This window comes from Bombina bombina, chromosome 8 (assembly GCF_027579735.1).
Source record: "Bombina bombina isolate aBomBom1 chromosome 8, aBomBom1.pri, whole genome shotgun sequence".
NCBI lineage: Eukaryota > Metazoa > Chordata > Amphibia > Anura > Bombinatoridae > Bombina > Bombina bombina.
The window spans coordinates 296,285,310-296,573,667 of NC_069506.1; the positions used below are offsets into that span (position 1 = coordinate 296,285,310).

Genomic DNA, 288,358 nt, shown 5'->3' on the forward strand with positions numbered 1-288,358 from the left:
TAAGGATAAGTTAGGAGTACCAGGTGCTAGCAAGCACTAAATTAGCAGGCTCTCCCATAGTGGTCAAACATGTTGTTTTGCGACATCAAATGTAGATTGAAGGTCTGTGAGAAAGTCCAATCGTGGGGTCGCAAGAGATTGGGAGGCTCTGCTCAAAAAGATAGTTTGTTTCAAATATCCTTTTTGAGAAAAGTTATTTATATTACTATTTACATTAAACAAAAGATAAAAAAAATAAAAAATATATATAAACAATATAAACGGTCCCGGTCTGCCCGCGCCCCAGGCATTAGAATTTTGAGATGTAGGATGTTGTTGGATCCCTTTGTCAGTATTTTATGCAAGTGGGTATGTGTGTAGATGTCTGATTGTTCTAGGGTGACTATTGGGTTTCTGTATGTTTGTTTTGGATATAAGTGGTCCAAAGTTGTGAAAATTCTGCGTAGGAGTCCATTTTATCGTATTTGAGGAAGTAATATTCTTCCAGTTCTAATATTTCCGAGACCTTTGTGCGCCACATGCGCATAGATGGGACCTCCCTACTCTTCCAGTTCTTGGCTATTAGAACTTTGACTCCATTAGTCATGATATTGAGTAAGTGGATGTAGGGTTTATATTTAAGTGTAGTTGGGGGCTTGTGTAGTAGCCATATCAGGGGGTCTATCGGGAATTGAGTTGTCAGTATGGACTCCATTTCGGCTATAACCCTTCTCCAATAATTCTGAATGCTGTTGCACCACCACCACATGTGGGCAGTGTCACTATTAACATGGCCGCAGCGCCAGCATTTATTGTCTTGGGTGTGGAAAAGACGGTGTAATTTCCTCGGAGTTAGGTACCACCTATGCAAAAGTTTGAAGTTAATTTCTTGGATTGAGGATGAAATAGAGGATTTTTTTGTGGCCTGGAACATCAATCTGCTCGTGTGGGGCAGAATAATAACTCCCAGGTCCCTTTCCCAACTTTCAAGATAAGGGGGTATATGGCCCGGAGGGGAATGGGTTAGGATTTTATATATAGTGGATAGTGTGTGCCGTAGGGGGGGTCCTGAATGCAGAGAGATTCGAAGGTGGTCAGGGGTCTGACCATATTCCTATGGCCTTGGTGCCTGGTGATAAAGTGAGTTACCTGGGCGTAGGTGAACCAGTCTGCGAAACAGTCAAGGCCCTTTGTTACCAAATCGCTTTGGGAGAGTAGGGTTTCATTGTCAGTGAGGTTGTGTATTGTGAGGTCTCTGTTTGTGGTGTTAGTGGTGTTTTGCGTGGTGTAGGGTCTGATTGTGAATTCACCATTTTCTATCAGCGAGGTCAGGGGTGAGGGGATTGATGAGATGAAGTGAGTAGTATTGATTGTGTGTTCCCAAGCCCGAAAGGTTTCCTGAATTGTTGGGTTATTGGTGTTAGTGGATTTGAATAAATAAGGGATGCTCCAGCATAGCCTTCCTAAATGTGGTTTATCCATTATCAGATGTTCTAGTGTAACCCACCTTTTGTGGTTAAAGTGGATGTTCCAGTCTACTAGGCGTTGTAAAAAGATAGCTTGGCGATAGGCGGCAAGGTTGGGGACCCCCAAACCCCCTTGTGATTTGGAGGTTAGCATGGTTTGCCTACTAATTCTGGGTGGTCTGCGGCGCCAGATGAAATCACTGAATGCTTTCTGGAGGGATGGGAGATATGCCTTAGGGAGGGGGATCGGAAGGGTCTGGAGGAGGTATAGAATACGTGGGAATATGTTCATTTTAATGGTGTCGATGCGTCCTAGCCAGGATAGTTTTTTGGAGACCCACGAAGAGAGGTCGCGTATTATGTTGTGTTTGATGGGGATGTAATTGTGCCTAAATAAGTCTTCATGTGAGGGGGTCAGGTGGATGCCCAAGTACTTCAGTGAATGAGTGCACCAGGTGAATGGGGAAATCTCCTGTGTGGCTTTTAGTGAGGGGCCCTGCATGTTAACATTTAAAATTTCCGATTTGGACATGTTGATAGCGAAGTTAGATAAGTATTTAAAGGTAGTGAATTCGTTGAGGAGGTGAGGAATTGAGTGGTCTGGATTAGTAAGTGTGAGAAGCATATCATCGGCAAACAATGACAAGACGTATTTATGGTTTTTAATATTGATGCCTGTTATCTGTGGGTTCTGCCTAATCTTGTTAGCTAATGCTTCGGTAACGCAAGCGAATAGAAGAGGGGATAAGGGGCAGCCCTGACGTGTACCGTTATTAATGTGGAATGGGGGGGATAATGAACCGTTAACTAATAGTTTGGCCGTAGGTTGGGAGTATAACGAGAAGATCCTTGTGAGGAACTTAGTGCCCAGTCCCATATGGGATAATGCAGCGCGCATGAAGTCCCAGGCAACACGGTCAAAGGCCTTCTCTGCATCTGTGGATAATACCACAGAGGGAATATTCTTAGACCTGGCGTAGTGTATCAGATTTAAGGCCCTGACCGTGTTGTATTTCGCCTCCCGTCCGGGGACGAATCCGACCTGGTCTAAGTGGATCAGGTCCGGAAGGACCTCATTCATTCTGTGAGCTAATATCCGTGCATATATTTTGATATCGGTATTCAATAACGATATTGGTCGATAATTACTGGGTAGGTCTTGGGGTTTGTTCGTTTTAGGGATTAAAATTATATGGGCTTCCAGCGCGGATGGGGGGAATGATTTGCGTTCATCTATGGATTGAAAATATTTTAACGTGAGGAATAAGTATGTCTTGAAAAGGCATATTTGTTTATTAACATCTGACTTGTTTGCTATACACATTTTTTGCCTAATAAAATAATTAGATAAGCAAAAGATGTGCAGAAGTCCTCAATAGGTAAAAAATCCGCAAACTTTATTCAGTATTGATTAAAATACATAGCACCAAAATACAGAACACTTAAAACAAGATAGGGTATAAAAGAATTACCCCACGGTAGCCAAAGTCACAGATCTTATATATACCCTGTATATATAAAATGTCCTGTTCTCTTTTGTCTTTTCTATTAGAAGCATCAGTAGTGCAAAGCAGATCAGCACCAAATATATAAATGTCTAACGTTTAATTGCTGTAGTATCCAGAAATATACATGTAAAAGCTTAAAGGGACGTGGAAGGAAAACTTACAATTTCATTATTAAGAATATGTAAAAAAAAATATATATAAAGTCCCATAGAAGAGCACTCTCACATCCAGGTCAGCCTGCCAGGGTGCTAGTGGAAAATGCATAAACGTAACAAAAACTTGCACTCGCTGGTCTTTCCTTCAAAAACATTCATTTAATGTGTAACGTTTCGGAGACAGAGTATCCCCTTCCTCAGATCATCTCCGAAACGTTACACATTAAATGAATGTTTTTGAAGAAAAGACCAGCGAGTGCAAGTTTTTGTTACGTTTATATATATATATATATATATATATATATATATATATATATATATATATATATATATTAGATCAGATCCAGTCAGGCACTCTCCGGTCATTAAACCTCTTTAATAGTACTATTAAAGAGGTTTAATGATCGGAGAGTGCCTGACTGGACTTCTTTATGTACAATTTGTTTGAAGTGCACCCTGGCAGTTGGTACAAGTACTGGGCAATTTGGAGTGCTGAATCCATTGGAGAACTATATATATATATATATATATATATATATATATATACACACCAAAGTACTATCAAATTGACCACTTACTTGATATCATTTTTTGAAACTTAGTTCCTTTCTATGAGAGTATACTGACATAGGCTCAGGAGCGTGCACATATCTTGGGCAGTATGTGCCTGTAGCAGTATATTTCCCATGGTTATATGAGCAACCTGTAGAGGGAGTTTGAAAGTGCAGTAGCTTTAGCCATTCCTTGTTAAACTAAGCTAGTGCAGTATAACTAAAAGCACTGTTTAATAAAGAACACAAACTGGGAGTGCATCTGTCATTGGATAGGAAATAACTAAGCAGCGTGTGCAGTAGTAGTAAGCAAAGGCAGAGCTGTGGGTGTTCCCTGCTGTCTCTCAGCACTGCCTGCTGCAGCACCCTCTACAGGTTGCTTGTATAATAATACTAAACACCCTGCTGCAGGCACATAGAGATCAACACGTCCATGCCCGAGTATACCTTGGTATGCTCTTGTGAAACGGGGCCATGTTTCAACCAAGGATAACTAAGATAATCCAGTATATTTGGTAACAGAACTAAATTGGAATTCATTTTTTAACATTTGACACTCATTATAAATGTTTTGTTTTTTTAATTTCACATAAATAATATTCTAGTATTTATGGTATTAACTGCTTCCCTGCCATGGTCTCTTTAATTTAATTTTAAATATCAGTGTTTTAGTTTAAAAATGTTCATGCAGTATTGAAAACCCATTTATGCTTTCCTTATAAACTCCTTTCTTTCATGGTGGTGAGAGTCCACGAGCCATTATGTTTGAGATTCAACAACTGGCCACTAGGACGAGGCAAAGATACCCATACCAAGAGCTATTATTCCCCCACACTTCTCTGTACCTCTGAGACAGGGTAAAAGAAATGCAAACTAGAACTGCCGACAACTGAAACAAGAAAAAAATTTGGTGGGTCTTGTGGACTTCAACCACCATGAATGAAAAGAATCAGGTAAGCATATATTATGTTTTCTTTCATAAGGTGGTGAGAGCCCATGAACCATTAAGTTTCATGTGGAGTCCACGAGAAAAAAGGGTGGGACAAAGAAGGCAGGCACCTAAGTATTAGACACTGCAGCAAAAATGTCAAAATCATAACAATTTTGTAAAAAAGTGCAAAGAAGACCAAGTTGCTGTCTTGCAAATTTGTTCTACTGAAGCCTCAATTCTGAAAGCCCACGAAGTGGAAACTGATTGAGTAGAATGAGCTGTTATACATTGTGGAGGAGGCTTCCCCAAGTAAGTAAGTTTTATGAATCAAACGCTTTAACCAAGAAGCGAAAGAAACAGCTATTGCTCTAACTACGACTAGATTGTGTTACAGTCCAAATTGTTAGGATTTGGACACAAGGAAGGAACTACAATCTCTTGATTGATGTTTTCAAAAGAAACTGCAAACAAAAACCTTTCTCATCACACCAGGAAAAATAAACTTTGCATACTTCTTTCTAGTAACAGGTTTATGAGCCTAGATGAGAGTATCAATCACAGAATCTGAAAAAAACACTTTGAGAAATAATTAAATGTTCAACCTCTAAGCTGTGAAATTGAGGGATTGGAGATTTAGATAAAAAAAAAGGTCATTGCGACAACAAATACTGATGCAGAGGAAGAGGCTATGGAGGAGAGGAGCACTGGACATTTGAACCATGTCCGCATACCAAGTTCTGTGTGTCATGCTGGACACATACTGGACCCAGGAACTTTGTAAACATTCTGGGAGCTTTAGCTAAACCAAAAAAAAGAGCTAAAAATTGTAAATGTTGTTCCAGAAAGGAAAACCACACAAACTGACGGTGATCCTTGTTTAAGGGGATATGAAGATAAAGCATCCTTTACATTTATTGTGCTCATGAACTGACCCTGTTGAGCTAAAGGAAAAATGGCTCTTATGGTTTCCATTTAAAAGAAGCAAATTCTTAAAAACTTGTTTAAGGTCTTCAGATCCAAAACACTGCACAGACAGAGAAATAAAGAAATATTATTTATTTTTAAATTAAAAAAGTCACTGACTAAAATGAGGGAACAAGTGTTCCACATCCCTAACAACCATTGTAGTAACCCTGCGGTCAAGTATTGAGAGCAACAAACTAAGGGCGAGATTAAAAGTCGTGCTGCAATTGCCAAAACACGCGCACGTTAAGGTTTTTGCGCATTTGGGGTTGCGCAGGTATTTACAAGTAGCAAAATAACTTATTTTACACACACGTTAACCCGAGTAGTCCAAAAAGCCATATCGCATGTGCGTTCACATATTCCCCCATAGAAGTCAATGGAGAAGACAAATAGAAAAAAAAAAAAACTAACACCCTAATCTGTAGTGAAAAGCCCATGACTTTTTCTCCTTAAAAAGTGTATATGAAAATGCTAATATTTCATATTGCAAGAATCTTTTGTTAATGGAATATGTTATATTTATTTGTAAATACATATTTCTCTATATATTTGATGATTTTTAGACTATTATATATATTTATAGCGAGATATGTACTGTATAGGAATATATATATGTCTAGATAGCTCAAGATCTATATGCGAATATCTAATTGAAAATCCCTCTGAGATATTGTGTAATGTGCATAAAATTGTAATGTGAAATACTTTCATTATCTCCCTAGTTAACCCCTTAACGACACGAGTCGTACAGGGTACGTCGCACACAACCTGGTCTTTAAAGACCAGCGACGTACCCTGTACGACTTTGGGGATTAAAGCGGCTGGAAGCGATCCTGATCGCTTCCAGACGCTTTACAGTTATTGCAGTGATGCCTCGATATCGAGGCATCCTGCAATAACATTTTTCCCCCATCCGATGCAGAGAGAGCCACTCTGTGGCCCTCTCTGCACCGGCATCGATGGCCGCAATCGTTGGTGGGTGGGAGCTGACGTGGGAGGCGGGTGGGCGGCCATCGATGAAAGGCTGAAGAGAGAGGAGGGCGGGATCGCGGGCGGGGTTGTCGGGAGTGCGCACCGGAGCGCGCGCGTGCACGGGGGGCGGCGGGCGGGCGCGTGCACGGGGAGGGAGCGGGTGGGAACCGCTTCACTACGGAAAAAGACATTGTACAGAAGTGGCAGTAAGGGGGGATAAAATCCCTAATAAAAGTTAATCTAAGGGATCTGGGAGCGGGTGGGGGATTGGTGGGGGGGGGGAAGCTACACTACACTACAGAAAAAAGGAAAATAAATAAAAAAAATTAAAAAAAATACATTTTTATTTGCAAACTGGGTACTGGCAGACAGCTGCCAGTACCCAAGATGGCTCCCAGTAAGTTAGAGGTGGAGGGTAGAGAGCTGTTTGGGGGGGATCAGGGAGGTTGGGGGCTAAGGGGGGATCCTACACAGCTGCATATGTAAATATGCTATACAATTTTTTTTTATTTTTTAAATACACCTTTTATTTTAGTACTGGCAGACTTTCTGCCAGTACTTAAGATGGCGGGGGCAATTGTGGGGTGGGGGAGGGAAGGGAGCTGTTTGGGAGGGATCAGGGGGTGGGATGTGTCAGGTGGGAGGCTGATCTCTACGCTAAAGCTAAAATTAACCCTGCACGCTCCCTACAAATGACCTAATTAACCCCTGCACTGCTGGGCATAATACACGTGTGGTACGCAGCAGCATTTAGCGGTCTTATAATTACCAAAAAGCAACGCCAAAGCCATATATGTCTGCTATTTCTGAACAAAGGGGATCCCAGAGAAGTATTTACAATCATTTATGCCATGCTTGCAAAAGTTGTTTGTAAATAATTTCAGTGAGAAACCTAAAATTGTGAAAAATTTTACGTTTTTTTTTATTTAATCGCATTTAGCGGTGAAATGGTAGCATGAAATATACCAAGATGGGCCTAGATCAATACTTGGGGTTGTCTACTACACTACACTAAAGCTAAAATTAACCCTAGACGCTCCCTACATGCTCCCTAATTAACCCCTTCACTGCTGGGCATAATACACGTGTGATGCGCAGTGGCATTTAGTGGTCTTCTAATTACCAAAAAGCAATGCCAAAGTCATATATGTCTGCTATTTCTGAACAAAGGGGATCCCAGAGAAGCATTTACAACCATTTATGCCATAATTGCACAAGTTGTTTGTAAATAATTTCAGTGAGGAACCTAAAGTTTGTGAAAATATTTGGGAAAAAGTGAACAATTTTTTTTATTTGATTGCATTTGGTGGTGAAATGGTGGCATGAAATATACCAAAATGGGCCTACATCAATACTTTGGGATGTCTTCTAAAAAAAATATATATACATGTAAAGGGATATTCAGGGATTCCTGAATGATATCAGTGTTCCAATGTAACTAGCGCTAATTTTGAAAAAAAAGTGGTTTGGAAATAGCAAAGTGCTACTTGTATTTATGGCCCTATAACTTGCAAAAAAAGCAAATAACATGTAAACATTGGGTATTTCTAAACTCAGGACAAAATTTAGAAACTATTTAGCATGGGTGTTTTTTGGTGGTTGTAGATGTGTAACAGATTGTGGGGGTCAAAGTTAGAAAAAGTGTGTTTTTTTCCATTTTTTCCTCATATTTTATCATTTTTTTAAAGTAAATGATAAGATATGATAAAAATAATAGTATCTTTAGAAAGTCCATTTAATGGCGAGAAAAACGGTATATAATATGTGTGGGTACAGTAAATGAGTAAGAGGAAAATTACAGCTAAACACAAACACTGCAGAAATTTAAAAAAAAGCCCTGGTCCTTCAGGGAAAGAAATTGAAAAATGGCCTTGTCCTTAAGGGGTTAAACATATCTCTATACATATAAATCCATGTTTCTCTATGTATGTGTATGTGTGTCAATGTAAAATCCCTGCGTCTGCTTTTTTTTCTTTCTAACACCCGAGATCTCCTATTTTTGAGCCCTTATAACTTTTGTGTGCAATATATTTTCAAAATAATTTTTAATAGACAGTGTTAATATGAGTGTAACTGTACATTGTAATGTATTTTTGAAGGGTTTCGTGAAACTGTTTTATTGTGGAAAACTGTTAAATACAGCTCTTCGAGTGTGGAAAGGATTGTTGTGTAAAAGGCGATTGCGCACAATTTTTCAAGACTTGTAATATCTGCGCAATGAAGTTTGCTTGCGAAAAGACCATATCACGTGCGGAAAATACATACCACGCGATTTGTAATCTTGCCCCAAATGAATAAAATATGGCAAAAAACACTGGTCCCAAAAATAAAATATATATAACACTGAAATACAAAATACAATTTTGAGAACCCCCACTCTTGGTATGATACACACACTTACCTCCTCCTCCTAATGAAACGCTGAAAATCAAGAGTAAAGAAAATGGCGATGGAGGGAGAAATGGCACTGCTGAATGGAAGAGGAGAGAGTGAGTGAGTGAGCATGCTATGCAGTGGGAAAATTATCGCAATGCTAGAGTCAGTCGCTCTGCGCATCATACCTGCTTTCGTTAGCTTGAAAGTACAAAACAAATATACAAAGAAGTCACAAAAAACATTATTGATGACCAATGTACAGCAAAAGTTGTCCATATAAGAAATAAAAACATGTTTGTCACTTAGAATACCTCTGAAAGTGACATACACTCATAATACACTGAAGTGAAATATACATGTGCCCAGGCATACAGCCCCTGTACAATGACCCTCTTTGTGCTTACCTGATAGGGTCCTCTGGCTATGATATACAGTACATATTAATATGTACCTACTAAGTGAGTGCAATATACTTAACTGAGAGACACTCACACTACTGTGCTTACCTGATAGGGTCCTCTGGCTATGATATACATATTAATATGTACCTACTAAGTGAGTGCAATATACTTAACTGAGAGACACGCTACTGTGCTTACCTGATAGGCTCCTCTGGCTATGATATACATATTAATATGTACCTACTAAGTGAGTGCAATATACTTGCCCAGATGGAATACACCCAAGGGTGTTGAGGGAATTTAGCACTGTTATAGACAAACCTCTACTCTTAATTTTTCAAGACTCATTATCCTCAGGCATGGTACCCAAGGATTGGCGTAAAGCTGATGTGGTGCCACTCTTCAAAAAGGGAAGTAGGGATGATCCAGGAAGCTATAGACCAGTTTGTTACGGTACCAACAGTGTACCAAATGTTAGTACCAGGGAACAATGTCCTGCATAGGGAATCAGCAATTCACAACCCAGCCAGTTTCAGGTTTAAAACAGAATGTCATTTATTAAAGGCTATGCCTAGTATTTATGCAGGTCTGACCCCCCCCCCCCCCCCCCCCAGATGGGGGTTGAAAGACTGTTGTACATTACATGGAGGGAACAAGCCCTTTGACATGATACAATAGAATTATTTTACTTAAACACTTCAACCACAAGACACTCTTGGCTCTTCTTATCACTTAGGCGTTTTCTCTCTGAGGGTGATCAAACAATGGAATTCTTATCACTAACTAAATTATGGTTGGAGCCAGCAACCTGTGTTTAGAAAATAGTTTCTTAAAGCTAAACACAGTTAACTCCTTCAGTCCTGACAGAAGGGTCTGTCACACAGTTAGTCTGACATCAATAGTGGGGAAGATATTTGAAGGAATTATAAGGGATTATATTGATGAGCATATTCGTGTAAACAAGATTATGAGTTCTAATCAGCATGGTTTTATGAGAAATAGATCATGTCAAACTAATCTAATTAGATTCTATGAGGAAGTAAGTAAACATATAGATATATAGATAAAGGGGAATCAGTTGATGTGATATACTTAGAATTTGCAAAGGCGTTTGATACAGTGCCACATGAGAGATTAATGCACAAAATTAAGGGACTGGTAATAGCTGAAAATGTTAGTTTGTGGATAAATAACTGGATTAAAGATAGGGAGCAACGAGTAGTAGTAAATGGATCATACTCAGATTGGACAAAGGTAATCAGTGGAGTACCCCAGGGATCAGTGCTGGGCCCTATTTTTTTAATATTTTTATAAATGACTTGGAGCTAGGATTAAATAGCGACATCTCTATTTTTGCAGATGATACTAAGTTAAGTAAGGTCATTAGGTCAGAGCAGGATGAACTTTCGTTATAAAGGGACCTGCAATAATTAGAAGTATGGGCAAGTAAATGGAAAATGAGATTTAATACAGGAAAATGCAAGGTTCTACATTTTGGAAGTAAAAATAAGCAGGCAACGTATTATTTAAATGGGACAAGACTTAGCCAAACACAGGAGGAAAGGGATTTGGAATTAGTAATAGATAACAAGCTAAAGATGGGTGCACAATGCAGGGCAGCAGCTTCAAAGGCTAATAAGATACTAGCATGTATTAAAAGAGGTATTGACTCAAGGGAGGAAAGCATCATTCTGTCACTATATAAAGCCCTGGTAAGACCTCACCTTGAGTATGGAGTGCAGTTCTGAGGACCGATCGCAAAAAAAGATATTGCAGAACTAGAAAAAGTTCAGAGAAGGGCCACAAAGCTAATAAGGGGATTGAAGAATTTAACCTATGAGGAGAGGCTAGCCAAACTGGGTCTGTTTTCTTTAGAAAAAAGGCGCTTAAGAGGTGACATGATTACTTTATATAAATATATTCAAGGCTCTATGTACAGAGATGGCAGAAGCTCTGTTTATTCCAAGAAAATTGTTTGTGACAAGAGGTCACAATTTAAGGTTGGAGGAAAGGAGATTTAATCTCCTGCAACGGAAACGTTTTTTCACTGTAAGAGCAATACAATTTTGGAACTCATTACCAAAGGAGGTAGTGAATGCCAATACCCTAGATACATTTAAAAATTATTTGGATACATTTCTGTCTATAAACAAAATTCATGGATATGATTGCTAGTATTAAATGGGTCACCTTTTAGTGGGATTATTTAAGATTATCTGGAGCTTTTTGTATATATTTTAGATTTGTATAGGTTGAACTTGATGGACTTCGGTCTTTTTTTAACCTCATCTACTATGTTACTTAACTGAGAGAGACTCACGCTACTGTATTTACCTGATAGCGTCCTCTGGCTATGATATAGATATTAATATGTACCTACTAAGTGAGTGCAATATATTTACCTGAAAAACACTCACGCTACTGTGCTTACCTGATAGGGTCCTCTGGCTATGATATACATATTAATATGTACCTACTAAGTGAGTGCAATATACTTACCTGAGAGACACTCATGCTACTGTGCTTACCTGATAGGGTCCTCTGGCTATGATATACATATTAATATGTACCTACTAAGTGAGTGCAATATACTTACCTGAGAGACACTCACGCTACTGTGCTTACCTGATAGGGTCCTCTGGCTATGATATACATATTAATATGTACCTACTAAGTGAGTGCAATATACTTAACTGAAAAACACTCACGCTACTGTGTTTACCTGATGGGGTCCTCTGGCTATGATATACATATTAATATGTACCTACTAAATGAGTGCAATATACTTACCTGAAAAACACTCACGCTACTGTGCTTACCTAATAGGGTCCTCTGGCTATGATATACATATTAATATGTACCTACTAAGTGAGTGCAATATACTTACCTGAGAGACACTCATGCTACTGTGCTTACCTGATAGGGTCCTCTGGCTATGATATACATATTAATATGTACCTACTAAGTGAGTGCAATATACTTACCTGAGAGACACTCACGCTACTGTGCTTACCTGATAGGGTCCTCTGGCTATGATATACATATTAATATGTACCTACTAAGTGAGGGCAATATACTTACCTGAGAGACACTCACATTACTGTACTTACCTAATAGGGTCCTCTGGCTATGATATACATATTAATATGTACCTACTGAGTGCAATATACTTACCTGAGAGACACTCACGCTACTGTGCTTACCTGATAGGGTCCTCTGGCTATGATATACATATTAATATGTACCTACTAAGTGAGTGCAATATACTTACCTGAGAGTCACTCACGCTACTGTGGTTACCTAGCTGCAGAGTTTCTGCGTCCAGTAGGGAGCCCATCCAGTGCTGTATAAAAAACAGCAGAGGATCTTACTTAGTCGTGCAACAGTGAAACCAAGCAGGAGACTAAGAGGCCAGTACCTGCAACACCTGTAACAAGCTAGTGACAAAAACTCCTGCTGAAGTATTACTTTACTCAGCCTCAGTAGACGTCTACACCCCTCTGCCCCAATCTCAGCCCCTGGCATCAGGGCATTAAAATCTTTCTGTAACTCTACATGCTTCAACCTGAGATACAAACAGAAGGTAAACCATTTATTATCTGCCCATTCATCCAGTCATGTGACCAGCTTGTCAGTTGTCACTAGAATTTCTTAGGCAACAATCTTGCTCCTGCCAGTAGACGTCTACACCCCTCTGCCCCAATCTCAGCCCCTGGCATCAGGGCATTAAAATCTTTCTGTAACTCTACATGCTTCAACCTGAGATACAAACAGAAGGTAAACCATGTATTATCTGCCCATTCATCCCGTCATGTGACCAGCTTGTCAGTTGTCACTAGAATTTCTTAGGCAACAATCTTGCTCCTGCCAAAGTCACACTGTAGCCACAACATTACTGGGAAGAATGTTGCCATCTTTGTTGCTGGCATAGGAAAGTGGAGTGTGAATTAGGGTTATGGTTAGATTAGTCTTGGGGATAAGGAGAGAAGTTAATATAGAAGCCATTATTTGGGGTTAGACATTGGAGATGAGGGTAGGCACTGGGGCTATGGCTAGGGATATAGTTAAACCCTTGTATGCTTTAATGTGTTGGTAACTTATATTGTTGCAGAGTTTCATGCTTTTAATAATATGTGAACCATGAAAAAGTTAAATACATAGCTAATGTCAGCCCCAGAACAGCAGTGCACTACTGGGAGCTAGCGGAATCTAGTGAGTCAATGACAAGAGGCATATATGTGCAGCCACTAATCAGCAGCTAGCTCCCAGTAGTGCATTGCTGCTCCTGAGACTACCTACTTCCCTGGGGTTCACTTGCGGTGGATGCCAGAGGATCGGCGTGGGGCCCCTCTTGAACCCCCCAGGCGGAGGCAAAATAGTGACTAGTGAAGATGGGAGAATTACAGTGCAGAGTATATATGTCTGATTAACAACGCATACAATGGGAGAAGCAGATCAGTTCCCTCATCGAAATTTAATACCTGCATGTGCGCACGCTGATCATTACATAATCGCATTTCAAAGATGTTTTAGGTTCATAAGTGGAATGAGCTGATATAGTTAGCGCATGCGCAGTGTCCCCGGTAGCAAAATCTAACAGAGTAGCAAAAAATTATAGACCAGACAATTTCCAGGATCTGTGAGATTAAAAGCCTATGTACAATGGCACACCATTAATTTGTGGGACGTGTCCAGAAGGGCCAGGAATTTCAGGCAGAGGGGCGAGATTATTGGCAATCTGTGGGCATTTCCAGGTGGTCCACTGGTTGGTTTAGATGTTGCATGGACCTGTCTGGGCGGGGCTTGGGGGCCTAATCTGTTCCTTAGAAAACAGGACACTGACTAGCTGCAGGTGGGAAGCGGATCATACTGCCCAACCAGTAACAATCCTGCAAGATTGCTACCTGTGGTCTGTCTCTCTATAGCTCAGTCTTTGAGTGTTTATACAGCGTTGTCATTGTCACTGTTTCATCTGTACATTCCCCTCTCTGTGACTTCATCAGGTTTATTATTTTCACTAATTATTGACTCTTTATCTCCATATAAACCTGTTTTGTTCCAATAAAACCTTAAGATAAGATATGTAGGTTCTTGTTTTTGTTCAAGGGGCATTAAACAGGTTTGATTTATAATGTTTAATTGTATCTCGTAAAAAACATTCTCAATATATTTTTATGATTTAGTTTGTCACATTTTCCTTTATTTTAACTATGAAAAAAAAGTTGTATTCAACTGAGTTTCTATAAAGTAATGCGTGCCACCATGTTAGAACCTAGGTTGTCCCCTTATTAATCTCTTCTGCTGAGGACAGTTAGGAGCAGATATAAAACTGGCAATAAATAAACTGTGCAAACAAGGCTTTGTAGAAACCCTGTTAGATGATATATTTCATCCAGCCTTGTTTGCACAGTCTGTTTTATAGATGCCCCTAACTGTCCTTAGCAGAAGAGAAAGATAAGGGTAAAACCTAGGTTCCAACATGACAGCACCGATTACTTTATAGAAACTAAAGCTTAAAGGGACGGTCTAGTCAAAATTTAACTTTCATGATTCAGATAGGGCATGTCATTTTAAACAACTTTCCAATTTACTTTTATCATCAAATTTTCTTTGTTCTCTTGGTATTCTTGGTTGAATGCTAAACTTATGTATTCTCTTATGCTAATTTCTAAGCCGTTGAACTGCCTCTTATCTCAGTGCAATTTGAAAGTTTTTGTACAGCTAGACAGCGCTAGTTCATGTGTTTCATATAGATAACATTGTGCTCACCCCTTTGGAGTTATTTACGAGTCAGCACTGATTGGCTAAAATGCAAGTCTGTCAAACTAACTGAAATAAGGGGGCAGTCTGCATAGGCTTAGATACAAGGCAATCACAGAGGTAAAATGTGTATTAATATAACCGTATTTGCTGTGCAAAACTGGGGAATGGATAATAAAGGGATTATCTGTCTTTTTAAATAATAATTCAGGAGTAGACTGTCCCTTTAACACATATTTTTAATATGAAAACAATTAATATAATTTTAAAGCTATATCTACATAGCACCCTCAGACTAATCTTTTCCTTCACTACATCATTATATTTAGGATTTATTTACTGTTTAACATTACTTTAAAAACAACACATGACAATGACACCGTGAACAGAGAAACCGTTTAATTGCTTTTTCAACGCATCAAAATCTTGCAGTAATAATGTAAGGTTAAAGGGTCACACAACTCAAATTTTTCTTTCATGATTCAGTATGATTATGCAATTTAAAAAAAAAAAAAAACTTTCAAATTTACTTCTATTACTAAATTTTCTTCGTTCTCTTGGTATCTTTTGTTGAAAATGAAAAACGCACCGGTATACTGGCGCTATTTTAAGTCAGTATCATTCAGTCTTATTTATAGGAATATTGATAAATCCAAAACAATGTCCATAAGGAAATCTCAAAGTCAATTCCAAAAACATATATAATGTTACTTACAGCTTGTTGCTGCTGTTGACTGAGGAGTGGGTACGCTTTGTATCTAGTATCCTCAGAGCAAAAATCAGAAAGGCAAAGGCCCAGCGCAACCAAAGTGTAAATTTATTAAAGCAATTTTTATTATTTTAATAAATTTACACTTGAGTCGGTTGTGCTTTAACTAAGAATGTCATGGGAATAAATAAAATTTAACAATGCAAGTAAATTGGAAACTCTTTCTGAATCAGAAAAGAAAATGTTTGGGCGTAACAGAAATAAAAGTGATCACTTTAAATGGATATGAAACCCAAATGTTTACTTTCATGATTCAGATACAGCAGCAATTTTAACCCTTTCGTGCCGGGGTTAACGTGTCTACATCGGAACAACTGTTCCAATGTAAACAAATTGAAATCTTGCGATCGTGCACATGATCATGAGATTTCACTGATGCTATTGCGTCAGGGGGGCGTCCCTATGATGCTAGACACGCCCTCCAGACCGCTATCCTATCAGGGAAGCGCCAGTGGCTTCAGGAAAGCCAAGCGGTTAGGACGTTGTATTCCGTCCTTCAGCGATAAAGCCCAGCAAAATTCAGACGGAATACAACGTCCTAACGGCGTTAAAAGGTTAAACAACTTTCTAATTTACTTCTATTATCATTTTTTCTTGGTTCTGTTGGTATCTTTATTTGAAAAAGCAGAAATGTAAGCTTAGGAGCTGGTCCATTTTTGGTTTAGCACCCTGGGTAGTGCTTGCTAATTGGGGGCTACATTTACCCACCAATCAGCAAGCATTACTCATCTGCTGAACCAAAAATGGGCCGGCTCATACGCTTACATTCCTGCTTTTTTAAATAAAGATACCAACAGAACCAAGAAAAAATGATAATAGGAGTAAGTTAGAAAGTTGCTTAAAATGCTGCTATGTCTGAATCATAAAAGAAAAAAATTGGGTTTCATATCCCTTTAATGGTTAAAGGATCTGTTCTATGCATGATTTTCAGACCGCTGTGAGTTATGTGCTGCTTTGTCTGCTGTACCAAAGAGAGCACATCTGATAGCTCTGCAAGCCTCGTCTTGCTCTTTAGCACAGTGAGCAAAAGTAACAGAAATATCTCTTTGGTCTAAAAAGGCAACTGTACTAATTAGGTAAAAACATTCAACAGAGTCAGCTCTTAGTTGCTTTGAGAAATGCATTCAATTTCCCATTTGGAAGCTGAGCTTTGGGATTTGCTGTGCTCCTCCATTTATTACTGTGCCCCCCAAACCTTAAAAGGATAGTAAACCTATTTTTTTTCTTTCATGATTCGGATAGAGCATGCACTCTGAGGCAACCTTCTAATTTACTTGGTAGGAGAATTTTAAAACTTTTTTTGTGCTGCCTTGTTTCGGGTATGCCCTAACTCCTAAGATATTTTCCCCCAAAAATATCTAGTTGTGGTGTGCAGGAGGGGTGTAGGTTTTAAGGAGTGTGTGGCGCAACTTAATGCTTATACCCTTATATTATTTTTTTTTATTTTTTTTTAAATGAACAGAAATAATACAGTCTATTTTTGAATTATATCGGATATATTGAGAAATTACCAAATGCTAGAAAAATGATATTTTATTAGCTCAAGGATAAACAAAGATAAATATACATTAAAAACATATATATGTCTATACCTCAAATATTGGGTATATTGAAGGCCCTGTATGTAGTATAGTCAATTTGTGCTTGTTTATTAGGTCTTTAAGCTATTTCAACGGTTTTACTATTTATTATATGATGTTTTTTCTAGTTGATATGTTTAGCTGATATGTTCAGCTGCGTTGTTTGAGGAATCTTTAGTGTTAAAAGCTAATCTAAGTTTTTGTACCTAGTACATAGAAATACCTAGTGCAATTCCCTAAAAAAGTCAAGAAACACAAGTGGTTATCTTAATATATTGATTAAACGTGGGGAAAACGTATAAGTTTATAAGTTTGTCTAGCAGAATTCGTATAGTGGGTATGCTATAAAGAGCTCTTAGTTTGTCAATAAAAGTATATAAAGTGAAACGATGGAGATAAACTAAAAATATGTAAAAATATGTAAAAATATGTAAGCCTAAAAAATGCAATGTTAATATTAGGCAGAAATATGGTTAAGGATAAAAGTTCTCCTTCTACTGGTCGGCCGACACTTTAAAAGAATATGAAGGATGTTTTAAAAGTTCATGCCTAAGATTAAAAGACCACCGCTGGATTTAATCTTAAAAAGTTCAAAATGACTTTTTGCAATATGCGTGAATATTATTTGCAACTTATTTAGTGAAAGAGTACTCCTTATTTTGTAATAATGTTATATTATGTTGCAAAATAATGTTTCAAAGTCTGTTTGTATGTCCTTCTTTCGATGTGGATTAAATGTTGCCTGAGCTCTACGGTCTAGAGAGGTTATGCAGTAAGGAGCGGTATTGTACTTACTGTACTCTTAGCCGATTGTGGAGCCTGGTAGGAGTGTTGCCGCTCAGGGTGGTCTTCTTTATCTGGTCCTTGATCCTCTGACGAAAGGGGTGGAAATGGTGTGTCCACCTCTGGAGTTGCGGTCCTCAGTTCAGGAAGCAGTTTCTGAGGGCGCAAAAACCCCAATGTGTTGTTTTATGCCTGGTCTTTTCTCGCTTAAAGTTGGAAGCGGATGCGAGATGAGAAGTTTAAAATCCAAGGTGGCTTATAGCGGATGGGTAATGGTTCCTTTTGTCACAGTAGGTATATTTGTGACCCAGGAGTGTATCAGAAGAGGTTGTTACAGTAGTTAGCTACGCGTTTCGGCCGTTACATTGGCCTTTTTCAAGCTGTACTACTGTTGGAGAGTTTGGCGGTCTTTTTATTTGTTCAAAATTGCACTTTGATTGGAATAATCAGATCAATTATTCAATTTGCCTTGAATACTTGCACCGGTTTTTTGTTCATATATGTTCATCTTGTTTACCCTTTGCAGACATTTTTTTATCAAAGTTAGTATACATAAGTGTTCATAAGAAATCATAGTTCCAAAAATCATAACAAAGTGTATAAAAAACTTCCTAAGGTACATTACATACATGAGAATCGATTTGGATAGAAATAAAAACTAATAGCAATAAAAAGTAAGATTATGTTTGTTTTTCTAAGATCGTTTATTAAAAAAGTTTAGAGATAAATCTACTTAATTTCTTTTCTTATTTGTGGGATATATATGTCTTTGTGGTTGAGTTTGGAAAACTTCCTAAGATAAATTGCATACATAAGAATCGATTTGGATAAAAAAATAATTATAATAATAATTATAATTATGTTTGTTCTTCTAAAATCGTTTGTTGAAAAAGTTGAGAGTTTTGGTTATAATAATAAATCTGCTTAGTTTCTTATTTGTGGGATATATATCTTTATGGTTGAGTTTGAAAAAGTGGTTATTTACCGTTAATTTGTTTTGGAGATTTATTTTGTAGACAGTTGAGCTTTTTTGATTGTGTATAGTATTCTTAAAAATGATCTTCAAAAATAATAGTCTGTGGTTGTTTCTAGAGCACAGTTCATTTTATGAATATGTATAAGGAGAAAATATTTGAACTGTTTTTAAACCAGTCAAAAAGCACATCTAAATATCTATGCCCTCCTATGTCATTAGTACGCAAATATGCCGGCTAGCAGATATATAAATATTTTGTAAAGTTTGGGATTGAGTAATTTTTGATGAAAGGATTATGTGCAAAATTTTATTATTTATTTTTATATAGCAATGAAAATTAAATAAAAGAAATAATACAGTTAGGATAATATCTGGTTTAATGAAGCATTTTTGTCGGTTTTCGTTATGGAGTTATATGGTTTTTTTTGTGTCTTTCATTCTTTTAGGAAACTATTTAAATTAAAGTCTATGTTCAAGCCTTTTGGTTGTAGTGTTTGTAGTTTGAAAATCCATTTAGCTTCTGCTTGTAGTAACGCTCTGGAGTGATTCCCGACAAAAATGCTTCATTAAACCAGATATTATCCTAACTGTATTATTTCTTTTATTTAATTTTCATTGCTATATAAAAATAAATAATAAAATTTCGCACATAATCCTTTCATCAAAAATTACTCAATCCCAAACTTTACAAAATATTTATATATCTGCTAGCCGGCATATTTGCGTACTAATGACATAGGAGGGCATAGATATTTAGATGTGCTTTTTGACTGGTTTAAAAACAGTTCAAATATTTTCTCCTTATACATATTCATAAACTGAAATTGTGCTCTAGAAACAACCACAGACTATTATTTTTGAAGATCATTTTTAAGAATACTATACACAATCAAAAAAACTCAACTGTCTACAAAATAAATCTCCAAAAAAAATTAACGGTAACTTTTTCAAACTCAACCATAAAGATATATATCCCACAAATAAGAAACTAAGCAGATTTATTATTATAACCAAAAATCTCTCAACTTTTTCAACAAACGATTTTAGAAGAACAAACATAATCATAACTTTTTATTATTATTATAATTATTTTTTTTATCCAAATCGATTCTTATGTATGCAATTTATCTTAGGAAGTTTTCCAAACTCAACCACAAAGACATATATATCCCACAAATAAGAAAAGAAATTAAGTAGATTTATCTCTAAACTTTTTTAATAAACGATCTTAGAAAAACAAACATAATCTTACTTTTTATTGCTATTAGTTTTTATTTCTATCCAAATCGATTCTCATGTATGTAATGTACCTTAGGAAGTTTTTTATACACTTTGTTATGATTTTTGGAACTATGATTTCTTATGAACACTTATGTATACTAACTTTGATAAAAAAATGTCTGCAAAGGGTAAACAAGATGAACATATATGAACAAAAAACCGGTGCAAGTATTCAAGGCAAATTGAATAATTGATCTTATTATTCCAATCAAAGTGCAATTTTGAACAAATAAAAAGACCGCCAAACTCTCCAACAGTAGTACAGCTTGAAAAAGGCCAATGTAACGGCCGAAACGCGTAGAGAACTACTGTAACAACCTCTTCTGATACACTCCTGGGTCACAAATATACCTACTGTGACAAAAGGAACCATTACCCATCCGCTATAAGCCACCTTGGATTTTAAACTTCTCATCTCGCATCCGCTTCCAACTTTAAGCGAGAAAAGACCAGGCATAAAACAACACATTGGGGTTTTTGCGCCCTCAGAAACTGCTTCCTGAACTGAGGACCGCAACTCCAGAGGTGGACACACCATTTCCACCCCTTTCGTCAGAGGATCAAGGACCAGATAAAGAAGACCACCCTGAGCGGCAACACTCCTACCAGGCTCCACAATCGGCTAAGAGTACAGTAAGTACAATACCGCTCCTTACTGCATAACCTCTCTAGACCGTAGAGCTCAGGCAACATTTAATCCACATCGAAAGAAGGACATACAAACAGACTTTGAAACATTCTTTTGCAACATAATATAACATTATTACAAAATAAGGAGTACTCTTTCACTAAATAAGTTGCAAATAATATTCACGCATATTGCAAAAAGTCATTTTGAACTTTTTAAGATTAAATCCAGCGGTGGTCTTTTAATCTTAGGCATGAACTTTTAAAACATCCTTCATATTCTTTTAAAGTGTCGGCCGACCAGTAGAAGGAGAACTTTTATCCTTAACCATATTTCTGCCTAATATTAACATTGCATTTTTTAGGCTTACATATTTTTACATATTTTTACATATTTTTAGTTTATCTCCATCGTTTCACTTTATATACTTTTATTGACAAACTAAGAGCTCTTTATAGCATACCCACTATACGAATTCTGCTAGACAAACTTATAAACTTATACGTTTTCCCCACGTTTAATCAATATATTAAGATAACCACTTGTGTTTCTTGACTTTTTTAGGGAATTGCACTAGGTATTTCTATGTACTAGGTACAAAAACTTAGATTAGCTTTTAACACTAAAGATTCCTCAAACAACGCAGCTGAACATATCAGCTAAACATATCAACTAGAAAAAACATCATATAATAAATAGTAAAACCGTTGAAATAGCTTAAAGACCTAATAAACAAGCACAAATTGACTATACTACATACAGGGCCTTCAATATACCCAATATTTGAGGTATAGACATATATATGTTTTTAATGTATATTTATCTTTGTTTATCCTTGAGCTAATAAAATATCATTTTTCTAGCATTTGGTAATTTCTCAATATATCCGATATAATTCAAAAATAGACTGTATTATTAAAAAATAATATAAGGGTATAAGCATTAAGTTGCGCCACACACTCCTTAAAACCTTCTAATTTACTCCTATTATTAATTTTTCTTCATTCTCTTGGTATCTTTATTTGAAAAAGTAGTAATATAACCAAAGAAAATTATAAATGACAAGCAATCTCAACACAATAAATATGTACCTTGATTATTTATATATAGAATACTATTTGTATAGTGGTGCAGACCCAATATTACTATATTTCTTAAACAAAAAAAAAATATTATTAGTACCAAATACCAACATGAGAATAAACACATATACAAAAGAGTGTTTTTTGTACTCATGTATATGTGTTTATTCTCATGTTGGTATTTGGTACTAATAATTTATTTTGTACTTTAAGGTTATAAGATGTGTGTACCTGCTATGACGACAGGGTGTATCTTTTAGCTAATTCCAGAATATTTATCACCAATAAAAATGTATTGATAATTAAAAGAGTACTGAAGTCCCATTCTTTTACACATAGACTTTCATATCTATAGTGTCTATCTTTTCTTCTTTTTTTTTTAATATAAGCAAAGGAGTCGGCCCATTTTTTGTTTCAGCACCCTGGCTAGCACTTGTGATTGGTGGCTACATTTAGCAAACCAATAAGCAAGTGCAACCCAGGTTTCTCAACCAAAAATGGGCTGGCTCTTAAAGGGACAGTATACACCAGAATTGTTATTGTTTAAATAGATAGATAATCCCTTTATTACCCATTTCCCAATTTTGCATAACCAACAGTTATATTAATACATGTTTTACCTCTGTGATTACCTTGTATCTAAGCCTCTGCAGACTGCCCCCTTATCTCAGTGCTTTTGACAGACATGCAGTTTAGCCAATCAGTGCAGACTCCTAAATAACTCCATGGGAGTGAGCACAATGTTATCTAAATGACACACATGAACTAGTACTGTCTAACTGTGAAAAACATTGAAAATGCTCAGAGCTAAGAGGCGGTTTTCAACGGTTTTAGAAATCAGTTTGAGTCTACCTAGGTTTAGCTTTTCAAAAATACCGCCAAGGGAACAAAGCAAATTTAATGATAAAAGTCAGTTGGAAAGTTGTTTAAAATTGCATGCCCTATCTGAATCATGAAAGTTTAATTTTGACTAGACTGTCCCTTTAAGCTTATATTGCTGCTTTTCAAATAAAGATACCAAGAGAACAAAGAAAAAATGAAAATAGGAGTAAATTAGAAAGTTGCTTAAAATTGTATGCTCTATCTGAATCACAAAAGAAAAAAAATGGGTTTACTATCCCTTTAACGTCACCAGCTGCCCTTAATTTGCAAGTCCTGCTCTGTACAGAACAAAGAGGGAGGGACAGAGGGAGATGGGATATAAAATAGTACAGGAATATGTAGCAGATGATGTCTGCACCAGAACTCTGACTATATTAAATCACATGATCACCTTTTCAGAAGCTACGATCACTTTAAGACTAATTCTGGTCTCTCTTGCACAGCGCGTCTCAGATTTTTCTTGCAGTATTTTTTGTCTGGTAACACTTTTACATACAGCATGTACAGCTCACATGATAATAAGCACAACATTTCTTGCTTTTTTTGCTTTTAGATTAAAATGTAAGTTGAATTCAAACACACAAGCCACTCGTCGTCAATACCAAATCAAATAGCCGCCATGTTTTTATTTTGCATTGAGCGTGTATATTTTGCTTGCATGTAGTTGTGTTTATCTCTAGAGGTGTGCATGAGCGAAAAATACGGTTCTGCCGAATCCTTTGGGACAAAATTAGTTTTTGAATATTTGGCTGCCGTGCTATTTGGTATTCGTTTCTTTTTAAACTAAATGAATACTGAATATGCGTGGAACATTTACATTCGTTTTCGTTTACAGAAAGGGTGATTGATTCATGGAATAAACTTCCACAAGAGGTGGTTATGACAAACACTGTAGCACCTCCTATTCGCTAAGCCCTGAGCACTGTGAAGTAGGGTTGTAATTAGTGCAGCTCAACAGCGCGCTATAGGTAAGCATTTTTAACCCATAAGGTAATAAAGGAAACAAATGAATACTGATTAATTTCATCAGTATTTATTTGTTTTATTTACATTTTTGGTGCATTCATTTGGGTATTTATTTTGTGAAAACAAAACAAATATCCGTTTTTCGTTAACAAACTTGCATTTGTAACAAAACAAATGCACATAACTACTTATCTCCATTCAACCCCCTTTCTCCAATAACAGACTATTTCTTATAGTTTTTCACCCAATCTGAGTGAGAAAAGCAGATTTTCCTGTTATGTCATAGACATAGGTGGCATAAGTAATTCAAGTGGCCTGGTTACTAATGAAACCACAGGAAATAAGGCCAAAAACCGCCACATTGCATTCAAATGTGAGGCTTTTTCACACACCATTCTGATTGCTCTTCACCCTTTTCTAAATGATCTCCTCCCCTGTTTAGGGGAAGATCTTCTAGAATGTAAAATTTGAGGGGCAATGAGTGGACCATGGTCTACTTTTCAAACATGCTAAGAACACCTCATGGGAGTGACAGAAGCTGGCAACCAATCAGAATGTTCTTACTGGCTCCACCCTTATTGATGCACTGCTACTGCTACACATACGCCCTCCAGAGGTGCACTTGGGGACCACACTGTGTAACCTTTAACTTTTAAATACCTGCAGGGTAGTTTGCATATCAAAGTCTAAAGAATATTTCAGAATTTCTGTGCATGTTACAGTATTCCTATATATATATAATCTATCGGCATGTGCATATAATATATAATATATATGATATATATATATATATATATATATAGTGTGTAGTGTTTATTTGTAGCTGTAGCTATAAACACATTATATTGTCTGCTCCTACACTGCTCCACTTGTGAGCTCTGTTTGACCAGCCCAGTGCCGGTACCATCACAGAGGCCCTTGTTATTAACTGCCCTGCAAGAGTGCTGTAAAAGTAGCCACGTGATAACCAATGATATCACAACCAGTTGTTTTTTTTTAATTGATATCAAATATAGCATTTTAAAAGGGGTGGTTGATATACCTGGGCCACTTGGCTTGGCATGTGACAAATATACATATCCCAATGGTGTACGGCCAGTTAAATATCATGTTAATTTGCTAGGGATACACATTTGTTTCAGTTTAAATTCATTATTTTCTGCACCTAACAATGTTGTCTGAAGATGATTTTCCCAGAAGAAGCAATACATAATTCCAGTGATATTACCCTGAAGACTAATCTCATTCAGTAGTAAGTAACACACGTTTTTAAGCTGAGAAAACTAATGGAAGTACAAATATACGGGTTTTGTGTTACAAATGTTTAGCAAAGAGAGAAAATCCAATTTGTCTAATACATATATTGACCCATGAGCACATTCTAATGTTGTCTTCCTGTTTCAGAGGAATATTAAACACAAATTCAGGATCATTCGCAGGCACCTTTATACGAAGGGCAACTTAATTTATCAGATTTGATTTTTCTCTTTAAAAAAATATATTTAATTATTTCTTAAGTATTACAAAATTAACTGTTTGCTACTTTGCAGTAGTCACAACACAACAGTGATATAATAACATGTTATAACACATTCGAGCATTTTCTTTTATATACTTTTTTTTTTTGTCTTAATTTAATAATCTTGGAAAGCAAAAGACAAAAATATTTAAAGCAACATTAAAATCATTTTATATATGTACAGTACATATCAGCAACTGAGCACTGCATTACAAAAAAAAACATGTTTTAAAGGCATTTACCATGGTCACTTTGTTATCACAGGGTTTGTAATTCAAGAACAATTCAGTGATACACCCATTGGAAAGCATGGTGGAATCCATGTTCCTGGTCTTGTTTGTTGCAGTCAGTTGGGGAAAAATGTAGCTTGTACTTTTGATGTAAGTAATCACTACATAGCAGGTTACAGGGTCAGTAATTTCACTCTACTTCAGTATGATGGAGGTACTCCAGCCTCTTTTCAGGGAGTGGAACAAGCATCATTTTTTTTTTTTTAAATATCTTAAAGTAAAATCAGGCAAAATAAATGTTGCATGTATATTTCAATGCTGAGTTACTTTAAGATTACAAGTGGAGCATTATTGAAGGCTACCGCTCGAGCACTAACTTTGCTAGAAGTAAGCTTTTTGCGTGCATCAGGTTGCACTTGTATTACAAGTTGAAAGTAAACAGTTTTAGCTCGCGTGCCAACCCGACGTGCATTAAAAAAGCCGAACTTAGAATATTGTGCGCACAATCACGTATTCCTCCATAGAAGTCAATGTAGCAAAAAAATGGAAAAGAAACCTAACACCCTACTTGATCGCAAACCCGAGCGCATGTTCTCAAGTTAACCTGACATGAAAGTATGAATATTTCACATTCTAATGTTCTTCGCATAGCAGAATATGTTCTATTTAGTCATATATATGTATATAGACACATGATTATATATAGGTATAGATATATACAGATATATATATAGGAATATCTATTTATAAATACTTATAAAATAACATATTCTGCTATGTGAAGAACACTGAAATGTGAAATATTTACAGTAAATTCACAGTATAAAACGTTATTAACCCCTTAATGACCACAGCACTTTTCCATTTTCTGTCCGTTTGGGACCAGGGCTATTTTTACATTTCTGCTGTGTTTGTGTTTAGCTGTAATTTTCTTCTTACTCATTTACTGTACCCACACATATTATATACCGTTTTTCTCGCCACTAAATGGACTTTCTAAAGATACCATTATTTTCATCATATCTTATAATTTACTATAAAAAAAAATATAAAATATGAGGAAAAATTGAAAAAACACACTTTTTCTAACTTTGACCCCCAAAATCTGTTGCATATCTACAACCACCAAAAAACACCCATGCTAAATAGTTTCAAAATTTTGTCCTGAGTTTAGAAATACCCAATGTTTACATGTTCTTTGCTTTTTTTGCAAGTTATAGGGCCATAAATACAAGTAGCACTTTGCTATTTCCAAACCACTTTTTTCCAAAATTAGCGCTAGTTACATTAGAACACTAATATCTTTCAGGAATCCCTGAATATCCCTTGACATGTATATATTTTTTTTTAGTAGACATCCCAAAGTATTGATCTAGGACAATTTTGGTATATTTCATACCACCATTTCACCGCCAAATGCGATCAAATACAAAAAATCGTTCACTTTTTCACAAATTTTTTCACAAACTTTCGGTTTCTCACTGAAATTATTTACAAACAACTTGTGCAATTATGGCATAAATGGTTGTAAATTCTTCTCTGGGATCCCCTTTGTTCAGAAATAGCAGACATATATGGCTTTGGCGTTGCTTTTTGGTAATTAGAAGGCCGCTAAATGCCACTGCGCACCACAAGTGTATTATGCCCAGCAGTTAAGGGGTTAATTAGGGAGCTTTTAGGGAGCTTGTAGGGTTAATTTTAGCTTTAGTGTAGTATAGTAGACAACCCCAAGTATTGATCTAGGCACATTTTCGTATATTTCATGCCACCATTTCACCGCCAAATGCGATCAAATTGAAAAAAAAGCTAAATTTTTCACAATTTTAGGTTTCTCACTGAAATAATTTACAAACAGCTTGTGCAATTATGGCACAAATGGTTGTAAATACTTGTCTGGGATCCCCTTTGTTCAGAAATAGCAGACATATATGACTTTGGCGTTGCTTTCTGGTAATTAGAAGGCCGCTAAATCCTGCTGCGCCTCACACGTGTATTATGGCTAGCAGTGAAGGGGTTAATTAGGGAGTTTGTAGGGAGCTTGCAGGGTTAATTTTAGCTTTAGTGTAGAGATCAGCCTCCCACCTGACACATCCCACCCCCTGATCCCTCCCAAACAGCTCCCTTCCCTCCCCCACCCCACAATTGTCCCCGCCATCTTAAGTACTGGCAGAAAGTCTGCCAGTACTAAAATAAAAGGGTTTTTAAAAAAAAAAAAAAATTTTTTTTAGCATATTTACATATGCTAGGGTGTAGGATCCCCCCCTTAGCCCCCAACCTCCCTGATCCCCCCCAAAACCGCTCTCTAACCCTCCCCTCTGCCTCATTGGGGGCCATCTTGGCCAGTACCCAGTTTGCAAAAAAAAAGTGCTTTTTTTATTTTTGTTTGGCTTTTTTCTGTAGTGTAGCTTCCCCCCCCACACAGACAAACCCCCACCACCTTGCTGATCGTTTTTTTTTTTAAAAATATTTAGACATTTAAAGATTTTTAACATTTTTTATTAATAAATTTTCTGTAGCGTAGCGGTTCCCACCCGCTCCCTCCCCGTGCACGCGCCCGCCCTCCCATGCACGCGCGCGCGTCCGTGCGCGCCCCCGGTCATCCCCGCCCACGATCCCGCCCCCCCTGCACATAACCAGGGCCATCGATGGCCGCCACCCGCCTCCCGGTCCGGCTCCCACCCACCAACGCAGGGAGCCACCGATCTCCGGTGCAGAGAGGGCCACAGAGTGGCTCTCTCTGCACCGGATGGCTTAAAAAGGTTATTGCAGGATACCTCCATATCGAGGCATCACTGCAATAACCGGAAAGCAGCTGGAAGCGAGCGGGATCGCTTCCAGCTGCTTTCCACACCGAGGACGTGCAGGGTACGTCCTCAGGCGTTAACTGCCTTTTTTTTGAGGACGTACCCTGCACGTCCTCGGTCGTTAAGGGGTTAAATATGAATATTGTATAAATGTTTTACATGTTTTCATCTACTTAACTGCAAAGGGCTCCAATTCACTTCTAAATATGTCTATATATGTGTACAAATGTATTTATGCATTTATATCTGTATATGTCTGTAAATATATAAATACATATATACACACATACACATACATACATATACAACTTTAGTCATATATTTGTATGTATCTTTATGTTAAAGCCCTATGCAGCCTTTTTTTTCCCGACACCTGAAACCTCACGTCTGGGGCCCGATCCGATATGAATTTGCGCTGGTTTGGTATCACATATACGGCGTAACCTAGAAGTTACGCTCGTATATTTCTGCTTTCGCCCGTAGTTTTTTGGGCCATAGGCAGGTATACCAAACCAGCGCAGTTTGGTATCCAATATACAGCGTAAGGACTTACGTGGCGAAAATGGAGAAATCTTACAAAATGCAGCCGTAGTAAGCCTTACGCTGTCTATTGGAGCCCCATAACTCCCTAAACTACCTGCAAAATAAACCTAACGCCCAACGCATGCGCAATGTCTATCTACCTGTCAACCGCGATCCCCAGCCGCAATCCCTAATAAAGTATTTAACCCCTAAACCGCCGCTCCCGGACCCCACCGCCACCTACAATAAATGTATAACCCCCTAATGTGATCCCCCTACCCCGCCGCCATCTACCTTACCTACCCACTAAAGTGAGCCCCTTACACCGCCGCCATCTACCTTACCTACCCCCTAAAGTGAGACCCTACCCCGCCGCCATCTACCTTACTTACCCACTAAAGTGAGCCCCTTACACCGCCGCCATCTACCTTACCTACCCCCTAAAGTGAGCCCCTACCCCGCCGCCATCTACCTTACCTACCCCCTAAAGTGAGCCCCTACCCCGCCGCCATCTACCTTACCTACCCCCTAAAGTGAGCCCCTACCCCGCCGCCATCTACCTTACCTACCCCCTAAAGTGAGCTCCTACCCCGCCGCCATCTACCTTACCTACCCACTAAAGTGAGCCCCTACCCCGCCGCCATCTATCTTACCTACCCACTAAAGTAAGCTCCTACCCCGTCGCCATTTACCTTACCTACCCACTAAAGTGAGCCCCTACCCCGCCGCCATCTATCTTACCTACCCCCTAAAGTGAGCCCCTTACACCGCCGCCATCTATTTTAAAAATATTAACCCCTAATTTAATCCCCCTACACCGCCGCCAGCTATATTAACCCCTTAATGACCAACGACGTGCAGGGTACGTCCTCCAAAAAAATGTCCTTAACGACCAAGGACGTACCCTGCACGTCGTTGGTCTTTGAAAGCAGTGGAAGCGATCCTGATCACTTCCAGCTGCTTTCATGTTATTGCAGTGATGCCTCGATATAGAGGCATCCTGCAATAACTTTTTTAAGCAGTCCGATGCAGAGAGAGCCACTCTGTGGCCCTCTCTACATCGGCTATGATCGTTGGTGGGTGGGAGCGTGTCCAGGGAGGCCATCAGTAGAGGAGGGGGGCGGGATCGCGTGTGCGCGCGTGTGCGCGTGCACGGGAGCGTGCACGGGAGCGTGCGCACGCGTGCACGTGTGAAACTGCCAAAAAAATAAATTGAAGTGGAAGAGGCACAAGGTGGGAGAGAGGGTGGGAATAAAAAATATTAATGATCTGGGGGAGGGTGGGGGGTTGGGTGTTAAGGGGGGTAAGCTACACTACAGAAAATCTTAAAATAAACTTTTGATTTCAAACTGGGTACTGGCAGACAGCTGCCAGTACCCACAATGGTGCACAATAAGGCAGAGGAGGGGGGTAGAGAGCTGTTTGGGGGGGATCAGGGAGGTTGGGGCTAAGGGGGGGGGGTCCTACACAGCAGAATTATTTTATTTTTTTAAACAAAAAAAAACAAAACTTTTATTTTAGTACTGGCAGACTTTCTGCCAGTACTTAAGATGGCAGGGACAATTGTGGGGTGGGGGAGGGAAGACAGCTGTTTGGGAGGGATCAGGGGGTGTGATGTGTCAGGTGGGAGGCTGATCTCTACACTAAAGCTAAAATTAACCCTGCAAGCTCCTTATAAGCTACCTAATTAACCCCTTCACTGCTAGCCATAATACACGTGTGATGCGCAGCAGCATTTAGCGGCCTTCTAATTACCAAAAAGCAACGCCAAAGTCATATATGTCTGCTATTTCTGAACAAAGGGGATCCTAGAGAAGCATTTACAACCATGTGTGCCATAATTGCACAAGCTGTTAGTAAATAATTTCAGTGAGAAACATAAAATTGTGAAAAATGTAGCGTTTTTTTCAATTTGATCGCATTTGGCGGTGAAATGGTGGCATGAAATATACCAAAATGTGCCTAGATCAATACTTGGGGTTGTCTACTGCACTACACTAAAGCTAAAATTAACCCTACAAGCTCCCTACATGCTCCCTAACTAACCCCTTCACTGCTGGGCATAATACACGTGTGGTGCACAGTGGCATTCAGCGGCCTTCTAATTACCAAAAAGCAACGCCAAAGCCATATATGTCTGCTATTTCTGAACAAAGGGGATCCCAGAGAAGCATTTACAACCATTTATGCCATAATTGCACAAGTTGTTTGTAAATAATTTCAGTGAGAAACCTAAAGTTTGTGAAAAAATTTGTGAAAAAGTGAACGATTTTTTTTATTTGATGGCATTTGGCGGTGAAATGGTGGCATCAAATATACCAAAATGGGCCTAGATCAATACTTTGGGATGTCTTCTAAAAATAAATATATACATGTCAAGGGATATTCAGGGATTCCTGAAAGATATCAGGGTTCCAATGTAACTAGCGCTCATTTTGAAAAAAAGTGGTTTGGAAATAGCAAAGTGCTACTTGTATTTATTGCCCTATAACTTGCAAAAAAAGCAAAGAACATGTAAAAATTGGGTATTTCTAAACTCTGGACAAAATTTAGAAACTATTTAGCATGGGAGTTTTTTGGTGGTTGTAGATGTGTAACAGATTTTGGGGATCAATGTTAGAAAAAGTGTGTTTTTTCCATTTTTTTCCTCATATTTTATAATTTTTTTATAGTAAATTATAAGATATGATGAAAATAATGGTATCTTTAGAAAGTCCATTTAATGGCGAGAAAAACGATATATAATATGTGTGGGTACAGTAAATAAGTAAGAGGAAAATTACAGCTAAACACAAACACCGCAAAAATGTAAAAATAGCCTTGGTCCCAAACGGACAGAAAATGGAAAAGTGCTGTGGTCATTAAGGGGTTAACTATATTAACCCTAATTATATTAGGGTTAATATAGTTATTATATATATATATATATATATATATATATATATATATATATATATATATATATTAACTATATTAACCCTAATTATATTAGGGTAAATATAGTTAATATCGTTATTATATTATATATATATTAAGTACACTGCTCAAAAAAATAAAGGGAACACTTAAACAACACAATGTATCTCCAAGTCAATCACACTTCTGTGAAATCAAACTGTCCACTTAGGAAGCAACACTGAGTGACAATCAATTTCACATGCTGTTGTGCAAATGGGATAGACAACAGGTGGAAATTATAGGCAATTAGCAAGACACCCCCAATAAATGAGTAGTTCTGCAGGTGGTGACCACAGACCACTTCTCAGTTCCTATGCTTTCTGGCTGATGTTATGGTCACTTTTGAATGCTGGTGGTGCTTTCACTCTAGTGGTAGCATGAGACGGAGTCTACAACCCACACAAGTGGCTCAGGTAGTGCAGCTCATCCAGGATGGCACATCAGTGCGAGCTGTGGCAAGAAGGATTTCTGTGTCTGTCAGCGTAGTGTCCAGAGCATGGAGACGCTACCAGGAGACAGGCCAGTACATCAGGAGATGTGGAGGAGGCCGTAGGAGGGCAACAACCCAGCAGCAGGACCGCTACCTCCGCCTTTGTGCAAGGAGGAACAGGAGGAGCACTGCTAGAGCCCTGCAAAATGACCTCCAGCAGGCCACAAATGTGCATGTGTCTGCTCAAACGGTCAGAAACAGACTCCATGAGGGTGGTATGAGGGCCCAACGTCAACAGGTGGGGGTTGTGCTTACAGTCCAACACTGTGCAGGACGTTTGGCATTTGCCAGAGAACACCAAGTTTGGCAAATTCGCCACTGGTGCCCTGTGCTCTTCACAGATGAAAGCAGGGGCACACTGAGCACATTTGACAGACGTGACAGTCTGGAGACGCCGTGGAGAACGTTCTGCTGCCTGCAACATCCTCCAGCATGGCCAGTTTGGCAGTGGGTCAGTAATGGTGTGGGGTGGCATTTCTTTGAGGGGCCGAACAGCCCTCCATGTGCTCGCCAGAGGTAGCCTGACTGCCATTAGGTATCGAGATGAGATCCTCGGACCCCTTGTGAGACCATATGCTGGTGCGGTTGGCCCTGGATTCCTCCTAACGCAAGACAATGCTAGACCTCATGTGGCTGGAGTGTGTCAGCAGTTCCTGCAAGACGAAGGCATTGATGCTATGGACTGGCCCACCCCTTCCCCAGACCTGAATCCAATTGAGCACATCTGGGACATCATGTCTCGCTCCATCCACCAACTTCACTTTGCACCACAGACTGTCCAGGAGTTGGTGGATGCTTTAGTCCAGGTCTGGGAGGAGATCCCTCAGGAGACCATCCGTCACCTCATCAGGAGCATGCACAGGCGTTGTAGGGAGGTCATACAGGCACGTGGAGGCCACACACACTACTGAGCCTCATTTTGACTTGTTTTAAGGACATTACATCAAAGTTGGATCTGCCTGTAGTGTGTTTTTCCACTTTAATTTTGAGTGTGACTCCAAATCCAGACCTCCATGGGTTGAAAATTTTGATTTCCATTTTTTAATTTTTGTGTGATTTTGTTGTCAGCACATTCAACTATGTAAAGAACAAAGTATTTAATTAGAATATTTAATTCATTCAGATCTAGGATGTGTTATTTTAGTGTTCCCTTTATTTTTTTGAGCAGTGTATAATAACCCTATCTAACTCTAACATCCCTAACTAAATTCTTATTAAAATAGATCTAATTAATATTAATATTATTGATTAAAATATTCCTATTTAAATCTAAATACTTACCTATAAAATAAACCCTAAGATAGCTACAATGTAATTAATAATTAAATTGTAGCTATTTTAGGGTTTATATTTATTTTACAGGTAACTTGGTATTTATTTTAACTAGGTACAATAGCTATTAAATAGTTAATAACTGGGTATAATGCGTGGTAGGTACAGTGTGTGTGAGATACAGCGTGTGCTAGGTACAATGTGAGCTAGGTTCAATGTGTGCTAGGTGCTACGTGTGCCAGGCAAGGTAGGTGCTGGGTACGGCGTGTGCTAGGTATGGCGTGAGCCAGGCACAGTGGATGCTAGGTACAATGTGTGCTAGGTACAATGTGTGCTAGGTACAATGTGTGCTGGGTACAATGTGTGCTGGGTACAATGTGTGCTGGGTATGGTGTGTGTTAGGCACAGTAGAACCTGCTCCTCAATCTATATGGATAAATCCATTAAAATATATTACAGCAACTTATCCTGACCTGCTCTTTGGAGCATCAAATTTAATTTATAAGTTCCACCTCCCCCCCCCCATATTTAGAACCCACATTAGGTTTCAATCTTGGTGAATTACTTTCACCACAAATCCCTGTAATTTACTTATGATGTATCAATGTCTTGACAGTTACTGCAACCAGACCTGCGTGTCCGATCCCTTTGTGTCCCCAAGTGTTATCCTTCATTCTAAAACCGAATAAAAACTCATTTGAAATAAAATAGTTAATAACTATTTAATAGCTACCTAGTTAAAATAATTACCAATTTACCTGTAAAATAAATCCTAACCCAAGTTACAAATACACCTACACTATCAATAAATTAAATAAACTACAAATATCTAAACTAAAATACAATAAAATAATCTAAACTAAATTACAAGAAACAAACAAACACTAAATTACAAAAAATAAAAAAAAATTACAAGATTTTTAAGCTTATTACACCTATTCTAAGCCCCCTAATAAAATAATAAAGCCCCCCAAAATAAAAAAATTTCCCTTCCCTATTCTAAATTAAAGATCTGGGCGATGTCCAATCAAGCGGCAGTGAAGTCTTCTTCCATCCGGCGATGTCTTCAATCAAGCGGCAGTGAAGTCTTCTTCCATCCGGGCGATGTCTTCAATCAAGCGGCAGTGAAGTCTTCTTCCATCCGGCGATGTCTTCAAGCAAAGCGGCATCTTCAATCTTCTTTCTTCGCTCCTCCGCTGTGGAGCATCCATCCTGCATCAAGACTCAACTAGGAATGAAGTACCTTTAAATGACGTCATCCAAGATGGCGTCCGTCGAATTCCGATTGGCTGATAGGATTCTATCAGCCAATCGGAATTAATTTAGAAAAATCTGATTGGCTTATTGAATCAGCCAATCAGATTCAAGTTCAATCCGATTGGCTGAACCAGGATTTACTATCACTTTAATGAATTTATGAATTTATGTAATGAAAGAAGGCAAAAGCTGAAATGCGTCTGTCCAGTTAATTTTCTGCACGTAGATAATATTTTTTTATCCCTGTTTCTAGTTGTTTCCATGTTTGAATAAATATAAGATAGTAGTGATAGATGGCGCAGGTCTGTTGGGTAATTTTTCTCTAATGAATGAAGAGAAAAAAAGGCTTGAAGTGTATGTAAAAGCCAATTAATAATAGTGCAGTATACTCACTCCGTAAATTGCATAATGTCTACTGGTCTGGAGTGTGATGACAGGTTGCAATAATCCAGAGGATTCTAATATCCAGTGACAATGTTCCAGAAATTATCCAAGAACTAGACTGGGAGTGAGATGGAAACTCAAATGAAAAAGTATCCAATTTACAACAATAAATATGTAGTAACTTACTCCATATAAAAGGATAATCCGGCCATCACAGCAAAAAAGATGATAGCAATCTTTCAGCTTAGTAAAAAAGGTTTTATTTGCTCAACGCGTTTCAACGTATTTCACGTCTTTTTAAAGAGCATGAGTTAAAAACAAGTTAAAACAAATGATGAGGTTGAATAAATATAAGACCTGTGCTCCGCTCCCAAATCTTAGTCACTCTAGGTAATTGGTATAGGCAACAACTAGTGGCCCTTATACGTTTGTCTTTGTGCCCCTTCCCATATATGGTTCCTGGAGACACCTCTGGTGATGTCAAAACTAACTTCTCTCACAATAGCCAACCTACAAACATATTTCTTCTTAACAAGAGGCGTTTCTTATTTCCCAAACTGACTAGGTCTTATCTGAGGTAGCAGTATAACTAACAGGGGATACAGGGTCATGGGTGTGACGTACAGATCATTATGGGCATATAACTGACAGGGGATACAGGGTCATGGTGTGATGTACAGATCTTTATGGGCGTATAACTGACAAGGGATATGTGTGTGATGTTCGGATCTTTATAGGCGTATAACTGATGAGGGATACAGGGTTATTAATGTGATGTACAGATCTTTTTTGGGCTTTCTAACTGACAGAGGATACAGGGTTATGGGTGTGATGTATGGATATTTATGGGCGTATAACTGACAGTGGATACAGGGTCATGGGTGTGATGTACAGAAAATCCTGCCAACCGGAGCGCTCATGTAAGTCTCTGATGCGTAGAATCCTCCCGGCTACGGCACAATGGAGCGTGGGCGGGAACTACCTCCCTCTAGATCCAATTGCAAATGCTGCTTATGAGCGTGTCTGCTCCACACGCCAGAAAAGTAAACACATCCAGGAAAGAAAGCGCACTATGCAATTGTAGACATATAAATAAATAAAGTTTATTCCGATATTAAAAGCATAAAGGTCAGTACAAAAAAGTAATCAGGTTGATGAACAGGTACACAACGCAGACGCGTTTCGTGCGCATGCTCACTTGATCACTGCTTACCTGTGCACCTGTTTATACACCTATTTAAAGTAAAAAATTAAAGGGATATACCCCTAATTCGTTATTGCAATTATAACCTGATAATACATAGAATAAAGAGCTACAGTATCATAATTTTTATACTTTAAATTATTATATAGATATTAAACCGTATTAATCTTATTGTCTCAAACAAAGAAATATATGCTTGCAAAAATATATCTATTAAACCTTATATGGTGTATCATGGAAGAAATAGTATATTATAATTTATATAAATGTGGAATCTTGAGAATACCTATAAATATCAGAGATAATCTATATATACAAATTAGACCAGAGAAATTTATAAAAAATTGAATTATTTTATAAATAAATCTAAATCTATCCTCATGTTTATACCCAAAGGATGACTTGTTTGCAGAGTAAACATCCAAAAAATGTCCCTTATATTTAGAGTTATTTCTCTGTTGCCCCCTCTCCTCCATAAGGGTATCTGAATCTTCATCCTCAATAGATCGTATGTGTTCAAGAAATCTATCTTTTAATGGTCTTTTAGTTTTCCCTATATACTGTTTCTTGCAGATTTTACAAGTAAGGAGAGACACAACATGAACACAATTAATAAAGAAATTGATATCATGTTCTTGCTGTGTAGTGGTAGATTTAAATTTGTTGCCCTCAGATACAAAACCACATGTTTTGCAGATGGGCCTTCTACATTTAAGAAACCTTTCTTCTTTTGTAACCCGCAGTTGTTGGTATGTGGCTTTAGCTCTGAGGGGGATAAATAATTAACAAGGTTTTCCCTTTTATAGGTATATAGTCACAACCTTCTTGAATAATAACCTTAAGAATGGGATCAGAAAACAGGATAGACAAGGACCCCCTTATGATGTTACATATTTTGTTGAATTCAAGACTATAAGTAGTAATAAACTTTAGTATTTGTTTATTGTTAATATTCGTATTTTTATATTTTAGGAGATCCTCCCTCTGCATGTTGTCAACACTATTTTTAGCTGTATTGAGAACTTCCTCTGTGTAGCCCCAATTTTTAAGTCTTTCCATAACTTCTTTAGCTTGTCTTTGATACTCTGATTCTCTAGTACAATTTCTTTTAATTTGTGTGAATTCTCCTTTAGGTATACCCTTGACTATGTGTCTGGGAATTATATTTCAGAATTGTATTGCCAGCAGTGGGTTTCCTAAACATAGTTTTATCTGTTATATGTTCTATTTCATTGCTTGCAATAGTGATGTCCAAGAAATTAACACTTTTTGTGCTTTGTTCACTGGTAAATTCAATACCACACTTATTTAGGTTTGGGTACTCACAAAATTTGTTGACCTCTTCTTCACTCCCATCAAAAATAAAGAATAGATCATCAATATACCGATGGAAATGGATAATCTTATCTCTGTACGGATTTCTATCTCCATAGACGTGGGACAGCTCCCATCAACCCATAAATAGGTTGGCATAGGAGGGGGCAAAGTTTGCCCACATAGTCGTCCCACGTCTCTGGAGATAGAAATCAGTCTGAAACATGAAAAAGTTATGGGCTAGCAAAAATTATTTTGCTCTTAACAGAAAAAACTTAGTAGCTGGCTCAAAATTACTATAGGAGTCAATAAAAAATTCCATAGCTGTCATGCCTTTGTCATGTCGTATGGAGGTATACAAAGCTGGGACATCAACTACTAGAAATCTATAGGAAGAATTCCACTTAGTATCTTTTATCTTATTTAACAATGCTGTCTTGTCTTGTATAAAGCTAGGCAAATGTTTACCTAGCGGCTTAAAAAAATAATCAACTAATTCAGCAAAGGGTTGATTAAGTGAGTCAATAGAAATACCCACAATGATGGGCCTACCCGGAGGGGATGTAGGGGTCTTATGAATTTTAGGAAAGTAGGGGAAAATAGGAGTGACAGGAAATTGGGGTGTTAATACCTCTTGAACAGCTTCACTAATGATATTATTATGTCTAGCAAAGGGAATTATACCTATCATTTCATTTTTAAATTGTCTGGTGGGATTTTCCTTTAGTTTGCTGTATACCTCCTTATCATTTAGTTGCCTCTTGGCTTCGGCTATATAGTCGTCTTTATTAAGGACAACCACATTGCCACTTTTGTCTGATTGTCTGATGATGAGATTATCATCTTCAGACAGTGGCGGCTCGTGTGTTATTTAAATGGGGGTTCACTATGTGTATATATGACAGGTACACACACACATATATATATATATATACACACACAGACACACCCGCGCGCACACACACATATATATATATATATATATATATATATATATATACACAGTATATACACATATATATATATATATATATATATATATACATACACACACACATATATATATATATATATATATATATATACTGTATATATGTGTGTGTGTGTGTGTATGTATGTATGTATGTATGTATGTATGTATGTATGTATATATATATATATATATATATATATACATATATATATACATACATACATACATACACACACACCTACAATCTTTTAATATATATCATTGGATTTTTTGTGTCACTTTTAAACATTTGGCACACTCCTAACTACTAATCTTAACTAAGGCTCCCACAGCAAGCAACAAGGGGTTAAGTGTTAGGGCATCATGCTGAGGCACACAGAGGAATGCAGGAGATCATATTACCAGTGCTGCTCTGCTGTAAGGGATTGCAGCCCAGACAATTACAGTTCTCCTGTCAGTGTGCAAGCCCCTCGTACATGCTGTAGCATGGGCTCCCAGCCTGGCCGTGACTTTATTGAAAAAGCAGCTCCTTGTGCAGCACTCAGGAGGAGGTGACAACTGCTAGTATTGTTTGTTTACAAAGTACAGGTAGCCCTCAGTTTACACCGGGGTTAGGTTCCAGAAGGAATGGTTGTAAATTGAAACCGTTGTAAATTGAAACCCAGTTTATAATGTAAGTCAATGGGAAGTGAGGGAGATAGGTTCCAGGCCCCTCTCAAAATTGTCATAAGTAACACCTAATACATTATGTTTAAAGCTTTGAAATGAAGACTTTACATGCTAAACAGCATTATAAACCTAATAAAATAATCACGCAACACAGAATATATAATTAAACTAAGTTAAATGAACAAAAACATTTGCTAAACAGCATTATAAACCTAATAAAATAATCACACAACACAGACTTCACTTGCATTTTTCAGCAAACAGTTCTTTCTATGCATTCCAATCTGGACTGATTTATAGATAGGAAGATCTTGTTCCTTTGAAATCTGCTTGATAGCTCAGGTCTGGTTAAACTGATTAATTTCAGCTTGCTTGGCTTTGCTGCAACACAAGCGGACAGCTCCCCCTACTGGCTATTTTAATAAATGCACTGCTTCTCAATGCTTTTCAATAGCAGTCACATGACTGGGAAAAAAGGTTGTTATTCTGAAACGGTGTAAATTGAACCGTTGTAAAACGAGGGCCACCTGTAGACAGTTTATACTGCACTGAGTCCTGCACAAGGAGCTGCTTTTTCAATAAAGTCACGGCCAGATAGGGAACCATAAGGGTCAATATATGTATGAGCCATTCACACACTATGTGTCTCTATAGTGTCATAAAATGCACCGGACACAGCATGTTCCCTCCCTCACCTCACTCTGCTGCAGCTCTGCCTCAAGTGAACGTTTTAAAAAGACATAAATATTTGTATGATTTTTCTAACTTACTTTTTTTATTCAGCTAAACTTTGCTGCTGTTTTCACTTTGAGGTTTTCCAGCCTTTTATATTTCCAATACAGAAAACGCTGGAAAACTTCAAAGTATAACAGCAGCAAAGTTCAGCTGAATAAAAAAAAATGTAAGTAAAATCATACAAATATTTATGTATTTTCAATATCCAGCTCACAGAATATCACAGAGGGACAAGTCTCCCACTCACCTCCACTGAAGTCTCAAACACTGCATGCGGGACTAGAAGGAAAGAGCTGAGTAGCGTGAGACAGGTTGCAAAGCGGCAAAACACTTTAACTGTCACTCTGTCAGTTTAATAAATAAATAAAAAAAACTATAATGGTCTGCTAAATTAAGGGGGGAATTGGGAAAGAAACTAATATTAAGGTCTACTTACTTAATAAAAAAACTAAACGTCTGCTACATGCCCTGCACCCAGAAGTGCATGTTCTGGGAGTCGGGCGATATGAATCCCTGTGGCGTGATGACATCACGTATTAGCCCCACCTCCCTGCTCCCTCACAGTGCTCACACTGTCTATCGCACACACAGACTTGTGCGATTAAGACAGTATAGGGATGGGTAACGGCTGGGAGCAGGCTGCAGGCAATTCTAATACACTACAGAAATGACAGGCATCAGGCTATAACCGCACGTGCGGTTAAATAAAAAAAAAAGTTACAAACATTTTTTTTATTTTTTTTAAAAAAACACTTTGGCTTTTAATTTTTGGGCTAGAAATTATTGAAAAAAAAATATATTTTAATAAATTTTTTATATTTTATTAAAAATTAATTTTTATATTTTATTAAAAATGTTTAGTTTTTTTTCCCTTCATTTGGGCTGGAGGCTGGGAGGCTCACATGCGGCAGTGCACAAATGGAGGAGCCTCCACTGTCTTCAGATAGTTTTTTTAAAGCTAGTTTTTCTTGAGGTGTAAAATTATGATAATGTCTGTTGCTTTTGTATATTTCTTTTTTATTTAGAGATCTAAGCATTTCTTCTACAGTCTTCTGGAAAATATTTAAGACCTTGGATCTTGTGTGTACAGGGTAAAAAATTACTTTTCTTTTGTAGATGTTTTAAACAGTCTTTTCCATTAGTTCTTTTTCATTAGTTAGGCCTGTATTTTATTTAACCCCTTCCTGATTAAGCTCTTCTAGATCAGTAACACTACACCAATCAGAAATATTCAAACCATCTTTTTCTGTATTATTATAGTTCTCATTAATACAGATTTCATTGTTGGTGTCTTCTTGTTCCTGCTCACCACTTCCATCATAGAAATGCTTACACAATGTAATTTCCTGGAAAATAGATTAATATCCAGTACAGTTTCAAAAAGATTAAAATGGTTAGCAGGAACAAAATTTATCACATCTGAATTCATGCATATTTCTTCTGCCCCATCTGTGATCTGGTAGCATATGTCTTGTGTACAGTCCCTTGTTGTTGTCTTCCTTCTCCTTGTCTCTGTTTGTTGAATTGTCCTCGTTTTACCTCTTCTCCCTCTATGTGTTTTTTCTTTTCCTGTGTTGAGAGTCTGTTGCACCTCGTTTTTTTAAAAGGAATTATATGCCTCTAGTGTAGGTGTATCCTCATATGTTCTCAATACTGACGGTATAGGCGTCTCCTCTACAGTATCCCCATCAGAAGAGTCAAATTTATACTCTGTATCTGAAAATTTTACAGATTTGCCCTTTTTGGTAGACTTGACATTTTTATTTTTGTTATAATTATGATTATATCTCGGCCTGGTAAAGTCATCTTGACTCCATTTGTATACTTGCTTAGAATCATATGCCTAGATTACGAGATTTGTCGGTAATGCTGTGCGGTGCTAACGAGCAGTTTTCCCTCACCGCTCACCTACAGACAACGCTGGTATTACGGGTTTTTACAAACCCGGCGTTAGCCGCAAAAAAGTGAGTGTAGAGCAAAATTTAGCTCCACATCTCACCTCAATACCAGCGCTGCTTACAGTAGTGGTGAGCTGGTAAAACGTGCATAGGTATCAATGGGAGAGAGCCGGCTGAAAAAAAATCTAACACCTGCAAAAAAGCAGCGTAAAGCTCCTAACGCAGAACCATTGATTCCTATGGGGAAATACTTTTTATGTCTACACCTAACACCCTAACATGAACCCTGAGTCTAAACACCCCTAATCTTACACTTATTAACCCCTAATCTGCCGCCCCCACATCACTGACACCTGCATTATGTTATTAACCCCTAATCTGCCGCTCCGGACACCACCGCTACCTACATTATACTTATGAACCCCTAATCTGCTGCCCCCAACATCGCCGACACCTACATTATATTTATTAACCCCTAATCTGCCACCCCAATGTAGCCGCAACCTACCTACACTTATTAACCCCTAATCTGCCGCCCCCAACGTCGTCGCCACTATATTAAAGTTATTATCATCTAACCCTAACACCCCCCCTAACTTAAATATAATTTAAATAAATCTAAATAACATAACTATCATTAACTAAATTATTCCTATTTAAAACTAAATACTTACCTATAAATAAACCCTAAGATAGCTACAATATAACTAATAGTTACATTGTAGCTAGCTTAGGATTTATTTTTATTTTACAGGCAACTTTGTATTTATTTTAACTAGGTAGAATAGTTATTAAATAGTTATTAACTATTTAATAGCTACCTAGTTAAAATAAATTCAAATTTACCTGTAAAATAAATCCTAACCTAAGCTACAATTATACCTAACACTACACTATAATTAAATTAATTACCTAAACTAAATACAATTAAATACAATTAAATTTTTTTATCTAAAGTACGAAACCCCCCCCACTAAATTACAGAAAATAATAAAATAATTACAATTTTTTTAAACTAATTACACCTAATCTAATCCCCCTAATAAAATAAAAAAGCCCCCCAAAATAATAAAAAGCCCTACCCTATACTAAATTACAAATAGCCCTTAAAAGGGCCTTTTGCGTGGCATTGCCCCAAAGTAATCAGCTCTATTACCTGTAAAAAAAGTACAATACCACCCCCCCCAACATTAAAACCCACCACCCACACATCCAACCCTACTCTAAAACCCACCCAATACCCCCTTAATAAAACCTAACACTAACCCCTTGAAGATCACCCTACCTTGAGAAGTCTTCACCCAGCCGGGCCGAAGTTCTCAACGAAGCCGGGCGAAGTGGTCCTCAAGACGGGCAGAAGTCTTCATCCAAGCTGGCCAGAAGAGGTACTCCAGATGGGCAGAAGTTTTCATCCAGGCGGCATCGTCTATCTTCATCCATCCAGCGCGGAGCGGCTCCATCTTCAAGACATCCGACGCCAAGTCCAACTGAAGAATGAAGGTTCCTTTAAATGACGTCATCCAAGATGGCGTCCCTTGAATTCCGATTGGCTGATAGAATTCTATCAGCCAATCGGAATTAAGGTAGAAAAAATCCTATTGGCTGATGCAATCAGCCAATAGGATTGAGCTCGCATTCTATTGGCTGATCCAATCAGCCAATACAATGCCAGCTCAATCCTATTGGCTGATTGGATCAGCCAATAGGATTGAACTTCGAACCTATTGGCTGATTGCATCAGCCAATAGGATTCTTTCTACCTTAATTCCAATAGGCTGATATAATTCTATCAGCCAATCGGAATTCAAGGGACGCCATCTTGGATGACGTCATTTAAATGAACCTTCATTCTTCGGTTGGACTTCATTTGAAGAGGATGCTCCGCGTCGGATGTCTTGAAGATGGAGCCGCTCTGCGCTGGATGAAGATAGAAGATGCCGCCTGGATGAAGACTTCTGCCCGTTTGGAGGACCTCTTCTGTCCGGCTTGGATGAAGACTTCTGCCAGTCTGGAGGACCACTTCGCCCGGCTTCGTTGAGGACTTCGGCTCGGCTGGGTGAAGACTTCTCCAGGTAGGGTGATCTTCAAGAGGTTAGTGTTAGGTTTTATTAAGGGGGTATTGGGTGGGTTTTAGAGTAGGGTTGGGTGTGTGGGTGGTGGGTTTTAATGTTGGGGGGGTGGTATTGTACAATGCCCCACAAAAGGCCCTTTTAAGGGCTATTTGTAATTTAGTATAGGGTAGGGCTTTTTATTATTTTGGGAGGCTTTTTTATTTTATTAGGGGGATTAGATTAGGTGTAATTAGTTTAAAAAAACTTGTAATCATTTTATTATTTTCTGTAATTTAGTGTTTTTTTCCGTACTTTAGATAATTTTTTTTAATTGTATTTAGTTTAGGCAATTAATTTAATTATAGTGTAGTGTTAGGTGTAATTGTAACATAGGTTAGGTTTTATTTTACAGGTAAATTTGTCTTTATTTGAACTAGGTAGCTATTAAATAGTTAATAACTATTTAATAACTATTCTACCTAGTTAAAATTAATACAAATTTGCCTGTAAAATAAAAATAAATCCTAAACTAGCTACAATGTAACTATTAGTTATATTGTAGCTATCTTAGGGTTTATTTTATAGGTAAGTATTTAGTTTTAAATAGAAATAATTTAGTTAATGATAGTTATTTTATTTAGATTTATTTAAATTATATTTAAGTTAGGGGGGTGTTAGGGTTAGGGTTAGACTAAGATTTAGGGGTTAATACATTTAATATAGTTGCAGCGACATTGGGGGCGGCAGATTAGGGGTTAATAAATGTAAGTAGGTGTCGGCGATGTTAGGGACGGCAGATTAGGGGTTAATAAAATTTAACTAATGTTTGTGATGCCGGAGTGCGGCGGTTTAGAGGTTAATATATTTTTTATAGTGGCGGTGATGTCCGGTTCGGCAGATTAGGGGTTAAAAATATTTTTTTAGTGTTTGCGATGTGGGGGGGGGGGGGGGTCTCGGTTTAGGGGTGTTAGTGTACTTTTTAGCATTTTAGTTAAGAGTTTTATACTACGGCGTTAGCCCATAAAACTCTTAACTACTGACTTTTAAATGCGGTTTCAGTCTTGACAGGAGAAGCTGTACCGCTCACTTTTTGGAAGACTCGTAATACCGGCGTTATGCAAGTCCCATTGAAAATATAGGATACGCAATTGACGTAAGTGGATTTGCGGTATTTTTGAGTCTGACCAAAAAAGTGAGCGGTACACCTGTACCTGCAAGACTCGTAATACCAGCGGTAGGAAAAAAGCAGCGTTGGGGCCTCTCAACGCTGCTTTTTAAGGCTAACGCAAAACTCGTAATCTAGGTGATAGTTTTTTATCATGAGTCATTTTCTGGATTTAAATTGCCACAATTCTTGTTTAAATGTATTCATGTCCTGCTGAAATTGTTTATCGTATTTCTTAAAATCTTTATCTTGTTGAAAGTTTTTAAGTCTCTCTTGGATTTCTTTTAGTACTGACCTTTATGCTTTTAATATCGGAATAAACTCTTTGGATTTTATTATATGTCCACGATTGCATAGTGCGCTTTCTTTCCTAGATGTGTGTCATGGGTGTGATGTACAGATCTTTATGGGCATATAACTGACAGGGAATCCAGGGTTATGGGTCTGATTTATGGATCTTTATGGGCCTATAACTGACAGGGGACTTAGGGTTATGGGTGTGATGTACGGGTCTTTATGGGCATATAACTGACAGGGTATACAGGGTCATGGGTGTGATGTACAGATCTTTATGGGCGTATAACTGACAGGGGATACAGGGTTATGGGTGTGATGTACAAATCTTTATGGGCGTATAACTGACAGGGGATACAGGGTCATGGGTCTGATGTACGGATCATTATAGGCGTATAACTGACATGGGACTCATGGTTATGGGTGTGATGTATAGATCTTTATGGGTGTATAACTGACAGGGGATACAGGGTCATGGGTCTGATGTACAGATATTTAAGGGCATATAACTGAAAGGGGACACAGGATCATGGGTGTGATGTACGGATATTTATGGGCGTATAACTGACAGGGGACACAGGGTCATGGGTCTGATCTATGGATCGTTATGGACGTATAACTGACAGGGGATACAGGGTCATGGGTATGATGTACAGGTCTTTATGGGCGTATAACTGACAGGGGATACAGGGTCATGGGAGTGATGTACAGATCTTTATGGGTGTATAGCTGACAGGGGATACAGGGTCATGGGTGTGATGTACAGATCTTTATGGGCGTATAACTGACAGGGGATACAGGGTCATGGGTGTGAGGTACAGATCTTTATGGGTGTATAACTGACAGGGGATACAGGGTCATGGGTGTGATGTACAGATCTTTATGGGCGTATAACTGACAGGGGATACAGGGTCATGGGTGTGATGTACAGATCTTTATAGGCGTATAACTGACAGTGGATACAGGGTCATGGGAGTGATGTACAGATCTTTATGGGTGTATAACTGACAGGGGATATAGGGTCATGGGTCTGATGTACAGATATTTAAGGGCGTATAACTGAAAGGGGACACAGGATCATGGGTGTGATGTACGGATATTTATGGGCGTATAACTGACAGGGGACACAGGGTCATGGGTCTGATCTATGGATCGTTATGGACGTATAACTGACAGGGGATACAGGGTCATGGGTATGATGTACAGGTCTTTATGGGCGTATAACTGACAGGGGATACAGGGTCATGAGTGTGATGTATGGGTCTTTATGGGCGTATAACTGACAGGGGATACAGGGTCATGAGTGTGATGTAGAGATCTTTATGGGCGTATAACTGACAGGGGATACAGGGTCATGGGTGTGATGTACAGATCTTTATGGGCGTAAAACTGACAGAGGATACAGGGTCATGGGTCTGATGTATGGATCATTATGGGCGTATAACTGACATGGGACTCAGGGTTATGGGTGTGATGTATAGATCTTTATGGGCGTATAACTGACAGTGGATACAGGGTCATGGGAGTGATGTACAGATCTTTATGGGTGTATAACTGACAGGGGATACAGGGTCATAGGTCTGATGTACAGATTTTTAAGGGCGTATAACTGACAGGGGACACAGGATCATGGGTGTGATGTACGGATCTTTATGGGCGTATAACTGACAGGGGACACAAGGTCATGGGTCTGATCTATGGATTGGTATGGACGTATAACTGACAGGGGATACAGGGTCATGGGTATGATGTACAGGTCTTTATGGGCGTATAACTGACAGGGGATACAGGGTCATGAGTGTGATGTATGGGTCTTTATGGGCGTATAACTGACAGGGGATACAGGGTCATGAGTGTGATGTACAGATCTTTATGGGCGTATAACTGACAGGGGATACAGGGTCATGGGTGTGATGTACAGATCTTTATGGGCGTAAAACTGACAGAGGATACAGGGTCATGGGTCTGATGTATGGATCATTATGGGCGTATAACTGACATGGAACTCAGGGTTATGGGTGTGATGTATAGATCTTTATGGGCGTATAACTGACAGTGGATACAGGGTCATGGGAGTGATGTACAGATCTTTATGGGTGTATAACTGACAGGGGATACAGGGTCATAGGTCTGATGTACAGATTTTTAAGGGCGTATAACTGACAGGGGACACAGGATCATGGGTGTGATGTACGGATCTTTATGGGCGTATAACTGACAGGGGACACAAGGTCATGGGTCTGATCTATGGATTGGTATGGACGTATAACTGACAGGGGATACAGGGTTATGGGTGTGATGTATAGATCTTTATGGACGTATAACTGACAGGGGATACAGGATCATGGGTGTGATGTACGAATCTTTATGGGCGTATAACTGACAGGGGATACAGGGTCATGGGTCTGATGTACGGATCATTATGGGCGTATAACTGACATGGGACTCAGGGTTATGGGTGTGATGTATAGATCTTTATGGGCGTATAACTGACAGGGGATACAGGGTCATGAGTGTGATGTACAGATCTTTATGGGCGTATAACTGACAGGGGATACAGGGTCATGGGTGTGATGCACAGATCTTTATGGGCATATAACTGACAGGGGACACAGGGTCATGGGTCTGATCTATTGATCGGTATGGACGTATAACTGACAGGGGATACAGGGTCATGGGTGTGATGTACAGGTCTTTATGGGCGTATAACTGACAGGGGATACAGGGTCATGAGTGTGATGTACAGATCGTTATGGGCGTATAACTGACAGGGGATACAGGGTCATGGGTCTGATGTATGGGTTTTTATGGGCTTATAACTGACAGGGGATACAGGGTCATGAGTGTGATGTACAGATATTTATGGGGGTATAACTGATAGGGGATACAGGGTCATGAATGTGATGTATGGGTCTTTATGGGCGTATAACTGACAGGGGATACAGGGTCATGAGTGTGATGTATGGGTCTTTATGGGCTTATAACTGACAGGGGATACAGGGTCATGGGTGTGATGTATGGGTCTTTATGGGCTTATAACTGACAGGGGATACAGGGTCATGGGTGTGATGTATGGGTCTTTATGGACATTGAACTAAAAGGGGATACAGGACCATGGGTGTGATGTACAGATCTTTATGGGTGTATAACTGACAGGGGATACAGGGTCATGGGTGTGATGTACGGATCTTTATGGGTGTATAACTGACAGGGGATACAGGGTCATAGGTCTGATGTACAGATTTTTAAGGGCGTATAACTGACAGGGGACACAGGATCATGGGTGTGATGTACGGATCTTTATGGGCGTATAACTGACAGGGGACACAAGGTCATGGGTCTGATCTATGGATTGGTATGGACGTATAACTGACAGGGGATACAGGGTTATGGGTGTGATGTATAGATCTTTATGGACGTATAACTGACAGGGGATACAGGATCATGGGTGTGATGTACGAATCTTTATGGGCGTATAACTGACAGGGGATACAGGGTCATGGGTCTGATGTACGGATCATTATGGGCGTATAACTGACATGGGACTCAGGGTTATGGGTGTGATGTATAGATCTTTATGGGCGTATAACTGACAGGGGATACAGGGTCATGAGTGTGATGTACAGATCTTTATGGGCGTATAACTGACAGGGGATACAGGGTCATGGGTGTGATGCACAGATCTTTATGGGCATATAACTGACAGGGGACACAGGGTCATGGGTCTGATCTATTGATCGGTATGGACGTATAACTGACAGGGGATACAGGGTCATGGGTGTGATGTACAGGTCTTTATGGGCGTATGACAGGGGATACAGGGTCATGAGTGTGATGTACAGATCGTTATGGGCGTATAACTGACAGGGGATACAGGGTCATGGGTCTGATGTATGGGTTTTTATGGGCTTATAACTGACAGGGGATACAGGGTCATGAGTGTGATGTACAGATATTTATGGGGGTATAACTGATAGGGGATACAGGGTCATGAATGTGATGTATGGGTCTTTATGGGCGTATAACTGACAGGGGATACAGGGTCATGAGTGTGATGTATGGGTCTTTATGGGCTTATAACTGACAGGGGATACAGGGTCATGGGTGTGATGTATGGGTCTTTATGGGCTTATAACTGACAGGGGATACAGGGTCATGGGTGTGATGTATGGGTCTTTATGGACATTGAACTAAAAGGGGATACAGGACCATGGGTGTGATGTACAGATCTTTATGGGTGTATAACTGACAGGGGATACAGGGTCATGGGTGTGATGTACGGATCATTATGGGCGTGTAACTGACAGGGGATACAGGGTTATGGGTGTGATGTACAGATCTTTATGGGCATATAACTGACAGGGGATACAGAGTTATGGGTGTGATGTATGATCTTTATGGGTGTATAACTGACAGGGGATACAAGGTCATGGGTCTGATGTACAGATTTTTAAGGGCGTATAACTGACAGGAGACACAGGATCATGGGTGTGAGGTAAGGATCTTTATGGGAGTATAACTGACAGGGGACACAGGGTTATGGGTCTGATCTATTGATCGGTATAGACGTATAACTGACAGGGGATACAGGGTCATGGGTGTGATGTACAGGTCTTTATGGGCATATAACTGACAGGGGATACAGGGTCATGAGTGTGATGTACAGATATTTATGGGGGTATAACTGATAGGGGATACAGGGTCATGAATGTGATGTATGGGTCTTTATGGGCGTATAACTGACAGGGGATACAGGGTCATGAGTGTGATGTACAGATCGTTATGGGCGTATAACTGACATGGGATACAGGGTCATGGGTTTGATGTATGGGTCTTTATGGGCTTATAACTGACAGGGGATACAGGGTCATGAGTGTGATGTACAGATATTTATGGGGGTATAACTGATAGGGGATACAGGGTCATGAATGTGATGTATGGGTCTTTATGGGCGTATAACTGACAGGGGATACAGGGTCATGAGTCTGATGTATGGGTCTTTATGGGCTTATAACTGACAGGGGATACAGGGTCATGGGTGTGATGTATGGATCTTTATGGGCGTATAACTGACAGTGGATACAGGGTCATGGGTGTGATGTATGGGTCTTTATGGACATTGAACTAAAAGGGGATACAGGACCATGGGAGTGATGTACAGATCTTTATGGGTGTATAACTGACAGGGGATACAGGGTCATGGGTGTGATGTACGGATCATTATGGGCGTGTAACTAACAGGGGATACAGGGTCATGGGTGTGATGTACAGATCTTTATAGGCGTATAACTGACAGGGAATACAGGGTTATGCGTCTGATGTACGAATCTTTATGGGCGTATAACAGACAGGGGATACAGGGTCATGGGTGTGATGTACCGATCTTTATGGGCGTATAACTAACAGGGGATAAAGGGTCATGGGTGTGATGTACAGATCATTATGGGCGTATAACTGACAGGGGATACAGGGTTGTGGGTGTAATGTACGGGTCTTTATGGGCGTATAACTGACAGGGGATACAGGGTCATGGGTGTGATGTATGGGTCTTTATGGGCGTATAACTAACAGGGGATAAAGGGTCATGGGTGTGATGTACGGATCATTATGGGCGAATAACTGACAGGGGATACAGGGTTGTGTATGTGATGTACGGGTCTTTATGGGCGTATAACTGACAGGGGATACAGGGTCATGGGTGTGATGTATGGGTCTTTATGGGCGTATAACTAACAGGGGATAAAGGGTCATGGGTGTGATGTACGGATCATTATGGGCGAATAACTGACAGGGGATACAGGGTTGTGGGTGTGATGTATGGGTCTTTATGGGCGTATAACTGACAGGGGATACAGGGTCATGGGTGTGATGTATGGGTCTTTATGGGCGTATAACTAACAGGGGATAAAGGGTCATGGGTGTGATGTACGGATCATTATGGGCGAATAACTGACAGGGGATACAGGGTTGTGTATGTGATGTACGGGTCTTTATGGGCGTATAACTGACAGGGGATACAGGGTCATGGGTGTGATGTATAGATCTTTAGGGGCGTATAAATGATGAGGGATTCAGTAACAAAAATGTTTAGTTAACCCTAGTGTAAACCTATCTGATAGTCTGCTGGTCTGTATAAATTCAGCCTTCCCTTAAGGCTGCAAGAAAATATAGTACAAGTAGGAGAAATACAGACTAGCGCTTAAAAAAGCTGCAAAACTAGTGTAAGAGATAGATTTTAATAAAATAAAAATATGACATTGATATGTGTATTTAAAGCAAAGAAATATTTATTTCACACACAGGCTATATAAAATGGTTATGATGTGTCTGGTCATAAATATTAAAAAAAAGCGTAATGCAATCTCTGGCCAGATAAAATTGTAGTTGTAGATGAGGGTTATGGGTCTGATGTACAGATCTTTATGGGCGTATAACTGACAGGGGATACAGGGTTATGGGTGTGATATACTGATCTTTATGGGCGTATAACTAACAGGAATACAGGGTCATGGGTGTGATGTATAGGTCTTTATGGGCGTATAACTAACAGGAATACAGGGTTATGGGTCTGATGTACGGGTCTTTATGGGTGTATAACTGATGAGGGATACAGGGTTATGGGTGTGATGTATGGGTCTTTATGGGCATATAACTGACAGGGGACACAGGGTCATTGGTGTGATGTACAGGTCTTTATGGGTGTATAACTAACAGGAATACAGGGTTATGGGTCTGATGTACGGGTCTTTATGGGTGTATAACTGACAGGGGATACAGGGTCATGGGTGGGATGTACGGATCTTTATGGGCGTATAACTAACAGTGGATACAGGGTCATGGGTGTGATGTACAGATCTTTATGGGCGTATAACTGACGGGATACAGGGTTATGGGTCTGATGTACGGATCTTTATGGGCGTATAACTGAAAGGGGACACAGGGTTATGGGTCTTATGTACAGATCTTTATGGGCGTATAACTGGCAGGGGATACAGGGTCATGGGTGTGATGTACAGATCTTTATGGGTATATAACTGACAGGGGATACAGGGTCATGGGTGTGATGTATGGGTCTTTATGGGCGTATAACTGACAGGGGATACAGGGTTGTGGGTGTGATGTACAGATCTTTATGGGCGTAGAACTGACAGGGGATACAGGATCATGGGTGTGATGTACAATATCTTTATGGGCGTATAACTGACAGGGGATATAGGATCATGGGCGTATAACTTACAGGGGATATAGGTGTGATGTACAGATCTTTATGGGCGTAAAACTGACAGGGGATACAGGGTTTTGGGTCTGATGTACTGATCTGTATTGGCATATAACTTACAGGAGACACAGGGTCATGGGTGTGATGTACTGATCTATATGGGCGTAAAACTAACAGGGGATACAGGGTCATGGGTGTGATGTCGGGTCTTTATTGGCATATAACTGACAGGGGATACAGGGTCATGGGTGTGATGTCGGGTCTTTATTGGCATATAACTGACAGGGGATACAGGGTCATGGGTGTGATGTATGGATCTTTATGGGCGTATAACTGACTGGGGACACAGGGTTATGGGTGTGATATACAGATCTCTATGGGCGTATAGCTGACAGGGGATACAGGGTTATGGGTCTGATGTACAGATCTTTATGGGCGTATAACTGACAGGGGATACAGGGTCATGGGTGTGATGTATGGATCTTTATGGGCTTATAACTGACAGGGGATACAGGGTCATGGGTGATGTATGGGTCTTTATGGGCATAGAACCGACAGGGGATATATGGTTGTGGGTGTGATGTACTGATCTGTATTGGCGTATAACTTACAGGAGACACAGGGTCATGGATGTGATGTACTGATCTTTATGGGCATAAAACTAACAGGGGATACAGGGTCATGAGTGTGATGTATGGGTCTTTATGGGCATATAACTGACAGTTGATACAGGTTCATGGGTGTGATGTACAGGTCTTTAGGGGCATAGAACTAACAGGGGATACAGGGTCATGGGTGTGATGTATAGATCTTTTTGGGTGTATAACTGACAGTGAATACAGGTTCATGGGTGTGATGTACGGATCTTTATCGGAGTATAACTGACAGGGGATTCAGGGTTATGGGTGTGATGTACGGATCTTTATTGGAGTATAACTGACAGAGGATTCATGGTTATGGGTGTGATGTACGGATCTTTATCGGACTATAACTAACAGGGGATTCAGGGTTATGGGTGTGGTGTACAGATCTTTATCGGAGTATAACTGACAGGGGATTCAGGGTTATGGGTGTGATGTACGGATCTTTATCAGAGTATAACTGACAGGGGATTCAGGGTTATGGGTGTGATGTACAGATCTTTATCGGAGTATAACTGACAGAGGATTCAGGGTTATGGGTGTGATGTACGGATCTTTATGGGTGTAGAACTGACAGGGGATACAGGGTTATGGGTGTGATATATGAATCTTTATGGTCGTATAACTGACAAGGGATACAGGGTTATGGGTCTGATGTATGGATCTTTATGGATGTATAACTGACAGGGGATACAGGGTCATGGGTCTGATGTATGGATCTTTATGGATGTATAACTGAAAGGGGACACAGGGTTATGGGTCTGATGTACAGATGTTTATGGGCGTATAACTGGCAGGGGATACAGGGTCATGGGTGTGATGTACAGATCTTTATGGGCGTATAATTGACAGGGGATACATGGTTATGGGTCTGATGTAAAGATCTTTATGGGCGTATAACTGACAGGGGATACAGGGTCATGGGTGTGATGTACGGCTCTTTATGGGTGTACAACTGAAAGGGGACACAGGGTTATGGGTCTGATGTACAGATCTTTATAACTGGCAGGGGATACAGGGTTATGGGTGTGATGTACAGATCTTTATGGGCGTATAATTGACAGGGGATACAGGGTTATGGGTCTGATGTACAGATCTTTATGGGCGTATAACTGACAGGGGATAGAGGGTCATGGGTGTGATGTACGGATCTTTATGGGTGTACAACTGAAAGGGGACACAGGGTTATGGGTCTGATGTACAGATCTTTATGGGCGTATAACTGAAAGGGGACACAGGGTTATGGGTGGGATGTACGGATCTTTATGGGTGTATAACTGAAAGGGGATACAGGGTTGTGGATGTGATGTATGGGTCTTTATGGGCATATAATTGACAGGGGATACAAAGTTGTGGGTGTGATGTACAGATCTTTATGGGCACATAACTGACAGGGGATACTGGGTTGTGGTGTGATGTACAGATCTTTATGGGCATATAACTGACAGGGGATATAGGGTCATGGGCGTATAACTGACAGGGGATACAGGTCTGATGTACAGATCTTTATAGGCGTATAACTTGCAGGGGATACAGGGTCATGGGTGTGATGTACAGATCTTTATGGGCGTATAATTGACAGGGGATACAGGGTTATGGGTCTGATGTACAGATCTTTATGGACATATAACTGAAAGGGGACACAGGGTTATGGGTGGGATGTACGGATCTTTATAGGTGTATAACTGAAAGGGGATACAGGGTTGTGGATGTGATGTATGGGTCTTTATTGGCATATAATTGACAGGGGATACAGAGTAGTGGGTGTGATGTACAGATCTTTATGGGCACATAACTGAAAGGGGATACTGGGTTGTGGGTGTGATGCACAGATCTTTATGGGCATATAACTGACATGGGATATAGGGTCATGGGCGTATAACTGACAGGGGATACAGGTGTGATGTACAGATCTTTATGGGCATATAACTGACAGGGGGTACGGGTGTGATGTACACATTTTTATGGGCGTATAACTGACAGGGGATACGGGTGTGATGTACACATCTTTATGGGCGTTTAACAGATAAGGGATACGGGTGTGATGTACACATCTTTATGGGCATATAACTGACAGGGGATACGGGTGTGATGTACAGATCTCTATGGACGTGTAATTGACAGGGGATATAGGGTTGTGGGTGTGATGTATAGATCTCTATGGGTGTATAACTCACAGGGGATACAGGGTTATGGGTGTGATGTACAGATATTTATGAGCGTATAACTGACAGGGGATACAGGGTTGTGGGTGTGATGTACAGATCTCTATGGGTGTATAACTCACAGGGGATACAGGTTGTGGGTGTGATGTACAGATCTCTATGGGCGTATAACTCACAGGGGATACAGGGTCATGGGTGTGATGTACAGATCTCTATGGGTGTATAACTCACAGGGGATACAGGGTTGTGGGTGTGATGTACAGATCTCTATGGGCGTATAACTCACAGGGGATACAGGGTTGTGGGTGTGATGTACTGATCTCTATGGGCGTATAACTCATAGGGGAGACAGGGTTGTGGGTGTAATGTACAGATCTCTATGGGTGTATAACTCACAGGGGATACAGGGTTGTGGGTGTGATGTACAGATCTTTATGGGCGTATAACTCACAGGGGATACAGGGTTGTGGGTGTGATGTACTGATCTCTATGGGCGTATAACTCATAGGGGATACAGGGTTGTGGGTGTGATGTACTGATCTCTATGGGCGTATAACTCACAGGGGATACAGGGTTGTGGGTGTGATGTACTGATCTCTATGGGCGTATAACTCACAGGGTATACAGGGTTATGGGTGTGATGTATGTATCTTTTTGGGAGTATAAGTCGCAGGGGCATCAGGCAGTGTCGTCTGAGCTGAGGACCATGTGGCTATGTGACTGTCAGGTCTATGGTGTCTGATTTAGATTTATGACCCAGCATTCCCCAGATAACCCAGTGGTTGTAAAATATGTTTGTGAGCGCAGTTGGGAATCCCATTCCCAGATTTTGCTGGGTTGTTTTATGCAGCGAAATGTACAGAACACAGAATAGACAATCTATTGCAAAGTTTTAATGCTTGTAAACAATGTGCCCCTATATTATCTAATGTGAAATCTAACCCTTCTTAACATTTCACACTGATTCTCAGCAATATTGCAAACATGATAGAAAATGAGGAAACTCCCTCTTCATTTCAGATTGTAGACGCTGATTGAAGGCTGTCTATGTGCAGAATTATGTTACTTTAGTACATGGAAGTGATTTACTACTTATTCTATGTTACTATGAGCTACATAAGGGCACTGACATGCAACAGTGATAGGTGACACAGGACATCAGCACGTGGAAAATGTCTTCCAGAAGAAGTTTTTGCAGCCGCCTTTGTCTCTGGTGGGAAGTGCATTATACATGGACCTCTGCTGCCTGTAGACCTGATCAGGTTCCTCGTGAGTCACAACAGACACATCCTCTTCCTGTGATGTCCAATCAAACAATGTAGCTAGCACAGTCAGCAGGGCATTTTTCTTCATCTCTGATAATTCCTGCAGCATCTAAAATATGAATTATTACACTCATTATTTATGGATTTGTTTAGTCACATACAAGAAGGCAACAGATCATATAACTGTTAAAACTAATCACAGAATCTAAATAAAAATATCCCCTTATACCTTAACCCCCTAGTTTCCAGAAAGGGTGTTGAAGCCGTCTTGCGCAGTCAAGAGGTTAATAGAGAATCTTATAGAATATATATATATATATATATAATGTGAAAGTTTTTGTTTCTCTAAGGTTTGCACAGAAGTGAGCACAGCGCCGGGAGTATGCTAAGCTTCTGGATAGTTTCAAAATTTGTTTGATTAAATAGCACTTTTTCATATACACTAACAGAAACCAACACGCTTTAATGTCATACGTCATCAATAATTCTTAATGAAAATATTTATTTATTGCACATTAGCTGCAATCGTAAAAGAATAAGAAATATAAACAAATAGTTTTTTATGCTTTATAGCAACAGCTGGTGGGTGCAATAATTGAATATTGTTGTACAAATATCCTATATATGTGTTTGTTATAATATACACTGGAGTTATCCTGATGCCTGGTCACAACTCACAAACCCCAAACTAAAAGACATTAAAGTCAAAATTAAACTTTCATTGTTCAGACAGAGCAATTTTAATAGACTTTTCAATTGACTTTTGTTGACAGATTTACTTTGTTTTCTTTGTATCCTTCGTTGAAAGCATACATAGGTAGGTTCAGAAGCAGAAATGCACTACTGATAAAGCGCAGTATGTCCTTTTAGAATGTTTGTCGCCCTTGTATGTATAAAAACCATTGGATACAGAACACATATATCTGAGTAAGTTATGTGTGTCCTATTAGTAACAATGTTTGAGCTTCTTGAAGTGCATGTATTATAAGTATCGGCTATAGGAATTGTACACTAGAGCATTCAGATATTCGCTTAATTTTAAAATAAACCTTTTAATAAAACAAATATCTGATCAAAATCAAATCAGCCAATAGGAATGCAAGGGACGCCATTTTAAAAAGGCTCCATTGCATTGAAGATTCAGTGTACGGCAGTGACCATATGAAGAGGATGCTCCGCGCTGGATGTCTTAAGGATGGACCCACTCCGCGCCGCCGGGATGAAGATAGAAGATGCCGCCTGAATGGATGAAGATCTCACCGCCTGGATGAGGACTTTGCCGCCTGGATGAGGATGGATGTCCGGATTTCAAAAACTGTAAGTGGATCGTCGGGGGTTAGTGTTAGGTTTTTTAAACTTTTTTGGGTGTTTTTTGTTTTTTTGATTAGGGTTTGGGCTATCTTAAAAGAGCTAAATGCCCTTTTAAGGGCAATGAAAAAGAGCTGAATGCCCTTTTAAGGGCAATGCCCATACAAATGCCATTTTCAGGGCAATGGGTAGCTTAGGTTTTTTTAGAGTTATTTTTTTTATTTTGGGGGGTTGGTTGGGTGGTGGGTTTTACTGTTAGGGGGGTCTTTGTATTTTTTTTACAGGTAAAAGAGTTGTTTAACTTAGGGCAATGCCCTACTAAAGGCCCTTTTAAGGGCTATTGGTAGTTTATTGTAGGCTATGTTTTTTTTATTTTGGGGGGGCTTTTTTATTTTTTATAGGGCTATTAGATAAGGTGTAATTGTTTTTATTTTGGATAATTTCGTTTATTTTTTGTATTTTAGAATTTTTTTATTTTTTGTAATTTAGTATTTTTTATTTTTTGTAATTGTAGATTTAATTTTTTTAGTAGGGTTAGGTTTTTTAATTCGTAATTTAGTTTATTTAATTTGTAGTTAGTTTAATTTTAGTCTTATAGTTATGTTAGTTTAATTTATAGTTTAAATGTAGTTTTTTCTTTTTTCACAGGTAGGTTTTTATTTATTTTAAGCTAGGGATCTTGTATTTTTAATTTAAAGTTAGGGAGGTGTAGGGGTTAATAGTTAAAATTTAGTTTTTAGCGATGTGGGGGGCTGTCGGTTTAGGGGTTAATAGATTTATTTAGTGGCAGTGATGTGGGAGGCCAGAGGTTTAGGGGTTAATAACTTTATTTAGTGGCGCGATGTCGGGGAGCGGCGGAATAGGGGTTAATATCTTTATTATAGTAGCGACGATGTCGGGGAGTGGCAGAATAGGGGTTAATACATTTTATTAGTGGCGGCGATGTTGGTAGTGGCAGATTAGGGGTTAATGGGTTTAATATAGTGTTTGCGATGTGGGAGGGCCTGGGTTTAGGGGTTAATAGGTAGTTTATGGGTGTTAGTGTACTTTGTAGCAGTTTAGGTATGAGTTTTGTGTAACAGTATTGTTGCGTAAAACTCATAACTACTGCTCTCAGATGGTGGTACGGATCGTGTCGGTATAGGGTGTAACGCAAGCTTTTTAGCCTCACCGCAAAACTCGTAATGGCAGCGCTATGGGAATCCCATGAAAAAACGTCAATTTTTCAAGTGCGGGACTGACGTTGCGTTAGAGGCTAAAAGGCTTGCGCACAAGACTGGTAATGGCTGCGTTGCTGTTTTAACACTGAAAACAGCATTAAAACAAGAACGTAAAACTTGTAATCTACCTGTTTGTTTGTTGAAAAGTATACCTAGGTAGTCTCAGAAGCTACTGATTGGTGGCTGCACATATATGCATCTTTTCATTGGCTTTCAGCTTACTCCCTGTAGTGCTTTGCTTCTCCTTCATCAAAGAATAACAAGATAAAGAAGCAAATTAGATAATAGAAGTCAATTGGAAAGTTGTTTAAAATTGTTCTATCTGAATCAAGAAAGACATTTTTTGGGTTTCATGTCCCTTTAATATATAATTTGCTGCAGATTTCTGCACTGTAGTCTATAGCAGTTTATTGGTGATGCACTTACTATGATATAATCCTCACTTTGCTCATTATTCTTTACTTTACAACTGTACTTTTTTTATCCTGGGTTTTATTCCTCTATATGTACTGTATAATTTATAGCAGTAAATCATTAGAATGACATCTACATACTACATATATAATAGAGGGTGTATGTCTACTGTATTATGCACCCTTGATATCCCAGAATTATAATCACAGCCTAAGGCCTCTAGATATCAATGTCTGTCGGACCTGATCTGACAGTGTGGATCAGGTCCGACAGACATTGCTGAATACGGAGAGCAATACGCTCGCTGTATTCAGCATTGCACCAGCAGCTCACAAGAGCTGCTGGTGCAACGCCGCCCCCTGCAGACTCGCGGCCAATCGGCCCCCAGCAGGGGGGTGTCAATCAACCCGATCGTACTCAATCGGGTTGAATTGCGGCAATGTGTGTCCGCCTGCTCAGAGCAGGCGGTCAGGTTATGGAGCAGCGGTCTTTGTGACCGCTGCTTCATAACTGCTGTTTCTGGCGAGCCTGCAGGTTCGCCAGAAACACGGGTCATCAAGCTCCATTTGGAGCTTGATACATATGCCCCTAAGGCTGATCTCTGCTTTATTTTTTCTTTTATTTAGTAATTAGGTAGAGGGGTATACGGGGTCTGTAATTGTATTTTTTATAGTCATTCTGTAATAATATATATATATATATATATATATATATATATATTTACCATAACAAAACAAACGTGAATATTTGACAATTACAATCATTTACATAAACCACTTTGTAAGCGATTTCAAACTGGTGAGTGTAATGTATTGTTTTGCCATGTTGCTAGTGATTCGTGTTTGATGTGCGAAGAACTGGAGGGTCTGGTGAAGGCCTTAACAGACCTTCCAAATGTCCCTATTTGTAAGTGACCGTCCTGAATGCTGAGCTCTGTCCCGCTGGCCCATCTCACACAGTTGTATGTCAAAATTTGCAAAAGTTCCATTGGCCCACACACAGACCACCCATATACACCCAATGACCACCCAGACACACTCATGATCCTATCCACTATCCACCTGTGGCACAACCGCCAACAACACATGGCTCTGCAACAGCCCTGTTGAGGACCTGAGTCAATAGTCACACTTGTTAGGAGGTATGTCACAGTGATAGGTCCCAGAGAGCTGCCCATTCTTCCTACAAATCTAACATATCTGATCTTAGCATATATTATTTGTAACCTCATCCTAAAATCAGTCTGATAAATGTCCTAACCATGGGTCAGTTTCTAGCCTTGCTTTAAGATAATCTATTACTTCGGCTGACGTATAATTGAATCTGCACGGAGCAGGCTGCATTTGCCATGTAAAGCTAAGTCTTTATTAAATGACAAATCTTTTTTTTCTTTCCCAGACGCACACAGATTGCGGTGATTTAGTGCCCTGGCATTTGATAATGGTAAATTAAGATAATTCTGCTTTTTTTACATGGATATTAGTAAAACTGGAAAGGAAGAACAAATCAAATGTCTAATTATTATATCGCACCATTATTTTTCAGTGACATTAGTAGTTCTTGAAATAGCAGTTTCTAACCTTTTGCGCATCAGTCTAGAGGCAGTTCATAGGAAAATGACAGATTCTGACAGATAATGTACTACAGGATCCAGTGCATCGCCTCTCCTCACTTATTTAATGTAATAAGCTGCATTAATGGCTACATTTATGGACTGGTTCCTGGAACTTTTTCAAAAAATGGAAAAAAGAAGTAAATGAATCTTTGAAATAGAAGCCTCTAAAAACGAGAAGGATTTAATTAACTACACAGGCCAGAGTTCCTCTCCAATCACAGCCGCCCAGCGCTCTTCTATAACTTTATTTACCTATTGATTTACTTGCCTTTCAGCTTGGGGTTTTCAAGCTGCAGTTTCATAATAAGTTAAATGTATAAAGGCACTTATCTGAATATAGCCGCGTAGGGCCCCTGTGCAGAAACAGGACAAGTAAATGTGACAAGTGGCATCACAGAATGTCTTTAAAGGGGCATAACACTGGAAACATAGATTCTCACAGCCCATAGGAACCATAGGTCCAGAATGTCTGCCTATATTGCTGCCATTTTGGAACCAACGTTACACTGCAGGTATCTGAAGGGGAGTTGCTGCACATTTCAAGGACATCAGAACTGAAATGCAGTGATAGCCTTACGTTTATTCGCTTATCCCAGGCATTAATTAGTATGTACGGTAGCCTTATGCTTATCTCAGGCATTAATTAGTATGTACGGTAGCCTTATGCTTATCTCAGGCATTAATTAGTATGTACGGTAGCCTTATGCTTATCCCAGACATGAATTAGTATGTATGATAGGCTTATGCTTATCCCAGGCATTAATTAGTATGTAGGGTAGCCTTATGCTTATCCCAGACATGAATTAGTATGTAGGATATCATTATGCTTATCCCAGACATGAATTAGTATGTATGATAGACTTATGCTTATCCCAGGCATTAATTAGTATGTAGGGTAGCCTTATGCTTATCCCAGACATGAATTAGTATGTATGATAAACTTATGCTTATCCCAGGCATTAATTAGTATGTAGGGTAGCCTTATGCTTATCCCAGACATGAATTAGTATGTATGATAGGCTTATGCTTATCCCAGGCATTAATTAGTATGTAGGATAGCATTATGCTTATCCCAGACATGAATTAGTATGTATGATAGACTTATGCTTATCCCAGGCATTAATTAGTATGTAGGGTAGCCTTATGCTTATCCCAGACATGAATTAGTATGTATGATAGGCTTATGCTTATCCCAGGCATTAATTAGTATGTAGGGTAGCCCTATGCTTATCCCAGACATGAATTAGTATGTATGATAGGCTTATGCTTATCCCAGGCATTAATTAGTATGTAGGATAGCCTTATGCTTATCCCAGACATGAATTAGTATATATGATAGGCTTATGCTTATCCCAGGCATTAATTAGTATGTAGGATAGCCTTATGCTTATCCCAGTCATGAATTAGTATATATGATAGGCTTATGCTTATCCCAGGCATTAATTAGTATGTAGGATAGCCTTATGCTTATCCCAGACATGAATTAGTATATATGATAGGCTTATGCTTATCCCAGGCATTAATTAGCATGTAGGATACCCTTATGCTTATCCCAGACATTAATTAGTATGTATGATAGACTAATGCTTAGCCCAGGCATTAATTAGTATGTATGATAGGCTTATGCTTATCCCAGGCATTAATAAGTATGTAGGATAGCCTTATGCTTATCCCAGACATAAATTAGTATGTATGATAGGCTTATGCTTATCCCAGGCATTGATTAGTATGTAGGATAGCCTTATGCTTATCCCAGACATGAATTAGTATGTATGATAGGCTGATGCCTATCCCAGGCAATAATTAGTACGTAGGAGAGACTTATGCTTATCCCAGGCATTCATTACTATGTAGGATAGCCTTATGCTTATCCCAGGCATTAATTAGTATGTAGGATAGCCTTATGCTTATCCCAGGGATTAATTAGTATGTAGGATAGCCTTATGCTTATCCCAGATATGAATTAGTATGTATGATAGGCTGATGCTTATCCCAGGCAATAATTAGTACGTAGGAGAGACTTATGCTTATCCCAGGCATTCATTACTATGTAGGATAGCCTTATGCTTATCCCAGGCATTAATTAGTATGTAGGATAGCATTATGCTTATCCCAGGCATTCATTAGTATATAGGATAGCCTTATGCTTATCCCAGGGATTAATTAGTATGTAGGATAGCATTATGCTTATCCCAGGCATTCATTAGTATATAGGATAGCCTTATGCTTATCCCAGGCATTAATTAATACGTAGGATAGCCATATGCTTATCCCAGGCATTAGTTAGTACGTAGGATAGCCTTATGCTTATCCAAGACATGAATTAGTATGTAGGATAGCCTTATGCTTATCCCAGGTATTAAATAGTATGTAGGATAGCCTTATGCTTATCCCAGGCATTAGTTAATACGTAGGAGAGCTTTATGCTTATCCCAGGCATTAGTTAGTATGTAGGATAGCCTTAGCCTTATCCCAGGCATGTATTAGTATATAGGATAGCCTTATGCTTATCCCAGGCATTAATTAGTATGTAGGATACCTTTATGCTTATCCCAGAAATTAATTAGTATGTATGATAGACTAATGCTTAGCCCAGGCATTACTTAGTATGTATGATAGGCTTATGCTTATCCCAGTCATTAATTAGTATGTAGGATAGCCTTATGCTTATCCCAGACATGAATTAGTATGTATGATAGGCTGATGCTTATCCCAGGCAATAATTAGTACGTAGGAGAGACTTATGCTTATCCCAGGCATTCATTACTATGTATGATAGACTAATGCTTAGCCCAGGCATTAATTAGTATGTATGATAGGCTTATGCTTATCCCAGGCATTAATTAGTATGTAGGATAGGCTTATGCTTATCCCAGGCATTAATTAGTATGTAGGATAGCCTTATGCTTATCCCAGACATGAATTAGTATGCATGATAGGCTGATGCTTATCCCAGGCAATAATTAGTACGTAGGAGAGACCTATGCTTATCCCAGGCATTCATTACTATGTAGGATAGCCTTATGCTTATCCCAGGCATTCATTAGTATATAGGATAGCCTTATGCTTATCCCAGGCATTAATTAATACTTAGGATAGCCTTATGCTTATCCCAGGCATTAGTTAGTACGTAGGATAGCCTTATGCTTATCTAAGACATGAATTAGTATGTAGGATAGCCTTATGCTTATCCCAGGTATTAATTAGTATGTAGGATAGCTTATGCTTATCCCAGGCATTAGTTAATACGTAGGAGAGCTTTATGCTTATCCCAGGCATTAGTTAGTATGTAGGATAGCCTTATGCTTATCCCAGGCATTAGTTAGTATGTAGGATAGCCTTATGCTTATCCCAGGTATTAATTAGTATGTAGGATAGCCTTATGCTTATCCCAGGCATTAGTTAATACGTAGGAGAGCTTTATGCTTATCCCAGGCATTAGTTAGTATATAGGATAGCCTTATGCTTATCCCAGGCATTACTTAGTATGTAGGATAGCCTTATGCTTATCCCAGGAATTAGTTAGTACGTAGGATAGCCTTATGCTTATCCCAGGCATTAGTTAATACGTAGGAGAGCTTTATGCTTATCCCAGGCATTAATCAGTAGCAAGAGGCAAACACATACATTTTTTTACAATAGTAAAAATAGGACATCCAGTGGCGATATGTTTTTATGTTATTGCCAGAGATCAAAATCAAACATTACAAAGATTAGGAAAGTTTAAGTTTAAGACATGAATTAGTATGTAGGATAGCCTTATGCTTATCCCAGGTATTAATTAGTATGTAGGATAGCTTATGCTTATCCCAGGCATTAGTTAATACGTAGGAGAGCTTTATGCTTATCCCAGGCATTAGTTAGTATGTAGGATAGCCTTAGCCTTATCCCAGGCATGAATTAGTATATAGGATAGCCTTATGCTTATCCCAGGCATTAATTAGTATGTAGGATACCTTTATGCTTATCCCAGAAATTAATTAGTATGTATGATAGACTAATGCTTAGCCCAGGCATTAATTAGTATGTATGATAGGCTTATGCTTATCCCAGTCATTAATTAGTATGTAGGATAGCCTTATGCTTATCCCAGACATGAATTAGTATGTATGATAGGCTGATGCTTATCCCAGGCAATAATTAGTACGTAGGAGAGACCTATGCTTATCCCAGGCATTCATTACTATGTAGGATAGCCTTATGCTTATCCCAGGCATTCATTAGTATATAGGATAGCCTTATGCTTATCCCAGGCATTAATTAATACGTAGGATAGCCTTATGCTTATCCCAGGCATTAGTTAGTACGTAGGATAGCCTTATGCTTATCTAAGACATGAATTAGTATGTAGGATAGCCTTATGCTTATCCCAGGTATTAATTAGTATGTAGGATAGCTTATGCTTATCCCAGGCATTAGTTAATACGTAGGAGAGCTTTATGCTTATCCCAGGCATTAGTTAGTATGTAGGATAGCCTTATGCTTATCCCAGGCATTAGTTAGTATGTAGGATAGCCTTATGCTTATCCCAGGTATTAATTAGTATGTAGGATAGCCTTATGCTTATCCCAGGCATTAGTTAATACGTAGGAGAGCTTTATGCTTATCCCAGGCATTAGTTAGTATATAGGATAGCCTTATGCTTATCCCAGGCATTACTTAGTATGTAGGATAGCCTTATGCTTATCCCAGGAATTAGTTAGTACGTAGGATAGCCTTATGCTTATCCCAGGTATTAATTAGTATGTAGGATAGCCTTATGCTTATCCCAGGCATTAGTTAATACGTAGGAGAGCTTTATGCTTATCCCAGGCATTAATCAGTAGCAAGAGGCAAACACATACATTTTTTTACAATAGTAAAAATAGGACATCCAGTGGCGATATGTTTTTATGTTATTGCCAGAGATCAAAATCAAACATTACAAAGATTAGGAAAGTTTAAGTTTAAGACATGAATTAGTATGTAGGATAGCCTTATGCTTATCCCAGGTATTAATTAGTATGTAGGATAGCTTATGCTTATCCCAGGCATTAGTTAATACGTAGGAGAGCTTTATGCTTATCCCAGGCATTAGTTAGTATGTAGGATAGCCTTAGCCTTATCCCAGGCATGAATTAGTATATAGGATAGCCTTATGCTTATCCCAGGCATTAATTAGTATGTAGGATACCTTTATGCTTATCCCAGAAATTAATTAGTATGTATGATAGACTAATGCTTAGCCCAGGCATTAATTAGTATGTATGATAGGCTTATGCTTATCCCAGTCATTAATTAGTATGTAGGATAGCCTTATGCTTATCCCAGACATGAATTAGTATGTATGATAGGCTGATGCTTATCCCAGGCAATAATTAGTACGTAGGAGAGACCTATGCTTATCCCAGGCATTCATTACTATGTAGGATAGCCTTATGCTTATCCCAGGCATTCATTAGTATATAGGATAGCCTTATGCTTATCCCAGGCATTAATTAATACGTAGGATAGCCTTATGCTTATCCCAGGCATTAGTTAGTACGTAGGATAGCCTTATGCTTATCTAAGACATGAATTAGTATGTAGGATAGCCTTATGCTTATCCCAGGTATTAATTAGTATGTAGGATAGCTTATGCTTATCCCAGGCATTAGTTAATACGTAGGAGAGCTTTATGCTTATCCCAGGCATTAGTTAGTATGTAGGATAGCCTTATGCTTATCCCAGGCATTAATTAGTATGTAGGATAGCCTTATGCTTATCCCAGGTATTAATTAGTATGTAGGATAGCCTTATGCTTATCCCAGGCATTAGTTAATACGTAGGAGAGCTTTATGCTTATCCCAGGCATTAGTTAGTATATAGGATAGCCTTATGCTTATCCCAGGCATTACTTAGTATGTAGGATAGCCTTATGCTTATCCCAGGAATTAATTAGTACGTAGGATAGCCTTATGCTTATCCCAGGTATTAATTAGTATGTAGGATAGCCTTATGCTTATCCCAGGCATTAGTTAATACGTAGGAGAGCTTTATGCTTATCCCAGGCATTAATCAGTAGCAAGAGGCAAACACATACATTTTTTTACAATAGTAAAAATAGGACATCCAGTGGCGATATGTTTTTATGTTATTGCCAGAGATCAAAATCAAACATTACAAAGATTAGGAAAGTTTAAGTTTAAGACATGAATTAGTATGTAGGATAGCCTTATGCTTATCCCAGGTATTAATTAGTATGTAGGATAGCTTATGCTTATCCCAGGCATTAGTTAATACGTAGGAGAGCTTTATGCTTATCCCAGGCATTAGTTAGTATGTAGGATAGCCTTAGCCTTATCCCAGGCATGAATTAGTATATAGGATAGCCTTATGCTTATCCCAGGCATTAATTAGTATGTAGGATACCTTTATGCTTATCCCAGAAATTAATTAGTATGTATGATAGACTAATGCTTAGCCCAGGCATTAATTAGTATGTATGATAGGCTTATGCTTATCCCAGTCATTAATTAGTATGTAGGATAGCCTTATGCTTATCCCAGACATGAATTAGTATGTATGATAGGCTGATGCTTATCCCAGGCAATAATTAGTACGTAGGAGAGACCTATGCTTATCCCAGGCATTCATTACTATGTAGGATAGCCTTATGCTTATCCCAGGCATTCATTAGTATATAGGATAGCCTTATGCTTATCCCAGGCATTAATTAATACGTAGGATAGCCTTATGCTTATCCCAGGCATTAGTTAGTACGTAGGATAGCCTTATGCTTATCTAAGACATGAATTAGTATGTAGGATAGCCTTATGCTTATCCCAGGTATTAATTAGTATGTAGGATAGCTTATGCTTATCCCAGGCATTAGTTAATACGTAGGAGAGCTTTATGCTTATCCCAGGCATTAGTTAGTATGTAGGATAGCCTTATGCTTATCCCAGGCATTAGTTAGTATGTAGGATAGCCTTATGCTTATCCCAGGTATTAATTAGTATGTAGGATAGCCTTATGCTTATCCCAGGCATTAGTTAATACGTAGGAGAGCTTTATGCTTATCCCAGGCATTAGTTAGTATATAGGATAGCCTTATGCTTATCCCAGGCATTACTTAGTATGTAGGATAGCCTTATGCTTATCCCAGGAATTAGTTAGTACGTAGGATAGCCTTATGCTTATCCCAGGTATTAATTAGTATGTAGGATAGCCTTATGCTTATCCCAGGCATTAGTTAATACGTAGGAGAGCTTTATGCTTATCCCAGGCATTAATCAGTAGCAAGAGGCAAACACATACATTTTTTTACAATAGTAAAAATAGGACATCCAGTGGCGATATGTTTTTATGTTATTGCCAGAGATCAAAATCAAACATTACAAAGATTAGGAAAGTTTAAGTTTAAGACATGAATTAGTATGTAGGATAGCCTTATGCTTATCCCAGGTATTAATTAGTATGTAGGATAGCTTATGCTTATCCCAGGCATTAGTTAATACGTAGGAGAGCTTTATGCTTATCCCAGGCATTAGTTAGTATGTAGGATAGCCTTAGCCTTATCCCAGGCATGAATTAGTATATAGGATAGCCTTATGCTTATCCCAGGCATTAATTAGTATGTAGGATACCTTTATGCTTATCCCAGAAATTAATTAGTATGTATGATAGACTAATGCTTAGCCCAGGCATTAATTAGTATGTATGATAGGCTTATGCTTATCCCAGTCATTAATTAGTATGTAGGATAGCCTTATGCTTATCCCAGACATGAATTAGTATGTATGATAGGCTGATGCTTATCCCAGGCAATAATTAGTACGTAGGAGAGACTTATGCTTATCCCAGGCATTTATTACTATGTAGGATAGCCTTATGCTTATCCCGGGCATTAATTAGTATGTAGGATAGCCTTATGCTTATCACAGGCATTAATTAGTATGTAGGATACCCTTATGCTTATCCCAGACATTAATTAGTATGTATGATAGACTAATGCTTAGCCCAGGCATTAATTAGTATGTATGATAGGCTTATGCTTATCCCAGGCATTAATTAGTATGTAGGATAGGCTTATGCTTATCCCAGGCATTAATTAGTATGTAGGATAGCCTTATGCTTATCCCAGACATGAATTAGTATGTATGATAGGCTGATGCTTATCCCAGGCAATAATTAGTACGTAGGAGAGACCTATGCTTATCCCAGGCATTCATTACTATGTAGGATAGCCTTATGCTTATCCCAGGCATTCATTAGTATATAGGATAGCCTTATGCTTATCCCAGGCATTAATTAATACGTAGGATAGCCTTATGCTTATCCCAGGCATTAGTTAGTAAGTAGGATAGCCTTATGCTTATCTAAGACATGAATTAGTATGTAGGATAGCCTTATGCTTATCCCAGGTATTAATTAGTATGTAGGATAGCTTATGCTTATCCCAGGCATTAGTTAATACGTAGGAGAGCTTTATGCTTATCCCAGGCATTATGGTGGTGTGTGGTCTTTCCGACGGCGCTAACTTACAAGACTTAAGCTCCTATAACGAGAGGGTCTCTAGATACCCAAGAGGGAGTTAAACAGAATATATGAAACAATGAATATAAAAAATGTTTAGAAAAAAATGTAAGACGATCCAATCCCTGTGGAAAAAGAAAAATGCAACATAGAGCAGTATCGTTTAAAATACGTTTGCACAGGTAGAAATAAAACTCACCATATATGTCAACGTGTTTCGGCCGAATTTTATATTCATTGTTTCATATATCCAATATTTTCAAGAAATTGGACAGTTGGATTTCTTTCTTTCCAGCTATTCACAGTTTGATCCATAAACACAGGTGGCATTTTTGACTTTTATTGGACATCACATTATCACTACTAAATTTTTTTGGATTTCATTTTCAATTTGATATCTTATTTTGGATTTTTGGTTTTATAATTGACTTTTTTGCTCTCTTTTTTTTATATAATTATTGACTTAATTTTGGACACTTTTTGACTTTTCACGAGGGGACTCACACATTTTTATCACAAACATCATTTCACTTTATTTTTCAAAGGATTATCATATTTTTTCTCAAATTAAATCAGGAAGACATCTTTCACATATATGTTCTTATCCTAGGCCACATGACCTATCCCCATTTGCTGCTTTTTATACACCATTTCTGAATTTTATTGCATTATTTTTGTATTTTATTTTATTGTATTTTATTTGATTGTATTTTACTGTATCATTTGTACATCTTTTTTACTTCACCCAAACCAGTTTTATCATAGACTGTAAAATTGATTTTATCAGATACAGTACACCATTGAATGTTTTTAATTATTGTTTATTTATGAAGTGATATGGATCCATATACTTTTATGTTTTTATAAATCTGTCTGCAATTATAGACACAGCTATTGCCTTAATAAATTTGTTAATTTAAAAGCTATAATAAACTTGTAAATATCTTTTACACACTTGGGCTCCTTGTGCTGGTATACTTAACGACGAATTTTTATTTATACCCTCATTAGACTTAGCCTTTAAATAGGCGCTCCTAACACTAAACTATTCTGTTTATCCCAGGCATTAGTTAGTATGTAGGATAGCCTTATGCTTATCCCAGGCATTAGTTAGTATGTAGGATAGCCTTATGCTTATCCCAGGTATTAATTAGTATGTAGGATAGCCTTATGCTTATCCCAGGCATTAGTTAATACGTAGGAGAGCTTTATGCTTATCCCAGGCATTAGTTAGTATGTAGGATAGCCTTATGCTTATCCCAGGAATTAGTTAGTACGTAGGATAGCCTTATGCTTATCCCAGGTATTAATTAGTATGTAGGATAGCCTTATGCTTATCCCAGGCATTAGTTAATATGTAGGAGAGCTTTATGCTTATCCCAGGCATTAATCAGTAGCAAGAGGCAAACACATACATTTTTTTACAATAGTAAAAATAGGACATCCAGTGGCGATATGTTTTTATGTTATTGCCAGAGATCAAAATCAAACATTACAAAGATTAGGAAAGTTTAAGTTTTTAATTTCTATTCTTTTAATGTCTGATCAGGAACTTAAAGGGACAGTCTAAACAAGAATTTTTATTGTTTTAAAAGATAGATAATCCCTTTATTACCCATTCCCTAAATTTGCATAACCAGCACAGGTATATTAATACACTTTTTACCTCTTTGATTACCTTGTATCTAAGCCTCTGCAAACTACCCCCTTATTTTAGTTATTTTGACAGACTTGCATTTTTAGCCAATCAGTGCTGACTTCTAGGTAACTCCACGTGCGTGAGCACAGTGTTATCTATATGATACACATGAACTAACACCCTCTAGTGGTGAAAAACCTGTCAAAATGAATTCAGATAAGAGGCGGCCTTCAAGGGCTAAACAATTAGCATATGAACCTCTAGGTTTAGCTTTCAACTAAAATTACCAAGAGAACAAAGCAAAATTGGTAATAAAAGTAAAATGGAAAGTTGTTTAAAATTACCTGCCCTATCTGAATCATGAAAGTTTATATTGGTCTATACTGTCCCTTTAAACTTTTGCATTAACTTACATTTCTTACATTGAAATTCCATAATTGTTTTTTATATTGTGAAAAATGTATAAATGACAATAGCCAAACGCTCACTACCATTTGCCTTATTTGAAGGACCCAATCCAGCCATGTTACTGGAATAGACACAGTTTGCCATTATGTTAGCAAAACGTGTTTTGTTTAGTAGATTCTTATCTCTGCTGAAGCCACCGAGGGACGGATATGTGTCCGGACCAGCGTTTTGGGTTCTTAGAACTGGAAAACCCACAATTGTTAGACTTAAATTACATCAAAAGGGAACAAAATACAAAAATTATATTGCAAAGTTGTTGTACTATTCATCATTAAAGGGACAGTCAACACCAGAATAGTTGTTGTTTTAAAAGATAGGTAATCCCTTAATTACCCATTCCCCAATTTTGCATAACCAACACAGTTATAATAATATACTTTTTACCTCTGTAATTACCTTGTATCTAAGCCTCTGCAAACTGCCCCCTTATTTAAGTTCTTTTGACAGACTTGCATTTTAGCCAATCAGTGCTCACTCCTCAGTAAATTCACGTGCATGAGCTCAATGTTATCTATATGAAACACATGAACTAATGCCCTCAAGTGGTGAAAAACTGTCAAAATGCATTTAGATTATAGGCGGCCTTCAAGGTCTAAAAAATTAGCATATGAACCTCCTAGGTTTAGCTTTCAACTAAGAATACCAAGAGAAAAAAGCAAAAGTGGTGATAAAAGTAAATTGGAAAGGTGTTTAAAATGACATGCCCTATTTGAAACATGAAAGTTTTTTTTGGACTTGACTGTCCCTTTAAGCAATTTATATTCTAATCGTGTGGTAGTCGTGACTGTTCATTTAACAACACTCAAGTCAAAATTAAACTTTCATGATTCAGCATTTTAAAATAACTTTCCAATTTACTTCCATTAATAAAATGTGCACAGTCTTAATATTTACACATTTTGAGTAACCAGCTCCTTCTGAGCATGTGCAAGAATTCACATAGGGCGAGATTACATAAGCGGCGTCGCCGTCAATACCCAATGCTTACAATTACTTTGTAAACCAATGATTTTCAATAAAAACCTTTAACAAAAACAAACAAACAAAAAAAACAAACAAACAATGTTTAGTCCGGTTTTGCTATCACATATTCGGCACCGTATATGTCACCCGTCGCCTGCTAATTTTACTCCCATAAGCTAACATAGAACCGTGTCGCAAGTTGGTATCACATATTCAGCGCAAGGACTTATGCAGCGAATATAAACTAACACCTAACGCATGCACAATATCTACCTGTCAACCGCCAACCCCCACCGCAATAACTAATAAAACTATTAACCCCTAATCCGCCAATCCCCACATCGCAATCTACCTAAAAATTTTAACCCCTAATCCGCCATTTACCCACCTCGCAATTAATCTTATTAAACTATTAACCCCTAATCAGCCATTAACCCACATCGCAATTAACTTAATAAATCTACTAACCCCTAAACCGCCAAATCCCCACAATGCAAATAACTAATTAAATTATTAAGCCCCCTAACCTAACACCCCCTAAATGAACCCCAATTACCTAAATTAAAAAATACTGTTACAATTAAAAAAACAAAACAACTAACATTAGTTTAAAAATAAAAAAAACTAAATTTAAATTAATCTAAAATTACAAAAAAACATAATTTATGTAAGAACTTACCTGATAAATTCATTTCGTTCATATTAGCAAGAGTCCATGAGCTAGTGACATATGGGATATACATTCCTACCAGGAGGGGCAAAGTTTCCCAAACCTCAAAATGCCTACAAATACACCCCTCACCACACCCACAAATCAGTTTAACGCATAGCCAAGAAGTGGGGTGATAAGAAAATAGTGCGAAAGCATAAAAAAATAAGGAATTGGAATAATTGTGCTTTATACAAAAAAATCATAACCACCACAAAAGGGTGGGCCTCATGGACTCTTGCTAATATGAAAGAAATGAATTTATCAGGTAAGTTCTTACATAAATTATGTTTTCTTTCATGTAATTGGCAAGAGTCCATGAGCTAGTGACGTATGGGATAATGAATACCCAAGGATCTTCCACGCAAGAGTCACTAGAGAGGGAGGGATAAAATAAAGACAGCCAATTCCGCTGAAAATAATCCACACCCAAAACAAAGTTTAAATCTTATAATGAAAAAAACTGAAATTATAAGCAGAAGAATCAAACAGAAACAGCTGCCTGAAACTACCAAAAACTGCTTCAGAAGAAGAAAACACATCAAAATGGTAGAATTTAGTAAAAGTATGCAAAGAAGACCAAGTTGCTGCTTTGCAAATCTGATCAACCGAAGCTTCATTCCTAAACGCCCAGGAAGTAGAAACTGACCTAGTAGAATGAGCTGTAATCCTTTGAGGCAGAGTTTTACCCGACTCGACATAAGCATGATGAATCAAAGACTTTAACCAAGACGCCAAAGAAATGGCAGAGGCCTTCTGACCTTTCCTAGAACCGGAAAAGATAACAAATAGACTAGAAGTCTTTCGGAAATTTTTAGTAGCTTCAACATAATATTTCAAAGCTCTAACTACATCCAAAAAATGCAACGATCTTTCCTTAGAATTCTTAGGATTAGGACACAATGAAGGAACCACAATTTCTCTACTAATGTTGTTAGAATTCACAACCTTAGGTAAAAATTTAAAAGAAGTTCGCAACACCGCCTTATCCTGATGAAAAATCAGAAAAGGAGACTCACAAGAAAGAGCAGATAATTCAGAAACTCTTCTAGCAGAAGAGATGGCCAAAAGAAACAAAACTTTCCAAGAAAGTAATTTAATGTCCAGCGAATGCATAGGTTCAAACGGAGGAGCTTGAAGAGCCCCCAGAACCAAATTCAAACTCCAAGGAGGAGAAATTGACTTAATAACAGGTTTTATACGAACCAAAGCCTGTACAAAACAATGAATATCAGGAAGACTAGCAATCTTTCTGTGAAAAGAACAGAAAGAGCAGAGATTTGTCCTTTCAAGGAACTTGCAGACAAACCTTTATCCAAACCATCCTGAAGAAACTGTAAAATTCTAGGAATTCTAAAAGAATGCCAAGAAAAATGATGAGAACAACACCAAGAAATGTAAATCTTCCAGACTTGATAATATATCTTCCTAGATACAGATTTACGAGCCTGTAACATAGTATTAATCACAGAATCAGAGAAACCTCTATGACTGAGAATCAAGCGTTCAATCTCCATACCTTCAAATTTAAGGATTTGAGATCCTGATGGAAAAAAGGACCTTGCGATAGAAGGTCTGGTCTTAATGGAAGAGTCCACGGTTGGCAAGTGGCCATCCGGACAAGATCCGCATACCAAAACCTGTGAGGCCATGCTGGAGCCACCAGCAGAACAAACGAGCACTCCTTTAGAATCTTGGAAATCACTCTTGGAAGGAGAACTAGAGGCGGAAAGATATAGGCAGGATGATACTTCCAAGGAAGTGACAATGCATCCACTGCCTCCGTCTGAGGATCCCTGGATCTGGACAGATACCTGGGAAGTTTCTTGTTTAGATGAGAAGCCATCAGATCTATTTCTGGAAGTCCCCACATTTGCCCGGATGTAACGTTTGGCGACTGAGATAATCCACTTCCCAATTGTCTATACCTGGGATATGAACCGCAGAAATTAGACAGGAGCTGGATTCCGCCCATACCAGTATTCGAGATACTTCTTTCATAGCCAGAGGACTGTGAGTCCCTCCTTGATGATTGACATATGCCACGGTTGTGACATTGTCCGTTTGAAAACAAATGAACGACTCTCTCTTTAGAAGAGGCAATGACTGAAGAGCTCTGAAAATTGCACGGAGTTCCAAAATGTTGATTGGTAATCTCACCTCCTGAGATTCCCAAACCCCTTGTGCTGTCAGAGAGAAAGGGTGCTATCTCATAAGGTTACTCATTCTTGAAAAAGCCCCTAGTGTGGGGTGAAACGCGTTGATTTGAGTAACTCTTCAAGTGGAACATAAGGATTATAACCTCTCTACACTTGCTACAATCTTCTCACCTCTTTTTATTGCACTGAGAAGCATTGTTCTACCTATGAATCAGTAATGCTGCTGAATACAGATTAGCCCAAGCATACTGCACCATCTCCAGTTAGCACTAAGAGAAAGTGCCCCTGGAGAACATCGGATCACCTATACAGGCTACTAGCCTGACAGCGGAACAACCTACATCTAAACGGCACTCAAGCCAGAGGAGGACAAAAAGCTGAAACCAACACTCCTGCAAATAATACCATCTAAGAGACTGATACAGCACTAGGAGGTAAATGTTTGCAGGAGCTTATTGCAAACACAGTCGCATGGAGATACAATCTTGCCACTAAACAGACTGCAACATATCGCACAGCTATTCTATACTAACACGGCATTACACACCACTTCCGGAAGTGACGTAAGGAGCAACAACACAGCCAGCGAGGATCACCGCGCCAGGGTAATGCTAAGTAAAACAAGCACGCCAGCAAGGACCAGGACTGCATACCGGACCAAGCGAGACCCAGAAACAAGGAAGCACCGGATTCCTAACAAAAACACCTTCCTTACACAGAGCTCAAGAACGGACCCACATTCACAGAACTACTAATACTCCTCACTCTAGACGTAGAGTGAGGGTATTTACAAAGGTACTTTTATTAGTGTAAATTGCAATTGGTACTAGGTACCTACCTGTATACAGGCCAGCCCTATACATATTGAGACCACTCTACCCAATTCTATATTAATAGTTTTTTATAAAAAAATTAGTCTGGACGTCCAGCGCTTTTTACCTACAATATAATTCTATTTTATTTCCAATAAATAATCTTTCTTTTACAATATTTGGTCATTGTGGATTTGTTATTTCATTGTTTATTTGATTACTGTTAGAGGTCTAGTCTAAATCTAAGATCCATCCCACCTTTACATATATAAGTGTATATTACATAATCCTTATAAACTGTGTGTCATTTTCCAAAGGATTTTTTTTTTTTTTTTTGTATCCGGTTTATCAGGCAAATTCGAGCAATAACAATACATTACATGTTATAATATAATTCACAGCTATTGCATCAGCCACATAAAATTTCAGACTATCCTGTCAAATATCCTATTTGAATTTTTCACAGATTATATAGACTGTCCCTAAGCTGTTTTTAGCGCCAGCACCCCCCCAAATTTTCTTACTTGTGACAATTCCCAGGGTTTTGATTGGGAGACCCTACCCTGTGCTTGGCTTATTAGGGGTCCTAAGCGCCAGCTTATTTCTGTTCTCCCCCAAACAGCTCCCCAACCTGTCAGACTTGCATCTGTTGAAATCACAGTCCAGGTCGGAAGAACAAAAGAAGCCCCCTGAACTAAACGATGGTGGTCTGTCCACCACGTCAGAGAGTGTCGTACAATCGGTTTTAAAGATATTAATTGAGATATCTTTGAATAATCCCTGCACCACTGGTTCAGCATACAGAGCTGAAGAGGTCGCATGTGAAAACGAGCAAAGGGGATCGCGTCCGATGCAGCAGTCATAAGACCTAGAATTTCCATGCATAAGGCTACCGAAGGGAATGATTGAGACTGAAGGTTTCGACAAGCTGAAACCAATTTTAAACGTCTCTTGTCTGTCAGAGACAGAGTCATGGACACTGAATCTATCTGGAAACCTAAAAAGGTTACCCTTGTCTGAGGAATCAATGAACTTTTTGGTAAATTGATCCTCCAACCATGTTCTGGAAGAAACAATACAAGTCGATTCGTATGAGATTCTGCTAAATGTGAAGACTGAGCAAGTACCAAGATATCGTCCAAATAAGGAAATACCACAATACCCTGTTCTCTGATTACAGACAGAAGGGCACCGAGAACCTTTGTAAAAATCCTTGGAGCTGTTGCTAGGCCAAACGGCAGAGCCACAAACTGGTAATGCTTGTCTAGGAAAGAGAATCTCAGAAACTGATAGTGATCTGGATGAATCGGAATATGCAGATATGCATCCTATAAATCTATTGTGGACATATAATGCCCTTGCTGAACAAAAGGCAGAATAGTCCTTATAGTTACCATTTTGAATGTTGGTATCCTTACATAATGATTCAATATTTTTAAATCCAGAACTGGTCTGAAGGAATTCTCCTTCTTTGGTACAATGAAGAGATTTGAGTAAAACCCCAGCCCCTGTTCCCGAACTGGAACTGGCACAATTACTCCAGCTAACTCTAGATCTGAAACACATTTCAGAAATGCTTGAGCCTTCACTGGATTTACTGGGACACGGGAAAGAAAAAATCTTCTTGCAGGAGGCCTTATCTTGAAGCCTATTCTGTACCCTTGTGAAACAATGTTCTGAATCCAAAGATTGTGAATCAAATTGATCCAAATTTCTTTGAAAAATTGTAATCTGCCCCCTACCAGCTGGGCTGGAATGAGGGCCGCACCTTCATGTTGACTTGGGAGCCTAATGATATCAAAGATGGCATCACAAATAAAATTATTAGCATGTCGAAGAAGAACAATGCTATGAGAATTATGATCTGTTACTTGCTGCGCTAAAGCTTCCAACCAAAAAGTTGAAGCTGCAGCAACATCCGCTAAAGATATAGCAGGTCTAAGAAGATTACCTGAACATAAGTAAGCTTTTCTTAGAAAGGATTAAATTTTTCTATCTAAAGGATCCTTAAAGGAAGTACTATCTGCCGTAGGAATAGTAGTACGTTTAGCAAGAGTAGAGATAGCCCCATCGACCTTAGGGATTTTGTCCCAAAACTCTAATCTGTCAGATGGCACAGGATATAATTGCTTAAAACGTTTAGAAGGAGTAAATGAAATACCCAAATTATTCCATTCCCTGGAAATTACTTCAGAAATAGCATCAGGGACAGGAAAAACTTCTGGAATAACTACAGGAGATTTAAAAACCTTATTTAAACGTTTAGATTTAGTATCAAGAGGACTAGAATCCTCTATTTCTAATTGCAATTAAGACTTCTTTAAGTAAAGAACGAATAAATTCCATTTTTAATAAATATGAAGATTTATCAGCATCAACCTCTGAAACAGAATCCTCTGAACCAGAGGAATCATTATCAGAATCAGAATGATGATGTTCATTTAAAAATTCATCTGAAAAATGAGAAGTTTTAAAAGACCTTTTACGTTTACTAGAAGGAGGAATAACAGACATAGCCTTCTTAATGGATTTAGAAACAAAATCTCTTATGTTAACAGGAACACTCTGAGTATTAGATGTTGATGGAACAGCAACAGGTAATGTAACATTACTAAAGGAAATATTATCTGCATTAACAAGTTTGTCATGACATTCATTACAAACAACAGCTAGAGGAACAGATACCACAAGTTTACAGCAAATACACTTAACTTTGGTAGATCCAGCATCAGGCAGCGATTTTCCAGAAGTATCTTCTGAATCAGGATCAATCTGAGACATCTTGCAATATGTAAAAGAAAAAACAACATATAAAGCAAAATTGATCAAATTCCTTAAATGACAGTTTCAGGAATGGGAAAAAATGCCAGTGAACAAGCTTCTAGCAACCAGAAGCAAATAAACAATGAGACTTAAATAATGTGGAGACAATAATGACGCCCATATTTTTTGGCGCCAAAAAAGACGCCCACATTATTTGGCGCCTATTTGGCGCCTAAATGCTTTTAGCGCCAAAAATGACGCCACATCCGGTAACGCCAACATTTTTGGCGCAAAAACGTCAAAAATGACGCAACTTCCGGCGACAAGTATGACGCCAGAAATAACAAAGAAAAATTTTTGCGCCAAAAAAGTCCGCGCCAAGAATGACGCAATAAAATGAAGCATTTTCATCCCCCGCGAGCCTAACAGCCCACAGGGAAAAAGTCAAATTTTAAGGTAAGAAAAAAATTGATTATTCAAATGCATTATCCCAAATAATGAAACTGACTGTCTGAAATAAGGAATATTGAACATCCTGAATCAAGGCAAATAAATGCAAATAAATGTTTAAACACGAATATTTAGAACTTTACATAAAAGTGCCCAACCATAGCTTAGAGTGTCACAAAAATAAGACTTACTTACCCCAGGACACTCATCTACATGTAGTAGAGAAGCCAAACCAGTACTGAAACGAGAATCAGTAGAGGTAATGGTATATATAAGAGTATATCGTCGATCTGAAAAGGGAGGTAAGAGATGAATCTCTACGACAGATAACAGAGAACCTATGAAATAGACCCCGTAGAAGGAGATCATTGAATTCAAATAGGCAATACTCTCTTCACATCCCTCTGACATTCACTGCACGCTGAGAGGAAAACCGGGCTCCAACCTGCTGCGGAGCGCATATCAACGTAGAATCTAGCACAAACTTACTTCACCACCTCCACAGGAGGCAAAGTTTGTAAAACTGATTTGTGGGTGTGGTGAGGGGTGTATTTGTAGGCATTTTGAGGTTTGGGAAACTTTGCCCCTCCTGGTAGGAATGTATATCCCATACGTCACTAGCTCATGGACTCTTGCTAATTACATGAAAGAAATTAAAAAGTCTAACATAACATAAAATAAACCAAATTATCAAAAATGAAAAAATAAATGTAATCTCTATGACAATAAAAAAGCCCCCCAAAATAAAAACACTCCCTAATCTAAACTAAACTACCAATAACCCTTAAAAGGGCCTTTTGCAGGGCATTGCCCTAAGTTAAAGTTATTTTACCTTAAAAAATACTAAGTCCCCCCTCTAAACCCCCCAGCCACCAAAATAAAAAAAACCTAACACTAAAAAATCCTAAACTACCCATTGCCCATAAAGGGGCATTTGTATGGGTATTGCCCTTAAAAGAGCATTCAGCTCTTTTACATATTTTTTTATTTTCGGCAGTTTTGAAAGTGCCGTAAGTCACTGGCGACTCCAGGAAATTTGTATTTACGCACATTTCTGGCCATCGCTAGCTTATCCGATTTACGGCACTTTATGAACTGATGGCGGGGTTTATGTGATTCCCCGATGTGCGAGGTGAAATTATGGGCGGTGCCGGATTCAGCAGTTGCGCTGAAGTCTGCGCCGCAAATGTAATCTCGCCCATAATATATATTCTAATCTTGTCGTAGTTGTGACTGTTCATATATATGTATTTTGTCAGAAAAAATCGACTGCTCATTTGAAATTCAGACTAAGTGCTATTGCATTGTGCATTTGTTGAATAAGCAAATCTACTATATTTACTGGTCCTTTAACAGCAAATGTAATGAAAGCATAAACTATCAAAGATAAATAAGATACACATTTGAAAACAATCTTATTCATCCAAAATGTGTTTGATGGAACCAGAGTGATTCATTAGATCAATGACTTTTTGTGAAGGTAGTTTGGGACCAAGAAAAAATAATATATATATAAAATATCTCAAAGTGCAATTATTTAAAATCACAAACAAATAATTTAACTGTTAAAGGGACGGTCTAGTAAAAAATAAACTTACATGATTCAGATAGGACATGTCATTTTAAACAACTTTCCAATTTACTTTTATCATCATATTTGTTTTGTTCTTTTGGTATTCTTAGTTGAAAGCTAAACCTAGGAAGGCTCAAATGATAATTTCTAAGTCCTTGAAGGCCGCCTCTTATCACATGCTTTTTTATTTGCTTTTCACAATAGGATACTGCTAGTTCATGTGGGCCATATAGATAACATTGTGATCACGCCTGTGGCTTGTGTGCACTAATTGGCTAAAATGCAAGTCAATAGATAATAAATAAAAAGTCATGTGATCAGGGAACAGTCAGAAGATGCTTAGATACAAGGTAATCACATAGATAAAAAGTGTATTAATATAACTGTGTTGGTTATACAAAACTGGGGAATGGGTAATAAAGACCTATGTGAAGTTGGCACCCTGTGTTTGTAAAAACTAAATAAAAATATACCATTAATTTGTGCTGCGTTTGTGCTAATTTGTGCCGCTAAAATGAACGTTTGTGCTGGTTTGGTTTCGGAGATATTACGCATTATATTTGCTGAAACTCCGCCCACTTTGCACCCCATGTTTTTCAATTTTAAAAACAAACATACAATTCATTTGTGCTGATTTGTGCTGCAAAAACAAATGTTTGTGCCGGTTTGGTTTCAGAGATATTGTGCATTATTTTTTTATGTAACCCCGCCCTTTGCACCCCATGTTATTCAATTTTAAAAACAAATATACCATTTGTTTGTGCTGCGTTTGTGCTACAAAAACGAACGTTTGTGTCTGTTTGGTTTCGGAGATATTGCACATTATATTTGCTGAAACTTCACCCACTTTGCACCCCATGTTAATTAATTTTAAAAACAAATATACCCTTCATTTGTGCTGCGTTTGTGCCACAAAAAAAATGTTTGTGTCAATTTGGTTTTGAAGATACTGCATATTATATGTTATCAATTCCCACTGACTACTGACAACTATATTCATTTGTTCCCTGTTTGTGCCGGTTTGGTGGATATTGCACATAATATTTTAGTTATCTGTGTAGTTTTACCTACTGAGATATTACACATATGTTATGACGTATCCTCAGTCTGCACCCGGTAATTAATTGTAAATAAAAATACACTATAGGGCTGGATGGAGACAATTTGTGGATGTTTTTTAGGGGAAATATAGAAAACCAGTGATTAACACTGCACCAGAAAGTTTAATTTAAGGGGGTTAACATTGCACCCAAGAGGTTAATGTGGCATTAACAGGGCCCGATTTCAAATGAGGCAGAGTAGGTATGTGCCTACAGGCACCCTCCATAGAGGGGCGCGGGGCCAATGCCTACTGTGCCTAATTGTTGGTTTTCTGACAAATAATTCGACAGAACACCAGCAAAAAGGAGAATGCGCTGTGCTTTATACAGAACTCTATTCAGAGCGCACCTCCTTCTTTTCCATGACCGTTGGCTTCTGTGGGGGCAGAGAGGGACCTCAGTGTAAGCTGTCCATTGAAACGTCTGTCCAGCACAGACAGGCGTTTCATTGGGCAGCCTACGCTGGGGTTCTTCCCTGACCCCATGGAAGCCGCCGGTCACAAAAAACAAGGAGGATGCGCTCTGTATAGTGTGCTCTGTGCCTACGGGTGCCCAAAATGTAAATCCGACCCTGGGCATTGAGGGATTAACATGGTAACATACCGGTTTATATTGCATACATGGGGTTATTAATGCGAAATGGATGTGAAGGAGCCAAAACCATAACTTAAAGGGACACTGAACCCAAATTTTTTCTTTTGTGATTCAGATAGAGCATGCAATTTTAAGCAACTTTATAATTTACTCCTATTAGCAAATGTTCTTCTTTCTTTTGGTATCTTTATTTGAAAAGCAAGAATGTAAGTTTAGATGCTGGCCCATTTTGGTGAACAAACTGGGTTGTTCTTGCTGATTGGTGGATAAATTCATCAACCAATAAACAAGTGCTGTCAAAGGTACTGGACTTTCTTTTTCAAATAAAGATAGCAAGAGAACGAAGAAAAATTGATAATAGGAGTAAATTAGAAACTTGCTTAAAATTGCATGCTCTATCTGAATCACTAAAGAAAAAACATGGATTCAGTGCCCCTTTAAGTAATGTAACTGCAAAGTGAATAAGTAGAAACTCACTACTTAATTGAAAAAACAAAATTTATGTTTACCTGATAAATTTCTTTCTTTCTTGACACGGTGAGTCCACGGATCATCAATTACTGTTGGGAATATCACTCCTGGCCAGCAGGAGGAGGCAAAGAGCACTGTTATGTATCAGCAAAGCTGTTAAGTATCACTTTCCTTCCCACAACCCCCAGTCATTCGACCGAAGGAAAAGGAGAGAAAGGAAATAACACATGGTGCCTGAGGTTTATATAAAAAAAACTGTCTGAAAAACAGGGAGGGCCGTGGACTCACCGTGTCAATAAATAAATACATTTATCAGGTAAGCATAAATTTTGTTTTCTTTCTTAAGACACAGTGAGTCCACGGATCATCAATTACTGTTGGGAATCCATACCCAAGCTAGAGGACACAGATCATACGGGGGGGCAAGACAGGTAACCTAAAAAGAAGGCACCACTGCTTGCAGAACCTTGCTCCCAAAAGAAGTCTCAGCCGAGGCAAACGTATCATATTTATAGAATTTAGAAAAAGTGTGCAAAGAAGACCAAGTCGCAGCCTTGCAAATCTGTTCTACAGAGACCTCATTCTTGAAGGCTCAAGAAGAGAAACATCCCCAGAGGAATGAGCTGTGATTCTCTCAGAGGACAGTTGTCCAACAGTCTCATATGTCAAACGATTAATACTTCTCAACCCAAGAGAAAGAGAAGTGGCAGTGGCTTTCTGACCCTTGCGTTTCGCAGAAAGGCACAGAAACAATACTGAAGACTGGCGAAAAACCTTAGTAGCCTGCATTAAAAATTTAAGAGCTTTGAGAGGTTGGGAACAAACATTCCTTAAAAGAAGAAGTATTAAGACAGAGAGAAGGAAAAACAATTTCCTGATTAATATTTCTTTCCGAAACAAACTTAGGAAGAAAACCAAACCTGGTATGAAGAACTGTCTTATTTGCCTAGATAAGGGGAATCACACTGCCAAGTTGAGAGTTCCAAAATCCTTCCGAGCAGAAGAGAGGCAGCAAGAAACAAAACCCTCCAAGAACCACTCAATATCTTTTGGAATGCAAGGCCTGACAAAGGATTGCATGACTGGCACGTCCGTCAGACGCTGTGCAGCAATTTAGATAGGGCAGAAATCTGACCCTCCAGAGTACAGACAGACAAACTCTTCTCCAGACATTCCTGGAGAAATAAAAAATTCTTGGAATCCTGACCCTACTCCAAAATTAGCTCCTGGATTCACACAAATAAAAACATTTACGCCATATCTTATGGTAAATCTTACAAGTAACAGGCTCCCAAGCCTGAAAACATGGTCTCAATGACCGTGTCAGAAAAAAACACACTTAGACAAAAGTAAGTGTACAACCTCAAAGCAGTCAGCTTCAGAGTAGCAAGATTTGGATGAAGGAGTAGACCCTGATTAAAAGGTCCTTCCTCAAGACCGCCTCCAAGTTGGAAGAGATGACATCTTCACTAGTTCTGACAAGCAGATCCTGTGAAAACACCCAGAGGATATTAGAATTACCGATGTTTTCACCTGCTTGATACAAGCAATCACTTGTGCACGGAGAGCAAATGGAGTAAAACAGGTATGCTAGACTGAAAACCCAAGGAACCTCTAGAGCATCTATCAGAACGGCCTGCAGAACTCTGGACATAGAAGCATATCTATCAAACTTACGCTAACAGATCTGGCTCCGGCACCCCCCATTTAAGGGTGAACCAGGAGAAAACCTCCGGATGGAGAGCCCACTCCCCAGGAGGAAACGTCTATCTGCTCAGGAAGACCGATTCCCAGAGACAACTCCTGGAAAGTGGATGGCATTTAACCAGTAATTGTGGTCTTCGGCCCACCAAACAATCTGAGCCACCTTCTTCCTTGCTGAGGAAACTCTCTAATGTTAATGTAAGCCACTTTTGACCAGAAAGTTCTCCGGAAGCATCTGCCTGATCTAGATGCACCTAAGAAAACCATCACGTGAGAGAGTCTCCAGTTGACTGATCTAGATCTATCCTCTGAGACAGATCCGAAAGATCCCTGCCATAGACTGAGAATGCAAACTGCAGAGCTCGGAAATGTAAATAAGCAAAAGGAATGATGTCCATTGAAGTGAACATGAGACCAATTCCCCCAAACCATAAGTCACTGATGCCTAACAGTAGACTGCAGACTAGAAAAGGGTACTATTTTGGTCCCCTGGAAAACAACCCTCATAGCTGGAACAAGAGAACTCTTATCCAGAATCACTTTCCATCTGTAAGAACATGAAAAAACAACAGCATCTCCAAAAGAGAGATAGCTTCTTGAAATATGGCATCTGAACCAATATCCAGGTAGGTTATCAATACAATTCCCGAGACCTAATCACCGCCAAAAGAGCCCCCAGAACATAGAGAAGATTCTGGTAACCGAGGCAAGGCCAACCGGAAAAGCCGCAAACTGAAAAGGTTTGTCTAGAAAGGTGAAGCTCATGAACTTGATGATCCCTGTGGATGGAAACATGAATATACGCATCCATCCGGTCTATGGTTGTCATGCTGACCCTCTTGCATCAAGGGAAGCATGGAACAAATAATCTCCATTTGAAGGATGCTACTGATGAGACACTTTAGGTCTAACAAAGATGAGAAAGTCCCTTTTATTTGTGAGCCACAACAGAAAGGTATAGAATCTAGACAACCGCTCCCAGGAAGGAAAACAATCCTAAATACATTTCAAGAATGCCTCTCTCTTTATCTGGTCTGCAGACTAACATAAGAGGAGGAATCTGCCCCTGGGAGGAAGTTATGAATTCTATTTTTAACCTTGATTACTGTGTCCACAGCCAAAGGATTCTAGGCTTGATAAAAACAGAGAAAATCTGTCCCCCACTTGATCCGATTCTGGATCGGGGACAAACCCTTCATGCTGATAAAGACTCAGCTGCGGATTTCTAGAATGCTTCCCCTTGCCCCAAGACTGCTTGGGCTGTCAAGAAAACTTGGATTATTCCCGCTTGTAAGAGAGAGAGAGGAAGACTGTACTTTGCAGTTACCAAAGAAACGAAAAATTGCTCTGGCGTCCTTAAGGTCTATTTCTTTGTCCTCTGGTAGAAAAGGCTAATTTTTCACCCATAAAATCAGAAATAATTTCTGCCAGACCAAATTCAAACAAGGTCTTGCCCTAGTAAAGAAGCGCCAGAAACTTGGACTTGGAGGAAGGATCAACTGACCAAGATTATAGTCACACCACCACTCGGGCTAGCACAGAATAGCCAGATATCTTGGCTCCCAGTCTATGTTAGACAAGGCACATTCAAAAGATGCCACTCTTATATCTTGTTTCCTTCCATTGAAAACCTGGATGATTAATAAGCCTCCAGCTTCTTGTCCACGGATCCATAAAAGGAGTTGCTAACCTCCATAAGGATCGAAATTCTCTGAGCCATAGTAGAAAAATTTCCTTCTATTTAAAGCGCTGTGCCTTAAATGGAAAAATAAAAGACTTTAAAAGAGAGGAAAAATCTCATAGCACGTCTAGAGATACTTCCACATAGGAAGGAACATCATAGAGATGATCAAGTTGGAAAACTTCCAGGGGTTGGCAACGATAGGAATATCGGTGTCGTCCAAGTATCCAAAACCTCCTTAAACAATACACGAGGTGATCAGAGGCATACATCTGAAGATTACCACTTCAGAATCAGAAGAAGGAATTACACTGTCATAATCTGAGATTTCCCCTCAGAGGCTACCAACGTATCCTCCACACCAGACTTATGGGGAAAATCAAACTGAGTAGCAGCAGGAGGAGCAGAAACCTTACTATCAGAATCTCTAATATTCTTCTTGCGATTTCCCATCAGTATAGGAAAGCAGACAATGCCGCAGATATCGCTGAAGATACCTGAGCAAAGAAAAATTCTGCAAGCAAATAAGCTCCTCCAGGAGACAGAGGAAAATGCAGGGCACAGTATGTGACGCCATAAGGCTTGGGACATTTAAGGAGAAAACTGTGGCATTGCCTAAACAGCATCATCCCAAGAGACAATTTATGAGCTAATTGTGAGATAACAAGGGAACAGAGCTCTAACTCTTGGCAGAGCCCTCTACCCATTTGATCCCTATAATTGTTTTGTTGTACCCCCCCTTTGCTTATAGCGCTGTGGAATCTGTTGGCGCTCTACAAATAACCAATAATAATCTAACTCCGTGAGGACAGACTGACAAGCACCAATGAAAAACATTTAGAAATTGTGCTGTCACTTTAAATGTTCTTAGATAACCGCTGTATGTCTAGGCATAAGATCCCAAATTTTGAGAAAATTAGGTGAAACAAGAACTTATCTATTAAAGGACTCTAAGCCATACTTAGAAATTGTGCTGGCACTTTAAATGCTCTTAAATTGCCGTGGTATGTTCTAGCATAAGATTCCAAATCTTGAGATAAATATGTGAAAATGAACTTAAACACTAAAGTACTCCTACATCACAGAGACAAAAAGTAAATTGTCACGGATATCAGACGGCTAAGGCTACCCCCCACCCCCCTACAACCTCACCCGTGTTGTTTCTCAGTGGTTTTGGGCTCCTCAGAGCAACCACCATCTCTGGAAGCTGTTAGTTTGCTTTGTGTTGGCTTGTTTTTGTGTTCAGAGAAAAGTTGGTGTATGACCAGGAAAACCCTCCTAGGCTGGCCGGGCTCCTGGAACTCCCGGTCGGCTGCCTTACAACAGACACCCGGCTAACCCCTCTCAGGCTGGCCAGGCTCCTGGAACTCCCGGTCGGCCACAGGACAGCAGAACACCCGCTAACTTTAACCCAGGTCGCTCCGGCAACCATGTGCCCCAGAGCTCCGCTCTTTTGGGGATTAGTAGCCCCTGGGGAGTACAAGGGGTTGGGGAATTGCCGGAGTGGAGCTCCTTTTGGAACTGGGGGTTTTGGATCACCCGAAACTGCCACCCCTATGTATTGGGATTATGTGAGACTGTGGCTCCTATGGAGGTGCCGGGCTGTCTAGAGGGGCGGGAATGGCGGAAAAATAGTGGGATTGTCCAGGGTCTTATCAAGATGAGCTGACTGTATAAAAGGAGTGTGTGTTTTCAATAAAATGAGTTCCTGTTAAACCTGAATGCTAGGCTGTCTAGTTATTTGGGTTTGCTCCAGCTACAATCACTTTTCCTGGGCTACATAGCAGCCTGTTCCAGGCAGAGGAAGGACACTCTGACAGAGCTACCTAGTCTGGTAGCTGGAGTCTGCCACAGGGTGGGACCCTGAGTACTGGTGCTGTCGGGCATCAGGGGTGGCTACAGGCTGTGGTCACTTGCCAGCTACATAGCTGCAATCGGCAGGGGGAAGCAGGACCCGTTTGGCGGAGCTATCCAGTCGGGGTAGCCGGGGGTATCCGTCACATTGGCTGGCAGCGGTGGGATCTGCTTCGTTTACAAGGTTCCTGCTGACAGAGGAGACGTACCACAGTAGCCGGTAAATATGGAGGCAGAGTTCCTAGGGAGAGTACAAAAGATGCTGACTGGAACAAAGGATCCTTGTTCGGAACAGGACGTTCTGACATGGAGGAAGCTTGCCCTCCGAGACCTTTGGTGGGAGGCTCTGCAACAGGAGCAGGAAAATGGAAAGGTCCTCCCCACGAATGACACGAGATTCCGGGTACGGTGGACTGTGAGGCTGCCTTTCCTGGGAGAACAGCCAAAGAAGGAATGGCTAGCTGTTCTACATAGACTGATCCAGCAAGAGATGTGGGTGGAGGACGGCTATCGAGCCCTCCAATGGCTCGCTATGCAAGCGCAGCCATGGCTGGAGGAAGGATCCCCCACAGAGGGCTTTGGCTTCGGCGGCCCTGGATTGTTGTTTACAAAAAGGACAGAGGACACACAGTTTGGGAGCGAGACAGACCAGGGTCTAGAGGATATCTCTTGGCTCCAAGAGGAACTGCTGGATCTCTTGGAGGAGACCTGGCTGCTGGACGATCTGGATTTTATAATTGACCAGGAAGAGGCACTGGTCAAGGAATACAAGAGGCTGCTGGATCTCGCTAAGCAGCGTGCCAGGGGCATACAGATCTGGGGTGCAGCCCTCTGGGATTCATGGAGCTTGACTGTGGAGGAGTGGCATCAAAGAGAAAGGGAACCAGGGCTCCTGGATCCTGATCAGCAGTCTGTCTCTGAGATTATAGACTTGGACAATGGAGAGATGGATGTTGATAACTCTCCCCAGCGGCAGAGCCATCCCCTGGGAGCGGAGGTAGTCGTCCTCCCTCCCCGTAAACAGAACCCCTTCCTGGGAGAGGAGACAGTCGGTCTCTCTCCCCAGCGGCAGAGCCAGGAGCCGGAAGAGGAGACAGTCGGTCTCTCTCCCCAGCGGCAGAGCCATCCCCTGGGAGCGGAGGTAGTCATCCTCCCTCCCCGTAAACAGAACCCCTTCCTGGGAGAGGAGACAGTCAGTCTCTCTCCCCAGCGGCAGAGCCAGGAGCCGGGAGAGGAGACAGTCGGTCTCTCTCCCCATCGGCAGAGCCATCCCCTGGGAGCGGAGGTAGTCGTCCTCCCTCCCCGTAAGCAGAACCCCTTCCTGGGAGAGGAGACAGTCGGTCTCTCTCCCCAGTGGCAGAGCCAGGAGCCGGGAGAGGAGACAGTCGGTCTCTCTCCCCAGCGGCAGAGCCATCCCCTGCGAGCAGAGGTAGTCGTCCCCCCTCCCCTTACAGAGAAGCCCTTGCAGGGAGAGACGGGTATCGATATCTCTCCCCAGCGGCCAAACCCCTTCCTGGGAGAAGAGACAGTCGGTCTCCCTCCCCAGCGGCAGAGCCAGGAGCCGGGAGAGGAGACAGTCGGTCTCTCTCCCCAGCTTCAGAGCCGGGAGGGGAGATAGTCGGTCTCTCTCCCCAGCGGCAGAGCCATCCCCTGGGAGCAGAGGTAGTCATCCTCCCTCCCCTTACAGAGAAGCCTTTGCAGGGAGAGACAGGTATCGATATCTCTCCCCAGTGGCCGAATTCTTTTGTGGGAGAGGAGACAGTCGGTCTCTCTCCCCAGCGGCAGCACAGTTTCCCATGGAGCGGAGGTAGCAGACCTCCCTCCCCAGCAGTAGATCTCCTTCTCGGGAGAGGAGACAGACGGTCTCTCCCCTCAGTAGCTTGGCAGGGTCTATACCCTTTTCTTGTCCTGGAGTATATCTCACAGGGGGCAGGCCAGGGGAGTACCCGCTCATGCAGTTGGTGCCACAAGTTTGGGCACCCGAGTTTTGCCTGCCCCACCAAGGAGCAACTTCCACTAACAGTCTGGGGTGGGTATACAGCCGGAAAACCGGTACTGGCTTTGTTTGTGGGTGGGTCAACCGGTACTCAACAGAGTGTCACAGAGGGAAACAGTTTGGCCATGGAACTTAAGGACACTGGAACTTGTGGAACAGCAATTGTTTGGGAGCCGGCCTTAGCAACCTTGTTTGGGACTTTGCATTTTGTGACTATCCCTGCGCCCAGGGTATAAACTCCAGCAGAAACCCCCCAGGATGCCCCAAGCTCAGGAGAGATGGGATAATCTCTCTCAGCAACCGAGAAGTGGAGGGCCACTGTCGGACAGCCCCAGGCCGACCCGTTAAGGGTCTAGCCGGGTCTGCCGAACTGGAGGGGGGAGATGTCACGGATATCAGATGGCTAAGGCTACCCCCCCACCCCCCTACAACCTCACCCCTGTTGTTTCTCAGTGGTTTTGGGCTCCTCAGAGCAACCACCATCTCTGGAAGCTGTTTGTTTGCTTTGTGTTGGCTTGTTTTTGTGTTCAGAGAAAAGTTGGTGTATGACCAGGAAAACCCTCCTAGGCTGGCCGGGCTCCTGGAACTCCCGGTCGGCTGCCTTACAACGGACACCCGGCTAACCCCTCTCAGGCTGGCCAGGCTCCTGGAACTCCCGGTCGGTCACAGGACAGCAGAACACCCGCTAACTTTAACCAGGTCGCTCCAGCAACCATGTGCCCCAGAGCTCCGCTCTTTTGGGGATTAGTAGCCCCTGGGGAGTACAAAGGGTTGGGGAATTGCCGGAGTGGAGCTCCTTTAGGAACTGGGGGTTTTGGACATCCCTAACCCCATAACTTCAACGGACTGTAACTCCGGTCCCCAGTAACGAATCATGCTGATTTTTGGACTGTGGCATCTGGGGACTGAGAGCTTTAAAATGCCGCCACTCCACCGGGATCACCCGAAACTGCCACCCCTATGTATTGGGATTATGTGAGACTGTGGCTCCTATGGAGGTGCCGGGCTGTCTAGAGGGGCGGGAATGGCGGGAAAATAGTGGGATTGTCCAGGGTCTTATCAAGATGAGCTGACTGAATAAAAGGAGTGTGTGTTTTCAATAAAATGAGTTCCTGTTAAACCTGAATGCTAGGCTGTCTAGTTATTTGGGTTTGCTCCAGCTACAATCACTTTTCCTGGGCTACATAGCAGCCTGTTCCAGGCAGAGGAAGGACACTCTGACAGAGCTACCTAGTCTGGTAGCTGGAGTCTGCCACAGGGTGGGACCCTGAGTACTGGTGCTGTCGGGCATCAGGGGTGGCTACAGGCTGTGGTCACTTGCCACCTACATAGCTGCAATCGGCAGGGGGAAGCAGGAACCGTTTGGCGGAGCTATCCAGTCGGGGTAGCCGGGGGTATCCGTCACATAATTATTTTTTTTTTTTAAATTTAAATCTTTTATTAAGGTTTTGAGCATATGAAAATATACATAAATTGTCTTAATGTACAGATGACAAGTGTTCAGATAATACAGTACAATATAGTAATACAGGTAAAGAACAAATTATTTGATGAGTAGTACAATTCTGAAACCTTCATTTTATAATTTTAGAGGCTATCATAACAGACTAACTAGCTGGACACTTGTGGACCTCCTGATATAGGCAAGACTTGTAGTACTTGTTAGTCATATCGAGGACCTTGTTAGATCCTATGTCTTATAACGGGTATAACAGTGCGTAAACACTGATTGAAATGATACGGTATAAATACAATAACCTAGAATATCTGGAGAACCTCTTTCAAGGTCCCGCTATACAGCAGAGTCGCCTCAACCATACGTCTTTGTATAGTAGGATATTATAGGGCTAGAGTGAAGCTATATATTAAATAAATCGTTTTCTACACCTTTCTAAGCAATATAGGGTTGTGTGGCTTGATTGTGAAAGTTAAAGCAAAATCTATATAAGAAATCGCATGTAAATGCGTTATAAAGCTAAGCTTAGGTTGTATATGTATGCATGATATAAGAAGTGATCGGACTAGTGCATGTATATATATATATATATATATATATATATAAAACATAGAAACAATGCGCACTCCTAGTAACACTTTTTTGGTCTGAGGACGGACGTTATACGTCCGAAAACGTTCACCATTAAAAGCATCTGAACAAGGATCCCTAGGAGTGCGCTTTGTTTCTATGTTTTGTATGCCTGTTTTGCTGCACCCAGGGTATTGGAGTATTTGTTAGCTTGGAGTGCAATCCTCTTCTAATTTATATATATATATATATATATATATATATATATATATATATATATATATATATATATAGTTATTATCCATGAAGAGGCAGCCTCAGCCCACAGTAGTAACCCCAGAACTTCTAGTACCTATATATCTGTACTATTGCATGAGGGAGAACTCAGTTTAAACTAGAGGTAGGTAGGGGTAATAGGCTATAGCACCTCCTAAACTAGAATAGAAGTCTAGCGGCTGTAGGGTTATATGTCCTCAGAGTGTATCTACTATGGCTTATAGTATTTAGGGGGTCTAGCTATATAGCAGGTGCAGATATAAAACAATAATAGTGAGATACTCTTAATTCCTGCAAATATTTGCTATTCCTTAGTGTAAGGTGAAAAGTACAGACATACTGGTGGTAGTAAATCATAGTGTAGTACTTTGCAGGTAAGCAGAAGTAGTTCTGGTGCCTCTCACTTTTCAGAGGCTCCTTGTGAACTCAATTATAACTTAATAGCACGTATCAAGAAATAAATGATATATGCAGTTTTCCAAGGTTCTGGGTACTAAAATAAAGACACTTGGGTCCATTGGGAGTATAGGAGCTGAGTAAACAAGTGATGCATACCTAGCAGTAGTTATAACTAAATACTGTGCAAATTGGCATATGACGAGGTATTGCCGCAGCACCAAGTACAGTTTAGGTATTACAAAAGAAAGTTTAGGGATACAGATTTACTAACATACTTAATGACATATACTGCTGAGTATATTTATGTTACATCCCTATGATTTAGGCTAGTTCCCTAGGACTCTGATGTGAGATAGATCTTACACCACTAAAACCTTCCCCAATACTAGAAAATGTCTGATATATCATATCTAGAGAATCTATCGGTAAAAAATAAATGAGGAGAGGAGCCTGCAGGCGTATAGTATATAAATGTGGAATTAGTCAAATACTACCTGCCTGAACTACTTCTTCTAAGCGCAGATAAAATGTGTATAACATTAAATGTGTAGGAGTAGAGGAATTTTGAGCTAATCCTCCCTCCTCAGAACCATAGCACATATCTTCCCATCCCCCTCACCGACTGAGGGAGGAGGGGCAAGCCTGATTGACTTTAAGGAATGCAGCATGTGTATGTCACGTAGGTTACCAATATTACATAAAATAAACAATATGAAACAACACACAGGTAAAGCAGATAGCATTCAGGGAAAGCAAACTGTGGCATTATAACCACACTAGCCTAAATACAGCAGTAATCTCCACAAACTGTAAAATATATGATAGGTACATACCATATTAAGCCATCATAGTAACATTCTTGTGCCTATAAAAACAAAGTGTGTAGTTAAACAATATCTATCTCAACAAGTCTAAATGTGACAACTTAACTACTCCAGGCCAATTACAATGACACAGAGCAATTAGCTTGAACGCAAATCTATAGGATCACAAAGTGTGTATGAAATGTCTTGCAACATAAGGAAAAGCTGACTATTTAGTAAATGTGTTTGTACGTATAGTAACAATAGCTACCCTAAATCTACATCTACATATCTATAAATGTTGCAGCCAGTCCAGGTATGGGTCAAGGAGTTACATCGCTAACTCAGGTCAGTTTGCGAGGGGGGAAGCAATCAAAGAGAATACTTCTTAGTCTCCGGATAATGCTGCTTATAAGAGGTGGAGGCAGCATTTGAATTATGTCCTCAAAGGAAGTCTCTAGTATCAGTCCCAACCCACATTAAACACAATCATTGCTGCTGAATCTATCATTAAGTGTGGCTAGGGAAATTCTTATCAGCCCACCCCACATTTATCAAGGCTGCATTGTAACGTGGATACCTGTCTCATGTCCAGTGTATGCATTATGTCACTTTCAAGATGCTGATAATTGTTCCGTAAGGGGGGCCATCTAAATTGGAGTAGGAGGGCTCTAGCAAAGTTTCCTGCAGATAACTCCATTTCGCCGTACTGTGCAACAGGCAGTCCAGTACGCAGAGGCTCGGGAGCTGCAGACACAGAACATGGGCCCATGCCAATCACTACTCGATCTCGGACAAGACTCACTGTTTGCTCCAGTGGACCGGCTGTATCCTCCGGTGCAGGGATCATCAGACAACCAGTGAAGTGTTCCTTGATGCGCCAATCTGTAACAATAGCGTTCTCAGTAAAAGCTGGAGTATCGGCTGTTTGAGCTCTCTGTAATTGCCTTCCTACGGTCCTCTCACAGGTGACCGGGGTCTGGATGCAGCCTTCCTCTGTGGCTGGCGAATGTATACTATCTGCCAGTTGGTTGTATCCAGCAATCATCTCCCGCTCAAATCTTTTTAGAAGGGCTATAACCATGGCTGACTCCTCTTCCATAACTTCCTGCCCATACTTCATTGAGGAATAGTTATATGTAGTAGAGGTGATCGAATAGCTAGTATTCACTCTAGCGGTCATTTATCACTGTATACTTGAGCGAGTTAGTTCCTTATGTTTAACCCGGGAAGCCGGGGGGAGGTGAAGTTAAAAACTACGTGTTAGGCCTTCGCCTGAAATCTAACAAACTCGGATCAGTTTAAAAAGGCTATGCCGCTTCAAAAGAAAGGTATATCCTGGTTGGTATTAGTTTCAGAGAACTAAATATACTATTATGCTGAGTAGATCATAGAATGTTCCCCTGATATTTGTCAGATTAAGTTGGCATTTCTCAGAGCTTCATTTTTTCCGTCTGCTATGACTGCCGTCCAGACACGCCCCCCAAAAAAGTAAAATTTTATTATAAAAAACTTCCCAGTAAAGTGTTGTCTCGCTACCAGGGTTGCTTAGATATAAACTACTAATTTCTGGGAAACAACTAGACTTAAATACCTGCCTAGTTAGCAAGGGAGCTGCGGCTGCCCGAACTGTACACATTGTTTTCACTCACTGAACGTGTCCCCTCTTTGCGGTAGCAGAAGAGCAAGGGAGAGCACAACGTGCTTAAAAGCGCTCCGCTTAAGCACTACAAAATGTAAATACACAGACTCTATGAGTGAAACAACTCAGTATAAGGCAGGTAAAACCCTTCCCTAGAAGACCAAAAGGCACTTACCTGCATCTAGCCGTCCGGCAGGAGGACAGCTTACCTGGCATGAGAGTATGCCACTCCCCACAGAGGCCTGTAGAAAGAAAGATCAGAATAAACCTATTCTGGCTTTCTGTACTAGGGCAGCAAAGTGTTAGGAAAACGCAGCAAGGCCCACCTTAAAAGTTCCTAACTGCTTAAAAGCTACCACAGCTCTACTGAAGAGACTAACGTGGAGTATAGCTATTACATTCCTGGTGACGGGGAAAAAAAACCCCTGTGTCGCCAGTTTTCTACGCAGCCCAGCAGTGTAGTTACGCAGTGCAATAGGCTAATTTCGGCTTAACTACACTGCCAGGAATGTAATCCCCCCCTAAATGTTTTAAAAACAAATGACTAAAAAAGAAGTGACTTATATAAGAAAACTTGCTGTAGTGATTTTAAGCAAGTTAATATTGGGCTGTCTGTGGTTAACATGACATTACAGGCGATTAACATGGCAACAAAGAGGTTCAATTGGCTAAAGGAGGTTTATTAGGCCTAAAGGGGTTGAAGTGGGCTATACTGTATTGCAATTGAACTGAAAACTTTCTTTTTCAATTTAAGTAGTGAGTTTCTACTTCTTTACTTTGCAGTTACATTACTTAAAGGGACATGAAACCCAAAAATGTTCTTTCATGATTCAGATAGATAAGACAATTTTAAGCAACTTTCTAATTTACTTCTATGATCTAATTAGTTTCATTCTATTGGTATCATTTGTTAATGGAGCAGCAATGCAATACTGGTTTCTAACTGAACACTTGGGTGAGCCAATCACAATTGGTATATATGCAGACACCAATCAGCAGCGAGAACCTAGGTTCTTTGCTGCTCCTGAGTCTACCTAGATAAACCTTTCAGCAAAGGATTATCCCATGTATGCCATATAAACCGGTATGTTACCATGTTAATCCCTTAATGATAATGAAAGTATTTACATTTCGGGCGCCGTAGGCACAAAGCACACTATACAGAGCGCATCCTCCTTGTTTTCTGTGACCGGCGGCTTCCATAGGGTTAGGGAAGAACCCCAGCGTAAAAAAAGGGGGGAGTGGGGTAAGTGCGCTAAAAAAGCTAAAGGTATCAGAACAAAGTATATATTTATACCTTAATTTCCGATATATATATTATAATAGTGAATGGAAATTAATTAATAAAACTTCATTTTTTGAAATAAACCAATTGTTAATAAAGGTGTTTCTTTAAGAGTGAATTTAAACTTTGTGTAAGTGATATAGAAAAGTAACTGAAATTGTTGCTAACGAGGTGATGTGAAAAGTAACTAAAATTGTTGCTAATAAAATAATGTGAAAAAAATGTGTTATAAACAGTGTTTGGAATTTATTATGTTTGGAAATATCCTATATTTAGGATAATACAATACTTGGAGACTAGGTAGAAAATGTAGTACCAATAGCAATATTGAGAATATATATTTATTGGTCCAGACTAAAAATTAGCAGGATCCAAGGGACCTAACAGATAACCCTTATATAGTAAATGCACACAGATGTTAAGAATCTTACAAATTTATTTTTGATTAAAAATATTACATATAACAATTATATAGGGGACGTCTCCCCAATTGCACAGCCTAAAGTTTCTCTAGAGTCATAAAAATCATAAAAATCTAAAAGACTTCTATAAAACAATCGATGTGATGAACAGCGAATAATAAAAACTATATATCATATAGGCACAGTAGTTAACTCTCGTAATAGCTTTTGGTGTGATAGATTCTTTTATCCAGACTTAGTTATTTTTGTATCGCCTTAAATTTTATATGTGGATCATACCAAAGTCTCTATGTAAGTTCCGTAATAGATAGTACTTACTATCTATTACGGAACTTACATAGAGACTTTGGTATGATCCACATATAAAATTTAAGGCGATACAAAAATAACTAAGTCTGGATAAAAGAATCTATCACACCAAAAGCTATTACGAGAGTTAACTACTGTGCCTATATGATATATAGTTTTTATTATTCGCTGTTCATCACATAGATCGTTTTATAGAAGTCTTTTAGATTTTTATGATTTTTATGACTCTAGAGAAACTTTAGGCTGTGCAATTGGGGAGACGTCCCCTATATAATTGTTATATGTAATATTTTTAATCAAAAATAAATTTGTAAGATTCTTAACATCTGTGTGCATTTACTATATAAGGGTTATCTGTTAGGTCCCTTGGATCCTGCTAATTTTTAGTCTGGACCAATAAATATATATTCTCAATATTGCTAATGGTACTACATTTTCTACCTAGTCTCCAAGTATTGTATTATCCTAAATATAGGATATTTCCAAACATAATAAATTCCAAACACTGTTTATAACACATTTTTTTCACATTATTTTATTAGCAACAATTTTAGTTACTTTTCACATCACCTCGTTAGCAACAATTTCAGTTACTTTTCTATATCACTTACACAAAGTTTAAATTCACTCTTAAAGAAACACCTTTATTAACAATTGGTTTATTTCAAAAAATGAAGTTTTATTAATTAATTTCCATTCACTATTATAATATATATATCGGAAATTAAGGTATAAATATATACTTTGTTCTGATACCTTTAGCTTTTTTAGCGCACTTACCCCACTCCCCCTTTTTTTCACTTAAATTTCTGAGGAGAACGAAGGATCTTCTCATTTGTAAGTGTGTGGTATCTCCTTTATACCAGCGCTCTACTGTCACCCCAAAGAACCCCAGCGTAGGCTGCCCAATGAAACGCCTGTCTGTTCTGGACAGACGTTTCAATGGACAGCTTACACTGATGTCCCTCTCTGCCCCCACGGAAGCCACCGGTCATGGAAAAGAAGTAGGTGCGCTCTGAATAGAGTTCTGTATAGAGCGCAGCGCATCCTCCTTTTTGCTGGTGTTCTGTCTAATTAGTTGACAGAAAACCAGCAATTAGGCACAGTAGGCATCGGCACCGCGCCCTTCTATGGAGGGTGCCTGTAGGCACATGCCTACTCTGCCTCATTTGAAGTCTGGCCCTGTTAATGCCACATTAACCTCTCGGGTGCAATGTTAACCCCCTTACATTAAACTTTATGGTGCAGTGTTAATCACTGTTTTTCTATATTTCCCCTAAAAAACATCCACAAATTGTCTCCATCCAACACAATAGTGTATTTTTATTTACAATTAATTACCAGGTGCAGACTGAGGACACATGTCATAACATATGTGTAATATCTCAGTAGGTAAAACTACACAGATTAACTAAAATATTATGTGCAATATCCACCAAACCGGCACAAACAGGGAACAAATTAATATAGTTGTATGTAACATTTAATAACATAAAGTGTAAAGTCAGTGGGGATTGATAACATATAATATGCAGTATCTTCAAAACCAAATTGACACACACATTTCTTTTTGTGGCACAAACGTGGCACAAACACAGCACAAACGAATGGTATATTTGTTTTTAAATTTAATAACATGGGGTGCAAAGTGGGCGGAGTTTCAGCAAATAAAATGCGCAATATTTCCGAAACCAAACAGACACAAACATTCGTATTTGCAGCACAAACAAATGGTATATGTTTTTTTTTTATTTAATAACATGGGGTGCAAAGTGGGCGGACTTTCAGCAAATATAATGTGCAATATCTCCGAAACCAAACAGACACAAACGTTCATTTTTGCAGCACAAACAAATGGTATATTTCTTTTTAAAATGGAATAACATGGGGTGCAAAGTGGGCGGGGTTTCATAAAAAAATAATATGCAATATCCCTGAAACCAAACTGGCACAAACATTCGTTTTTGCAGCACAAATTAGCACAAACAAATGGTATATTTGTTTGTAAAATTGAAAAACATGGGGTGCAAAGTGGCCGGGGTTTCCTAAAAAAATAATGTGAAATATCTCCTAAACCAAACCAGCACAAACGAATGGTATATTTTTATTTAGTTTTTACAAACATGGGGTGCCAACTTCACATAGGTGTAATAAAGGCATTATCTTCCTTTTTAAACAATAAAAATTCTGGTGTAGACTGTCCCTTTAACTGTTATACAGCAACCTTTACGATCCTTTAATTGGCCAGTGATTTTACCCTAAAAGAGCACGGTGAGAATATTGTGTTATATTACTTATAATCTGTTTATTTACATGCGGGCTAGATTTATCAAGCGCAACGACAATTCTAATATGGGTTCTCCTGAGTTCTTCTTTAGAGAAGTGCATCCGTGCGCTCAGATTTATCAAAAAAAAAATTTGTTTGTTTTTTACGATTTTAAAAATCCCTCCACTATTCTCTAACTCACTAAGGCCCAATGATCAAAAGTTTGCAAGCAAAAATGTGACAAGCCATGTTTAGCCTCGCAGGGACGGGTGTCAATGAAAAAGGGGCTGTCCCTGCTAGTGGTGAGGTGTCTACCATAGAAATAATGAGCTCTCTGCTATGTAAAACGTATGTTTAAAATTTAATATTGCGTCTAATACAATCAAATTGCACTGTTTTCAGTGCACTGTACCTTAAAGCAGTGATTTTTAACCTTTTTTTTGCCGTGGCACACTTTTTTTTACATTAAAAATTCCTGTGGCACACCAACATCCCAAAATTTAAAAAAAATCACACATTGTAGCCTAATACAGCATATATATATATATATACACATACACACAAACACACACATACTGTATGAATTATGCTGTTATGCCATGCCTCCTACAAACTACCCCTGCACTGGGAGTAAAAAACAAGCAAAGTTTAAAAATTATGTCACACTGTTGTCAGTCTGCTGTGGCACACCTGAGGATCTCTCACGGCACACTGGTTGAAAAACACTGCCTTAAAGGAACACAAAGCCCATTTGTTTCATTCATGATTCAGATAAAGAATACAATTTTTAAATGTTCCCAGTTTACGTATATATTATCAAATTTGCTTCATTCTCATGTTATTCTTTGATAAAAAGATATCTAGATAGCTAGTGTGCACGCCTGGAACAATACATGACAGGAATTAGTACTGCCATCTAGTGCTCATGCTAATGTATAACATTGTTGCAAATCTGCTGTCATATAGTGCTGCAGACACGTGCCTTTTATGTCCCTTTAAAGTCACTGTTTTCATATACACTACATAGATTTTCCTTTCTGGGGAATTAGTGTTTTGAGTATTTTGATAAAAACTCGCTACCTTTTAAATGGCAACAAAAACCAATTAGATCTGTACGGTGAAAATGTTTACAGAATTACGCTGGGATTTGAAAGACAATTTCATATCCTCCCATGTTCAACCCATTGTACCAAAGAACAACAATTACGCTTTGTATTTTGTACGTATAAGTAGGAATTTCTATGTGTCTTTTGCACATCCAGTTTATTTAAATTACGATATATGCTCTGCATGTTTAATAAATTTATTCCTATGTAATTTGCATATAAATTTTAACTTTTTGATAGAATACGATTTTAAGTGTAAAGTTTTAGGGGCCAATTTATTAATATGCGAGTGGACATGATACGATATAGCGTATCATGTCCGCCGCACATCGATAAATGCCGACAGCATATGCTGTCGGCATTTATCATTACACAAGCAGTTCTTGTGAACTGCTTGTGCAATGCCGCTCCCCTGCAGATTCGTGGACAATCGGCCACTAGCAGGGGGTGTCAATCAGCCCGATCGTATAGGATCGGGCGGATTGATGTCCACGGCCTCAGAGCAAGCGGACAAGTTATGAAGCAGCGGTCTTTAGACCGCAGCTTCATAACTTGTGCGCGTTATTTTCTAATGCTACTACAACTAGGGTGTTTATATAAATACTACCTTCCTAGACCCAGCAGAAATTATTCCTACGATGTCTAAATATCTAAAATTTATCTCATATAGCTCTTAACTTCAAATAATATCTATCGTGCATATAGTTCTATAAAAATACTAATACTAAAAATACCAAAAACCACAGTTATAAGATGACAATTACCTTAATTCAATAAAAAAAGGTCCATTTCAGTGCAAACATTAGAAAAGATATAGACCTTAAGAAAAAAAAAAATCCCTTAAAGTGCTTGTGTTTTTAGTGTTCAATTTGCTTTCCCTAAAAAAGAGCTGAGCAAAGTGTAAAGGAAAAGAAGAAAGGAATACTTATACTATTCTATCAAGAGAAACCTTGTAGCAAGGAATCCTTATTCATTAATTCTAGCTACAGCATGATTTCTAAGTGCAACAGTTTAATCAGAACAATCTTTCAGTGTATATAACAGTTTATGTATTCCCTAAAGAATTTAAATCAACTTGGAAAAAGACCCACTCAGGTGCTACAGTAAATCTTAAAGGAAGTTCACCTCTAACCAGATTTTACTTCCCTGAAAAATTAAATAAACTTTCAGGGAAAGACAGTGCTAGGTTACCCTGAGAGATAATCAATAAAGTGGGGGAGTATCCCTAAACAGAGGGAGAGAAAAATACATAAAGAGAGCAAACAAACAAAAAAACAGAAAAAAGAGGCTTATTGATACCACGGTTTGAATGTAACCAACAAGCAGCAAACTTATATCTTAATTCTAACACTCTAAAAATGCAACCAAAAAGAAAAAAAAAGAACAAAACATAAAGTTAGCATTTCTTCACAAAATTGCATCAGGGGTAGGGTACATAAGTAAATCTACAATTCAGAGGCTGTGGAGTTCTTTTTGCCCCCAGACTGCAAGTCAGACAAGCTATATGAAGAAAGTCTGTTTAAAGTACCACATAAGATTGTAGAACTGGCTCAGAATATCTCGCAGCACAGCCAGGGCAGGAAAAAAGAAACAACAGTGAACCTGCCTTCAACCTGATTAGCATTAACAGCACTGGCAATTCGATAGTACAAGTGCCCAGCTTCTGCGGGAGCTCTATGCTGCGTGCATAGCCCTCTGTAACTGACTGTGGCTGCCCGTGACTTGCAAAGCACTCTGTTAGCCTCTATGCCAGCAAATTCTCCCCAGACATACCGGGGAACAGTACCTGAAGTGGGATAGTCACAAAATCCAGCGATGGTCCTGAGCTCCTTGCTTTGTACTCCAACGGACAGAATATTCAGAGGCAGGCTGAGCGGTAATACGCCAAAGCTAAGATCACTCCGCCGCAAGAAAATCCGCCAGCCCGGCGGGAGCAGATAGTACCAAGATCAAGCCGCCCCAGATGCCTTCCGTGAGTGGTCTTGAGGTGGGGACGAAGACCTGTGTATTACCCCGCTCTGGCATACATAGCGGTATTTCGGGCAGCTCCGATATCCACGGGGGGCACAAGGGGGTGCTGCCTAAAATGTTGGCCCAACCAGGCAGGCCAAAGATGGACAGTTTTTTCCCGTGCACCCAGCCGCACCTTCACCGCACACAGAGGAGTGACGTACAGCCCGACCAGGTAAGCTGTCCAACAATGCCACTTCCCAGTATCGATCTTAACCACCTAGAACCGTATTACCGGTATTTTGCCGTTAGAGGTTTCTCTTGCTTCCTTTTACTACCCCACCAGGACAGCCAGGGAACCGAGTTGGCTCACCATATACTTAATGTTACTGACCACAGAGTCAGAGTGTAAGGGGGTTCCCGGGTGGATAGAGAAGCCGTAGTTGCTATATGTGGCGGTTTAGAAGTCTCTGGGGGACTATTGCCCAAATTCAGAGGAAATGTCCGTAGCGTTCTGTTAGAAATTGATACAGCAGAGCCAAATTAGCCACAGGGAGCCAGCGGATTTTACTTGAGTGACCAACGTCTAAGAACTGATACACCTGTGGACTTTGACAGAAATAGTGTGCACCAGCTATCGTGCACCATTGAGCTGAGTAGATGAACTTCCTATGCAGGATCGAAATCCAGACTCCCAAACCTGCAAGCGGCTAAGGGAAAAAGGCATAGGCTGGTGATGGAATAGGCCTCTCATTGAGGCGCAGAGCTTTTCCAGATACACCTGCAAGCCCCGTCTCCAGCAGGAAGTCAACACCCGCAGCTTCATATCTTCTGTTTCCAGCGAGCCTGAAGGCTTGCGCAGAAACAGGGACATCAAGCTCCATTCGGAGCTTGATTATTCGTCCCCTTAGTGTCTATAAAACAATGGGAGCTGCCATGATGTAACTTAGGTTACTTTCTCTGCTGTGGCCAATTAGGGACAGTTATAAATAGGCCACTAGAGTGTGCAGCCAATGGCTGTGTGAAAAACAAGTCTTCTGCACTTTCATTTCTAACAGGAACTGAAAAGCTCACAATTTCAGAGTGAAATTACAGAAAAAGGAGACAAAGTAAATAATGAAAGTATATTGCAGTTTTCTTTATATATACAATTTATCATTTTATATCACCATCTCAAAGTGTTTCATGTTCCTTTAACAGATGTGTTACGATTTTTGATGCACTTTAACAATACAATTTTGTTTTGCTGTGTATTTTTGTGTGAATAGTTAGTTATTCTTTTTTTATGATTTTGAAATTACGAATTGAATTGTGCTTTTTTGTAAATGTCTGCATTTCCTGCCCATATGAAAATGCAGAATACGCCCCTTTAAAAAGTCGTTTCAGATAGTTCCTCCAGTAAAACAGAAGAGCATTCTTATAGAATCTCACCAGTCCAGAGAGCTTTAATCCGGCCTTAAGTGCTTCATTTTCTTACACTACAACGCTGCTTCTGGATTAGTTAGACAAAAACACACTTGTTTTATCACAAGTTAAATCTAAGCTTTCTTAACTTTAGCTCTCTATCATTGCAAATCCAATACAGTTTGTGGTGTGGAAACTTTGTATACAGCTCAGGGTTTTGATGGCGTTTTAAAGCTATTCAAACCACGATCAATTGAAATAGTCCAGCAGTTTAAATGACAAATACAATCTAAGCAGAAATGATGGTTCTGTTATAATTCAGTAAACACATAGGAAGATGTCAAGCAGGGAGCCACTGCTTCCTCATTCACAGCCTGCAATGCAGAATCTGCTGGGGGACATTATCATTGCACAAGAAGCCTCTTGTGCAACTGATCACTCAAGAAGAGGGATTGTCAATGCCCCCAGACAACCACTGCTTCTTAAAAGGCCATAATACCCATATGTTAAATGGCTTGAAAGTGATGCAGCTACTATCAGTTGCATGTTGGGGGGGGGGCGACGGGCGACGACAGCCAATCAGCTTCTTCAGTGCTGATGTCACACTTTGCTTTACTTTGATTTTGTTGGATTGCACTGAATTATCACAAGATTTCTAAATAGACTTCCTGAGGAGGGAAATAAAGTGACTGTGCTGCACAATCCCTTGCAAGCATCCTGATTGGCTGATTAAAGTCCCTATACAATGTGATGTGATCTCCCTTTTTTACATAGAGATGTTCAGGTGATGTTTTCTAGACAGCTTTTTGCAGCTACTGTATGCTGCATCACTTTCAAGTGCTTCCACATTTGGGTATTATGGCCCTTTAAACACCACTTACTTTTATATAATTAACATTGTACTTGCCCAACATTCTCTAAAATTGCTTAAACCAGCTGTTGGATTTGCAGCATTTTGAAAACCTTGGTTACAGAATTTGCCTTTAGGCCTTGCTAGGTAGTGTGGGAAAAGCGCAGGATTTTTACACAAAAGCAGCAGTTGTTTAATGCCCAGTTAACGTGTGTTCGATGCTCAGGAGTGAGGTGCACCCGCTGCTTCAGAGTCCATAAGATCTATAGGAAACTACAGGAACAAAGCATCTGCGCCAGTGAGAAAACAAACATGGCAGCTGGTTCTGTATTAATGATGCTGCTTAATGTTTTAAAAAGGCATTGTATTCGTTAAAAGGGACAGTACAGTTAAAATAAAAAAAACTTACATGGTTTAGATAGAACACCTTTCCAAGTCCCTTCTATTATAAAATGTTCTTTGTTATCTTGGTATCCTTTGTTGAAGCATAAACCTAGGTAGGATGATAGGAGCGTGCATGTGTCTTAAACGGACAGTCTAGCATACTTCTCAACATTTCAAAATTCAAAAGAGGGACACCCCCCCCCCTGCAAAAAAATTGAAATGTGGTGGGCGGGGCTTAAAAAAATCATAAGACCAAAGTAATTTAAATAAAATTCTAAATAAAATCATATATTTTAATACACTCAGGCAGCAAATCAAACACAAACTCAAACCACTGGTATGGCTATGTGAGCTATGTATTTAATTAACCTTTGCAGAGACAATGCTAAATATTTTTATCTTAATTGGACAATAAATTCTTTAAAACTGTTCTCTGCATTCCCCATTAATATTCTAGATTCTGGCCTTTAAAGTCAGCAAAAATGCACAGTAGCACACTACATAGCATACACTTACATATGCAGATACACACACACACACTACATAGCATACACTTACACATGCAGATACACACACTACATAGCATACACTTATATAGGCAGATACACAGACACTACATAGTATACACTTATACATGCAGATACACACACACTACATAGCATACACTTACACATGCAGATACACACACACTACATAGCATACACTTATACATGCAGATACACACACACTACATAGTATACACTTACACATGCAGATACACACACACACACTACATAGCATACACTTACACATGCAGATACACACCCACTACATAGCATACACTTACATATGCAGATACACACACACACACTACATAGCATACACTTACACATGCAGATACACACACTACATAGCATACACTTATACATGCAGATACACACACTACATAGCATACACTTATACATGCAGATACACACACTACATAGCATACACTTATACATGCAGATACACACACACTACATAGCATACACTTATACATGCAGATACACACACACTACATAGCATACACTTATACATGCAGATACACACACACTACATAGCATACACTTATACATGCAGATACACACACACTACATAGCATACACTTATACATGCAGATACACACACACTACATAGCATACACTTATACATGCAGATACACACACATACTACATAGCATACACTTATACATGCAGATACACACACACTACATAGCATACACTTATACATACAGATACACACACACACTACATAGCATACACTTATACATGCAGATACACACACTACATAGCATACACTTATACATGTAGCTACACACACACTACATAGCGTACACGTATACATACAGATACACACACACACTACATCATATATGGGTATCTGTAATTCATTGCATGGGGTCCTGGGGTTGGCAAGCACATTAGCTGGCAGTGTGTGGCTGCCACTGTTAGTTACCCTGGTATTAGCACTGCTCATTCTATAAAACTGAAGGCATGCTAGTATTATCCCCAGGGGTTAGACATCATCACGACCAGAGGTAGGTTAGAGAGGTCACCATTACCCGTGTTCAGAGTGTATACAGCCTTCTTACTCCTACTTATCCCACACACCATTCCTTTTCCACAGGGAATCTAACAGGTATCTAACCCTGTGAGAGCAAAGCCAGCTGCTTCTGAGTATGGGCCCAATAGAATTAAAATGTTTCTTTTTAATGCATGGGGCAAATCGAGACAGATGGCTAGCAACCCGGACAGGGGGACAGACCCCTAAAATCGGGACTGTCCCGCGAAAATCGGGACAGTTGGGGGGTATGGTCTAGTCCAAAATAAACTTTCATGATTTAGATAGAGAATGTAATTTTAAACAACTTTTCAATTTACTTTTATCACCAATTTTGGTTTGTTTTCTTGGTATTCTTAGTTGAAAGCTAAACCTAGGAGGTTCATATGCTAATTTCTAAGCCCTTGGAGTCCACCTCTTCTCTCAGGGCATTTTGACAGTTGTTCACCACTAGATGGTGTTAGTTCATGTGTGTCATATACTGTAGATAACACTGTGCTCACACACGTGAAGTTCCAGTGAGCCAGTTTTGATTGGCTAAAATGGATGTCTGTCAAAAGAACTGAATTAAGACGGCAGTTTGCAGAGGCTTAGATACAGGATAATCACTGAGGTAAAAAGTGTATTTATATAACTGTGTTGGTTATGCAAAACTAGGGAATGGGTAATAAAGGGATTGTCTATCTTTTTAAACAGTAAAAATTCTGGTGTAGACTGTCCCTTTAAGCAATCTATGGCAGCAGTATTTACAACATTGTAGAAACAATGTTGCAAACACTGATGCCAGATGGCTATAGACACCGTGCACATTCCTGAGCTCACCTAGGATTACTTGTTAAAGTATAAGAAGAGAACTAAGCAAAATTGATAAGGTAAGTAAATTGGAAAGTTGTTTAAAATGTCATTCTATCCGACCAATTTAAGTTTAATTATGACTTTACTGTCCCTTTAATCAATAAGATCAATTCAGGATGTGTACAATTTCATATAATTTCACAACATTTTATAAGTAAGTATATATGTTTATATTTATGTTTGTATTTATCTTTGTATATTGTATTTATCTTTGTATATTATGTGTGTATCTATCTTTATATTTATCTTTGTATATTATGTTTGTATTTATCTTTGTATACATGTTTATATATATGTTTGTATTTATATTTGTATATATGTTTATATATATATATGTTTGTATATATGTTTATATATATATCTTTGTATATTATGTTTGTATTTATCTTTGTATATTATGTTTGTATATTATGTTTGTATTTATCTTTGTATATTACGTTTGTATTTATCTTTGTATATTACGTTTGTATTTATCTTTGTATATTACGTTTGTATTTATTACGTTTGTATTTATCTTTGTATTTGTTTGTATTTATCTTTGTATATTACGTTTGTATTTATCTTTGTATATTACGTTTGTATTTGTTACGTTTGTATCTTTGTATATTATGTTTGTATTTATGTTTATATTTATCTTTGTATATTATGTTTGTATTGATCTTTGTATGTACGTTTTTAATTTGTGCTATAATTTTAACTGCATCAGCTACACTTTAACACACACAAAAAAAAACGCTGCTTGAAAACCCCCAAGATCTACAGTTTGAAAGAGGCCAGAATTTTCAGATGATCTGGGGTGCTTAAAGGGACAGTCTACACCAGAATTTTTATTGTTTTAAAAGATAGATCATCCCTTTATTACCCATTTCCCAGTTTTGCATAACCAACAGTTATAATAATATACTTTTAACCTCTGTGATTATCTTGTATCTAAGCCTCTGCAAACTGCCCCTTTTTTCAGTTCTTTTGACAGACTTTCAGTCTAGCCAATCAGTGCCTTCTCCCAGACTACTTCACGTGCACAGTGTTATCTATATGAAATATGTGAACTAACACCCTCTAGTGGTGAAAAACTGTTAAAATGCAATCTGAAAGAGGTGGGCTTCAAGGTCTAAGAAATTAGCATATGAACCTCCTAGGTTAAGCTTTCAACTAAGAATACCAAGAGAACAAAGCAAAATTGGTGATAAGTAAATTGGAAAATTGTTTAAAATTACATGCTTTATCTGAATCCTGAAAGTTTATTTTGGCCTAGACTGTCCCTTTAAAAGCACATGGAACTCAATTTCTTTTTTTTTTTAATTATTCAAAAACAGCATTTAATTGTAAGAGGCAACAAGTTAATGTTCTATATAGGCACTGACAAGATAAATATAAAGACAAGCATGCATTGTCCAGTGTAGACTCCCACCTTGCACTGCTTGGATAAATGTCACTTTTTATTCAGTTCTAGAATGATCATTTCACTTGAAACTCACAAGATAAATATACACTCTGTATGTCTATTGTGGACCACAATCCCTACCATGCACTACTGCTTGGGTAAATGTCACTTCCAGTTTCTATTATATCCACTTCCAAAACACTCATTCTGTTCAAGTGGCCCCCAGATAAAAACAGAATTTATGCTTACCTGATAAATTTCTTTCTCCAACGGTGTGTCCGGTCCACGGCGTCATCCTTACTTGTGGGAATATTCTCTTCCCCAACAGGAAATGGCAAAGAGAGCACAGCAAAAGCTGCCCATATAGCCCCCCCTCTGGCTCCGCCCCCCAGTCATTCGACCGATGGTTAGGAGAAAAAGGAGAAACTATAGGGTGCCGTGGTGACTGTAGTGTATAGAGAAAGAAATTTTTCAAACCTGATTAAAAACCAGGGCGGGCCGTGGACCGGACACACCGTTGGAGAAAGAAATTTATCAGGTAAGCATAAATTATGTTTTCTCCAACATTGGTGTGTCCGGTCCACGGCGTCATCCTTACTTGTGGGAACCAATACCAAAGCTTTAGGACACGGATGAAGGGAGGGAGCAAATCAGGTTACCTAAACGGAAGGCACCACGGCTTGCAAAACCTTTCTCCCAAAAATAGCCTCCGAAGAAGCATAAGTATCGAATTTGTAAAATTTGGCAAAAGTGTGCAGAGAAGACCAAGTCGCTGCCTTACATATCTGATCAACAGAAGCCTCGTTCTTGAAGGCCCATGTGGAAGCCACAGCCCTAGTAGAGTGAGCTGTGATTCGTTCAGGAGGCTGTCTCATAAGCCAATCGGATGATGCTCTTCAGCCAAAAAGAAAGAGAGGTAGCAGTAGCTTTTTGTCCTCTCCTCTTACCAGAATAAACGACAAACAAAGAAGAAGTTTGTCTGAAATCCTTTGTTGCGTCTAAATAGAACTTTAAAGCACGGACCACATCTAAATTGTGTAACAAACGTTCCTTCTTTGAAACTGGATTCGGACACAGAGAAGGAACAACTATTTCCTGGTTAATATTCTTGTTGGAAACTACTTTAGGAAGAAAACCAGGCTTGGTACGCAAAACGACCTTATCTGCATGGAACACCAGATAGGGTGGATCACACTGCAAAGCAGATAATTCAGAAACTCTTCTAGCAGAAGAAATAGCAACCAAAAACAGAACTTTCCAAGATAGTAACTTAATATCTATGGAATGTAAAGGTTCAAACGGAACCCCTTGAAGAACTGAAAGAACTAAATTTAGACTCCAAGGAGGAGTCATGGGTCTGTAAACAGGCTTGATTCTGACCAAAGCCTGTACAAAAGCTTGTACATCTGGCACAGCTGCCAGGCGTTTGTGTAACAAAACAGATAAAGCAGAAATCTGTCCTTTTAGAGAACTCGCTGACAACCCTTTATCCAAACCCTCTTGGAGAAAGGAAAGAATCTCAGGAATTTCAATTTTACTCCAGGAGAATCCTTTGGATTCACACCAACAGATATATTTTTTCCATATTTTATGGTAAAATCTTTCTGGTCACAGGTTTCCTGGCTTGGACCAGAGTATCTATCACTGAATTTGAAAACCCACGCTTGGATAAAATCAAGCGTTCAATTTCCAAGCAGTCAGCTGCAGAGAAACTAGATTTGGATGTTCGAATGGACCTTGTACTACAAGATCCTGTCTCAAAGGTAGCTTCCATGGTGGAGCCGATGACATATTCACCAGGTCTGCATACCAAGTCCTGCGTGGCCACGCAGGAGCTATCAGAATCACAGAGGCCTTCTCCTGTTTGATCCTGGCTATGAGCCTGGGAAGGAGAGGAAACGGTGGAAACACATAAGCTAGGTTGAACGACCAAGGCGCCACTAATGCATCCACTAGAGTTGCCTTGGGATCCCTGGATCTGGACCCGTAGCAGGGAACCTTGAAGTTCTGACGAGACGCCATCAGATCCATGTCTGGAATGCCCCATAATTGAGTTAACTGGGCAAAGACCTCCGGGTGGAGTTCCCACTCCCCCGGATGGAAAGTCTGACGACTCAAATAATCCGCCTCCCAGTTGTCTACTCCTGGGATGTGAATTGCAGATAGGTGGCAGGAGTGATCCTCCGCCCATTTGATGATCTTGGATACTTCTCTCATCGCCAAGGAACTCTTTGTTCCTCCCTGATGGTTGATGTAAGCTACAGTCGTCATGTTGTCCGACTGGAATCTTATGAATCCGGCCTTCGCTAGTTGAGGCCAAGCCCGGAGCGCATTGAATATCGCTCTCAGTTCCAGGATATTTATCGGGAGAAGAGACTCTTCCCGAGACCATAGACCCTGAGCTTTCAGGGAGTCCCAGACCGCGCCCCAACCTAATAGACTGGCGTCGGTCGTGACAATGACCCACTCTGGTCTGCGGAAACTCATTCCCTGAGACAGGTGATCCACAGTCAACCACCAACGGAGTGAGTCTCTGGTTAACTGGTCTACTTGAATCTGGGGAGACAAGTCTGCATAATCCCTATTCCACTGTCTGAGCATGCACAGTTGCAATGGTCTTAGATGAATTCGAGCAAAAGGAACCACGTACATTGCTGCAACCATTAGACCTATTACTTCCATGCACTGAGCTATGGAAGGCTGAGCAATAGATTGAAGAACTTGACAAGCCTTTAGAAGCTTTAATTTTCTGACCTCTGTCAGAAAAATCTTCATTTCTACAGAATCTATTATTGTTCCCAGAAAGGGAACTCTTGTAGACGGGGACAGGGAACTCTTTTCCACGTTCACCTTCCACCCGTGAGACCTGAGAAAAGCTAATACAATGTCTATATGAGCCCTTGATCTGGAAAGGGACGACGCTTGGATTAGAATGTCGTCTAGGTAAGGTGCCACTGCAATGCCCCTCGGTCTTAGAACCGCTAGAAGGGACCCTAGCACCTTTGTGAAGATTCTGGGAGCAGTGGCTAAACCGAACGGAAGAGCCACGAACTGGTAATGTTTGTCCAGAAAGGCGAACCTTAGGAACTGATGATGATCTTTGTGGATAGGAATATGTAGGTACGCATCCTTTAAATCCACGGTAGTCATATATTGACCCTCCTGGATTGTAGGTAAAATTGTTCGAATGGTTTCCATTTTGAACGATGGAACTTTGAGAAATTTGTTTAAAATTTTTAAATCCAGAATCGGTCTGAAGGTTCCCTCTTTTTTGGGAACTACAAACAGGTTTGAGTAAAACCCCTGACCTTGTTCCACTGTTGGAACTGCGTGAATCACTCCCATCTTTAATAGATCTCCTACGCAATGTAAGAATGCCTGTCTCTTTATCTGGTCTGAAGATAAGCGAGACATGTGGAACCTTCCCCTTGGAGGAAGTTCCTTGAATTCTAGAAGATAACCCTGAGAGACTATTTCTAGTGCCCAGGGATCCGGAACATCTCTTGCCCAAGCCTGAGCAAAGAGAAAAAGTCTGCCCCCTACTAGATCCGGTCCCGGATCGGGGGCTACCCTTTCATGCTGTCTTGGTAGCAGCAGCAGGCTTCTTGGCCTGTTTACCCTTGTTCCAGCCTTGCATTGGTTTCCAAGCTGGCTTAGCCTGGGAAGCGTTACCCTCTTGTCTAGAGGCTGCAGAGTTAGGAGACGGTCCGTTCCTGAAGTTACGAAAGGAACGAAAATTGGATTTATTCTTAGCCTTAAAAGGCCTATCCTGTGGGAGGGCATGGCCCTTTCCCCCAGTGATGTCTGAAATAATCTCCTTCAATTCTGGCCCAAAAAGGGTCTTACCTTTGAAAGGAATATTAAGCAATTTTGTCTTGGAAGACACATCCGCCGACCAAGACTTTAGCCAGAGCGCTCTGAGCGCCACAATTGCAAAACCTGAATTTTTCGCCGCTAACCTCGCCAATTGCAAAGCGGCGTCTAAAATAAAGGAATTAGCTAACGTAAGTGCGTGAATTCTGTCCATGACTTCCTCATATGGAGTCTCCTTATTGAGCGACTTTTCTAGTTCTTCGAACCAAAAACACGCCGCCGTAGTGACAGGAATAATGCACGAAATTGGTTGGAGGAGGAAACCTTGCTGAACAAAAATCTTTTTAAGCAAACCCTCCAATTTTTTATCCATAGGATCTTTGAAAGCACAATTGTCCTCAATGGGGATAGTCGTGCGTTTGGCTAGCGTAGAAACTGCCCCCTCAACCTTAGGGACTGTTTGCCATGCGTCCTTCCTTGGGTCGACCATGGGGAACATTTTCTTAAATATAGGAGGTGGGACAAAAGGTATGCCTGGTTTCTCCCACTCCTTAGCCACTATGTCCGCCACCCTTTTAGGTATCGGAAAGGCATCAGGGTGCACAGGAATTTATCCATTTTGCACAATTTTTCTGGAATGACCAAAGAATCACAATCATCCAGGGTAGTTAGTACCTCCTTAAGTAAGGCGCGGAGATGCTCTAACTTAAATTTAAACGTCACAACATCAGGTTCTGCCTGTTGAGAAACTTTTCCTGAATCAGAAATTTCTCCCTCCGACAAACCCTCCCTCACTGCCAATTCTGACTGGTGTGAGGGTATGACAGATAAATTATCGTCAGCGCACTCTTGCTCTTCCACTGTATTTAAAACTGAGCAATCACGCTTTCTTTGAAATGCTGGCATTTTGGATAAAAGATTAGCTATAGAATTATCCATTACTGCCGTTAATTGTTGCATAGTAACAAGCATTGGCGCGCTAGATGTACTAGGTGTCGCCTGCGCGGGCATAACTGGTATTGACACAGAAGGAAAGGATGGTGAACTACCCCCACTACCTTCATTTGGGGAATCATCTTGGGCAACCTTATTAAATGTGACAGTACTGTCCTTACTTTGTTTGGACGCCATGGCACAATTCTCACATACATTTAAAGGAGGGACCACCTTGGCCTCCATACATACAGAACATGTTCTATCTGAAGGTACAGACATGTTAGACAGGCTTATACAGGCAATAAAACCGTTTTTAAACAAAAACCGTTACTGTCTCTTTAAATGTTAAACAGAGCCCACTTTATTTTTGCATGTGTGAAAAACTATGAAGGAAATATCCGATCCTTACCAAATTTGCACCCTAGTGTCTTAATGCTTTGAAAGTATTGCACACCAATTTTCAAGTTTGTAACCCCTTAAATGAGCAAACCGGAGCTATTTTATCAAATTAACAATTTTAAACCCACTACAGTCCCAGCCACAGCGTTTGCTGCGGCTTCAACTGTCCTTGGGGGTTATTCGCCACAGAAATAAGCCTTCCAGAAACGTTTTTAATGGCCACCGGACCCTCTCACATGAAGCTGCATGCACTGCATCCAGAAGAAACTGCGCAATTAAGGCGCGAAAATGAGGCTCTGCCTACTAGAGTGAAAGGCCCTTCCTGACTGGAATAGGTGTCTAAACGACTGCCTGGCGCTTAAAAAACGTTACCAAAGTATTTTACAGTTCAAAACACTTCAAACAACATATAAATATCGAATAAATCAATCGATTTAGCCCACAATAGTGTCAACCAGTATATATCCCATTAATAAGCCTTCATTCTGTTAAGAGTCTAAGAAAATGGCTTACCGATCCCAATGAGGGAAAATGACAGTCTTCTAGCATTACAAGTCTTGTTAGAAAATGGACTAGTCATACCTTGAGCAGAAAAGTCTGCAAACTGTTCCCCCCAACTGAAGTTCTCTGGGCTCAACAGTCCTGCGTGGGAACAGCAATTGATTTTAGTTACTGCTGCTAAAATCATACTCCTCTTTTAAACAGAACTCTTCATCCTTTTCTGTTTTAGAGTAAATAGTACAAACCGGCACTATTTTAAAATAACAAACTCTTGATAGAAGAATAAAATACTACAACTAAACACCACATACTCTTCACCATCTCCGTGGAGATGCTACTTGTTCAGAGCGGCAAAGAGAATGACTGGGGGGTGGAGCCAGAGGGGGGGCTATATAGTTTAGATTGTTTACTAAATGGTGGGTGCACTAAAACCCCTCTATCTCTATATGCTTATTGGGTACACAATCCACTAAGACTTTTTGAAGCAGAAGCAGCACATAGTATATAACTCTAGCGATGGGGACGAATAAGTGGTGAGCAGGAAGGACATTGCTAAGACCACAGTAAGAGACAAAGATTAAAAGCACAGGTAGTTCAGTGGTGCAGTTTAGTTGCCCTGTCTGTGCTCAAGCAATGAGATGCTGAAATTGGCAACTGTTAGGGACGGACTTTGGAATCAGTGCTTTGAACAGTCCTCTACATAGATTGTCAAATCTAACTTGTGTTGTGCTTAATTGGGGCAGAATAATCTTCCAGGCTGACTTTTTTAGTATTGGGACATTGAAATATCTGCTTGCCTACCTGTGTTTGATTTTCCATGCTTCCCTGGAGTCTGTCGGTAAATGCTGCCAGCTTGCTTTTTCTTTACAATGTCTGTACACCGACTAACCACTGCTTCCCTAGCCGCCTCTGGTGGAGTCTGTCGGTAAATGCTGTCAGCTTGCCTTTTCTTTACAATGTCTGTACACCGACTAACCACTGCTTCCCTAGCCGCCTCTGGTGGAGTCTGTCGGTAAATGCTGCCAGCTTGCCTTTTCTTTACAATGCCTGTACACCGACTAACCACTGCTTCCCTAGCCGCCTCTGGTGGAGTCTGTCGGTAAATGCTGCCATACTTGCCTTTTCTTTACAATGCCTGTATACTTTCTAACCACTGCTTTCCTAGCCACCTCTGGTGGAGTCTGTTGGTAGATGCTGCCAGCTTGCCTTTTCTTTACAATGCCTGTACACTTTCTAACCACTGCTTCCCTAGCCGCCTCTGGTGGAGTCTGTCGGTAGATGCTGCCAGCTTGCCTTTTCTTTACAATGCCTGTACACTTTCTAACCACTGCTTCCCTAGCCGCCTCTGGTGGAGTCTGTCGGTAGATGCTGCCAGCTTGCCTTTTCTTTACAATGTCTGTACACTTTCTAACCACTGCTTCCCTAGCCGCCTCTGGTGGAGTCTGTCGGTAAATGCTGCCAGCTTGCCTTTTCTTTACAATGTCTGTACACTTTCTAACCACTGCTTCCCTAGCCGCCTCTGGTGGAGTCTGTCGGTAGATGCTGCCAGCTTGCCTTTTCTTTACAATGTCTGTACACTTTCTAACCACTGCTTCCCTAGCCGCCTCTGGTGGAGTCTGTCGGTAAATGCTGCCAGCTTGCCTTTTCTTTACAATGCCTGTACACCGACTAACCACTGCTTCCCTAGCCGCTTCTGGTGGAGTCTGTCGGTAAATGATGCCATACTTGCCTTTTCTTTACAATGTCTGTACACTTTCTAACCACTGCTTCCCTAGCCGCCTCTGGTGGAGTCTGTCGGTAGATGCTGCCAGCTTGCCTTTTCTTTACAATGTCTGTACACTTTCTAACCACTGCTTCCCTAGCCGCCTCTGGTGGAGTCTGTCGGTAGATGCTGCCAGCTTGCCTTTTCTTTACAATGTCTGTACACCGACTAACCACTGCTTCCCTAGCCGCCTCTGGTGGAGTCTGTCGGTAAATGCTGCCAGCTTGCCTTTTCTTTACAATGCCTGTACACTTTCTAACCACTGCTTCCCTACCCGCCTCTGGTGGAGTCTGTCTGTAAATGCTGCCAGCTTGCCTTTTCTTTACAATGTCTGTACACCGACTAACCACTGCTTCCCTAGCCGCCTCTGGTGGAGTCTGTCGGTAAATGCTGCCAGCTTGCCTTTTCTTTACAATGCCTGTACACTTTCTAACCACTGCTTCCCTGACAAGGTACCGTTTGAGTATCTTCACACATTTTCTCCTTAAACTGTGCAACTAATGAACAATTCAGGAAACACCTTTTACTTGATCCTGCAATGGGAATATTCCAGTCTACATCTGGCAAACTATGATCTCACCCTTTGCTGACATTTTGTTCCCTTTGGACTAAAGTCTAATTCTTTGTCTTGTGATAAAGCACAGATTACATCTAAAAACATTTTATTTTTATTTTATAAAAAGATAACCAACAAAGATCCATACTTTTGTAACTTCCCAGGAATGGAAGTCAATTCATGTTTATATACTGTGTAATGCAAACCATGTCCTGGGTCTTTTTTAGGCAGTTTCATAGAATGGCATAATGTTTTCGTGGAGAATATTCCTTAAACTGTGATTATTTGCACAAGTGGTCTTCTCTACAGCAACCGTAAATCAACTCTATTCTCTATGCTACTGGTTATCAAACCTGTTCTTAGTTCTCCCTAACAGGCCAGATTGTGAGGATATCTAAACTAGAGCACAGGTGAAATAATTAACTAATTAGTAAACAGTTATTTTACCTACTCTCATCCAAGGAAATCCTGAAAACCTGGCCTGTTGGGGAGGCCCAAGGACAGGTTTGAAAACCAGTGCTATACACTAATTTAAAAGGGCTTTAAACTCCTCATGATTTTATGTAAATGCTGTGCTTGTCCCACACCCCTGTGCTTGTCACACATCCCACAGTAAACTCTGTAACCTAAGTTTTCTTAAAAACATTACAATTCCCTAAACCAGCTACCAGTTAGCAACATTAGCATCTTACAGGTTGCGCTTTTTTCGCCTCTCTAGGGAGTGTGGGAGAAGCAAGATTTTTACACAAAAGATAGATGTGTTTAATGACCCTTTAAGGGGCATTCAGCTTAGTTCACAATGAAGCCGGTTTTACACATAATTATATAGTCATGTCATTTAGTTGTGTGTGTACTGACTGAATATTATTATCAATGTCAGCACCAGCTCTCTGACCCCGTATAATCTATCGAGTGCCCATGACCTACACTGAATCATTAAAACAATCACTACAGCAGTGGCAGCTGCATTATTAGAATAGTTATTAAGGGGTATATTTTTCCCCCAGCAGCTTCATATAATATATTTTTGATATGAGTAATTTTTTTATACATTTTTTTAAATTTAATTGAAAACTGCTGTGTTATAGGTAAACTGGAAAACAAATATGTGCAGTATACGGTAGGTTTGTACACGTATTGTACATAAGTGAATACAAGCATGTACCTGCAGGTCTAGTCTGTAATTTTGTTATTTAGATGTTTATAGTTTTATCTGATCATGTAGAATTAGCCTTTGGGTATAAAGGTAAAGCAAAGTAAGTAATAAGCAAATAACATTAGTAGATTAATTGTAAATATTTGCGCTATAATAAAAAAGAGGTGTTGCTTGTATATTTCATCCTCTCTGTGTACGTACCTTGCTATCCCGTGCAGTCAGTTTCTCTGGTCCGGCAGGTGCTGCTGACCCAGTACCACAAAATACCAAGAGCAGAAATAACAGTAACTGCACGCTGAATATTGACTGGCACATATCGAACTTAGCACTAGGCTCACTCATCGCAAACAAGCTCTTAGGCTTTGTGTTAAAATTGCAGCTCTTTATACACTGCACTCTGGCACTTGGCACCACACGAGTGACGCACAAGCCAGGAGCAATTACCCATCCAAATGGGGAACCGAGTGTTTAACACCGTAATTACAGCTTCTGTTTTACACTTGTTAGACTTGGCAGTTTATTGCCATATGTTCCCTAAACCTATTCACACAACGCTCAAGTACAAACATACTTAAGAAATAAGTGGGTTTGTATGGTGCATATATGTGGCGGAGATTCAGTCACGGAGAGTCTCTTACCGAAATCAAACGTACTTAATTAGGACTTGATCAAATTACATTCATAAAAAAAAACAGTACATTAGATTTAAAATAAAAAATAGAGGGTATCTCAGGCACAGAGTGCAAACACAAATTATACAGTTACTTTATACATAATGCCAGAGTCTCAGTTCCCAACCACAAAACTATAAAGCATGACAATTGTGCAATCAAACTACCCAATCAAATAATATATTATATTATTATATTAAATTCTCAGGGCCGGGAGAGTATCCTTTTGGAATGTTGTTATAGTCAGACACATGGGGCAGGTACTGTCTGCCATCTCTGGGATGCAGCAGAGAAATTAAATTGAATTTACAGTCTTGTTAAAATAGGAGTCAGAATTGAAGAACACTCCTAAAGCTGTATGAAACCTTTACGTGCAGAGTTCTCCACAGAACGGCATTTTTATGCAGCTGGATGGGGGTGGTGTAAGATCTATTTTCTATCTAAACCACAAATTAATTGCATAATTTAACAAATGAATGTAATGATAATTTGTACAATAAACATTGAAAAGGTAAAATATCTAATTTTACCTGAATACTGACTGTAATTTTAGCTGGGTTGTCCGTAACATCAGCTGGGGGGTGAACCCATTAAAAAGGTCCTGGGGAGAACATGATGTGGTGCTTCAGATACCTGAAATAAACGCTAATATCAGGGGATAGAAGAGGAGGTTTTATGGAGGTGATGATTATGTAAATTATTCCTAAAACGATGACCCATCTCAGTTTTATTACATTGTATTTACTTTTTGAAGGAAAACAGTTAAATATACTTTTGGGTTTACAAATTGAATAGGATCAACATGTATTATCATAAAGGCATTTTACAAACCATTTTTATTTTTCATTACAAATATAATAACGTACAAATATATTACATTTATAAAACATACATCTTGTGCCCTCTGTGGGACTGTCCTTAGCCATATAACACCGGTAATAATACAGCGGTTCACAGCTCCAGTCCTCAGAGGGTCACCAGACGCAACCGTCATGGCGCCATTATGTTATCCTCATCGTCAGCCACTGCCCCCTCCCCTTCTGAGGTCCTTTGCGCTTTTCCTGAACCCACAGATTTCTTTTTTTTCTTTTCTTTCAGCTCCTGGTTATTAGATGCAATTTCTTCACTGCACTTAGTGATGTGCGTGAGCTATAAAAAAAACCAAAAAAACGAGTAGTAGTTATATATTTTATGAGGAAAGTGGCAATTAGTAAACTAACCAATGATTGTTTAAAACCAACAAACATGCTATTTTTCATGTGTCCCATCAAGGCACCGGTAATCTTAGGGTTAGAAAGTCTGTTTCCCATTTAAATAACCACTAAAGTCAAAATTAAACTTTCATGATTTAGACAGAGTTAAACAATTTTCCTATCAATTTCCATTATCAAAATATGCACAGTCTTTTTATTTGCACTTTCTGAGGCCCCAGCTTCTACTGAGCATGTGCAAAACATTACAGTATACACATATATGCATTGGCTGATGTCTGTTCAGGGGAAGGAAAATTGAACTAACTGAAATCTGTCAGAAAATAAAAAACATAATTTATGTAAGAACTTACCTGATAAATTCATTTATTTCATATTGGCAAGAGTCCATGAGCTAGTGACGTATGGGATATACAATCCTAGCAGGAGGGGCAAAGTTTCCCAAACCTCAAAATGCCTATAAATACACCCCTCACCACACTCACAATTCAGTTTAACGAATAGCCAAGTAGTGGGGTGAAACAGAAAGGAGTAAAAAGCATCAACAAAGGAATTTGGAAATAATTGTGCTTTATACAAAAAAATCACAACCACCATAAAAAGGGTGGGTCTAATGGACTCTGGCCAATATGAAAAATGAATTTATCAGGTAAGTTCTTACATAAATTATGTTTTCTTTCATGTAATTGGCAAGAGTCCATGAGTTAGTGACGTATGGGATAGAAATACCCAAAATGTGGAACTCCACACAAGAGTCACTAGAGAGGGAGGGATAAAATAATAACAGCCATTTTCCGCTGAGAAAATTAAATCCACAACCAAAAAAATAAGTTTTTCTCATAAATGAAAGAAAAAAAAACTTGAACATAAGCAGAGGAATCAAACTGAAACAGCTGCCTGAAGTACTTTTCTACCAAAAACTGCTTCCAAAGAAGCAAATACATAAAAACGGTAGAATTTAGTAAATGTATGCAAAGAAGACCAAGTTGCTGCTTTGCAAATCTGATCAACTGAAGCTTCATTCTTAAAAGCCCACAACGTGGAGACTGATCTAGAAGAATGAGCTGTAATTCTCAGAGACAGGGCCTGACCCGACTCCAAATAAGCCTGATGAATCAAAAGCTTTAACCAAGATGCCAAGGAAATGGCAGAAGCCTTCTGACCTTTCCTAGGACAAAAAAAAATAACAAATAGACTAGAAGTCCTCCTGAAATCTTTAGTAGCTTCAATATAATATTTCAAAGCTCTTACCACATCCAAAGAATGCAAGGATCTCTCCAAATAATTCTTAGGATTAGGACACAAAGAAGGGACAACAATTTCTCTATTAATGTTGTTAGAATTCACAACCTTAGGTAGAAATGTAAATGAAGTCCGCAAAACTGCCTTATCCTGATGGAAAATCAGAAGAGGAGATTCACAAGAAAGAGCAGATAATTTGGAAACTCTTCTAGTAGAAGAGATGGCCAAAAGGAACAACACTTTCAAAGAAAGTAGTTTAATGTCCAAAGAATGCATAGGCTCAAACGGAGGAGCCTGTAAAGCCTTCAATACCAAATTAAGGAGGAGAGATTGATTTAATGACAGGCTTAATACGGACCAAAGCCCGTACAAAACAGTGACTATCAGGAAGCTTAGCAATCTTTCTGTGAAATAAAACAGAAAGAGCAGAGATTTGTCCCTTCAAGGAACTTGCAGACAAACCCTTATCCAAACCATCCTGAAGAAACTGTAAAATTCTAGGAATTCTGAAAGAATGCCAGGAGAACACCATGAAATATAAGTCTTCCAAACTCGATAATAAATCTTCCTAGTAACAGATTTACGAGCCTGTAACATAGTATTAATCACTGAGTCAGAGAAACTTCTATGACTAAGCACTAGGCATTCAGTTTCCATACCTGCAAATGATTTGAGATCCTGATGGAAAAACGGACCTTGAGACAGAAAGTCTGGCCTTAACGGAAGTGGCCAAGGTTGGCAACTGGACATCCGAACAAGATCCACATACCAGAACCTGTGAGGCCATGCTGGAGCTACCAGCAACACAAACGATTGTTCCATGATGATCTTGGAAATCTCTCTTGGAAGAAGAACCAGAGGCGGGAAGATAAAAGCAGGTTGGTAACACCAAGGAACTGCTAACGCATCCACTTCTTCCGCCTGAGGATCCCTTGACCTGGACAGGTATCTGGGTAGTTTCTTTTTTAGATGGGAAGCCATCAGATCTATTTCTGGAAGACCCCACATCTGAGCAATCTGAAAACACATCTGGATGGAGCGACCACTCCCCTGGATGTAAAGTCTGATGGCTGAGATAATCTGCTTCCCAATTGTCTATACCTGGGATATGAACCGCAGAAATTAGACAGGAGCTGGATTCCGCCCAAACAAGTATCCGAGACACTTCTTTCACAGCTTGGGGACTGTGAGTCCCACAGAAAAAAAGGTTAACCTCAGCGCTAGAATTAAAACCAAAAAAGCAGCAGTGTATATATAAGGAATCTCTCACTCCTTACTAAAATAGTACTACAAAAGGTTAACTACACTGTCTGTAGTAAAACTGCAGACAGGTAATTGAACACAGCTGCGCTATCTTAACAGATAGCTTAATGTGTGCAGTAACAAAAATTCTTATAGGTGGAGTTTGAAATTATATATATAAATAAAATTTAATAACAATTAAAATAAAACTCTATTAGCAATGCATCGCAAGAAAAATTCATATATAAATAGAATCACACACCAAAATAGAATCACACAGCAAAATTCATAAAATGTCACAATCATATAAAATGTACCATATAGCAACAGATGGATCAATAGCACTATAATGCAGTTGCACAATGATACAGTCCCTCAGCTTGAAAGTCCGTATGGTTGATAAAGTCTTTTTAAACAAGTTGGCAAGTTGGTGAGTTAGAAGCAGAAAATTCGTCAAGCAAGCTTCAGTTGAGTTAGTAGCAAGCACAAAGACCAGATATCGATGCAAGATCACTGGTACCCCTTCTAGGAAACCGCTTGTCTTCCCCGCCTCTCATAGGCGTCTCACAGCAATCAGAGGAGAAGATTATCCAGCAGTGTAATACAGCCTCCAAAGCTTGCATGCCAACAGAACCTTCAAGCTACGGAAGCCCAGGAGGAACACAGTACAAAGCAACGCGTTTCGACTGTTTCACAGCCTTTCTCAAGCTCAATACTGTGAAGTTCTTACTGATGGTGTTTATACGCTCTTCTTAAAGTGGTACTCATTTCAGCTGAGTGTATCAAAAAGTTATACAACAAATAAAACAATACATGCAAACTTAAAAGTGCTTTCAATAAATGTTAATTTCTCTAAGACCATAATTTAATTGATTTTAAAATACAATATTATAAATACATGGTTAAAATGACCAATACTAATAAATACTATCCTTTTTTTAAAAAAAATTACTAAAATGGCAATTACTGAGGATTCTTTCATATTAAAACCTATTTAAAAACCAAGTTCTGTGTCTTTATAATGATAGGGGTATTATTTTATTGTTAGTGATGGGCAAAAGGAGAATAAAAGAGAATAAAATTATTATTATACAAGATCAATAAGATAATATAATGATTATGGAGGGTATCTTTCCACTTTAATTTAAATACTTCACCATTTTTAAATATAACCTAAAAATTGATATATTGATTACAAATAGGGTAGAAAAATTCATTAAAATTAGGGAAGAGAAATCCATTTAATGTACCTGTATTACGATGTTAGTTATAATATGACTTACTACAAATGGTCATAGTGGTAATACTATTCACTATGACCTCCTATTTTAAATGACAATTTAGGTCCAGTTCTAAATTAAGACCCTGGGGTGTGAGGGAGCTCAATTGGAATATCCATTTACCCTCCCTTTTCAGGATTTCATTATGCAGGTCACCTCCTCTCCAATGGTTAGAGACCTTATCAATGCCCATATATTTAAAATGTTTGAGATTTGCACTATTACATACCGCAAAATGCTTTGGTACTGGGAGGTCTTTGTAGCGATCTTTATTGTGTTGTTCGATGGATAGGATATGTTCCATTATCCTATCACGTAGGGGTCTTTCTGATTCCCCTACATATTGGGCCCCACATTTGCATTCTATCATATAGATCACGTTTCTATCTATGCATCTAATCATTTGGGAGATTTTAAAAGTTTCCCCTGTGGTCTTTGTGCTCACTACTAACTCAACTGAAGCTTGCTTGACGAATTTTCTGCTTCTAACTCACCAACTTACCAACTTGTTTAAAAAGACTTTATCAACCATACGGACTTTCAAGCTGAGGGACTGTATCATTGTGCAACTGCATTATAGTGCTATTGATCCATCTGTTGCTATATGGTACATTTTATATGATTGTGACATTTTATAAATTGTGCTTTTTTTTTATTGTATATTTTTCTGTGTGATTCTATTTTGCTGTGTGATTCTATTTATATATGAATATTTCTTGCGATGCATTACTAATAGAGTTTTATTTTAATTGTTATTAAATTGTATATATATATATATATATATATATATATATATATATATATATATATATATATATATATATATAATTTCAAACTCCACCTATAAGAATTTTTGTTACTGCACACATTAAGCTATCTGTTTAGATAGCGCAGCTGTGTTCAATTACCTGTCTGCAGTTTTACTACAGACAGTGTAGTTAACCTTTTGTAGGACTGTGAGTCCCACCCTGATGATTGACATATGCCACAGTTGTGATATTGTCTGTCTGAAAAACAAATGAACGGTTCTCTCTTCAACAGAGGCCAAACCTGAAGAGCCCTGAAAATAGCACGGAGTTCTAAAATATTGATTGATAACCTCGCCACTTAAGATTTCCAAACCCCTTGTGCTGTCAGAGAACCCCAGACAGCTCCCCAACCTGAAAGACTTGCATCTGTTATGATCACAGTCCAGGTTGGACGAACAAAAGAGGCCCCTTGAACTATACAATGGTGATCTAACCACCTAGTCAGAGAGAGTCGAACATTGGGATTTAAGGATATTAATTGTGATATATTTGTATAATCCCTGCACCATTGGTTCAGCATACAAAGCTGGAGAGGTCTCATGTGAAAACGAGCAAAGGAGATCGCGTCTGATGCTGCAGTCATGAGACCTAAAACTTCCATGCACATAGCTACTGAAGGGAATGATTGAGACTAAAGGTTCCGACAAGCTGAAACCAATTTTAATCGTCTCTTGTCCGTTAGAGACAGAGTCATGGACACTGAATCTATCTGGAAACCTAAAAAGGTGACCCTTATCTGAGGAATCAAAGAACGTTTTGGTAAATTGATCCTCCAACCATGTCTTTGAAGAAACAACACTAGTTGATTCGTGTGAGATTCTGCAGAATGTGAAGACTGAGCTAGTACCAAGATATCGTTCAAATAAGGAAACACTGCAATACCCCGTTCTCTGATTACAGAGAGTAGGGCACCTAGAACTTTTGAAGAGATTCTTGGAGCTGTCGCTAGGCCAAATGGAAGAGCGACAAATTGGTAATGCTTGTCTAGAAAAGAGAATCTCAGAAACTGAAAGTGATCTGGATGAATCGGTATATGAAGATATGCATCCTGTAAGTCTATTGTTGTTGTTGCTGAACAAAAGGCAGAATAGTCCATATAGTCACCATTTTGAAAGTTGGCACTCTTACATAACGATTCAAATTTTTTAGATCCAGAACTGGCCTGAATGAATTTTCATTCTTTGGGACAATGAATAGATTTGAATAAAACCCCAGACCCTGTTCCTGAAACGGATCTGGTAGAATTACCCCTTAAAGCTCCAGGTCTGAAACACACTTGAGAAAAGCCTGAGCCTTTACTGGATTTGCTGGGATGCTTGAGAGAAAAAAAATCTTCTCACAGGAGGTCTTACTCTGAATCCTATTCGGTATCCTTGAGAGACAATACTCTGAATCCATTGATTTTGGACAGAAACTGCCCGAATGTTTTGGAAGAATCTTAATCTGCCCCTATCAGCTAAGGTGGAATGAGGGCCGCACCTTCATGCCGACTTGGGGGCTGGCTTTGATTTCTTAAACAGTTTGGATTTACTCCAACTTGAAGAAGGTTTCCAATTGGAACCAGATTCTTTGGGGGAAGGATTAGGTTTCTGTTCCTTATTTTGTCGAAAGGAACAAAAACGGTTAGAAGCTTTAGATTTACACTTAGGTCTCTTATCCTGAGGCAAAAAAACTCCCTTCCCCTCAGTGACAGTTGAAATAATTGAATCCAACTGAGAACCAAATAACTTATTACCTTGGAAAGAAAGAGATAGTAATCTAGACTTGGATACCATGTCAGCATTCCACAAAGCTCTTTTAGCTAAAATAGCTAAAGACATAGATTTAACATAAATTTTGATTATATAAAAAATGGCATCACAGATAAAATGATTAGCATGTTGAAGCAAGCGAACAATGCTAGAAAAATCAGGGTCCATGTCCTGTTGCGCTAAGCTTTCCAACCAAAAAGTTGATGAAGCCGCAACATCAACCAAAGAAATGGCAGGCCTGAGAAGATAGCCAGAATATAAATAAGCTTTCCTTAGATATGATTCAAGTTTCCTATCTAAAGGGTCTTTAAAATAAGTACTATCTTCCATAGGAATAGTAGTACATTTAGCAAGAATGGAAATAGTCCCATCAACTTTGGGGATCTTTTCCCAAAACTCCAATCTAACTGCTGGCAAAGGATACAATTTTTTAAACCTTGAAGAAGGAATAAAAGTACTACTAGGCCTATTCCATTCCTTAGAAATCATATCAGAAATAGTATCAGGAACTGGAAAAACCTCTGGAGTAACCACAGGAGGTTTATAAACAGAATTTAAACGTTTACTAGTTTTAATATCAAGAGGACTAGTTCCCTCAATATCCAATGTAATTAACACCTCTTAACAAGGAACGAATATACTCCATTTTAAATAAATAAGTAGATTTGTCAGTGTCAATAACTGAGGAAGGGTCTTCTAAATCAGATATATCCTCATCAGAGGAGGATAATTCAGTATATTGTCGGTCATTTGAAATTTCATCAACTTTATGAGAATTTTTAAAAGACCTTTTACGTTTATTAGAAGGCGGGATGGCAGACAAAGCCTTCTGAATTGCATCAGCAATAAAAAAAATTATATTCACAGGTATATCATGTACATTAGATGTTGAAGGTATAACAGGCATTGTACTATTACTGATGGACACATTCTCTGCATGTAAAAGCTTATCATGACAACTATTACATACCATAGCTGGAGATATAATCTCCACAAATTTACAACAAATGCACTTAGCTTTGGTAGAACTGTTATCAGGCAGCAAGGTTCCAACAGTGATTTCTGAGACAGGATCAGATTGAGACATCTTGTAAATGTAAGAGAAAAAAACAACATATAAAGCAAAATTATCAATTTCCTTATATGGCAGTATCAGGAATGGGGAAAAAATGCAAACAGCATAGCCCTCTGACATAGAAAAAGGCAAGAGGCATATAGAAATGGGGTTTTAAATAATGAAATTGTTTGGCGCCAAGTATGACGCAAAACGCAAACTGAAATTATTTTGGAGCTAACAACATCCGGAAATGACACACTCGCGACATAGAAAACACAACCTTGTGCAAGGAATTCGGCGTCAACTAAGGTGCCGGAAATGACGAATTTGCGCCAAGAATGAACCAATAAACTTTGGCATTTTGAGCCCTCGCGAGCCTAATTTTGTCCGTGAAATTTAATGAAAAAGCAGTCAATTGAGAAAAGACTATACCCCAGGTAAGATTTTTTTTTCTCCTAAATATGTTTTTTTCCCAAATATGAAACGGATAGTCTGCAAAAAGAAATATACATAAACCTGACTCATGGCAAATATAAGTACAATACATATATTTAGAACTTTATATAAATACTTAAAGTGCCAAACCATAGCTGAAAGTGTCTTAAGTAATGAAAACATACGTCAAAAGACACCCATCCACATATAGCAGATAGCCAAACCAGTACTGAAAAAGTATCAGTAAAGGTAATGGAACATGAGAGTATATCGTCGATCTGAATAAGAGAGGTAGGAGATGAATCTCTACGACCGATAACAGAGAACCTATGAAATAGTTCCCGTGAGGAAAACCATTGCATTCAATAGGTGATACTCCCTTCAAATCCCTCTGACATTCACTGTACTCTGAGAGGAATCGGGCTTCAAAATGCTGAGAAGCGCATATCAAAGTAGAAATCTTAGCACAAACTTACTTCACCACCTCCATAGGAGGCAAAGTTTGTAAAACTGAATTGTGGGTGTGGTGAGGGGTGAATTTATAGGCATTTTGAGGTTTGGGAAACTTTGCCCCTCCTGGTTGGATTGTATATCCCATACGTCACTAGCTCATGGACTCCTGCCAATTACATGAAAGAAAAGGATACTACTTATTTCAAATGTAGGCGGTGTGATTACAATGTCTTTTTATTATGCAATTCTACTGTATTTAATGGACCCTTAAGAAGAATATTTGTTGGTCTGCTATAGTTATCTTATACAACTAACCTGTTTTGTGTGTTTTTCAGAATCTGCAAAGGGAAATTTAATACTGAATATTTCAATGTCCATATAAAAGTAGTTGAACTTACATGGTTACTTTGAAAGTCAAATAAACAAGATTTTTCTGAGTGCAAACACTCAATCATCACTAAATTATATTACATTTTTTCTCCCCAACCTCCAAAGGGTCTGCCTGTGCCCTTCAGTTGGGTGGCAGACTGGCCTTATTGTGCATACCCACATATGGTATAGACACAAAAGGTGGTGTTAAATACAATATTTTAAAGGTAAAAGGGATCATATAATAAGGGATTCTTTTTTTGTTGGTACATAGTCTCTCCTATGAGTTACTATAGAGGCATATAGAAATTGGGTTTTAAATAATGAAATTGTTTGGCGCCAAGTATGACGCACAACGCAAACTGAAATTATTTTGGAGCTAACAACATCCGGAAATGACACACTCGCGACATAGAAAACACAACCTTGTGCAAGGAATTCGGCGTCAACTAAGGTGCCGGAAATGACGAATTTGCGCCAAGAATGAACCAATAAACTTTGGCATTTTGAGCCCTCGCGAGCCTAATTTTGTCTGTGAAATTTAATGAAAAAGCAGTCAATTGAGAAAAGACTATACCCCAGGTAAGATTTTTTTTTCTCCTAAATATGTTTTTTCCCCAAATATGAAACGGATAGTCTGCAAAAAGAAATATACATAAACCTGACTCATGGCAAATATAAGTACAATACATCTATTTAGAACTTTATATAAATACATAAAGTGCCAAACCATAGCTGAAAGTGTCTTAAGTAATGAAAACATACTTATCAAAAGACACCCATCCACATATAGCAGATAGCCAAACCAGTACTGAAAAAGTATCAGTAAAGGTAATGGAACATGAGAGTATATCGTCGATCTGAATAAGAGAGGTAGGAGATGAATCTCTACGACCGATAACAGAGAACCTATGAAATAGTTCCCATGAGGAAAACCATTGCATTCAATAGGTGATACTCCCTTCAAATCCCTCTGACATTCACTGTACTCTGAGAGGAATCGGGCTTCAAAATGCTGAGAAGCGCATATCAAAGTAGAAATCTTAGCACAAACTTACTTCACCACCTCCATAGGAGGCAAAGTTTGTAAAACTGAATTGTGGGTGTGGTGAGGGGTGAATTTATAGGCATTTTGAGGTTTGGGAAACTTTGCCCCTCCTGGTTGGATTGTATATCCCATACGTCACTAGCTCATGGACTCCTGCCAATTACATGAAAGAAAAGGATACTACTTATTTCAAATGTAGGCGGTGTGATTACAATGTCTTTTTATTATGCAATTCTACTGTATTTAATGGACCCTTAAGAAGAATATTTGTTGGTCTGCTATAGTTATCTTATACAACTAACCTGTTTTGTGTGTTTTACAGAATCTGCAAAGGGAAATTTAATACTGAATATTTCAATGTCCATATAAAAGTAGTTGAACTTACATGGTTACTTTGAAAGTCAAATAAACAAGATTTTTCTGAGTGCAAACACTCAATCATCACTAAATTATATTACATTTTTTCTCCCCAACCTCCAAAGGGTCTGCCTGTGCCCTTCAGTTGGGTGGCAGACTGGCCTTATTGTGCATACCCACATATGGTATAGACACAAAAGGTGGTGTTAAATACAATATTTTAAAGGTAAAAGGGATCAAATAATAAGGGATTCTTTTTTTGTTGGTACATAGTCTCTCCTATGAGTTACTGTTTAGTTTAATCAGTTTATTCATTTTTCTGCCAAATAATGATTTATATTAGTTTAGCCTAGGCCCTATAGCTTTAGAAAGAGCACTTACAGCTTGTATTAGTGGCTTCCAAAACACAGCAAGTTTATTTTTATGTTTGTAAGGTCCCGCCCCTGCAGAGCTTTCATGTATGCTAAAAATAATGTTATCTTTCTAGATGCTTCTAACCACAGAGAAGGCAGAACGCTGATCAAGACTTAACAAATCATTTCTAAACAGAGAGAAGAAAAAAAAACACCTGAAGGATATTCTATTTTTGACTGAATTGTTAACCTATTGACTGAAAATAGCTTGTAGCAATAAATATAAGCTTCCACAATCCATATGTTCAATGTAATGTAGAAATTGTATTAAAGAGAAATATATACTAAAAATAAATATTATTACCAGAGAACGGCTCCGTCTGGCAAGAAGTTTCACATCTTCCATATTAATTGTGGTTCTTTTTGCATGTCTGTAAAAAGAGATATTATGGTGACCTTAAGGTGTAGTGTTACTTGTAAGCAAACTAACTTCCTGGTTCCAAACTATAGTAGAATATCTTCAACCACTCTGATCACACTAACTCAACCAAGAGACACCTGTACTCAGGCTATATTAGACCAATTTATAGTACAGCTTAAAATATTAATGCGCTCTATAAAATATGAGGTATACAGAGCACTTAGCTCTTAAAGCTCCAACCACCAAGTAAAACTCAGATTTAAAACTTACAAATATTTTCAAACTGTGTATCACCAATATAGATCTTAATCCAAATATAAAGTGATCTTATCTACAGTCGTATGTAAAAGTTTAGGCACCCCTGAGAATTTCCATGATTTTCATTTATAAATAATTGGGTGTTTGGATCAGCAATTTCATTTCGATCTATCAAATAACTGAAGGACACAGTAATATTTCAGTAGTGAAATGAGGTTTATTGGATTAACAGAAAATGTGCAATATGCATCAAAACAAAATTAAACAGGTGCATAAATTTGGGCACCCCAACAGAAATATTGCATCAATATTTAGTAGAGCCTCATTTAGCAGAAATAACAGCCTCTAGACGCTTCCTATAGCCTGTAGTGAGTGTCTGGATTCTGGATAGGGTTGCACCGATACCATTTTTTTAAGACTGGGTACAAGTACCGATACATTTTTTCAAATACTCACCGATACCAATTACTGATAAAAAAACAGAATTTATGCTTACCTGATAAATTACTTTCTCTTGCGGTGTATCCAGTCCACGGATTCATCCTTACTTGTGGGATATTCTCATTCCCTACAGCAAGTGGCAAAGAGAGCACACAGCAGAGCTGTCCATATAGCTCCCCCTCTAGCTCCACCCCCCAGTCATTCGACCAAAGGTTAGGAGAAAAGGAGAAACTATAGGGTGCAGTGGTGACTGTACTTTAAACAAAAAAATTTTTAACCTGACTTAATTGCCAGGGCGGGCCATGGACTGGATACACCGCAAGAGAAAGTAATTTATCAGGTAAGCATAAATTCTGTTTTCTCTTGCAAGGTGTATCCAGTCCACGGATTCATCCTTACTCATGGGATACCAATACCAAAGCTTTAGGACACGGATGAAGGGAGGAACAAGACAGGTAACCTAAACGGAAGGCACCACTGCTTGCAAAACCTTTCTCCCAAAAATAGCCTCCGAAGAAGCAAAAGTATCAAATTTGTAAAATTTGGCAAAAGTATGCAGTGAAGACCAAGTCGCTGCCTTACAAATCTGTTCAACAGAAGCCTCATTCTTGAAAGCCCATGTGGAAGCCACAGCTCTGGTAGAATGAGCGGTAATTCGTTCAGGAGGCTGCTGTCCAGCAGTCTCATAAGCCAATCGGATGATGCTTTTCAGCCAGAAGGAAAGAGAGGTAGCAGTTGCTTTCTGAACTCTCCTCTTACCAGAATAGACAACAAACAAGGATGATGTTTGTCTGAAATCTTTAGTTGCTTGTAAATAGAATTTTAAAGCACGAACCACATCAAGACTGTGTAATAGCCGTTCCTTCTTTGAAGATGGATTAGGACACAGAGAGGGAACAATGATTTCCTGGTTAATATTCTTATTAGAAACAACTTTAGGAAGAAAACCAGGTTTGGTACGCAAAACAACCTTATCTGCATGGAACACCAGATAGGGTGAATTACACTGCAAAGCAGACAATTCTGAAACTCTTCGAGCAGAAGATATAGCTACCAAAAACAAAACTTTCCAAGATAATAAACTTAATATCTATGGAATGCAAAGGTTCAAACGGAACCCCTTGAAGAACTGAAAGAACTAAATTTAAACTCCATGGCGGAGCCACAGGTTTATAGAAAGGCTTGATTCTGACTAAAGCCTGAGCAAACGCTTGAACGTCTGGTACCTCTACCAGACGCTTGTGTAAAAGGATAGACAGAGCAGATATCTGTCCCTTTAAGGAAGTAGCTGACAAACCTTTCTCCAATCCGTCTTGGAGAAAAGACAATATCCTGGGAATCCTAATCTTACTTCACAAGTAACCCTTGGATTCACACCAACAAAGATATTTCCGCCATATCTTATGGTAAATTTTCCTGGTGACAGGCTTTCTAGCCTGGATCAGAGTATCTATAACTGATTCAGAGAAAACACTCTTAGATAGAATTAAGCGTTCAATCTCCAAGCAGTCAGCCGCAGAGAAACTAGATTTGGATGCTTGAATGGACCCTGTATTAGAAGATCCTGCCTCGTTGGCAGTGTCCATGGTGGGACAGATGACATGTCCACTAGGTCTGCATACCAAGTCCTGCGTGGCCACGCAGGCGCTATCAGAATTACCGAAGCCTTCTCCTGTTTGATTCTGGCGACCAGACGAGGGAGAAGAGAAAACGGTGGAAAGACATAAGCCAGATTGAAGGACCAAGGCGCTGCTAGAGCATCTATCAATGCCGCCTTGGGGTCCCTGGACCTGGATCCATAGAGAGGAAGTTTGGTGTTCTGACGGGACGCCAACAGATCCAACTCTGGAATGCCCCATAGCTGGGTCAGCTGAGCAAAAACCTCCGGGTGGAGTTCCCACTCCCCCGGGTGAAAAGTCTGACGACTTAGAAAATCTGCCTCCCAGTTGTCTACTCCTGGGATGTGAATTGCTGATAGATGGCAGGAGTGATCCTCCGCCCACCTGATTATTTTGGTTACTTCCTTCATCGCTAGGGAACTCTTTGTCCCCCCCCTGATGATTGATGTACGCTACAGTCGTGATGTTGTCCGACTGAAATCTGATGAATTTGGCCACACCTATTTGAGGCCATGCCTGAAGCGTGTTGAATATCGCTCTCTGTTCCAAAATGTTTGTTGGGAGAAGAGACTCTTCCCGAGACCATAAGCCCTGAGCTTTCAGGGAGTCCCAGACCGCACCCCAGCCTAACAGACTGGGGTCGGTCGTTACAATTATCCACTTTGGCAGCCATTTTACTGCTGGCAGCCATTTTACTCACCTCTCTTCCTGACTTGGTGCATTGTGGGGGATGCTGCTCACTTCCTGCACTTCCTTTTATGGCCAGACTGTTGTGCATCATCCATGTGAGACAGGATGCAGTCTCAGAATTGTGATGTCATCATTTATTATTTAAAGGGCCTCTGTTCTGTATGCTTTGCCTTTGCGTTGTCCGAGACCTGTTTGTGAGAGTTCCTGTGTCTTACCTGGCTGCCTGATGTCCTTCCTGGTTCCTGATCCCTGGTTTGTTCCCGACTCTGCTGTTCTCCTTGTTCCTGATTCCGGCTCGTCTGACTATTCGCTTTGGCTCCTGACTCGGCTCGTCTGACTACCAGCTCTGGTTTTGACTCCTGGCTTGTTATTTGACTTGTGGACATTTTATTATTTGTTGCTATTAATAAAGGTGTGATTATTTTTGCACTTCTCGTCTCAGTCTGATTCCTGGCACCCTGACACAATGTTCTAAGAGAATTATAAAGTAGTCTATGTTTTGTAGGCAAATTAAGACCCGTAACATTATGACAAACACAAGTGATAGTCATGATTAAATGCGAGGGGTAGGGAAGAGTAAAAGGATAAAGGGGAAAAAAAAAAAAAGGGGGGAAAGGGGCGAGTTCGGTACCAACTATTTAATTAGGTATTTTATTAGAAGCGGTATTTACAAGAGTAATCGTGCTATAAGTCTCTGGGTATAGATGGGAAACAAGAGAACTATAAGAAAATGAGGAGGTTTTGTTCAGAGCTGTTCAATGTTTGGATTCTTGGGTGGTGAACAGCGCTTAATTTAGGTAGTTCTATAAATTGTGGAGGAGTATTAGTTAAAGAAGGAATAAGAAGTATAGAGGAGGGGGAAGACATAAAGGCCAGCACTTGAGGGAGGTGGTGAAGGGAATAAAGGCGAATGTGAGGAGGGAAAAAAAAGATGGGAAGGGAGGTGAATGATTGTTAATGTTATAGGTATTATAGGTGGAATAAGTAGGGAGGCATGGACTGTTTTCCAGTGAAGTCCCATTGTGTGTGTCACAACAAATATATAACAAACAGAGAAAAAAAAATGGTATTTACACTCAGTCAACAAATATATTGCCTTCTTAGTTGAGTTGAATGTGTAACAACAATAAATCATATGTATACATTACCATAAATATACAAAGCAACAAACAGCATAGTAAGGTAAGACAGTGGTTGTAGCCCTCTATCAGTAATAACATTTCTCTAAAATATAGTATTATAGGCGGGAACTACTTATAGACAAACTTTTAATAGGCTTAATATATCCTCAATAATGTAGGATTATTATTATTATTAACAGGTATTTGTAGAGCGCCAACAGATTCTGCAGCGCTATAAACATAGTTGGTATACAGGAATCAAATGGGTAGAGGGCCCTGCCGAGAGTTGCACTGTTGTAGTCGGCTCTTATGAAGGCGATCTGCAAACAGCTGGGCTCATAGGCTTACATTCTAAGGGCTTCAAGGGAAAAGCAATGGAGTTAGGAAAGGCTAGTGTTGGTTGTATGCATCCCTGATTAGTAGAGTCTTTAGGGAGCGCTTAAAGCTGTTAAAACTAGGGGAGAGTCTTGTGGAGTGAGACAGGGAGTTCCACAAGATGGGGCCAGTCTGGAGAAGTCCTGTAAACAGGAATGTGAGGAAGTAACAAGATAGGAGGAGAGTAGGAGATTGTGAGCAGAGCAAAGAGGATGGGAGGGAGAGTATCTGGAGACAAGGTCTGAAATGTAGGGGGAGCAGTGCATTTGAGGGCTTTGTATGTCAGAGTGAGGATTTTGTGTTTAATCCTGGAGGCAAGAGGAAGCCAGTGAAGAGATTGGCAGAGAGGTGCAGCAGATGAAGAGCGACGTGTAAGGAAGATGAGTCTGGCAGAGGCATTCATTATGAATTGTAAAGGGGCTAGGCAGCAGCTATGTAGACCAGAGGACGGTGTTGTAGAGACGGGAAAGGATGAGAGAGTGGATTAAAATCTTAAATTGTGTCTTGTGTAAGGAGATGTCTAATTTTAGAGCTGTGGAAGTGGCAGGCTTTAGCCAAGGACTGAATGTGAGAAGTGAAGGAAAGATCTTAGTCAAGTGTGTGAGGGGATGGGGTTGAGGAGACAGGTAGTGAGGTGGGAGGACAGTATAAGGGCAGAAACGTCTTCCTCGGTAACAGGGGCAAGAGAGCTACATTTATGGGTATTTGGGTTTTGGATGAATACAAGCTTTTGAGGGGGTGGGAAATTGGTAGTATGTTGAGAGCTGGTTTCCTTTCTGATGGAGTCAATTTTGTTTTGCAAAATCTTGCTAGCAAGTTGTATTAGCAGGTGGAGATGGGCGGAGAAGAGTATTGAACGTGGAAAACAGATGTTTTGGGTTGGAGGAAAGAGTAGAGATAATATTAGAGAAGTATTGTTGCTTATAAAGATTAAGGAAAGAATAGTACGAGTTCAGGATGAACTTGTAGTGAAGAAAGTCAGCTGAACTCCGAGATTTCCTCCAGTGGCGCTTAGCAGTATGGGAACATCTGCGTAGGTACCGTGTCAGAGAAGTATGCCAGGGCTGAGAATGAGTGTGTGGTTTCCGAGCTATGATAGGAGGGACCAGAGTGTCAATGAACGATGTAAGGGTGGAGTTATAGTGGCAGATAGATTGGTCAGGGCAGGAAAAGGAGGTGATGGAAGAGAGGAGAGGTTCGAGAAAGCAAGCGAGCTGTTGCTGATCTAATGATTTAGTGCTTCTGTGAAGTTTGGTGTGAGGGGTAGAGGAAGGGGGGTTGTAGGAAGGGAAGTGATGCTGCAAGTTAGGAGATGATGGTCAGAAAGAGGAAAAACATAATTTATGCTTACCTGATAAATGTATTTCTCTTGTAGTGTATTCAGTCCACGGGTCATCCATTACTTATGGGATATATTCCCTTCCCAACAGGAAGTTGCAAGAGGATCACCAAAGCAGAGCTGCTATATAGCTCCTCCCCTCACATGTCATATCCAGTCATTCGACCGAAACAAGATAAGAAAGGAGAAACCATAGGGTGCAGTGGTGACTGGAGTTTTAATTAAAACTCCAGTCACCACTGCAGGGAGGGCCGTGGACTGAATACACTACAAGAGAAATAAATTTATCAGGTAAGCATAAATTATGTTTTCTCTTGTTAAGTGTATTCAGTCCACGGGTTATCCATTACTTATGGGATACCAATACCAAAGCTAAAGTACACGGATGATGGGAGGGACAAGGCAGGAACTTTAAACGGAAGGAACCACTGCCTGTAGAACCTTTCTCCCAAAAACAGCCTCCGAAGAAGCAAAAGTGTAAAATTTGTAAAATTTTGAAAAGGTATGAAGTGAAGACCAAGTCGCAGCCTTGCAAATCTGTTCAACAGAGGCCTCATTCTTAAAGGCCCAGGTGGAAGCCACAGCTCTAGTGGAATGAGCTGTAATTCTTTCAGGAGGCTGCTGTCCAGCAGTCTCATAGGCTAAACGTATTATGCTACGAAGCCAAAAAGAGAGAGAGGTAGCCGAAGCTTTTTGACCTCTCCTCTGACCAGAATAAACGACAAACAGTGAAGAAGTTTGACGAAAATCTTTAGTTGCCTGTAAATAGAACTTCAGGGCACGGACTACGTCCAGATTATGCAAAAGTCGTTCCTTCTTTGAAGAAGGGTTAGGACATAATGATGGAACAACAATCTCTTGATTGATATTCCTGTTAGAAACTACCTTAGGTAAGAACCCAGGTTTAGTACGCAGAACTACCTTGTCTGAATGGAAAATCAGATAAGGAGAATCACAATGTAAGGCAGATAACTCAGAGACTCTTCGAGCCGAGGAAATAGCCATCAAAAACAGAACTTTCCAAGATAACAGCTTAATATCAATGGAATGAAGGGGTTCAAATGGAACACCTTGAAGAACTTTAAGAACTAAGTTTAAGCTCCACGGCGGAGCAACAGTTTTTACACAGGCTTAATCCTAGCCAAAGCCTGACAAAAAGCCTGAACGTCTGGAACTTCTGCCAGACGTTTGCGTAAAAGAATAGACAGAGCAGAAATCTGTCCCTTTAACGAACTAGCAGATAAGCCCTTTTCTAAACCCTCTTGTAGAAAAGACAATATCCTAGGAATCCTAACCTTACTCCATGAGTAACTCTTGGATTCGCACCAATATAAATATTTACGCCATATTTTATGGTAAATTTTTCTGGTAACAGGTTTCCGAGCCTGTATTAAGGTATCAATAACCGACTCCGAGAAGCCACGCTTTGATAGGATCAAGCGTTCAATCTCCATGCAGTCAGCCTCAGAGAAATTAGATTTGGATGATTGAAAGGACCCTGAATTAGAAGGTCCTGTCTCAGAGGCAGAGACCATGGTGGACAGGACGACATGTCCACTAGGTCTGCATACCAGGTCCTGCGTGGCCACGCAGGTGCTATCAGAATCACAGATGCTCTCTCTTGTTTGATCTTGGCAATCAGTTGAGGTAGCAGCGGAAATGGTGGAAACACATAAGCCATGTTGAAAACCCAAGGGGCTGCTAGAGCATCTATCAGCGCCGCTCCCGGGTCCCTGGACCTGGCTCCGTAACAAGGAAGCTTGGCGTTCTGGCGAGACGCCATGAGATCCAGTTCTGGTTTGCCCCAACGATGAATCAGTTGAGCGAAGACCTCCGGATGAAGTTCCCACTCCCCCGGATGAAAAGTTGCTAGTTCTCTACGCCTGGGATGTGGATTACTGACAGGTGGCAAGAGTGAGACTCTGCCCAGCGAATTATCTTTGAGACTTCTAACATCGCTAGGGAACTCCTGGTTCCCCCTTGATGGTTGATGTAAGCCACAGTCGTGATGTTGTCCGACTGAAATCTGATGAACCTCAGTGTTGCTAACTGAGGCCAAGCTAGAAGAGCATTGAATATTGCTCTTAACTCCAGAATATTTATTGGGAGGAGTTTCTCCTCCTGAGTCCACGATCCCTGAGCCTTCAGGGAGTTCCAGACTGCGCCCCAACCTAGAAGGCTGGCATCTGTTGTTACAATCGTCCAATCTGGCCTGCGAAAGGTCATACCCTTGGACAGATGGACCCGAGAAAACCACCAGAGAAGAGAATCTCTGGTCTCTTGATCCAGATTTAGTAGAGGGGACAAATCTGAGTAATCCCCATTCCACTGACTTAGCATGCATAATTGCAGCGGTCTGAGATGCAGGCGCGCAAAATGGCACTATGTCCATTGCCGCTACCATTAAGCCGATTACTTCCATGCACTGAGCCACTGACGGGCGTGGAATGGAATGAAGGACACGGCAAGCATTTAGAAGTTTTGATAACCTGGACTCCGTCAGGTAAATTTTCATCTCTACAGAATCTATAAGAGTCCCTAGGAAGGAGACTCTTGTGAGTGGTGATAGAGAACTCTTTTCCACGTTCACTTTCCACCCATGCGACCTCAGAAATGCCAGAACTATCTCCGTATGAGACTTGTCAATTTGAAAGCTTGACGCCTGTATCAGGATGTCGTCTAGATACAGAGCCACCGCTATGCCTTGCGGTCTTAGAACCGCCAGAAGTGAGCCCAGAACCTTTGTAAAAATTCTCGGGGCAGTGGCCAACCCGAAGGGAAGAGCTACAAATTGGTAATGCCTGTCTAGAAAGGCAAACCTTAGGAACCGATGATGATCTTTGTGAATCGGTATGTGAAGGTAGGCATCCTTTAAGTCCACTGTGGTCATGTACTGACCCTCTTGGATCATGGGTAGGATGGTCCGAATAGTTTCCATTTTGAATGATGGAACTCTGAGGAATTTGTTTAAGATCTTTAGATCCAAGATTGGTCTGAAGGTTCCCACTTTCTTGGGAACCACAAACAGATTTGAATAAAATCCCTGTCCTTGTTCCGTCCGCGGAACTGGATGGATCACTCCCATTACTAGGAGGTCTTGCACACAGCTTAGGAATGCCTCTTTCTTTATCTGGTATGCTGATAACCTTGAAAGATGAAATCTCCCTTGTGGAGGAGAAGCTTTGAAGTCCAGAACATATCCCTGAGAAAATCAATACATTTAGTACACATTCTCCTATGGGGCTCCACCATGGCTTTCAAACATAATGAACAAGTAGGTTCCTCTGTGTCAGACATGTTCAAACAGACTAGCAATGAGACTAGCAAGCTTGGAAAACACTTTAAAACAAGTTTAGAAGCAATATAAAAAAACGTTACTGCGCCTTTAATAAACACAAATTTTCCCAAATTTTGAAATAACAGTGAAAAAAATGCAGTTACACTAACGAAATTTTTACAGTGTATGTAATAAGTTAGCAGAGCATTGCACCCACTTGCAAATGGATGATTAACCCCTTAATACCAAAAACGGAATAACAAATGACAAAAACGTTTTTTTAAACAGTCACAACTGCCACAGCTCTACTGTGGCTTTTTACCTCCCTCAATACGACTTTTGAAGCCTTTTGAGCCCTTCAGAGAAGTCCTGGATCATGCAGGAAGAAGCTGAATGTCTGTGTCTGTAATTTTTGCTGTGCAAAAAAACGCCAAAATAGGCCCCTCCCACTCATATTACAACAGTGGGAAGCCTCAGGGAACCGTTTCTAGGCAAAATTCAAGCCAGCCATGTGGAAAAAACTAGGCCCCAATAAGTTTTATCACCAAACATATGTAAAAAACGATTAAACATGCCAGCAAACGTTTTAAAATACACTTTTATAAGAGTATGTATCTCTATTAATAAGCATGATACCAGTCGCTATCACTGCATTTAAGGCTTTACTTACATTACTTCGGTATCAGCAGCATTTTCTAGCAAATTCCATCCCTAGAAATATATTTTAACTGCACATACCTTATTACAGGAAAACCTGCACGCTATTCCCCCTCTGAAGTTACCTCACTCCTCAGAATATGTGAGAACAGCAAAGGATCTTAGTTACTTCTGCTAAGATCAAAGAAAACGCAGGCAGATTCTTCTTCTAAATACTGCCTGAGATAAACAGTTCCCTTCCGGTACCATTTAAAAATAACAAACTTTTGATTGAATTTGATTACCTTTAAATTTAAGGATTTGAGATCCTGATGGAAAAAAGGACCTTGCGACAGAAGGTCTGGCCTTAACGGAAGAGTCCACGGTTGGCAAGAGGCCATCCGGACAAGATCCGCATACCAAAACCTGTGAGGCCATGCTGGAGCTACCAGCAGAACAAACGAGCATTCCTTCAGAATCTTGAAGATTACTCTTGGAAGAAGAACTAGAGGCGGAAAGATATAGGCAGGATGATACTTCCAAGGAAGTGACAATGCATCCACTGCTTCCGCTTGAGGATCCCTGGATCTGGACAGATAACTGGGAAGTTTCTTGTTTAGATGAGAGGCCATCAGATCTATTTCTGGAAGTCCCCACCTTTGAACAATCTGAAGAAATACCTCTGGGTGAAGAGACCATTCGCCCGGATGTAACGTTTGGCGACTGAGATAATCCGCTTCCCAATTGTCTATACCTGGGATATGAACCGCAGAAACTAGACAGGAGCTGGATTCCGTCCATACCAGAATTCGAGATACTTCTTTCATAGCCAGAGGACTGTGAGTCCCTCCTTGATGATTGATGTATGCCACAGTTGTGACATTGTCTGTCTGAAAACAAATAAACGATTCTCTCTTTAGAAGAGGCCAAAACTGAAGAGCTCTGAAAATTGCACGGAGTTCCAAAATATTGATCGGTAATCTCACCTCCTGAGATTCCCAAACCCCTTGTGCTGTCAGAGACCCCCACACAGCTCCCCAACCTGTAAGACTTGCATCTGTTGAAATTACAGTCCAGGTCGGAAGAACAAAAGAAGCCCCCTGGACTAAACGATGGTGATCTGTCCACCACGTCAGAGAGTGTAGTACAATCGGTTTTAAAGATATTAATTGAGATATCTTTGTGTAATCCCTGCACCACTGGTTCAGCATACAGAGCTGAAGAGGTCGCATGTGAAAACGAGCAAAGGGGATCGCGTCCGATGCAGCAGTCATAAGACCTAGAATTTCCATGCATAAGGCTACCGAAGGGAATGATTGTGACTGAAGGTTTCGACAAGCTGATATCAATTTAAGACGTCTCTTGTCTGTCAAAGATAGAGTCATGGACACTGAATCTATCTGGAAACCTAAAAAGGTTACCTGTGTCTGAGGAATCAATGAACTTTTTGGTAAATTGATCCTCCAAACATAATGTTGAAGAAACAACACAAGTCGATTCGTATGAGATTCTGCTAAATGTGAAGACTGAGCAAGTACCAAGATATCGTCCAAATAAGGAAATACCACAATACCCTGTTCTCTGATTACAGACAGAAGGACACCGAGAACCTTTGTAAAAATTCTTGGAGCTGTAGCTAGGCCAAACGGCAGAGCCACAAACTGGTAATGCTCGTCTAGGAAAGAGAATCTCAGAAACTGATAGTGATCTGGATGAATCGGAATATGCAGATATGCATCCTGTAAATCTATTGTAGACATATAATGCCCTTGCTGAACAAAAGGCAGGATAGTCCTTACAGTTACCATTTTGAATGTTGGTATCCTTACATAACGATTCAATATTTTTAGATCCAGAACTGGTCTGAAGGAATTCTCCTTCTTTGGTACAATGAAGAGATTTGAATAAAACCCCAGTCCCTGTTCCAGAACTGGAACTGGCATAATTACGCCAGCCAACTCTAGATCTGAAACACATTTCAGAAATGCTTGAGCCTTCGCTGGGTTTACTGGGACACGGGAAAGAAAAAATCTCTTTGCAGGAGGCCTTATCTTGAAGCCAATTCTGTACCCTTCTGAAACAATGTTCTGAATCCAAAGATTGTGAACGGAATTGATCCAAATTTCTTTGAAAAAACGTAATCTGCCCCCTACCAGCTGAGCTGGAATGAGGGCCGCACCTTCATGTGGATTTAGGAGCTGGCTTTGATTTTCTAAAAGGCTTGGATTTATTCCAGACTGGAGATGGTTTCCAAACTGATACCGCTCCTGAGGATGAAGGATCAGGCTTTTGTTCCTTGTTGTGACGAAAGGAACGAAAACGATTATTAGACCTAAATTTACCTTTAGATTTTTTATCCTGTGGTAAAAAAGTACCTTTCCCTCCAGTAACAGTTGAGATAACAGAATCCAACTGAGAACCAAACAATTTATTACCCTGGAAAGAAAGGGAAAGCAGAGTAGACTTAGAAGACATATCAGCATTCCAAGTTTTAAGCCATAAAGCTCTTCTAGCTAAAATAGCTAGAGACATATACCTGACATCAACTCTAATGATATCAAAGATGGCATCACAAATAAAATTTTTAGCATGTTAAAGAAGAAGAATAATGCTATGAGAATTGTTACTTGTTGCGCTAAAGCTTCTAACCAAAAAGTTGAAGCTGCAGCAACATCCGCTAAAGATATAGCAGGTCTAAGAAGATTACCTGAACACAAGTAAGCTTTACTTAGAAAGGATTCAATTTTCCTATCTAAAGGATCCTTAAAGGAAGTACCATCTGCCGTAGGAATAGTAGTACGCTTAGCAAGAGTAGAGACAGCCCCATCAACCTTAGGGATTTTGTCCCAAAACTCTAATCTGTCAGATGGCACAGGATATAATTGCTTAAAACGTTTAGGAGTAAATGAATTACCCAAATTATCCCATTCCCTGGAAATTACTTCAGAAATAGCACCAGGGACAGGAAAAACTTCTGGAATAACTACAGGAGATTTAAAAACCTTATCTAAACGTTTAGATTTAGTATCAAGAGGACCAGAATCCTCAATTTCTAATGCAATTAGGACTTCTTTAAGTAAAGAACGAATAAATTCCATTTTAAATAAATATGAAGATTTATTAGCATCAACCTCTAAGACAGAATCCTCTGAACCAGAAGAACCATTATCAGAATCAGAATGATGATGTTCATTTAAAAATTCATCTGAAAAATGAGAAGTTTTAAAAGACTTTTTACGTTTACTAGAAGGAGGAATAACAGACATAGCCTTCTTAATGGATTTAGAAACAAAATCTCTTATGTTATCAGGAACACTCTGAGTAATAGATGTTGACGGAACAGCAACAGGTAATGTAACAGTACTAAAGGAAATATTATCTGCATTAACAAGTTTGTCATGACAAACAGTACAAACAACAGCTGGAGGAACAGATACCATAAGTTTACAGCAGATACACTTAGCTTTGGTAGCTCCAGCACCAGGCAGCGATTTTCCAGAAGTATCTTCTGACTCAGTTTCAACGTGGGACATCTTGCAATATGTAATAGAAAAAAACAACATATAAAGCAAAATTGATCAAATTCCTTAAATGACAGTTTCAGGAATGGGAAAAAATGCCAGTGAACAAGCTTCTAGCAACCAGAAGCAATAAATAATGAGACTTAAATAATGTGGAGACAATAGTGGCGCCCATATTTTTTTTTGCGCCAAAAATGACGCCCACATTTTTTGGCGCCTAAATGCTTTTGGCGCCAAAAATGACGCCACATCCGGAACACCGACACTTTTGGCGCAAAAGAACGTCAAAAATGACGCAACTTCCGGCGACACGTATGACGCCGGAAACAGAAAAAAAAATTTGCGCCAAAAAAGTCTGCGCCAAGAATGACGCAAATAAAATGAAGCATTTTCAGCCCCCGCGAGCCTAACAGCCCACAGGGAAAAAGTCAAATTTTAAGGTAAGAAAATTTTTTATATATTCATATGCATTATCCCAAATATGAAACTGACTGTCTGAAATAAGGAATGTTGAACATCCTGAGTCAAGGCAAATAAATGTTTGAATACATATATTTAGAACTTTCTAAAAAAGTGCCCAACCATAGCTTAGAGTGTCACAGAAAATAAGACTTACTTACCCCAGGACACTCATCTACATGTTGTAGAAAGCCAAACCAGTACTGAAACGAAAATCAGCAGAGGTAATGGTATATATATAAGAGTATATCGTCAATCTGAAAAGGGAGGTAAGAGATGAATCTCTACGACCGATAACAGAGAACCTATGAAATAGACCCCGTAGAAGGAGATCATTGAATTCAAATAGGCAATACTCTCCTCACATCCCTCTGACATTCACTGCACGCTGAGAGGAAAACCGGGCTCCAACCTGCTGCGGAGCGCATATCAACGTAGAATCTAGCACAAACTTACTTCACCACCTCCATAGGAGGCAAAGTTTGTAAAACTGATTTGTGGGTGTGGTGAGGGGTGTATTTATAGGCATTTTGAGGTTTGGGAAACTTTGCCCCTCCTGGTAGGAATGTATATCCCATACGTCACTAGCTCATGGACTCTTGCTAATTACATGAAAGAAACAATGTCAAATGAAGAATACTTAACGTTAGAGACATGTTCTTAGTGGCCATCAACTAAATAAGTGATGGTGTCACTTGGCCTCTGCCGTATAGAGGTGCACAGTTTAAATAGGTCGGTGAGGCTTTCAAATTGGTTCTAAGTCACGTCTTCTTCATTGAGATAGAGGTTCCCAACTAGACGCAGATATCCTCAGAGGGCTATCAACGTGAGCAGGTGCATGATGGTTTACAGTCGGGGAAGATGGCATTGTAGACTGTAGGTTGGGAGATGTGTTGGTCGAGTTGGGGTGTTGTTGATGAGCTAGAGTATGTTGCAGATTCCAGGAAGCTAGCAGTTTTGGTGTCCTGTGTGACTTTAGAGATTACATGGGTTGTGTTATCTTTGGTGATGAAAAGTTTTCAGGGAAATCCCCATCTATATCGGATTTGATGAGATCTCAATACGCTTTGTTATACCTCCAAAAGATCGTCTGTTGCAGTGTACGTAGTGCCAAGTCTGCAAAAATCTTCAGCTGACCAAACCTCTCAGGTAGAGTTCGATTGCAGAGTATGGCTCTTTCAATACATTCCTTATACATATAGAAGTGTAACCTGAAAATTACATCCCTGGGTTGGTCCGGAGTGCTGATTTGTGGGCTCTATCAATAAGATCTTCAGTATCTGTTTGACTTGGCCAGGTGATGAAAAAGTTCTATCAGGAAGGGTATTAAGGCTGTAGCTGATATGTCTTTAGATATCCCTCTGATATTCTCAAGGTCCGCCATTTTGTTTTCCAAATCAGAGAGTTGTGTAGATAGATTTTGAGCATAACTGAGAATGTTAGATTGATCTATCCCCATATCTTCCTGCTCTCTTTCAAGCATATCAATCCGTTCATTAGTGGTTGCTATCTCTTTTTTAAGATCTGCTATTGAAGAGGTGAGCTGTTCAGAAAAGGATGCATGGTGTACATCTAAAAGGGACTTAAGTTAATCCAGTTTAAAGGAAGGTGACAATTGAGCCTGGTCTACCATTTGGAGATCTTTGAAAACCTCTGAAGATAGGGGTGAAGACTCAGGGCTTGAAGGTTGTGAGATTTCCCCTAAAGCAGAGTTAGTCAGTATGGAGGCAGATGGGTTCAAGTGGTCAACCACTGTGCGTTTTATTGAATCAGAAGTTTTGGATTTCTTCTTACTACTGCGACATAGTAATTGTACAAAGGTATAGGTACACTGTATATTGATCTTCCAGATATCAAAAGTAAACACTCAGTCCAATTAATGCTGCTTTTTAATATTTTAGAGGAAATGTGCTATTAAAAAATATACATGCTGGTCTTAGTCCCCTCCTGGAATGTTTAGGCCGTCATTACACTAGGAATGCTACCTTGCTATGGAAATAAGGCAGGAGATAAGATAGAATTATTCCAATTTTGAGAAGCTGATGTTCAGAGGATTAGAAGTGGCCAGTGGCTCAAAACATACAATAACTAAAGGAGAAATCAAAAAGCTGTTCTGTGGGTCGCCAATATGAAAAATAAAGTTAGAGATCGCTGAGAGTCAGCCACGTGGCAAACAGTTTTTTTTTTTTTTAATTTTAAAAATTAGCTCATGCATTGCCAAGTTATGTGTTTTCAGATAATGGTACCTCTCTAACATCAAAGTTTCCGTCATTTGGGAATTCCATTCCTCAAAGGTGGGAGAGCTATGAGATTTCCACTTTCTTGGGACCACCCGCTTTGCACAAGTGATCATTATTAATAAAAGTGCCAGGTGTGCTGTACTTTGTGTTTTGGGTAAGTCCAAGAATAATAGAATCTTTGGTGAATTTGGAATATCAATTTTTAAAGTGTCCTTCATCTTTTTCAAAACCCCCGTCCAATAAGCTGATATACATGGACAATGCCACCATATGTGTAGCATGGTTCCGTTCTCTCCACAACCTCTCCAGCACATCGGGCTTAAGGATGGGAATATTTTGTTTAGCCTTTGTGGGGTTAAATAACATCTACTCATATATTTAATGTGCATTTCCTTTATAGTGGAAGAGACAGAAGATTTCTTAATTAGTCTAAAAGCTCTTAGCCATGTCTCCAAGGTCGGGTCCGTTTCTAGCTCCTCAGCCCATTTTTTAGTGTATGCTGGTAAGAAATCATCCCCCTGCAGTACAATTAATTTGTATAATAGAGAAACCGTATGTCTCAGGTCTCTGTCCGAGACACACATCCTCTCAAAAGTCGTTAAAGCTCTACCTAAATCCTGTTTACATTTGTGTTTTGTTAGAAAATGCATTAGTTGGTGATAGTGTAACCAGGAGGTAAAAATCTGGGGGTTGGAGTTTTCTAATACCGATTGTGAAACCACTTTCCCATTTTCCACCACCCCAACGACAGAGCCTTCCTTAATTTTGTATGGAGCTAGTTTGTAAATATTTTTGCTGCAATAAGGGATCTCAGGATTTTCTAAAATAGGTGTCAGAGGAGAATTTCTTGAGGAAATATGTGTGGAGGTAGCTAATGTAGCATCCCATATGTTTAGTGTTTCCTCTATCATGTGATATCTAGAAACTCTGGTAGGGCGTTGTGATGGTGGGAGCCAGGCCAGAACGCCCATATTATTAATTTTAAAGATTTGTCTATCTAATGCAATCCAGGCTTTGTTATCAGAGTTCTGTGCCCATTCAGTTATTCTTTGTAAGCCTATTGCCCGCTTGTATGAGTAAATATCCGGAAGACCCAAACCTCCTCTATCCCTTGGGATATACATAGTGCGCCTAGATATCCTAGGTTTTGAGTTAGCCCATACAAATTGTTCGATTAAGTGTTGTATTTGAGAAATATAACCCCTAGGGAGGGCAATGGGCAGAGTTTGAAGGAAATACAATATCCTAGGTAGAATATTCATTTTAATGACACTCACTCTGCCAAGCCAGGAAATCGGTCTGTTCCTCCACAAAGAGAGATCAGCCATGATGTCATTCTTTAAGGGGATATAGTTATATCCAAACAAGTCTGAAGGGTCAGACGTCAAATGAATGCCTAAATACTTAAGCTTATTAGTAGCTAGAGGGATCCGATAATTTTGTTGGAGTTGTTGTATTAACTCCGGACTAGTATTAACGTTTAAGAGTTCAGACTTGTCCAGATTAAGAGAGAAGTTCGACACGCTCCCATATTCCTTTAGCTCTTTCAGTAGTTCCGGGATCGACTCTGTGACGCTAGTTAGAGTGTAAAGGACGTCATCTGCATAAAGTGCTTGTTTATGTTCTCTATCTCCCACCACCATTCCCCTGATCTTCTGGTTAAGCCTAACCTTATGGGCCAGAACTTCTATAGACAAAGCGAAAAGCAATGGGGACATCGGACACCCCTGCCTCGTTCCGTTATTTATGCTAAATGAATCTGATAGAGTCCCATTAATTTTAATTCTGGCATTTGGATTGGAATAAAGCGCTAATACCCAATTCACATAAGTCTCACCAACCCCCATTTTTTCTAGCACACGACGCAGAAAAGGCCAACTCACTCTGTCAAATGCCTTCTCTGCGTCGGTGGAAAAGAGGACCAAAGGACATCCAGAAACTCTCGCGTGATTAGTTGGATTATTCTAATAGTATTATCCCTCGCTTCGCGACCGGGAACGAAACCAACCTGATCATTACTAATCAGATTGGTTAAATGTTTATTAAGCCTGTTCGCTAGTACTTTCGCTAGAATTTTCATGTCTGAGTTAATGAGCGAGATGGGCCTGAAGTGGCCAGGTAAATCCCCAGTTTTCCCTGGCTTGGGCAGTACTGTTATATGGGCTTCCAGTAAAACCCTCGATAAAGTGGGGTCATCTCGTAAGCTATTAAACAAATCCAACATGGGACCAGCCAGAGCCTCTTTAAACTTTTTATAATATGGGGCTGAAAAGCCATCTGGGCCTGGACTCTTACCGCTTGGGCAGCTCTTAATAGCCTCATATAATTCTTCCAAAGAGATCGGAGCGTCCATAGCCTTGGAATCTTCCTCAGACAGGGAGGGGAGGTCTATTTCCCCTAGATAGGAGTCTATCAAAAGTTCCTGTTGTGTTATGATTGATTCTCGTGTAGCTGTTTGTGTACTCTCTTGTATATTATATAGAGAATGATAATATTTATGAAACTCCTTGGCTATTTGAGAACTACTGCTAAGCGTATGACCATCCCTGGACTTAATGGTATGTATGTACGAGCGGAGTTGTCTCTTTTTAAGTGTTCTCGCTAAGAGTTTGCCTGGTTTGTTACCTCCCTCATAGTAATTTTGTTTTAGATAGAGGGCTTTCTTTTGATAAGACTCGTTTAGATGTTGCTGGAATTCTAACCTCGCTTTTTTTAATCGATTTGTAGTGTCTGCACAGGAGGGAATCTCTTTATGTTTGGCTTCTAGTGAGCTCAGTGTGGATTGGAGCTCTAAGTATTTGGTCCTATATTGTCTATTAAGGAACGCCTTGTGCTTAATTAAAGCCCCTCTAATCACAGTTTTATGGGCCTCCCAAATGATAGCTTTTGAAGAAGTGGGATAGGTGTTAATTTCAAAGTACTCCCCAATTAATTTCTGTATGTCTGCCAAGATCAAGGGGTTATTCAGAATGGTTTCATCCATTCTCCATGTGCTCTCCTGGATAGGGATATTGGGCCAGAGTATCAAGCAGGACACCGGGGCATGGTCTGACCAAGAAATATGGCCTATATCGCAATGATGAGTGATAGATAGACCACAGGAGTCTATATATATGTAGTCTATCCTAGAGTAGCTATTATGTGGGATAGAATAAAACGAATAATCCCTAGAAGTGGGGTGAAGTGTGCGCCATACGTCATAAGTCTCTAATTTGGAGAGAATGGTGTTAACCTGTGTAATAATAGATGAGGGTGTGCAAGTTGTCCCCTTGGAGGTGTCTATTACTGGATCTGCTACTATATTAAAGTCACCCGCCAGAAATGTGATTCCCCTGGTGTGTGCCAGTAGTTGGTCTCGTACCTGGTTAAAAAAAGATACTTGACCCTGACTCGGAGCATAAACCGAGGCCAGTGTAATATAGTGTCCGTAAAGTGTGCCAATTATAATAATATATCGGCCGTTTGGGTCTTTTTCGATATGCTGGGGGATAAATGGTACTGATTTGTGGAGTACAATACCTACTCCTCCTTTCTTTCTCTGCCCTGAGGCAAAATACGCTTGGGGGAACTGCGTGTTGTGCCATCTAGGTTCCCTCCCTCTCTTAAAATGAGTTTCTTGTAAAAGAATTATTTGACTCTGTGTTTTGCTTAATTCTTTAAATGCAATAGAGCGTTTGCCTGGGTCATTTAGGCCTTTGGCATTGATGGTGGTAAGCTTTATAGAATGGTCCCCAAACCTACTTGACTTGGACTGCATGGCGGAAAAAAAAAAAAAAAAAAGTAAATGAAGAAAGAAGGAAGAAAGAAAGTTGAAGGAAAGGAAGTGGGGAATAGGAGGATTACAACTATGGGTATAGGGTTAAGGAAAGGTGACAAGGAATATGTTACTTTTGAAGATAATAATTTCTAAAAAGAAATATTCTGAGTGTCGCCTAGGTTCAACAATGCACCTGGAGACACCTGTTTATAGCAAAGTATAATACGTCTTGCAACTTCTAGAACAGAATAAATGAAAAAAAAAATAAAAAAAAATAAGCACTGAGATAGGGGAAAAGCCCCTCCACTGGCGTGAGTTATAATTAGAAAATAGGACAACTCCTATGTATACTTGTAGCACTATAGTAATATGTTGTTATCTAAATTCAGAACCCTAAGTATGTATAACAATGTAACAATATAAACATTCCTCAATATTGTCTAGCGGGAATTTAAATTAACGAGATAAGGGCTTATATTCTAATCTGTAGATAAATAACTATTTAAATCATACAAAGCCCCTATATATCTTAGTTACTCCCTGACTTGTTTCCCTTGTTGAGGAATAACTGCATGGAGACCCTAAGTACATTATTCCTAAAATGTTTGTGGTAGAGTCCCAAATATTTAAACATTTGCACAAATTAACAGACAATGAAGACATTTTTGCAGAACCAAAAACAATAACATCTCAAACCTTCTAACATTTCAAAAACAGTGTTCTACCTGACGGGAGTGGTGTTTGCACAACTTGCAGATCCTCTAGGCCTTACAAAGGGTTTCTCCTACCTGCTACGTGTTAGGAGTCACATGTAGACCAACAGTTCCAAGTAAGAGATATTATATTAGAGACCCACAAAGTTGGAGAGTCTGAGTAAGTCATCTTATCACAGGTAATAATCTGTATATAATTCCTTCAGTATCCAGAAGCAGCTGATAAGTGTAGGAGTTCTGCTGTTATACAGTATATGTGGGGGACCCAGATGTCCATTTGATCCATGTCCCATACAGAATGAGTGGTCAAAAAGGCCGTGTTGGAGTCTATCCAACCGATTCGTCTGCATCTTGATTTCTAGGAGGATGATTAACAACCGATCCTGTTCCTGTTGTAGCATCACTGAGAGTAGGGCCTTGCAGTGACAAATTTTCAAAAAAGATCCGGTGGTCCATCCCTGGCCTAAATATAGCAGTTTTGTTATTATTAGAGGCTATAATGGAGACTGGAAAGCCCCATCTATACAAGACTTTGTTTCTTCGAAGAACAGATGTGATGTGGCTTAAGTCTCTACGCTTTTGCAGGGTCATAGGCGATAAGTCTGTGAAGACCTGGATTTCCTCCCCACCATGCGTTATAGGGTGTTTTCGCCGTGCTCCCTGGAGGATTTCTTCTTTATCTTTAAAGCTAAGAAATCTGACAATAATGTCTCTTGGGGGAGCTTTATTTGGTGGCCTGGGTCTAAGTGCACGATGCGCCCTTTCAATTGGGATCTCAGGTGACAATGGGGATTCCTTAATGATTCTGAACAATGCTTGGAGGTATCCTTTGATATTTTGTGGGGTAATGGTCTCAGAGACCCCCCTGAATCGCAGGTTATTCCTGCGGCCTCTGTTGTCAATGTCTTCTAATTTATCATTAAGGTATTGCAAATTCTCAGAGTGGTTGAGGATATCTGTTGATTGTTGTCGTAGGGAAGAGGCGTTATCCTTGGTCGACTTTTCAATAGCTAGAACTCTCGTTTCCAGTGCTGAAAAGTCCTTTCTCAGGTCACCAAACAGGCTCCTCATCTCTGTCATTACTCCTTGTATATCCGATTTAGAGGATAGATGTGATATGTCATCTTTAGTAAGAAACTGATTGAGAAGCATCTGCATTTACATTTAAGATAGATGGTGCATGAGTCTCTTGAGAGTTAGCCATGTCTACAGCTGGTGTGATCTTTTCAGAGTCTACTGGTTTAAGGTAGTGGCTCATAGGTTTTGAGGTACCTATCTTGTCTGCTCTGTTTAATCTTTTATTAGGCATGCCCTGAAGTGGTAGTGACAATTATGAGTTCTGCTGCACACTGATAGATTAGTTTACAACTCAAATTCCACTTTTGAAGTATGATTGTAGGTGTGTTTAGATTTTGACCTGCCAGCTTGTGTATTGTGCTGTATCAGGCCTTTGAGGATGGTTGAAAAGTATTTAACTTAGTGAGGTAGTCTCTGCCACTTTGCTTCAGTTCTAATATGCTGGTAGTAAATTTACTAAAAAGACTCTGTGCTTCTGTATTGTCCCAAATATTTTAACAGTCAATATGGCCCCCAGGTTATGTAACTTACAATATGCCACTCAGCTCAGAATATTTCCCAATATATTTTCCTTTGCTTACCACTCCGCTGGTTCTCGCTCTGACAGTGCGCAATAGGGCTGCAGCTATGCGGTATTCGCCCGGCCCTGAGCTTCTCTTCCTCTGCAGGGCCCTTGGCAGATAGATCCTGCTCTCTCCGACAAAGTGCCTTGATCCGATATTGCCACCCAGCCGCAGCGTCTATGTGGCCTTAAGATCTCTTCTTCTGTGCTCAGCCTCGGCGGGAGGATCCGGAGCGCGTCTAAGACCACTGCTAGTCTGCGCTGAAGGCCCCGCAAAAGGTACGTGTGCAGGGACTTGTAACGATCCTTGGCTGTTACTCGTTTGCAGTGTCTATGTGATTCGGGGTTTCTCTCCCCGCTTGTGGCAACTGCAGATGGGTCTTGCGTGTGTCCGGCGCTGCCCTCAAAGTTATAAAGGCCTCAGTCTCCCGGCAGTCTGTGGGCCTAAATGACGGGTATGTGCCCGTGCTTGCTTGGGGTTGTCGCCAAGGGGTCTGACAGCTTGTCGGGTTATTCACTACCTTGAGGCAATTGAGGGTTAATATAAGACAAACAGCCCCCAGTTAATTGTTGTCAACGTAGGCAATTATAAAATCCACGTGGGCTATCCTTCATGCAGAACCAGGCTGCTGCTATTAATCACTTATATCCGCAGACAAACTCTTTCTGCAGACAGCTTTTTCTTCCCAGGGTATAAAGAGTTCTCAAATAGATACTAAGGTGCCAATAAATTAGGTGATAGGTGCTATTTGCATGCTTTTTGCCAGTTTAGGAAGCAGGAGCCCTTCTAGTGTGCGACCATCTTCCTGCGTGGTCAGGCTCCGCCTCGGCAAACAGTTTTAATGGCCCTCTTCAGCTTTCCAGGTCCTGTGTTCCTGTTGCCACTACGGTCCCCTAATCTAAATAGAGTAAGGCTGAATTATGGTAGGTTGTGTGGGCCACCAGGTGTTTGTATTGTCCCTGATGTGCACTTACTACACAGCCAGACTTGTTCTCTCGTGGTATCCGAGTTCCATGAAGGAACACCAACGATCAACTCTGGAGCGGATACCCGACCCTCTGCTGTTTGGTGTAGTTTACAGCGGGTTGTACACCGCTTCCTTGTCTAGCCTGTGGACATCTTCACTGTGGATGTCTATGCCGGCAGCTGTAATGGTCTGCGCATCTTGCAGGCCTCTCTGATATATTGTGAAATTTCACTTAAAGGGACAGTCAAGTCCAAAAAAAACTTTCATGTTTCAAATAGGGCATGTAATTTTAAAGATCTTACCATTTTACTTTTATCACCAATTTTGCTTTGTTCTCTTGGTACTCTTAGTGGAAAGCTAAGCCTAGGAGGTTCATATGCTAATTTCTTAGAGCATGAATGCCGCCTCTAATCTAAATGCATTTTGATCGTTTTTTCACCACTAGAGGGCATTAGTTCACGTGTAACATATAGATAACATTGAGCTCATGCACGTGAATTTACCATGGAGACAGCTCTGATTGGCTAAAATACAAGTCTGACAAAAGAACTGAAATAAGGGGGCAGTCTGCTGAGGCTTAGATACAAGGTAATTACAGAGGTAAAACGTATATAATTATAACTATGTTGGTTGTGCAAAACTGGGGAATTGGTAATTAAGGGATTATCTATCTTTTAAAACAACAAACATTTTGGTGTTGACTGTCCCTTTAATATGAGCCCAAACAGGTGTAGATCTGTCTGTGTGAGTGTTTGGCTGTCCGTAGTGTTCTTGTCCCCTGGTTTGGGAAGGAATTTGTATGAGTTTTATGTAATTTTCTGTGGAGCTCCTCTTTGTTGTGTCCGCTCTTGCTCACAGCTAGGCTCCGCCCCCTACATTGTTCTTTTAATAGAAGCATCTTGAAATGGCTTTCATATATAACAAAACAACTATACAGAAGGGACAAGTGGCTGCACACTGGAGTGATGTATAAATATAATAAAGTCCTTTATTGACCAAAAAAAACCTTGGGAACATGGATATATGAAGTTTGCCTAACCTGTATTGCACCCCCTAGTGGCGCTTAATCATGAACCAGTCTAACCTTATTCACTGACTTATACAGATGGTGAAACATTACACTCCTAGGTACTGTATCAGGAATTTATTTGTAACTATTTAGAAATGGACAGCATTTATTTTTTTTTGCCTTTTTTTCCAATCACCTTATGCATAACTTGTCTTCCCCCCATGTTAAAATATAATAGTAGTATTTGTGTTCATCCACAACGTATCCCTGGTCTTCTGCAGCCTATTAATGGTCATTTCTAGAACTTGCATCACATTCTGAGTTGTCTGACCATTTCGGAACATAATGAGTTTATGTTTTAGGTTTGTTACTTGTAGTATTCCATAAATACAGCAGGCTAGGAAGTGTACTGCACACCATTCATTATATATGGACAGTGCAAAATTTCACGGTTGTAAAATGAACATTGACAACGAAGAGATAAGGACTTTTAATTACAAGAAGAACAAAATTTGTTTCTGTATATATGTTATGCCGTTGTATTATAGAAAATTGTATTATGCAGTGAAAATTATGTTGCACAGAATAAAAAAAACATAGAGTCTTTTAAATTCGTACAATTCTGAAAACTCGGTACAACATACCGTATTACGAAGATATGAAATAAAATCAGAGAATAAAAGAATATTCTGTGTGACTGGAGTTTTACCAACAGTACGTGGTCAGTTGAGCTTAAGTGGCGCCGACGGAACGTTCATTATCACTTTACTGAACGCAATTCATGTACACAAAAGCAAAATCACATCATCTTACCTAGCGTTCTAATTAAACATACAAGAAGGAACCACCTGGCTTACAAGTAACTACTTATCCAATCTGTGAGAAAGTGTATTCATCTGCAAACAATCCAAACAAATCAAAGCTTTCAGATGCAATTACTGCAACCCTTGTGCTTACACCTGCATGTAATTATAATAACGCTATTCATAAACAGAAGAGGTAGGAGGGGAATATATTTTATCAACTTTGTTTTGTTCTGATAATTCTAGAACAGCAAAATGGAAATAATAAACACTTAAAGGGACAGTGTATTCTAAAATGTTCTTCCTTTAATGTGTTCCAAATGGTCCACTTTACCTATTGGAGTGTATTTATTTGCAATTGTCAACTTGACCTTTATTTGTTATTTGAAATAGCTACTTTTGCTTGTTGTATCCCCGTCTATACTGCAAATATAGGTAACAAATGTTTCCTCTGTAGAAAAGCTATTTAAACATGAGAAAATATCACTGATTAACCTTACAGTGGGGGTAAGAGGGAGAGAGATATTTTGTATGTTTAATATCTGGTTGTGTTTCTTCAAAAACCCCCAAAGCGATAGTTAGAATGTCAATAGATAACAAATAATATTAGCAGGTCTGCTTTACTTGCAGGCTCAGATAATTGTTATGGGCATTTTATGTAGAACAACAGGTGATGGTTTTAATGGACAAAATCAGCTATTTCATATTGTAAATATAGTTACACACACGCAGGCCAGCACTCACCTACATATGTACAGCTAGGTGAAAAGCATAAAGCAATATACTTACACACACACACACACACACTATTATTATTGTTGTTTATTTGTAGAGCGCCAACAGATAACTCAGCGCTAAACTAGCCAGCACTCACCTACATATGTACAGCTAGGTGAAAAGCATAAAACAATATACTTACACACACACACACAATAGCCAGCACTCACCTACATATGTACAGCTAGGTTAAAAGCATAAAACAATATACTTACACACACACAACAGCCAGCACTCACCTACATATGTACAGCTAGGTTAAAAGCATAAAACAATATACTTACACACACACACACACACAACAGCCAGCACTCACCTACATATGTACAGCTAGGTTAAAAGCATAAAACAATATACTTACACACACACACACACACAACAGCCAGCACTCACCTACATATGTACAGCTAGGTTAAAAGCATAAAACAATATACTTACACACACACACACACACACACACAACAGCCAGCACTCACCTACATATGTACAGCTAGGTTAAAAGCATAAAACAATATACTTACACACACACAAATAGCCAGCACTCACCTACATATGTACAGCTAGGTTAAAAGCATAAAACAATATACTTACACACACACACACAGAACAGCCAGCACTCACCTACATATGTACAGCTAAGTTAAAAGCATAAAACAATATACTTACACACACACACACACAACAGCCAGCACTCATCTACATATGTTCTTCAAACCCCCCCAAAGCGATAGTTAGCATGTCAGTAGATCACAAATAATATTAGCAGGTCTGCTTTACTTGCAGGCTCAGATAATTGTTATGGGCATTTTATGTAGAACAACAGGTGATGGTTTTAATGGACAAAATCAGCTATTTCAAATTGTAAATATAGTTACACACACGCAGGCCAGCACTCACCTACATATGTACAGCTAGGTTAAAAGCATAAAACAATATACTTACACACACACTAGCCAGCACTCACCTACATATGTACAGCTAGGTTAAAAGCATAAAACAATATACTTACACACACACACACACACAATGGCCAGCACTCACCTACATATGTAGAGCTAGGGTAAAAGCATAAAACAATCTTTCTGGCGGTCCTAAGGCCGAGGGGCATAGCAGTGGCGCCTTATCTAGACGACATCTTAATTCAAGCGTCGACTTTCCAACTTGCCAAGTCTCACACGGACTTAGTGTTGGCCTTTCTAAGATCTCATGGGTGGAAGGTGAACGTGAAAAAGAGTTCTCTTATTCCTCTCACAAGAGTTCCATTCCTGGGAACTCGGATAGATTCGGTGGACATGAAAATATTTCTGACGGAGGTCAGGAAATCAAAGATTTTAACCACCTGCCGAGCTCTTCATTCCATTCCTCGGCCTTCAGTGGCTCAGTGTATGGAGGTAATCGGACTTATGGTAGCGGCAATGGACATAGTTCCTTTTGCTCGCTTGCATCTCAGACCACTGCAACTATGCATGCTCAAACAGGGAATTCCCTGAAAGCACAGGGTTTGTGGACTCAGGAGGAGGCCCTCCTACCGATAAATATTCTGGAATTAAGAGCGATATTCAATGCTCTTCAGGCGTGGCCTCAGCTGGCTTCGGCCGGATTCATCAGGTTTCAGTCGGACAACATCACGACTGTAGCTTATATCAATCATCAGGGGGGAACAAGGAGTTCCTTGGTGATGATAGAAGCTTGCAGGATAATCCGATGGGCAGAGACTCACTCTTGCCATCTATCAGCAATCTATATCCCAGCGGTGGAGAACTGGGAGGCAGATTTTCTAAGTCGTCAGACTTTTCATCCGGGGGAGTGGGAGCTCCATCCGGAGGTGTTTGCTCAACTGGTTCAGCTATGGGGCACACCAGAATTGGATCTGATGGCGTCTCGTCAGAAGGCCAAACTTCCTCGTTACGGATCCAGGTCAAGGGATCCTCAGGCAGTACTGATACATGCTCTAGCAGTACCCTGGTCGTTCAACCTGGATTAAGTGTTAACACCATTCCCTCTCCTTCCGCGCCTGATTGCCAGAATCAAACAGGAAAGAGCTTCGGTGATTTTAATAGCGCCTGCGTGGCCACGCAGGACTTGGTATGCAGACCTTGTGGACATGTCATCTCTGCAACCATGGATTCTGCCACTGAAACGGGACCTTGTGATTCAAGGTCCATTCAAGCATTCAAATCTAATTTCTCTGCAACTGACTGCTTGGAGATTGAACGCTTGATTTTATCAAAGCGGGGTTTCTCTGAGTCGGTCATAGATACCTTGATTCAGGCTCGAAAGCCTGTCACCAGGAAGATCTATCATAAGATATAGCGTAAAACAAAATTTATGCTTACCTGATAAATTTATTTCTCTTGTGGTGTATCCAGTCCACGGATTCATCCATTACTTGTGGGATATTCTCCTTCCCAACAGGATGCTGCAAGAGGATTACCCACAGCAGAGATGTCTATATAGCTCCTCCCCTAACTGCCACCTCCAGTCATTCGACCGAAGACAAGCAAGAGAAAGGAGAAACTATAGGGTGCAGTGGTGACTGTAGTTTAAAAATAAAAAACACCTGCCTTAAAATGACAGGGCGGGCCGTGGACTGGATACACCACAAGAGAAATAAATTTATCAGGTAAGCATAAATTTTGTTTTCTCTTTTAAGGTGTACCCAGTCCACGGATTCATCCATTACTTGTGGGATACCAATACCAAAGCTATAGGACATGGATGAAGGGAGGGACAAGGCAGGCGCTTAAACGGAAGGCACCACTGCCTGTAAGACCTTTCTCCCAAAAATAGCCTCAGAAGAAGCAAAAGTATCAAATTTGTAGAATTTAGAAAAAGTATGAAGCGAGGACCAAGTCGCCGCCTTACAAATCTGTTCAACAGAAGCCTCATTTTCAAAAGCCCATGTGGAAGCCACCGCTCTAGTGGAATGAGCTGTAATTATTTCCGGAGGCTGCTGGCCAGCAGTCTCATAAGCGAAGCGGATTATACTTCTTAACCAAAAGGAAAGAGAAGTTGCTGAAGCCTTTTGGCCTTTCCTCTGTCCAGAGTAGACAACAAACAATGCAGATGTTTGACGAAAATCTTTAGTAGCTTGTAAATAAAACTTTAAAGCACGAACCACGTCAAGATTGTGTAATAGACGTTCCTTCTTTGAAGAAGGATTAGGACACAGTGACGGAACAACAATCTCCTGATTGATATTCTTATTAGATACCACCTTAGGAAGAAACCCAGGTTTGGTACGCAAAACTACCTTATCTGCATGGAAGATCAGATAAGGGGAATCACACTGCAAGGCAGATAACTCTGAAACTCTTCGAGCCGAAGAGATAGCTACCAAAAACAGAACTTTCCAAGATAAAAGCTTAATATCTATGGAATGCATAGGTTCAAACGGAACCCCTTGAAGAACTTTAAGAACTAAATTTAAACTCCATGGCGGAGCAACAGGTTTAAACACAGGCTTGATTCTAACTAAAGCCTGACAAAACGCCTGAACGTCTGGAACATCCGCCAGACGCTTGTGCAAAAGAATAGACAGAGCAGAAATCTGTCCCTTTAAGGAACTAGCTGACAATCCCTTCTCCAATCCTTCTTGGAGAAAAGATAATATCCTGGGAATCCTGACTTTACTCCATGAGTAACCCTTGGATTCACACCAATGAAGATATTTACACCATATCTTATGATATATTTTCCTGGTGACAGGCTTTCGAGCCTGAATTAAGGTATCAATGACTGATTCGGAGAAACCACGTTTTGATAAAATCAAGCGTTCAATCTCCAAGCAGTCAGACGCAGAGAAATTAGATTTGGATGGTTGAAAGGACCATGAAGTAGAAGGTTCTGCCTCAGCGGTAGAGTCCATGGTGGAAGGGATGACATGTCCACCAGATCTGCATACCAAGTCCTGCGTGGCCACGCAGGTGCTATCAAAATCACCGAAGCTCTCTCCTGCTTGATCTTGGCAATCAGACGAGGGAGCAGAGGAAACGGTGGAAACACATAAGCCAGGTTGAAAGACCAAGGCGCTGCTAGAGCATCTATCAGCGCTGCCTTGGGATCCCTGGACCTGGATCCGTAACAAGGAAGCTTGGCGTTCTGACGAGACGCCATGAGATCCAGTTCTGGTTTGCCCCAAAGTTGAATCAACTGTGCAAACACCTCCGGATGGAGTTCCCACTCCCCCGGATGAAAAGTCTGTCGACTTAGAAAATCCGCCTCCCAGTTCTCTACTCCTGGGATATGGATAGCTGATAGATGGCAAGAGTGAACCTCTGCCCATAGAATTATTTTTGAAACCTCCAACATTGCTAGGGAACTCCTTGTTCCCCCTTGATGGTTGATGTAGGCTACAGTCGTGATGTTGTCCGACTGAAATCTGATGAACCTGACCGCAGCTAGCGGAGGCCAAGCCTGAAGAGCATTGAATATCTCTCTTAGTTCCAGAATGTTTATTGGAAGGAGTGTCTCCTCCTGAGTCCACAAGCCCTGAGCCTTCAGGGAGTTCCAGACTGCACCCCAGCCCAGAAGGCTGGCATCTGTCGTTACTATTGTCCAATCTGGCCTGCGTAAGGTCATACCCTTGGACAGATGGACCCGAGATAACCACCAGAGAAGAAAATCCCTGGTCTCTTGATCCAGATTTAGTAGAGGGGACAAATCTGTGTAATCCCCATTCCACTGACTGAGCATGCAGAGTTGCAGCGGTCTGAGATGGAGGCGGGCAAACGGCACTATGCCCATTGCCGCTACCATTAAGCCAATTATTTCCATACACTGAGCCACTGAAGGGCGAGAAGTAGAATAGAGAACACGGCAGGAATTTAGAAGTTTTGACAACCTGGCCTCTGTCAGGTAAATCTTCATTTCTACAGAATCTATCAGAGTTCCTAGTAAGGAAACTCTTGTGAGAGGGGATAGAGAATTTTTTTCTTCGTTCACTTTCCACCCATGCGACCTCAGAAATGCCAGAACAATGTCTGTATGGGACCTGGCGATTTGAAAATTCGACGCCTGTATTAGAATGTCGTCTAGGTAAGGGGCTACTGCTATACCCTGCAGCCTTAGTACCGCTAGGAGTGACCCTCTTGGATCATAGGTAGGATGGTTTGAATAGTCTCCATCTTGAAAGATGGGACCCTGAGAAATTTGTTTAGGATCTTGAGATCTAAGACTGGTCTGAAGGTTCCCTCTTTCTTGGGAACCACAAACAGATTTGAATAGAAGCCTTGCCCCTGTTCCTCCTTTGGAACTGGGTGGATCACTCCCATAACTAGGAGGTCTTGAACACAATGTAAGAATGCCTCTCTCTTTATCTGGTTTGCAGATAATTGTGAGAGATGAAATCTTCCTTTTGGAGAAGAAGCTTTGAAGTCCAGAAGATATCCTTGGGACACAATTTCCAACGCCCAGGGATCCTAGACATCTCTTGCCCAAGCCTGGGCGAAGAGAGAAAGTCTGCCCCCTACTAGATCCGTTACCGGATCGGGGGCTGATCTTTCATGCTGTCTTAGAGGCAGCAGCAGGTTTTTTGGCCTGCTTTCCTTTGTTCCAAGCCTGGTTAGGTCTCCAGACCGGCTTGGACTGGGCAAAATTTCCCTCTTGTTTTGTATTAGAGGAAGTTGAAGCTGCGCCACTCTTGAAGTTTCGAAAGGCATGAAAATTAGGCTGTTTGGTCCTTAATTTGTTGGACCTATCCTGAGGAAGGGCGTGACCTTTTCCTCCAGTAATATCAGAAATGATCTCCTTCAGTCCAGGCCCGAATAGGGTTTGCCCCTTGAAGGGAATGTTGAGAAGCTTAGACTTTGAAGTAAAGTCAGCTGACCAGGATTTAAGCCATAGCGCCCTACGCGCCTGAATATCAAAACCTGAGTTCATAGCCGTTAGTTTGGTTAAATGAACAACGGCGTCAGAAACAAATGAATTGGCTAGCTTAAGAGCTTTAAGCTTGTAAAGGATATCATCCAAATGGGGTTTCTACCTGTAGAGCCTCTTCTAAAGACTCAAACCAGAAGGCCGCAGCAGCAGTGACAGGGGCAATGCATGCAAGGGGCTGGAGAATAAAACCTTGTTGAATAAAAAAATTCTTAAAGGATTACTTTCTGTTATAATTTTTAAGCTAAACAACTAACATATTAAAGTTAATAAACATTAATTAAAACCTACTGACCTATATTTTCTCCAAAACGAAGTTTCATAACGTTCTAAAAGTTATATCTTTTATTCGCCGATGAGGTCACGTTATCCTGCCCACTATTTTCATCACTGCGTGTTCAAAATACTTAAACCAATAACTTTGTGTTTAAAGCGCCATTTTGAAACCTAGGTATTGTAAACGGATTGGTACAGAGCAAAGGATACCCACGGAGTGGGTTTGGAAAACAATAAAATTTGCAGGCAAGATTTCTGCTATACGGTAGAGATATGTTAATGAAATGCTATTGATAAAAAGCGTATTTGGGGTAGTTAGTTAGGAACAGGCATAGAAAATATTTACTTACAGTGGCCCTTTAAGGTAACCCTCTAATTTTTTATCCATTGGATCTAGAAAAGCACAACTGTCCTCGACAGGGATAGTTGTACGCTTCGCTAGAGTAGAGACTGCTCCCTCCACCTTAGGGACCGTTTGCCACAAGTCCCGTGTAGCGGCATCTATGGGAAACATCTTTTTAAAAACAGGAGGGGGAGAGAACGGAACACCTGGTCTATCCCATTCCTTAGTAATTTCTGAAAACCTCTTAGGTATTGGAAAAATATCAGTGTAAACAGGCACTGCGTTATATTTATCCAATTTACACAATTTCTCTGGGACTACAATGGCGTCACAGTAATCCAGAGTTGCTAAAACCTCCCTGAGCAACATGCGGAGGTGTTCAAGCTTAAATTTAAATGTAGACATATCAGAATCAGGTTGATGTGTCTTCCCGGAGTCAGAAAAATCACCCACAGATAGAAGCTCTCCTTCGGCTTCTGCACATTGTGAGGGTATATCAGACATAGCTACTAAAGCGTCAGAGAGCTCTGTATTTGTTCTAGCCCCAGAGCCGTCTCGCTTTCCTTGTAACCCTGGCAGTTTGGACAATACATCTGTAAGGGTATGATTCATAACTGCCGCCATGTCTTGTAAGGTATACGCAATGGGCGCGCTAGATGTACTTGGCGTCACTTGAGCGGGAGTTAAAGGCTCTGACACGTGAGGAGAGTTAGTCGGCATAACTTCCCCCTTGTCAATTTCCTCTGGTGATAAATCTTTTAAAGCCAGAATATGGTCTTTATAACTTATAGTAAGATCATTGCATTTGGTACACATTCTAAGAGGGGGTTCCACAATGGCTTCTAAACATAATGAATAAGGAGTTTCCTCTATGTCAGACATGTTTAACAGACTAATAATGAGACCAGCAAGCTTTGAAAACACTTTAATTAATGTGAAAAAGCAGAATATAAAAAATTGGTACTGTGCCTTTAAGGGAAAAAAACAAACACAAAAACTGCAAAACACTATGAAATTTTTACAGTGTATATAATAGACTAAAATAGCATTGCACCCACTTGCAAATGGATGATTAACCCCTCAGGTTCAAAAACGAAGCAAAAAAAAACGGTAAAAACCGTTATAACAGTCACAAGCAAACTGCCACAGCTCTACTGTGGCTCCTACCTTCCCATAAAACGACTTTTGTAGGCCCAAAAACCCTTTACAGAGGTCCAATATGACAGGGGACTCCTTCAGGGAAGCTGGATGTCTCAGAATGTAAAAAAAACAACTGCGCAATTAGAGCGCGAAAATAGGCCCCTCCCACCACGCACTCAAAGTCAGAGGGCCTTAAAAAACTATTCCTAGGAGTGAAATAACAGCCATGTGGAAAACTAGGCCCCAAATAAAGATTTATCACCTCAGTAAAAAACGTTCCTTTATATATATAACGTTTTACATACTAAGCCATAATAGAAAGTAATATGAAAATTACCCTTTACTGCAAGCATGATGCCAGTCGTTATTAAATCACTGCAATCAGGCTTACCTTAACTATATCAGGCACTGTCAGCATTTTCTAGTTCTTATCATCCTCTAGAAAAAACATAATTTATGCTTACCTGATAAATTTATTTCTCTTGTAGTGTGTTCAGTCCACAGGTCATCCATTACTTATGGGATATATTCTCCTTCCCAACAGGAAGTTGCAAGAGGATCACCCAAGCAGAGCTGCTATATAGCTCCTCCCCTCACATGTCATATCCAGTCATTCGACCGAAACAAGACGAGAAAGGAGAAACTATAAGGTGCAGTGGTGACTGGAGTTATAATTTTAAAATTTAGAACCTGCCTTAAAAAGACAGGGCGGGCCGTGGACTGAACACACTACAAGAGAAATAAATTTATCAGGTAAGCATAAATTATGTTTTCTCTTGTTAAGTGTGTTCAGTCCACGGGTCATCCATTACTTATGGGATACCAATACCAAAGCTAAGTACACGGATGATGGGAGGGACAAGGCAGGAACATTAAAAAGAAGGAACCACTGCCTGTAGAACCTCTCCCCCAAAACCAGCCTCCGAAGAAGCGAAAGTGTCAAATTTGTAAAATTTGGAAAAAGTATGAAGTGAAGACCAAGTTGCAGCCTTGCAAATCTGTTCAACAGAGGCCTCATTCTTAAAGGCCCAGGTGGAAGCCACAGCTCTAGTGGAATGAGCTGTAATTCTTTCAGGAGGCTGCTGTCCAGCAGTCTCATAGGCTAAACGTATTATGCTACGAAGCCAAAAAGAGAGAGAGGTAGCCGAAGCCTTTTGACCTCTCCTCTGTCCAGAGTAAACGACAAACAGAGAAGAAGTTTGTCTAAAATCTTTAGTTGCCTGTAAGTAGAACTTCAGAGCACGGACCACGTCTAGATTATGCAAAAGACGTTCCTTCTTTGAAGAAGGATTAGGACATAATGATGGAACAACAATCTCTTGATTGATATTCCTGTTAGAAACAACCTTAGGCAAAAACCCAGGTTTAGTACGCAGTACTACCTTGTCTGAATGAAAGATCAGATAAGGAGAATCACAATGTAAGGCAGATAACTCCGAGACTCTTCGAGCCGAGGAAATAGCCATCAAAAACAGAACTTTCCAAGATAAAAGCTTAATATCAATGGAATGAAGGGGTTCAAACGGAACACCCTGAAGAACTTTAAGAACCAAGTTTAAGCTCCACGGAGGAGCAACAGCTTTAAACACAGGCTTAATTCTAGCCAAAGCCTGACAAAAGGCCTGGACGTCTGGATTCTCTGCCAGACGTTTGTGTAAAAGAATAGACAGAGCTGAAATCTGTCCCTTTAGCGAACTAGCGGATAAACCCTTTTCTAAACCCTCTTGTAGAAAAGCCAATATCCTAGGAATCCTAACCTTACTCCATGAGTAACTCTTGGATTCGCACCAATATAAATATTTACGCCATATCTTATGGTAAATTTTTCTGGTCACAGGTTTCCGAGTCTGTATTAATGTATCAATAACCGAATCCGAAAACCCACGCTTTGATAGAATCAAGCGTTCAATTTCCAGGCAGTCAGCCTCAGAGAAATTAGGTTTGGATGGTTGAAAGGACCCTGAATTAGAAGGTCCTGCCTCAGAGGAAGAGACCATGGTGGACAGGACGACATGTCCACTAGGTCTGCATACCAGGTCCTGCGTGGCCACGCAGGCGCTAACAGAATTACCGATGCCCTCTCCTGTTTGATCCTGGCAATCAGCCGAGGTAGCAACGGAAATGGTGGAAACACATAAGCTATGTTGAAAACCCAAGGGGCTGCTAATGCATCTACCAGCACCGCTCCCGGGTCCCTGGACCTGGATCCGTAACAAGGAAGCTTCGCGTTCTGGCGAGATGCCATGAGATCCAGATCCGGTTCGCCCCAACGACGAATCAGTTGAGCAAATACCTCCGGGTGAAGTTCCCACTCTCCCGGATGAAAAGTCTGGCGACTTAGGAAATCCACCTCCCAGTTCTCTACGCCTGGGATGTAAATCGCTGACAGGTGGCAAGAGTGAGACTCTGCCCAGCGAATTATCTTCGAGACTTCTAACATCGCTAGGGAACTCCTGGTTCCCCCTTGATGATTGATGTAAGCCACAGTCGTGATATTGTCCGACTGAAATCTGATGAACCTCAGTTTTGCTAACTGAGGCCAAGCTAGAAGAGCATTGAATATTGCTCTTAATTCTAGAATGTTTATTGGAAGGAGTTTCTCCTCCTGAGTCCACGATCCCTGAGCCTTCAGGGAATTCCAGACTGCTCCCCAGCCTAGAAGGCTGGCATCCGTTGTTACAATCGTCCAATCTGGTCTGCGAAAGGTCATTCCTTTGGACAGATGAACCGGTGACAACCACCAGAGAAGAGAATCTCTGGTCTCCTGGTCCAGATTTAGCAAAGGGGACAGATCTGAGTAATCCCCGTTCCATTGACTGAGCATGCATAGTTGCAGCGGTCTGAGATGCAGGCGCGCAAATGGCACTATGTCCATTGCCGCGACCATTAAGCCGATTACCTCCATGCACTGAGCTACTGATGGGCTTGGAACGGAATGAAGGACACAGCAAGCATTGAGAATCTTTGATAACCTGGACTCCGTCAGGTAAATCTTCATTTCTACAGAATCTATAAGAGTCCCTAGAAAAGGAACCCTTGTGAGTGGTAACAGAGAACTCTTTTCCACGTTCACTTTCCACCCATGCGACCTCAGAAATGCTAGAACTATCTCTGTATGAGACTTTGCATTCTGAAAACTTGACGCTTGTATCAGAATGTCGTCTAGGTACGGAGCCACCGCTATGCCTCGTGGTCTTAGTACCGCCAGAAGTGAGCCCAGAACCTTCGTAAAAACTCTCGGAGCCGTGGCTAACCCGAAGGGAAGAGCCACAAACTGGTAATGCCTGTCTAGAAAGACAAACCTTAGGTACCGATAATGATCTTTGTGAATCGGTATATGAAGGTAAGCATCCTTTAAGTCCACCGTGGTCATATATTGACCCTCTTGGATCATGGGTAGGATGGTTCGAATGGTTTCCATCTTGAATGATGGTACCCTTAGGAATTTGTTTAAGATCTTTAAGTCCAAGATTGGTCTGAAGGTTCCCTCTTTTTTGGGAACCACAAATAGATTTGAGTAAAATCCTTGTCCCTGTTCCGATCGCGGAACTGAGTGGATCACTCCCATGATTAAGAGGTCTTGTACACATTGTAGAAATGCCTCTCTCTTTACTAGGTTTGTCGATAACCTCGAAAGATGGAACCTCCCTTGTGGAGGAGAGGTTTTGAAATCCAGAAGGTATCCCTGAGATATAATCTTTAACGTCCAGGGATCCTGCACATCTCTTGCCCAAGCCTGGGCAAAGAGAGAAAGTCTGCCCCCCACTAAATCCGTCTCCGGATAGGGGGCCCTGTCTTCATGCTGTCTTAGGGGCGGGAGTAGGCTTTCTGGCCTGCTTGCCCTTGTTCCATGACTGGTTGCCTTTCCAACCCTGTCTGTAACGAGCAGTAGTTCCTTCCTGTTTTGGAGCGGAGGAAGTCGATGCTGCTCCTGCCTTGAAGTTACGAAAGGCACGAAAATTAGACTGTTTGGCCCTGTCCTGAGGAAGGGCGTGGCCCTTACCTCCCGTAATGTCAGCAATAATTTCCTTCAAGCCGGGACCGAATAAGGTCTGCCCTTTGAAAGGAATGTTAAGTAGCTTAGACTTGGAAGTTACATCCGCTGACCAGGATTTAAGCCAGAGCGCTCTGCGCGCCTGTATGGCGAATCCGGAATTTTTAGCCGTAAGTTTGGTTAGATGTACTACGGCATCTGAAACAAACGCATTAGCTTGCTTAAGGGTTCTAACTTTGCTCAAAGCCTCATCCAATGGCTCTGTGCGAATCGCCTCTTCCAGAGACTCAAACCAGAATGCCGCTGCAGCCGTGACAGGCGCAATGCATGCAAGAGGCTGCAATATAAAACCCTGTTGAACAAACATTTTCTTAAGATAACCCTCTAATTTTTTTATCCATTGGATCTGAGAAAGCACAGCTATCCTCCACCGGGATAGTGGTACGCTTGGCTAACGTAGAAACTGCTCCCTCCACCTTAGGGACCGTCTGCCATAAGTCTCGTGTGGTGGCGTCTATAGGGAACATTTTTCTAAATATCGGGGGAGGGGAAAAAGGCACACTGGGTCTATCCCACTCCTTACTAATAATTTCTGTAAGTCTTTTTGGTATAGGAAAAACGTCAGTACACACCGGTACCGCATAGTATCTATCCAACCTACACAATTTCTCTGGAATTGCCACCGTGTCGCAATCATTCAGAGCCGCAAATACCTCCCCTAGTAACACACGGAGGTTCTCAAGCTTAAACTTAAAATTTGAAATTTCTGAATCCGGTCTCCCCGGATCAGAACCGTCACCGACAGAATGAAGCTCACCGTCCTCATGTTCTGCAAATTGTGACGCAGTATCAGACATGGCTCTCGTGTCATCAGCGCGCTCTGTCCTTAACCCAGAGCTATCGCGTTTGCCCCTTAATTCGGGCATATTATATAATACTTCTTTCATAACATTAGCCATATCATGTAAAGTGATTTGTAAGGGCCTAGATGTACTTGGCGTCTCAATCCTACGCATCTCCCGAGCGGGAGACGCAGGTACTGACACGTGAGGAGAGTTAGGCGGCATAACTTCCCCCTCGTTGTCTGGTGATAGTTTCTTTATCGGTACAGATTGACTTTTATTCAAAGCAATATCAATACGATTGGTACACATCGTTCTATTGGGCTCCACATTGGCTTTTGAACATGATGAACAAACAGTTTCCTCTGAATCAGACATGTTTAAACAGACTTAGCAACGAAACTAGCAAGCTTGGAAATCACTTTCAATAAGTTTACAAGCAATATAAAAAACGCTGCAGCGCTTCAAAAATACAGATACAATTAAACAATTCTTAACAAGAAGTGTATTATTAGCAGAGGATTGCACCCATTAGCAAAAGGATGATTAACCCCTCAATACCCAAAACGGATAAAACAGATATCAATTAAGATTTAACGCTTTTAATCACAGTCAGCACACTGTCACAGATCTGCTGTGACTGATTAACTCCCTCACAAATGAATTTTGCAGACTCCTGAGCTCTCTAGAGACGTCCTGGATCAAGGAGGAAGAAGCAGGAAGACAGTGCAAGAATTTTAACTGCGCAACAAGGCGCTAAAACAAGGTCCCTCCCACTCCTATCACAACAGTGGGAGCCCTGATATAACGGTTTCCATGCAGAAAAATATGTTAGCCATGTGGAAAAAAAAAAAAAAATCATGCCCAAAAGCGATTTATCACCATAGTACCTCACAAAAACGAATAACATGCCAGTAAACGTTTTATTAAAAAACAACATTTTCCAATGTCATGCAAAGTTATCACTAAGCCTGCTACCAGTCGCTACCACTGCAGATAAGGCTTAAGTATTATTTCAGTTTTAACAGTATTTTCTCAGTCAAATTCTAGTCCCTAGAAAATAACTCGCGCATACATTTATTAGCCTGATACCAGTTGCCACTACTGCATTTAAGGCTGTACTTACATCATACGATAACAGCAGTATTTTCTTAGTCAATTCCATTCCCAGAAAATAAAGTACTGCACATACCTCATTTGCGGAGGACCCCGCATGCTATTCCCAGTTTCTGAAGTTACCCCACTCCTCAGAATGTCGAGAACAGCCAGTGGATCTTAGTTACGCCTGCTAAGATCATAGAAAAAAAAGCAGGCAGTTTCTTCTTCCAAATACTGCCTGAGATAGAAAAACAGCACACTCCGGTGCCATTTAAAATAACAAACTTTTGATTGAAGAATAGTTAAGTAAAAACTCCAGCTCCTCTCGCGACCTCCTTCTTTGTTGAGGGTTGCAAGAGAATGACTGGATATGACATGTGAGGGGAGGAGCTATATAGCAGCTATGCTTGGGTGATCCTCTTGCAACTTCCTGTTGGGAAGGAGAATATATCCCATAAGTAATGGATGACCCGTGGACTGAACACACTTAACAAGAGAAAAAATATACGAAACATACCTCAGGGCAGTTAATTCTGCAGGCCGTTCTCCCAGAAGAAGTTTCCCCATACTCTTCAGTTATGTGTGAGAACAGCAGTGGACCTTAGTCACAACCTGCTAAGATCATCAAAAACCTCAGGCAAATTCTTCTTCTAATTTCTGCCTGAGGTAAAAAAACAGTACAACGCCGGCACCGTTTAAAAATAACAAACTTTTGATTGAAGATAAACTACACTAATTCACCACATCTCTCTAGCTACTTCCCTTGTCGAGAGCTGCAAGAGAATGACTGGGGGTGGCAGTTAGGGGAGGAGCTATATAGAAAGCTCTGCTGTGGGTGATCCTCTTGCAGCTTCCTGTTGGGAAGGAGAATATCCCACAAGTAATGGATGAATCCGTGGACTGGATACACCTTACAAGAGAAATATCTTTTTTGGTGTGAATCCAAAGGCTACTCATGGAGTAAGATCAGGATTCCTAGGATTTGTCTTTTCTCCAAGAAGGATTGGAGAAAGGATTGTCCGCTAGTTCCTTAAAGGGACAGATATCTGCTTTGTCTATTCTGTTGCACAAGCATCTGGCAGATGTCCCAGACGTTCAGGCTTTTTGTCAGGCTTTAGTTAGAATTAAGCCTGTGTTTAAACCTGTTGCTCCGCCATGGAGTCTCAATTTAGTTCTTAAAGTTCTTCAGGGGGTTCCGTTTGAACCCATGCATTCCATAGATATTAAGCTTCTATCTTGGAAAGTTCTGTTTCTAGTTGCTATCTCTTCAGCTCGAAGAGTCTCTGAACTATCTGCATTACAATGTGACTCGCCTTATCTTGTTTTCCATGCTGATAAGGTGGTTTTGCGTACCAAACCTGGGTTCCTCCCTAAGGTTGTTTCTAACAGCAATATCAATCAGGAAATTGTTGTTCCTTCTCTGTGACCTAATTCTTCTTCTAAGAAGGACCGTCTGTTGCACAACTTGGACGTGGTTCGTGCCTTGAAGTTTTATTTGCAGGCAACCAAAGATTTTTGCCAATCATCTTCTTTGTTTGTTGTCTATGCTGGAAAGTGTAGAGGTCAAAAGGCTACGGCTACCTCTCTTTCCTTTTGGCTGAAAAGCATCATCTGTTTGGCTTATGAGACTGCTGGACAGCAGCCTCCTGAAAGAATTACAGCTCACTCCACTAGAGCGGTGGCTTCCACATGGGCTTTTAAAAAACATAATTTATGTAAGAACTTACCTGATAAATTCATTTCTTTCATATTAGCAAGAGTCCATGAGCTAGTGACGTATGGGATATACATTCCTACCAGGAGGGGCAAAGTTTCCCAAACCTCAAAATGCCTATAAATACACCCCTCACCACACCCACAATTCAGTTTAACGAATAGCCAAGAAGTGGGGTGATAAAAAAGTGCGAAAGCATATAAAATAAGGAATTGGAATAATTGTGCTTTATACAAAATCATAACCACCACAAAAAAAGGGCGGGCCTCATGGACTCTTGCTAATATGAAAGAAATGAATTTATCAGGTAAGTTCTTACATAAATTATGTTTTCTTTCATGTAATTAGCAAGAGTCCATGAGCTAGTGACGTATGGGATAATGATTACCCAAGATGTGGATCTTTCCACACAAGAGTCACTAGAGAGGGAGGGATAAAATAAAGACAGCCAATTCCTGCTGAAAATAATCCACACCCAAAATAAAGTTTAACGAAAAACATAAGCAGAAGATTCAAACTGAAACCGCTGCCTGAAGTACTTTTCTACCAAAAACTGCTTCAGAAGAAGAAAATACATCAAAATGGTAGAATTTAGTAAAAGTATGCAAAAAGGACCAAGTTGCTGCTTTGCAAATCTGATCAACCGAAGCTTCATTCCTAAACGCCCAGGAAGTAGAAACTGACCTAGTAGAATGAGCTGTAAATTTCTGAGGCGGAGTTTTACCCGACTCAACATAGGCAAGATGAATTAAAGATTTCAACCAAGATGCCAAAGAAATGGCAGAAGCTTTCTGGCCTTTTCTAGAACCGGAAAAGATAACAAATAGACTAGAAGTCTTTCTGAAAGATTTAGTAGCTTCAACATAATATTTCAAAGCTCTAACAACATCCAAAAAATGCAACGATTTCTCCTTAGAATTCTTAGGATTAGGACATAATGAAGGAACCACAATTTCTCTACTAATGTTGTTGGAATTCACAACTTTAGGTAAAAATTCAAAAGAAGTTCGCAACACCGCCTTATCCTGATGAAAAATCAAAAAAGGAGACTCACAAGAAAGAGCAGATAATTCAGAAACTCTTCTGGCAGAAGAGATGGCCAAAAGGAACAAAACTTTCCAAGAAAGTAATTTAATGTCCAATGAATGCATAGGTTCAAACGGAGGAGCTTGAAGAGCCCCCAGAACCAAATTCAAACTCCAAGGAGGAGAAATTGACTTAATGACAGGTTTTATACGAACCAAAGCTTGTACAAAACAATGAATATCAGGAAGAATAGCAATCTTTCTGTGAAAAAGAACAGAAAGAGCAGAGATTTGTCCTTTCAAGGAACTTGCGGACAAACCTTTATCTAAACCATCCTGAAGAAACTGTAAAATTCTCGGAATTCTAAAAGAATGCCAAGAAAAATGATGAGAAATACACCAAGAAATATAAGTCTTCCAGACTCTATAATGTATCTCTCTAGATACAGATTTACGAGCCTGTAACATAGTATTAATCACAGCGTCAGAGAAACCTCTTTGACGAAGAATCAAGCGTTCAATCTCCATACCTTTAAATTTAAGGATTTCAGATCCTGATGGAAAAAAGGACCTTGTGACAGAAGGTCTGGTCTTAACGGAAGAGTCCACGGTTGGCAAGAGGCCATCCGGACAAAATCCGCATACCAAAACCTGTGAGGCCATGCCGGAGCTACCAGCAGAACAAACGAGCATTCCTTCAGAATCTTGGAGATTACTCTTGGAAGAAGAACTAGAGGCGGAAAGATATAGGCAGGATGATACTTCCAAGGAAGTGATAATGCATCCACTGCCTCCGCCTGAGGATCCCGGGATCTGGACAGATACCTGGGAAGTTTCTTGTTTAGATGGGACGCCATCAAATCTATTTCTGGAAGTTCCCACATTTGAACGATCTGAAGAAATACCTCTGGGTGAAGAGACCATTCGCCCGGATGCAACGTTTGGCGACTGAGATAATCCGCTTCCCAATTGTCTACACCTGGGATATGAACCGCAGAGATTAGACAGGAGCTGGATTCCGCCCAAACCAAAATTCGAGATACTTCTTTCATAGCCAGAGGACTGTGAGTTCCTCCTTGATGATTGATGTATGCCACAGTTGTGACATTGTCTGTCTGAAAACAAATGAACGATTCTCTCTTCAGAAGAGGCCAAAACTGAAGAGCTCTGAAAATTGCACGGAGTTCCAAAATATTGATCGGTAATCTCACCTCCTGAGATTCCCAAACTCCTTGTGCCGTCAGAGATCCCCACACAGCTCCCCAACCTGTGAGACTTGCATCTGTTGAAATTACAGTCCAGGTCGGAAGCACAAAAGAAGCCCCCTGAATTAAACGATGGTGATCTGTCCACCACGTTAGAGAGTGTCGAACAATCGGTTTTAAAGATATTAATTGAGATATCTTTGTGTAATCCTTGCACCATTGATTCAGCATACAAAGCTGAAGAGGTCGCATGTGAAAACGAGCAAAGGGGATCGCGTCCGATGCAGCAGTCATAAGACCTAGAATTTCCATGCATAAGGCTACCGAAGGGAATGATTGTGACTGAAGGTTTCGACAAGCTGCAACCAGTTTTAGACGCCTCTTGTCTGTTAAAGACAGAGTCATGGACACTGAATCTATTTGGAAACCCAGAAAGGTTACCCTTGTCTGAGGAATCAATGAACTTTTTGGTAAATTGATCCTCCAACCATGATCTTGAAGAAACAACACAAGTCGATTCGTATGAAATTCTGCTAAATGTAAAGACTGAGCAAGTACCAAGATATCGTCCAAATAAGGAAATACCACAATACCCTGTTCTCTGATTACAGACAGAAGGGCACCGAGAACCTTTGTAAAAATTCTTGGAGCTGTAGCAAGGCCAAACGGCAGAGCCACAAACTGGTAATGCTTGTCCAGAAAAGAGAATCTCAGGAACCGATAATGATCCGGATGAATCGGAATATGCAGATATGCATCCTGTAAATCTATTGTGGACATATAATTCCCTTGCTGAACAAAAGGCAAGATAGTCCTTACAGTTACCATCTTGAACGTTGGTATCCTTACATAACGATTCAATATTTTTAGATCCAGAACTGGTCTGAAGGAATTCTCCTTCTTTGGTACAATGAAGAGATTTGAATAAAACCCCATCCCCTGTTCCTGAACTGGAACTGGCATAATTACTCCAGTCAACTCTAGATCTGAAACACAATTCAGAAATGCTTGAGCTTTTACTGGGACACGGGAAAGAAAAAATCTCTTTGCAGGAGGTCTCATCTTGAAACCAATTCTGTACCCTTCTGAAACAATGTTCTGAATCCAAAGATTGTGAACAGAATTGATCCAAACCTGCCCCCTACCAGCTGAGCTGGAATGAGGGCCGCACCTTCATGTGGACTTAGAAGCAGGCTTTGCCTTTCTGGCTGGCTTGGATTTATTCCAGATTGGAGATGGTTTCCAAACTGAAACTGCTCCTGAGGATGAAGGATCAGGTTTTTGTTCTTTGTTGAAACGAAAGGAACGAAAACGATTATTAGCTCTGTTTTTACCCTTAGATTTTTTATCCTGTGGTAAAAAAGTTCCCTTCCCACCAGTAACAGTTGAGATAATAGAATCCAACTGAGAACCAAATAATTTGTTACCCTGGAAAGAAATGGAAAGTAGAGTTGATTTAGAAGCCATATCAGCATTCCAAGTCTTAAGCCATAAAGCTCTTCTAGCTAAAATAGCTAGAGACATAAACCTGACATCAACTCTGATAATATCAAAGATGGCATCACAGATAAAATTATTAGCATGCTGAAGAAGAATAATAATATCATGAAAATCATGATGTGTTACTTGTTGCGCTAAGGTTTCCAACCAAAAAGTTGAAGCTGCAGCAACATCAGCCAAAGATATAGCAGGTCTAAGAAGATTACCTGAACACAGATAAGCTTTTCTTAGAAAGGATTCAATTTTCCTATCTAAAGGATCCTTAAACGAAGTACCATCTGACGTAGGAATAGTAGTACTTTAGCAAGGGTAGAAATAGCCCCATCAACTTTAGGGATTTTGTCCCAAAATTCTAATCTGTCAGACGGCACAGGATATAATTGCTTAAAACGTTTAGAAGGAGTAAATGAATTACCCAATTTATCCCATTCTTTGGAAATTACTGCAGAAATAGCATTAGGAACAGGAAAAACTTCTGGAATAACCACAGGAGATTTAAATACCTTATCCAAACGTTTAGAATTAGTATCAAGAGGACCAGAATCCTCTATTTCTAAAGCAATTAGAACTTCTTTAAGTAAAGAACGAATAAATTCCATTTTAAATAAATATGAAGATTTATCAGCATCAACCTCTGAGACAGAATCCTCTGAACCAGAAGAGTCATCAGAATCAGAATGATGATGTTCATTTAAAAATTCATCTGTAGGGAGAGAAGTTTTAAAAGATTTTTTACGTTTACTAGAAGGAGAAATAACAGACATAGCCTTCTTTATGGATTCAGAAACAAAATCTCTTATGTTATCAGGAACATTCTGCACCTTAGATGTTGAAGGAATTGCAACAGGCAATGGTACTTTACTAAAGGAAATATTATCTGCATTAACAAGTTTGTCATGACAATCAATACAAACAACAGCTGGAGGAATAGCTACCAAAAGTTTACAGCAGATACACTTAGCTTTGGTAGATCCAGCACTAGACAGCGATTTTCCTGTAGTATCTTCTGACTCAGATGCAACGTGAGACATCTTGCAATATGTAAGAGAAAAAAACAACAACATATAAAGCAAAATTGATCAAATTCCTTAAATGACAGTTTCAGGAATGGGAAAAAATGCCAAAGAACAAGCTTCTAACAACCAGAAGCAATGAAAAATGAGACTTAAATAATGTGGAGACAAAAGTGACGCCCATATTTTTTAGCGCCAAATAAGACGCCCACATTATTTGGGCGCCTAAATGCTTTTTGGCGCCAAAAATGACGCCACATCCGGAACGCCGACATTTTTGGCGCAAAATAACGTCAAAAAATGACGCAACTTCCGGCGACACGTATGACGCCGGAAACGGAAAAGAATTTTTGCGCCAAAAAAGTCCGCGCCAAGAATGACGCAATAAAATGAAGCATTTTCAGCCCCCGCGAGCCTAACAGCCCACAGGGAAAATAGTCAAATTTTTGAAGGTAAGAAAAAATGATTAAATCAAATGCATTATCCCAAATATGAAACTGACTGTCTGAAAAATAAGGAAAGTTGAACATTCTGAGTCAAGGCAAATAAATGTTTGAATACATATATTTAGAACTTTATAAACAAAGTGCCCAACCATAGCTTAGAGTGTCACAGAAAATAAGATTTACTTACCCCAGGACACTCATCTACATGTTTGTAGAAAGCCAAACCAGTACTGAAACGAGAATCAGCAGAGGTAATGGTATATATAAGAGTATATCGTCGATCTGAAAAGGGAGGTAAGAGATGAATCTCTACGACCGATAACAGAGAACCTATGAAATAGACCCCGTAGAAGGAGATCACTGCATTCAAATAGGCAATACTCTCCTCACATCCCTCTGACATTCACTGCACGCTGAGAGGAAAACCGGGCTCCAACTTGCTGCGGAGCGCATATCAACGTAGAATCTAGCACAAACTTACTTCACCACCTCCATCGGAGGCAAAGTTTGTAAAACTGAATTGTGGGTGTGGTGAGGGGTGTATTTATAGGCATTTTGAGGTTTGGGAAACTTTGCCCCTCCTGGTAGGAATGTATATCCCATACGTCACTAGCTCATGGACTCTTGCTAATTACATGAAAGAAATGATGATTCTGTTGAACAGATTTGTAAGGCTGCGCCTTGGTCTTCGCTTCATACCTTTTCCAAATTTGATACTTTTGCTTCTTCGGAGGCTATTTTTGGGAGAAAGGTTTTGCAAGCAGTGGTGCCTTCCGTTTAGGTTCCTGTCTTGTCCCTCCCTTCATCCGTGTCCTAAAGCTTTGGTATTGGTATCCCACAAGTTAGGATGAATCTGTGGACTCGGTACATCTTGCAAAAGCAAAGAGAATTTATGCTTACCTGATAAATTTCTTTCTTTTGCGATGTACCGAGTCCACGGCCCGCCCTGTCTATTCAAGACAGATATTATTTTTTTTTTTTATGTAAACTTCAGTCACCTCTGCATCTTATAGTTTCTCCTTTTCTTCCTTGGCCTTCGGTCGAATGACTGGGGGGTGGAGTTAAGGGGGGGAGCTATATAGACCGCTCTGCTGTGGTGCACTCTTTGCTACTTCCTGTCAGGAAGGACAATATCCCACAAGTTAGGATGAATCCGTGGACTCGGTACATCGCAAAAGAAAGAAATTTATCAGGTAAGCATAAATTCTGTTACTTACACACACACACACACACACACACACACAATAGCTAACACTTACCTACATATGTACAGCTATATTAAAAGCATAAAACAATATACTTATACACACATACAATAGCCAGCACTCACCTACATATGTACAGCTAAGTTAAAAGCATAAAACAATATACTTACACACACACACACACAAACAATAGCCAGCACTCACCTACATATGTACAGCTAAGTTAAAAGCATAAAACAGTATACTTACGCACACACACACAAACAATAGCCAGCACTCACCTACATATGTATAGCTAGGTTAAAAGCATAAAACAGTATACTTACACACACACACACAAACAATAGCCAGCACTCACCTACATATGTATAGCTAGGTTAAAAGCATAAAACAGTATACTTACACACACACACACAAACAATAGCCAGCACTCACCTACATATGTATAGCTAGGTTAAAAGCATAAAACAATATACTTACACACACAATAGCCAGTACTCACCTACATATGTACAGCAAAGTTAAAAGTATAAAACATTATACTTACACACACAATAGCCAGCACTCGCCTACATATGTACAGCTAGGTTAAAAGCATAAAACAATATACTTACACACACAATAGCCAGTACTCACCTACATATGTACAGCAAAGTTAAAAGTATAAAACATTATACTTACACACACAATAGCCAGCACTCGCCTACATATGTACAGCTAGGTTAAAAGCATAAAACAATATACTTACACACACACACACACACACACACAAACAATAGCCAGCACTCACCTACATATGTACAGCTAGGTTAAAAGCATAAAACAATATACTTACACACACACACAAACAATAGCCAGCACTCACCTACATATGTACAGCTAAGTTAAAAGCATAAAACAACATTCTTACACACACAATAGCCAGCACTCACTTACATATGTACAGCTAAGTTAAAAGCATAAAATAATATACTTACACACACACACATACACAAACACAATAGCCAGCACTCACCTACATATGTACAGCTAGGTTAAAAGCATAAAACAATATACTTACACACACACACACACACACACAATAGCCAGCACTCGCCTACATATGTACAGCTAGGTTAAAAGCATAAAACAATATACTTACACACACACACACACAAACACAATAGCCAGCACTCACCTACATATGTACAGCTAGGTTAAAAGCATACAACAATATACTTACACACACACACAATAGCCAGCATTCACCTAAATATGTACAGCTAGGTTAAAAGCATACAACAATATACTTACACACACACACAATAGCCAGCATTCACCTACATATGTACAGCTAGGTTAAAAGCATACAACAATATACTTACACACACACACACACACAATAGCCAGCTCTCACCTACATATGTACAGCTAAGTTAAAAGCATAAAACAATATACTTACACACACACAGAATGGCCAGCACTTGTATCAGAAGCACACAGCAAGGAAAAGTTAGTTACAGCATTCGGCTAAATGGTGATAGGCCCAGGTGCAGCGTTGCAGCCTCTTCTTACCGGAGACCTTAAAACTACAGCCACATGTATTTCTGTAACTCTTCATTTTTACTTTAAACTTAGCTGTACATATGTAGGTGGGTGCTGGCTATTGTGTGTGCGTGTGTAAGTAACTTAAATTATTTATATATTCTGCACGTATTGAAGTATTTTTTATTTTGTATGTTTTGTTTTATTGAAGAGAATTAAAGAAATTTTGGTTCAGCAAAAGGATCACTATCACTTTGTTTATTTATAACAAATTATGCTTACCTGATAATTTTCTTTTCTTCTGTACGGGGAGAGTCCACAGCTGCATTCATTACTTTTGGGAAATACAGAACCTGGCCACCAGGAGGAGGGAAAGACAACCCAGCCAAATTCTTAAATACCTCCCCCAGTTCCCTCATCCCCCAGTCATTCTGCGAAAGAAACAAAGAACAGTAGGAGAAATATGAGGGTGAAAAAAGGTGCCAGAAGAACGAATAAAAAAGAATTTAAGGCGGACGACAGGAAAAAAAACGGACGGGGAGCCGTGGACTCTCCCCGTACAGAAGAAAAGAAAATGATCAGGTAAGCCTAATTTAAATTTTTCTTCTTAAAACAGGGAGAGAGTCCAAAGCTGCATTCATTACTTTTGGGAAATCATTCCCCAAGCTTATAGAGGACACTGAATGCAAACGGGCGGGAACAAAAAGGCAGCCCATTCTGATGGCACCACAGTCTGACAACACGGATTCCCGATAAAAAACTACTTCAACAGAAGCAGGAAGAACAAAAATATAATAAGAGGACAAGGTAACTGCCCATCAATTAGAACAATAATGATCCCAGTTAGAGATCATCATTAAATTCTGGACTCTACTGAGCACAAAAACCTGAGGAGACAAAAGTTCCACTCTCTAGAAGCACACAAATAAAAACCTCTCCATGAACAATGGCAAGGGAAACAACAAACAAACTCCCACACCATATTCTCCCTAACTAAAAGAAGGGAAGAATCAGATAAGAAGGTCCGAAAGAACCTCCAGAAATAATCCCCGAAGATTCAAGGACAAAACAGAGAGAGAAGCCCCTAGCATAACTCGAAAAAGAGCGGCTACCAGGCTGCAAGAGGACAAAGTCCCATAGAAAATACTCTACCGACGGAGGAGAGCAAAGAAAGGAAAAATTCCAGATAACCTCCTACATGGATTCAAAAAGGAACCAATATAAAGATTTAACCGGAACCGAAGTCCCAGAAGGACAAAAAGGTAGAACAAGACTACCTTACCATAGACAGCTAACTAGCACAGAGAAACTGAACACCCATAGATCAGAAAAAAACCTCGGGAGCAGAACAGGAACGGAATAATAACATCCGTTTACGCCACAAACGAAAGCCGCAGGCTTCCATCAGATAGGCAGTCAGACTAAACGTCAAACCATAGTAACTTACCAACCGAGTAGCTAGCAAACTTGCACCAGGACATTCCTGGAAAGGAACAAGAGGAAAAAAAACTCAGAAAGCAGGGCGGACCAACTCCCCCCTACTAGAAAACGGGCTAAGGGAGGACAACACCATGACCAATAAGGAAGAGCCAACTGACCGCTAAGGGAAGGTTCCCGAACCAACTGCAAGGCCTCCCAACCTAAGTAAGGATCCTTCGGAAGACAAGATACGTGGTTGATGCCCAAGCAGAGCAGTCAGAATTCCTGATTCCCTACTCTGATCGAACAGTCCTATCACAAAAGCGACTTTCAATGTCTCAAGGACAAGAGAGATTAAAAAATCCCAGCATCGACAAGGCCCAGAGATCAGATAATGAATCTCCAACCACAAGTTCCTAAGGAAAAGAAGCAGGAAGGAGGCACCGACACCCAGAGAGACTAACTCGGGATCCAGGATACCTATCCTCATTACCCCTCAAAAAAATGAAGGAAGGGTACACGGCAGACAAGATAAACCCTCGACCCACTGAACTCCTAGAGATGAGGAAAACTACCTCAGGAGGAGCCAACTGGATAGGCGCAGTAGACCTGATCCTTCCAAATAAATGGAAAACGAAGAAACCCAGGAATATTCCGGTAATGAAATTCCCAGGAAAAACTTCCTCCGTCTCTCCAAAAGAGAGAAAAAGAACAGCCCCAGTAGGAACAATGAGATTTCCCCAGGACCGGGAAAACAAGCCTGCTACTGAACGCCGGACAGATCCAAGACTATTAAAATTTTGAAAACAGAGGAACCAATATGCCAAGTCAAAGACAAGGACTAGGTTAAAAAAAAATGGACCCCCAAAACCAGGTGGCAGATCAAGACCAAAAACCTTGCGGAACAACCGCAAAGTTACCTGGAAAAGTTGATGCAAGCCATACCCCCATGGGGTCTTGAACTCTGATCTCTCATGATGTATCCCAGTGGCTGTCCACTCAGCCCCAAAAGGCCTCTAAGATAACACCCACAAAGTCTGAAGACAAAGAATGGACCGAAAAGAGATCAGAACTCCATGATTGAGAGAATATGACCGTCTCTAAAGATCCAGTCTGGATCAACCCTCAGAAAACCTACAGCTCTAGGAATTATGAGAATCCTAAAACTCCTATTGGTTATGGCAAGAGAGACTGCATAACAAGCCCCCAGATCCCCAAGTATATAGGATCAAAAAGGGGATACTGCAAGGACAAAAACGGTCCCTAAGAAATTAGTCTCGGCAACTAGATGACCGCAAGTTCTACCCCAAAAAGGCAAGGGGAAGCGAAAAGCATAGCAATCCTCAAAAAAGGGGAGAGAAACACTGGCGAAAGATCTGAAAATCGGACAATCCAATCCACAAGGAGTACCAATAGGGGGGAATAATCGCCCCCTACACCAGGTACTGGAGATCTCCATGCAGTCATCTGATCCTCCCCCCTCGGAAGGGAGGACTCTAGCTCCTGTCCAAGGACCTCCGGAACTACAAACATACTGCCACAGCAGAATTTGTAATTCCAGCAAACCACGTAAGCTATGCAGGGAAAAAACACTTAGTATCGAGTACGACCAAAATCGGACGCCCCACCAAGTTGAAATAATGTAGGACCACCCTGATATCTAGGATAGAAGGGCCTCCTATAGCTTGTAGAAACAAGAAAAACAACCTTGTAACAAGAGGTAAGCAAACCTAGTACCCAAACAGGACCAGCCTGTTGTCAAGGATACAAAAAGTCTGATATAACCTCAAAAGAACAGAGTGAACTAGTACCCAACCAGGACCAGCCTGCTGCAGAACTTTTCAAGGGCTAACTGAAAGTTCGAAACCCTTGCAGGGCTAGACTAAATATCCAGACAAACGACAGACAAATAAGCTCTGAGGCTTAAACATTGTCTCTTAAAAGTTTTTTTTTGTGTGACTTCTGCCGGAAGCAACAACTATCGCGACCATAAAATCCCAGAGAAGAAAAAAAAGTTTCCTAAAAGGAAAAGTCTACACCAGCCTCGAGCTCCGGAAATAAAAGAAACACATCCTAACTGTATTAAAAGAAAGTAGGCAGCACCCGCAGGTGAACGCCAAAAAGGAACAGAAACACTAACAGGGCCAGCCTGTCAGAGACCTGATTCCTCAAGAGCTCAGAACTGGGATTAGATACACAAACAAAAAAGACCATCAGGAGTAGGATCCACATCCCTCCACTCGTCTAGCGCTGTTCACTATCTGAATCAGAAAACTTAGGATCCGGTGGAGAATCAAGAGTGAAATCCTCGAAAGCCTCCAACACTTGCCTCAGCAGTACACGCAGGGGCGTCGGTCTGAATCTGAAGGCAAAACTCATCTCCGGCGGGGCATTTGAAGGCCCCAACCCTGATGGCTGTACCCCTGAATCCTCAGAGGGAACCGCTCCCCCAGAGGAAAGACCTGTCTCACCTGGCGCCCCCAGGTTAAGAGGACACGGATAAGCTCTTCGCTAGCCCTCAGGAAGATGTAAATGCGCCAACGCCAAAAATATGGCCATGTGCAACCGACCAACAACCTTTGGTGGAATGAAACCTCATTCCGGAGAAGGGGTAAAGGTACGGTATTTGGGACCACTGCCTGTGTAGGAACATAAAATTCCAGGGAACGCACCTCATGGGACACAGAATCCTCAGAGGCGGATGGCTCAGCGGTCTTTAATCTCTCTCCAGAAAGAGAAAAGAGCACTCTATTACGGCATATGGAACATAATTAATTGGGCTGGAATACCCGGGCCTCCATACAATCTAAGCAGGTAACAGAATTTGAATCAGAGAAACCCTCCCCAGAAAAATCAGAATCCTCCATAACTTGACCGAACAAATTATGGACAAAAATAACTGGCACCTCACACCCCCAATGGCTGGGGCACTCACCACCTCCTATGACCCAGACAAGTAGAGAACAGACCCTCTCCACCGACACTCGGTAAAAAATACGGAAATGGAGAACAAAAACGTGACCACGCCCGGTCACGAGGTGCAACCCACAGGCCAAGGAAAAGCGCGCCAGTCCTGTCAAAGAACTGCGTAGCTCGAAAAACCAGTACATTCCATAAAAACCATGAGCTCCAACATCACTACACATAAGCAGACAGAATCACATAACAAATATGATTAAAGTCCCCCAGTGCTCAATAACCCCCCTCAGGAGATATTAACCGTAGATTCCATAAAGATAAAGGAGTCCCACTGAGACCCTGTGTTCTATCATTACATTATATTCCCACATTGTAAGGAAAATGAAACGATCTTACCGGAATCTATGCCGTGGAACAGTAACACGGTCCCTAAAGTTTGACAGATAGTAGCATTGCTTCTGACATGGACTTGAGTGAAGAAAGCAGGCAGCAAAACTCGTCAACGCGGATTGCTTATAGAGCTGTTAATGAGTAGTAATGATTTCGCAGAAAGACTCTCCCTGCATCTCTGGACTCCAACTTTCATCCATGCTCTCACTGAGAGGCTGACAGGACTAATTAAAACTCCAGTCCCATCTCAAAGAGTACTACCCTCCATAAGAGACTATTCCGTAATCTTCTGACACTTCTTTGCCAACCTCCTGTGACGAAAGGCAAAGAATGACTGGGGGATGACGGAAGTGGGGGAGGTATTTAAGCCTTTGGCTGGGGTGTCTTTGCCTCCTCATGGTGGCAAGGTTCTGTATTTCCCAAAAGTAATGAATGCAGCTGTGGACTCTCCCTGTTATAAAAAGAAAATATTGTTTTACGAGTTTAACCTAGCTGTACATATGTAGGTGAGTGCTCTCTATTGTGTGAGTGTGTGTGTGTGTAAATAACATAATTTATGCTTACCTGATAAATTTATTTCTCTTGTAGTGTATCCAGTCCACGGATCATCCATTACTTGTGGGATATTCTCCTTCCCAACAGGAAGTTGCAAGAGGATCACCCACAGCAGAGCTGCTATATAGCTCCTCCCCTCACTGCCATATCCAGTCATTCGACCGAAACAAGCCGAGAAAGGAGAAACCATAGGGTGCAGTGGTGACTGTAGTTTAATTGAAATTTAGACCTGCCTGAAAAGGACAGGGCGGGCCGTGGACTGGATACACTACAAGAGAAATAAATGTATCAGGTAAGCATAAATTATGTTTTCTCTTGTTAAGTGTATCCAGTCCACGGATCATCCATTACTTGTGGGATACCAATACCAAAGCTAAAGTACACGGATGATGGGAGGGACAAGGCAGGAACTTAAACGGAAGGAACCACTGCCCGTAGAACCTCTCCCCCAAAAACAGCCTCCGAAGAAGCAAAAGTATCAAATTTGGAAAATTTGGAAAAAGTATGAAGGGAAGACCAAGTTGCAGCCTTGCAAATCTGTTCAACAGAGGCCTCATTTTTAAAGGCCCAGGTGGAAGCCACAGCTCTAGTAGAATGAGCTGTAATCCTTTCAGAAGGCTGCTGTCCAGCAGTCTCATAGGCTAAACGGATTATACTCCGAAGCCAAAAAGAAAGAGGTTGCCGAGGTCTTCTGACCTCTCCTCTGTCCAGAGTAAACAACAAACAGGTTAGATGTTTGGCGAAAATCTTTAGTAGCCTGTAAGTAAAACTTCAAGGCACGGACTACGTCTAGATTATGCAAAAGACGTTCCTTCTTTGAAGAAGGATTAGGACATAATGATGGAACAACAATCTCTTGATTGATATTCTTGTTAGAAACCACCTTAGGTAAAAACCCAGGTTTTGTACGCAGAACAACTTTATCTGAATGAAAGATCAGATAAGGAGAATCACAATGTAAGGCAGATAACTCCGAGACTCTTCGAGCCGAGGAAATAGCCATCAGAAAAAGAACTTTACATGAAAGAAGTTTGATATCAATAGAATGAAGGGGTTCAAACGGAACCCCTTGAAGAACTTTAAGAACCAAGTTTAAGCTCCATGGAGGAGCAACAGGTTTAAACACAGGCTTAATTCTAACTAAAGCCTGACAAAATGCCTGAACGTCTGGAACTTCTGCCAGACGCTTGTGTAAAAGAATAGACAGAGCAGAAATCTGTCCCTTTAAAGAACTAGCTGATAATCCTTTGTCCAAACCCTCTTGGAGGAAGGACAATATCCTAGGAATCCTAACCCTACTCCATGAGTAATTCTTGGATTCACACCAATGAAGATATTTACGCCATATCTTGTGGTAAATTTTCCTGGTGACAGGCTTTCGTGCCTGTATTAAGGTATCAATTACTGACTCGGAGAAGCCACGCTTTGATAGGATCAAGCGTTCAATCTCCATGCAGTCAGTCTCAGAGAAAGTAGATTTGGATGATTGAAAGGACCTTGTATTAGAAGGTCTTGTCTCAGAGGCAGAGTCCATGGTGGAAAGGATGACATGTCCACTAGGTCTGCATACCAAGTCCTGCATGGCCACGCAGGCGCTATCAATATCACCGATGCTCTTTCCTGTTTGATTTTGGCAATCAGACGAGGGAACAGAGGAAACGGTGGAAACACATAAGCCAGGTTGAAGAACCAAGGCGCTGCTAGAGCATCTATCAGTGCCGCTTCTGGGTCCCTGGACCTGGATCCGTAACAAGGAAGCTTGGCGTTCTGGCGAGACGCCATGAGATCCAATTCTGGTTTGCCCCAACGGAGAACCAATTGAGCAAACACCTCTGGATGGAGTTCCCATTCCCCCGGATGAAAAGTCTGACGACTTAGAAAATCCGCCTCCCAGTTCTCTACACCTGGGATATGGATCGCTGACAGGTGGCAAGAGTGAGTCTCTGCCCAGCGAATTATCTTGGAGACTTCTGACATCGCTAGGGAACTCCTGGTTCCCCCTTGATGGTTGATGTAAGCCACAGTCGTGATGTTGTCCGACTGAAATCTGATGAACCTCAGTGTTGCTAGCTGAGGCCAAGCCAGAAGAGCATTGAATATTGCTCTTAACTCCAGAATATTTATTGGGAGGAGTTTCTCCTCCTGACTCCATGAACCCTGAGCCTTCAGGGAGTTCCAGACTGCACCCCAACCTAGAAGGCTGGCATCTGTTGTTACAATTGTCCAATCTGGTCTGCGAAAGATCATACCCTTGGACAGATGGGCCCGAGATAACCACCAGAGAAGAGAATCTCTGGTTTCCTGATCCAGATTTAGTAGAGGGGACAAATCTGTGTAATCCCCATTCCACTGACTGAGCATGCATAATTGCAGCGGTCTGAGATGCAGGCGTGCGAATGGCACTATGTCCATCGCCGCTACCATTAAGCCGATTACTTCCATGCACTGAGCCACCGTGGGGCGCGGAATGGAGTGAAGAACACGGCAAGCATTTAGAAGTTTTGATAACCTGGACTCAGTCAGGTAAATTTTCATTTCTACAGAATCTATTAGAGTCCCTAGGAAGGAAACCCTCGTGAGAGGAGATAGAGAACTCTTTATTTCGTTCACTTTCCACCCATGCGACCTCAGGAATGCCAGAACTATCTCTGTATGAGATTTGGCAATTTGAAAGCTTGACGCCTGTATCAGGATATCGTCCAGGTAAGGAGCCACCGCTATGCCTCGCGGTCTTAGGACCGCCAGAAGTGAGCCCAGAACCTTTGTAAAAATTCTTGGGGCTGTAGCCAACCCGAATGGAAGAGCTACAAATTGGTAATGCCTGTCTAGAAAGGAAAACCTCAGGAACTGATGATGATTCTTGTGAATCGGAATGTGAAGGTAGGCATCCTTTAAGTCCACTGTGGTCATGTACTGACCCTCTTGGATCATGGGTAAAATGGTTCGAATAGTTTCCATCTTGAATGACGGAACTCTGAGGAATTTGTTTAGGATCTTTAGATCCAAAATTGGTCTGAAGGTTCCCTCTTTTTTAGGAACCACAAACAGATTTGAATAAAACCCCTGTCCTTGTTCCGTCCGCGGAACTGGATGGATCACTCCCATTACAAGGAGATCTTGTACGCAGCTTAGGAATGCCTCTTTCTTTATCTGGTTTGCAGATAATCTTGAAAGGTGAAATCTCCCTTGTGGAGGAGAAGCTTTGAAGTCCAGAAGATATCCCTGAGATATGATCTCCAACGCCCAGGGATCCTGAACATCTCTTGCCCACGCCTGGGCGAACAGAGAGAGTCTGCCCCTTACTAGATCCGTTGTCGGATAGGGGGCCGCTCCGTCATGCTGTCTTAGAGACAGCAGCAGGCTTTCTGGCCTGCTTGCCCTTGTTACAGGACTGGTTAGGTTTCCAGGCCTGCTTGGATTGAGCAAAAGTTCCCTATTGTTTTGAAGCAGAGGAAGTTGATGCTGCACCTGCCTTGAAATTTCGAAAGGCACGAAAATTAGACTGTTTGGCCTTTGATTTGGCCCTGTCCTGAGGAAGGGTATGACCCTTACCTCCAGTAATGTCAGCAATAATTTCTTTAAAACCAGGCCCGAATAAGGTCTGCCCCTTGAAAGGAATGTTGAGTAATTTAGACTTTGAAGTCACATCAGCTGACCAGGATTTGAGCCATAGCGCCCTACGCACCTGGATGGCGAATCCAGAATTCTTAGCCGTTAGTTTAGTCAAATGAACAATGGCATCAGAAACAAATGAGTTAGCTAGTTTAAGAGTTCTAAGCTTGTCAACAATTTCAGTCAATGGAGCTGTATGGATGGCCTCTTCCAGGGCCTCAAACCAGAATGCCGACGCAGCAGTGACAGGCGCAATGCATGCAAGGGGCTGTAAAATAAAACCTTGTTGAATAAACATTTTCTTAAGGTAACCCTCTAATTTTTTTATCCATTGGATCTGAAAAAGCACAACTGTCCTCAACCGGGATAGTGGTACACTTTGCTAAAGTAGAAACTGCTCCCTCCACCTTAGGGACAGTCTGCCATAAGTCCCGTGTAGTGGCATCTATTGGAAACATTTTTCTAAATATAGGAAGTGGGGAAAAGGGCACACCGGGCCTATCCCACTCCTTACTAATAATTACTGTAAGCCTTTTAGGTATTGGAAAAACATCAGTACTCACCGGCACTGCATAGTATTTATCCAGCCTACACAATTTCTCTGGCACTGCAATTGTGTCAGAGTCATTCAGAGCAGCTAATACCTCCCCAACCAATACACGGAGGTTCTCAAGCTTAAATTTAAAATTAGAAATCTCTGAATCAGGTCTCCCCGATTCAGAGACATCACCCACAGACTGAAGCTCTCCGTCCTCAGGTTCTGCATATTGTGACGCAGTATCAGACATGGCTCTTACAGCATCTACGCGCTCTGTATCTCGTCTAACCCCAAAGCTATCGCGCTTGCCTCTCAATTAAGGCAATCTGAATAATACCTCTGACAGGGTATTATTCATGATTGCAGCCATGTCCTGCAAAGTAATCGCTATGGGCGTCCCTGATGTACTTGGCGCCATATTAGCGTGCGTCCCTTGAGCGGGAGGCGAAGGGTCCGACACGTGGGGAGAGTTAGTCGGCATAACTTTCCCCTCGACAGACCCCTCTGGTGACAATTCTTTTATAGATAAAGACTGATCTTTACTATTTAAAGGTGAAATCAATACATTTAGTACACATTCTCCTATGGGGCTCCACCATGGCTTTTAAACATAATGAACAAGTAGCCTCTGTTTCAGACATGTTTGTACAGACTAGCAATGAGACTAGCAAGCTTGGAAAACACTTTAAAGCAAGTTAAGAAGCAATATAAAAAACGTTACTGTGCCTTTAAGAGAAACAAATTTTGACAAAATTTGAAATAACAGTGAAAAAAGGCAGTTACACTAACAAAATTTTTACAGTGTATGTAACAAGTCAGCAGAGCATTGCACCCACTTTCAAATGGATGATTAACCCCTTAATAACAAAAACAGAATAATAAATGACAAAAAAGTTTTTTAAACACAGTCACAACAACTGCCACAGTCTACTGTGATTGTTACCCTCCTCAAACACGACTTTGAAGCCTTTTGAGCCCTTCAGAGATGTCCTGGATCATGCAGGAAGAAGCTGAATGTCTCTGTCAGTATTTTTATCTGCACAGAAAAGCACTAAAATAGGCCCTTCCCACTCATATTGCAACAGTGGAAAGCCTCAGAAACTGTTTCTAGGCAAAAATCAAACCAGCCATGTGGAAAAAAAACTAGGCCCCAATAAGTTTTGTCACCAAACATATATAAAAACGATTAAACATGCCAGCAAACGTTTTATATTACACTTTTATAAGAGTATGTATCTCTGTTAATAAGCCTGATACCAGTCGCTATCACTGCATTTAAGGCTTTACTTACATTAATCCGGTATCAGCAGCATTGAAAACCTGCACGCCATTCCCTCTCTGAAGTTACCTCACTCCTCAGAATATGTGAGAACAGCAATGGATCTTAGTTACTTCTGCTAAGATCATAGAAATCACAGGCAGATTCTTCTTCTAATGCTGCCTGAGATGAAACAGTACACTCCGGTACCATTTAAAAATAACAAACTTTTGATTGAAGTTAAAAAACTAACTATAATACACCACTCTCCTCTTACTACGTCAATCTTTGTTGAGAGTTGCAAGAGAATGACTGGATATGGCAGTGAGGGGAGGAGCTATATAGCAGCTCTGCTGTGGGTGATCCTCTTGCAACTTCCTGTTGGTAAGGAGAATATCCCACAAGTAATGGATGATCCGTGGACTGGATACACTTAACAAGAGAAATATTGTTTTATGCTTTTAACCTAGCTGTACATATGTAGGTGAGTGCTGGCTATTGTGTGTGTAAGTATATTGTTTTATGCTTTTAACCTAGCTGTACATATGTAGGCGAGTGCTGGCTATTGTGTGTATGTGTGTGTGTAAGTATATTGTTTTATGCTTTTAACCTAGCTGTACATATATAGGTGAGTGCTGGCTATTGTGTGTGTAAGTATATTGTCTTATGCTTTTAACCAAGCTGTACATATGTAGGTGAGTGCTGGCTATTGTGTGTGTGTGTGTAAGTATATTGTTTTATGCTTTTAACCTAGCTGTACATATGTAGGGGAGGGCTGGCTTTTGTGTGTGCAAGTATATTGTTTTATGCTTTTAACCTAGCTGCACATATGTAGGCGAGTGCTGGCTATTGTGTGCGTGTGTGTGTAAGTATATTGCTTTATGCTTTTAACCTAGCTGTACATATGTAGGTGAGTGCTGGCTATTGTGTGTGTGTGTGTGTGTGTATAAGTATATTGCTTTATGCTTTTAACCTAGCTGTACATATGTAGGTGAGTGCTGGCTATTGTGTGTGTAAGTATATTGTTTTATTCTTTTAACCTAGCTGTACATATGTAAGTGAGTGCTGACTATTGTGTAAGTATATTGTTTTATGCTTTTAACCTAGCTGTACATATGTAGGTGAGTGCTGGCTTTTGTGTGTGTAAGTATATTGTTTTATGCTTTTAACCTAGCTGTACATATGTAGGTGAGTGCTGGCTATTGTGTAAGTATATTGTTTAATGCTTTTAACCTAGCTGTACATATGTAGGTGAGTGCTGGCTATTGTGTGTGTGAATATATTGTTTTATGCTTTTAACCTCTGCCCCGTTACCACTTTCTGTTGGGGTACCTCAAGGTTCTGTCCTTGGTCCCCTTCACTTTTCAATCTACACGTCGTCACTAGGTTCCTTAATAAAGTCCCATGGGTTTCAATATCATTTGTATGCCAATGACACCCAAATCTACCTCTCTGCACCAGACCTACCTCCTTCCTTACTAGTCCGTGTCACTAAATGTCTTTCTCATATCTCATCTTGGATGTCCTCTCACTACCTTAAGCTAAATCTCTCCAAAACTGAACTCCTTATTTTTCCCTCTTCTTCCAATGTCTCCACCCCCAAAATTTCTATAACTGTTGATAATTCCATTATTACCCCTACCCCGCACGCCCAATGTCTTGGGGTCACACTTGACTCAGATCTTTCCTTCACTCCTCACATTCAGTCCTTGGCTGAAGCCTGCCGCTTCCACCTTAAAAACATTGCTAAAATTAGACATTTCCTTACACAAGATACAACAAAGATTTTAATCCACTCTCTCATCCTTTCCCGCCTTGACTACTGCAATTCCGTCCTCTCTGGTCTACCTAGCTGCCGCATAGCTCCTTTACAATCCATTGTGAATGCCTCTGCCAGGCTCATCTTCCTTACTCGTCGATCTTCATCTGCTGCGCCTCTCTGCCAATCCCTTCACTGGCTTCCTCTTGCCTCTAGGATTAAACATAAAATCCTCACTCTGACATATAAAGCTCTCAACTACACTGCTCCCCCCTACATCTCAGAACTTGTCTCTAGATACTCTCCCTCCCGTCCCCTTCGATCAGCTCAGGATCTCCTCCTCTCCTCCTCTCTTGTTACTTCCTCACATTCATGTTTACAGGACTTCTCCAGACTGGCCCCCATCTTGCGGAATTCCCTGCCTCGCTCCATAAGATTCTCCCCTAGTTTTAACAGCTTCAAGCACTCCCTAAAAACTCTACTATTCAGGGATGCATACAACCAACACTAACCTTTCCTAACACCATTGCTTTCACCTTGAACCCCTTAGATTGTAAGCCTATGGGCCCAGCTGTTTACAGATCGCTTCATAAGAGCCGACTACAACAGTGAAACTCTCGGCAGGGCCCTCTACCCACTTGACCCCTACAAAAGCTATCCTGTACACCGACTATGTTTACAGCGCTGCAGAATCTGTTGGCGCTCTACAAATACATGATAATAATAATAACCTAGCTGTACATATGTAGGTGAGTGCTGGCTATTTTGTGTGTGTGTGTGTAATTATATTGTTCTCTAAAATGTTGGCAGTTTTGTGGGTCCCTCAGCATTTAAAAGGTACAGTCCAATACATAATTTTGAAACTGGTCCCACATCTATAAGCTTGTAAGAAGTACATGAAACATTTACATATTTGTTTTTTAGAAGCCGGAAATGGTCAATAAGCTCCACCCACATATGTGTATATTTTGGTATGTTACGTTTCTCCAATCACGATCAATTCATGAATACGTTTTCCTACTCACACACACTAATTTGTGCATGTGCAATTTGAAATGGCTAACTGAAAAACATTAAATGTGCACTGCTAAACTGTCACACAAAAAAAACGCTAACTGGACAAGAAGAAAGCTGTGGGTGGAGCTTGGCAGCTATTTTTGGCTGCTAACAAACATTGATTATTTAAAAGTTTGATGTATATCTTACAAGCTTATAGATGATCACCCTGTTGCAAGAGGATTGTCTGGTATGTAACAACAAATAATAAAGAATAAGTATTGGGTCTAGACTGTCCCTTTAATTAAATTGCACTTTTTACATGCTCAGTGGTGATGATGCAGATTGGTGTGAGTTGTATTCGCAGACAGTGGTCTGTATGGTGTTAATAATCATAGTATTATTAGATGTCAGATTTCACATTCACAGTGACGTTAAAAAACATGGAAATTCTTAAATGAAACTCTTCGATGAAATATAATATTTTGTGTTCTATGTTATCATTAAATCCTGTCAGTGGGGAGTTTCTGTGCCAATGACCAGAGAAGAGGAGCCATGCTGGAGTTATTTTCTATATAAAGGCACTTCAGCGAGCAGTCACTTGGCTGGTCCTCGGCACAGAACACAAAAAGGCTTGTGTGCTAAGAATCCTTGAGAACCATCAGCTAAAGAGGAATCTAACTGCTTGTGTCATGCGGAGAATAGGGAGGCCGGTACCTACCGTGCAAACATCTCAAGGTCTTTTGCAAAGATTTCTGCAGTGATTGAAAAAAGAAGGGGAAAGAAAAAGGAGGCGGCAATTAATTATAGAACTGCGATATCAGTTAAAAAGAAATCTTACAAGGGCATCAAGATAAAGGTAACTCATGTGAAACTGTTCAGTAAACTAAAAGGGGCACACTGACAGCCAGACAACTACACAGGTAACGTAATAAATGGCACACTGACAGCAAGTAAACAAATACACAGGTAAAGTAATAAAGGGCACACTGACAGCCAGACAACTACACAGGTAACGTAATAGAGGGCACACTGACAGCAAGTAAACAAATACACAGGTAAAGTAATAAAGGGCACACTGACAGCAAGTAAACAGCTACACAGGTAAAGTAATAAAGGGCACACTGACAGCAAGTAAACAGCTACACAGGTAAAGTAATAAATGGCACACTGACAGCAAGTAAACAAATACACAGGTAAAGTAATAAAGGGCACACTGACAGCAAGTAAACAAATACACAGGTAAAGTAATAAAGGGCACACTGACAGCCAGACAACTACACAGGTAACGTAATAGAGGGCACACTGACAGCAAGTAAACAAATACACAGGTAAAGTAATAAAGGGCACACTGACAGCAAGTAAACAAATACACAGGTAAAGTAATAAAGGGCACACTGACAGCAAGTAAACAGCTACACAGGTAAAGTAATAAAGGGCACACTGACAGCAAGTAAACAGCTACACAGGTAAAGTAATAAATGGCACACTGACAGCAAGTAAACAAATACACAGGTAAAGTAATAAAGGGCACACTGACAGCAAGTAAACAAATACACAGGTAAAGTAATAAAGGGCACACTGACAGCCAGACAACTACACAGGTAACGTAATAGAGGGCACACTGACAGCAAGTAAACAAATACACAGGTAAAGTAATAAAGGGCACACTGACAGCAAGTAAACAGCTACACAGGTAAAGTAATAAAGGGCACACTGACAGCAAGTAAACAGCTACACAGGTAAAGTAATAAAGGGCACACTGACAGCAAGTAAACAGCTACACAGGTAAAGTAATAAAGGGCACACTGACAGCAAGTAAACAGCTACACAGGTAAAGTAATAAAGGGCACACTGACAGCAAGTAAACAGTTACACAGGTAAAATAATAAAGGGCACACGGACAGCAAGTAAACAGCTACACAGGTAAAGTAATAAAGGGCACACTGACAGCAAGTAAACAGTTACACATGTAAAGTAATAAAGGGCACACTGACAGCAAGTAAACAGCTACACAGGTAAAGTAATAAAGGGCACACGGACAGCATTAAACAGCTACACAGGTAAAGTAATAAATGGCACACTGACAGCAAGTAAACAGTTACACAGGTAAAGTAATAAAGGGCACAATGACAGCAAGTAAACAGCTACACAGGTAAAGTAATAAAGGGCACACTGACAGCAAGTAAACAGTTACACAGGTAAAGTAATAAAGGGCACACTGACAACAAGTAAACAGCTACACCGGTAAAGTAATACAGGGCACACTGACAACAAGCAAACAGTTACACAGGTAAAGTAATAAAGGGCACACTGACAGCAAGACAACTACACATGTAAAGTAATAAAGGGCACACTGACAGCAAGTAAACAGTTACACAGGTAAAGTAATAAAGGGCACACTGACAACAAGTAAACAGCTACACCGGTAAAGTAATACAGGGCACACTGACAGCAAGTAAACAGTTACACAGGTAAAGTAATAAAGGGCACACTGACAGCCAGACAACTACACAGGTAAAGTAATAAAGGGCACACTGACAGCAAGTAAACAGTTACACAGGTAAAGTAATAAAGGGCACACTGACAGCAAGTAAACAACTACACAGGTAAAGTAATAAAGGGCACACTGATAGCAAGTAAACAACTACACAGGTAAAGTAATAAAGGGCACACTGATAGCAAGTAAACCACTACACAGGTAAAGTAATAAAGGGCACACTGACAGCCAGTAAACAGTTACACAGCTAAAGTAATAAAGGGCACACTGACAACAAGTAAACAGTTACACAGGTAAAGTAATAAAGGGAACACTGACAACAAGCAAACAGTTACACAGGTAAAGTAATAAAGGGAACACTGACAACAAGCAAACAGTTACACAGGTAAAGTAATAAAGGGCACACTGACAGCAAGTAAACAACTACACAGGTAAAGTAATAAAGGGCACACTGACAGCAAGCAAACAGTTACACAGGTAAAGTAATAAAGGGAACACTGACAACAAGCAAACAGTTACACAGGTAAAGTAATAAAGGGCACACTGACAGCAAGTAAACAACTACACAGGTAAAGTAATAAAGGGCACACTGACAGTAAGTAAACAGCTACACATGTAAAGTAATAAAGGGCACACTGACAGTAAGTAAACAGCTACACAGGTAAAGTAAGAAAGGGCACACTGACAGCAAGTAAACAACTACACAGGTAAAGTAATAAAGGGCACACTGACAGCAAGTAAACAACTACACAGGTAAAGTAAGAAAGGGCACACTGACAACAAGTAAACAGCTACACAGGTAAAGTAATAAAGGGCACACTGACAACAAGTAAACAGCTACACAGGTAAAGTAATAAAGGACACACTGACAGCCAGTAAACAGTTACACAGGTAAAGTAATAAAGGGCACACTGACAACAAGTAAACAACTACACAGGTAAAGAAATAAAGGGCACACTGACAACAAGTAAACAACTACACAGGTAAAGTAATAAAGGGCACACTAACAGCCAGTAAACAGTTACACAGGTAAAGTAATAAAGGGCACACTGACAGCAAGACAACTACACAGGTAAAGTAATAAAGGGCACACTGACAACAAGTAAACAACTACACAGGTAAAGTAATAAAGGGCACACTGACAACAAGTAAACAGCTACACAGGTAAAGTAATAAAGGGCACACTGACAGCAAGTAAACAACTACACAGGTAAAGTAATAAAGGGCACATTGACAGCAAGTAAACAACTACACAGGTAAAGTAATAAAGGGCACACTGACAGCAAGTAAACAACTACACAGGTAAAGTAATAAAGGGCACACTGACAGCAAGTAAACAACTACACAGGTAAAGTAATAAAGGGCACACTGACAAAAAGTAAACAGTTACACAGGTAAAGTAATAAAGGGCACACTGACAGCAAGCAAACATGGGCACAAGTGTCATATCAGCGTGATTATGTGTATACTGTCCCACTCCCTGTAAAGCTATGTAAAGTAAATAAATACACAGAGAAACGACTTTTTAATGACTATAAATTCAGGGTTACGTCAGCAGATACACCCAGCATGTAATCTCATTAATTCCCTTGCTGTATGAACGCTGCAGTGCTGTCTCTGGTAACAAAGGGTTAATAAGCTGCACACATGTGCCAGAGTATCTCTGCACTAACTATATAACTATTTCTGCACTAACTATATAACTATAGAGATGCCGCTATCAGGACACTGCAACTAGAAATTGCACAAGTAGTGTAATAAGATAAACATAAGTATATGAGGGACTGACTGGATAACAATAAGGCGACTGTTTAATCAGACAGCACCAGCTCTAGGCTGAAGGGAGAAAAAGTATTTTTTTCTTCTTTTTTTGCATCTGAGAGGGAATTTTCCTTTTTTTGCTTTTGTAAAAACACAATTTATGCTAACCTGATAAATTTATTTCTCTTGTGGTGTATCCAGTCCACGGATCATCCATTACTTGTGGGATATTCTCATTCCCAACAGGAAGTTGCAAGAGGACACCCAACAGCAGAGCTGTAATATAGCTCCTCCCCTAACTGTCATAGCCAGTCATTCGACCGAAAACAAGCCGAGAAAGGAGGAACCATAGGGTGTAGTGGTTACTGTAGTTTAAATTTAAAAATTACCTGCCTTAAAATGACAGGGCGGGCCGTGGACTGGATACACCACAAGAGAAATAAATTTATCAGGTAAGCATAAATTGTGTTTTCTCTTGTAAGGTGTATCCAGTCCACGGATCATCCATTACTTGTGGGATACCAATACCAAAGCTAAAGTACACGGATGAAGGGAGGGACAAGGCAGGAACTTAAATGGAAGAAACCACTGCCTGTAAAACCTCTCTCCCAAATATAGCCTCCAAAGAAGCAAAAGTATCACATTTGTAAAATTTTGAAAAAGTATGAAGCGAAGACCAAGTCGCCGCCTTGCAAATCTGTTCAACAGAAGCCTAATTTTTAAAGGCCCAAGTGGAAGCCACAGCTCTAGTGGAATGAGCTGTAATCCCTTCAGGAGGCTGCTGTCCAGCAGTCTCATAGGCTAAGCGGATTAAGCTTCTTAGCCAAAACGAAAAAGAGGTTGCCAAAGCCTTTTGACCTCTCCTCTGTCCAGAGTAGACAACAAACAAAGCAGATGTTTGACGAAAATCTTTAGTAGCTTGTAAGTAAAACTTTAAAGCACGGACCACGTCCAGATTGTGTAACACAAGGATGGAACCACAATCTCTTGATTGATATTCTTGTTAGATACCACCTTAGGTAAGAACCCAGGTTTGGTACGCAGGACTACCTTATCCGTATGAAAAATCAGATAAGGAGAATCACATTGTAAGGCAGATAGCTCAGAGACTATACGAGCCGAGGAAATAGCTACAAAAAAAAAAAAAAAAAAAAAAAGAACTTTCCAAGATAAAAGTTTGATATCTACGGAATGAAGAGTTTCAAACGGAACTTCTTGAAGAACCTTAAGAACCAAGTTTAAGCTCTATGGTGGAGCAACAGGTTTAAACACAGGCTTGATTCTAACTAAAGCCTGACAAAATGCCTTAACGTCTGGAACATCTGCCAGACGCTAGTGCAAAAGAATAGACAGAGCAAAAATCTGTCCCTTTAAGAAACTAGCTGACAATCCTTTTTCCAAACCTTCTTGGAGAAAAGATAAAATCCTAGGAATCCTGACCTTACTCCATGAGTAACCCTTGGATTCACCCCAATAAAGATATCTACGCCATACCTTATGGTAAATTTTCCTGGTGACAGGCTTTCGTGCCTGTATTAAGGTATCAATAACTGACTCAGAGAAGCCACGCTTTGATAAAATCAAGCGTTCAATCTCCAGGCAGTCAGCCTCAGAGAAATTAGATTTGGATGGTTGAAAGGACCCTGAAGTAGAAGGTCCTGTCTCAGAGGCAGAGACCATGGTGGAAAGGATGACATGTCCACTAGATCTGCATACCAGGTCCTGCGTGGCCACGCAGGTGCTATCAGAATCACCAATGCTCTCTCCTGCTTGATCTTGGCAATCAGTCGAGGGAGCAGAGGAAACGGTGGAAACACATAAGTCAGGTTGAAAGACCAGGGCGCTGCTAGAGTATCTATCAGTGTCGCCTTGGGATCCCTGGACCTGGATCCGTAACACGGAAGCTTGGCGTTCTGGCGAGACGCCATGAGATCCAGTTCTGGTTTGCCCCAACGGAGAATCAGTTGTGCAAATACCTCCAGATGGAGTTCCCACTCTCCCGGATGAAAAGTCTGACGACTTAGAAAATCCGCTTCCCAGTGCTCTACACCTGGGATATGGATAGCTGATAGGTGGCAAGAGTGAATCTCTGCCCAGTGAATTGTTTTTGAAACTTCTAACATCTCTAGGGAACTTCTTGTTCCCCCTCGATGGTTGATGTAAGCTACAGTCGTGATGTTGACCGACTGAAATCTGATGTACCTCAGAGTTGCTAACTGAGGCCAAGCCTGAAGAGCCTTGAACATCGCTCTTAGTTCCAGAATATTTATTGGAAGGAGAGACTCCTCCTGAGTCCACGATCCCTGAGCCTTCAGGGAGTTCCAGACTGCACCCCAACCTAGAAGGCTGGCATTTGTTGTTACAATAGTCCAATCTGGCCTGCGAAGGTCATACCTTTGGACAGATGGACCCGAGATAGCCACCAGGGAAGAGGATCCCTGGTCTCTTGGTCCAGATTCAGTTGAGGGGCCAAATCTGTGTAATCCCCGCTCCACTGACTGAGCCTGCATAGTTTCAGCGGTCTGAGATGTAAGCGTGCAAACGGCACTATGTCCATTGCTGCTACCATTAAGCCGATTACTTCCATACACTGAGCCACCAAAGGGCGCGGAATAGGGATGCACCGAAATTTCGGCCGCAGAAAGTTTCGGCCGAAAATAGCATTTTTTGTTATTTCGGTTTTCGGTTTTTTTGCCTTTTATTTTCGGCAAAATTATTGTGTAGCATATTTTAAATTTGATGCCAGCCTAGAGCTGCTGTTTGAGTTCATTACTTGACTTACTGTTTTGCATATAATAATAGTTTTCTAGGACTATACTTTATTTTGATAATTGGTAACAAAACAAAAACGGTTAAATGTGATTCTGTTACACAGAACTAAATAAAGAATAATACTAGCGATGCACCAAAATTTGGGCCGCCGAAAATGTGCAATTCCAATTTCGGCCCAAAGAGGACCAAAATGGCTAAAAATGTACAGCCCTCCCCTGTTCTATTGAGTTACATGTCTATCCTTAGCATAAGGTGAGCAGCACAGCAATGGCATGGTACACAGAGCACACACATAAGTACCATTACATGATGATATTTGAAACTAGCAGAGAAGGAAACCAAAGTTCAGAATAGTGAATACAAATATCAAAGGAGGATAAGTAACATGTTTATAAACACTTGATATTATCAGACACAGCCCTAAGCACACACAGTGAATATACAGTGCTCATACATCAGCCTCTTGTGCGTAGACATTCTATTCGCCTGAGGCAAATATGCGTGCACACTTTATAAGCATAAGCCCCAAGCTCGCACACAGTTGGTACAAATTAGCACCCACCAGACAGAGTAAACAAAAAAGCACGGTAACTTTCTATAACCACCTTGCACGTAAGGTTGTAGCTAAGTCCAGTGGTCCTGGTGATAGGTGACAGGCAGACTCCATTTGGGGCTCTGGACATATAATCTGACGGGTCAGTGTGAGACCCGAACCAGGAACTAGGCAGAGATACGATGAGAGACGATCAGGTGCAGCCACGCTCATCGCACGGATAACTATACCCAAAAACAAAACACATGTCCACCTCGTATTGTTGTCTGGCTATAACCACGCTCTCCCTTATAGAGCTCCAGTTTCACTGCAGATCACGCCCTACTGTACAAGTGAAAATGTCCATTTATTGGAGCTTTCCCGCCTACAAGCTCTCTCAGCTACACACACACACACACACTGTAGTTAAAAAAGAAAAAAACAATTTCGGTTTCGTTTCGGTTTTCGGCCAGGATCATCCTGAATTTTCGGTATCGGTTTCGGTCCAGAATTTTCATTTCGGTGCATCCCTAGCGCGGAATGGAATGAAGAACCCGACAGGAATTTAGAAGCTTTGATAACCTGGACTCCGTCAAAGTAAATTTTCATTTCTACAGAATCTATCAGAGTCCCTAGAAAGGAAACTCTTGTGAGTGGGGATAGAGAACTCTTTTCCTCGTTCACTTTCCACCCATGCGACCTCAGAAATGCCAGTACTACGTCCGTATGAGACTTGGCAATTTGGAAGTTTGACGCCTGTATCAGGATGTCGTCTAAATAAGGGGCTACTGCTATGCCCCGCGGCCTTAGGACCGCCAAAAGCGACCCTAGAACCTTTGTAAAGATTCTTGGGGCTGTAGCTAATCCAAAGGGAAGAGCTAAAACTGGTAGTGCCTGTCTTGAAAGGCAAACCTGAGAAACCGATGATGATCTTTGTGTATCGGAATGTGAAGATAAGCATCCTTTAGATCCACTGTAGTCATATATTGACCCTCCTGGATCAGTGGTAGGATGGTACGAATAGTTTCCATCTTGAACGACGGAACTTTGAGGAATTTGTTTAAGATCTTTAGATCCAAAATCGGTCTGAAGGTTCCCTCTTTTTTGGGAACCACAAACAGATTTGAGTAAAAACCCTGTTCCTGTTCCTCCTTTGGAACTGGATGGATCACTCCCATAACTAGGAGGTCTCGTACACAGTGTAAGAATGCCTCTCTCTTTATCTGGTTTGCAGATAATTGTGAAAGGTGAAATCTCCCTTTTGGGGGGGAAGCTTTGAAGTCCAGAAGATATCCCTGGGATATAATTTCCAACACCCAGGGATCCTGAACATCTCTTGCCCACGCCTGGGCGAAGAGTGAAAGTCTGCCCCCTACTAGATCCGTTACCGGATAGGGGGTCGTTCCTTCATGCTGTCTTAGAGGCAGCAGCAGGCTTTTTGACCTGCTTACCTTTTTTCCAGGTCTGGTTTGGTCTCCAGACCGTCTTGGATTGAGCAAAAGTTCCCTCTTGTTTATTATTAGAGGAAGTTGATGCCGCACCTGCCTTGAAGTTTCGAAAGGCACGAAAATTAGACTGTTTGGCCCTAGATTTGGACCTGTCCTGAGGAAGGGCACGACCTTTTCCTCCCGTGATATCAGCAATAATCTCCTTCAAACCAGGCCCGAATAGGGTCTGCCCCTTGAAGGGAATGTTAAGTAGCTTAGATTTTAAAGTCACGTCAGCTGACCATGATTTAAGCCATAGCGCTCTGCGCGCCTGTATAGCAAAACCAGAATTCTTAGCCGTTAGTTTATTCAAATGAACAATGGCATCAGAAATAAAATAATTGGCTAGCTTAAGTGCTCTAAGTTTGCCAAGTATGTCATCCAATGGAGTCGCTACCTGTAAAGCCTCTTCCAGAGACTCAAACCAGTACGCCGCAGCAGCAGTGACAGGGGCAATGCATGCAATGGGCTGTAGGATAAAACCTTGTTGAATAAATATTTTCTTAAGGTAACCTTCTAATTTTTTATCCATTGGATCTAAAAAAAGCACAACTGTCCTCGACAGGGATAGTAGTACGCTTTGCTAGAGTAGAAACTGCTCCCTCCACCTTAGGGACTGTCTGCCATAAGTCCCGTGTGGTGGCGTCTATTGGAAAATATTTTTCTAAAAATAGGAGGGGAAGAGAACGGCACACCTGGTCTATCCCATTCCTTATTAATAATTTCTGTAAACCTTTTAGGTATTGGAAAAACATCAGTACACACCGGCACTGCAAAGCATTTATCCAGTCTACACAATTTCTCTGGCACTGCAATGGTATCACAGTCATTCAGAGCAGCTAAAACCTCCCTAAGTAACACGCGGAGGTGTTCAAGCTTAAATTTAAATGTAGAAATATTAGAATCAGGTATCTTTCCTGAGTCATTAACATCACCCACTGACTGAAGCTCTCCTTCCTCAGCTTCTGCATATTGTGAGGCAGTATCAGACATGGTTCTTAAAGCGTCAGTATGCTCTGCATTTTGTCTCACCCCAGAGCTATCTCGCTAACCTCTAAGTTCAGGTAGTCTGGCTAATACCGCTGACAGTGTATTATCCATGACTGCCGCCATGTCTTGTAAAGTAAACGCTATGGGCGCCCTAGATGTACTTGGCGCCATTTGAGCGTGAGTCCCTTGGGCGGGAGTCAAAGGGTCTGACACGTGGGGAGAGTTAGTCGGCATAACTTTCCCCTCGTCAGATTCCTCTGGTGATAATTTTTTAAAAAAAAGAATATGATCTTTATTACATAAAATGAAGTCAGTACATTTGGTACACATTCTAAGAGGGGGTTCCACCATGGCTTTTAAACATAATGAACAAGGAGTTTCTTCTATGTCAGACATATTTATACAGACTAGCAATGAGACTAGCAAGCTTGGAAAACACTTTAAATCAAGTTAACAAGCAAATATAAAATACGGTACTGTGCCTTTAAGAGAAACAAATTTTGTCAGAATATGAAAAACAGTGAAAAAATGCAGTAAATCAAACGAAATTTTTACAGTGTATGTAATAGGCTAGCAGAGCATTGCATCCACTTGCAAATGGATGATTAACCCCTTAGTTCAAAAAACGGATCAAAAAAACAAAATAGACGTTTTTTAACAGTCACAACCAACTGCCACAGCAAGCTGTGGTCCTACCTTCCCCAATAAACGACTTTGGAAAGCCTTTGAGCCATTTAGAGATGTCCTATAGCATACAGGGGACTCCTGAGGGAAGCTGGATGTCACAGTTTGTAATTTTAACTGCACCAACTGTAACTTTTATACTATAACAGTGGAAAGACTCAGTAAACTGTTTTCTAGTCAAAATTTAAGCCAGCCATGTGGAAAAAACTAGGCCCCAATAAAGTTTTATCACCAAAGCATATATAAAAACGATTAAACATGCAAGCAAACGTTTTATATTGCAATAGCATAAGGGTATTACCCCTGGGAGTAAGCATGATACCAGTCGTTATTAAATCACTGTATTCAGGCTTAACTTACATTAATCCGGTATCAGCAGCATTTTCTAGTGTTTTCCATCTCTAGAAAAAATTATAACTGCACATACCTGATAGCAGAATAAACTGCACGCCATTCTCTCGCTGAAGTTACCTCATCTGTGTAATTCCCTCAGACATATGTGAGAACAGCAATGGATCTTAGTTACAACCTGCTAAGATCATAGAAACCTCAGGCAGATTCTTCTTCTATTTACTGCCTGAGATAAAATAGCACAACTCCGGTACTATTTAAAAATAAACTTTTGATTGAAGAAAATAAACTAGCTATATTTAACCACTCTCTCCTACAACGACCTAGCTTGTTGAGAGTTGCAAGAGAATGACTGGGTATGACAGTTAGGGGAGGAGCTATATTACAGCTCTGCTATTGGGTGTCCTCTTGCAACTTCCTGTTGGGAATGAGAATATCCCACAAGTAATGGATGATCCATGGACTGGATACACCTTACAAGAGAAATTGATGTTCCTGTTCTGAAAAAATAAAATACCCCCCCCAATGAGGTGAGACACTGTCTACCAATAAAGCAGTGGGAGTTCTGCCTATCAGCCAGTGAGCAATCAGTCCTTAAAGTGAATGAACAGTTTATTGAATTAAAGACCAGTATCAAATAACAATCTAAAAAACAGGGGAGATTTTATTCATTTAAAAAAAAAGCATCTTTGTAAATTTTAAATTACCTTTTGCGTTATGTTAACCATAATGTTGATCCTCTGCCCGCAGCTCATGCTTTCTTTAGAAGAACGATGACGAATCCGGCTTCCTCCCATCGTCGTGTGCCCCCTTTGGCATCCAGTTCGTGGGGCAACGAAACGATTGGTAGAAGCCGGATTCGTCATCGTTCTGCTAAAGAAAGCAGGAGCTGTAGGTGTTTACCATAACGCAAAGGTAAGTATTTTAAAAAAATAAGCATCTTTGTAAACTTTAATGAATTAAAGTGCCCCTGTTTTTAAGATTATTATTTGATACTGGTCTTTAATTAATTAAAGTTTACATTCACTTTAAGGTCTGGCTGCACTTGCCGTTAGCTTCAAAATCAAAAACAGCTTTAACGTGGCTGTGAAAAAAACCAACATGTTTTAGGTGTTGAAACAGCTCTCTCTCTTATACATGATAGCAGTTCCCTTTAGCACACGCTTAGCAATACACAGTAATCCCCAGTAATAAAACCTGCAACACAACGGCAGAATAAGGAGAGACATTTGTATTCACCAGATTGTCTGAAGGTGATTTCAGAAATTGCAGCAACAGCTTGTTTGCTAAACTGAATGTTTTTATCGTCAGCAACTTCCTGACACAGACAGCCCACTGTGTAATGAACAGCAGCTTTCAGCCTCTGAAAAAACAGACATATAGACATCAGAATGTGCTTTGTTGTACAAAACCTATAACATCATCAGACACAGCGAAAGGACTATTTTTCACTTTCTGCAATAAGATTATTTTTTGTGAAAATGTTTCTAAAGGTTATTTTGAAATGAAATTACATTTTAAATCAGACATTTACACTAAAGCACCATCTCAAATGTACTGATTGGAGAAAAAAAACATAATAAATATATATATATATCTTACCTGATAAATTAATTTATTTCATGCTGGCGAGAGTCCATGACCTGTTACATATAGGAATGTGTAGCCCATATAACAGGTTGTGGACTCTCGCCAACTGTATGAAAGAAAAAGTAATTTTTAAAATGTTATAATATATTGCAGCAGTTGAAAATTGCATTGCAAATTAGCTGCAGAAGAAAAAACAACAACTTTTTTTTAAAGTGTCTCTTAAACACATTTGTTTCCTTTGCTCTTGTTCTATCATCACATAATTATAGGTGCATTGCTCACAAGAAAGTCTTACATTCAGGAGTCACAGCTTGACAGACTGCAAAGGGCTGGGGGGTTAAAAACATTCCTGAGAACCAGTCATCAATTAATGTACTGCTGCTTTGCTGCACTGCTCCATGTTTGACTGTTTTCTTCAAAAAGTGCTTGATTTTAGCTGCACTGTATTAAGGACACATTACACAGTGCAGCCAGAGGACAGGGCTGTTTGAACAGAAAACCCTGATGTGGAGCAGCGCTGCAAAGCCGGAAAAAGGTTCCTGCATGTGTCACGTCCTTTCTGCAGACATGCTGCGTTTACTGCAATGACATTGCAGATCACAGCATTTTCTGCCTTGGGGGTCACAGGTAGTTACAGACTCATCTCACTGACTCCTTATACAGACCTGTGGAATAACCCGTTTCCTCCATGTTTTCTTCTTGGCCAAATCGTGAAATGTGTTCACAACCGCATTCATGAGCGTTACCATAAGTGCACAACCGCATTCATGAGCGTTACCATAAGTGCACAACCGCATTCATGAGCGTTACCATAAGTGCACGTACAGTACAGGCAATTATTTGCTTGTGAATATCCTAATACAGACTTGACCTTGTCTTAGCAGAAAAGTTTGCAAGATAGACTCATTACCCATTGTAAAAGCCCCTGCATTCAAAAGCAGTGCTAAATGAAAACACTTTTTAGTAAAACGGGAGATTGCTATTTAAAAAGGTACAGCAAAAATATTTTATTTATATGCATAGCACAACGGTAATTAACAACACTACATTGCAAATGGTTTTAAAGCATTTTTTACAGTTGAGGGAAAAACACCAGACTCATTTTGGCAAATTGATGCAAACTACAAACTTTCACCTATAGCAAATATACACAAACCATGGAGCTAGAGATGACAGGGAGCTAGGCTGGGGATATATCTGTAGCTTTTTTAATTGGATGGGACCCTGCATGGATCAAAAACTAAGTTGCAAGTTGTTTCACATGTGCATGCCAAGGGCAGAAAGTATCTCGGTTTTGTTAGATAATCAGATATTGCATGTTTCCTGTGTTTATGCTGACTATATAACAGAGGCAACACACACAGACTGATCAACTTAAATAAGATACAAAAAATAAATTAACCCTGGATTCTAGTTTACATGGCTGGGGGCTGGCGTGAGCATAGAAGGAGCGCAAACTAGTGGGGTTGGCATTAGCATGGAAGGAGAGCGCACTGGTAGGGTTGGCGTGAGCATGGAAGGAGCATGCACTGGTGCGGCTGGCATTAGAATGGAGGGAAAGCGCACAGTTGGGGCTGGCATGAGCATGGAAGGAAAGCGCATTGGTAGGGTTGGCGTGAGCATGAAAGGACAGCACAGTGGTGGGGTTGGCATGAGCATGAAAGGCGAGCGCAGTGGTGGGGTTGGCATGAGCATGGAAGGACAGCACAGTGGTGGGGTTGGCATGAGCATGGAAGGAGAGCGCAGTGGTGGGGTTGGCATGAGCATGGAAGGAGAGCGCAGTGGTGGGGTTGGCATGAGCATGGAAGGAGAGCGTAGTGGTGGGGTTGGCATGAGCATGGAAGGCGAGCGCAGTGGTGGGGTTGGAATGAGCATGGAAGGAGAGCACGGTGGTGGGGTGGCATGAGCATAGGAGCGAGCGCAGTGGTGAGGTGGCATGAGCATGGAATGTGATCGCAGTGGTGAGGTGGCATGAGCATGGAATGTGATCGCAGTGGTGAGGTGGCATGAGCATGAAAGGCGAGCGCAGTGGTGGGGTTGGAATGAGCATGGAAGGACAGCACAGTGGTGGGGTTGGCATGAGCATGGAAGGAGAGCGCAGTGGTGGGGTTGGCATGAGCATGGAAGGAGAGCGCAGTGGTGGGGTTGGCATGAGCATGGAAGGAGAGCGCAGTGGTGGGGTTGGCATGAGCATGGAAGGCGAGCGCAGTGGTGGGGTTGGAATGAGCATGGAAGGAGAGCGCACTAGTGGGGTTGGCATGAGCATGGAAGGTGAGCACAGTGGTGGGGTGGCATGAGCATAGGAGCGAGCGCAGTGGTGAGGTGGCATGAGCATGGAATGTGATCGCAGTGGTGGGGTGGCATGAGCATGGAAGGCGAGCGCAGTGGTGGGGGTGGCATGAGCATGGAAAGAGAGCTTAGTGGTGGGGGTGGCATGAGCATGGAAGGCGAGCGCAGTGGTGGGGTTGGCATGAGCATGGAAAGAGCTTAGTGGTGGGGGTGGCATGAGCATGGAAGGACAGCACAGTGGTGGGGTTGGCATGAGCATGGAAGGAGAGCGCAGTGGTGGGGTTGGCGTGAGCATGAAAGGACAGCACAGTGGTGGGGTTGGCATGAGCATGGAAGGCGAGCGCAGTGGTGGGGTTGGCATGAGCATGGAAGGACAGCACAGTGGTGGGGTTGGCATGAGCATGGAAGGACAGCACAGTGGTGGGGTTGGCATGAGCATGGAAGGCGAGCGCAGTGGTGGGGTTAAAATGAGCATGGAAGGAGAGCGCACTAGTGGGGTTGGCATGAGCATGAAAGGAGAGCACAGTGGTGGGGTTGGCATGAGCATGAAAGGAGAGCACAGTGGTGGGGTTGGAATGAGCATGAAAGGAGAGCACAGTGGTGGGGTTGGCATGAGCATGAAAGGAGAGCACAGTGGTGGGGTTGGCATGAGCATGGAAGGACAGCACAGTGGTGGGGTTGGCATGAGCATGGAAGGAGAGCGCAGTGGTGGGGTTGGCATGAGCATGGAAGGCGAGCGCAGTGGTGGGGTTGGCATGAGCATGGAAGGCGAGCGCAGTGGTGGGGTTGGCATGAGCATGGAAGGCGAGCGCAGTGGTGGGGTTGGCATGAGCATGGAAGGCGAGCGCAGTGGTGGGGTTGGCATGAGCATGGAAGGCGAGCGCAGTGGTGGGGTTGGCATGAGCATGGAAGGCGAGCGCAGTGGTGGGGTTGGCATGAGCATGGAAGGCGAGCGCAGTGGTGGGGTTGGAATGAGCATGGAAGGACAGCACAGTGGTGGGGTTGGCATGAGCATGGAAGGAGAGCGCAGTGGTGGGGTTGGCATGAGCATGGAAGGCGAGCGCAGTGGTGGGGTTGGAATGAGCATGGAAGGAGAGCGCACTAGTGGGGTTGGCATGAGCATGGAAGGTGAGCACAGTGGTGGGGTGGCATGAGCATAGGAGCGAGCGCAGTGGTGAGGTGGCATGAGCATGGAATGTGATCGCAGTGGTGGGGTGGCATGAGCATGGAAGGCGAGCGCAGTGGTGGGGGTGGCATGAGCATGGAAAGAGAGCTTAGTGGTGGGGGTGGCATGAGCATGGAAGGCGAGCGCAGTGGTGGGGTTGGCATAAGCATGGAAGGAGAGCGCACTAGTGGGGTTGGCATGAGCATGGAAGTCGAGAACAGTGGTGGGGTGGCATGAGCATGGAAGGCGAGCGCAGTGGTGGGGGTGGCATGAGCATGGAAAGAGCTTAGTGGTGGGGATGGCATGAGCATGGAAGGCTAGCGCAGTGGTGGGGTTGGCATGAGCATGGAAGGAGAGCGCACTAGTGGGGTTGGCATGAGCATGGAAGGTAAGCACAGTGGTGGGGTGGCATGAGCATGGAAGGTAAGCACAGTGGTGGGGTGGCATGAGCATGGAAGGAGAGTGCACTAGTGAGGTTGGCATGTATCAATGTGAGGATTTCATGTACTACCAATACAAATGAGCACAGTGGTGAGGTGGCATGAGCATGGAAGGAGAGCGTAGTGGTGGGGTTGGCATGAGCATGGAAGGAGAGCACAGTGGTGGGGTGGCATGAGCATGGAAGGAGAGCACAGTGGTGGGGTGGCATGAGCATGGAAGGAGAGCACAGTGGTGGGTTGGGATGAGCATGGAAGGAGAGCGCAGTGGTGGGGTTGGCATGAGCATGGAAGGCAAGCACAGTGGTGGGGTAGCATGAGCATGGAAGTCGAGCACAGTGGTGGGGTAGCATGAGCATGGAAGTCGAGCACAGTGGTGGGGTGGCATAAGCATGGAAGGAGAGCACAGTGGTGGGTTGGGATGAGCATAGAAGGAGAGCGCAGTGGTGGGGTTGGCATGAGCATGGAAGGCGAGCACAGTGGTGGGGTTGGCATGAGCATGGAAGGCGAGCACAGTGGTGGGGTTGGCATGAGCATTGAAGGCGAGCGCAGTGGTGGGGTTGGCATGAGCATTGAAGGCGAGCGCAGTGGTGAGGAGGGATGAGCATGGAAGCAGAGCGCAGTGGTGGGGTGGCATGAGCATGGAAGGAGAGCGCAGTGGTGGGGTGGCATGAGCATGGAAGGAGAGCGCAGTGGTGGGGTGGCATGAGCATGAAAGGAGAGCGCAGTGGTGTGGTGGCATGAGCATGGAAGGAGAGCACAGTGATGGGGTTAACATGAGCATGGAAGACGAGCGCAGTGGTGGTTTGGGATGAGCATGGAAGGCGAGTGCAGTGGTGGGGTTGGCATGAGCATGGAAGGCAAGCGCAGTGGTGGGTTGGCATGAGCATGGAAGGAGAGCACCGTGGTGGGGTTGGCATGAGGATTGAAGGAGAGCACAGTGGTGGGGTTGGCATGAGCATTGAAGGAGAGCACAGTGGTGGGGTTGGCATGAGCATTGAAGGCGAGCGCAGTGGTGGGGTTGGCATGAGCATTGAAGGCGAGCGCAGTGGTGAGGAGGGATGAGCATGGAAGCAGAGCGCAGTGGTGGGGTGGCATGAGCATGGAAGGAGAGCGCAGTGGTGGGGTGGCATGAGCATGAAAGGAGAGCGCAGTGGTGGGGTGGCATGAGCATGGAAGGAGAGCGCAATGGTGGGGTGGCATTAGCATGGAGAGCGAGTACAGTGGTGGGGTTGGCATGAGCATGGAAGGCGAGTGCAGTGGTGGTGTTGGCATGAGCATGGAAGGATAGCGCACTAGTGGGGTTGGCATGTGCATGGAAGGCGAGCACAGTGGTGGGGTGGCATGAGCATGGAAGGCGAGCGCAGTGGTGGGGTGGCATGAGCATGGAAGGCGAGTGTAGTGGTGGGGTTGGCATGAGCATGGAAGGCGAGTGTAGTGGTGGGGTTGGCATGAGCATGGAAGGAGAGCGCACTAGTGGGGTTGGCATGAGCATGGAAGGCGAGCACGGTGGTGGGGTGGCATGAGCATGGAAGAAGAGCGCACTAGTGTGGTTGGCATGAGCATGGAAGGCGAGCACGGTGGTGGGGTGGCATGAGCATGGAAGAAGAGCGCACTAGTGTGGTTGGCATGAGCATGGAAGGCGAGCACGGTGGTGGGGTGGCATGAGCATGGAAGAAGAGCGCACTAGAGGGGTTGGCATGAGCATGGAAGGAAAGCGCACTAGAGGGGTTGGCATGAGCATGGAAGGCGAGCACGGTGGTGGGGTGGCATGAGCATGGAAGAAGAGCGCACTAGTGGGGTTGGCATGAGCATGGAAGACTAGCGCAGTGGTGGTGTTGGTATGAGCATGGAAGGAGAGTGCACTTGTGGGGTTGGCATGAGCATGGAAGGCGAGCACGGTGGTGGGGTGGCATGAGCATGGAAGAAGAGCGCACTAGTGGGGTTGGCATGAGCATGGAAGACTAGCGCAGTGGTGGGGTGGCATGAGCATGGAAGGAGAGTGCACTAGTGGGGTTGGCATGAGCATGGAAGACTAGCACAGTGGTGGGGTGGCATGAGCATGGAAGGAGAGTGCACTTGTGGGGTTGGCATGAGCATGGAAGGCGAGCACGGTGGTGGGGTGGCATGAGCATGGAAGAAGAGCGCACTAGTGGGGTTGGCATGAGCATGGAAGGTGAGCACGGTGGTGGGGTGGCATGAGCATGGAAGAAGAGTGCACTTGTGGGGTTGGCATGAGCATGGAAGAAGAGCGCACTAGTGGGGTTGACATGAGCATGGAAGGCGAGCACGGTGGTGGGGTGGCATGAGCATGGAAGAAGAGCGCACTAGTGGGGTTGGCATGAGCATGGAAGGCGAGCACGGTGGTGGGGTGGCATGAGCATGGAAGAAGAGCGCACTAGTGGGGTTGGCATGAGCATGGAAGGCGAGCACGGTGGTGGGGTGGCATGAGCATGGAAGAAGAGTGCACTAGTGGGGTTGGCATGTATCAATGTGAGGATTTCATGTACTACCAATACAAACGACTAAACCAGTTAATATTCTTTATGAACACTAAACAGTGGTACAACTTTATCAAGCTACATCTGCACCGTATTTGCTATTAGAGATTTCCCCGTTTCATTGCTATGTCCCCTGTATACAAACATACAGGAAACGCTAATAAAATATATAAATAAATGTGACTCACTCCTAAATTACAAGTCTGTTTGTCAATCTCTGCTCTAAGCTTAGGTCAACCTGTTTCTACTTTAACATTTAACTTAAAGGGACACTGAACCCAAATTTTTTCTTTCATGATTCGGATAGAGCATGCAATTTTAAGCAACTTTCTAATTTACTTCTGTTATCAATTTTTCTTCTTTCTCTTGATATCGTTATTTGAAAAAGAAGGCATCTAAGCTAAGGAGCTAGGAAATTTTGTAGTTCTGAACCATGGACAGCATTTGTTTATTGGTGCTGTCCAATCAGCAAGGACAACCCAGGTTGTTCACCAAAAATGGGCCGGCATCTAAACTTAAATTCTTGCTTTTCAAATAAACATACCAAGAGAATGAAGAAAATTTGATAATAGGAGTACATTAGAATGTTGCTTAAGATTGCATGCTCTATCTGAATCACAAAAGAAAAAATTTGGGTACAGTGTCCCTTTAACCAAAAAAAATAAATGGGGATTATGTTATTTTTGTGAGGAACAGCCGACATAATTTTGTCACTTCCTAAAAGGAGCAAAGATGAATTTAATGAGCAGAGGCCCATATGTACAGAACTGTCCAAACGTTTTAGGTGTGAAAAACAAATGCGGTAAAGTAAGGCGGCTTTTATAAATAGAAATGTAAATGGTTTATTTTTATCAACGAAATGCAAAGTGAGTGAACACAAAAAAAATCTAAATCAAACCAATATTTGTTGTGACCACAATTTGCCATTAAATTAGCATCAATTCTTCTAAGCACACAGGTTTGTTAAGGAACTCGGCAGGTAGGTGATTCCAGACATGTTGGAAAACTAACCACAGTTCTTCTCTGGATTTAGGCAGCCTCTGTTGCTTCTGTCTCTTCATGTAATCCAATGATGTTGAGATCAGGGCTCTGTGGGGGCCAGACCATCATTTCCAGGACTCCTTGTTCTTCTTTACGCTGAAGATAGTACTTAAAGGGACGTGCAACCAAAATGTTTTTTGCTTCATGATTTAGAAAGCGCATGCAATTTTAAACAACTTTATAATTTACTTCTATTATCTAATTTGCCACATTCTCTTGATATCTTTTGTTGAAAAGCATATCTAAATAGGCTCAGTAGCTGCTGATTGGTGGCTGCTCATAGATGCCTTGTGTCATTTGTTCACCCATGTGCATTGCTATTTCTTCAACAAAGGATACCTACAGAATGAACAAATTAGATAAATGAAGTAAATTGGAATGTTGTTTAAAATTGTTCTCTCTATCAGAATCATGAAAGAAAAAATTTGGGTTTCATGTCTATTTAATGACATTGGCTGCATATCTGGGGTCCTTGTCATGTTGCAGAATAATTTTGGGGACAATCAGATTCCTCCCTGATGGGCAATACCATTAGTTCTGAAATTCCCACCTCCATTTGTAGAAATGTAGCCCCAAACTTGTAAGGAACCTGCACCATACTTCACTGTTACCTGCAGACATTCCTCCTTGTATCGCTCTCCAGTCCTTTGGTGAACAAACTGCCTTCTGCTACAGATCTTTCACATACTGCGGCTACAGACCTATGTTACATGTTTCTTTGTGCTTCTTCAAAGAGCTGAGACAGCACATCTGGAAACCCCAGTCTGCCTTAAAATTTCTGCCTGGGAGAGACCTTGCTGGTGCAGTGTAACTACCGTGTCTTGTTTCTGTGCTCAGTATTGCCACGGTGTATGACATTAAAGGGACCGAATACTGTAAAATTGTTTTTCCCTTAATGTATTTACAATGACTTGTTATATCGGCTGCAGAGTATAGAATGTATGAGAAACTGCATTTTAATGTTTGAGTATATGAAATAGCTGTGTTACGGTTACCCTTAGTCTCGCTGAGAGATGGACCGCTTAGTAGCCTGGATCCCTATTGCTAAAGAGGGGAGAAGCTGCTTTCCATAGTATTCTATATGAGTCTCGCATATATAGAATAATCTCCCTTAGCTGCAGTACAGCTAGGATACCCTTCTGCCCACAAAAACGAGTCAAAGCTGCGATTGAGGGTCAAACAAGAACTCAGGACTGGGATGCCCAGCCTGCTTTTTATTAAGGTTACATGCACACAGGGCACTCCCAGGGTGGGGGGGAGCACAAAATCCCCCATCACACATTTAGATAGAGAGCAATGTCCTTTGACAGGCCACAATAGGATTACAGTACTTAAGATAACAAGTTTACAAGTTCATCTTATCAATTAGCAGTCTGGCTCCGGAGGTGATTAGACAATGGGATTGTTTATCTCTAAACTTAGAGCTGAGGCCAGCAAACTTGTATTTAGACAATAGTTTCTAAAAGCTGAAAAAAGTTAACTCTTTATGAAATGATACTTGTTACGGTTTTCTTGGAGCCCTTCTTAGGCGCTGGCTTGGCTGGTTCAGGCATTGCTGCTGGGAAATAAGCTCTTCACAACAAAATAACTAATGCTTCTGTAACAGTGCTCCCTTTCTGTGGAACACTCTGGCAGACACGGTCTGACCCCTTTTCGGGGCAGACTAAGGCTGTCCAGACCGCTGGTTATGCGGGGCTGAGGTCGGTTTGTCTGGACAACCCGTCGGTGTTGCCATTCTGTTTCCCAGGTCTGTAAGTAATGGTGAAATTGAAGGGTTGCAACGATAAGCTCCAACGTAATAGCCTGCCGTTATCTCCAGAGACCCGGTTCAGCCACACCAACGGGTTATGGTCGGTGACCAGAGTGAACTCCTGCCCATATAAATAGGGAGTCAATTTCTTTAATGCCCACACCAAAGCCAAACACTCCTTTTCGACCGCTGCATAGCTGACTTCGCGGGGCAGGAGCTTCCGGCTGATGTAGGCAACTGGATGCTCCCCTCCATCTTCGCCCACTTGGCTGAGGACGGCTCCCAGCCCAAACATGGAAGCATCTGTATGGACGATAAAACGTTTGTTAAGGGCTGGGGCCGCCAAGACAGGAGCGTTAATTAGAGCATTTTTGAGAGCCTGGAAAGCCGTTTCACAGTGGGGAGACCACAGGACCTGTCGAGGTAAGTTCTTCTTGGTCAAGTCAGTCAGGGGTTTGGCAAGTGTGCTGTAGTCTGGTACGAACCGTCTATAGTACCCTGCCGTGCCCAGGAAGGCTAGGACCTGAGTCTTAGTGATGGGGGTGGGCCAATTGGCGACAGCTTCTATCTTGGCCGGCTCTGGTCGCTGCTTTCCACACCCCACCCGGTGACCCAGGTACTGTACCTCGGCCATCCCAAAGTGACATTTTTCTGGCTTCAGAGTCAGGCCAGCAGCCCGGATCTGATCCAGAACCATTCCTACATGAGCTAAGTGGTCCTCCCAGGACTCACTGTGGATCGCTATGTCGTCCAGGTAGGCGCAAGCAAAACTCTGGAAGCCATCCAGGAGCCTATCCACCAAGCGCTGGAATGTAGCTGGGGCATTCTTCATCCCAAACGGCATTACCCTAAACTGATATAAGCAGAATGGGGTGACGAATGCCGACTTGGGGATAGCCTCCGGGGCCAGGGGAATCTGCCAGTAACCTTTGCAGAGGTCAATAGTGGTCAGGTAATTTCCCCTGGCTATACGATCGAGTAGCTCGTCTACCCTGGGCATAGGGTAAGCGTCCGTCACGGTTTTTTCATTGAGCCTCCGATAGTCTACGCAGAACCGGGTGGTCCCATCTTTCTTGGGCACCAAGACAACTGGGGAGGCCCAGGGACTATCGGAGGGCTCAATTACCCTGAGCTGGAGCATCTCATCGATCTCCTTCTTCATTCCTGTCCTAACTGCTTCGGGGATTCGGTACGGAGCCTGGCGCAAGGGAGCTTGTCCCGGAGTATCTACCTGGTGGGTGGTTAAAGTAGTGTACCCTGGCTTCGGGGAGAAGGTGAGGTGTTTGGACTGGAGGAGTTGGCTGAGCTGCTCCCTTTCAGTGGGGCTAAGTCGGTCCCCTATCTGAACCTGAGCCACTATACCTGTGGGGAGACTCTTTTCTAATAGGTCTGGAATGGGTAGACTGTCGGGGTCTTCCTGAGGGGAACAACATACGGCCGTCACGTTCTCTGGTCGCTCAAAATATTCCTTGAGCATGTTTACATGGAATGTCTTTCTAAGATTGTTGTCATGGCAGCTAGATATCACATAAGTGGTGTCTCCCCTTTTCTCTACGATCTGGTAGGGACCCTGCCAGGACGCCTGCAATTTGTCTGTCTTCACCGGCTTAAGTACTAACACCTTTTGTCCTATGGTGAAGATTCTCTTTCGGGCCCCCCGATCGTACCATACTTTCTGTCTTCTCTGGGCCAACTGGAGATTAGCCCGCACGGATTTGGCTAATTGCTCCATTCGGTCCCTGAGTTCCAGCACGTATGGCACAATGGGGACACCGTCAGCCTCCATCTCTCCCTCCCAGTGCTCCCGGATCAGGTTTAGGGGTCCCCGTACCTTTCTTCCGTAGAGCAACTCGAAGGGAGAGAACCCTGTCGTTTCCTGGGGCACCTCCCGATAAGCAAATAGGAGGTGCGGCAGGAAGCGTTCCCAGTCTCGGTATTCCTGAGTGAACGTCTTGAGCATTTGCTTGAGGGTCCCATTGAACCTCTCACACAGCCCGTTCGTCTGGGGGTGGTATGGGGAGCTCAGGAGGGACTTAATTTTGCAAACCTGCCAGAGTTGTTGGGTCAATTCAGCCGTAAATTGGGTGCCTCGGTCGGATAGGATTTCTTTTGGAAATCCTACCCGGGAGAACACCTGTACTAGTGCATTCGCTACCGTATCCGCTTGTATGTTGGATAGGGCGACAGCCTCTGGGTACCTGGTAGCGTAGTCCACTACGGTAAGAATGTAGCGCTTACCGGAGGGACTAGGGGTAGCCAGTGGTCCCACTAGGTCAATAGCAACCCGGCTGAAGGGTTCCTCTACAATGGGCATATTTACTAGATGGGCTTTAGGGTGATCGCCTCGCCTTCCTACTCGTTGACACACATCGCAGGTGTTACAGTAAGTTCTAACGTCAGCGTGCACCCTTGGCCAAAAGAATGTGTGAGTAATGCGGTGTAGGGTACGGGTTACGGCTAGGTGGCCTGCTAAGGGGATGTCGTGGCCTATCTTGAGGATTTCTTGACGGTATTTGTGGGGCACTACCAGCTGTCGCCTACGCTGTCCCCTTTTCTCTGTCCAGCGGTATAGTTTCCCTTTTTCCCATAAGAATGTTTCGTTATCTGCCCCGCCCCCTCCGGTCTCTGCTCGTTCCCGGTACTTTTGTAAGGTCGGGTCAGTCTTAGACTCTGTCTTGAAAGCATCTGGGGTGTCCCAGGGTATGGGGCCTAACATGTCAGGCAAGGTCGGGGTAGGTCTTACCTGTGTCTCCCGCACTGGTGAGAGCTCTCGCTCCGTCCGGGCTTGGGCCCGTGTAGTCACTGGGTCCGCCTCGTTGTTGCATACTGGAGCATAGGCAGAAGTCATGGGGCCCAAATCGTTGCCCAGTAGTACTTCGGCAGGTAAATTATCCATTATGCCCACGTTCACAGCCCCCTTTCCCGCTCCCCAATCAAGATGCACTTGAGCTGTTGGAATTTTGTACACATCCCCCCCCGCCACTCTAACGGCCACAGTCTGTCCGGATCGCTTGTGCTCTGGCACCAAATGACTCTGTACCAGCGTGATAGTAGCTCCTGTGTCTCTCAATCCCTCGGTAGATCGCCCCTCGAGCCATACCTTCTGCCGATGGTGCTGGCGGTTATCTGAGGCAGCATATACAGGGTCCGCCTCGTGAAGCTGCCCCACATATCCCTCCATAGGGGCCTCTTGGTTAACACAGAGGGCCCGGGCCGGACGATAGGACCCAGAGGGGTAATTGTAATTCCTGGGTGTCTGGTGCGTATTAAGGGGGCAGCTAGCCATGAAATGCCCTGGTTGCTTGCATCGGTGGCAAGTCGGTCTGGGACGCTCAGAGCTGTTATTGGGTGGTCCTGAGTGTCGGACGGGCCCTGTGGGCACCGGGGCTCGGAATTCAGCACGAGGGGGTGCACGGTAAACCTCTCTGGGTTCGACCCGTGCTGGAGCTCGGTAGTTCATGGGTTCGTGAAGACGGGAGTCATAATGTTCATCGGCCAATTTGGCTGCTTCTTCTAAGGTAGAAGGCCGCCTGTCTAGCAGCCATTCCTTCCCTTGCTGTTCCATGCCATTATAAAAATGTTCTAAGAGAAACAATTGTAAAATTTCCTCACCAGTCACCGCTTTACTTCCGCTCAGCCAGTGATTTGCCGCTCTCCGCATTCGGTGCGCCCATTCCATATGGCTTCTTTTTCATGCCCCGAAACTGTCGGCGATACGTGTCCGGAGTTACAGCGTACCGTCGCAACAGTGTCTCCTTAACTAGCTCATACTGTGTCACTTCCTCAGCACCCAGAGTACGAAAGGCTTCCAGGGCTCGCCCGGATAGTTTCCCAGACAATATCGTGGGCCACTCTCTGTTGGGAATCTGGTGCAGGGCACATTGCCTTTCGAAGTCCGCCAAATATTCATCAATCCCTGTCTCGCTCTCTAGGAAGGGTCGAAATGCCGCATAGGGTATCTTGGGCCTCCCAGCATTTTCGACAGGGATGATTACCTGCGGGGCTTCAGCATTGCGGTGTGCGTTCGCTAGGTTGAGTTTGTGGGCTCGAGTCTCTCGTATATCCTCATCCGCCTCCGCCATCAACTGCTGTACCAATTCCATGGAGGGGTTTGGCCCGTATAATGAGAGCCTTTCCCGAACAATCCTGGTTTTTTCGTCACTAATCGTGGTCAGTGTTTCCGCCATTGTGAAGCTCTGATCCAGTTCGGTCAATTCTGCGATCAGCTCTCTCCTCGGCCGGTTGCTGGCGTACCCCCCTCTGCTTTCAAGTAAATCCTTTAGGGTTGTACGCTTCAATTTTTCGTAAGCGCTCTCCATCTGTTCTGTACCTCTCCTAGGAAATCCAGGAAAATCCCGCCGCTGCCGCCAAATGTTACGGTTACCCTTAGTCTCGCTGAGAGATGGACCGCTTAGTAGCCTGGATCCCTATTGCTAAAGAGGGGAGAAGCTGCTTTCCATAGTATTCTATATGAGTCTCGCATATATAGAATAATCTCCCTTAGCTGCAGTACAGCTAGGATACCCTTCTGCCCACAAAAACGAGTCAACGCTGCGATTGAGGGTCAAACAAGAACTCAGGACTGGGATGCCCAGCCTGCTTTTTATTAAGGTTACATGCACACAGGGCACTCCCAGGGGGGGGGGGGGGGGGGAAGCACACATTTAGATAGAGAGCAATGTCCTTTGACAGGCCACAATAGGATTACAGTACTTAAGATAACAAGTTTACAAGTTCATCTTATCAATTAGCAGTCTGGCTCCGGAGGTGATTAGACAATGGGATTGTTTATCTCTAAACTTAGAGCTGAGGCCAGCAAACTTGTATTTAGACAATAGTTTCTAAAAGCTGAAAAAAGTTAACTCTTTATGAAATGATACTTGTTACGGTTTTCTTGGAGCCCTTCTTAGGCGCTGGCTTGGCTGGTTCAGGCATTGCTGCTGGGAAATAAGCTCTTCACAACAAAATAACTAATGCTTCTGTAACAAGCTGGTTTTGTGCTTTGAAACCACAACCTATAAAATGGGTTGAGCTTGCAGGTAAAATCGAATCTTTAATTGTACCCATTTGTGTAGACACACATGAGTCCTTATCTTATATCTGACTGTAAACCAAAGCCCAATACAATGGAAAATTAAAAATGTTATTACTGATCTCTTCTACACCCTAGTGTGAATGTAATTTCTTCTGCTGGCTGTGTTTATACAGCTTGCCAATAGCCTGTACTTAAAGGGACAGTCTAGTCAAAATTAAACTTTCATGATTCAGATAGGGCATGCAATTTTGAATAACTTTCCATTTCCCTTTTATCACCAAATTTTCTTTGTTCTCTTGGTATTATTAGTTGAAAGTTAAACCTAGGTGGGCTCATATGCTAATTTCTAAGCCCTTGAAGGCCGCCTCTTATCTCAAAGCATTTGACAGTATTTCACAGCTATAGGGCGTTAGTTCATGTGTGACATATAGATAACATTGTGCTCAAGCCTGTGGAGTTACTTACGAGGGCACTGATTGGCTAAAATGCAAGTCTGTAAAAAAAAAACTGAAATAAGGGGGCAGTCTAGAGGCTTAGATACAAGGTAATCACAGAAGTATATTAATATAACCGTGCAAGTTTACCTAAAAGAATTGATGCTGTGAAGGCAATGGGTGGTCACACCAAATATTGATTTGAGTTAGATTTTTTTCTTCTGTTCACCAACTTTGCTAAAAATAATCTATTAACATTTCTATTTTTGAGAGCATTTCACTTTACAGCATTTTTCACACCTGCCTAAAACGTTTGCACAGTGGTGTACATAATTTAAACCACTGAATCAAGGATGAGATTAATTTAAATGGACACTAAGTACAATATCAGATGTTTAATTGTGCAAAGTAAGACAACTTTGCAATAAATTTGCATTATTAACCACCCCATGAAAATGATGCATTTTCCAATTCTGAGAATAGGACGTTCGTACGGCAGAGGGTACAGTCCTAACCCTGCTACATATCTGTCCTTTTCTCTAACAAATTAGATCATGTCATTTTTGTACTACACTGTTCTTTAATAGGCCTCAGCAGAAATGATCATATAAGAAACAGCAGAACTCCAATTGAAAACAATTGCAGCAAATAAGGTGTTAATTTGTTCAAAATATCTTCAATCACCTAGCATGCTAATGTACTGCAAGACTGCAGAATAAAAATCTTGTAATTACAAGTGCTGCAGAATCTGTTGGTGCGCTACAAATAAATGACAATAATAATAATCATAATGATAAAAAGGCATCTACTGTCCCAGGAAAACATTGGGAAAGATCACAGGTATATTTCCTGCAATACACTGAGGTGTCACTAGGTGGGAGCAATCTACTTTATATACGAAAAATGCATATAAAATACAGTCCGTGTAGCTCATTAGCACGGCTAACAGGTCAGATACCCATTATAAACTAAACATGTCAAGACATGAAAATAAGCACGTGGGACATAAAAACATGTTAGCCTAAATTAAAACAGTATTCATTGCTTACTGGTTGATCTGGATAACTGATGTGGTAGGAAAAATTAGGTTTAATAAAGAGACATAACAAGCTTTTTATAAACGTAAGATGTATTAATATTAGTGTTTGGCTTTTTTTTTATTATTAGATTTTCGAAACACAGAATATGCATAACCGATTAATAAAACTTGCTGTATCAAAATCAGTCATTCAAAGAGGGGATGGTTAAACTTTCACTACGATACAAGTAAATGTTAGTAAGATAAAGAGTCCAAAATTGGGATCCGGTGCTACCTCTTAAATATACAGCAAAGGATAAGAAAAAGAAAAGGCAGGGGTTTAGATAGCACTCATTCTTACTATAGGATGAGTAAGGAAGTTGAATTAAAATGTAATACTTTAACTATAATACTTAAAACCGGTATAAACATCCTTAACTATAAACATACCCACACCAACTGTGCACATATATGAACCGTAAGTCACTCCCCTGTTTCCTGGCCGATAACAGGAACCGTCGTGGCATCAGGTGACAAGAGTGACAAAACGGTTCTAAACTTAAAACAAACGCGTTTCGGCTGCGAGCTAGCCTCTCTCAATGTTAGCTTGTAGTTGTACAGATCGAATAAGCCGAGGCTGAGAGATTAGCGTTCTTTTAAACTTACTCCTTCTAAAGGTAACACCAATCAGTAAGACGTATGAGTGCCACTCCTCCATAAGAGCCAATCAAAGGCTCTGGACTAATACTCCCATTGTCTAATACTGTGTGATTGGATTGTCATTGGTGTAAGTACAGTAAATGTGGCATAATCTCTGATTGGGTAAAAGGTTCTGTACCCAATGTGTGCAATCTATTCTGTCAATACTAATCTATGAAGTTCTATATCGGCGTGATACATAACAAATACTGGAACGACCATATCATTACAAATTAAGTTACAAATTAGAGGGTTTGGGTAAAAGCCGGATCTTGCCGGATCCTGCCGGATCCATGCCTAATTTAGACAAATACACAAAAATTTAATTGTTTTCCATACAAACACATCCAGACACTTCTGGATCCAACAACATTTTATTGCAAAACATTTGGGTCCTTTCAGAACCAGCACTTTTTTTACAGAAAAACAGCCGGATCCTGCTGGATCCATGCCTAGTTTAGACAAATACACACAAATTTAATTGTTTTCCACACAGAAACATCCAGACACTTCTGTATCCAACAAAATTTTACTGCAAAACATTTGGGTCCTTTCAGAACCAGCACTTTTTTACAGAAAAACAGCCGTATCCTGTCGGATCTATGCCTAGTTTAGACAAATACACACAAATTTAATTGTTTTCCACACAAACACATCCAGACACTTCTCTATCCAACAACATTTTACTGAAAAACATTTGGGTCTTTTCAAAACCAGCACTGTTTTACAGAAAAACAGCCGGATCCTGCCGGATCCATGCCTAATTTAGACAAATACACAAAAATTTAATTGTTTTCCATACAAACATATCCAGACACTTCTGTATCAAACAAAATTTTACTGCAAAATATTTGGGTCCTTTCAGAACCAGCACTTTTTTACAGAAAAAAGCCGGATCCTACCGGATCCATGCCTAATTTAGACAAAAACACACACATTTAATTGTTTTCCACACAAACACACCCAGACACTTCTGTATCCAACAACATTTTATTGCAAAACATTTGGGTCCTTTCAGAACCAGCACTTTTTTTACAGAAAAACAGCCGGATCCTGCCGGATCCATGCCTAATTTAGACAAATACACAAAATTTAATTGTTTTCCATACAAACACATCCAGACACTTCTGGATCCAACAACATTTTATTGAAAAACATTTGGGTCCTTTCAGAACCAGCACTTTTTTACAGAAAAACAGCCGGATCCTGCTGGATCCATGCCTAATTTAGACAAATACACAAAAATGTAATTGTTTTCCATACAAACACATTCAGACACTACTGGATCCAACAACATTTTACTCAAAAACATCTGGGTCCTTTCAGAACCAGCAGTTTTTTACAGAAAAACAGCCGGATCCTGCCGGATCCATGCCTAATTTAGACAAATACACACACATTTAATTGTTTTCCACAAAAACATATCAAGACACTTCTGTATCCAACAACATTTTACTGCAAAACATTTGGGTCCTTTCAGAAACAGCACTTTTTTACAGAAAAACAGCCAGATCCCGACGGATCCATGCCTAATTTAGACAAATACACACACATTTAAGTGTTTTCCACACAAACACATCCAGACACTTCTGTATCCAACAACATTTTACTGCAAAACATTTGGGTCCTTTCAGAACCAGCACTTTTTTACAGAAAAACAGCCGGATCCTACCGGATCCATGCCTAATTTAGATAAATGCACACAAATTTAATTGTTTTCCACACAAACACATCCAGACACTTCTGTATCCAACAACATTGTATTGCAAAACATTTGGGTCCTTTCAGAACCAGCACTTTTTTACAGAAAAACAGCGGGATCCTGCCGGATCCATGCCTAATTTAAACAGATACACACAAATTTAAGTGTTTTCCACACAAACACATCCAGACACTTCTGGATCCAACAACATTTTACTCAAAAACATTTGGGTCCTTTCAGAACCAACACTTTTTTACAGAAAAACAGCCGGATCCTTCCGGATCCATGCCTAATTTAAACAGATACACACAAATTTAAGTGTTTTCCACACAAACACATCCAGACACTTCTGGATCCAACAACATTTTACTCAAAAACATTTGGGTCCTTTCAGAACCAAAACTGTTTTACAGAAAAACAGCCAGATCCATGCCTAATTTAGATAGATACACACAAATGTAATTGTTTTCCACACAAACACATCCAGACACTTCTGGATCCGTAAATATTTTACACAAAAACATCTGGGTCCTTTCAGAACCAGCACTTTTTTACAGAAAAACAGCCGGATCCTACCGGATCCATGCCTAATTTCGACAAATACAAACACATTTAATTGTTTTCCACACAAACATATCCAGACACTTCTGTATCCAACAACATTTTACTGCAAAACATTTGGGTCCTTTCAGAAACAGCACTTTTTACAGAAAAACAGCCTGATCCTGCCGGATCCATGCCTAATTTCGACAGATATACACAAATGTGTTTTCCATACAAACACATCCAGACACTTCTGGATCCAACAACATTTTATTGAAAAACATTTTGGGTCCTTTCAGAACCAGCACTTTTTTACAGAAAAACAGCCGGATCCTGACGGATCCATGCCTAATTTAGACAAATACACAAACATTTAATTGTTTTCCATACAAACATATCCAGACACTTCTGTATCAAACAAAATTTTACTGCAAAATATTTGGGTCCTTTCAGAACCAGCACTTTATTACAGAAAAAAGCCGGATCCTACCGGATCCATGCCTAATTTAGACAAAAACACACACATTTAATTGTTTTCCATACAAACACATCCAGACACTTCTGGATCCAACAACATTTTATTGAAAAACATTTGGGTCCTTTCAGAACCAGCACTTTATTACAGAAAAAAGCCGGATCCTACCGGATCCATGCCTAATTTAGACAAAAACACACACATTTAATTGTTTTCCATACAAACACATCCAGACACTTCTGGATCCAACAACATTTTATTGAAAAACATTTGGGTCCTTTCAGAACCAGCACTTTTTTACAGAAAAACAGCCGGATCCTGCTGGATCCATGCCTAATTTAGACTGCACAATGGAAACCAGCTGATGTCCCGTATATGTCCATCCGTTAGTGCAAAACTAGACTGAATGTCCAAAACAAGGTGCAAAAAACACCTTGCTAATAAGTCTCCGAGAATGCAAGAAAGTACCACAATAAATAAAAGCATGTGTCTCTAACCGCTAACTAACTGAATACACACCGCTCAGTCCGGCTGATATACAACCAGCCAGAAGAGTAAGAGGTGCCGTAGCCTGAATTCAGTAGCAGCCAAACTTTGAGAACACTATGCTATGTTGAGGATTACGCCCGTTTACGGACACTGGACTCATAATGACTTTGTAACATCTGTCCTTGCGTATATGTTATCAGCTTTTTTAATCCAGTATCTGTTTTTTCTATGCTATTAACTTGTTTAGAACTTTTGTTTATTTTTGTATTATCTTTGCATTTGCACCCACATTCACTTTGATTGCACCGCTAAGCTATATGAAGCGGTTTCTTTTATGAAATGTTTTTTATGAATTGTTTTTTGGATTACTTTTAAGGTCGACCTTAATTGTGTTTTTGTGTCATTGCATTTACTATATATTTTGAATATTAGTTTGTTAGTTTTTATTGTTGAGTTTATTGATATAATTTGTACTGTTTAAATAGACCTCTGTGGTTAATCTTCTGCGTTTGTACGCAGTTGCATCTTTTTCAATTCTCTCTACCGGATATCAATAAATAATAATTTATTTGAATATTATATTATATCTTGCTGCTTTATGCTAGTCGTCAGTTTCCATTCTCTCTGTACTAAATATATTATATTTTAGAGTTTTATTTGGTCCTGTTTTTGATATACTATCCAATACAGTTACACTTCAGCTTTTTGTTAGCGCTCCTGGGTATTTTCTTTTTCTAACGTATAACCTTTTTAGGGAGTTGAGAGACCCTATATCTCCTTTTGGAGTTTGTGTAGCAGTTTTATCTTGGCGCAGGTTATCTTGTATATTTTTTCAGAAAGTTGTCTACTACACTAAAGCTAAAATTAACTCTACATGCTCCCTAATTAACCCCTTCACTGATGGGCATAATACACGTGTGGTTTGCAGTGGCATTTAGCAGCCTTCTAATTACCAAAAAGCAACGCCAAAGCCATATATGACTGCTATTTCTGAACAAAGGGGATCCCAGAGAAGCATTTACAACAATTTATGCCATAATTGCACAAGCTGTTTGTAAATTATTTCTGTGAGAAACCTTAAGTTTGTGAAAAAAATTGCGAAAAAGTGAATGATATTTTTTTTATTTGATCGCATTTGGCGGTGAAATGGTGGCATGAAATATACCAAAGTGGGCCTAGATCAATACTTTGTGATGTCTGCTAAAAAAAATATATATATATATATACATGTCAAGGAATATTCAGGGATTCCTGAAAGATATCAGTGTTCCAATGTAACTAGCGCTAATTTTGAAAAAAAGTTGTTTGGAAATAGCAAAGTGCTACTTGTATTTATTGTCCTATAACTTATGGTTGTAGGTGTGTAACAGATTTTGGAGGTCAAAGTTAGAAAAAGTGTGTGTGGTTCCCCCCCCCCCATTTTTTCAGATAAAAGAAAAATTTGTACGGTTCATAGGCATGATAGTTTTTTTTTATATATATATATATATATATATATGTGTCAATAGATATAGGGATATCATAAACAGGAGTTACCCTGTATTGGTTTGGGAATCTCTGAAATCAGGGTAATCTCTGTGAATTTCATTATGGCCAAATTCTTGAAAGACATGGTCTACACTTATTTTTCTGTGGTTTATGTATTTATCTATTGTTCTTGTATAAACATGTCATAATTTGTCACCTGTTTTATGGTCATGAAGTGTATGTAATTTTCTCCCTTATGTTCTGTGAACTGGCTTAATAAAAGAATTAAAAAAAAAAAAAAAAAAAAAACTAATAATTTTTTAACAAGGAACAATACACTTTATTTTGAGCACCACTGGGTGACGCGGCAACCAGCAGCAGGCACCACTGGGTGACGCGGCAACCAGCAGCAGGCACCACTGGGTGACGCGGCAACCAGCAGCAGGCACCACTGGGTGACGCGGCAACCAGCAGAAGGCACCACTGGGTGACGCGGCAACAAGCAGAAGGCACCACTGGGTGACGCGGCAACCAGCAGCAGGCACCACTGGGTGACGCGGCAACCAGCAGCAGGCACCACTGGGTGACACGGCAACCAGCAGCAGGCACCACTGGGTGACACAACAAATAACAGGCACCACTGGGTGGCAATAACCAGCAGCAGGCACCACTGGGTGACACGGCAACCAGCAGCAGGCACCACTGGGTGACACGGCAACCAGCAGCAGGCACCACTGGGTGACACAACAAATAACAGGCACCACTGGGTGACAACAACCAGCAGCAGGCACCACTGGGTGACACGGCAACCAGCAGCAGGCACCACTGGGTGACACGGCAACCAGCAGCAGGCACCACTGGGTGACACAACAAATAACAGGCACCACTGGGTGACAACAACCAGCAGCAGGCACCACTGGGTGACACGGCAACCAGCAGCAGGCACCACTGGGTGACACGGCAACCAGCAGCAGGCACCACTGGGTGACACAACAAATAACAGGCACCACTGGGTGACACAACAAATAACAGGCACCACTGGGTGACAACAACCAGCAGCAGGCACCACTGGGTGACACGGCAACCAGCAGCAGGCACCACTGGGTGACACAATAACCAGCAGCAGGCACCACTGGGTGACACAACAAATAACAGGCACCACTGGGTGACACGGCAACCAGCAGCAGGCACCACTGGGTGACACGGTAACCAGCAGCAGGCACCACTGGGTGACACGGCAACCAGCAGCAGGCACCACTGGGTGACACAACAAATAACAGGCACCACTGGGTGACAACAACCAGCAGCAGGCACCACTGGGTGACACAACAAATAACAGGCACCACTGGGTGACAACAACCAGCAGCAGGCACCACTGGGTGACACGGCAACCAACAGCAGGCACCACTGGGTGACACAACAAATAACAGGCACCACTGGGTGACAACAACCAGCAGCAGGCACCACTGGGTGACACAACAAATAACAGGCACCACTGGGTGACAACAACCAGCAGCAGGCACCACTGGGTGACACGTCAACCAGCAGCAGGCACCACTGGGTGACACGGCAACCAGCAGCAGGCACCACTGGGTGACACGGCAACCAGCAGCAGGCACCACTGGGTGACAACAAATAACAGGCACCACTGGGTGACAACAACCAGCAGCAGGCACCACTGGGTGACACAACAAATAACAGGCACCACTGGGTGACAACAACCAGCAGCAGGCACCACTGGGTGACACGGCAACCAGCAGCAGGCACCACTGGGTGACACAACAAATAACAGGCACCACTGGGTGACAACAACCAGCAGCAGGCACCACTGGGTGACACGGCAACCAACAGCAGGCACCACTGGGTGACACAACAAATAACAGGCACCACTGGGTGACAACAACCAGCAGCAGGCACCACTGGGTGACACAACAAATAACAGGCACCACTGGGTGACAACAACCAGCAGCAGGCACCACTGGGTGACACGGCAACCAGCAGCAGGCACCACTGGGTGACACGGCAACCAGCAGCAGGCACCACTGGGTGACACGGCAACCAGCAGCAGGCACCACTGGGTGACACAACAAATAACAGGCACCACTGGGTGACAACAACCAGCAGCAGGCACCACTGGGTGACACGGCAACCAACAGCAGGCACCACTGGGTGACACAACAAATAACAGGCACCACTGGGTGACAACAACCAGCAGCAGGCACCACTGGGTGACACAACAAATAACAGGCACCACTGGGTGACAACAACCAGCAGCAGGCACCACTGGGTGACACGGCAACCAGCAGCAGGCACCACTGGGTGACACAATAACCAGCAGCAGGCACCACTGGGTGACACAACAACCAGCAGCAGGCACCACTGGGTGACACAATAACCAGCAGCAGGCACCACTGGGTGACACAATAACCAGCAGCAGCAGGCACCACTGGGTGACCTGACACAACAAATAGCAGTCACTCACTACAGGAGCACATAAAAGCCAGGAGCGGGCACCACTCTGACCCAGAACAACCGGTAGAGGGAGCTGTAGGATCACACAGCTGAACAAGACAGAGAGCACTGGGTCTACTGCTCGCCGCTATTTACTTATCACATACACGGTACCTACTTGTGTGCGGGAGTGCACCTCCGCCTGCTGCCCCGCCATACCGCACGTATATTCCGCTTCCTCCGGTTAAAATTACAAAATAAAAACTACCGCCAACACCAAGTTGAAAATCTACGGAATCCTCGAATGTTCAAACTAGTGCAACGCGAAGCGCCTGGGAGTGTCACGTGATAAACTTTGCCTACACAGTAACAAGTTCTGATGACGCCACTGGGCCGCATTACTCAGTCAGGACAAGAGTACCTAATATGCAACACCTACAGCATAAAAAGGAATTCCCACTAAATAGCTCACCAAGAAAACTACGTGTAAATGCTGGAGATATGTTTTATTGGCACTAAATGGTGCATTTATAACACTCCCTTTGTATAAAAAGATAGGTTTGATAGGAGAGTGGGAGTCTGGGAGAGGCATTAATGGGAAAATATCCAGCTGCTGTTTGTCCCTGCAGGGAACGCGTATTGGGAAGATTCTCATATTAAATACAGACACCTCACTCTGAATAGAATTTAAATGGGAGAATTATTTTTATTTAGATACTGGTGTAAAATATCTACCAAGTCTATAGATAGTGTTTAATAGGCACAACAGTGAGTTGCCAATTAGAGAAATAGGAGTATTATGTTTAGCTAATAATCCTCAAAACAATGCAGTATTGCAGCAAGGAATAGTAAGGTTCTTATGGCACTTTACAGTTCACTAGTTAGGCCTCATCTTGAGTATTATGTACTGTTATTGTGGCCATACTTCCAGAAGGATATAAATTAACTGCAATCTGTTAACCCGTTTGTGGCGGCATCAAGTGTTTAGGGACACTGAACTCAATTTGTTTTTCTTTTGTGATTCAGATAGAGTATGAAATGTTAAACAACTTTCTAATTTACTCATATTATCAAGTTTTCTTCATTCTCTTGGTATCTTTATTTGAAATGCAAGAATGTAAGTTTAGATGCCGGCCCATTTTTTGTGAACAACCTGGGTTGTTCTTGCTGATTGGTGGATAAATTCATCCACCTATAGAAAAGTGCTGTCCAGAGGTCTGAATAAAAAAAAAAAAAGCTTAGATGCCTTCTTTTTCAAATAAAGATAGCAAGAGAACAAAGAAAAATTGATAATAGGAGTAAATTAGAAAGTCGCTTAAAATTGCATGCTCTATCTGAACCATGAAAGAAACAATTTGGGTTCAGTGTCCCTTTAACCCTTTGATGACAGGGTTAATTTGTCTACATCGGAAAAAGGTTCTGATGTAAGCAAATTGAAATCCCGCAATAGCAAGATTTCAATGAGGAGATCAGGTCAGGGCGGCGTCCCTATGATTATATAAAAACCAATAAATGAACAAATAAAATCAATCAGTAAATTGGTTTTTATATAAAGCTCTTTTTTTATCAACTGAAGTCTCCTATCTTTTCATTCGACCGTCAAAAAACCTTGGAACAGTACGTTGCCGGAGTGTGTATGTGCGCTGGGCCACTGTAATATACCCAGCAGGCTGCATTAGCACTATAGTGTGCTTTTCACTGTGTGAGTATCTTTCTAAAGGGGGAAGCTAGTGGGTACATATATTGCTTACTCATCTGCACTAGGAGTCGCCCTCTGTATTTCTTCTACTTATAAATTATGACTGTTATCATGTTATAGTTTTATGTTCATCGACTATGGGTCTAGTTAATTGCTCATCATCAATGATTGACTTTCTCCTGCTTACTTAAAAAATATCTGAAGTCTGCACTGAGCATTTCCCCATCCTACTGTCATGAATTATGACTTATTTAATGTTCACTGTTTTCAATGTTTTTACTTTTTATTTTTTATTTATTTGATCTCTTGTCTTGCATTGTATTTGTTCCGTATTTTACAATAAGGTATAGGTCTTCTTATTAACTAGTCACCCTCATGTTCTCCAGTCTTTTCACAAAGATTTACGCCCCTCACTCCCTCCGTATCATTATAACACTAATAGGCGATACTCCCATCTCACCTCACCCAAATGACGCACACTAATAAATACCTACATTTTATTACAGCTAATTCTAAAGGTCTGAATTGCCCACATAAGTGAAATGTGGTAGTACGTGACATTATCCGCTGTAAGGGCGATATTGTTTTCCTACAGGAAACACATTTCGTATGTTGTATAAAGAACCTAATACTTTCTCCCACAAATTTGGCGATGCGTACTATGCATCAAACTCTGCAAAAACAAACGGTGTAGGCATCCTAATTAAAAGGGGAATCCCTTTCACCCTTATTTAAAAAATATAGTGATACATCAGGGCGCTATCTCATATTTGTAGGTAGTCACCCTGATTAATGTTTATGCCCCTAACTTGAAGCAGGACACGTTCTTCAGACATCTCACCAATGTAACACTAGAAGTAGCTAAAGGAGCTATCGTTATGGGCGGAGACTTCAACCTCACCTTGAACCCAAATTTAGACAACTCTAATAATTTGTCCTCTGTTCCACATAAAGTCATTAACTTAGTAAAACAAAAGACCTCACTCTTCATGATACTTGGAGGATATTACATCAGGACTCTAGGGAATATACCTTCTTCTCTAATCCCTACCGCCAACACTCCAGAATTGATTATTTCATAATGAATGTCACTAATCTTGTTAGAGTCACACAGATAACAAAAATACCATTCCATAGTCAGCTGCTCCTTGGATTGGCCCCGTATTCCCCCACACTACTATGTGTGGAAAATGGACGACATCCTATTATCTGACCCGGTTTATTCTATCCGTGTTAAGAAAGCACTTTAAGAATACTTTCTCTTTAATAATAACCCTGACACATACATTAGAATAACTTGGGAAGCCCATAAAGCGGTTATCAGAGGGGAAATTATTAGTATTAAAATACATCACGACAGACAATACAGGAAACTAATGGATTACACAATTAACAAACTCAATAATTTAGAGGCACAACGTAAAATAGACCCGACAGAACTAACTACTCCTCAAGCTATCGCAGATTGCAAAACACATATTAATGAAATGCTCCATAAAGATTGTAAGAAATATGCCCTTAGGCTGCAACAACGTTATTTTGAGAGTGATAATAAAAGCAGTTCCCTTTTCGCAAGAAAATTAAAACAGAAAGTAAATTAAAAAAATTGTTCTCGTCCTTAAAACAAACAAAGGTAAAGAGCTGCATACATCCCAGCAAATGCTTTTAGGGAATATTATGAAAAACTATATAACTTGGTGCCCACACTTAATAACAATAGCCTGGAGGGTGGGACTAAATCTATTTTAATAAAAAATTACCTAGATAACATCTCCTTACCCCATCTTAACTCTGACCAACAAGACTCTATGAATGAACCCTTTACACAGACTGATATTCTTGAAGTTATCAAAAACCTCCCCAATAACAAAGCCCCTGGTCCAGATGGCTATACCAATAACTACTACAAGACATATAAAGCCCTACTTGTCCCACACTTGTTAAAGCTTTTCAACGAGATATCCGATACTGAACCATTTCCCCCTTCAGCCTTAGAAGCTCATATAGTATATGTGTGTGATAGTGAGGCGAGCGCCCGAAGGCTGAGGCAACTTGTATATGAGAGTATTAGATATATAGAATACTGAGATGGTATGTTAAAAATTAAAATTTATTACACAACTGGCTGAAACAATATAATAAATCATGGATCCATGTTACATTAAAAACAAGTAAAAAACATATAAAAGCATATTTAATAATATAAAAACAATGACTGAAAAATCCTGATAAAATGACCGTGATAAAGATTAAATGTGAATACTAGATAGTCTTTGCTAAAAAATGTAGTCCAGGCAGATAGTAGTTGGAGTCCACGTCCTAATATGTCCGTGATAATATCCTATTGTGTTACTTGTGATGTCCTGTTATATTACTGGATGGTTTCCAGATAAAAAATTGTCACTTTCTAAAGGTGGTGGTGAAAAATTTATTAAAACATCCGAAAATCACAATATGAAACGAAATGCTCACCGTACATTGTGATGCCCATCATCTTTCCCTCCTGACAGAGAGGTGCCCTTTTCGTATTCAAGCTAAAATATTTAGGAGTCTTTATAGCCCCCTCCACACAGGAGATGTTTAGATCTAATTATGAAACCTTGCAAAGAACCATTATAGCAGATATTTCCTCTTGGAGATCTAAGGACATTTCCTGGGTCGGTAGCATCAATTCTATCAAGATGAACATCCTCCCTAGAGTATTATATTTGCTGCATACCCTCCCCCATCCCCTTACCTAAGGGCTTTTTAACTTCACTACAAAATAAGATCTTTGATTTTATCTGGGCTAAAAAAAAAAGCGAGAATTAACAAGACCATAATGTGCTTACCTGTTTCTGAGGGTGGTTTGAGAGTCCCTAACCTAATTAAGTATAGACAAGCAGTCTTTCTACAGAGGGTGGTGGACTGGTTTAATAATTACCAGCACAAAGCATGGGTGTCCCTAGAACATGATTTAGCAGGAAAATCCCACCTAGGTACAATATGCTGGCAAACAAAACCATACGTGGCCAGAGATTTTAAACAATATTTTAATGGAAACCTTATCTGTGTGGAATAAGATTATTATAGAATACCCGGGTCTCACTTCACAATTTTCCCCGCTCACACCTCTCACAGAAAATGCAGAACTTACCACATCTATACTACGAAAAATCAAACACCTTGATATACCCATGAGAACTCTGATATTCCATATTGGAAACGAGATAAAACTTTTTACCCAAAAAAGAATTAATAGACAAAGATCTGGTATTTTTTAACAACTGGTTTTTTATTCATCAATGCCATTCCTTTATTTCTAAACACCCTGACAAACGTAACTTACTCCGACCACTCGACCCCTTTGAATCTCTTCTGCCTCTAATAAATGCTGGTGGTGTGGACGAGCGGTAGGATCTATGTTTCACATTTGGTGGGCATGCTCATTATTATCCCCGATCTGGCTCTCTATAATTGACGCAACAAATTCAATGCTTGAAACTAAAATGCCTCCAGATCCCTGTGTCTGGTTACTCAACATTGTCCCTAACAAACTTCCATCATGCAAGAAAAAGTTGATTTTCATAGCCAGTAATAGTTTAAAAAAACTGATAGCAAAAAATTGGAAATCCTGACCATGGCCATATGGTATTCCCAATTTCAATACATCTTAAACCTTGATGAATACGCATATATGAAAAGTGGGAGGAGAGACACTTTCTTACAAATGAAAGTCATATGGGAAACTTTCAAAATAATATATAAACAAGAAATATATAAATAGTTATGGGGTAGAAACGGGTCTGTATAGGATTTGACTGGTAACTTGGACTTTTATGTTCTCTATATATGCAGAAAATTTAATTTAAATTGATTATTTAGACAAGTATGATCACTTATGTTATTTTGATATTATGGTTATTAATGCAAATTTAAGCCAAAAATTGTATAAGTTTCTGTATTTCTCTTGTAAGATGTATCGAGTCCACGGATTCATCCATACTTGTGGGATATTCTCCTTCCTAACAGGAAGTGGCAAAAAGAGCACCCACAGCAGAGCTGTCTATATAGCTCCTCCCTTAGCTCCACCCCCCCCCCAGTCATTCTCATTGCCTGCTTAACTGCTAGGAAGGGTAAAGTGAGAGTGGTGACAAAAATTTTAGTTTTTATTTTCTCAAGCAAAAGTTTGTTATTTTAAATGGTACCGGTGTGTACTATTCACTCTCTGGCAGAAAAGGGATGAAGATTTCTGCAAGGAGGATGATGATCTTAGCACTTTGTAACTTAGATCCACTGCTGTTCCCACAGAGGCTGAGAGTACAGGAAAACTTCAGTTGGTGGAACGGTTTGCATGCTAAGCTGCATTGAGGTATGTTCAGTCAATTTTTTTCTAGACAGACTGTGATAATTCTAGAAAAGGCTGACAATATCCCCATGAGGGAAGGGTAAGCTGTATTCAGACACTTAATAGAGAATCCCAGCTTACACAAAGGGCTCATTTGTTACTGGTGGCACTCATGGGAAAAACGTTTTTTTATTGATATCTTAACGTTTTTTGAGGGACTTTAAGGGGGCTTTGTGGCTTATTTAAGGGTTATTAACCCACATGGCTAGTTTAGAAACACTTTAGTGTGTTTCTTTTAGGCCCCACTAACATCGAGTGAGGTGGGAGGGGCCTATTTTCGCGCCTCAGTTGCGCAGTTTCTTTTACTCTGAAGACATCCAGCTGCTTCTCCTGCTGTGTTTGAGGGCCTAAAAGAAGTTTTTCCCCCACAAATCTATCCTAAAGGGCAGGTAGGCGCCACAGCAGAGCTGTGGCAAGGTGCTGAACGTTTTTATACCGGTTTTTGACGTTTTGTCAATCCGGTTCTTGCATTAAGGGGTTAATCGTTTATTTGGCTGGCTGTGCAAACTTACTAAGGCTTTATGATTCTACTGTAAACATTTCGTAAAGTTTACTGCTTTTTTTTACAGTTTTGCAGAGTTTGTGCATCTTTTTTTTCTCTTAAAGGCACAGTACCGTTTTTTTCTAAGTATTATTTACTTTGAATAAAGTGTTTTCCAAGCTTACTTGTTTCATTACTAGCCTGTTTAACATGTCTGACACCAAGGAAAATCCTTGTTCAATGTGTTTAGAAGCCATTGTGGAACCCCCTCTTAGAATGTGTCCCACTTGCACTGATATGTCTATAAATTATAAAGAGCATATTATAGCACTTAAAAATATAGCAATAGATGATTCTCAGACAGCCTAATCCTTCTTCAAAGAAGGAACGTCTGTTGCACAATCTTGATGTGGTTCGTGCTTTAAAGTTCTACTTACAAGCAACTAAAGATTTCCTTCAAACATCTTCATTGTTTGTGGTTTATTCTGGTAAGCGGAGAGGTCAAAAGGCTACGGCTACCTCTCTTTCTTTTTGGCTGAAAAGCATCATGAGACTGCTGGCCAGCAGCCTCCTGAAAGGATTACTGCTCATTCTACTAGAGCAGTGGCTTCCACATGGGCTTTTAAAAATGAGGCTTCTGTTGAACAGATTTGTAAGGCGGCGACTTGGTCTTCGCTTCATACTTTTTCCAAATTTTACAAATTCGATGCTTTTGCTTCTTCGGAGGCTATTTTTGGGAGAAAGGTTCTACAAGCAGTGGTGCCTTCCGTTTAAGGTACCTGTCTTGTCCCTCCCTTCATCCGTGTCCTAAAGCTTTGGTATTGGTATCCCACAAGTATGGATGAATCCGTGGACTCGATACATCTTACAAGAGAAAACAGAATTTATGCTTACCTGATAAATTTCTTTCTCTTGTGATGTATCGAGTCCACGGCCCGCCCTGTCTGTTTAAGACAGGTAGTATATTTTTATTTAAAAAACTTCAGTCACCTCTGCACCCTATAGTTTCTCCTTTTTCTTCCTAGCCTTCGGTCGAATGACTGGAGGGGGGGTGGAGCTAAGGGAGGAGCTATATAGACAGCTCTGCTGTGGGTGCTCTCTTTGCCACTTCCTGTTAGGAAGGAGAATATCCCACAAGTATGGATGAATCCGTGGACTCGATACATCACAAGAGAAAGAAATTTATCAGGTAAGCATAAATTCTGTTTTCTCTTGTAAGATGTATTCTTATTTGTGACATGTCTTGGAAACTTTAATAAAATTGTTTAAACAAAAAAACAAAAAAGACTATCCTATGTATTGATTCATTCCTGGGATAAGCATAAGTTTATTCTACATACTAATTAATGCCTGGGAGAAGCATAAGACTACCCTGCATACTAATTAATGCATGGGATGAGCTTAAGGCTACCCTACGTACTAATTAATGCCTGGGATAAGCATAAGGCTATCTTACGTACTAATTAAAGGGACACTGAACCCAAATTTTTTTCTTTCGTGGTTTAGATAGAGCATGCAATTTTAAGCAACTTTCTAATTTACTCCTATTATACATTTTTCTTTGTTCTCTTGCTATCTTTATTTAAAAAAAGAAGGCTTCTAAGGTATTTTTTGGTTCAGGACTCTGGAAAGCACTTGTTTATTGGTGAGTGAATTTATCCACCAATCAGCAAGAACAACCCAGGTTGTTTACCAAAAATGGGCCGGCATCTAAACGTACATTCTTGCATTTCAAATAAAGATACCAAGAGAATGAAGAAAATTTGATAATAGGAGTAAATTAGAAAGTTAAAATTGCATGCTCTATCTGAATCACAAAATAATAAATTTGCCTGGGATAAGCATAAGGCTATCCTATGTACAAATTAATGCCTGGGATAAGCATAAGACTATCCTATGTACTAATTAATACCTGAGATAAGCATAAGGCTATCATATGTACTAATTAATGCCTGGGATAAGCATAAGGCTACCCTACATACTAATTAATGCCTGGGATAAGCCTAAGGCTACCCTACGTACTAATGAATGCCTGGGATAAGCATAAGGCTACCCTACATACTAGATATTGCCTGGGATTAGCATAAGGGTACCTGTAATAAATGTGGGAATGAGTTTCTGTACTTTTAAGAATATCCAAGTAAACTAAAAAGTATATCGTAAGTGGGATTGGGTCCCTACTAGAGAGGACCTCACAATGGTTAGATTGTATTTTGCAGCCATTGGTAGGTGGTCTCACTAGTTGTTTATAGGATACTACCCATGTTCTTAACCTAATGAAAGACTTGGACTGGGATCAGTCCGATTTGTGGCTTACTATTGACGTTAGGGCCCTATATACTTCTATACCTCACGACAGGGGCCTGGAAGCCATAGATTTTTTTTCTTCGTAGAGGTACTGGCTACACAGATGATTTTGTCCACTATGTTTTGAGGATCGTCAAGTTTTTGTTGACGCACAATTATTTTGCTTTTGGGGGGTCTTTCTACGCCCAGAGATGCGGGACAGCTATGGGCGCCAAATTCGCGCCCTCTTTCGCCAACCTCTTTATGGGGTGATGGGAGCTGTCCCGCATCTATGGAGGTGGTAACCCCTATAGACAGTATATACGGTTTTATAAACTTGCTCCTGGTGTGGAGAGGCCCAGAAGAATTGGCAAAATAATTTGTGGATTGGTTAAATACCAATGATATAGGGTTAGAGTTCACTTTTGAGCTGAACAAGTCAAAGATCAACTTTTTGGATCTGACCCTTAAAGGTATACCAAATATTGGAATTGAGACAGAGGTGTATAGGAAACCTATCACAGGTTACACCCTTCTCCACGCCAGGAGCAGTCATCCGAAGCAGGTCTTTAGGTCGGTGGCCAAGGGACAGTTTACGAGATTGAAGAGAAACTGTAGCAATGAATCACAGTATGAGGACCATGCCAATCAATTATCAGATCGTCTATTGAGTAGAGGCTATAAGCGACATGAAGTTGTCAAGATTAGGGAAGAAGTAGCCACTATTGACAGACAAACCTTGTTGAAAAAATCTGTACCTAATAATGAAAAAAACAGAGGGATCTTCTTTGTAACTGATTTTAGTATGCAGTATCATAAAATTTGTCAAATAGTACAGAACAATTTCAGACTATTGGCAGCTGACGATGCACTAGTTGAGACGGTGGATAAGGGATGCAAATGCTCTTTTAGGAAAGGAGTCTCCTTGGGCAACATATTGGCACCCACCCAACTGAAATCGCTTCAATTAGATGACCCAAGCTCTTGGTTACGGCTCAAGGGTATGTTTAAATGTAGCAAACGCACATGCAAGGCTTGTGAACATGTAATAGTTGGGGAAGGTTTCAAAAGCGATGTTACAAACAAAGTATACAAGCACAACAGGTGTATGAATTGTAGAAGTAGATACACAATATACCTAGCAGGTTGTTCAGATTGTCATCTCCAATATGTAGGTATGACGTCAAGAGAAACACGTACACGTATCAGGGAACACCTCTCGGATATTAAGGCCGGTGTATTGACCACCCCCCTGGTCCAACATTTTAACAGGTTTCATAATAAACAAGTCACTAGTTTCAAGTGGACTATTATAGAAATAGTTAATACCAATCAAAGAGGGGGAGATAGAGATCAAGCACTGGCAAAGAGGGAGGTGTTCTGGATTTTTCATTTACAGACTAGATATCCAACTGGATTAAATTCATCATATGATCTTATAAATTTTTGGAACTGAATTCTAATTGATGAATAAAATAATAGAAAGGCTAATTCCCATCTGCAATATTTCTTAGCCCCTATCTGGGAACATTGTTTAAGATATATTGATTAGTTAGGTAGGATTTTTGTACTTTATGTTATGGGTAATGGATTGAATGGATTAAAAGGAGCAAAACAAATCTTTCACATCATTAATTGTGGTTATATTAATACCTAAGTGAACTCAATATACAGTGGATTGGTTTTATATCCACTGAAGCAATGTTTGGCAAGTGCATCAGTGCATATCACAATAACTGTGATTTATTAAGAATGATAAAAATTGTAATATTGTGTTCATTTGGGTTGTGAATATCAATATGTTTTGGAATGTAAAATTAAATTTTTACTGTTTGCATTAAAGGGCCATAATACCCAAATGTTTAAACACTTGAAAGTGATGCAGCATAGCTGTAAAAAGCTGATTAGAAAATATCACCTGAACATCTCTATGTAAAAAAGAAAGATATTTTACCTCAAAAGTTCCTCAGTAGCCACCTCCCATTGTAAAGGATTTCTAAGCAGCATTTTAGTGTGTTTGTCCTGGGACATCTGAAGGGATGAGCATTGTGCACTCTCATATTATTTCACCAATCAGGTAAAGGAAGCTTACTATGAAATCTCATGAGAGTTAAGTCAAATCTCATGAGATCACAGTAAAAGTTCATGACCTCAGCACTGCTGATGCTGATTGGCTGCTGTTCATTTCTTCATTTTTTTTTATTTTTTTACCTGCAGCTGGGAGCAGCTGAGTATAACTTTTTACACAGAACTTACTCTGCTGAGCTGAGGAAATTGTGAGGTAAAATATCTTCCTTTTTTACATAGAGATGCTCAGGTGATATTTTCCTGTCAGCTTTTTACAGTTATACTGCATCAGTTTCAAGTGATTTAGCATATGAGTATTATGTCCCTTTAACCTGTGTGACTTAGGGGTGCATAACTAACAAGTGTATTAGTAGTTGGCGAAGCCAAATAAATTGCACAAGAAAATAATTATGAAAGTTGAATTCAGTAATTGAATGATGTACAAATTACACAAATAATGTTATAATGTGGATTGAAGAAAACAATTATGTTGCATTGTATCGTATTAAGTGTGTTACTTGTATTGCATTAATTTGAAATACTGTCTAAGTTAGAACGTAGGGTGTATTTATTTTTCCCCATTTATGTATGGCTAGACAGAGAAGCAATGAAACAGTTAACACTAGAATTGCACCTTAGCAAATCGGATGTTTTCTATCCTCTTAAATGGCCCATTAGTGTGAGGGTGGTCATAGAGCTATGAGTACGGCGTTCCAGCCGAAACGCGTAAGCTTTGGACACTAAGGGCATGTTTTGTACCTGCACATGTAACCGCTCTTAAATGAATAAAGGAACAAGGAATTTTTAACTGCAGCTCCGGACTTTATGTTTATTGTTTAAGCATAAGGCTACCCTATGTACTTATTAATTCCTGGGATAAGCATAAGGCTGTCCTACGTACTAATTAATTGAAATCACAATAGATACAGCACCTCACCACTTTTTCTGTGAACGTAGGAAGGGATTACTGCAAATACCCCAAAGTATATCAAAGTCCAAAGTATTCCACAGCACCAGGATTGTGAATAAAAAACTTTTATTGAAGATCAGAGTCATCAGATAAACATGCAACATTTTGGGCTATTCACCCCTAATCATGCAATGCAAATACACCTGTGTAGGTGCCTTAAATACACCTGGATACATCAACAAGTAATACCTGTTATCAGACTATATATCCTATATACCAAAACAACAATACTCTAATAGTGATACCTAGTGGTCAAAAATTATTTCACTTCTCAATACAATACATATAATTGGAATTATTATGCTCTATATACAATGTATCAACATAATATCAGAAAGTTAAAGCAGCATATAATTACAAACATTATTCCACATTCTTAAAACATCATTACAAAAACACTGACATATCTTTTTCTATGTTAAGACATTTAGGAATCATGGTGTCCAACTTATTTATCCAAAATACTTCCCTTTGTTTTAATAACATTTCCCAATTGCCACTCTTCCTGTTTTTTTTAACACAATCAATAATCTTCCATCGCAGTTGACTAATTGCATGAGCAGCCTCCAAAAAATTGAGATGATCCCGGGGCATCCCTATTTTACATCTTATGTTGGATCGGTGTTCGTTAATCAGATCACTTACCTTACCTGTCATTTCACCTATGTACTGTTGAACATGGGCATTTTATCAAATAGATAGCATAGGTAGAATTGCAGGTATAATAATCATGTGTGATATTTATGTCATGTTTTGGGGTGTAGAACTTCCTTGCCTCTAATAACTGAATTTCAGTTTCCACAATTTAAACAAGGTAACATCCATAATTTTTAGAGGAAATTAATTTCTGACTTAATTGTTTACTACTTTCAATGTCAGTTTTCACCAATTTGTCCTGCAGACTGGGTACCTTCCTATATGCCATCCTAGGGAACTAAATAAATTCTTTAAAGTTTTCATTACACTGTTGCAGAATATGCCAATGTCACCTAATGATAGATTCAATCTTATTACTAAGGGGATTGTATTGTGATACAAACACTAATCTGTCTAATTTTTTTTACCTCTTTATTGTTCTTAGGTATGACATTCTTGTGAGTATCTATGACCCGCATCATTTCTTCATCAATCAAAGGTCTAGGATAACCTCTTTCCAAAAATGTATTGCCCATAATTTGTAATCTATCTGTAACCAAATTGTCATCTCTGACAATCCTATCCACTTGAATAAACTGGCTATGAGGTAAAGAATTAATAAGCCTTGGGTTATGATAACTTGTATAATGTAGCATATTATTTCTGTCAGTTGGTTTGCTATAAATATCCAACTGCAACCTATTATTCGATTTGTTTCTATATACCCTTGTATCAAGAAAATTGATGGCCTCCTCGCTGTACTCCAAAGTAAACTTCAAACCTGACACAGCATAATTTAAATCTCTTACAAATGGTACTAAAGACTCAACGCTGCCCCCATATGCCAAACACGTCATCTATATATTTCCACCAGATGGCGCCATGTTCTAGAAATAAATCATGTTCATACACATATTTCTCTTCAAATACACCCATATATATGTTGGCATATGAGGGTGCTACGTTAGAGCCCATAGCAGTCCCCTGCTTCTGCACATAGAAAGAGTGCTGGAACAAAAAGTATTTATGATACAAATTACTCTCAATATATCATCAAAAAATGCAAGTTGTCTTTCATCATATAATAGACTTTTTTTCAAGGTATTAATAACAGCTCCGATTCCACACTCATGCCTTATAGATGTGTACAGGCCACCAACATCTAGAGTGAATAAAATAAATTTATCATAGGGCATCTCTAAATTAGTTATTTTACTGATAAATTCAAATGAGAACTATTAAGTTCTATAAAATGTTGTAGAATCTTATCTAAAAATTTAGATACATTAGAAAACACATAATTAACTGAGGCCACAATTGGACGACCCGGGGGGCATTTATAATTTTTGTGAATTTTAGGCAACATATACATTACAGGTGTAACAGGATTCTGATTGAATAGATAACTCTAATAATAGATAATAGCTGATAAATAACGCTGATAATCTAGCATCAATAACTTTTTCATCAACTGCTCTTTGTAACATAAAACAAGTTTATTTCTGTATTTTGGTAGTAGGGTTAATATCTGTTCTTTTGTACACAATAGGGTCTGCTAACTGGTTACTTATTTCTTGGATATAATAATCCTTTCCCATTATGACGGTAGCTCTGCCCTTATCAGCAGATTTTATGATGATATCCTTTTCTTTTAAAGGGACACTCAACTCAATTTTTTTTCTTTCATGATTCAGATAGAGCATGCAATTTTAACCAACTTTCTAATTTACTCCTATTATCAATTTTTCTTCTTGCTATCTTTATTTAAAAAATAAGGCATCTAAGCTAAGGAGCCAGGCAATTTTTGGTTCAGTTCCTGGACAGCACTTTTATATTGGTGGGTAAATTTATCCACCAATCAGCAAGCACAAACCAGGTTGTGAACCAAAAACGGCCCGGCTTCTAAATTTACATTCTTGCTTTTAAAATAAAGATACCAAGAGAATGAAGAAAAATGGATAATATGAGTAAATTAGAAAGTTGCTTAAAATTGCATGCTCTGTTTGAATCATGAAAAACAATTGGATTCACTGTCCCTTTAAGGTTTTTATAGCATGTTGTTATTCTCTAGAAATATTAAATTCATGATTTGTCATTTTAACAGAATTTTTCTTTAATAATTCAATATCTTTACCAACTAAAGAAATAAAAGTTTCAATACTGTGACTTTGTTGTGGAGGGACACATTTACTTGTATCAACCAAGCCCACTTAAATACATTATTGCTCATTACATCATGCTTAATATCAGATTTAATTACATCAACCCTGTTTGCAAAAAACTTTTTAACCTTAAAGTTCTGAAAAATGGTATACAGATCTTTATCAAGCTCCAAAAAATCGGGTTTCTTATATGGACAGAATGAAAGTCTTTCTGTCCATTTTGGTAAAAAAATCAGACAGATAAGTGTTTGTATCACAATACAATCCCCTTAGTAATAAGATTGAATCTATCATTAGGCAACAGTGTAATGAAAATATCAAATAATTTATTCAGTCCCCTATGATGGCATATAGGAAGGTACCCAGTCTGCGGGACAAATTAGTGAAAACTGACATTGGAAGTAGTAAACAATTAAGTCAGAAATTCCTTTCCTCTAAAAGTTATGGATGTTATCCTTGTTTAAATTGGGGAAACTGTAATTCAGTTATTAGAGGCAAGGAATTTATACACCCCAGAACAGGACATAAATATCACATTATGATTATTATACCTACAATTCTACCTATGCTATCTATTTGATAAAATGCCCATGTTCAACAGTTTACATAGGTGAAACGACACGTAAGGTACGTGATCGGATTAACGAACACCGATCCAACATAAGATGTAAACATAGGGATGCCCTGGTATCATCTCATTTTTTGGAGGCTGGTCATGCAATTTGTCAACTGCGATGGCAGATTATTGATAGTGTTAAAAAACCTAGGAGGGGTGGCAATTGGAAATGTTATTAAAACAAAAGGAAGTATTTTGGATAAATAAGTTGGACACCATGATCCCTAAAGGTCTTAACATAGAAAAATATATGGCAGTGTTTTTGTAATGATGTATTAAGAAGGTGGAATAATGTTTGTAAATATATGCTGCTTTAACTTTCTGATATTATGTTGATACATTGTGTATAGACTATACAGCAGTGATTTGCAACCTTTTTTTTGCCGTGGCACACTTTTTTACAATAAAATATACTGCGGCACACCACCCTCCCAAATTTTTTCAAAATCACACATTGTAGCCTAATACAGGATATATATATACATACACACACTGTACTGTGCTGTCATGTCATGCCTCCTACAAACTATACATGACATATGGACATTCATTCACAAACAATCATAATCATTGTCTGTGAATGAATGTCAATGTCATGGTTGTAAATGATGCCTGATGAGCCTGTCACATACCTCCCAATATTTCAAAATTTGAAAGAAGGACACCCCCGCACTGTTGTCAGTCTGCCACGGCACACTGGTTGAAAAACACTGGTATACAGCATAGTAATTACAATTATATGTATTGTATTGATAAGTGTAATATTAATTTTTGACCACTAGGTGTCGCTATAAGAGTATTGTAGTATTGGTAGATAGGATATATGGTCTGGTAACAGGTATTACTTGTTGGTGTATCCAGGTGTATTTAAGGCACCTACACAGGTGTATTTGCATTGCATGATTAAGGGTGAATAGCCCAAAACTTTGCATGTTTATCTAGGTACTAATAAATGGCTGGGATAAGCATAAGGCTGTCCTACGTACTAATTAATGCCTGGGATAATTAATGCCTGGGCAGCAGACAGGTCTTACTTGACCTGTCTGCTGCCTTTGACACTGTTGACCATCCCCTCCTCTTACGGACTCTCAGCTCCCTTCGACTCTGTGACATTGCCCTCTCCTGGATCCACTCTTATCTCTCTAATAGATCCTTTTCTGTCTCATTTGCTGGTGACTCATCCTCTCCACTGCCTCTGTCTGTTGGAGTACCTCAAGGCTCTGTTCTAGGCCCTCTACTCTTCTCTATTTATACTTCCTCGCTGGGTCAACTTATTAGTAGCTATGGCTTCAACTATCACCTCTATGCTGATGATACTCAGATCTACCTATCCACCCCTGCACTCTCTCCGTCTGTCCTTTCCCACATCAGCAGCTGCTTATCTGGCATTTCTTCCTGGATGGCCTCTCACCACCTAAAAATCAACATGTCCAAGACTGAGCTTTTTCTAATCCCCCCAACTAATTCTACTCCAGTTTCTAACTTTACTATCACTGTCGGTGACACCACTATCTCCCCATCACCCCAAGTCCGCTGCCTTGGAGTTACACTCGACTCCAATCTGTCCTTCATACCCCACATCCAATCGCTCTCTTCATCCTGTCGCAACCACCTACGCAATATCTCCAAAATCCGTCCTTTTCTGAGCGCTGAAACTACTAAACAGCTAATCCATTCCCTAGTAATTTCCCGGCTTGACTACTGTAACAACCTACTAACTGGCCTTCCTCTCTCCCGCCTCTCCCCCCTTCAATCCATCCTAAATGCCTCTGCTAGGCTAATCCACCTCTCCCGACGCTCTGTATCTGCCGCACCCCTCTGTGAGTCCCTTCACTGGCTCCCCATTCACAGCAGAATTAAATTCAAAATTCTCACTTTGACCTACAAAGCCCTTACCAATGCAGCCCCCCCATACCTGTCCTCACTCATCAACAAATATACTCCAGCCTGTCCCCTAAGATCCAACAACGATCTACTCCTTGCCTCTTCTACCATCACCTCCTTTCAATCTAGACTACAGGACTTCTCTCGTGCGGCACCAACCCTCTGGAACGCACTTCCTCGTGCTGTCAGACTTTCCCCCAACCTCTCCTCCTTTAAACGCTCCCTAAAGACCTTCTTGTTCAGGGAAGCCTATAACCAAATCAGTAACTAATGAATTCCACTTGCCTAATAGTTGCCCTCATCTAACTTCACACTAACATCACTCCCACCTTTGCAGTCCCCACCTCCTGTTTCTCACCCTCCTACCCATTTAGATTGTAAGTTCCCACGGGAACAGGGCTCCCAATTCCTCCTGTATTTGTTTGTTAAATTTTGTCTGGTGTCTCATATTGTACTGTCCTTTTATCTTTGTTACCTATGAACAGCGCTGCGGAATCTGTTGGCGCTTTATAAATAAAGAATAATAATAATAAAATAATAATAAGGCTATCCTACGTACTAATTAATGCCTGGGGTGAGCATAAGGCTATCCTATGTACAAATTAATGCCTGGGATAAGCATAAGGCTATCCTACGTACTAATTAATACCTGAGATAAGCATACGGCTAACATACTAATTAATACCTGGGATAAGCATAAGGCTACCTTACGTACTACTTAATGCCTGGGATAAGCATAAGGCTGTCCTACGTACTAATTAATGCCTGGGATAAGCATAAGGCTGTGCTACATACTAATTAATGCCTGGGATAAGCATAAGGCTACCTTACGTACTAATTAATGCCTGGGATAAGCATAAGGCTACCTTGCGTACTAATTAATGCCTGAGAAAAGCATAAGGCTACCCTATGCACTAATTAATGCCTGGGATAAGGCTGTCCTATGTACTAATTAATGCTTGGGATAAGCATAAGGCTGTCCTAAATACTAATTAATGCCTGTGATAAGCATAAGGCTATCCTTCGTATTAATTAATGCCTGGGGTAAGCATAAGGCTATTCTACATACTAATTAATGCCTTGGGTAAGCATAAGGCTATCCTATATACTAATGAATGCCTGGGGTAAGCATAAGGCTATCCTACTTACTAATTAATGCCTGGGATAAGCATAAGGCTATCCTAATTACTACTTAATGCCTGGGATAAGCATAAAGCTATCCTACGTACTAATTAATGCCTGGGATAAGCATAAGGCTATTCTACATACTAATTAATGTCTGGGATAAGCATAAGGTTACCCTGCATACTAATTATTGCCAGGAATAATCATAAGGCTATCCTACATAGTAATTAATGCCTGGGGTAAGCATAAGGCTATCCCACGTACTAATTAATGCCTAGGATAAGCATAAGGCTACCCTACGTACTAATTAATACCAGAGAAAGGCATAAGGCTACCCTAAATACTAATTAATGCTTGGATAAGCATAAGGCTACCCTACATACTAGTTAATGCCTGGGATAAGCATAAGGCTCTCCTACATACTAATGCCTGGGATAAGCATAAGGCTACTCTGTGTACTAATTAATGCCTGGGATAAGCATAAGGCTATCCTATATAGTAATTAATGCCTGGGGTAAGCATAAGACTATCCTACGTACTAATTAATACCTGAGATAAGCACAAGGCTATCCTACATACTAATTAATGCCTGGGATAAACATAAGGATATCCTACGTAGTAATTAATGCCTGGGATAAGCATAAGGCTACCTTATGGAAGTACTCAATTTAAAACAGAAATACAGCCTTTTATAAATATATATAAACACACTATATATATATATATATATATATATATATATATATATATATATATACACACACACACACACACACACATATACAGTATATTTTTAGTAGACAACCTAAGGCCAATTTCCTTATATTTCATATCACTGTTTCACCACCAAATGCGATCATATTAAAAACAAATTCAACTTTTTCACAAACTTCAGACTTCTCACTGAAATTATTTACATTCAACTACTGCAGTATAAATAAAAAGCTTCTCTGGGGCCCACCTTTATTTAGAAACAACAGACACGCATGGCTTTGCCATTCGTTTTTGGCAATTAGAAGGCCACTAATTGCAGCTGCGCACTGCACTTCTGAAATTCCTGACAGTGAATGGGTAGTGTAGAGATTATCCTCCCACCAGACACCCTTCCAATCAGCTCTCTTCTCTCCCTCACCTCCCACTGGAACCACTCCTCACTCACCTCCCTGATCCCCCTAAACAGCTTTCATACCCTCCCCTTTTCACTAGGTGCCACTATCTTTGGTATTGGCAGCTGGCTGCCAGTGCACAGTTTGTAAGTTTTTTTTTATTTATATAAATCATTTAAAAAAACAACAAATTCTGTAGTGTAGCGATCCCTTAACAATTGTATGTAGGACCTCCTACCTCACCGCTTTCCATAGTGTATGGAACCCATTCCTCCCTTTCTAAACATTTATTTTTCTGTAGGGTAGGGAATCCCCCCTTCCTCCCCCTTCCTACAATGCACCGCCCACGCTCCTCCCTCCTATCCCACACTACCCAAGGCAGCACCGCAAGTTGATGCAAACAGTGACAGACTTCTGCTGCTCCTTTATGTCTAAAGGGTCTTTTCATATGCAGGAAAGGAGAGGGGGGGGGGGGTCTGCTCTTATTTTTCCCCAGCCCCTTTCAGTGGGTGTTCCAGCTAACCTTTTCAACAGTGCTAAACTAGGATCTTCTAAGTACGTTTTTAAAAGGTTTTATACTAGATATTTAGCTCTTTATAGCAGTGTCTATTACATGCAGTTATATGAAAATTAATTGGTGTATACTGTCCCTTTAACTTCTAAAATAGAGCCATTCATTTGTATTTAGTGTCTCTGATGCACTAAACAGTTCAGTACTTGTGAAATTTAGTGCACCTGTTTGTTTGCTTATTTATTGAATGGAAAAAAACCAACAAGGCGTCACTCAATATGTTATAGCCCCAAAACTTTCTCTGGCTGCTACTGAATATTGTATGAGTCACAACAAAAGAGAGAGACCTTCCAGCGGACAGCAGGTCACTGAGGCTGCTTATGGACAACCTCCATTTGAGTAATCCATCTGGCTATGATAAAACACTACCCATAGAGTTGCCATTAGTTACAGTGTGCTCCCTCAGACTTGCCTATGCAGCTGGGAGTGAAGGTTTTTGGGACATTTTTAATGTAAGTGCCTCATTATAACCTTTCTGTGGAAACCAGCTGCAGTGTGGGATTATCCAGTGTTCTTGTATCTGGCCTGTGTATGGATCTTGGTCTATATTCTGTTACCCATCTCTGGCTAATGCAGGGCAGCTGAGAGAAAACATATACATGTTTTTTATATTTAAATGAAATATTCTTTGGGTTTCCTGCTGAACCATATTCCACTAATACTGAGACTTTACACGGTTTTAAAGAGACATTATACACTAGATTTTTCTTTGCATAAATCTTTTGTAGATGATCCATTTATAAAGACCATACAGTTGCTCTCATTTTCAGACTTCTAACCAAGCCCCAAAGTTTTAGGAGAATACTGACGTATACCTACTCCAGCTTGCTCCTCTTTGTGTAAAGAGTCTTTTCATATGCAGAGAAAAGGGGAGGGGGGAGTGTCTGCTATTTCCCACTTGCAGTGGGTAATCCAATAACCTTTTAAACAGAGCTAAACTGGAAGCTTCGAAGTAAGTTTTTAAACGGTTTTATAGTGGATTTTTAGATCAGCATCTGTGCATATTATTCTTTATAGTAGTGTCTATTACATGCAGTTATATGAAAATCAGTGTGTACTGTCCCTTTAATAATATTCTTCTTAATTATAAAACAGCCGTGTTTGCTTCTATTTTAACGCATTAAAGTGAATGTAAAGTTTAATGAAGTGCCCGGTTTTTAAAAATACTCTTAAAAACAGCGGCACTTTCATTCATTAAACTTTACATTGTAGCTTCTTTTTTTAAAAATTCTTACCCTTTGCTTTATGGAAAACAGACTGGCGATTCTCCGCCCGCATCTCCTGCTGTAGTTAGCAGATCGATGACGAAACCGGCTTCCTCCAATCATTGCGTACCCCCTTTGGCATCCAGCACGTGGGGCCATGTAATGATTGTAGGAAGCCAGATTTATCATCACTGTGCTAACTATAGCAGGAGAAGTGGGCGAAGGATTGCTGCTCTGTTTTCCATAAAGAAAAGGTAGTATTTTAAAAAAGAAGCTTCATTGTAAAGATTAATGAATGAAAGTACCCCTGTTTTTAAGAGTATTTTTAAAAACTGCGCACTTATTCATTAAACTTTACATTCACTTTAAGTTTGCGAGATGGTGAAGCTCCGCCTCTTCAGTATCTTGGAGCTTAGGTATTCTCACAGCCCGTGACAGAAGCAGTGCACACTCACAGATCAGTGGTTTTATCAGTTTTACCTAATCGCTGTATAATGTGCTTCGGGTGCAAATAACCAGAAATATGTAGAATTTTTAAAATACATTGCTTTTTGTTCATCGAATAATTATTATTATTTGGAACACTTTTTTTTTAAAAAAAAGTTTCTTTCCTTTTTTTCCCCGTGCCTTTTTAATGGTCCAGTTTAAGAAAAAAAAAATAGTTTGACACTATCACAATATAAAAAGAAATTTATTCTCTGACTACAATTACAAAAGTGCAGATTGAGCAAAACACTAGCACAGCGGCAAGATAGCGATCTCTAGTACATAGGGTCACGAAGAAGCTGGAGGGCTCAGGTCTCACACATTGTACGAGGATGACGATACGTTGCCTCCGTGGCCTGTCCAGTTAGTGTGGATGAACTGTCCTGGTTTAGAAAGGAGCTCATAAGTGTGAGCACCGAAATAATCTCTCTGGGCCTGGAAAAGGAAAATAAATGTATTTAATAAACTAAAATAGCTTATACAATATACAAGAATTGTGCTACTGTAGATGTATCTGTATGTACTTTCTACAGATAGTCTTGAATGAAGACACTTTAAAAGAATATGACAATTACTCATTGATGTCAAAGTGACAGTTCAAGGTCAATCCAGAATATCCTTTATTCTCAACAATGTTGTTATCTATAGGTACACGTTAACTAGCACTATCTAGCTTTGAAAAACTGTCAAAATGCACTAAGATAAAAGGCGGCTTAGACATTAGCAAATGAGCCTACCTAGGTTTAGCTTTCAAAAAAGAATACCAAGTGAACAAAGCAAATATGATGGTAAATTGGAAAGTTGTTTAAAACTGCATGCCCTATATGAATCATGAAAGTTACATTTCGACTAGACTGTCCCTTTAAAGACGTTTTCATTTCTTTACAAAGCTCTATGAATTGAGCAGACTCACCTGGATAAGGTTAGCTGGTAGCATCTCATGTCTATAACCATCATAGAAAGACAGGGCAGTTGTGAAGCAAGGCATAGGGATACCGTATTGAACCCCAGTGCTGACCACTCTACGCCAGGACTCCTGAGATTGGGAGACACACAAGTGTATTTTTATTGTCTTTCATTTAAAGGGACAGTACACTGTAAAATTGTTTTTCCATAAATGTATTTTAAATGACTCGTTATACCAACTGCAGAGTATAAAATATTTGAGAAATTGCATTTTCGGGTTTATTTGTGTATCTGAAGTAGCTGGTTTTGTGCTTTGAAACCACAGCCTATTACAATGGGTTGAGCTTCGGGTAATATCAGATCTCATTATGTTATTACTTTTATGTACACAGACTTGCTTCCTTATCTTATATTTGTCTGGAACACCAAAGCTCAATACATAGAGAGAACAATGGAAAATTATCATTTTATTACTTAACTTTCATGCCCCCCACTGAGGGTGTAATCTCTTCTGCTGGCTGTGTTTACTTAGGCTTGTCAATAGCGTATACGCCAGTATCAAAACTTTCAGTATAGGTTGGGAAACCACAAGCTAAATCAGCTATTTCAAATGCTGAAATAGGAGTAAAGGAGCTACTTGCAACCAATTTAATACACTCTAGCAGGTAAAAAGGATCATTGGGAATAATTTAAAGGGGAGAAAGTTTTTGGGTGAACTGTCCCTTTAACATTATTTTATGCACAGCTATACACAGACACGTTGTGTAAATAGGACTGACAATACATGTTTTAATAAACGGGTAGAACGCTGCCTTCAGACATCAATCATTAGTATATGCAATTATATCTAGTGTGAAATAGAGAGGTGCTATAGCGTCTAGTTTTTCAAACAAGTGCTGGTGAACTGCTTCACACGGATTTTAAATGGGTTCTCAAATTCAAAACCATTTTAATCCCTTAAAAAACCACTTAATTCTAAAGTTAAACATTATATGAAATTATGTCTATGCTCCAAGATTCTCTTGTGCAGCTCCTGTTCTCTGTAACTCACTGCACTGTCAGACTGTTTCCCACCTTGCACAGCTTTAAGCTTTCAATACCCAACTATCAATAAAAGCTAAACACCTCTCCTTTGGGTTTCCCTTCATCCTGACTGTCAAAATAAATCTTAAGCTGCCTTGTCTCACTGTTGCAGCTACAATTCATGTGACAAGCTGCCCCACAACACCTGTAGAGTGTAAGCTCTTCAGACGAGGGTCCTCTTCCTCTTGTATTTAACCTAATTAGGCTGTGATAGGCAACACTGAATCAGTTAGGGTCATGTTCTGCTTTTCCACTGACTGTGTTAATTTGCTTACTGTAGGTCTGAGGACCCCCCACGAACCTTGAAAAACCTGAGAGATATGTATTTATTATAGGTTTGTTGGTGTTTATCTGAGTCCCATTATATTTAAAATTCAGATGACATAACTAATTCAAATTGTGGCGTTTCAAAAGGATAGGAATAGCGCAGAAAGTGTAGTAAAAAACTACCAAAAGTATAGAACAAAGTTTCTGCACAAGATTATGATTGAGTGGTTGGTGGGTGTGCAGAGCTCAGTTTGGGATAGGGTACAGATATCTCACGCACGTCACCCACAGATAAATATCAGCTAAGGTTTGAAGGTCTTGAACACCAATTCTTTAAAGGTTTATTTTTTGGATTTGCTAAGATTTCTTCACTATTAGGGACACACAACAGTGGTGGATAATGCTTAGGGCCACTGCCCCGAGGATCATTACCTGACAATTCTCCATTTCTTTCTTGAAGAAGTTGTCCAGCAGCAGGTTCTGTAGCTCTGGATTTCGGTCAAAGGCTTCCTTAATTTTCCCCAAGAACACACTGAGAGGAACAGAAAAATCAATATTGTACCAAACACTGCGAAAGATCTATACATTGCTGGATATGTCTTGTGAGGGTTCTGTACCTGCGGATGATGCAACCACCTCTCCACATCATGGCGATTCCCCCATAATTCAGATTCCACCCAAATTCCTGAGCAGCTTGTCGGAACAGAATAAATCCCTGAGCGTACGAGATTATCTTGGATGCATAGAGAGCCTGTTATAAGGGTAAATATCTCTCATTAATACACCGATAATAAAATTACAATGGATCTCTCCTGCAGCAGCACTATGGAAAATGTGACAATGAAGAAACCACATGTTCTGCATATCACCTTATATTACCTAATAACCCCTAGTGGGTAAAAATTACAGGAAAATAATGAAAGTACATTGCAATTTGTTTCTCAATAAAATAACATTAAAACATTTGTATTACAATCTCAAAGTGTTTGATGCCCCTTTGAGATTGGGCACAGGTGTTGAATCATTAGTTTGCAATAAACAGCAAGCATTACCTAGCAGCCATCTGCCCTTGCTCACTACAGAGATTGTACAGGTATCAAACACAACTAAAGTATCTGTGCACAGTACCGCTCATTTTAAAAGCTTCAAATATTTAAAACGTATTAGCGTTAGACTCCCCTTCTAGGGTATGGGCTGGTGAGCTCAAGTGCTCTGGCCAAAATATGTTGGTAAAAACCCTGTGTGAATATTCTAAGCTTAAATTTGTTATTAGAAATCATACGTAAACTAAACTATAGTAAAGGCCTTTTGTTTATTACTGATGTAGATAAACCACCAAGGAAATAACTTTTCTTTGACTTTATAAAATACATAGCAGATTCACACTTGAGAGAAAAGCTTTAAGTAGCAATGTGTTCATTCAACTTTTGGTTTATATTTAGAATAACTTATCTAAAAACCCTAAACGGTAGATCGGAGGGGCCCTGAACATATACCCCCAACTCTGGGACATACAATGGTTAAATCCTTAACCCCTTAACGACCGAGGACGTGCAGGGTACGTCCTCAAAAAAAAGGCAGTTAATGCCTGAGAACGTACCCTGCACGTCCTCGGTTTGGAAAGCAGCTGGAAGCGATCCTGCTCGCTTCCAGCTGCTTTCCGGTTATTGCAGTGATGCCTCGATATGGAGGCATCCTGCAATAACTTTTTTAAGCCATCCGGTGCAGAGAGAGCCACTCTGTGGCCCTCTCTGCACCGGAGATCGGTGGCTCCCTGCGTTGGTGGGTGGGAGCCGGACCGGGAGGCGGGTGGCGGCCATCGATGGCCCTGGATATCTGCAGGGGGGGCGGGATCGTGGGCGGGGTGAGCGGGGGCGCGCACGGACGCGCGCGCGTGCACGGGAGGGCGGGGGGCGGGCGCGTGCACGGGGAGGGAGCGGGTGGGAACCGCTACACTACAGAAAATATCTTAAAAAAAAGTTTGTAAATGCCTTTTTATAAAAAGAAAAATAAAGATCAGCAAGGTGGTGGGTGTTTGTCTGTGTGGGGGGGGAAGCTACACTACAGAAAAAATCAAAATAAATATAAAAAAAACACTTTTTTTTGCAAACTGGGTACTGGCAGACAGCTGCCAGTACCCAAGATGGCCCCCAATGAGGCAGAGGGGATGGTCAGAGAGTGGTTTTGGGGGGGATCAGGGAGGTTGGGGGCTAAGGGGGGGATCCTACACCCTAGCATATGTAAATATGCTAAAAAAAAATTTTTTTTTTTTAAAAAAAACCCTTTTATTTTAGTACTGGCAGACTTTCTGCCAGTACTTAAGATGGCGGGGACAATTGTGGGGTGGGGGAGGGAAGGGAGCTGTTTGGGAGGGATCAGGGGGTGGGATGTGTCAGGTGGGAGGCTGATCTCTACACTAAAGCTAAAATTAACCCTGCAAGCTCCCTACAAACTCCCTAATTAACCCCTTCACTGCTAGCCATAATACACGTGTGAGGCGCAGCAGCATTTAGCGGCCTTCTAATTACCAGAAAGCAACGCCAAAGCCATATAGTCATATATGTCTGCTATTTCTGAACAAAGGGGATCCCAGACAAGTATTTACAACCATTTGTGCCATAATTGCACAAGCTGTTTGTAAATTATTTCAGTGAGAAACCTAAAATTGTGAAAAATTTTACTTTTTTTTCAATTTGATCGCATTTGGCGGTGAAATGGTGGCATGAAATATACCAAAATGTGCCTAGATCAATACTTGGGGTTGTCTACTATACTACACTAAAGCTAAAATTAACCCTACAAGCTCCCTAAAAGCTCCCTAATTAACCCCTTAACTGCTGGGCATAATACACTTGTGGTGCGCAGTGGCATTTAGCGGCCTTCTAATTACCAAAAAGCAACGCCAAAGCCATATATGTCTGCTATTTCTGAACAAAGGGGATCCCAAAGAAGAATTTACAACCATTTATGCCATAATTGCACAAGTTGTTTGTAAATAATTTCAGTGAGAAACCAAAAGTTTGTGAAAAAATTTGTGAAAAAGTGAACGATTTTTTGTATTTGATCGCATTTGGCGGTGAAATGGTGGTATGAAATATACCAAAATTGTCCTAGATCAATACTTTGGGATGTCTACTAAAAAAAAATATATACATGTCAAGGGATATTCAGGGATTCCTGAAAGATATTAGTGTTCTAATGTAACTAGCGCTAATTTTGGAAAAAAGTGGTTTGGAAATAGCAAAGTGCTACTTGTATTTATGGCCCTATAACTTGCAAAAAAAGCAAAGAAGATGTAAACATTGGGTATTTCTAAACTCAGGACAAAATTTTGAAACTATTTAGCATGGGTGTTTTTTGGTGGTTGTAGATATGTAACAGATTTTGGGGGTCAAAGTTAGAAAAAGTGTGTTTTTTTTCAATTTTTCCTCATATTTTATATTTTTTTTTATAGTAAATTATAAGATATGATGAAAATAATGGTATCTTTAGAAAGTCCATTTAGTGGCGAGAAAAACGGTATATAATATGTGTGGGTACAGTAAATGAGTAAGAAGAAAATTACAGCTAAACACAAACACCGCAAAAATGTAAAAATAGCCTTGGTCCCAAACGGACAGAAAATGGAAAAGTGCTGTGGTCATTAAGGGGTTAATCAGCCAAATGTTTAAAACCCCTGGTAAGCCAATGATAACAAATATATTGTGTTTCCGCCGTTAGCTCCCCATAGTACATTACTGCTCTTGAGCCTTAAACAAAGGATGCCAAGAGAACAAAATAAATTTGATAATGGAAGTAAATTAAAAAGTCTATTACAATTACAAACTTTCATATCTCTTTAATCCTATATTAAAGATTATGGATGGAATAGAAAGAGTCACATACCTTGCGGATATCCTCCAGGAACGCCTTCTTATCCCCGGTAAAGGGAGTCAGTTTTGGCCCTTTGAGCTGCTTGCTTGCCACTGTTCGTTCGCTCTTTAGTGAAGACAGACATCGTGCAAACACTGCTTCACCTGCATAGAAAAGAATATGAAAGTGGCTAAAAGATACATAATTTAAAAAAACCCCATAAGGAATCATTTAATCTCTTGCTACTAGAGATGGTTGCAACACTACATGGTCTGGTAACCAAGGGTGGGGAGTGATGACTGGGTATTACAGAGGGTTTCATAAAGCATACCTTTACTTTTGTTCAGTTTCAGTATTGCAAAATTATTTACACACAACTACTGCAGTCATAAAACAAATGGTTGTAAAAGTTTCTATAAGATCCCCTTTGCTCAGAAACGGCAGACATGCTTGGCTTTGCCATTGATCTTTGGTAATTAGAAGGCTGCTAATTGCAGCTGTGCACCAAACATATGAAATTTCCAACAGTGAAGTGGTTAATTAGCTGTTTAAGGAAACAAAACCCAAAAAGTTTCTTTCATAATTCAGATAATAAAATTTTAAACAACTTTCCAATTTACTTCTGTTATCTAAAATTTGCTTAATTATCTTCATTGTTGAAGAAGCAGTAATGCACTGCTGGGAGCTGGTCAATGCATTGGGTGAACCAATAGCATGATGAATATATGTGCAGACACCAATCAGCATCTTCTGAGTCTACCTAGGTATCCCTTTCAACAAAGAATATCAAAAGAACAAAACAAATTTGATAATTGAAGTAAATTAGAAAGTTATTTAAAATCACATGCTCTGTCTGAATCATGAAAGAAAAAAATGTGTTTTATGTATCTTTATGGGTAAAATGTATTGTAGTGCAGTGATTACCCTCCCACCTAAAACCTTCCTCATCCCTCCTAAACAGCTTGATTCCACCCCCACCCCCCCCCCACTGGTCACCATCATCTTCACCATCTTAGGTACTGGCAGTCAGTCTGCCGGTATGCAGTTAAGGGGATTGTGTCTATTTATTTATTTTTCTGTAGTGTAGTGAAACCCCCCTCACACATCACCACCGCAACCGATATAGGCACTGTCTGTACTGACGATCTGGCTTCCTATAGTAAGGAAGCATGCTTGGCAAAGTACTGTGTGATGTAGTACCTACATCCAAATGGCACAAAGGGTTAAAGGGACACGAGACCCAAGTATTTTCTCATGGCCAGGGTGTAACATGACTTTTTGTAATTTTATTTTTACAATGTATGAATTTCTTTATAAAAAATTTTTTATCAAACATTTTAACTTTAAACATAATAGTTGCATTACAGTGAAATATACAACAAATTTGAGGGTACTGGCTTGCAGGAATTAAAGTTAAATTGTAAACGCTTTTGGACAGTCTGTATCAACAAAAATTATATTGCAAACTTATTTATCACACAATAAAAACAGTAGGGTCAGCTGATTAACAGTTAGATTACAAGTGAAGGGAAAATTACTGCTCCTACTTTAACTCCGCCAGAAGTAAGCATTTTGTGTGCATTGGGTAGGGCGGGTATTGAAAGTTAAAAATTTACGTACAAAAAGCCGAACTTTAATATATCGCGACCACTTTACGTATTTCCCTAAAGACTTGAATGAAGCGCAAAAAAAAGAGGAAAAAAACCTATACATACACAGCTCAAGGAGGAGGAGAGGAGGGGGTTAAGAAATGCAGATGCTAGGTAAAATTCCTGCCAGCGTAAAACAACATTTTTAAGGGGCATTTTTTTTAATTGGCACTAGAGGACGGTAGTGTATGCACAATGTACAACATTGTTAAACACATTGTTGCAAAAAAGCACGCTCCTGAACCTACCTAGGTATGCTCTACAAAAAAGAATACAAAAGAGAAAAAGTAAATTTATGAATAGAAGTAATTTATTTAGATTGTAAGCTTTATCCTGAATCATGAAAGAAAAATTAGGGATATAGGCCTATAAGGAATGAGAAATAAATGATATTAGACTAAAATGCTCTATAGGTGATACAGTTGCAGACTCACCACATAGCTGGCTCACAGGTGACAACACTTATGATCCAACTTCCTTTATGTTACCCCATTTGTGGCTGCAGATTGCAGCAAACAGCAGTGAAAACGCAGGAAGTTTTGAGACTATTGCAAGAGCCTGATCCTGACCACAGAATCTTGTTCCTGCTAAATGTGTGAATGTAGCCACACCCCACCTACAGCAGGAAGTATTACAGAAAGAATTACTGATCTTACACAGAACGACACAATAACTGCAGTGACACAACAGGATACGGAACCGGTCGCACCGAGAATGAAAGTGACATGGGACGAGTTGTCAGCCACCTGCATAGGGTAACGCCTTTATAAGAGTAAAGGTTCTTCCAGTGTATGGGTGCCCCAGAAGTACATGAGCAAAGGAGCTACCAAAACTACATGTAGAGTATATTAGCAATGAGGGGCTGTATCTACCGGATGACGATATGAAAGGGACAGTCAAAAATAAAATCTACACTTGCAATTCGTTAGCACATGACATTTTTTTTTTTTTTTTTAAAAACAGACCCTACATAACTATGTTTAATCCCAAAAAGAGGTTCAAAACAAATGTAAAGTCCTGTTTAGGCCTTGCAACTTCCAGTCAGTGATTGTCGGAGTTTTATAACTGCTGCTCGTAATTGGTTAACTGTTTGTGTCCTGCACAGTAACTACAAGACATGCAGCTCCTGTGTTAGACTTACTTACGTGTTTAAACGCTTTGTGAGAAATAGTTATCTAGGGTTAGTAATACACAAATAACACATTAGTACATTGGACTTTTGAATTAGAATGTCCTTTTAAGAGAGCTGTAGCAGTAAGACTGCCAGTTATCAGGATATCTGGTGCGTGACCAGGAAAAGTTGAAAGTGGTGATATAATCGAGGCCTGCAGCAGTCAGCCATATGCATTCATATAATACCTCAGATCAAACCCCTGGCCCTACAGTCCCTGTCAGTTATGTGTTGTGCACACATCAGAACTCAGATCAAACCCCTGGCCCTGCAGTCCCTGTCAGTTATATGCATCCACCAGACCTTAGATCAAACCCCTGGCCCTACAGTCCCTGTCAGTTATATGCACACACCAGACCTCAGATCAAACCCCTGGCCCTACAGTCCCTGTCAGTTATATGCACACACCAGACCTCAGATCAAACCCCTGGCCCTGCAGTCCCTGTCAGTTATATGCACACTCCAGACCTCAGATCAAACCACTGGCCCTGCAGTCCCTGTCAGTTATATGCACACACCAGACCTCAGATCAAACCCCTGGCCCTGCAGTCCCTGTCAGTTATATGCACACACCAGACCTCAGATCAAACCCCTGGCCCTGCAGTCCCGGTCAGTTATATGCACACACCAGACCTCAGATCAAACCCCTGGCCCTGCAGTCCCGGTCAGTTATATGCACACACCAGACCTCAGATCAAACCCCTGGCCCTGCAGTCCCGGTCAGTTATATGCACACACCAGACCTCAGATCAAACCCCTGGCCCTGCAGTCCCTGTCAGTTATATGCACACACCAGACCTCAGATCAAACCCCTGTCCCTGCAGTCCCGGTCAGTTATATGCACAGGTCAGACCTTAGAATAGACTCACAATCCTGAAGCCCTGACAATGATATTGCCACATCTGAGCTCAAATTGTGACCCAGAAGCCTCAGCCATATGCCAGCACAAGACCATAGATCACAACAAACCAGTTTTATGTCCAGTTGTTTACAATTATTCTACTGCTGATGGTCAGCAGAAATACTGGACTGTACAATTTATACAGAACAATCTACAACCCTAGTCATAAGATCTTTAAAGCCACTGATAGGAGGGTGTCTAGAGTTATTATTATTAAATACAAAAGGGAGAATATATGAGGGTTAAATATAACCCTCTAAAAAGACAGGGATTATTATTATTTATTTGTATAGTGCCACAGAATTCCGTAGCGCTGGGTAGAGGGATAGGGTATACAATGACAGGGATTTGTAATAAGATACAAGAACACAACAGACTAAACAAATCTAGTACAGGAGGAAGAGGGCCCTGCTCCGGAGAGCTTACCGTCTACAGGTTGAGGGTGTAGAGACATCAGCTTTGGGGCAGCTTATGTGGATTGCAGTTGCAGCAGTGAGTCAAGGCATTTCAAGATTTAATTTTGGTTAGGATGAAAAAAAGAGGAGAGATGGTAAGCCTCTCTGAATGTATGCGTTTTCAAGGAGCATCTGAAGCTATACAAGGTTGGAGTCAGTCTGAGCAGGGTAGAGAGTTCCAGAGAACAGGAGAGGGACATAGAGATAATAGGAATGGAGAGACGTAGGTCAGAGGTTGATCGAAAAGGACGGGGTCGGGGAGTATTTGGAGATGAGAGAGGAAATACAGTTGGTAGTGAGCCTGTTGAGTGCTTTATAGGTTAGGGTTAATACTTTAAATTGTATTCTACAGTGTATTAGGAGCCAGTATAGGGACTGGCAGAACAAAGCAGCCGATGTAGATCGGTGACTTAGGTAGATGAGTCTATCAGAAGCATTTATAATAGATTGGAGGGGGAAGAAGCAGTGTTTGGAAAGGCCACTTAGAAGCACAGTTCAGTATTATAATTACGTGGTGACTGCCCAGTGGGGCTGATGTGGTATTGTGTGATCTGCTGAAGTGGTATCGTGCTTTACTTAGCAGTGCTAATGGATCAAGTAAAGGTCCAGAGAGAGATGGATAACCTGCGTGTATATCTGCCTACAACAGAGGTTTTTAGTTACACACACAGCATAAATGTCACTGTGTTACAATATAAAATAATAGTATTGTACAATATGTTCTATAGGCCTGTTATAGCTATAAGCTGTATTTTTAGTGTATAGCACAGTAAGCTAACTTACGTATACTATTCTGTAGAAGAAACTTGTAACAAATAAATCAGAACTAACAAATACTCAGAGTGAGATTTACATCTTCCTATAAGCCAGGTGTAGACAAGGGGATCACATGCGCACTCACCGATCAGCGTGACAGGAACACCAAACTCCAGGGCTGAGATTGCGGTCCATTTACCAGTCCCCTTCTGCCCAGCAGTATCCTGGATCTTGGGAAGTAAGTGTTTTCCATCAGTGTCTCTAAACTTTAGAATGTCTGCTGTGATCTCGATTAGGAATGAATCCAACTCGGTCTTGTTCCAGTCTTCAAACGCCTTTAAAAAGAAATAGGAACAATAAAAGGAAGAAAAGGGGAAAGAAAATGTATATTATATGTGTATTAATCTAGTATTATCCATAAGTCCCCAGCAAAAATGTTACTCTGTAAAACAAACAGGAGACAAACTAAGTAAGGGAGCCAGGCTTGGCATCCACAGAATTGTTTAGCAGGAGGGCAACAAAATATACTCTGACAATGTTTACATAGACCAATGACAATATATATTTGGATAGAGTACAATTCCAGTTAAGGGGTATATGTTCCCCTTGTCCAGACCCTTCCTGACACCCATGCAGTCAGGTTAAAAGCAATTTTTATGGGACAGTGCCCATATAGGGAGCAACCTGTTTATTCCACTAAAGACTTACAAAGAGGGGAACTGAGAGCTCAGTTAGGCAAAAGCCAAGCTCTGTCTTGTTCCAACCTTCAGAAGTCTTAAAGAGACATTCCGGTCAAAAGTTAAATGCACATAGATTAATTACATCTTTAAATAGAAACATATATTTGTAATATACATGTATTAGCAAAAATTCTTCTAATAAAAACTACAGCTGTTTAGAGTGCCAGTGGGGCTTGTATCATGTCAGCAATTAACAAATTGAGTAATTACCAGATCATACAAGCACCTTAGGCTCTCTGAGCAAGTGCTGTGATTAAAATGCTGGTGCACGGTGCATACTTAAATACACTTTTGAAACAGCTGTAGCTTTTATTAGAAACATTTTTGCTAATACATGTATATTACAAAAATATTTCTATTTAAAATTGAAATAAATCCATGTGGATTAAAATTTTGGCTGGAATGTCCCTTTAAAGCTCTCACCTTAAGTACAGGAAGCCCAGTAAAACCAGCAATACAAAGCTCATGTAACAACAGTATATGATTACACATAACCGTATATGATACACGTAACAGTATAGATAAAAACGTTCGCTGCTAATTGCATGAGCACTAACCCTACGTCTGGGGTATCTACCGCCTCTCAGTATGTAGCATATGACAGATATTGAGGAGTAAATACTGCATTACTAGAGACGCTCACCTTTGCAATTTCATCCTGCTCCATGCCCAGAATATCCTTCAGTAAGTGATAGGCCTCGCAGATCAGCTGCATGTCCCCATACTCGATGCCATTGTGCACCATCTTTACAAAATGCCCAGCTCCTTCCTCACCCACCTGACGGGAAGCATAAAATAATCATCAACAGGAGTAAAATAATTTTTATCCACAGCTAGAGTCGTATGTCAAGTGGGTCAAAAAACACAAGAAAATCTAACTAGTTCATCAAAACAGCTCCTAAATACAACCAGTTATTTTCTGAATACTAAAAAATGTATTAGTTATGTTATTTAATAAGTAAGTAACTGGAGGACAATCCTCCTAGAGCACTGGTTTTCAAACCTGTCCCCAGGCCTCCCTAACAGGCCAGGTTTTCAGATCACCTTGGATAAGAGCAGGTAAAATAACTAGCTTTACTAATCAGCTGATTATTTCACCTGTGCTCCAGATATCCTCATATCCTCAAAACCTGGCCTGTTGGGGAGGCCTGAGAACAGGTTTGAAAACCAGTGTCCTAGAGTAATCAAAATGGCTAATTATTTATAAAAACCTTGTGCGTGTAATTTTGATACCTATTGTGGTACAATAACATTTGCACACGAGTCTACCAGCTTCACCCTGTTTGTATATACCGATGTATAATATGTATATATGGCTCCATTTTACAGTGACAGACCTGAGGTTCACCCACGGCTGTCCCACGTATCCTCAAATCAAATTGCATTTACAAAAAAAACATTAATAGCGTTTCCAGCATCCCTATGAACATTCTCTGGTACTATATTAATCTGAAAATAATAGCTGTAATCTAACTCACCCAATCACAGCACGGCTCATTCCCGACTTTAGCAGCAATGCTCTGAAAAATGCTCTTGATATGAGGCCTGTGAAAGTTATTTGTTACATTAAAATCCTTTTTAATTTACAGATATTTACACATATGCATTCTTAATTTACTGGATGTGCACTGAACTCCTGATATCACATTGGGAGAAAAAAAACCAACATTCTCAAAATCATTTGAAACTATCAAGAAGTCCCAATGTAAGAGAGGATACACAAACTATTTCATTCCTGTTCTAGCTTTACCAGTTAATTCTCATTAGTAGGCATTACACACACAACAAATAAATAAAAATGTATGCTTATGAAAGAGCGGCACATAAACAGCTAAATAAAACATGATAAACAACTAAATAAAATATGTAGTTGTATGGAAATAGGTTAAAGCTGAAACTAACTAGAAGTGAATGTTGGTGCAGAACTAATACTCAGGTATCCAAAGCTCACTGACAGATAAGGACAAGCCCCATAGTTCTACAGGAAGTCACGCCTTCCCAAGCAGAAAAAGAAGATTAGTTAAGATAGAAACCCGTGAATAAAGACGTTTAACACACACAAAAAATACGACTTTCATTTGCATAAAAAAGTGCTTTGGCCCTCATGCCCTAGAGGGGCCAAAAAGTAAATTGTGGAAGCTCAGTTTTCTTGGTCTTAACCAGATATGTAACTTGCAGCACTTATAGGTTACAAAATTTAAAAAAACAAAAACAAAACCCTAGTGCTTAAATAGACTCTACTACCTTATATAATAATAATAGATACTTGGATAGCGCACAACCTCGAACTTAATCAACACGCAGCACTGAACAATTGAAAAACATACAATATTTGACATTTTTTATTGATTTGGTCCATTACAGGATTCAAACAAAGTAGGGAAGTTTATGAATTTGTATTAAATTAGACACATTTTCCTTCCATTTTAACAATAATGGCATTAAACAGCAGTTATTAAAGGGATGGTGTACTGTAAAATTGGTTTTCCCTTTATGTGTTTCCAATTATTTGATTTGCCAGCAGCAGAGTATAAAATGTTCAATGACTGGATAATTTTGTTTATTTTTGTACATTAAATAGCTTTTTTTTGTTTCTTTAAAACCAAAGCCTATTGAAATGGGTTGAACTTGCAAGGAAATCAGATCTCGTTAAAGGGACAGTCAAGTCCAAAAAAAAATTCAAATGGGGCATGTAATTTTAAACAACTTGCCAATTTACTTTTATCACCAATTTTGATTTGTTCTCTTGGTATTCTTAGTTGAAAGCAAATTCTAGGAGGTTCGTATGCTAATTTCTTAGACCTTGAAGACTGCCTCTAATCTGAATGCATTTTGACCACTAGAGGGCATTAGTTCATGTGTTTCATATAGATAACATTGAGCTCATGCATGTGAAGTTACCCTGGAGTGAGCACCGATTGGCTAAATATCAAGTCTGTCAAAAGAACTGAAATAAGGGGGCAGTCTGCAGAGGTTTAGATACAAGGTAATCACAGAGGTAAAAAGTGTATTACTATAACTGTGTTGGTTATGCAAAACTGGGAAAGTGGTAATAAAGGGATTATCTTTCTTTTTAAACAACACAAATTCTGGTGTTGACTGTCCCTTTAAGTATTTAAATTTTCAGTATGGGTAGGGATACCACAGGCAAAAACAGCTATTTCAAATGTCATATAAAGGAAAATTAGCTATTTGTAAACAACTGAATAATCCAGCAGGTAAAATAGATAATTTGGAACAAGTTAAAAGGGAGCAAACATTACAGCGCACTGTCCCTTTAATGCATCAATACTTTTATTACTTAGCTTACAGCATGGAGCCTTACCAAGCATCTTTGTCTCCTCCAGGCATCAGAGAGGGGCCGTACCTAGCTCCATCCTCCCCACCGCTGACACCACTACCAACAAACAAGATTCCTTTGGTTTTCAACTCTTTGCATCGCCGCTGGAAAAACAAAAAAAATGCAATGAATAAGCAGATAAAAGGTTTAGACTACTTCTGTATCTAAAGACGGACCAGTGCAATCACAGAAAGCGATAAAGATAAGGCGCATGTTCATGGCATTTATTAAACTTACTGTGCTGTCTCTGTATTCTGAGTTCCCGCCGTCAATGATAATATCACCCGGTTCCAACAAAGGAATCTGGAATTAGAGAGATTTATTCCTACAGGTTCAGTGTGTTTTTACAGAGTGTAAATTCTAGCTGTACAAAGCTGCTCACTAGAGGCTGAATGTTCACAAGTTCTGTAGAAATTAGTCATTGTTTCTGGCACAAACAGAAGCAGTACAGCGAGAGTAAACTGGCAAACCAATGTCAACAAGAAACCAACAAAAACAGAGATTACTTAAATACCAGCGGGGAAAGAGATTTCTGTTAGATGCCAAGTACTTAAAAGGAACACTAAGCATTGCACTATATATTGTTCTAAAAGCTAACAAAGGAACACTAAATATGTAAATTAGACCCCAATTTACTCCCCCTCAGACCCCAAAAAAGCACCAAGTGCTGCAGCCAATCACAAGCCATACTGCACACTGCATTACCAAAAAGGCTGCTATATGACAATCACTGCTGAAGCAAAAGTGCTGGGAATGTGCTTTTCTTTCTGGCAATGGAGCAGGGTTCTATAATAAATATTTATATGGTTCTTTGGTAACTATTACCACAAAATACACAATACTCAGTGCAATGCTCTTTTTTATATATATAGGTTTAGTGTCTCTTTAAAAACACTGCAGTACATTTTCAGATTGAGATGCAGACCTGCTTTGTAGTGTAACCCTATTACCAAAACTAACACTACCCTATATCCACGTGCTGTGCCAATGCCCCCCCCCCCCCCCTTGTACAAACGATACATACCAGACTCTGGATAAAGTCATCCACAGCTTGTCCGGCTTTCACCAGCATCATGACCCGGCGCGGCTTCTTTAGTTTGGACACCATGTCCTTCAGAGAGTGAGCCCCAATTATCTTTGTTCCCTTAGCCTCATTAGCCAGGAACTGATCCACCTTCTGCACCGTTCTGTTATACGCACAGACCTGTAACACAAACAGGACAGGTTATATGGGCATCAGAGATGTCGCGCAGAATGCACAAAGTACTTATTAACCTAAGACCAGTTTAAGGGGTTACCATGACCTGGGTACTTTAAGGAAATTTAGTTTTCCCAAAGTTTTAGTAAAACAGAGCTGTGAGGTACAGCATTTTGTGTAATTTATTTATGCTTTTTGCACCCCCAGCCAAGCTCTTCCTGGGCCATTTTCTCTGAGATGATTTGAGCAGCAGTGTAAACAGCAGGCATGGTGCCTTTGGCTTCTTCTAGAAGGAAAATGCAAGGAATTTTTGAAAAAGCAAAGCATGCTGTTTGTAACTGAAAAATAGCTCATATCAACCATTTGGAACTGCAAATTTAGGGAATGGTGTCACTTTAAATAAACATCAGATTACCTGATGCTGCTACATGCTACACACTGATTGCTAAGTAAGATTGCAGTACATAAGCTAAGTTACTCCTGGCTACCTAACTGACCACAGCAAAAAAGACCAGGTAAGAGAAGCAGTAAGCCCTCACACCACAATCCTAATAAGTTAATATTATAACAAATTAGAACTGCTATAAAAATAGGAAGGAATCTCAAACTAGGCGCAGACCATCAGCGAGAAAGGGAGACAGATCCTGTTGCTGCTGGATGAAAAAAGTCTTGCTGATAGACCGCGGGGGAATGGGGATTAGAGTGTGAATGTTTAGGATTTAGTTGTTTTTTCAGATTTAAAGTTTATTTATTTACTTTTTTGGGGAAAGCTGAATAGTCTTAACATTTTACAGGAAATTAAATGTTGTGTTTAACATTCCTTTAATCCTTAGGAATACACTAAATATCTACGGATAATAATCTTAGCTTTATTTCCCTTTACACCAAAAGGAGTACACGGACAACAATAAGTAGGCATTACACTAGGTTCTGTTGACAAACAGTGCAATGATTTGTCTTTTACTGGAACAAGACAGACAGAGGCACAAACAGGACCGAACCCAGTTTTCTATTTAATTGATCAGTTGCTTAAAAAGGTATAAAACATTTTCATAAAAGTACAGGCAACTCCTCTCTAGCTCAGACACATTACATAGTATTTATATGTGCACACGTAGGACAGTCCAGCTCCAAAATTCCAGATCTCTGATGTGTTATGGCCTACATGAACCTCAGCTGCAGCTACATCACTAAGGCACCGATGGTGAGTGGTCCATGTTAGGTTACTACTTTTATCCTTAGGGAGATAAAACCCCAAAAGATAATTTACATAAAATACAAGTGCTCATCTGGGAAGGATGGAGATTACCATATTAGATACAAACATATTGTGCCCACACAGACTGCAGCCTCTTTTAGCCCATTGTTACCTTTACAAAAAGGAAAACTTTTCTGCAGCCTAATCAGTGGAGGTGCAGCTAAATCCCTCTAAGACCCAGTGCGCAAGTTGAGTGCTTCTCTTTCCTTGTTTAGTAGGCAAATCACCCTAAGGGTGATGAGGCACAGAATTCTTGCACACTGTGCTGAAGAGGTATATAGCTGCCTCTCCTCTGATGACGTATGTCAAGTTTTAGTTGTACAAATCTTTTGCCAGTGGAGATTTTCCTGGGAATTTTGGTGCTAGATTGTACCGAGTGGGATCAGAGTGATAAGCGGCAGGAAAAGGCCCCCCAAGTCTGCACACCTGGCTTATTAAACAAGCCATAAACACATCATATCAGAATATCCGATCACAGGTGAAATACATACATTTCTGATTAAAGAAATAGTTTCTAACGTCTGAACTAGAAGAAGGTAGTTCAAAATCCATTTTAGTTTTCTTATCTGTAATTTTGATTTGTATATGCTGAATAAATCTATTTTCCAGAGAACAACTTTGAATATTTATAGTAGTTTTTTATGATGAAATTTAGAGTAATTATGAACCTGTTAAAAAGGGACAGCATAAATAATAATATTTTGTTCTTGAATACAACAACATGACCATGGGGTATGGAGAGGTTATGAAACATTACAAAGAATAATTGTAAGATCCTTATTTTTCTCTTTGGTTTTCTTGCAACTAGGAAGTAACACAACAGCATGGGAATTACAAAATACAGCAATTTACAAATCCTAATGAACCAACTCACCACAAAGCCATGATCGTTCATATTTAATATCAGGTTTTGGCCCATCACAGCCAGCCCAATAAGTGCAATATCCGCTCTGCAAAAAAAAAGAAAATCATTTAAGAATTTGCATTTAGTAAAATTCTCATTGCAATTAAAGAGTCTATACTGTAAAGGTCATTTTAGGTTGTCAAACAGTAAAGTTAATAAGCCACACCTAGGTTAACAAGCCTCAGCAGGGAACCCTGTACAAAAGCAGAACTGTAATCAACTAACAATGCCAAGACATTCTCTTACTCAACCCACAGGGCCACAAAAAAAAAGTTTTCATTATTCAGATAGAAGTACAATTGGAAAGTGTTTCTTTTAAATGGTCTATTATCAAATTAGCTTAATTCTCTTGAGATCCTTTGCTGAAGGCGCAGTAATACACTACTGGGAGCTAGCTGACCACGTCTGGTGAGCCAGTGACATGAGGCTTATATGTTCAGCCACTAATCAGCAACTAGCTCACAGTGGTTCATCGCTGCTCCTGAGCCTAAGTATCCTCTAAAACAAAGGATAACAAGAGAATGAAGCAAATTGGATAATAAAATGTATGCTCTGTCCAATTCATGAAAGCTTAAATTATGACATTTTTTTCCCCATTTAAGAAGTTAGGGAAAAAAGCCCCAGAACATATCTGTATATAGATGCTGAGCAATACCCAGTGCTGTTCTGTATCCGATTAACATTATATTTATCCTAACCCCTTAACTTCAAAATGGGGTATTACAGTTCAATGACAGGCAAAGGGTAAATTGGGCACCACATATGGGTATTACAGTTCAATGACAGGCAAGGGGTAAATTGGGCACCGCATGTGGGTATTACAGTTCATTGGGCACCACATATGGGTATTACAGTTCATTGACAGGCAAGAGGGTTAATTGGGCACCACATGTGGGTATTACAGTTCATTGACAGGAAAGGGGTTAATTGGGCACATGGGTGTATTACAGTTCATTGACAGGAAAGGGGTTAATTGGGCACATGTGGGTATTACAGTTCATTGACAGGAAAGGGGTTAATTGGGCACATGTGGGTATGTACTGAAAACACAATGTATGCACAACCTCTTTTGTACATATTGGTGACTGAAAAGGGTGATAGAGCAAATAAATCTATTGCCATTTGTTTTGGGGGATGAACAGCTGACTTTAGGTTCTGTGCCAGGGCTTGCGTACCCAAGCTAGGCAGAATTTTATGGTAATTGTTAATGTGCCGCTGTATTCAGGGGGACAAGAATGGGCAGAACAAGCTGACAATAGGTTGCCAATTTCATTATGAGAGGGGTTTAGAGGCACTGAACTAAAGTGATCAAACGTTACTGTGCTTCTGCTTTGTGTAATCTTTATAATAGGCGCGTTATCTAATAAAGTGACATTCTAGTATTTAACAAATATCTTTCGTTCACTATGTGTTTCACCCCTGCAAATTGCTTAAATATACGACATGTTAAGTTGTGCTCTGTGACACCTACATGAGGTTACAGCTGGTGAATGCATGAGAAGCCGGCATACATGTGTATGCTCTAATTACTGGCCATATGCTCATCTGGAGCAGAATAGGGGCATTCCTGGAGGGCAAATTCAATTCTTGTTTTTTTTTTTAAAGGTCCATGATACCCAAATGTTGAAACACTTGAAAGTGATGCAGCATAGCTGTAAAAAGCTGACTAGAAAATATCACCTGAACATCTTTATGTAAAAAAGAAAGATATTTAACCTCAAAAGTTCCTCAGTAGCCACATCCCATTGTAAAAGGACTTCTAAGCAGCAAATCAGTATGTCTGTCCCGGGACAGCTAAGGGATTGAGCCTCCTGCACTCATGTTATTTCCCTATTCAGTCTAAGGAAGTTTACTATGAAATCTCCTGAGAGTTAAATGAAATCTCATAAGATCACAGTAAAAGAGTTCATGACCTCAGCACTGCTGATGCTGATTGGCTGCTGTTCATTTCTTAATTATTTTTTTTACCTGTAGCTGGGCAGCAGCTGAGTATAACTTTTTACACAGAACTTACTCTGCTGAGCTGAGGAAGTTGTGAGGTAAAATATCTTCCTTTTTTACATAGAGATTCTCAGGTGATATTTTCCTGTCAGCTTTTTACAGTTATACTGCATCAGTTTCAAGTGATTTAGCATATGAGTATTATGTCCCATTAAGTAAAAGTTCATGTACATTTCTACAGCTGCATTGACATGTATGCGGGTGAATGACATAGTCACAGGATAATGTACATGATCATTAGAAGGGGGAACAAATACACCCATCAGAGAATTCTCCATGCAACGCTGGTCTCCTCTATAGGAAAGAAACATACTGGTGATTAGAGGTAACCTGTATGTTTGATACATTATGCTACCCACAAAGGGCTAAATCACAAGTGACGCACTAACAGTTGCGCGCGAGCAAAAATCTGTCTATCGCGGGTGTTTGGATGTCAGATGTAGCGCATATTGCAAGTTGAAAGTAATATATATATATATATATATATATATATATTTTTTTTTTTTTTTTTAAATTTATTTTTATTTTTTTTCAACTTGTAATTTGAGCGGTACCCGAAGCACGCAAAAAATATACCCCCAAAAAAAACTTAATTCTAACGGAGTTAGCGCACAAGCGGAAGAGAAAAATAGTGCTCCACTCGTAATCTAGCCAATAGGGTTTCTAATGATTAGATATACACAGGCTGGGCTGCAAATCTGCACCAGTCCTGGGCTAGTAAAACACAGTTACCTTATACTTAATATAAAACAGACTAGTTTGTTTTTTTCCATGACTGGAAATTATAGTCTTTTCCAGCACTATGTATTGGTACAGGTTAAAGGGATTCTAAACACCAATCTGCTTCTGGAAATATTCACTAGTACCGAACTAGTAAGAAGAAGTTACAGCAGACGAGTGACAAATCAGGCTTCTCATATTGAGTGATCTAGTACAGTTTGTCACCGGTAACTTGCTGCCGCTAACTGATACACTCATGCTGATGATATCGGTAACTGATACACTCATGCTGGTGATACCGGTAACTGATACACTCATGCTGGTGATATGCCGGCACCCTGCACATATATTATTTGTATGGAGGAGTGTGTAACACTGTGTGGTCTCTATAGCGTTAGGGGTGACAGGTGGTCAGCTGTAACCGATACACTCAGGTGATATGCGGCACCCTGCACATATATTATTTGTATGGAGGAGTGTGTAACACTGTGTGGTCTCTATAGCGTTAGGGGTGACAGACGGTCAGCGGTAACCGATACACTCAGATGATATGCGGCACCCTGCACATATATTATTTGTATGGAGGAGTGTGTAACACTGTGTGGTCTCTATAGCGTTAGGGGTGACAGACGGTCAGCGGTAACCGATACACTCAGATGATATGCGGCACCCTGCACATATATTACTTGTATGGAGGAGTGTGTAACAGTGTGGTCTCTATAGCGTTAGGGGTGACAGGCGGTCAGCGGTAACCGATACACTCAGGTGATATGCGGCACCCTGCACATATATTATTTGTATGGAGGAGTGTGTAACACTGTGTGGTCTCTATAGCGTTAGGGGTGACAGGCGGTCAGCGGTAACCGATACACTCAGGTGATATGCGGCACCCTGCACATATATTATTTGTATGGAGGAGTGTGTAACACTGTGTGGTCTCTATAGCGTTAGGGGTGACAGGCGGTCAGCGGTAACCGATACACTCAGGTGATATGCGGCACCCTGCACATATATTATTTGTATGGAGGAGTGTGTAACACTGTGTGGTCTCTATAGCGTTAGGGGTGACAGGCGGTCAGCGGTAACTGATACACTCAGGTGATATGCGGCACCCTGCACATATATTATTTGTATGGAGGAGTGTGTAACACTGTGTGGTCTCTATAGCGTTAGGGGTGACAGGCGGTCAGCGGTAACTGATACACTCAGGTGATATGCGGCACCCTGCACATATATTATTTGTATGGAGGAGTGTGTAACACTGTGTGGTCTCTATAGCGTTAGGGGTGACAGGCGGTCAGCGGTAACTGATACACTCAGGTGATATGCGGCACCCTGCACATATATTATTTGTATGGAGGAGTGTGTAACACTGTGTGGTCTCTATAGCGTTAGGGGTGACAGGCGGTCAGCGGTAACTGATACACTCAGGTGATATGCGGCACCCTGCACATATATTATTTGTATGGAGGAGTGTGTAACACTGTGTGGTCTCTATAGCGTTAGGGGTGACAGGCGGTCAGCGGTAACTGATACACTCAGGTGATATGCGGCACCCTGCACATATATTATTTGTATGGAGGAGTGTGTAACACTGTGTGGTCTCTATAGCGTTAGGGGTGACAGGTGGTCAGCGGCAGAAGACAAGCAATATAAAGCACTTACGTACCCAGGGTCTCCTGGTCACTAGTCACAGGGCTAAGAGTAGAATACAAATATTGAACTATATGGAGTTACAACAAGTTACCAAAATATAAACATAGATCCGATGTCATCATCTGAAATGACTGTTTGCAAAAGCTCTGACATGTCCCTGCCCTAAACCAGAATACAAAACCAGATAGAGTGTGTCATTTTAAACAACTTTCCAGTTTACTTCTGTTATAAGATTTGCTTTCTTCTCTTAGTATCATTTGTTGAAGAGCAAACCTAGGTAGGCTCAAGAGCAGTGATGCATTAATGGGAGCTAGCTGATGATTGGCAGCTGCACAAATATGCCTCTTGTCATTAGCTAACCTGATGTGCTCAGCTAGCTCCCAGTCGTGTATTGCTGATCCTTCAACAAAGGAGAATGAAGCCAGTTTGATAATAGAAGTAAATAGAATTGTAAATAGGGTTTCACGCCCCTTTAACTATTATAGTAACACAAATCAGCACTGAAGTTGTGGTTTCAATCAGTTGCTAAATGGACGTCATCTAGTCCTATGAGTTTGGCCAATCGTTATAGTAAATATCACATACTCTGCATTCCGCTACTGAAGCCTTTTTATCTCACGATTACTTCACAGACCTATGTGTTTAACCCCTGCAAAGTCCACTCCAGAGGGACAACGCAGAGGTGATCCTGAGCTGAAAGTGGCTGGTGATTAGTGGCTACGCACATATGCCATCTTTGATTGGCTCATCTGCCGTGTATAACCCTTAAACACACAGATACAGGCAACCAATAGTGCAATCAGAAATTCTATAGCATATTACAGCATTTTAGTTTTGCTCCTTTAAAGTGAAGGTCAAGTCTGGCTTTTCCGTTAACATTTTTCTCCTGCTTATGTAAATTATTGCCGCCATGTTGAAATCTGCACATGTGCAGTAAGCAACTCAGAAAGCTGCAGTGTAACCTAGGTTACAAAATGGCGTACCCATGATTAGAGGGAGGTGCATGAAATGTATTTAGTGACCCTTCAAACCTGTCTTTGCCCTCAACCAAGGCCAGGAAGCAGGTGTGAAACTGCTACTTGAGAGGGTGAGAGTTTCTATAGGGGACAGTTGTTTCCTCATTTGTCTCCTTACTATAAAGCTTTACTAACCTAGACTATGTACTCTCAGGACCAGTAAACATTTGGAAATGATGTGGTTTTGCCATCTTCTATGTATAGAGTACACTTTATACTTAATTAGCATGAGCTTTATAGACAGGTAACAGCTTTTGCCTACCATTAGCACTGAGTACTTTTGGTCTGAGGGTTTTCCGTAGATATATCTCATGGTCCCTGGGATCTGGCACATCCTATCATGAACCATATAGACTAGAGCTTCATATCTCTTCACCTTTACCTGAACAGTACATCAGTGCCTATTACAGAGCCTGAGCCCATCCCACTGTGGATTACCCCACACCTTGCCACACCTTCATGATTCTCTGGGGAAAAAAAGCACCACTGGCTTCCTTGTATTACTGAGTCACAACTGACATTTCCAGGATTACATTTTTAAAAGGTACAAGGTTGCCACAAAGCAATTTCATGAGCTTTACGTCTAGTCAAAATTAAACTTTCATGATTCAGATAGGCTCTTCCTATTCCGGTTAAAAAATTTTGATATTAGACGTATGCAGACCGGTAGGTTATTCTGCTTACCGCACCCGTTTATGGTACTAGAGCACCGGTAGGTTATTCTGCTTACCGCACCTGTTTATGGTACTAGAGCACCGGTAGGTTATTCTGCTTACCGTTATGGTACTTGCTCACCGGTAGGTTATTCTGCTTACCGCACCTGTTTATGGTACTAGAGCACCGGTAGGTTATTCTGCTTACCGCACCCGTTTATGGTACTAGCACACCGGTAGGTTATTCTGCTTACCGCACCCGTTTATGGTACTAGCGCACCGGTAGGTTATTCTGCTTACCGCACCTGGTTTATGGTACTAGCGCACAGGTAGGTTATTCTGCTTACCGCACCCGTTTATGGTACTAGTGCAGAGGTAGGTTATTCTGCTTGCAACACCAGTTTATGGTACTAGTGCAGAGGTAGGTTAGTCAGTTGCTCCTGCATATAGCTGGTTAGAAATTACAGTAATTTGATGTTATGCTATTACTGTGCAACTTGTATATCAATTCTCAAGCAGCAAGAACGTATTCCTGCTAAGTCACGGGTTGTTAATCAGTTCAGACTGAAGCACCAGTGCTCCCAGAAGAAAATGTGCAAAGTAAACTTACAGGATTCAGGTAGAGTCATTTTAAACAAAAAGGATACAAAATGAATAAAGCAAACTTGATATTATAAGAAAATTATTGGAAAGATGTTTTGTATTATCTGAATCACACTTCCTCGAGAGGCTAAAAAGCTAATTCTGTTATCTAGGCTTCAAAATGCTGCAAATCAAATAGATGGTTTAGGTAACTTGCACAGCTGACTGTATATGTTAAAGGGTCAGTAAACATAAAAAATAATGTTATATAATTCTGCACATAGTGCAGAATTAAATAACATTATATTAGTGCTAAAGTTATATAACCTAATATTGCCTGCAAAGTTTTATTGAAAAATAGTGTTTTGCAGACCCGCTAGTCACAGCCCGGCCGACCGCACCTACACTCAGTGCAGCTCGCTCCCGCTGCCAGACAGAGCAGGAGCGAGCTGCACTGAGTGTAGGCGCGGTCGGGCCAGGCTGTGACTAGACAGCTGGTCAGATGCGCTCTGTGTAAAAAACAGACCCACTAGAAGAGCACAGAGAGCGGGTCTGGAAAACACTATTTTTCAATAAAACTTAGCAGGCAATATTAGGTTATATAACTCTAGCACTAATATAATGTTATATGATTCTGCACTATGTGCAGAATTATATAACATTATTTTCTATGTTTACTGTCCCTTTAAACCCTTGTGCAAACAACAGTGCAGTAAGAAATAGTGCTAATTTGTTAGAAGAAAAAGATGGCTTATACACGTTTATTCTTAAAGGAACACTAAACGTCTTGAGACGAGTAAAGGTTCTATAGGCCGTCTTGAGACGAGTAAAGGTTCTATAGGCCGTCTTGAGACGAGTAAAGGTTCTATAGGCCGTCTTGAGACGAGTAAAGGTTCTATAGGCCGTCTTGAGACGAGTAAATGTTCTATAGGCCGTCTTGAGACGAGTAAAGGTTCTATAGGCCGTCTTGAGACGAGTAAAGGTTCTATAGGCCGTCTTGAGACGAGTAAAGGTTCTATAGGCCGTCTTGAGATGAGTAAAGGTTCTATAGGCCGTCTTGAGATGAGTAAAGGTTCTATAGGCTGTCTTGAGACGAGTAAAGGTTCTATAGGCTGTCATGAGAAGAGTAAAGGTTCTATAGGCTGTCATGAGACGAGTAAAGGTTCTATAGGCTGTCTTGAGACGAGTAAAGGTTCTATAGGCTGTCTTGAGATGAGTAAAGGTTCTACTTTGGGTGGTTCTCCCGCAGAGGATATTTATATTTAAATTACAGTTCTACTACTTTTCTTTATTCTTCATTTTTGCTTTTTCCTTTACTTGTATGTCCTTTAATTTGTCTTTTTTTTAAAAGATTTATAAAGCTATTCATACTACCTCTGGTCCATCTAGACTTTGTGTTGATCATTACCTCAGAATTTGCTTTTAGCAAGCTCTATGTTAAATTATCTGAGTCTTAAAAAAGTCACAGTAGCTTATAGACAAACATTGTACAATAGATTTTTCTATGCATAAATGTTTTGCAGATGATCCATTTATATAGCCAATCTGGGAGTGTTTTGTAACAATGTATAGTTTTGCTTATTTATTAATAACGTTGTGCTGATTTTCTCCTAACCAAGCTGCAACGTTTTAGATGTATACTGACGTCTACATATTCCAGCAGCTCCTGTTTGTATAATCTGTCTTCTTATATGCAGGGGAGGGGGAAGCATCTATTCCTGTTTCCCCCAGACCATTTCACTGGGTGCCCCAGCCTTATCTCATCAACAGTGCTAAACTGGGAGCTTCTAAGTAAGTTTTTAAACAGTTTTATTCTGGATTTTTATATCAGTATCTGTGCATATTATTCTTTATAGAAGTGTCTATTACATGCAGTTAAATCCATTTAAATAATATTCATTGATACACAAATTATGTGTGAATCAGTATTTTTTCCTCTCTTTATGACAGACATTTTTGAATTGCTGAAGCAGATGTTACATAGTTTGGACTTTTGCTATTTTCTTTCTGTGACGACTCCCTTAATGGTCTCATGTCCAAGAAGAAGATGTTAAAACAACGGTGTTGTAAAGCCTATACACATAGACATATTGATCTTACTCAAATCTAGAGAAGATCATAGGATTTAGTTTGCTTCTTTTATTGAGGCTTTTTACAGGTATGTACTATTTAGTTTGACCAGCAGATTGTTGTCGTTTGTTTTGGGTTTTTTTTCTTCTTTTTTCTCTCTCTCTCAAAAAATTATATATATATAAAAAAAAAATTATAAAATTATAATGAACCATTTTAAAGGACAGTACTCTGACATCAACTGTGTATAAAACAAGCATCACAAATGTGTTCGCTCTGCATATATGAAGAGTGTCAGCAAATCTAATACATTATGGTATATTTTTGTCAACTACAAAAGCGCTAAAATCTCGAAGGAAATTACAGCCAGTATCGTTCAGTAACAGATTCCTTTAACAAAGGACCAGTATGCAATGTTATTAGCATGCAAGTCATACACCAGAAATGACAGCATACAAGCACCTTTCATTTTCAGCACAGATATATATATATATTTTATACACTACATAGAAAATGTTGAGAAATTTAAATGAGGAGGATAGAATATAGTTTAAATTATTTTGAGTACCATAACAATGAGACTTGCAAATGTTTAGTTGTAGTTCACCAGAAATACTAGTTTTATTAAGTGACTGATGCAATAGATTTTGGATAACATGAATAAAAATAAAATGTTTTCTAACAAATTCCAGCCCTGATCGGCTTAGGTTATAAGATTACAGCCTTACCTAGGAATCCCTTTATGCGATCAGAGGGGGCCAGAACTGATAAACACCACTAATTAATTACTAGAAAGGTCTTTGCAGGATGATGACATTTCTCAAGTACATTATATACAAAGAATTAGTAACCGTCACCTACGTTTCTAAAGATGGACTGTCAAGCTAAACCTTTTGAACTTTTAACCCCTTGATTGCCACTAAAGGAACCATTACTTTATGACTAGTGAAATAAAGTAAACATGTCAAAAACAGACATTTAAAAAAAAAAAAATGCTGTTGTAAATCTGAGAATGTCTGAGATACATTTAAAAAGGTAATGAAAACGAATAATACATTATAACCAGATTTTATGGATTCAAACAATGTTTGTGTCTTTATTCAGTGTGAGAGAACCAAACTGAATCTGTCTTTGCTGTTAGTATTGAGATAGATATGTTACCATCTTCCGTAAGGCATGAAAGGCTGTGAGTATCCATAGAGCTTTAACCCAGAGCACTAACAATCTATGTATACAAATAAATGTCCCCCCTGTTCACATATTTCATCCACCCGGGAAGACTCCAAGATTATCACAGATGCTTCATACAGGAGGTGCCAGGAAATTTTCTAAATCAATTTAAATGTTTAGGAAACTTCAATTTTCTTTCGAGATTTGGATAGAACACACAGTTTTAAACAACTTTCCAATTTACTTCTATTATCATAGTTGCATCATTCTATTGTTATCCTTTGCTGAAGGAGCAGCAATGCACTACTGTAAGATAACTGAACACATCTAATTAGCCAATCACAAGAGACAAATGTGTGCAGGCACCAATCAGCAGCCAGTTCCCACTAGTGTAGGATACGTGCATACTCTTTTCCAACAAGGTGTCTCAAAATGACATGCTTTATCCGAATCATGCAAGTTTAGTTTTGACTTTCCTATATCTTTAATGCCACTGATGGTATTAAATTGATTTAGAAAATGTCCTGGTGAGTGCCTCTTCTGTGAAGGAGATTGTATGTATGTAAAAAAAATTAATATATATATATATATATATATATATATATATATATATATATATATATATATATATCTAAAATGTGTATGTATGTACTCCTTGCCCATTGTGCTTAAAGGGACACTGTACCCAAATTTTTTCTTTTGTAATTCAGAAAGAACATGCAATTTTAAGCAACTTTCTAATTCAAAAAAAGTTTGTTTTGGGTTCAGTACTCTGGACAGCACTTATTTTATTGGTAAATTAATTTATCCACCAATCTTCAAGGACAACACAGGTTGTTCACCAAAAATGGGCCGGCATCTAAACATACATTTTTGCATTTCAAATAAAGATACCAAGAGAATGAAGAAAATTTGATAAAAGGAGTAAATTAGAAAGTTGCTTAAAATGTCATGCTCTATCTGAATTACGAAAGGAAAAATTTGGGTACAGTGTCCCTTTAAAGGAATATGGCTGCACCGCACTGATGAGGCCCACAGAAGGCAAAGATGATTGTCTGGGGTTGCCATATCCCTTGTTCAGAGAGGCTGCTCCTAGGTAGTAACTGGGCCATAGAACAAGCTACTGAGATATTGTTTGTTCTCTTTCTATAATTATATTTATATTTTATTATTATTATTATTATTATTATTATTATTATGCATACAAGTTGCTCACATTTTAAAAAAATATTTACACATTATCTATTTAATAATTTATAAAATGTTAAGTAAATGTAAGTAAAAAATAAAAAAGTACCATCGCTGTACTGTAAGTGACTTTCATTGATTTTATTTACTTACGTCTTTAGCACTTGTCTTTGTGAACATTTTCTAAATGTTGTACAGACTAAAACTGCACACACCGATTGTGAAAATTAGAAAGTTGCTGTCCAACACACATTTTTCCTTATGAGGCTGATGTCAGTGCTGCTACAAGGATATATGCACCTAGGTTTTATCTACCTATTAAAGTACTGCAGTCTTCTAAATAGTAATACGTATCATACACCTATTTTATTTATTGGCCCTTTATACAATTGTCATTCCCATGAATAGTGTAAAAAAAGTCTTATCTCCTCTAAAGATACAGTTAAAGGGACATAAAAAAACCTACATTTTTCTCCTTCATGATTTAGATAGATTTATGGTCCTTCAAAGACATTTTCCCAAGACCTAGTGCAATGAATGATAACACATACTTCTGCTACTCTATTCTTATGCTTGGTCTGAAAATATCTGGAGTAATATACAAGATAGCTGTAATTTTTCGCAAAGAGACTAAAATATGTGCGTACTTGTGTAGTCAAACTTGAAATATTATTGTATAGGTAATAACAGAGACATACTCTCATACAACACACACAAGTCGCGTCCCAGTAAACATGGTGTTGCGACCCAGTAGTGGGTCCCGACTTGTGGTTTGAAGAACCACGAGATACATCATACAATTTTAACCAATTTTCCAATTTAATTCCATGATCTAATTTGCCTCAATCTCTTGGTATCTTTTGTTGAATAAGCAGCAATGCACTACTGGGAGCTAACGAAAGCAAATGACAAGAGGCATATACGTGCAGCCACCAATCAGCAGCTTATACCTAGGTATACTTTTCAACAAAGGATACAAAGAAAAAACAAACTGTAATATGCTCTTCCTGAATCATGACATAACAATTAAGGGTTTCATGTCCCTTTAAACTTTTATAATGGTGAGAAATACAATAGTAACGAATTGAGATTTCGTTTCATAGAAACTGATTGAAATAACCCTCAGCGGAGCTGCAGTACCCACTGACTATAGGATGATACTAGCAGCAGCCAGTAATGTGCACTATAGCTGTAAGGACCCAGCTCACATCACATGTCAGACGCGGTGCCGCTGCTGTCACACCTCCCATGTCTGCGGCCATCAGTGACACCGGTGCCAATGAGGGGCCACTAAGCTAATTAAATGCCCTGTATGACTCTATCACCCTCTGTCACGTACACATGCACGCTATGCCCGCTGGCTACTCACTCAGCCATAGTGCTCAGATGTTGCTCCGTGCCCAGCTCTCAGTGCTCAGTCTGTGCCAAGTTCAGCAAGTCACACTCAGTTGTGCGCTGAACCCACATGACGTTTCTCTGTATCTCGCATGTGATTGGCTGGAAGCTGCAAGGAGGCGTGGCCTAGCTGTCATTCGCCCTATTGCGTAAATTAGGCGTTCTTCGGAAGGTAGCTCGCCAGGCATGGCGCTGACCAATCAGACCTGTGCAATCAAGCGCCGATCGATCAACCCATACACTGCAAGTACAGGAGCTTTATTGCCTGGCGCAGTCACACAGTGCGGGGTAATAATATCATTTTGTGGCGCCACCTGAACCCTGTGGGTAATATTTACCTCAGACTTCAGCCACAAACGTATAGAATGGTTCTCACAGACATAGGTCGGTGTTACCCGTCATGTTGTGCTTTATACCTCATACAAAGACCTGAAAACTGTTTTACAAAGGGATGGGCAGTATGAATAACAAAATGTAATGTGACAAAACTGAGAAATATCACAGGGGTGTCTGGAAAATATCCTAAAATACAGCAGCTGAGTGTACAACTGAGATTACTGCTGTTTACAATGGAATGACAAGGGCGAATGCAAAATGTAATGTAAATTAAATCTACTTGTGGCACAGAGACAGAACCATTATAATCTACTGTGAGATATTGCGGGTCCAGTAGTTAGAGACCACCACAATAAAGTGAGTCACACAAATGTTTTGGTTCCCAGTGCATATAGCAGTTCGGTTTACACTGTTCTGTAATATATTAAGTGTGCATTAGCATTATGTCTAAAAACAATGTACATCAAAATACACAAACATAAGACAAGCAGTCTGTCAGGAACGAATAGCTCAGTAGCTTATTCTATGGCCCAGTTACCACCTGGGAGTGTCTTTTCGTTTTTAGCCCAATTTTCACAGAGGAAAACTTCCCTGAAGTATATCAGTCTGATCCCACCTAAACAAGGGAAATGGCAAACCCATACTTTATTGCTCAAAATCATCTGAGTCTGCAGTGAGTCGTTTTGATGATGGTGGTGTGTGTGTGTGTATATATATATATATATATATATATATATATCCTATATTCTAAAAGTGTTTGTCTGAAGCCGTCATGCGCAGTAGAGACAAACACTTGGCCTTAGATCCCTGCACGCGCACCTCCGTAGTTTAAGCAGCGCACAGCTGAGCATAGACCTTCGCACGTGCACCCACCCGACCTCGCACGCGCACCTCCGCAATTGAAACAGCAGCGCGAGGATCAGATACAACCCGACCTCGCACGCGCACCTCCGCAATTGAAAAAACAGCAGCGCGAGGATCAGGTACAGAGAACAGCAGCGCGAGGATCAGGTACAGAGAACAGCAGCGCGAGGATCAGGTACAGGAGAGAGAAAGAGAGAGAGAGAGAGAGATACACACACACACACACACAATACATAGTATACACTTATACATGCAGATACATACACACACTACATAGCTTACATTTATACATGCAGACACACACACTACATAGCCTACACTTATACATACAGATACACACACACACTACATAGCTTACACTTATACATGCAGATACTCACACTTATAGATACAGATAGACACACACACACACTACACAGTTTACACCTATACATGCAGATACACACTACATAGCATACACTTATACATACAGATACACACACACACTAAATAGCATACACTTATACATGCAGATACACACACACTACATAGCATACACTTATACATACAGATACACACAGACACACTAAATAGCATACACTTATACATGCAGATACGCGCACACACACACTACATAGTATACACTTATACATGCAGATACACACACACACTTATACATACAGATACACACACACACTACATAGCTTACACTTATACATACAGATACAGACACACACTACATAGCTTACACTTATACATACAGATACAGACACACACTACATAGCATACACTTATACATACAGATACACACACACACTAAATAGCATACACTTATACATGCAGACACACACTACGTGGCATACACCTATACATACAGATACACACAGACACACTAAATAGCATACACTTATACATGCAGATACGCGCACACACACACTACATAGTATACACTTATACATGCAGATACACACACACACACTACATAGCTTACATTTATACATGCAGACACACACACTATATAGCCTACACTTATATATACAGATACACACACACACACTACACAGCTTACACTTATACATGCAGATACACACACACACTTATAGATACAGATAGACACACTACACAGCTTACACTTATACATGCAGATACACACACACATACACACTTATAGATACAGATAGACACACACTACATCATATATGGGTATCTGTAACTCATTGTATGAGGTCCTGGGGTTGGAAAGCACATTAGCTGGCAGTCTGAGGCTGCCCCTGTTCGATACCCTGGTGTTAGCACTGCTCATCGTATAAAACTGAAGGCATGCTAGTATTATCACCAGGGGTTAGAAGTCACCATTACCTTAGGTCAGAGGGTATAAAGCCTTACTCCTACTTAAATCACACATCATTCATTTTCCACAAGGAATCTAACAGGTATATAACCCTGGGAGAGGAAAGCCAGCTGCTTATCAGTATGGGCCCAATAGAATTTAAAAATGCATGGGGCAATGCGGGACAGATGGCTAGCAAACCGGGACAGGGGGACAGACTCCTAAATTTTGGACTGTCCCACGAAAATCAGGACAGTTGAAAGGTATGTATGTATGTATATATATATATATATATGTGTTTTTATGTGTTTATATGTGTATATATGTTGGAAAATGGCGCAGATAGACTTTCTTGACACAGGGTTGCCACAAACCTTCAATTTGTAAAAAAAAAAAAATAATATCTGTGAAGCACAATAAAACAAGGTACAGCTGAACTTGGGGTGTATATGTGCCAAACATCTATGTGATATGTCTGAAAGGTTTGTCTCTGTCATATTTCATTTTCTCTCCTATCAAAGCCTATGGATATTTCAATTTGTGATTGCATATAAAAATAAAACTACAATACCTTTTAATGTTACTCTTATAATCTAGTACTGTTCTTTCATAACATTGATGTGATATGTCTTAAAGACTTCTCTTAGTGCCACATACAACCCCCCAATTAAGGTCTATAAGCATTCCATTTTGTGATTCACTATTGTCATTCCATAGAAAATCGGTATATCCAACCTAATATCACTCTTGAAATCTGCTGCTGGAATTGGGGAGTGTATCTGCCAAGCATCTATATCATATATATGATTTTCTCTCTGAGGGCCTAAAAATGAAAAACCTCACCACTCTATGAATTTTGGTTGGTACGGTGTGGCCCTTAATTTTATTTTAGAAACACACATTTTATCTTGAGAAATGTTTATGTTGCTATATAATGTTCTTTATGTGAAACAGAGACTCCTACATTGCAATTGCTAATTTGCTACTGTCTCAAATATCTTTTGAATCTACAGCTGAAGGTCAGTCACGCATGATGGGATGTGGCGCAAGCATGTACAGCCCTCCGCGTGATCATCGTGAAAAATGAAGAAAACCAGAGTCAGAAGCGATCACCATGAAGATGAGTGGTGTGGTAGTGGCACTAGTCTGGCAGTCAATGAAGATAAGGAGGAGTTAACATACTTATTGTATTTACTGGGGTATTATATATATATATTTATTTATATGTATATATATATATGTATATACGAGGGACTTTGGCTTTATGGTTCTGATTCTGCTGCCCGCTGTAAACTTTTTAGCAACTTTCTTGCCTACTGAGTTTACAATGGACTTTGTAACACAGTCCAAAGGAAACAGCAGCACTCACCACTTTATGCAAAAAGTTCCATCTTTATTGGGATATTCAAAGAAGAAAAGACAAAGTTTCGGACCTCTAGTCCTTAGTCATGTCAATACATAAATGCAGGTAACACACCTTAGTATAGGGATGGGGGTTAAGAAACCACACCTACTAATTAACAATTTAACTGTGAGTTCACAAACATTCCTCCAGTGTAACCTGGCCTGAAAGAGGATGCACCATCTAGTGACAAGCATATAATAATACATGATAAAAATATCTACTACACATTGTTGCAAAAGATAGCAACATAACAGAATATTAGATACAGAGACAGATCTTATACAATTTAAAATTTAAAGAAAAACAGGTCATATTCTTTGTTCATTCCAATAGGAGCCATAGTTTCCAATTTGTTAATCCAAAACACATCCTTCTGTTTTAAAAGAAGTTCTCTATTGCCTCCCCTTCTAGGTAAACTAATGTGGTCAATTATTTGAAACCTAAGTTGACATACCCTGTGGCCTGCCTGAATAAAGTGTTCTGCTACTGGATTTTTTATTTTACCATTTCTGATATCAGACCTATGTTCACATATTCTCTCACGGACCATCCTAGTGGTCTCTCCGATGTAACTCCGCCCACATGGGCATTTAATCATGTAAATTGCAAAAGTAGTGTTACATGTAAATAGACCCCTGATGTTATATTTCTTGCCTGTGCGTGGATGATAGAAAAATGTTCCCTTTACCATACTATTGCAACTTGCACAGCCTAAACATAGGTAACATGTTTTTGTCTGAGATGTAACTCTGAACTTTAGTTTTTGAAGTACCTATATCAGCCTTAATCAACCTATCCCTAAAGTTCTTACTCCTCTTATAGGCTGGCATAAAGCCTGATTTAAACTCAGTCACATGAGGATTACATTGGCTCAATATATGCCAATGCCTCCTAAGAATAGAGTTAATGTTGTTACTTAATGAGTTAAATTTTGTAACAAAAACAACACGATCTTGCTTCATCTTAACTTTGGGTTTTGTCTCAAGTAAGCTGTTACGTGATACTGCTGCCACTTCTTCAATCTCTTTGTTCACCAATTCAGTGGGATAACCCCTCACTTTGAATTTATCACCCATCTGGTTCAACCTCTGTCTGACCAGTTTGTCATCTGAGACAATTCTCCTCACTCTCAGGAGTTGACTCCGAGGTAATGACCTCTTAAGTGATTCAGGGTGAAAACTTTCAAAATGAAGCAGGCTATTTTTATCAGTGGATTTAGTATACAGATCTGTTCCAAAACTACTGCCTAATTTATAAACTTTTGTGTCAAGAAGCTCAATACTTTCCTCACTGTGCTTTAATGTAAATTTAATATGTGTAGTTGCACTGTTTAACTGATTGACAAAATCCCATAGGGATCCAATGTCGCCCAACCACACACCAAATATATATCAAGCGCCACCTATGGGATTTTGTCAATCAGTTAAACAGTGCAACTACACATATTAAATTTACATTAAAGCACAGTGAGGAAAGTATTGAGTTTCTTGACACAAAAGTTTATAAATTAGGCAGTAGTTTTGGAACAGATCTGTATACTAAATCCACTGATAAAAATAGCCTGCTTCATTTTGAAAGTTTTCACCCT

At 40.4% G+C, this 288,358-nt stretch overlaps 3 protein-coding genes across 3 annotated transcripts; all 3 read right to left on the minus strand.

The window, feature by feature from the left end:
* Positions 1–56,649: 56,649 nt before the first annotated feature.
* On the minus strand, positions 56,650–119,422 carry CORT (cortistatin). The gene is made up of 2 exons (XM_053691489.1): positions 119,294–119,422; positions 56,650–57,150 (listed from the first exon to the last, which is right to left on the minus strand). Exons 1-2 carry the CDS (start codon positions 119,405–119,407, stop codon positions 56,935–56,937), a joined length of 330 nt encoding a protein of 109 aa, XP_053547464.1. The 5' UTR covers positions 119,408–119,422; the 3' UTR covers positions 56,650–56,934.
* Positions 119,423–120,568: 1,146 nt separating this feature from the next.
* Positions 120,569–230,555, minus strand: CENPS (centromere protein S). Its single transcript, XM_053691488.1, has 5 exons — positions 230,423–230,555; positions 206,398–206,521; positions 194,803–194,836; positions 131,735–131,801; positions 120,569–120,912 (listed from the first exon to the last, which is right to left on the minus strand). The coding sequence occupies exons 1-5, from the start codon at positions 230,459–230,461 to the stop codon at positions 120,754–120,756; spliced, it is 423 nt and encodes a 140-aa protein (XP_053547463.1). The 5' UTR covers positions 230,462–230,555; the 3' UTR covers positions 120,569–120,753.
* Positions 230,556–252,111: 21,556 nt separating this feature from the next.
* On the minus strand, positions 252,112–282,938 carry PGD (phosphogluconate dehydrogenase). The gene is made up of 13 exons (XM_053691487.1): positions 282,831–282,938; positions 270,376–270,451; positions 268,070–268,249; positions 267,283–267,348; positions 267,031–267,149; positions 265,184–265,250; positions 264,349–264,483; positions 263,111–263,300; positions 258,067–258,197; positions 254,799–254,932; positions 254,614–254,713; positions 252,839–252,961; positions 252,112–252,360 (listed from the first exon to the last, which is right to left on the minus strand). The coding sequence occupies exons 1-13, from the start codon at positions 282,836–282,838 to the stop codon at positions 252,241–252,243; spliced, it is 1,449 nt and encodes a 482-aa protein (XP_053547462.1). The 5' UTR covers positions 282,839–282,938; the 3' UTR covers positions 252,112–252,240.
* Positions 282,939–288,358: the final 5,420 nt, after the last annotated feature.

Bases quoted from the DNA above. Each gene is read 5' to 3' on its own strand.
- CORT (XM_053691489.1), bottom strand. From the start codon at position 119,407: ATGTGCCAGTCAATATTCAGCGTGCAGTTACTGTTATTTCTGCTCTTG. The intron at 57,151-119,293 runs GTACGTACACAG...TTCATATTTTAG, and splicing joins TGACTGCACGGGATAGCAAG to ATGCTGCAGGAATTATCAGA.
- CENPS (XM_053691488.1), bottom strand. From the start codon at position 230,461: ATGGCGGGGCAGCAGGCGGAGGTGCACTCCCGCACACAA. The intron at 206,522-230,422 runs GTAGGTACCGTG...CTGTTTTTTCAG, and splicing joins AGGTGCACTCCCGCACACAA to AGGCTGAAAGCTGCTGTTCA. The intron at 131,802-194,802 runs GTAGGTACCGGC...CTCTTTTTACAG, and splicing joins GACCTTGAGATGTTTGCACG to ACATGCAAAAAGAACCACAA.
- PGD (XM_053691487.1), bottom strand. The intron at 268,250-270,375 runs GTGAGTTGGTTC...TTTGTGTTACAG, and splicing joins TGAACGATCATGGCTTTGTG to GTCTGTGCGTATAACAGAAC. The intron at 263,301-264,348 runs GTGAGCGTCTCT...TTCTTTTTAAAG, and splicing joins AGCAGGATGAAATTGCAAAG to GCGTTTGAAGACTGGAACAA.